This window comes from Dunckerocampus dactyliophorus, chromosome 2 (assembly GCF_027744805.1).
Source record: "Dunckerocampus dactyliophorus isolate RoL2022-P2 chromosome 2, RoL_Ddac_1.1, whole genome shotgun sequence".
Lineage (NCBI taxonomy): Eukaryota > Metazoa > Chordata > Actinopteri > Syngnathiformes > Syngnathidae > Dunckerocampus > Dunckerocampus dactyliophorus.
In genome coordinates, this window is record NC_072820.1 from 49526012 (window position 1) to 49814369 (window position 288358).

Here is a 288358-nt window from a genome sequence, read left to right on the forward strand (position 1 = left end):
GCACCCCTCTGCTCGGCCTGGAAGAAGACGACAGGGACAGGGCGGTTGGCGGCCGGCAGTCCTGCGCACAATGTCATCTCCTCAAGAAACAGCTGGAGAAAGAGATGCAGAACACTGCAAGGCTACAAAAGGAGGTGAGATTGGGCGTGATGTCTGCAGATCAGTGGCCACTTGTCCGTGCATTTGCCTTGTTGACTGGAGACAAGAGCAGATTTGGATGAAGGTGTGTGGGGTCTACGTACTCGCGGGTCGCTGCACGGAGAAAAGACAATGTCACTTTTGTTCTTTTTAGTTTTAGCGTCAACCTTCATTATGTCTCCCAAACTCTTCTGATGCCGGCGCGTCAGAGAAAGTGAAAGCAAAATTAAACATCGTCAAATGCTCAGAAAGTGTGGGGGGGAAAATGGCGACCGAGGTCCAAGCCGTTTTGAATGTCGTGAGCATCCATCGTCAAAGGAAAAAAATACAACAACAAAAAAGGTGGAATCCCTGAACATGTGAAAGGATCCGCTCCTATGAAATGGACATTCCATTCCATTTTCCTCCGCTTATCCGGGTCCGGGTCGCGGGGGCAGCAGTCTTAGTAGGGAAGCCCAGACTTCCCGGTCCCTGACAACCTCCTCCAGCTCCACCGGGAGGACACCAAGGCGTTCCCAGGCCAGCTGTGAGACATAATCCCTCCAGCGTGTCCTAGGTCTTCCCCGGGGCCTTCTCCCGGTTGGGCATGCCTGAAACACCTCACCATGAAATGGACAGTGATAACTAAATAGTAGTGGTCTCATTAATGACACTTGCTTCCAATAAGCAAGACGAACCACAGAAAGGAGTTGTTGTTGTAGGTGGGTTTTTTAAATTATTGTTATTTCTGTTTAATTACATTCTTGCATTTGTTCATTTTATTTTATTTATTTATTATTTATATAATTATATTTTATTTTACTTCATTTTTTATTTATTTTTATTTATTTTATATTTTAATGTACTAACTTTATTTCATTTTAATTTATTTATTTTAATTAGATTTTTTTTGGTTTTTTTTTGTTTTTTTTTACTTGAGCTTCATGTGTGCCATGTAAGACGCTCCATATATTTTGGATATGTTTTGGTGGGTTAGGTCCAAGACCTAAGCATTCGAATCCCATTGCGATCAAAAATAAATTGGTTATCTGCTTCCTGACAACTGTCAAGGTGCCCCTTAGCAAGGCACTGACCCCCCCCCCCAGACTCAGCTCCACTGTATCAGTGAGGAACTTCAGCAACTGAACTAAAGGAAATTCTTCTGCATGTGTCAGGCGGAGGAGATGAGAAAGCGTCTCTACCGACTGGGCCAGATTGAGAAGGGACTCCAAAACTTTCTTTACGAGGATCAGATCCGAGCCTTGTCCCTCATCAAGCGCTCCCGTCGTGCTGTGTGGTCTCCGGAAACCATCCTGAAGGCCAGAAAGATCCGCAGCGCAGTGGGCACCAAAGGCTACGAGTACCTAAGGGAGCTGGGCTACCCGTTGCCCTCGTACCGGACTCTGTGTAACCGCCTCACGACCAAGATCATGGTCACGACCGACATGAGCTGCGAGGAGCTGGCCGAGCTGGGCTTGGGACTTATGGCCACCTGCGACAGCCCAACAGAAGGTGTAGGGGACAATGATGAGGAAGACCTGATTGCCGCCTTGTCCTGATCGGTGCCGCTTGCTTGGCTTATTGGCTCTACTCAAGCCAAGACAGACGGCTGAGATTTCACTTTACAAGAACCAGAAAGAACCCTTGAGGGAGGTGGTTTACACTCACACAGTAACAATTTCAATACTGCTCAGCTAACTTGAGTTTTGTCCAAGGTTAAACTCCACAAACTCACTTTTGGGAGGGGTGAAAGATGTTGGGGTTAACCCCCTGACGTAGAGACGATGACGGATCAATATTGTTGTCAGATGTTTCTACTTACGTTAAAGGGTCCCGGACATGATTCATCAACTTTGCTTAATTAAATACTGTATGTTCTATATTGTTTGTAATTGTGTTCTACATTGTTTGATTGTTGAAAGCGAACAGTGAATTCACAAAAATGACATTTATAGTTCATGCCGCCAGCCATGACGAGATACAGTCTCGCTGTTCAGTCTCATTTCCGGAAAGAGAACTTGCAGAACATGGACTTAAGGCTTAAGACATGGAGGTGAAGATTGGTCACCTTCAAAACACACAATGCTAAGTGTAGATTACTCTGGAGTTGCTTATCCTTCTATTATTGTTTTAAATCAGCTTCTTAATGAACGTAAAGTGGTCATTATAGCGTTTTTTTAGTGTCTATTTTGCCGCCCCTGCCCCCCACAGTATTTCTCAAAAGATGTTTATGTAACATGTACTGTATAATGCGTTATAGCCTTGTTGCTATCATGGAATAGTGTTTAGAAGACATTATATCTGTGGCAACTTTGATGTAGTGGACATTCTTCCTTGTTTTGTGTACTGGCGGAATAGCATCCTTTTTCAAAATGTGTTTATACCGTACTTTAAAGCGAAATGCTTCTTGTAAAGATGTTCCTTCATAGCAGTCATCAGTGAAATGATCACTGCAAAGAACAGAACTGGGGGTGGGCGTCCATCTGTCGGTCTCTGCACTTGCGTCGCCCACTGTTGTCTTAAACCTTCCCCTTAAACTTACAGTATCACGCGGATACTATGAACATCCAGCAGCAACACGACATTTTGGCATAACTACTATTTGGATGAAAAATGTACTGAACCAGTCGACCATCGACCCCGGGAAGCGTTTGTTTACTCTGCTTTAGTTGAAAGGTGTCACCCCGATGATGTGACTTCCGGAATGAGGTTGAACTACAAATGTCATTTTTGCGTATTTACCGTTCACTTTCAAAAATGGAGCAATGTAGAACATAATTAGAAACAATATATAACATATTAAGCAAAGTTGATGAATCATGTCAGGCACCCTTTGAACAAGCTGCAATTTGGCTGCATGTAAATGTAAGAAAAGCATTACCATATACTGTATTAGCATGCTATGCTATGTGTACAAATGTGATCATAAACAACTGGCCTTAATCTGTCCTATATGCAATTAAAGGGAACCTTCCCGTGAGTTAAAAAACTCCAACAAAAAGCATGCATGTATTGACACATTTATCACAAGTACTCAAGCTTGCATCTCTGGCTTCCATGGCGTTTAAAACCTTGTGGAAAAATACAGAATATAATATAATATAATATAATATAATGCTGCTACATAAGCACTACAATCAGCTATGTTGATACATGCAGCATTCTGTTTGCCCTTAATCATTAAACAACTCTTTGCGTTCATCTTCTCGTGCTGATTACTATTGATTTTGGCTTCCAGCATTGTTCCAAAGATCAAATGGTGGGAGTCTACGGTCACATGGAGCCTCAGAAGTGACTCACAAATACACTAATCCTTCTCTACTTGGTGCTTCGAATTTCGCTGCATCACAGTTGTGTAGTTGTGTATCAATAAATCATGCTGTTTTGTGGTTTATTATGGGCGATTACGTTGTAGGAAAAAATATGCACAATTAGGCACATTTGACACTAGGTGTCAGTAATGTTACATTGATAAGACAACAGCCACCTCAGGAAGTATGCTGTCCAGAAACAACATGGCACTCTCCCAAAGCTAACGTATGAGTCTATATTATGGCTTATTTATGTCTAATATGTCTAAAAAGTGCAGTTTAAGGCAAGGGTGTCCAAAGTGCAACCCGGGGGCCATTTGTGGCACATTCTAAAAATAGACTAACAAAAAAAAAAATTACTGTAATTTTACAAGAATACAGTAAAATTATTAAGAGAAAAAATTCTAACTTTTAATTTTACAAGAATAACGTCATAAATTTGGAGGAAAAATAAAGAAGGTTAGAGAAGCAAAACAATAAATTAAGTTGTCATTTTTGGAAAATAAGGTTGGGGAGAGAAAAGTTCTAATATTATGGGAATTAAGTCAAAGCATTACGTGAAGAAAATGTACAAAAAGAAAGATGAAATAGTTGGAAAAGTGAAAAAGAAAAAAACAGCTTCAATTTTAGGAGAATAAAGTCGTATTTTAATGAGAAAAAAAGAGTGTGATATCATTTTAGTAGCATACAGTTGAAATATTAAACACATATGTCGTAATGTGAGAAACAAAAAGTAATTTGTGGAAAATTAGGTTGGGGAAAAAATAATACAATGATACAAAAACTAATATAATATGTGAATAAAGTCATAATATTACGAGCACAAAATTTACGAAGATTATTTACGAGGAAAGCTGAAATATTTGGAAAATATTTTTTTTTTTTTAAAGCAAAGAGTGAAGTTGATATTGTGCTTTTTCACCTACCTGTATCTGACAAAGCTGAGATTAAATAAATATGAGCTGTCTACATTAGCCACTAGGTGTCACTAGTAACACACAAGCTCTGGATTTAACAATCCTAATAATCCTAATAACCACCATCATCATTGTCACAACATGGGCTCCTGTTGTGGCCGTTGTTACGCCATCTAAAACTCAACTCTGAATCTCCGACGTCATTTCCTGTCCACACGTCCAGAAGACATTTATTGGAACGCACACAAGCACGAGTCTTATTTATGTCTTATTTTCTCTGATTATGTCTACAATATTGGGTAATAGGGTCATAAAGGTGACTATAGGGGTGTTATTTCATGCCTAGAGGGCTCTAATCATATTAAAAACCATATTTAGAAGGTGAGAAACAGGTTTTCTATGTCTAATATATCTTATTTTCTCTGATTATATCTACTATATTGAGTAATAGGAGGGTAAAGGTGACTATAGGGGTGTTATTTCATGCCTAGAGGGCTCTAATAATGTTAAAAACGCTCATTAGAAGGTTGTAAACACGTTTTTTATATCTAATATGTTTTATTTGTTCTTATAATGTCTACTATATTGGGTAACAGGAGTGTAAAGGTGACCATAGGGGTGTTATTTCATGCCTAGAGGGCTCTAATAACGTTAAAAACTTTATTTAGAAGGTGAGAAACAGGAGTTCTATGTCTAATGTGACTTACTTTCTCTTATTATATCTACTATATTGAGTAATAAGAGTGTAAAGGTGACTATAGGGGTGTTATTTCATGCCTAGAGGGCTCTAATAATGTTAAAACCCCCATTTAGAAGGTTGTAAACATGTTTTCTATGCTCCAACTACAAAAATATATCATGTATAAATAAGGCATCGTACTTTGCAGAAATGTTGGAAGCAATTAAGCGCCATAACAAGGGTTTACTGTATTTCAATTTCCATGATGTCCAATGGGAAAAATTGTTTTTAAACAATCAAAAGGTCCCCCAGTGTCCCGTAACAGATTTGTTGCAATCCAGAGGTTCCACTGTACACCTCGTAAATATTTGGTTGGTTTTCTGTTGGGTAAGACACACACGGTGCAGGGACACTGAGCACAATGCACGGACGTTGGACTTTGTAAAACTAAAAGGCATGAAGCACACACGTGTCAGCCTGTTTGTGTCCTGGGCCATGCTCCGCCTCCTTTGTTTAATTTGGGGGATGAGAACCACCCCCCCACCCCAAAACACTTTTAAACAGCCGAGACGGAAGCATCTGTTTGGGTCAAAAGGACAGCGAGCGTACAACACAGGTGAGATTTTGCATTTCCACTTATTTTTGTTTGATCTAAATAAGAAAAGTCTTTGTTTTCACTTCCTAATACCTATTATTATTTTGCAATCATCTTTTTTTTTAATTGAAGTTAGTTTACTTTCATCATCCGGGGGGGCAATGTTGTCCCGCTTGTTCTTCTGGACGTGTGTGGCCGTGCCGGGTCTGCTGTGGGCCTCCCATCCTAGTCTACTCGTAGAGAGGGAGACCACCGCCTCCAGGATCTGCAAGCCCGCCCCCCAATGGGACATTGAAGGAGAGGTTCCCATGCAGGGGCTGCTGGGAAGCGTGGTGGTGGTGGCGCTGCTGAAGGCCAGCTGACATTTCTGCCTCACTCAGGCTTCCAAGTAAGGAATCGTCTCGCTGTCCTCTTTATCCGTACCTCGCTGACTTACTTTAGTAGCACAGTTGCTCCTTCAGAAATGTAATTACTTTTTGGAGAAACGTTCATATATGAAACAGAATTGGGATTTAGCTTTGTAGTGCTGTGTGCCATTCTCTACCTAAACGCTGGGGGGCATTGTTGTCCTGAGAGTGCACAACTACCACTCTCGTTGACCAGCTGCAGTAAGGAGCTTCCTGTGTAGCAAATCCAGGTTGTGATGCACACTGCGGCCTGTGGTGATAACGATATCTATCGCAATACGTTCTTTGGCGTAGAAATGATAATAGAACCATTTCAAAACAGGCTACAGCAGGGGTGTCCAAACCGTTTCCGCCACACGCTGAAAAATGACAGGATCCAAGGATTATTTATTGTGATATAAATGGGGAAAAAATATGTTCGTGTTAAAGTGACTCTGCTCTTTTTCGCCCTATTTTTAAAAATTTTCAAAATATTTAAAGTTTTTTTTGTAAATAATCATTGTACATTTTCTTCTCGTAATATTCTGACTTTTTCCGCATAATATTTTGACTTTATTGGCGTACTATTATAACCTTTCCCCAACCTAATTTTCCAAAATTAGGAAATATATAATATATATGATAGAAAATACCCAAAACGGCCCTTGCATCCTTTCATTTTTCAGTATGTGGCCCTCAGTGGCAACGTTTTTGGTGATCCCGGTGTAAAAAGTCCAAGTGGTGTGTCGACAGATCACATGGTGACCTCCAACGTGTTTGAGCTAACTCGTTCACCCGTCTCCGTCGTGCAGGATCGGAGACCTGCGTGACAAGCTGAAACGCAGCAACCTGACGGAGGTGTCCTTCCTGATCGTCAACGAGCGAGAGCCTCTGTCCAGAGCAATGTACTGGGAGCTGAAGAGAAGAGCGCCCCCTGGTGTTCCCGTGTACCAGCAGACTCCCTTTCAAAACGACGTGTGGGAGGCCCTGGAGGGGGACAAAGATGACTTCCTTGTCTATGACAGGTAGGAAAATGTGAAAAATAATGCAATTGGGGCTTCATTTGAACACAAACATCAGATATTTAAAAATATTTGCCCTTCAGCATTCACCGCCCCTCAAACTCATGGATTTTTTCCCCCAAATATTCACAATTTTACACGGAAAACACATCTAATTCACTGTAGTTGGTAATAATTTACCGGTGTGTGTATACAGTGGTGTGAAAAAGTGTTTGCCCCCGCCCTGATTTCTTATTATTTTGCATGTTTGTCACACGTAAATGTTTCAGATCATCAAACAAATGTAAATATTAGTCCATGACAACACAACTCAACACGTTATGCAGTTTTTAAATGAAACTTTTTATTATTAAGGGAGAAAAAAACATCCAAAGCTACATGGCCCTGTGTGAAAAAGTGATGGCCCCCTGAAGCTAATAAGTGGTTGGGCCCCCTAAAGCTAATAAGTGGTTGGGCCTCCTTAGCATCAACAACTGCAATCAAGCGTTTGCCATAACTTGCAATGAGTCTCTTACAGCGCTGGGGAGGAATTTAGCAGAATTGTTGTCATTCAGCCACATTGGAGGCTTTTCCAGCATCAAGCGCCTTTTTAAGGTCATGCCACAGCATCTCAATAGGATTCAGGTCAGGACTTGGACTAGACCACTCCAAAGTCTTCATCCATTCAGAGGTGGACTTGCTGGTGTGTTTTGGATCATTGTCCTGCTGCACAACCCAAGTTGCTTTCAGCTTGAGGTCACCAACAGATGGCCGGACATTCTCCTTCAGCACAATTCATGCTTCCATTCATCACAGCAAGTCTTCCAGGTCCTGAAGACCATCACACTACCACCATCACGTTTTACTCTTGCTATGATGTTCTTTTTGTGTAACGCCAGATGTAATGGGACACACAATCGCTTTTCCACACAGGACCATGTAGGTTTGATTTTTTTTTCTCCCTTAATAATAAAACGTTTCATTTAAAAATTGCATTTTGTGTTCAGTTGTGTTGTCGTCGACTAATATTTGTACCACTGCTTCTACATATTTACGTCTTTATGCTTCACTCATGATAGTTTTTCCTCAAGCGATAAGATTTCTCACTTTGTTTAGCAGTCCTTGAATGCACCATGGATCCCGATTCCATCTGCTCCCTCGTACGTTCTATACTGTACATTTGATGTGTTTAATGAGTGTGTGGGGCATATTTAGGTGCTGTGTCGCGAGGGAACGGCAGGTGACGAAAGAAGGGGAGAGATGTGAAGCTGAATGTACTCTAATGTTGACCACAGTCACTTTTATTGCAAATGTTGATCCAAAAACGGAGGGGGGGTGTTGGTGACGGCTTCTCGCCATTGGACCATACAGCTCATGCACTATTCTTACGAGGAATAACGTTTGACTTCCCAATGTGTGTTTTTTGTTGCCCAGGTGTGGTCTCCTCACATTCCATGTAGTGCTTCCCTACAGCTTCCTGCACTACCCCTACGTAGAGGCCGCCGTCAGAGCCACCTACCTTAAAGATATATGCAACTGCTCCGTGAGTCATCACAAACACGCATGCTAACACGCTAACTACACTTCCTTGAACGATACAGGTGCATCATGTGGTCGTGATATCTTCAACGTCACCCAATCTCATGAGAGTCTATGAAAGACGTGTACTAAAAGGTCTGCCTTTACCTTTACGTAAATTCTTCCACGGCCTACGTAGATCCTCACCAGCATAGTAGGGGGTGGGCGATACTTCAAATGTTGGTATCGATTTTTACGGTGCTCATGTTCACTCCTATGGTGACGGTTTTCTTGGGAGCGTTTTGCCACCAAAGCCCTCATTCCCCGAGTTTGTAAACAATATGTGAGCAACACGATGCTGGCCTTTGCACCAACACTATGAGCACCTCTTGTACACGACGGGTGGCTCCCGCAATCGCCGCGGTACGTGACGTTATATTTTATCTTCCGCAGGCTAACGTTACAACCGTGGGCGGCAGCGCCACGAAGAATGACACACGGTGGCATCATGCCAACTACACCACTGCATTACCTGTACTTCCAGTTCACGCCGAGCACGACTAAACATCATCGCCCTCGCTGTTGTCTGGCGCCATCCTCTTCAATGTCATCATCAACCTCCTCCTCCTCCGCCTCGTCAGCCCTTCAACCACAGCGTTCGCTATGGAAATGCTAATCAAGAGTGAGCAATAATATGTATATACATGATCTACAGTACGTATGGCATCCTTCCCCTGTGTGTGTGTGTGTGGAAACAGTAGCTATAGAGTTCCAAGCTGTGAGCTCCCAGTAATGAAGTCTGCAGGTGGAAACCTGGCTGCAGGAGCCTGCAGATGGATGTGTGAGGATCCACAGAGTGGTCTCGTAGGTGCTGCTTGCCTGACACCGTGCAGCCTCTTTCTGGGTCAAGGATGCTCCTTTCGTTATTGGCTAGCAAGCCAGGGAATTCTCACATTCCATTTCACAGCACGCACGTTTCATGGGGCGCCGCCTCACCTCAGTACAGTTGTTGCACTGCATAGGATGGAACAGGGGTGTCCAAAGTGCGGCCCCGAGGGCCATTAGTGGCCTGCAGCACATTCAAAAGGTATAATTGGACAAGAAAACGGAAAAACCAGCAGTCATTTTCCGGGAATAAAGTCAACATATTGAGCGAAAAAAAGTTGGAATCAAAAGTCCAAATTTTACGAGAATAACATCCAGGCTTTCCGACATGTAATTAACCGTGGTGGTGCGCCACTACAAAATAAAAGCCGCCACACTTTAAAAATGTGTATGAATGGATATACAGTATATACTATCTGGATGCAAATATATATATTATGCATGCACATATTGACCACAATTACTTTGAAAACTATTTAAAAATGTTTCACTGCGCTTTATTTTGATAAGCATGCACCAGAATCGCCCGTTTGCCTTGCTGGCACATGCGCATGTGTGACCAGATACGCGACACGTCTTGTGTTGACTTTCACTTTGTTTCTAATTATCGGGAGAAGGAGCAATAAGTAGCCCATAAAACGTGTAGTCAATTGATGACCGCTTGTCACATGCTAATCAGCCTACCTACGCCACCGTGTGGGATCGCTCACGTTTCAATCTCGTTTTTGTTAAAACGCCCGGCTGGCGGCAACTAGCCCGCTCGATTTTGTCCCACGGGCGAGGTACGAGCTCCAATCATCGTCAGAACTTACTTTTTTAAAGTGTCGCTGAACAATCTTGCTCTCTTGTTATCATTCTAACACTTAAGGTTTGCCTTCAAAACACGAGATGTGTGTCGAAGTTGTGCAACAGGAACACGTTGCGTGCGCAGCTTTAGACAGTGATGCTATCGCAGGGGTCTTCACCAGCCAGTGTTGAGGAGGTCACGTCCGACCGGTAGGAGGCCTCGGTGAAGACCCAGGACACGTTGGAGAGACTACGTCTCTCAACCGGTCTGGGAACGCCTCGAGATCTGCCGGGAGGACCTGGACGAAGTGGCCGCGGAGAAGAAGAGGGAAGTCTGGGCTTCCCTGCTTCCCTGCTGCCCCCGCGACCCCACCTCGGATAAGCGGAAGAAGACGGAGGGATGGAAAAAGTTGTATTCTCACAAGAAAAAAAGTTGCAGTTTTATGAGAATAATGTTGTAATATTATAAGGAAAATAATATTATTTTAGTAGCGTAGAGTTGAAATATTAAAGAAAACAATATATTAAAAAAATCACAACAAAATAAAGTTGTAATGTTTGGAAAATTAAGTTGGAAAAAAGTTATATCATGGGAAAACTTTATGAAGATTATTAAAGAAGAGAGTTGATATAGTTGAAAATTAAAAAATAAAAATGAAAAAATGGCAAAAAAAAAAGAAGAGCGAAGTTGATACAGATTCTGTGCTTTCTCACCGATATCACAAAGCTGAGATGCTGTTTTTTCTTGAAATATAATACTTGTTAGCATATTTGACAAAATATCAAAGTTGGATCCTTTCATTTTTCACTATGTGGCCCTCGCTGGACACCCTTGGGCTAAAACACATGATGGCTTTCAGGCGAACGTGTTGATTGAAATTGTTTTTTGAATGCAGCCTGTCCGTTGAATCATGGAATTAAAAGTAAATGTTCACAAGGCCTGAAAGTGTTGTGCTTTCCGTGGGTGGAAGTTGGGGAATTTAAGGCTCACTTAAAGACATTTCTCTCTGTCGGACGCACAGCGCCTGCTGCTCGTTGAGACGAGCGCCGAGTCACTCTCACTGTACACAAGAACACGTGAATGACGTATAAAAAGACCAAAGGAGAAATACATGAGTGAAATGAGCTGGAAGGGGTGGAGGTACACGACACGCTGCTTATGCTATTATCACTGTCCCTTTCATAGGAGCAGATCCTTTCACATGTTCAAGACTACAATCGTTGTCCTTCATGGTGGTCTCGCCACGCTTCAGCAGCTTTCTCCACTGAGAAATCAATTTCACTTTTACTTTTATGTGCTGCCTCACCGCCTTGGGGGGTCACAATGGAGATTGAACTTGAGTTGTTAACTACAAACAACAAAGGTGACGCTGTGCTTCCTGTCAGTGTGGTGACACGACAACATGTTACTCCGCCAGTCCGCCAATGTATTAATCCACCAACGCACTGCTACGCTGCTGGTAATGGAGCCCTGCGGACACGCCGAGGCTGAGATCGAGTGGAGGGAAAAAAGGTTCTCCTCTTAGTCCGTCCAGAAGTGGTAAGTTTCTGTCTCCTTTGTCCTCCTTCCCCAGCCTCCTTGAAACACGTTGAAGTATAGAATAAGTTAACTGAAGAGGCTAACTATTTACCTTGCTAGCTGACGTCTGCCATGTCCCTGCAGAGATCCTGTAGCCTGAGCAATGTGATGTAAACAAAGAATGACAGGAGTGTACAGGTGACTATAGGGGTGTTATGTCATGTCTTCAGGGCTCTAGTAATGTTAAAACTATATTTAGAAAGTCGTAAACAGGTTTTTTATGCTCTTACTACCAAAATATAACATTGTTGGGGCAGCCCTCCCCTCACTGCAAGACATTTATAAAACTAGAGTCCTACGAAGAACACACAACCTCATCAAGGACAGCACACATCCACAACACTCATTATTCACACTCCTACCGTCAGGCAGACGCTACAGGAGTTTGAAGTCCAGGACCACAAGGCTGGCAAACAGCTTTTACCCACAGGCCATCAGGCTCCTCAACGAAGCACTCACACACGCCGCACGCAGCACACTCACACACTCACACACTCATAGCACTTTATCTATTTATTTATTTATTTATTTATTTATTTGTATTAACGTCTCTTCTGTTGTTTTTGCTTAATTTATTGGTATTTATGTTTCTTCTGTTCTTATTCTTTCTTGTGTTTTCTTTCTTTTCTTGGGAGAATGAACAGAATAAGATTTTCATTGCTTCGTATAACTGCCTGTTTTACTGTGCACATGACAATAAAACCCTTGAATCTTGAAACTGACAGACGGCCGTCCATCAGCGCTGCCAACGTGTTGAAACAGCGGCTGTGCTTTGCTGCAAAAGAACAATGACAGAACTGCCTCTTGAAACGCTTCCAGGCTTCCTGTACGGGCGGTTTGCTCACTTTTGAGTTCTTCCACCTCCTTCGACTGACGCGGGGAAATCACACAAACGCACTTGCGCCTTTTTTTTCTCCCTCCGGTCAAATGTAAAGCTCGTGCAGCCCAGCCACAATATTGGGTACACTCACTTCAACATAACAACGTCTTCAATGCTTCACGGTGCTGCTGCACCAGACACCCCACGACCTTATTTACGTTCACACATGGGCGGGGCACAAAAAAAACAACACATTGCAGTCATGCATGCCTCCCTCTCCTTAGCAAAAATGAGTTATGCAATCAGCAGGTATGTCAGGCAGGCACGCTATGCCAGCTTTGACAGCTTCGGGTGAGTACAAAGTGTCATTGTCATTTATGAATACCAATACTGAACTAGGTTATCATACAGGACCTTTCAAACCAATTACTGAACGACCACGTGGGTTGCAAAACAGGAAATGTGCTGCATGGAACCTGTTGGAAGAACAACTGTGTTGGTTTTAGACTCTCAGATGGGATTTGACAGGCGGCAACTTGAGCTGCTCTGCAAGTAAGAAGCCATATGCCGGGGAAGACACACGCACACGCACGCACACGCACGCACACACACACACAGGAGGTGGATTACCCCAGTACTGCTAAAGACCTGCTTGGGATGGGTCACGCTTTGGACCGGTGCTGGAGCTGACGAGGAAAGCCAAGCCATCGCAACCGGAATGGAGGTACATCCTTTTGTTACGGTTTGTCCTTTTTATATTTCTGTGATATCACCGTCAACCAAACCCGTATGAACTATTACTTATTAAGTGGCGTACGATTTGGTGTCGTACGTCGTGTTAGCGGCAGGGGGGGTCCAGCGATGGCCACGCAGTGACAAATGAAAGGATGCAGCTTTGCCACTTTGGTATTTTGTAAATATGCTAACACGTTACATTCTCCCACCCCCATTTTTGCTGGTTTAAAAAAAAAAAAGCTAATATTTCATTTTTTTTGTAAATAACCTTTGTAAATGTTTGTCTTGTAATATTCTGACTTTATTCCCATAATTTTACAACTTTTTCCCTAATTTTCCAAAAATGACTATTTTCTTTTGTTTTGTTTCTAAAAATATTACAACTTTAAAAAAATTTAAAAAAATGACGTCTTTCTTTAATATTTCAGCTTCATGCTAGGAAAATGACATTTTTTCCTCATAATATTACATCATCCTTGTAAAATTATAACTTTTTTTCTCATTAGAATATGACGTTTTTCTCATAATATTTTGATTTTATTCTCATAAAATCACAGCTGTTTTTTTCTATTTCTGCTGTTCTTTTCTTTTAATTTGCCTACTATTTCAACTTTCTTCTTTTAATTTGTGTCTTGTAACTCTAAGTTTGCTTACATAATTCTCTGACTTGGTGTTATTATAACTTTTTCCCCACCTAAAAGTTCCAACTTTATTGTTATTACTGCTGTTGTTATGGGATAGAAAGCTTGTTTATGACTTCCTAAATACAGGTTTTAACATTATTAGAGTCCTGCAGACATGAACTAACAGCCTATAGTCACCTTGACACGCCTATTATTCTTTTGACTCAAGACCGCTGCTAGCTAGCAAGCCAGTGAGCCAGCAAGCTCGCAGGCTAACCAGTTAGCCTCAAACTTATTTCTTCTAAACTTAAGAAACAAAAAACTTACCACTTGTTGTGGAATGTGAGGAGAGCCCCTTTTTCAGTCCATCATGTAGGACATGCCATGGCTGACTTCATAACTTCATGCAGTGTTAAGGTAATGTCGTGTAAGCTTAAGTATCATCAATGTTTTGTGTCATTACTGCCACCTGGTGACCAGAATACTACATATCACTTGTACTTTGATGTGTTTTGACTAATAATAGACCACACACGGTGTACCACCACACAACCGTCATTTATTCATTAATTTCGGAAAAAAACGAGGTATAGCGAGGGACGACTGTAAAGTCAAAGAACACGGGAATAAAGTCATAACATTACGAGAATAACCTTTACAAAAATTTTTAAAAACAGCAAAAACGGGGGAAAAAGATCAAATTTTGATGTGATGCCAATTTCTACTGCACATCATGTTTACTCCAGATAAAAGGCAGGACTGGTTTCCAGTCGGTCACAGGGAAAATGCTGACAACACATCGAACCAATCAATGAGCAAGAATCAGCAGCGCGTGACTGAAGACACGCGCACATTGATTGGAGCAAACGCTAGATGGCAGCACCGTCACATGTTGGCATTCCTGGCTTCCTGGCTGCTGTGCATTGTTTCCTTTAAGCATAACGCTCCAATTAAAATCCACATACTCATCGCATTTTCATTGGATTATGCTTGGAATTTCATTGAAGACTACAAGGTTTTAACTTGTATTTTTAATATAACACATAAAAACGCTGCCCCTGTATAGCCTTAAAATTTAGCTTTTAACTTAACATCATGGATTTCCCTTGCCTGATGTGTGGCATTGTCCTACAGTATGTATTTTTATTGTTTGTTTTATTGTTCAGGGTCTTCAGGTGCTCACCATTTGGGAAAAAGCCCAATTCTTTTACCAGGGAATTCTGGAGAACGGAGGTATGTTTTCATTTCCAACCGATTCCGAGTTTGCTGTTGATTCCTTTCCTGTTTCCTCCAGACAAGAGGACAGACAGCTGGCTGCTGGTCTACTCCCCTGCACCCATCAGTGGGATATTCTTGTGCTACCTGCTCATTATATGGGCCGGGCCAAAGCTGATGGCAAAGAGGCAGCCTGTCAACCTCAAGCTGGTCTTGATCGTTTACAATTTGGCCATGGTCTGCCTGTCTGCATACATGTTCTACGAGGTACCAATCAGCCTTTGTTGCAGATTTTGAACCCCCGACTCACCAGACAAGTCATGAATGGAGCGTTTGTTCATAATGCTTTGGATCGACAAGTGATTGGGAAGTGATTGTGGGGTCAGGTTCCCTGCCTAGGAACCTTATACGTATACATACTGTATACACACACACATATATACTGTATACACACACATACATACTGTATACACACACATATATACTGTATACACACACATACATACTGTATACACACATATATACTGTATACACACATATATATACTGTATACACACACATACATACTGTATACACACATATATATACTGTATACACACACATATATACTGTATACACACATATATACTGTATACACACACACACACACACATACATACTGTATACACACATATATACTGTATACACACACATACATACTGTATACACACATATATATATACTGTATACACACACATATATACTGTATACACACACACATACTGTATACACACATATATATACTGTATACACACACATACATACTGTATACACACATATATATACTGTATACACACACATATATACTGTATACACACATATATATACTGTATACACACACATATACTGTATACACACACATATACTGTGTACACACATATATATTGTATACACACATATATACTGTATACACACATATATACTGTATACACACACATATACTGTATACACACATATATATTGTATACACACATATATACTGTATACACACATATATACTGTATACACACACATATACTGTATACACACATATACTGTATACACACACATATACTATATACACACATATATATTGTATACACACATATATACTGTATACACACACATATACTGTATACACACATATATACTGTATACACACACATATACTGTATACACACACATATACTGTATACACACATATATACTGTATACACACACATATACTGTATACACACACATATACTGTATACACACATATAGCTATTGAGGAGGAGTGGACCATTAGTCTCCAAGCCAATCAATAACCTAATTAACTCCATTAACAGGAAAAGTCAGGCAAAGGGCGGCTGTGTCAGATGGTGACAGGTTCTTTGCCCCCATGAAATAGACTCATGCAAACATGGGAACATCTAATTGCAACGTTTCATGGTTATGACCCTCCCCCGTGAAATATTAATGCTGTACAAAAGGAAAACAAGTTGGCGGAAGAAAAACGTAGCGGGACGACATCACGTTTGTTCATTTCAGTTAACTTTTCAACATCAACCTCCATTACGTCTCCCAAGGGCGAGGCAGACTCTTCTTAGCGCAGCGCGTCAAAGAAAAGTGATAGTGAAAAGTGAAATTAGACATCGGAAGATGCCCAAAAAGTGGAGAAATGCCAAACGACGTGTTCTAAGCCATTCGACTGCCACGACCGTCATCGAGGTTCCTTGAACATGTGAAAGGGTCTGCTCCCATGACACGGACAGTGATAACTAAGTAGCGTACTGGCTTCACTGGTGAGACATCTTCCTCCCTTGCAACGTCCCTTTCAGTGTGAGAGTTGGGTACATGTGGAGGAAGTCGTCTCTCAAGCGTGAGGAAGAGTCTCCTGATCGCAGAGAGTCAAAGTAAAGGAAAGTAAAAGTGACATTAGACATCGTGAAATGGTCAGAAAGTGGAGAAATGCCGACCGACATGGTCTAAGTCGTTCGACTGCCACGACCGTCATCAAGGATAAAGATGATATCCTTGAACATATGAAAGGATCTGCTCCTATGACACAGACAGTGATAAGTAAGTAGCGTACTGGCTTCATCGGTGAGATGTCTTCCTCCCTAAGCCGTTCGACTGCCATGACCGTCATCAAGGATCCTTGAATATGTGAAAGGGTCTGCTCCTATGGCACAGACAGTGATAACTAAGTAGCGTACTGGCTTCATTGGTGAGACGTCTTCCTCCTTTGCAACGGCCTTTCCAGTGCACGAGGCAAAAGAATACGTATTACCCTGAGGAAGGACAGTATGACCTTCGTTCATTTGAGTTAACTTTTTAACTTCAACCTCCATTCTACTATGTCTCCCAAGCGCCAGGAAGACTCAAAGGAGAGTCAAAGGAAAGGAAAGTGAAAGTGAAAAGCGGAGTGAAATCAGACAACGTCACATGCTCGGAAAGCGCAGCAATGCCGATCAATGTGGTCGAAGTTGTTCAACTGTCACGACCAACATCCAGGATAAATGATGGTGTCCTTGAACATGTTCTGCTCCTATGACGTGGGACAGTGATAACTAAGTAGCGCAATTGTCTCATTCGGGAGACTTCTTCCGCCCCCTCTCTCCTTCCCTTGCAACGTCCCTTGCAGTGCTGACTTAGGTGTTCCTTTAGATATTATTGGCTATGAGTTACACTGAAACTCGACTCACGATGCCGTCGTAGGAACAGAACTGGCGCATAGACCGAGCGGACCACCTTTTTACAAATTTTGTTGAGAAATTTGGGGCTTTCTTCCGCACACAAAGCATTTGAGTGTCCTTTTGGGAGGAAGGAAAGGTAAGCAGATGTTTGTCTTGGCAGTTCACAGCAGTTTCCTGGATGTCCAGATACAGTCTGCTGTGCCAGCCGGTCGACTACAGTGACAGTCCACTGGCTGTGAGGGTAAGAATGCTCCCCCCGTACGCCACCCTATAACCTTGAGACTAATTACATGTGCGATGTCGTTTGCAATGTCGGACAGATGGCCAGAGTGTGCTGGTGGTTTTACTTCTCCAAAGTTGTGGAGCTCAGCGACACAGTAAGTGCGACAAGATTGGGAGACGGAACATTCTCGGGTGTGTACTTATGGAAATGTCTACTTGTGCACATCAGATGTTTTTCATTCTGAGGAAAAAGAACAACCAGCTGACCTTCCTCCATGTCTACCATCACACCACGATGATCTTTAACTGGTGGGCAGGGGTTAAATACGTGGCAGGGGGCCAGTGTGAGTACATGTACAACAGAACACCGAAAGGGTCAGTGATGGGCGTGCGCTCATGTTGTCACATGTGCCCGTAGCGTTCCTGATTGGCCTGATCAACTCCTTGGTTCACGTGGTGATGTACCTCTACTATGGTCTTGCAGCCTTCGGACCACATATGACAAAGTACCTGTGGTGGAAACGCTACCTCACCATCCTACAGCTGGTTAGTACAAATGTGCCAGTGTGTGTACATTTGGCCTTTAAACAAAAACTGCACTGTTTTTGAACTTTTGCCCATCATCCACAATCCTTATGTGAGACATGAACACACGTCTTCCTCTTTTCCGTGCGTTCTAAAGATGTAAAAACAGTGAATAAGAGGCAGCTAATTAATGCACGTAATGGGTTTTAGGGTTCTGGTGTCACAGAGGCACTGAAACACGACATGGGCACCAGTGTTGGAAAATTACTAAAAAAAAAGGAATTAGTTATAGTTATAGTCTACTCCAGGGTGCTGGAGAGAAGGGTACGACTGTTAGTCGAAACTCGGCTATAGGAGGTGCAATGTGGTTTTCATCCTGGTCGCAAATCACTGGACCAGTTCTACACCCTTGCATAGGTACTGGAGGGTACAGAGGAGTTTGCTCAACAGGTCTGCATGTGCTTTGGGGACTTGGAAAAGGCATTCCCCCGTGCCCCTTGTGGTGTCCTGTGGGGGGTCCGCCACGAGTACAGGACTGACAGTTTTCGGTCCTTGTACGACCAATGCAGGAGCCTGGTTGGCATTGCCAGCAGTACATCCAGCCTGTTTCCGGAGAATGAATGAAAATTGATTGCCCAACCCTAGTCTGAATGTGCCTTTTATTGCATTTTCAAAAATCACAAACTGTGTTTTTATGAACCTTTGGGGTCTGTAGATTAATTCAGTCCAGATTTGAAAAGTCTAATCCCAGCAGTTTTCAAAGTCGACCCAGTCTAATATGGACTAGAGGTTGAAAACAGAGAAGTGTGCCTTTCTTGCATTTTCACAAATCAAATAAAGGTTTCACAAAAACAAACAATAGTGGGTGTCCGGCAAAGGTAATGTCTTACATAAAATATTTTCACACGGAGAAGTGTCACAAAAAACAGACAATCGGCGGACAAACAGTTGCACTGCATATTAGGTGAATACCACCTGAAATCGAATCGGAGGCTGGCGAATCGAAAGCTAACTTCAGCGTCGTAAGGTTGCCAGGTGTTCCTAAAGCTCTTAACGTGCACTTCCAGTGGCGCCTCGCACGCTGCCACACCATATTACCGTATTGTCATTCATAGCAGCCACGACGCAGTTCAGTCTGATTGGTTTCAGGCCGCCCCGTTCCCACCATACAGCTTTTCTCCACCGTTCCTCCTTTATTTTCAAAAGCCTGGCGGGGATTCTCTGCCATTGAACCAGAACGTCTTGTCAGTGCCAATCACATTTGGGGCCTTGCTTTGCATTTATATTGTATGTTCAGTCACAAAGTGCAAGAATTCCACTTTTCTGTTCTACAGAAACCGTCTCCTCCAGTTGAAGCTTCATATTGGGTTATTTAGCTGCATTTGAACAAGGGGGTATACGTCTCCGTAATGAGGTCTAAGCGGCTTGGGTGTGCGACCGCCTCCTGATTGGTTGCTCATTGTTCTGTCGGGCGCTTGTTATGTTATGAGTCGCAGCTCAGCTCCTCCGCCAACTACTGGACCATCTGTTTTCTTTTCATCGCGCTGACTGCTGGTGTTTGTCTTGTGTGCGCCTGCATCATGTAGGTCAGTACGGTGGCTGACTGCCATTATGTAACAATAATTCTGGTGACCTCAGTGGTGACCCGCTAAATTCTCAGTTGACACTTGGCTGCACAATTTGCTGAACTGAAGCTGTGTGTGTGTGTGTGTGTGTGTGTAGTGAAGTTGCTACTTTTGTGTTGTCAAATTGGAAGTCTCCATGGGACATATGGATTTTGTTTAGCCCAAATTGCACAGGGTATTTCGTTGGTGTATTCCAAAGGTGCCTCTATTTTTATATGTAAAAAATATATAAAATTTTCACCCTGATTGTTGAGGTCCTTCATACATAAAATGAACAACAGTGGTCCCAGTGTTGACCCCTGGGGTACTCCGCAAACCATATCCAAGCATGATAATGTATGTTTTCTCAACTTCACAAAGTTTCTTGTTTGTTCACTCATTCGACACCAAAGACGTATTTATGCGTTTTTTTATAACCCCGAACGCCTGATCTCGACATCGTATTTGTACGTCTTTGAAGTTTTTCTGCTTGAGAAGCAAAAAGAGGTGATGACGCAACCCTCCACTAATGGATTTCACTTCAAAGCACTTTTAAGCCATAAAAACGGCCACAAGGTGGCAGAAGTTCATTTTAATGAGAGCTCGGCAGGGATCATGTGGATGGAGTAATCACATGTGACAGGAAGGAGGAAGTGAGAGAGCGTGGAGGAGTGTAGCGTGCAGAGGGTTACCCATTTTAGGGAAATTTGAACACGTGCACACACATGCACACACACAGTTCATTTCCGAATGTGAAAATTGTAACTAGTTCATGGTGTTGTATTTGTAAATAAATTGTTATTTTGACGTAAAAGAAACCCTTTTTTGTGTTGTTTACGTTGTGGTATAGTTGTTTAGATATTTGAGCTGTCACAAAAGCAAAAAATATTTGTGTCAAAGTGAAAATTATGTTGGAATTGTACCTTTTTTAGTCAGGAACTGATATTTCCCTGAAACTTACCTATGTTCTACTGTTCATCACTAAAGAACGGAAAAAGGTAGAAACACACCTTTTTTTCTGGTGAAAGACGGGAGTGTCATGTTTCGTTTGGTAGGTTCCGTGTTTATGTAACCACAGAACACAATATTCCGTGTGCCTTGAAAAACCTGTCAAAATCGTGTAAAACGGCCGGCACTGGAGGGGTTGTCTTTTGAAAAATGACCGGGGGTAGAAGGAGTTAAGTAGCTTTTCCACCCCTCGATGCCGTACAGTTGTTTTTGTCCAGCTGCATACCGATGCTCTCAATCATTTTGATTAGTGGCAGAAAGATTTGCTCTACCTCCGTATTGGCTGCCCACCAGTAAGTGTCGCTGGACCACAGCAAATGTATTTACTATAAAATGTCTTATACATGTCTTCATCTGACATTTCCCCCGTTTTTTTCGCCCCCTCTCTGTCTCCCAAGGTTCAGTTTTTCATCGTAATCATCCACACGGCGTACAACCTGTTTGCTGACTGTGACTTCCCCGACTCCATGAACATGATTGTGCTGGCCTACTCTGTCAGCCTCATCCTCCTCTTCAGTCATTTCTACTACCGCAGCTACCTGACGTCCAAGAAGACCATCTAACTATCCCACAATTGAAAATGACGTGTGCGGAAAAATGGGGCAAATCGGTGATGTAAACATTCGCGGGGCTCAGCCTCGGACGCAGTACATCGCGTGTCTCGATGAATAAAACCATGATTCCTAATCATGAAATGTGTCTGGTCAATTCAGTTTGAGACCGCGAAGCATTTCATGATGATGAAGGTAATGGGAATTACCATTAAATGCTAAGCATGCTGCTTAAAAACCTCAATTCAACATAGTCGAAATGACAATGTCATTTTCACAATCAGCCTAACGAATCAGACGGTGTTAAATAATCGGCAAAATAATCAAATAATTCTTTTTTTTTACATGCATTTTTTATCAATTAGGCCAAGTTCCGTCTTTGCGTCCTCAGCACAAAACTATGGTGTGTTTAAGGGCCGCCGACCAGAGTGTGAAATCTCAACGCCTGCCAAAAAAACATTGTCAGTGAAGCATAAAAAAAATAGTAATGTTTTAAAAAATCATTTTTGAACAGTGGTATGTTGTACATTTTACCTGAATATCACATATTGCCATACTTTTTCAATCGTATTATTTCCTTTTATTGTAATCATTACCGACTTATGGTGAATGGGATGTGTTTTCTCTGGGGGGAAAAAAACCTGCCAATTTTCGGTAGAAAAACATTAAAATTAAAAACAATTTCGGACTATTTAATGGGTCATGTATAATGAATGCAGGGATCCACTGTATTGTCGAACCTTTTTTTTGTAAAGGACCAACTCATGTGTTTTCTGTGAAAAAGAAGAAAAATAAAAATAAAAAAAGCATTTTCCTAAATTCAAAAATCTGCAAATTTGTGAGGTTGTGAGTGCTGAACATGCGAGGATCTACCGTGAATTTGATGGTTTGTGAATGCTGACTCGCGAACGCACAACTTCCCCTTTATCGGCAAACAGCGTGAAACAACAACATACTCCGCAAATCAAATGACTATTTTTATCATTATTACTGTTTTAATTACTGACTTACGGTGAAAAAGATGTGTTTTCGGTGAAAAAAAACACATATTTTCAGACATAAAAGTTAAAATTTAAAAAAAATAATTTTTTTCCCAAAAATCTGCTAATTTGTGGGTTTGCAAATGAATTATGAATATGCAAGGATCCACTGTATTGCCAACTCTTTTTTTTATTACCGACTTATGGTAAATGACGTGTTTTCTGTCGGAAAAAAAACGGCCTATTTTTGGAGGAAATGGGTTTTTTTTGGACTAAAAATAAGCAAATTGTATTGTCAACTTTTTTGTTAATTACTGACTTCTGCTGAGTGAGATGTGTCTTATGTGGAAAAAAAACGGCCTATTTTTGGAGAAAAAAAATTCGAAATAATTTTTTTGGACCAAAAATCCGCACATTTGTGAATGCTGGATGTTGAATGTGCGTATTAGCAGGTGAGGATTGCTACTGTCCTTGCTACAAAGCAGTAATTCATCACTTTTTAAAGCTACGTTCACACTCACGTAATAACAGATTGGATTCATTTGCATTGGATTGGATTGTCGAATTTAATATGTGACTGAAATAAGTTAATGTACACCTAATAAAATAAAGATATAATATCAAACATATCGTTACTTTTACAGCATTGGATTTTATGGAAGGCCACATAAAAAAAAATAGTCTGAGAAAAAACGTAAATTTACGAGAAAAAAAGTTTGTCGTCGTAAATTTAGGAGAATAAAGTGGTAGCTCTTCAGGATGGAAGGAAATTTCTTCTCGCTTCAGGCAAGCTTTTATTTATAACGTGGCAGCAAAACAGATCAGTTGAGTGCTGACAGATTAGCATGGCTAGCCCTTCTCACTTCCGCCTTCCTGACCCCGCCCCCTCCACATGCCCAAGGCCAACGCTCACATACAGTAAGTCCCCCCTTTTCGTAGCTGCCTCAAGCAATGCCTGTAACATAGCTACAACTTTCTTCTTTACGACTTTATTCTCAAAATCTCATATTATTTGAATACTGCGTCGTAACAGGCCTTGGCTGAGACGGCTTTGAAAAAAGGGGATTCGTGTGACCTTTGGCCTTGGGCTCAGGTAATATTACGACTTTTTTTCTCATAAATGTACTATTTTTCTCGGAAATTTACTACTTTTTTTCTCCTAAATTTACAACGTTATTCGCATGAATTACAACTTTATTCCAGGAAATTTACAACTTTTTTCTTGTGAATGTATTTTTTTCTCTCGTTAATTTACGGCTTTATTCTCATCAATTTACGACTATTTTTCTCGTACATTTACTAATTTTTTTCTCCTAAATGTACAACTTTATTCTCATAATTTTACAAATTCTTTCTTGTAAATGTATGAAATTTTTTGCTCGCAAATTTACAACTTTATCCTCATAAATTTACGCCTTGTTTTTGTAACTTAACGACTTTTTTCCTCCTAAATTTACAACTTTATTCTCATAACTTTACGACTTTTTTCTTGTAAATGTACGACTTTTTTTCTCGTAAATGTACAACTTTCTTCTAGAAAATTTACAACTTTTTCCTTGTAAATGAATGAACTTTTTCTCCTAAATTTTACAGTTTAATTCTCATCAGTTTTCTACTAATTTTCTCATAAATTTAGAACTTTTTTGTCCTAAATTAAAAAACTTATGTAATAAATTTATGACTTTTTCCTCGTAAATTTCCGACATTTTTCTAGTAAATTTCTGACTTTTTTCTCGTAAATGTACACATTTTTCTTGTAAATCTATGGGGTTATTCTCATCAATTTACTACTGTTTTTCACGTCAATTTACAAAGTTTTTTATCGTAAATTTACAACACTTTTTCCTCGCAAATGTACGACTTTTTTCTTGGAAATTTACAGCTTTATTCTCCTCAATTTACTACTATTTTTCTCATAACTTCACGACTTTTTTCTTGTAAATTTCTTTTCTTTTCTCATGAATTTATGGGGTTATTCTCATCAATTTACTACTGTTTTTCTCATAAATTTACCACTTTATTCTAGGAAATTTACAACTTTTTTTCTTGTAAATGTACGACTTTTTCTCGTATATTTACGGCTTTTTTCTCATCAATTTACTGTTATTTTTCTCGTAAATGTACGACTTTTTTTCTCCTAAATTTACAACTTTATTCTCATCAATTTACAACTTTTTTCTCACCTTTATCCTCAAAATCTCAGATTATTTTTTTTCAATGTGGCCCTAATTCTGTGTCGTCGGATCTTATTCGTCTTAACTGATAAATTTAAGAAATAATGACTAAAATACACAACAAAAATGATACAGTATAATTAAAAAATAAAGAAATAAATGCAATGAATAATAAAAGATGGCATAAAAAGTCGAGGTAATACGTTTGTGTCGGCAACACGCCTCCTGTAGACAAAGATGTACAGTACGTAACACACGTGCCATATTTATCACTACATCCTATTTATTCTGCAACAGGGCACTCATAAGCACGTCTGTGTCATTACTCCCCTCCCCCAGCTTATTAGGGTCCCCCTAATTACCTTTGGAGCAGCTTTATTTTCCTCCTTCACTCATTGGCCGACAGTCACAGCCAATCCGGTCGTGCCGCCATTCAGTCCGTATCTCACGATGAAACCCTCCCCGTTTTTTGTGTGTGTTTTTTTTTCAACCAGGGCCCTCCTTCCCGCGTTCTTGCGAGTAATCCCCCCACTCAGTGCCCCTGCCCCATCTGTCGCTCAACATCACCCTTTGAAATATACTTCTTTACTGTTCATTACGTGGTTTTTTGCCCCATTTTTGTATGATGAGAAGTGAATTTAGAAAAGCATTTTGCCGCGTTGTATCGTGCGGCTGGAAGGTGTATAATCTGCCCTTCATCTCAGGTGTCTTTCCAGCTTCCACACACGTGCTGTGGGGAAGCCACTTAAAGAGAGCCTCGCTGCAGGCGCCGCTCCAGGCTGATCACTGCTGAGCGCCTCAGTGCAACTCAGGCATGACTGACTTCCTGACACGCTCACTTTGATCATTTTACGCCTTTGCATCTGAGCGCCTCGTGTCACGTTTGATACGCCGCCAAGCAGGTCACCTGTGATGATGATGTCCGACACTTTTTCATGTTGTGCTCGTCTCCCGAGCAGCAGTTTTCGGTGGGCCACAACCCGACTGTAATTAATCACCCGGTTGGAGTGAGATGACGTTGAAGTGGTCGGGAAGCCAACGTACGAGCCAATGAGAGGCACAGAGACGCACACTTTTGAACAGGGACTCGCACGCGCGCATGCATGCAGACGTAATTGCTGCTAGTGAGAGAGGTTTGGCGGTAAGAGGCTGCCAAGTGTGCTTGAAGGTGAGCCAGTGTGTTGTTTGGTACAATGAGGGTGAACAAGAGGCTGCAGCAATCTCAGCGTGTCAGGAGAACACTCAGACACGCAGACAAGCGAGTGTTCATCAGCCAGCCGACCAGCTAGTTGCTCTCTTTCAAGGGTGTGTGTGATTAACACGCAAGAAGGTTGAAGTGCTTGTTAATCCACAGCCTTGGAGGTGTTTTTTTCATTATTATTATTATTTACTACCTTGATTTGAAAGCGGAGCAATGCAGAATGTTCCTTGAGGTACGGCGGGTTCATCCACATTCGTGATTCAACATTCACGGCTACGCTAATTTGCACGTTTTTGGTGGACATTTTTACTTATAGCATCATTTATACAACACTTTAAAAAGGCCACAATTTTGGCATTTATGATTTTGCGCTTCACTGCTAGTGTTTTTCGTCAAGCGATCAAAATTCAAGCGGTTTGGGGGTCCTTGAACGCACCATAGTTGTTTACTGTGACTGGCTATTTGTGAACAATTTAACAATACAGAAATACAACAATATAACACAATTCAACAATAGCAACTAAATCTGGTCCAATGGATGCTGCAGACTCGAGTGTCACTGACTCACAGGGTACTCGAGTATCACTGACTCACAGGGTACTCGAGTATCACTGACTCACGGTGGACGAACAATCACATTGCACTGTTTCGCAGGTGCTCGTCGAAGACTCTGGTTCCACTGGCCCGTGAGATCCTTGACAAAGACTCACGTTTCACTGACTCACGGGTGTTTGATGAAGACTCGAGTTCCACTGTCTCGCAGGTCCTGAAAAAAAAAAATCATATTTCACTGACTCACAGGAGCTCAACAAAGATTCAAGTTCCACTGACTTGCAGGAGTTCACTGACTCACGGGTGTTCGATGAAGACTCAAGTTTCACTGACTCATGGGTGCTCAACGAAGACTCGAGTTCCAATGACTCACAAGGGCTCAACAAAGATTCAACTTCCACTGACTTGCAGGAGTTCACTGACTCACGGGTGTTCATTGAAGACTCGAGTTTCAATTACTCATGGAACTCATGGAACTGACTCACATGGGCTCAACAAAGATTGAAGTTCCACTGACTTGCAGGAGTTGACTGACTCACGTGTGTTCGATGAAGACTTGTGTTTCACTGACTCACGGGTGCTCAACGAAGACTCAAGTTCCACTGACTCACGGGTGCTCAACGAAGACTCAAGTTCCACTGACTCACATGGGCTCAACAAAGATTGACGTTGCACTAACTTGCAGGAGTTCACTGACTCACGGGTGTTCGATGACGACTCAAGTTTCACTGACTCACGGGTGCTCAACGAAGACTCAAGTTCCACTGACTCACATGGGCTCAACAAAGATTGACGTTGCACTGACTTGCAGGAGTTCACTGACTCACGTGTGTTCGATGACGAATGAAGTTTCACTGACTCACGGTTGCTCAACGAAGATTTTAGTTCCACTGACTTACAAGGTACTCGACAAAAACTCGAGTATTGACTGACTCACGGGTTGATGAACACTTACAATTCACTGGCTCACGAGGTACCCGACGAAGATCCCGGTTTGACTGACTCACAGGTTGACCAAGACTCGCACCGACTCACCGACTCCCGAGTGCTGGTCAATGACCGAATAATGAAAATAAGAAAGACGTCACGCGTATCGATCAGATACCGATACCAGCCTTGGTATGGATGGTATGATCCATCCGCAGCTGACTCGTCCTTTTCACGTAGAAACGCTTCCAGCGTAGATGAAAGACTGGCGCATCAGGCGGCATCGTGTCGTGTTTTCAATGATTCCAGCATATGCGTTACTTTTCCACTCCCCCCCATTGTTCTCCGCACCCTCCCACCTCACTTGTGTTTCATTCTCATCCCTCTTCTCTCATCTCATCATCCATTTTTACCCCTTAAGTCCCTACTTGTCTCCTCCTGCCTTGTATCCTCCCTCCCCTCCGCCACCCCTCCTCTCTCCGGCTGGCGCTCAACCTGTGATGATTGGCGAGCATATTTCATCTGACGTGAAGACAAAGGGCCGAGTACACACGTGGCTCCTGTGTGAGTCTTGTGTAATATGCAATATTAATGGAGGCATAATTTGGCTCCCCCGGTGGAGGGGTGGAGGCGGGTCTGGAGGGGGGTGGGGGCTTTATGCTCACCAGCGACTGCCGTTTCCTTCCTCAAAGGACAGAAGGGCTGTCAGGATGGATTGAGAAGCAGGAGCGATAACAATAACAGAACGCTCACTGCTGCCAGCTTCCTGGCCTATTTCTGTCTGGGCCTTGAAAGGATGCACAGGCAGGCCTTCAAAGTAAAAGGTGCTGCCGCGTGCACTGTTTCCACTCATCAGTCGTCACGGTCAGATCAGATGTGACGGACTGGTATTATTAGCTGATCTCGCCTATGACTTATTTCGCCCACTTGGTGGTAAATCACATCCTTTGCAAAAGTCTGGAGAAGCTCTTCAGCTCCGAATGTGACGCTTGTGACAAGGCTCACACTTTCATTTGTTTCTTTATGAATGGATGAATGAGTCTGGTGGAAAACGCAACTCTCCTTTCCACTTCCTGCCTGAGCTGCACCAGACTCCATCCACATAAACCACAAAGACTTCAGTTTCACTGACTCACGGGCGCTCGATGAAGACTCGAGTTCCACTGACTCATGGTTGCTCAACACAGACTCGAATTTCATTGACTCACAGGTGCTCGACAAAGACTTGAGTTTTACTGACTCACGGGTTGAGGAAGACTCAAGAGTCACTGACTCACGGGTCCTCGATGAAGACTAGAGTTTTACTGATTCACAGGTGCTCAACAAAGATACTTACTTACTTACTCACTTACTGACTCACAGGCTGAGGAAGACTCGAGTTTCACTAACTCACTGGTGCTCGATGAAAACTCGAGTTCCATGGGTGCTCAACAATACTCAAGTTTCACTAATTTACGTGTTGACGAAGACTCGAGTTTTACTGACTAGGGGGGTGAGAAAGACTCGAGTTTCACTGACTCCAGGGGTGTTCGACAAAGACTCTAGTTCCACTGGCTCACAAGTACTTGCCGAAGACTGGAGTTTTACTGACTCAAGTGTTGACAACGACTCGCAATTCACTGACTCACGGGTATTCAACAAAGACTCTGGTTCCTCTGACTCAATGAGGTCTCGAGTTTCACTGATTCAGAGGTGTTTGACGAAAACTTGACATTCACTGACTCACGGGTGCTTGACTAATACTCAGGTTTCACTAGCTTAAGTTTTGACAAAGACTCTAGTTTCAGTGACTCACAGGTTGACAAAGACTTGACTTTCACTGACTCACCAGTGTTTGACGAAGACTACAGTTCATTGACTTGTGTTCTGACGAAGCCTTGAGTTTTACTGACTCAGGTTGACAAAGACTCCTGATTCACTGACTCAAAGGGTACTCGACGAAGACTCGAGTATTACTGACTCACGGGTGGACAAAAACTCCTGTTTCACTGACTCACGAGTTGATGAAGACTTGCAATTCACTGACTCGCGGGTTCTTAATACTCATGTTTCACTAACTCGTGTTGACGAAGACTCCAGTTTCACTGACTCAGGTTGACAAAGGCTCCTGTTTCACTGACTCACTGACTCAAAGGGCGCTCGACAAAGGCTCGAGTACAACTGACTGACAGGTTGATGAAAACTTGCAATTCACTGACTCACGTGTTCTTGACGAATACTTAAGTTCCACTAGCTCGTGTTGACGAAGATTCAAGTTTTACTGACTCAGGTTGACAAAGACTCCTGTTTCACTGACTCACTGACTCAAAGAGTGACTCGACAAAGACTGGTGTATTACTGACTCACAGGTGCTCAACAAGGACCCTAGTTCCACTGACTCATGGGTCGCCGATGAAGACTAGAGCTTTACTGACTCGCGCTTTGAGCAATACCAGAGTTTCACTGACTCACGGGTGCTAGACGAATACTCAAAGTCATCTGTTGACAAAGACTTCGGTTTTCACTGACTCAGGGAGCCGCGTGAATGGAGCACCTGATTTCTGAGGTAAGTGAGTGTACTTAAGAAGTCGTCGATGTGAGACGAAGTGCGCTTAGTTCCTAAGTGTGCACATTTTTAACAGCGTAGCGCCGTCCCAAATCATTTACTTAGCGGAAATGACAATTGATGTAAATATTTAACAATAAAAATATACTCGCATCTCCTGCAACGGACCACTTCAAGGAAACGTTCATAAAGTGATCTTAAAAAGCGACAAATTGTTCTTTTTGAAAAATATTTCACATAAACAATGAAAGGCAGAAAATGAGCGTGGTGAAGCTTTTTTAATGTGACTTCATTTAGTTACATGTCAGCCTCGAGCACCCCTGCAGGAATTATATTCTACCCAATTAAATCAGATGGCCTGTGTGTGTGTGTGTGTGTGTGCGTGCGTGCGTGTGTGTGTGTGTGTGTGTGTGAGCATTTAAATGAATCTTAGTCCTACACTCACCGTATCAAAATATTGTTGTCAACATCTTTTGTGTTGCAGCGTAGCACGAACGTGAAATACAGTACGCGTGTGTACATGTAGTGTAGATATAAATATTGTAAACATTCTACACGCAGCACAGAGTTTTATCTCCTGCTGGTCAAGAGTTGGGGAGGGCGATACTGCAGATTTTGGAATCGATACCAAGTACATACCAGGCCAGCATTGCTGCTGATACTGATACTTTTTGCTTGACATTTTCACAAGATCATTCAATGATTTTGTGAATCGGCCTTCAATTTGCTGATAAACAGAATAAAAACACAGACTAAGATTTTGGGCAAACGGGAAAAAAAAATATTTTTCTCAACAATTTAACAAAACAGTGGATCCAAGCACATTTACGAACCTGCACATTTGCAGTTTTTTATTTTAAAAAAAGAATAAAATAAAAAAATTTTTAGAGGAAAAAAAGCAATATTTTTTGTTATGGTAAGTGGATTTTTTTGTATTTTTTTTCCCATAAATACGCAACACATCCCATTTACCATGAGTGGGGAACAATTTCAAAATATGTGACAATGCAGGTCAAATGTACAGCAGGGGTGCCTCACATACTGAAAACTGCAAGGGGCATTTTGATATTTTGTGTTATTAGACAAACGCCAGCAAAAACATCACGCTGGCACTTTGCGCTGCGCTTGGCGGCGGTTATGTTTTTGCTGGCATTTATCAAAATAATTTGAAAAGTTCGAAACGGATTTGGATGGAATTTTCAGAAATTGTTGGAAATGGGACATGGAAGAACTGATTCAATGGGGGGGTGATCCTGATCACCGTCTGGATCCAGGAATTTTTTTTAAAGGATCCTTTAACATTGCCAGATAGGACCATTTTGGGCATTTGTGCATAAAACTCCACAAAAAATGGTCAGAGAACTTGGAAAACAAACACAGGACAGGTCTCCAACGGGTTCTACAAAATGTCAGGCTGAGCCAAAAAAGGATGTAGGATTGTTATGTTGGCGTGAATCACAGTGTGGGGGCAACTATGGCGCTTGGCGGAGGTCTGCGCTCTCCGAGTGCTTCTCCTGTACTCTCAGGTTTGTGACAAAGAAGAAAAAGACTATTATTAGTATAAAATTGACTCTTTACGTTTTTCTCCCCTTTTGCTGTTATTTTTTAATTTTCCCAAAATTTAGACTTTTAAAAATAACTTTTGTTATTTTTCCTCATAATATTATGATGTTATTATTTTCTTTTTTTTTGAGATTACAACTTTTTTCTAAACATTTTGATTTTATTCTTCCATTTTTGTTGCTGTTTTATGTTTTTAGAATGTGCCACGGGGCGATAAAATAAAATAAAAAAACAGCTGCGGTCTGCACTTTGGACACCCCTGATGTACAGCATACATTGTTTTTTAAAACAGCCTACAATTTGTACATGTCTATGTTTTTTTTGTTTGTTTTTTGTCAAGTGAAGAGATTTCCCACTCTGTTGGCTGTCATTGAACGCACCATAGTTGCTGTGAGACGCGAAAGTGAAATTTATATTTGATTTGTACACCGTGACTCCGATTCCATCACCTCATGCGTCGTCCCTGGACTGCCATGTAGCTTTGGATTTTTATCTGCCTTAATAATAAAGTTTCATTTAAAAAGTGCATGGTCGTCATTGACTAATGTTTGCATTTGATTGATGATCTGACACATTGAAGTGTGACAAACATGCAGAAGAATAAGAAATCAGGCAACACTTCTTCACACCACTGCAAATATAACAACTCAGCAACATGAACAACACCACAAAAAAAGACATTTTTAACTGAAAACGACCCGTCTCATCACGCGAGTGTCGATCCTATCGACACCTGGATCGATCCGCCCCCTCCTGTTTAACGGCGTTATCTTTGTCTCGTCCCTTTTCTCAAAAGCACACAAGTTCCTCCTCTCTGACAACTCGGAGGCTGCGGTTGCATCACTGGTGAATTACGGCGCCGTTCCACGTTATTAAACACGACACTCGGCCTAGATAATGGAGCCTTTCTTCATCTCAATTTGGAAGGCTAATCTTATTGCTTTGATTAGCCGCGCATTCATTTGCATTTCAAGGCATCTCCTCCTTTAATTCCTCCATCTCAACCCACCCCTTCGGAGCGGCAGATAAAAGGAATCTATCTGTATGTATCTTTCCCCGCAATCTGCTCTTCTTCTCTCCATCGCTTGTTCCTCAGCGACTCGTTTCTCATCACATTCTTTGTCTTCTCCTCCCGTCTGCATGACTTCATCAGCATGTGCAGCCCAGACATGCGAGTTACTGATTGTCTAGTTAGTAAGTCAAAGTTGGAAAGGCTCAGCACTCTTAAAGAGTAACTCAAAGCACGTTTGTTCATGAGTCATAGATTTAGTTTGACCTTGACAGGTTAAAGTATTACCGTACTGTGCGGACCCCTCCCACAGCCTACACCCTTTAACTCTTTCGCTTCTGCATTTTTCATGATGAATGAATTAAACACGCATTTTCATTGTTTGCTGGCTGGCCTCTGGCTTCAAAAAGCACTCAAATGTCGCCCTTATTTGAAATACATGTATGCTTGTGTTTAAGATTTGTTTCCCTCACATTTGGGACACACCCGTAAGAACCGACACTCACCAACACTTTAAATGTCCTAAAATGTTGCTAAGTTACATTTTACACACTCATCCCTTGTTTATGGCAGTTCATTTGTTTGTGGATGTCCGCAAAGTATGATTCCTTATTTGTAAGACAAATTTTTTCCTAGTTAGAGCGTAGAAAACGTGTTTATGACCTTCTAAGTATGCATTTTTGACATGATTAAAGCTCTCTAGACATGAAATAACACTTCTATAGTCACCTCTACACTCTATTACCCAATATAGTAGACACAATAAGAGAAAATAAAACATATAAGACATAGAAAAGCTTTTTACCACATTCTATATATGCTTTTTAACATGATAAGAGCCCTGTAGACGTGACATAACACCCCTATAGTCACCTCTACACTCTATTACCCAATGTGGTAGCCACAATAAGACAAAATAAGACATATAAGACATAGAAAAGCTATTTACCACATTCTAAATATGCTTTTTAACATGATTAAAGCCCTCTAGACATGACATAACACCCCTATAGTCAACTTTACGCTCCTATTACCCAATATAGTAGACATAATAAGAGAAAATAAGACACATAAGACATAGAAAAGCGGTTTACCACCTTCTAAATATGCTTTTTAATATGATCAGAGCCCTCTAGACATGACATAACACCCCTATAGTCAACTTTACGCTCCTATTACCCAATATAGTAGACATAATAAGAGAAAATAAGACACATAAGACATAGAAAAGCGGTTTACCACCTTCTAAATATGCTTTTTAATATGATCAGAGCCCTCTAGACATGACATAACACCCCTATAGTCAACTTTACGCTCCTATTACCCAATATAGTAGACATAATAAGAGAAAATAAGACACATAAGACATAGAAAAGCGGTTTACCACCTTCTAAATATGCTTTTTAATATGATCAGAGCCCTCTAGACATGACATAACACCCCTATAGTCAACTTTACGCTCCTATTACCCAATATAGTAGACATAATAAGAGAAAATAAGACACATAAGACATAGAAAAGCGGTTTACCACCTTCTAAATATGCTTTTTAATATGATCAGAGCCCTCTAGACATGACATAACACCCCTATATAATTCTATTACCCAATATAGTACACGTCATAAGAGAAAATATGACATACAGTAAATAAGACTTGTGCTCATGTGTGTTGCTGTAAATGTGTTTCCCTGCTAAGGAAGCTGAGTAGGTCCAGGCAGGAAGTGAAGTCAGGGGTTCAGGGTTGGGTTTTCGTTTTGCGTCGGTTACGGCCCCAATAGTAACCTGTGCTTGGAATTATTGTGCCCGTTGTGAGATCATTCAATCCTGCAATTTGTGTTGTGCTTGTGTGTCTCACCGAACATGACAGTAAAATGACTGACACCTAGCCATCTTTATGCTTGAAAATGCTTCATTCAGGCAAAACATATCTTAATCATCATGCTTAAATATGCATGTTTTTGGCCTAATAATAGCCTGTATTCAACCACAAACAGCATGATTTATTAATTACCGTAATTTCCGGACTATAGAACGCACCGGTATTTAGAGAAAAACAAATTCGTCCATTTGTGATGGAAATTTCGTCTCTTTTGAGAGAGCCGGTTCTTTTGCCTCGGCTCACTAAGAAGAGCCGGCTCTTTCGGCCCCCGAGTGACTCCTCAGATTTTTTTTGTTGTTTGGTTTTATTACCAAATTATGTGTATTGTGTAAAATGAATTAATGTAAAAAAAATACATGATGGGAGGCGGCAACGGCTGCCACATATAAAATCAAAAAAGGCTATAAAGACCCCTTTACGCTCATTAAGAAGCCCGTTTAAAACAATAACTGAAGGATAAGCAACTCCAGAGTACTTTACTCTTACCATGCTGTCTTTTGAAGGCGACCAATCTTCATCTCCATGTCTTAAGGCTTAAGTCCATGTTCTAAACGTTCTCTATTTCATCTCCAAATGTTTCTCCCTCCTCAAAAACTACTGACACATTGCTGAAATCTTGGCTGTAATCACCGTAAACATCCTCTGTCTCGCACACCGCCATGTTTGTGTCGCTGAGTGATAGCACTTCCACAAATGAGACTGAACAGCGAGAGCGAGCTGGCGCCATCAACTATAAATGGCATTTTTGCCAAACAATATAAAACATATTTAAGCAAAGTTGATGAATCATGAGTCATGTCAGGGACCGTATGAATGCGTTTAATAAATGTGTGAGGTGTATTTCGGGCTGTGTCATGAGTGAACAATTTCAATCAAAGAGAGAAGGGGAGGGTTCTGGGGCTGAATGTAGTCTACTGATTACAAGTCACTTTTCGGATCAGAGGAGAATGCCAACGTCCAGCTAGCGGAAGGGTTTTGAGGAGGGGAGAGTGAGCCATGTGTCAAAAATAGACATTTCCATTCGCTTGGGGTCCCGGATAATAACCCCCATGACAAACGGGCATCTACTCTATTTATATTTCTTTCATTTTCTATGCACAACTCATTTCACAAATAAATCAAATGTCACAAATGTGTTTGAGGTTCCTTTGTTGGCTTGAATGTAGATCAGTCCAGTGGTGGATGGAGGAACTGGGCTGTCTTCAGAGACCTTTCTGTGTGCTTTATTACTTTATTACATGCTCTAGCAAGTCATAACATTAATTTCAACATTTAAAAACAAGTCTGTTCATAACCAAAGCAAGAATTCTGCAGCATACATAAATTTGGCTCTTGCCAGTAGGATGCAAGAAGCATTATGAGCCTCACAGAGCAGTGTCGTGACCCATCGAACACAAGAACATTCATTTGTTGATGGGAAAAAGAGCTTCTTTTGTGTAGTAATCTGCTTGTGTGCACTTTAGAGTGCTGGCTTTCTGTGGAAATGTGTGAGATCAGGAACGCCAGCGAGAGAGATAAAGATAGTGGGCGACTTTTATAGGACGTTGGCCAACGTGATGTTTTATGCATCAATAAAGAGCTTCAAGGCCACGCTGACTTTTCATGCTTTAGAAACACTATCAGCGGTGTGTGAAAGTGGCTGCATTGTGCGAGATAGCTGCAGCAAAGCTTTTTTACCAATTCACAGTTTGTCACCATTGAAAGCCTGAGGGGTTTCAGGAAAAGACTTCTCGACTCTTTTCTTTGTCATAACATAATCATATAATATGATGTAACGTGGGATCACACACCTCAGCAGCCTGGGAGGGTCTGTGCAGGGCTAGTGGAGAAGAGGGTCCGCCCGATCTTTGAACCCAAGGAGGAGCAGTGTGGTTTTCGTCCCGGTCGTGGAACTGTGGACCAGCTCTCTACTCTCGGCAGGGTACTTAGGGGTGCATGGGAGTTTGCCCAACAGGTCTACATGTGTTTTGTGAACTTGGAGATGGCATTCAACCGTGTACCTTGAGCAATCCTGGGGTATCCGAGTGTCTTATTCGAAGAGCTTGATCCGCATTGCCGGCAGTAAGTCAAACTCGTTTCCAGTGAGGGTTGAACCCCGCCAGGGGTGCCCTTTGTCACCGATTCTGTTCATGAATTTTATGGACAAAATTTATAGGTGCAGCCAGGGTGCTGAAGGGATCCAGTTTGGTGGCTGCAGGATTGGGTCTCTGCTTTTAGCAGATGATGAATTCCTGCCGCCTTCATTGAGCCGTGACCTTCAGCTCATGCTGGATCGGTTCCCAACCGAGTGTGAAGCGGCTGGGATGAGAGTCAGCACATCCAAGTCCAAGTCCATGGTTCTCGCTCGTAAAAGGGTGGAGTGCCATCTCCGGGTCGGGGATGAGAGCCTGCCCCAAGTGGAGGAGTTTAAGTACGTTGGGGGGGAGATGGACAGGCGGATTGGTGTGGCATCTGCAGTGATGCGGACTCTGCATCGGTGGTGAAGAGAGAGCTGAGCCGAAAGGCAAAGCTCTCAATTTACCGGTGGATCTACGTTCCTATCCTCACCTATGGTCATGAGCTTTGGGTAGTGACCGAAAGGACAAGTGCCCCAAATGAGTTTTCTCCGTAGGGTGACTGGGCTCTCCCTTAGAGATAGGTGAGAAGCTCCGTCATCCAGGAGAAGCTTGGAGTAGAACCACTGCTCCTCTGCATTGAGAGGAGCCAGATGAGGTGGCTTGGGCATCTCGTCAGGATGTCTCCCAGATGGCTCCCCGGGGAGGTGTTCAGGGCATGTCCTGGGGGAAGACCTGGGGGAAGACCCAGGACACGTTGGAGAGACTATGTCTCTCAACTGGCCTGGGAATGCCGCCAGGAGGAGCTGCATGAAGTAGCCAGGAGCTGTGATCTTCAGCTCTGATCCGTTCGCATCCAAGTGATGAGAATGAGCATCACCACCTCAGAGTCTGCGGGGTGCCATTTCCAGGTTGAGGATAAGATCCTGCCCCAAGTGGAGTTCAAGTACCTTGGGGTCTTGTTCACGAGTGAGGGAATGATAGCTTGCAAGATCGATGGCAGACTGGTGTATCGGTTATCATGGTGAAGAGGGAGCTGAGGCCAAAGGCAAAGCTCTCGATTTACCAGTCGATATACGTTCCTACCCTCACCTATGGTCCTGAGCAGGGATGCCCGATATTGGCATGAAAATGTAATATCGGTCAATATCGGTGTCTGTTTTTTCCCCAACAATGAAATCCGATATAGCCCTTTATAGGTATAAGTATATTATAGGCATAGAGAGGCTCTGTCGCATCCAGACAGGCCCCGCGCCCTCGTCCAGGGCGGGAGGCATGCTGGTGGCACAGCAGGCTCCGTGTGCAGCAGAGGGGCTCCGGCTCCCCAGGATGCCTTGTGGACACCTCCCTGGGGGTAGGTGTTCAGGGCACCTTCAACCGGTAGAAGACAATGTCTCTCAAATGGCCCAGGAGGAACTGGACGGGAGAGGGAAGCCTGGCCTTCAATGCTTAGGCTGCCCCCGCAACCCGACCCCGTATAAGACGATGGAGGGAGTGGAACATTAAATATGTGGTTGCATAAATCTTATAAAACTGTTGTCTCAGTACGTTACAAAAAACAATAAATCCGTCTAAAGCTTGATTGACTAGCGCCCATAACGAGACATAATCCACTTTATTACACGGCAAAGCCTTTCCATTTTAAAGATAACAACTTCAAATAGATGGACCATATTTTAAAACAAAGCCATTTACTGTATTTGATAGCACAATCCCCGGCCATTAAAAAGTAAGCCATTACAAGAGAGTTCACTGACCTAGCGGTGGTCCAACTAAGCTGTCAGCATGTTCCTCCATAAACGTCCCTTCCAAGAGGTTATTGCCTGCCCTTCACTGTCATCACTGCAGTGATGACCGCACAGCCTTGCGTGGTCACATGCAGACGAGGGAGGCGGCGAGAGGTATATAAACAAGAACGTCTTCGTCTCAGCACCTTGCTTTCCTCTCAGCTTGCCTCAGCACCTCCTGACACACCACCAGCACCACCATGGCCTTTGCCGGAAGATGGGAAACTGAAACCCAGGAGGGATACGATGCCTTCTGCAAGCTTCTTGGTAAAAGTTGGACTCCCAAGTACGGACACGTAAAGCGTTTCATGACCGACACCACGTCTCCACCTTTCCTGCTGCAGGTATCCCTGCTGACATCATTGAGAAGGGCCGTGACTACAAGCTGATCACAGAGGTGACCCAGGATGGAAACGACTTCTCCTGGACTCAGGTCTACCCGACCAACGCCAAGGTCACCAACAAATTCACAGTTGGCAACGAGTGCGACATGGAGACCATCGGAGGAAAGAAGTTCAAGGTATGAAGGAGAGAGAAAGGGTTGCTTTATTTCGACGCTAACGATAACGAGTATGCTTTCTTCTTAGGCCACAGTGTTGATGGAGGGAGGCAAGCTGTGCGTCACCTTCCCCAACTATCACCACACCTCCGAGATCAGCGGAGGGAAGCTCATTGAGGTGAACACACGTCACTCATTTGAGCTTTCACCACTTCTTTTCCACTGGATTTGATTGGCTAATGTGCCCTCGTTCGGAAACAAACGAGGGCTCCAACTAATGATTACTGTCTTAGTTGATTCATCTGAAGCCTGCTGTTTCCATTAATGGAGTCATCGGTTAGGCCGTAGAACAGGGGTGCTCAAAGTGTTTTTATAGTCACAATATTATGAGAAACAAACAAAATAATGTTGTCATTTTTGGGAAAATGGTTTGCGGAAAAAGTCATAATTACGAGAAGAAAATTTACAAGAAAAAAATTTGAAAAATTAAAAAAACAACAACAAGGGCAGAAATGCCTCAGAACAAGAGAGTTCAAAGTGCAGCCCAGGGGCCGTTTATGGCCCGCGACTGCTTTTTATCGGCCTGCGGCACATTCTAAAATTATAATCTAACAAGAAAACATAAAAAAACAAAAACCACAACATGAATGGAAAAATCAGCAGTAATTTTACAAGAATAAAGTCAAAATACTGAGCTAAAAAAGTTGTAATCTAACAAGAAAAAGTCATCATTTTACAAGAACAATGAAATATTATGAGGAAAAATAATCAATGAAATATCAATGAAATTGATTTTTATTTTTGTCAAAATATAAAAATATTACAAAATTTTTTGGGAAAATTAGATTGGGGTATTGTTAACAATGTTGAAATGTTACGAGAATAAAAATATTATGAATAACGTCATAATTATGAGAGGAAAATTTACAAGAGGAAATTTGAAACAGTGGAAAAATTGAAAAAACAACAGCAAAAATGGGGAAAAAAACAGCTGTAATTTTACAAGAATAAAATCTATTTACTATTATGAGAAAAAAGGTCATATTATTACAAGAAAAAAATGCTGCAGTTTTACGAGGATATATTCGTAATAATAAGAAAAAATGCTATTTTAGTAGAGGTGATAAGAAAAATATCTTATTTTTTTTAAGTCATAATATTATGAGAAAAAAAACAAAACAAAATAAAGTCGGAATGTTTGAAAAATTCAGATGGCCGGAAAAATACAATATTGTGGGAATAAAGTGAAAATATTAGGAGAAAGAATTTTACAAAGATTATTTAGGAGGAAAATATTTTAGTCGGAAACGCAAAGATCATCAGACATCATGGCTGACTAAGGAAATGTAAAAATATTCACATTTGAGATGCTGAATATTTACATTTTTAAATGTAAAAAAAATCATTCATTGATGGTGAATTGTTGCAGCTCAGCAAGAAGCACTTCAGGTGCATTTCAGGTTCATCCTGAAGTTTCACCCAAGAGCCGAATATCTTTTTCATGTTTTAGCTACCCCACCGAAAATAACAAACATATATCATTAAACATATTTGCATTTTTGAGGTCCATTATCCATAAAGTGGCGTATTCTGGTGTAACAGACTTTTCTCTCTCTCCCACCAGACGTCCACGGCCGGGTCTGTCGTGCTGAAGAGAACCAGCAAGAAGCTCTAAGGGCTTGGAGACCTCGTGCGGGTCCGCTTGCAACAGACACCTCAGGGCGACGCACTGCAGCCAATAAAAAAGTACCACAACACCTTCAGCTTGTGTTGCCATTGCCCTCGTTTGTGCCCGCGCTGACTCTCAACACCACTGGAGGTCCCAACAAGGACAATTAGTGTTAAAAAATCAAGCATGACCGTGTAAAGCTGTTAAGGAAAAAGAAGGAATAGGTGTCAGGGTTAGCGGTTAGCCTTAGAGGGTTAGGATTAGAGGGTTAGAGGGTTAGGGTTCGAGGGTTAGAATTAGGGTTAGGGCTAGGGCTTGAGGGTTAGGGTTAGAGGGTTAGGGTTAGGATTACAGGGTTAGGGTTAGAGGGTTAGAGGGTTAGGGTTCGAGGGTTAGAATTAGGGTTGGGGCTAGGGCTTGAGGGTTAGGGTTAGAGGGTTAGGGTTAGGATTACAGGGTTAGGGTTAGAGGGTTAGGATTAGAGGGTTAGGGTTAGAGGGGTAGAGGGTTAGGATTAGGGTTAGAGGGTTAGGGTTAGAGGGTTAGGATTAAAGGGTTACGGTTAGAGGGTTAGGATTAGGGTTAGAGAGTTAGGGTTACGATTAGAGGGTTAGGGTTAGAGGGTTAGGGTTAGAGGATTAGGATTAGAGGGTTAGGGTTAGAGGGTTAGGATTAGGGTTAGAGAGTTAGGGTTACGGTTACTGTAGAGGGTTAGGGTTAGAGGGTGAGGGTTATCGGGTTAGGGTTCGAGGGTTAGGATTAGGGTTAGAGGGTTAGAGTTGGGGCTGGGGCTAGAGGGTTAGGGTTAGCTAACTAACTAGCTAGTGGCATCATGTGTTGTCAGGTGTTATGAAAGGCAGAGTCGGTGATGTCACATGGGAAACGAGAAATGATCGTACCAGAAGGTTAAAATTGATCACATTTTGAGGAAAATTGTCATCCATAACCAAGTTGACGTTGCACGGGACCATGGTAAATGGTCTTTCACTTGGATCGCGCTTTTGGTTCAGTATTTTGCCCAAGGACACTCGGACACGATCACAAGAGGACGGAGAATTAAACCCGCAACCTTCAGGCTGGGAGACGACAACCCTACCGTAAAACGTTTCCACAGACCGTGTATGGCAGGTGTTCAAATGTGCTAGGGCACTAGGGTGCTAGGGCGCTAGGGTCCTAGGGTGCTAGGGCGCTAGGGTGCTAGGGCGCTAGGGCGCTAGGGCGCGAGGGTGCTAGAGCGCTAGGGCTGCAACTAAGCATCATTTCCTAACCCTAACATTTATTCATCTGAAGTTTGCTCTTTCGATTAATAGAGTAATCCGTTAGGCCCTGGAATTGGTGTCCAAAGTGCAGCCCGGGGGCCATTTGCGGACCGCCAATGTTTTTTATTGGCACATTCTAAAAATATCATATCAAAAATATCAACTTAAAAAACAAACATAAATGGAGAAATCTGCAGTCATTTTACAAGAGTAAAGTCCAAATATTACAAGAAAAAGTTGTAATCTCACAAGACGAAGATGCGGCCCTCGCTGGAAATAGTTAGGACACCCCTGGTGGATGGTTTAGCTCAGGGGTGTCCAAACTTTTTCCACCAAGGGTGGCATACTAAAATGAAAGGATGAACTTTTCCATTTTGATATTTTGTAAAGCAACACATGTACAGTAGGTATGCTAACAAGTCATCTCTCTTGTCGTGTCATACATTTTCTCTCAGTTTTGCTGTTTTTTAAATTTTCCAAAATATTTCAACTTTCTTCTCAAATAATCTTCATAAATGTTCTTTTCGTCATATCACGACGTTATTTACATTATGTGACAACTTTTCCCCCAACCTCATTTTCCAAAAATTTCAAATTTGATTTGTTTTGTTTCTCCTAATATTACGACAAAAAAGTAGCCTTGAAAAAAAACATTTCGACTCTACGCTACTAAAATGACGTTATATTGCCTCATGTGACTACGCTAGTCTCCTCAAATTGTGGCTTTTTTCCTTGTAAGAATACGAGGAAATACGTTTTTTTCTTAAAATTTTTTCCGCAACCAGCATTTTCCAAAAATGACTACTTTCTTTGTGTCTTATAAAAATACGACTTTAAAAAGTTTAAATCCTCTATGCTACTAAAATGGCATTTTTTTTTCAGAGTATTACGACGTTATTCTCGTAAAATTATTCCTGACTTCATTCCCGTAACATTCTAACCCTTTTCCGCAACATCATTTTCCAAAAATTACTTGTTTTGTTTGCTTATCATAACATTCCGACTTTAAAACAAAGCATTTTCTTTCTTTCATATTTCGACTTTATGCTACTAAAATGACGTTATTTTTCCTCATGATGTTACGTCATTCTCATAAAAACGTTTTTCCTCGTAAGAATACAAGTTTTTTCGTGTTTTCACTTCATTCCTGTAAAATTAGCTTTTTTCACGCAACAAATTTTCCAAAAATGACTTACTTTCTCGTTTTGTTTGTTTCTGGTATTACGACTTTTAAAAAATAGCGTCTTTTTTTGTGAACGCTTTGGCTTTCTGCGACTAAAATGATGTTATTTTTCCTCATAGCATTCCGACGTTATTCTCATAAAATGAGGACTTTTTCTAGTTAGGTTGCAGCTTTTTTCTCTCCGTGTTTTAACTTTACTCTTGCTCATTTTTCCAGTTGAAAAAGAAAAATAATAATAAAAAATTAAATGAAAAATAACAATAATTTTTTTTAAAAAACAGCAAGGGGCCCCCAGGCCGTGCTTTGGACACCCTGCTTTAGCTAAGCCGCCGCGTCAACATTACTTGACAATAACAAGCAACTAAATGCCATTTTGTCCCCTTTTGCCCGCCTCACTCGTCTTGTTTCGGCACGTCCACGTTTCTCCCTGGCCGGCAGCCAAGCTAGCAATCAGTTCATGAAGCAGCTCGGTCCAGGATGGTCGTGGAAGCTCTCAGAGGAGCGCCGGAGAGGCTCTCCTGCTCCCAAGCTCCAAGTGTACAGCTTAAACATCTTAAACATCTTACAAAGCATTGGCACACTGGAGTGTGCGTCTGCGTGTGTGTGTAGGCCTCCAGTGCTGGTGACTCAATGGCTCCCTGATGAAAACACAAACCAGCTCTTTTGCCTCTGAGGTGGCGGCGGTTTCGGTGCGGCCGTGAAGCCTTTTCTCTCCCGCCAGCACAAACGCAATCAAGGTCCAACACTCCCGCAAGAGTGAAAACAAGTGAGGTATCATTTGTGTGCAATCAGCCCGCAATATCGCTTCCTTTGTCCTCCAAGACAAACACGCCTAATTGGCGTTTGTCAGCCTCACGTTGATGATTGGCCGTTCTGCTCTCCGTTTAGTGGAGGGAGAAATGGGCTCGTTGGCATCCGTACACGTCCTGTTTCGGTGGGCTGCACCTCCAGGCTGGCTCTTCACCTGCTGGGAAAATCTATTGATATGTTTTATGTTGCAAACATTTCAGCTTTCTTCTCAAATGATCTTTTTCTGCAACCTAATATCCCAAAAATTAGTTGTTTTTTTTTAATATGTTGACATTATTCTTGTAAAAATACAGCTGTTTTTTTTTTTACATTTCAGCTGTTGTTTTTTTAAAAGTTTTTTCTTGTAAATTTTCTTCCCCTAATTCTGACTTTATTCTTGTGATATTGCGACTTTTCCCGCCACCTAATTTTCCAAAAAATGCGACATTATTTTCTTTCTTTGTCATAATATCAGGACATTAAAACGACATTGCGTTTTTTTAAAATTTCGACTCGACGCTACTAAAATGACGTGATGTTTCCTCAAACGTTACGACATCATTCTTGTAAAATTACCACTTTTTCTCGGGATATTAAAAAGTCTTTTCTCTTAATCTTTTGACGTCATTTTTGTAAAATAACTGCAGTTTTGGTTTTTTTTTCTAGATATGAAGACATGAAACTGAACCTGTGGTAAAAACGTAAAATGAAAAATGAATCACTTGTGAACGCCCCCAAAGATCCCTTATTACCTCCACCAAGCACAGCGCGGCGTTAGTGTTTTTTGCTTGTCTGTTTTCTGAATGGATTTGGATGAAATTTTCAGGAATTGTCGGAAATGGAAAAACTGATTACATTTTTTCACCGTCTGGATCCAGAAAAAAAAAAAAGATTCTTTAACATCATGAGATACTGTAGGATCATTTTTAGCATTTGTGCGAATAACACCACAAAAAACGGTCAGAGCACTTGCTCGGGACGTTTAGCCTTCCCGGTACATTGCACTATCATGCTAGGTTTTAGCATGCTAATGTTATGTTAGCATTGCTAGCATGCTTACATTAGCATACAAGCATATTTTGCTATTTTCATGTGTAGACACATATATAAACACCACTATCATGCTAGGCATTAGCATGCTAACATTAGCATGTTAGCATTGCTAGCATGCTAATATCAGTATGATAGCATTTTTAACCATTTTCACAGGTAGACATTTATATAAACACTTAGCACTATTATGCTAGGTGTTAGGATGCTAACATTAGCATGTTAGCACTGCTAGCATGCTAAATTTAGCATAGTAGCATTTTAAACCAGTTTCATAGGTAGACACTGTTGTGCTAGGTGTTAGCATGTTAACATTAGCATGTTAGCATTGCTACGATGTTAACATTAGCATAGTAGCATTTTAGCCATTTTCACATAACTAGAGACTTCTTTAAACCCTTGTGCTATCATGCTAGGTATGCTAACAATGCTAAAATGCTAACATTAGCCTGCAACACCTAGCAAGTGTCTGCATATGTTAACACTTGTATAAAAGGGGCAGAAAATGCTACTATGCTAATGTTAGCGTGTTAGCATTGCTAAATAGCATTTGCTATCAGTACCCGTAATGTTAAATATCCTGATTGAGTTGTACTTCTAGACTCTGGAATGGTTTAAATGGTTGACAAATGTTAACAATTGTTTGGTTTTCAGAAAAAAAGAGGGAATTTTCCGTGAAGTGAAAATGTTAGTGATGTGAAAAACAGCTAGCCTGAATATCCTGAACGTGTTGAACAGTTTGATGTCGGAATGGCTTGAATGAATTGAGAAATCTGGACGTTGAAAGAAATCTTAGAAGACGAGGAAGTCACGTCTCTACAGGCGGGATAGCTGTGTCCCATTACGCGCGTTCTTAGCTGTGCCTTTTTAACTGTTTTTATATCTATTCAGCACACTTATTATCCATCCTTTCTGCAATTCATGTCATGACCTTGATTTGTGTTGTTGTTGAAAACATCTTCGTTTGCTGTTCGTAGGTGTCGTGTGCTCAAAGGTAAATCGTAACCACGATGCTAATGACATTTCATATGGAGTCCATCACCAGACATCGATAGCCGGAAGACATTTGTCCTGGGGGTGGTTTGACTTTCATGCATCCTGTCTCCGTTCCCCTGACTCTGAAACTGATCTCAGCACGCCATCTTGGAAGACGTCTCACTTCCTAAGTTGCTTCCCAGGGTGAGAGATGAGAGGAGAGTACGAGTGAGGATGCGTACGGTGCGAACCGACTGCATTGATCCTGATTCCGTTAAACCAACCGTAAGACCATTGACGTCATGAATCTGTCTGAACTCTAACCAAAGCACATTTTCCCATAGAAAATAATGTAAATCCAATTAATCCGTTCCAGACACACAAAAATGTTAACACAAAACACATGGAAGTGACTGACTGAATCCAGCTAGTGATAACCAATGGATTAGTGCTAGCAGTCATCATCAAAGTGAGCATCAGAGCATCAAGTGTTGCAGCGGATGAGCTATCAAACATTTGCCCTGCCCTTCACTTTATGGAGGACACTTTTTGCAGTTTTATACGTGTTGTTACCGCACAGAGCAGTCTGACTCCCGACACGTCGCATGTGCACGATTGGTCAGGGGTCTTTCACGTCACTGGTCATAGAAACCCCCTCGGCGCCTTCTTGAATTACAAAAGGTTGGCGTCCGGGACGATGGTGATGACTCTGTTGCTGTGAAGACTCCTGGAATCAGTGTCACCTTCATAACGCAACAATAAAAACACCACCCATGAAAGCAAAAAGGACGGGGTTCGTGGATCACCCAGCAGGTCACAAGCTTAGGCCGTACTGAACGCTGGCACGGAAAGTTCCAGACTAATTCCCCGTGCACAGCCTTCCATTCTGTGTACATTCAAGACATTCATCTACCGAGGATCTGCAAGTTTAATGAAGTACTTGAACCTCCGCCCCAGCAAGGATGTGCCTTTCACTCAAACCCATGCTCTGCTTTCTTGTCCACCAGCAAGCTAGCTGGTCATCTATTCATTCGTCCCCAGAGGCTGACTCCATGTGCCCTTTAGCCCAAGACGGGGCCTCTCTCCGGGGGGACAGTAGCCTGCTTTGTTTTCATATCATGCCTCACATTCCCCAGGCTTGCCCCGGTTCCTTTGCATGCCTTCTCTGTGGGCAATCGGGCCAGCATCCATCCATCCATCCGTCCGTCCATCCATTCATTCATTCACAGAGCAGCTGACTTCTTGTGCAACCCCAGCCTGGGACAAGGCCTCTCTCTGGGGGACAGAAGTCCACTTTGTCCCCCCTCTACACGCTTGACATTCTCTAGACCTGCTCTGGGACCCCCTTTTCAAAGCGTAGAAGAGGAACAATGGCCTCCCCATGACTGCTGATAGTATCAGTCGTGGATAACGCAGACAGATTCTCATTCACGTATTGTCATTCACCCAAGTCGTTGTCTTCACGTTGTCTTAGAAGACCGTCTAAGCAGGCGTCATCAATGCCTGCTCCAAGACTAGATAGGACAGCTCTGGTGTGGGACCAAGAGGGAGAGGAGCCGGAAGGCACAGCTCTTGATTTACCGGTAGATCTACAGTATGCCCCCCCCCCCCCCCCCCCCCTTTTTGGGCTTTGGGTCGTGACCAAAAGAATGAGATTGTGGACACGGGCGGCCAAAATGAGTTCCCTCCGTGGGGTTGCCGGACTCACCCTTGGAGCTCGGCCGTTCGGGGGAGTTTAGAGTAGAACCACCGCTCCTTTGCTTGGAGGGGCGCCAGCTGAGGTGGCTCGGACGTCCTGGATGCTCCTGGATGCCTCACAGGTCCAGCTGGGAGGAAGCATCAGGGCAGACCTGGGACACACTGGGGGGAAATGTAAAATGGATGAATGAATGATAGCATGATGGCATTAAGTGTTTAGTTACTGTAAGTCTCTACTTATGAAGACGGATAAAATGCTACTATGCTAATGTTAGCATGCTAATAATGCTAACCTGCAACAAGTGTCTGCGTATGTTAATACTGTCAAAAAATGCCACGATGTTAACATTAGCATGCTGGCACTAACATGCTAACACGTGTTTATATAAGCTTCGACACCCAGCCCTGACGAGCCGACGCCGGACTGAAATGCTATTGTTAGCAGGCTAGCTACTAGCATGTTAAGTCTTTATGCAAGTTTATACATATGCAATAAATGCTAACATCTTCAACTGGCGCCCCGACAAAAATGCAACGGGATCAACGCGTCCGGGCGGATTCATTGTTATCTGGACGTTTAAGCCGGTCCTGGGTCAGCCACCACCGCCTCTCTCGACACAAAGCCGACCCGGCGCCAGAGGCCGTGTGTATCGACGGCCCACCGCTATTTAGCGCCGAGAAGGGCGGAGGCGTGGGCCGTAATTAAAGATGGCGGCCTTGACATCACACAATAGCCGTGCACGGAGGGGGCTTTTATTGCATGTGTTTTTCTCAACAGGAGAGTGGGCGGCGGTCTCCCCTCCGTGTGCATTTAATTGGTTTAACAGCTGGAAAGGAGAAGGGGGGGGACTTGGGGGTGGGAGGTGGGGGGGGGCAACAGAGGAAGGGAAACAAAGACACGGCAGAAAAAACGCGAACCGCGCGGCGTCCAATGCCAGCTTTGGATTCCGTGCATTAAACGTGGAAATGAATCGTTTGCGCCGCCGTCGCCTTCCGTCAAGACGCGGCGTTCATGCCTTCTAACGGCAAACGTATGGCGGCTGCCTGGGCTCAAACGGGACACGCGTGGGCTCCTTGGCAGGTAGCATCTAGCCCGCAGTGGCGTGGATGTTAGCATCATTTTGGTGAATATGAGATTAGGGAGAGACGGGAGCGCCTTCTACCTCCCCGTGATGACGGCTTTCATGGTAACGTGCGTGCGTGTGTGTGTGTGTGTGTGTGTGCGTGTGCGCGTGTGCATGTGTGAATACAAACACTGACAAGTGGCTTTGTCTGGCCTCTGCAAATAAACGAAAACTGGAACAGGGCCTGGGGGCAAGGTTAGGCCGTGATGTTCCTCCAGAGGTTTCAGCTAATGGAGATCCACTGTCGGGCTGGAGGGCCAGCGCTCGGGGGGGCAGGGTTGGGATTAAAAATGTAATCCATTGCACAACGTTTGCAGTTGCCGCCCAGGCTGCAAACGGGCTTGAAATGACACCGACCCCGAAGATGCTAACCTAACGACCGTGATCGTGATCCGGCTAAAACTGATAGCATGGCAACGGACACGCGACGCGACCACTGGGCAGACTGCGGCAGGGACGCCCGAAGGGCAGACATTTTAGAAGAATAAAAGACAAAAATAAATTGTCATCTAAAGAGAAAAGGTCACCATTTTATGGGAATAACGTCGGACCGCCACGAGGAAGAATAACGTCCTTTTAGTCGCATCAAGTTGAAACGTTACAGAAGGAAGACGCTCTTGCTTTAAAGTCGTACGGTTAAGAGGAACAAAGAAAACGACAAATAAAGTTGTCATTTTTGGAACATTCGATGCGAAAAAATGCATGAAGAGAAAAAAAAAATCCCAATTTTTACGAGAGTAACGTAATGCGATGAGGAAAAAATAAGGTCCTTTTGGTCGCGTCAGGTCGAAAAAATTCAAGAGAAAAGGCGACAAGTCATGATACTCGTTATGATTTCGGATTTTGGGGAAAATTTGCTTGCGGGGCAAAAGTTACAATATCCCGAGAATAAAGTCAGAATTAGAAAGAAAATTTAAAGGAATTTTTTTTTTTTATTTAAAAAAAAATAAAATAAAAATCAGCTGTTTTCCAAGAATAATGTCAACTTATAAAAAAATGTTAACATTATTTCCCAAAAATGAGGTCGCAGATTTCAAAAAAGAGACGCCGCAATTTTGCATTTGCGTTCTTCGTGAGTGATTTCTTTGCAAATGAATAAGATCCGGCATCGTCCCCACTTGCGTAGCTTTCGTGGGGACCCTGACGGGCAACGTGGGGGGGCCGTGGACACGGAGTGATCGACGGCAAACGTGTGATGTGTTGACAAGGGATTTGTTTTTGGTTTTTTCTTCACAGCAACCCGCCACAGAGACTCAGGAGCTTATTTCACACCTCATTTCTTTTTAATACCTGGAACACCGTCTGGGGGGGGTAGCACACGTATACAAGCCTGATGAGCAAACACTCACACATCCTACATAAAGTAGAGTCGCGTCATACACGTAACCCAGGCTTGATTAGAGTGTAAAAATAGGCATTTTTACGGAATGCAACCCACACCGCTAGCGGGAGTTTCCTGTACCATTACTGTCATCTGTGGAAATACATGTAAAAACTAGAAAAGCACCATAGTTCCCCCCATATTGTGATTTACACCATAAATATTAGTTCTACATTGATTGTATCTGCGTATTTAGATTCCTGAACCATGAAGACATACATGGAAGGGTTTGAATGACTTAAAGAATGTTAACAATGCTAACATTAGCATGCTAACACCTAGCATAATAGCGTTAATTGTCTGCTTAAGTCCATATTCATGAAAATTGCCAACAATGCTAGTATGCTCATGTTAGCATGATAGCAATGCTAACATGCTAATGCTAACACCTAGCATAATAGTGTCTACCTATGAAAATGGCTAAAAATGCTACTATGCTAATGTTAACATGCCAATGTTACCAGGCTAACCCTTAACATGTTAGTGTTTATATAAATGTCTACCCATGAAAACGGCTAAAAATGCAAATGCAATGCTAATGCTAATGCTAGCTAATGCAAAAAAATAACAAAAAATGCTAGTTTGCTAACAGTAACATGCTAGCAATGCTAGCATGCTATCACAATGTACCGGGAAGGCTAATGTCCCAAACAAGTTCTCAGACCATTTTTTTGGGGGGGCGTTACATGCACAAATGACGAAAATGGTCCTATCTCACAATGTTTTTAAAAAATCCTTTTAAAAAAATCCTGGCTCGAGACGGTGATCCAGATGACTCCCAACATTTCATCAGTTCTTCCATATCCCATTCCTGACAACTCCTGAAAATTTCCTCCAAACCCATTCAGAACAAGTTATTTTAAACACGGACAAACAAACAAATGAACGCTGGCACAAACAAAAGCATGAGCTCTGTGCTTGGCGGAGGTAACCACAGCTATTTTGCTGTAAATTGAGACATCCTAAGATTAAAGTGTTCAACATTCTAGGGTCGTCCTGTTGTCCTCAAAGACATTTGTCCACCGGCTAGGATTGTTATCGAAAAGTCCAAGTGCATAAGTAGGGAACGATGCGGCTCACATTACCTGCACTGCAGCAAGCCGCGGTGACCAAAGCGATAATTAAGGTTTCATATCTGCGAGGCTGTCAAACTGTCACAGGCGGTGTCGTCGGCAGGCGAAAGCATCCATTTGCTGATGTGCGAGTCTCGCGCTCACAGTGCGCTTTTCTGTTCCGAAAACTCCACAAGAATCCACAAAAAGAACCTTAAATAAACATTAGAGAGGAATGCCAATTTCTTTGGGTGAAATACTCGCCTGATCAAAATGTTGAGGCCAGTTGGAGACATTGTAAGAATGTACATTTTTCACTGTTGGATCCCCTAAAATAGGACTCAGTAATGGGAAGGGGTTTGGGCGTGCTTGGTAAGTGTTTCCAGGAGGCTAGTTGCTCCAGGTGGTGAAGATGACTTCACGGAGGGCATCCACTGTCTGGAACTCATGTCCTTTTTTGTAAATCCATCCCCAAATGTTCTCTGTTGGATTTAGATGAGGGGAACACGCCGTATGGTCCAAAAGAGTGAGCTTATTCCTCTGGAAGAAGTTGTCCTGTTGAAAAAGCCAGTCATTAGCACACAGACGAGGGCCTTCAGTCATGAGGGATGTCCCCTGCAACATCTCCACATAGCCAGCTGCTGTTTGACGCCCCTGCACAACCTGAAGCTCCATTGTTCCATTGAAGGATTGTGATGGTGGAAAACATCTCAGGTGGGATCTCCTTGTCACGCCAGTAACGTTGGAAGCCATCAGGACCATCAACGGAGAAGAAAACCTTACTTCCTCCTTTCAATGTCCCATGTTTGCTGCTCTCCTGCAAATTACAAACGGGCAATTTTGTGGCTTTGAAGGAGTCAACGTTTTTTCTTCATAAAAGCCTTCTCAGGCAGACGGCACCTGGTGGTTATCGGACTGCACTCGGGACCAGTAACAACCTTCATTTGGGCCGAGGGCGGTCCCGTGTCTTGACGAACAGATAGATCTACAGATAGATCTACGGATAGATCTACGGATAGATCTACAGATAGATCTACGGATAGATCTACTGATAGATCTACGGATAGATCTACAGATAGATCTACAGATAGATCTACGGATAGATCTACAGATAGATCTACTGATAGATCTACAGATAGATCTACAGATACATCTACAGATAGACCTACAGATACATCTACAGATAGATCTACAGATACATCTACAGATAGATCTACAGATAGATCTACAGTTAGATTTACAGATAGATCTACAGATAGATCTACAGATAGATCTACAGATAGATCCACAGATAGATCTACAGATAGATCTACAGATACATCTACAGATGGATCTGCTGATAGATCTACTGATAGATCTACAGATAGATCTACAGTTAGATCTACAGATAGATCCACAGATAGATAGTTGGTCGGAATTTTGGTTCACTCCTCTTTACAAATGTTGCCCAGATCCTCAGGTTTTTGAGGCTGTCGCTTCCCAACTCCAAGTTGTCCCCCGACCATCATATAAGCGGAGCACCTGAAATGTAAGTCATGGATTACTAACCCCGTCCCAGAGCTGTAAAACTGGGGGGAACGCTGACGTTTTAGCACCCTGCACAGATCTTCAGTGGGATGAAGGTGTAGAGACTGGCGAGACCCCTCCGGGATCTTAACGAGCTTCTTCTTGACGCATATGGATCCAGCTTCGATGCAGGCAGTGATCTGAAAATTATCGCTCACCCCCGTCCTGTCTTCTGAGGGCCACACGTGCACCGTCTCCGGTCAAGGACTGTTTCATGACGAGTCGCATTAACAGGACATCGAGGGGGGGGTGATGGAGTGCAGGGGTGGGATGAAGGTAAAACGATGGCTCAAGGCAATGAAGATAGTAAGGAGAGAGCACAACCGTGTGATGACAGCATTTAAAGGTTTCTATCTGTTGTACTTTTACGACACGCTCACTGACCCCTGACCCCAAACGCAACTCAATGGGACGCTTGTGAGGAAGTGCTGACGTGAAAGCTCCGACACGCCAAACTGAAAGAAGATTGCAGGATTAGCAGTGCAATCTTCTGGGGAGTCAGCCAATAAACACAACAATGATACAGTTTGTGTCGCACAGCAAACCCTCATTTATCCCGCCTAATTGGTTCCAACATGTCTGCAAAGTAGGATTCCTTTTTTAGAAATAGAACATTTTCATACTTACAGCACAGAAAAACTGTTTAACACCTTCTAAATATGGTTTTTAACCTTATTAGAGCCCTCTAGACATGAAATAGCACCCCATAGTCACCTTTATCATCCTATTACCCAATATAGCACACATAATAAGAGAAAATAAAACACATAAGATATAGAAAACCTATTTACCACCTTCGAAATATGCTTTTTAACGTTATTAGAGCCCTCTAGACATGAAATAACACCCCTATAGTCACCTTTACACCCCATTACACAATATAGTAGATATAATAAGAGAAAATAAGACACATAAAACATAGAAAAGCTGTTTACCACCTTCGAAATATGCTTTTTAACGTTATTAGAGCCCGCTAGACATGGAATAACACCCCTACAGTCACCTTTACACTCCAATTACCAAATATAGTAGACATAATAAGAGAAAATAAGACACATAAGAAATAGAAAATCTGTTCACCACCTTTTAAATATGCTTTTTAACATTATTAGAGCCCTCTAGACATGAAATAACACCCCTATAGTCACCTTTACCCTCCTATTACCCAACATAGTAGACATAAGAAGAGAAAATAAGACACATAAGACATAGAAAAGCTGTTTACCACCTTTGAAATATGCTTTTTAACATTATTAGAGCCTTCTAAACATGAAATAACACCCCTATAGTCACCTTTACACACCTATTACCCAATATAGTAGACATAATAAGAGAAAATAAGACATGTAAGACGTTAATAAGTACAATGCTCGTGTGTGTTGCTGTAGATGTGTTTCGGTGCTAGGGGAGCTGAGTGGGAGGGGGCAGACAGGAAGTGACGTTGGGGGTTCGGTGTTGGGTTTCAGCTTGGCGTGGGTAACGGCTGCAACACCAGCCTGTGTTAGGGATTATTGGGCCTGTTGTGGGCTCATTCGAACCTGCAATAAAAGCCTGTTGTGGTGGCAATCAAGTCTGGTGCTTGTGTGTCTCACCCAACATTACAGTAACATTACTGACACCTAGTGACCAGTGAAGAATACTACATATCATTACAAGATCTTTGAATGCGTCTTCTGAATGCCTCCTATTTGTATTTTACTTCAGTTAGCTATTTTTATTTTTGAAAATGCTTCATTTAGGCAAATATGCATATTTGTTCACTAATAATAGGCCATATTCCACCACGAAACAGCAACGATTTATTAGCTAATATATTTTTGAAAAACTGTGATAGGGTGAAGCCACAAAATTCTAAATTGGGCACCGGTGCCGCCGACGTAAACGATAGTAACTGGAACGAAAAAGTACGTAGCTAATGTTGCCTCATTTTAATAGTTATTATTTAGTGGCACTGAAATCAGTGATCCACCAATCACACTAACGGCGAGGTGCATTCACAGACGCCGGGATTCTGAACATCAACATACAACACAAGCTGGTCCCTACATGGACTTTATTTTGTAAACGACTCTCGCGAGCAGGATTAACTAGTAAACATCGCTGGAAGGATAGTCCATTTTTAAAGGGGAAAAAAATCCAAACCTAAAGGGCCCTGTGTGGAAAAAGTGGTTGCCCCCCTTGTTAGAACATAACATTAATTGAGATCTATCAGTTTGGAAAAGGTTATGAAGCCATTTATTTTTCTTTGGGACTCCAGCCAACCACAATGAGAGCCATTATCCACAAATGGCCAAAACACGGAACAGTGGTGAACCCTCCCAACCAAAATGACCCCGAGAGCGCAGCGACGACTCATCCGAGAGGTCACAAAAGACCCCACAACAACATCCAAAGAACTGCAGGCCTCACTTGCCTCAGTTAAGGTCAGTGTTCATGACTCCACCATAAGAAAGACACTGGGCAAAAACAGCCTGCAGAGTTCTAAGACCAAAACCACTGCTGAACAAAAACAACATTAAGGCTCGTCTCCATTTTGCCAGAAAACCTCTTGATGATCCCCAAGACCTTTGGGAAAATACTCTGTGGTATTGTTTTTGGACAAAATGTGTGTGTTTTGGGCTGAAGTAGTTGAAACAACAAGTGGTGACAACTAGCAATAAGGCGCACACTAGCAATAAGGTATCATACGCTGCACACATGCTCTCATATGAGCAGCTAAGTATAAATGTCCGAAGAGTATTCACAAAAGCATCCAATGCATGCAATTTCACTGCCTGTCAGATTCCATTTACCACATGGCCAAACAGTGAAAATGCATTTCATGGCTCTGATTGGTTAATTACTCTGTTTATATGTGTTCATTTGTCTGGCATCAGAAATCCCATTATGATTTGATGGAATGAGAACCAGCAGGCTTGCAGACAATGGCGCTAAAAATCTTTTCTGGTTATTGATGAAGAATTATTTCAGAGAATAGTTGTGTGTGTTTCGTGCACAGCAGCAGTCAGAAAAGCGAATCTGCATTCTACATTTCATAACTTCAAGTACTTTTACAGCCGTTTTTGCACAGTGGAAGGTGAGTGTATGTCGCCGGCTTGACGAAAGAAGGCCTAAAGAAGCCACAAATGTGTGCAAGTTTGGTGCAGACGCAAGACTACTGCTTCACTTTCGTTACACGGGAGAAAAAAGGCATTAATGGGCCGCTCGCTAACGAATCGATGCAAATTTCGCATTGCACACTTGGGTGATGAATACAACGCACATCAGCTGCAGAGCCAACATGGTGGCTCGTGACAGCATTGGGTTGCTGGGTGTGAAATGAACTGCAGCCACTTCAAATCATCTCATGGTAGCTTCCAGTGGAGACATCACATAAACACTAATTAAGGCCGACTGACTAGACAGGAGTGCATTTTGTTGGGGGACCTGAAAAAAAGACTGAAATCAGACCAGTTCAAGCACACTTCCCATCCCCTGGCACGATTGGTATAGGCAGGTGACGGCATGGCATGATTCCGTGAACGCGCACAGAAATAACAAACCATAAGGATGCCAGAAAAGTTTAAACAGCAGTGAGTTTGATAGGTGAGCCATGAAACACACTGGCATCGATTGGCTGTGGTCAATGGAATGCATTGACATAGAATAAAGTTAGAAAAGACTCCGTGGGGACGCCATTGTGCCGTCATAACAGAGAGACGTGGCTTGAATGATGCGCATGCGTTAGTCGGCCTCCAGCATCGGCGCCCGTAGCTGTTATTCCCAACAGCATCAGTGCTGGTGTCTAGGACACTAAGGGCCTCTGCGTTGGTCAACGTCATGTCAACCAGAGGCCCAGGGAGGGAGCGTCCTCGCCCCAAACAATAACTACTGTCAAACCACATCGATTAGTTAAGAGACAGACTGCCTGATCAAAGCAATCTAATCCACATCCCTCACGAGAACAGTTCAAGTCTATCTGATCTTAAACATGCTGGAGTCAATGTCAGATCTAGAAGTCATAAATAATGTTTAATTCATCATTTTATTTCCTTTTACAATCTTGGTTGTATGTTTTGAACTGAGACTTGGCTCGACAAAAACACAGCTAACGCTGTCCTCATTGAGTCTAGTCCTCCTCATTTCAACGTTGTTTCTGAAACGCGACAAAACCACTGGGGTGGGGGTGTTTGTGCCATATTCAGGGACAACATACTCACCCAAAAATTGTCATTTGGGCTTTTTTCTTCTTTGAGTGTGTCATTCAAAGCTCAAGTCAGAGCTCCAGGTTCATTATGAGTTTACAGAGAAAAGCTGGGTTCTACCAACCCGTGCATAGAACAGTTATTTTTCTGAAATCATCACCAACTTTTGTGGTCTGTGTGCTACAAACCCTCCAGTTCCGCTGCCCTTACGACTCCTTTCTACATCTAAGTGCAATGAGTTTGCAACATTCTTTCATGACAAAGTTCAAGGTATGAAGAATGCAATCATTTCCACAACACAAATAACTATTCTGCAGCCAGCTAGACTCCGCCAGCTGACACATTTCACACCTGCCACTGACAAAACAGCCGAAGAGATCATCCGCAGTCTGGGTCCATCAACGTGCTGCCTTGATGAGTTACCCACTAGATTTCTCAAATGTGTGCTGAGCAGTTTGCTACCACAACTCACGCATCTCATTAACATCTCACTTCAGACTGGAACATTTCCAAAGACCTAACAACTGCTGTCATCAAGCCGTCTTGATGCCACAGTACTGAGCAACTATCAAAGCTGCCGTCTTGGAAAAGGTTGTATACCAACAGCTTGCTGACTTTCTCCTCTCTAACGATGTGTTTGATACTTTCCAATCAGGCTTTAGGCCCCACCGCAGCACTGATCAAGGTGACAAATGACATCCATCTGAACACAAATGCAGGCAAAGTCTCACTTTTAGTTCTGTTAGATGTGAGCGCTGCCTTCGACACGGTTGACCATGTGATCTTATTAAACTGGGTGGGAATCTCTGGTACTGCTCTAAACTGCTTCAAGTCCTATCTGGAGGACTGGAAGTACTTTGTTGGAATCGGTAACTGTGTCTCAGACCAAATGGCTATGACCTGTGGAGTTCCCCAGGGGTCAATCCTGGGACCTCTTTTGTTCAATCTGTACATGCGTCCTTTAGGCCAGCTAATACACAGCATTTTATGTTTTTATGGAATGATTTTACAAAGTAATTTTATCATTCTTTTCTGTAAAGCACTTTGAATTACCTTGTGTACAAATTGTGTTCTATAAATAAACTTGTTAGAACGATAAAAGTCTATCTCTCCAAGATTTACGGATTTACTTCTAAAGGGTCCGCACATCAAGCTTTCTGCTTGCGCAAATAAATCAATACTTACAAATACTTACCCTTCTCCCCGCTTTTCACTCTAATGTTGACCTTCTTTAAGGGCTGGACAGAAGCGCGGAAAGAATCTTGGGATACGAAGGGCCACAAATGCTGACATCCAGTCAATGGAGAAGGACACATTTGGAGGAGCCTTTGCGGACGTTCTAAGTTGGACAGCCTTCGCGCAGCGCAATGACATCATGCAGTCCACAAATGCGGACGAGTAGACATTTAAATTAGGCACAGCCATCATCCCTCCTGGCAGGGGTAGAATAGCTATTGGGAGTACCATACCGGGAGCTTTCTCGGTGGACCGATTAATGGCCATTTATTTGTTTATATATTTATTGCTGCTCATTGCTTTGGTAACTACGGTAACTAAATCTCCCGGGCTGACTGGGGAACATGCCGCTGCACAAACAAAACAACAGAGAGGGCGAGAGCTGCCCCTCCAGACGCGCAGAACGAGTGCCCCGCGATCCATAGGGCGAAGGGGCCATTTTGTGCAATGGGGTCAAGGTGGCCCGTGACACACGCATGCAGCGTCAAGTCAGCCCGAAGCTCTGTCACCAATCAACAGACAATAAAATTGGAAAATTGTTGGTGTAATGGTTCATGATGCCCCCTTCCAACACAGAAGGTGCACGTTTGATCCCAAAACTTCACTGTTTTTTTGTCTATCAGCAAGAGCAGGCTCGTAATGGGGGGTGAGGTGGGGCCATGATGAACCAAAAAGTCCAGGGTCGAATTATTTTCCTAGTCCACCCTTGGTCCTAGGTCTGCCCCGGGGCCTCCTCCCAACTGGGCATGCCTGGAACTCCGTACCAGGGAAGGCTTCTAGGAGGCATCTGGACTACATGCCCGAGCCACCGCAACTGGCTCCTCTCAAAGTGAGAGCTGACTGCGACCCCAGGGAGGAAATTCATTTTGGCCGCTTGACCTCCTTCTTTTGGTCACAAGCCAAGCCGATCTGCGGCGGCCAAATCTGGTTCTTGGGACAAGATGAGTCACTTGTCAGCTCAACAAGGGACGCCTACTTTTGTTTCTAAATACGGGACGAGTCCATTTTTCAAGGGACGGTTGTCAAGCCGAGACGCACATGAATGCAGTGTCATGAACAGGGATGCGTACCAAAACTCGGTACAAAACTCAGACTGAAAAAAACCATAACTATCAGGGCCTCATTTGAAATGAATCCAGACTCTGAAGCCTGCAACAATTTCTTGAAGGTGAGGGCTGGCTGCCACCCGAGTGGAGAAACTCATTTTGGCCGCTTGTATAAGTCGTCTCCTTTCGGTCACAACTCAAAGCTCATGATGGACCAGTAAATTGACGACAGTCCGATACAGGGACACCATTAATGATGACGCACCAATCCGTCTGTCGATCTCAAAGGTGGGAGTTGGGTAGAGGTTCAGGACAGGTGCCCGGGCGACCTGGTGTTCGGCAGCCAAATCTGGTTCTTGGAACAAGGTGCGCCCCTTGTCAGTTCAATACGATGCGTATTTTTGTTTCTAAATACGGGACGATTCTGTTTTTCAAAGGATGGTTGTCAAGCCAAGACACACATGAACAAAGAGTTGTAGATAGCGATACGTGTCAAACTCTGTAAAAAAAAGTAGCTATCAGGGCATTATTTTGGTGTGAAAGGAATACTGACAGTTGCTTGCAACGAGTGCTTGAAGGTGATTATGTTCAAGTACAAGTCTTCATCAACCAAGTCCAATTGTCTTCTATGCAATTATTGCGGATGCCTGAGAAGCGTTTTCCACGATGAGAACTGTGCCCCGTTGGCAACGCACAGATCTGACAAGAACTGAAGATTCCCAGACAACTTTGACACCTAAACATTTGGTCTTTCCTGATTTGCATGGGATGCCCCTGCGGGCTTATTTGTGGACACCTTTGAATAAGTGATCTCACACCTCCCTCACAGCACTCAGCATTTGTTTTGCAGCTCTTTCTCTTGTTGGGTTTCCCACTGGGGGCTGAGAGTCTCCACAAAGCCCCGATACCCAGAGAGAAAAAGAAAAAGCAACAAAAAGAGAAAAGGGCGAGGGGAAAATATAGGGTGAGAGGTCAGGGTGGAGTGAAGGAGGGAGGAGTGAGCAGCAAAGGCAGTAGAAGGAACAGTCAGTGAGGAGAAGACTTAAGAAGGATGTCACACAAAGGAAGCAGGGAGAATGGTGGTGGATGATGGAGATAAAGAAGGATAATGCTTAGAAAAACAAAGAAGAGGCATGGACATTGGATAGGGCAAGAGAAAACAATTGGGAAGAGACTTGAGGAAACTAAATGCAACGTTCAAAAAAGTGGGTGGACAGAATCAATTGCCTCGTGGATTGCCACATATTTTCAAATGTATTTCCGTGAGAGCCATATAATATTGTTAACATTGAATGCTAAACGGGAGCATTTTTAAGCAAGACCAACAATTTTAGAATATAAGTCTCTGAAGTTATTTGTCTTAATAACACTGTTATGCTGAAGTTATCCAATAATTAATGAAATACTTCTCACCATGAATGCGACTTCTGGTGCTGCATGGTTTTCTTTCCTTCTTTTCGCCATCTTCTTTGTCAAAAGGGTTGAATTAGATGCCTGAGTATTTGATTAAAGGAGGGGAGTTTACGTCTTGACATGGCAATGAGCCTGCTAGGCTACTGCATTGTCCAATATTAATAAATTTTGTTTTTTGACCCGCAAAAAAATACTGTCAGGACAGCTGGCGTTGGTGCTGGCCACCCGCATGAATGGACGGATGAATTCAAATGCATAAGAAAGTTTTATATTTTGAACGTTTATTTCTAACACTGTGATTTCTGTAATGTTTTACTTTAAAATGTCAGCAAAAATCCTTTTTATTGTGTTAAGAAATGTCTGCAAGCCAGACGCAGCCGTCAAGAGAGCCACATCTTCCCTACCCATGCTCTAGCCTAGCGCTTCTGTAGCTAAACGCTTGCATCTAAGCACACAAAGATGGCGCGTTCAAGGGCCATCGAACAATGTGTGATATCTCAACGATGTCAGTTGCTGTCTGTCCCCTCCCACTCAGCTCCCCTATATTTACAGCAACACTCACGGGCACCGGTCTTATTTATGCCTTAGATGTCTTATTTTCTCTTATTAGTTGCACTATATTAAGTAATAATGAGTGTAACGGTGACTACAGGAGTGTTATTTCGTGTCAAGAGGGCTCTAATAATGTTAAAAACCGTATGTTGTAGTTCGTAAACAGGTTTTCTGTGCTCTAACTACAAAAACATTCCATAAATCTGATCAAATCCCGACATAAATAATCCTACTTTACAAGAATTCACTTATCGCGGTCGAGTCTAGACCCGATTAACTGCGATAAACGAGGGATTACTGTACAGCTTTGTCAGAAAATGAACAAATTCACCAACTACAGGAAGTACTGCAGCGTTGGTGGTGAGTACCTCCACATTTTATAGTCTTAAATGCATTTAATAAGTGTGTGAGGCATAGTTAGGGCTTAGACCTGGGTTGGTTCTGCAATGAAACGATCCCAAACCGGAGGAAAATGTCAATGTCAAGCTAGCGGTAGGGTCTGGAGGGGGGAGAAGATTGGAGGAGCGAGCCGTGTATCAACATCAGGCATTTTTATGTGCGTATCAATTACTTCCGTTCCATTTGCTGGTGGTCCTGGAACGTAAGGCCTGCTTGAAGCAGATTAGGATACAGAATCGTCACACAAAGCAAGGCTCCACTGTATCGATATCCTGGGCTTAAACGAGTGTAAAAGTGACTATGGGGTTGTTATTTCATGTCTGGAAGGCTCTAATAATGTTAAAAAAGGTATTTAGAAGTTCGTAAACAGGTTTTCTGTGCTAGAACTACAAAAACATTCTATAAATCTGATAAAATCCATAAGTAAGGAATCCTACCGATTAACCGCGATAAACGAGGGATTATTGCACAGCGCTGTCAAACACTTAACAAATCCACCACCTAAAGGAACACTTTAGTAAGTGTGTGAGGCATATTTTGGGCTTAAACCTGGGTTGGTTCTGTGATGAAACAATCCAAAATCTGTGTATCAATTACTTTTGTGCCATTTGCTGGCGGTCCTGAAACGTAAGGCCCACGAAAAGCATGATGAGGAAGCGGAACCGTCGTAAAAAGCAGGACTCCACTGTACTGATATCCTGCAAAAAGCAAACATCAAAGCAGACTCGGTAATACTTTGTCGTGCGGATCCTTCTTTGCGCCGTCGTTTGCTCTTCACACAGCGTTTCCCATTTTGAGCCCCTCCCTGCCCAGCGTGATGTGATGACAGGAATTACACACTATCATCCCCCTTTTCTCTCTTTCATGTCGAAAACTGCAATAGTGAGAGAAAAGGAGAAAAAAACGCGGTAGTCTAATGAGGCATGGTGGAAGAAAGAGGGAGTGACTGCAAAAGTAAGACAGAGTGATTGCCTATTGACTCGCTGAGAGGGGCTGCATCATGATATAATTGTAAATCCTGGAAAGATAAGGTGTAATGGGGCTTTCTCCCCCCCCATGGCTGCTTTGGTAATTTGTGCCCCCTCTTCTTCCATCGTTCTATCACTCTCCTTCGCCCAGTTAGCCATCAATCTTTTTCCAATTACCTCCTCTGTCTATCCACAAATCCATCATAATCATTTCCATAGTAACCAATTGCATCCTCCATTGGCTTCGGCCTATTGTTCAATATAATTGCACGGCAAAAAAAACTCTTTTAAGGAGGCACCGTGATACATAAAGGGAAACGGAACTACGTTGTATTTTGGTGCTGAGCGCTCAACGTCGCTCCCATGTTTTCAGTGGCGTCGATGTCACACTTTCTTTCCCATTTATTAGCCAGTGTGATAGGTTGGCTTTATCCTGAGCTGATGAAACATCCAAGCAACGTCCAGTTCTTCAAAAAAACAATGAAATAAACAAAGTCTCTTTACAATTTAAAGCATTTGTTATTATCAAAGGTTTTTCATGACGTTCCGTGGTCACGGAGGAAGGATGGCTGGCCACCTTGTTCACCTGATATCACTCCCCTGGGCTCTTTCTATGGGGCCATGTTCAAGATATTTCTTCTCTTTAGCCTTTCTTCCTGCTTCTTTTATCACACAATTCAAAAGGTTTTCAAACTGTATTAAAAAATAAGAGCAAAGACTCTACATCGACAAGGACGTTGAACAAAGAGCCCCTCTAGATAAAGAAACTTAGGTTTGTGGAGAAGTGAAATTTAAGCTTGTGTGAGTGAGAACAATGCGTCTATCTATTGTGTGTCCCCCAGTATTTTTCCAATTGTTGCGCAACTCTGATTGTGCTATGTGAGTGTGTGTCATGGAGTTGAGTGTGCGCATTGTGAAGGCCTCTAGGAGAAGCACTCAGACTGACTATGCACGGAGCTAATAGAGTGTAATAATAATAATAACATCTAACGGTACAGTGGCTCCAATAAAGCATTCACGGTCCCGCAAATTTAGTCTATTTTTTTTTCTCCGAAAATAAGCTCTTTTGTAAAATGCGCAGCACACATGTACCACTGTTAAAAAAAGACCCCACAATTTTAATGTATTTATGTTTCACTGATGTGTTAGGATTTTGCACTTTGTTCGGCGGTCTTTGAAGGCACCATAGTTGCTGTGAGATTTAAACTGCACTTCTATACGGAGACTCCCATTCCATCTGTTCATGGGTCGTCTTACATCAGCATCAAAATGCTGATCTGAAACCGGAAGAGAACGTCAACGTCAAGCTAGCAATAGGGGCTTGGGAAATGGGGGGGGAGCCATGTGTCAAAAATAGATCATTTTTACGCGTGTATCAATTACTTTTTCTACATTTTCTGGTGGTCCTGGAACAAAGTGGGCCTCTTCTGAATATGCTGGAATGTCCACAATTGAACACTTCCAGGTTCTCCTTTCATGTTCCATAGATAAACGGACATTTAATTAATCAATTCCAGGCTCAAAATGTCAATGATCAGAATTTGTTAACTCTCAAGTTGATCTTCCTTTCAGTACTTCTGGCCTGCAGGCCTGCCAAATTTGTAGCTCCTTTGGGATGCCAGGTTGGTGTCGTGAAGCCGACGTTTTAACAAGAAGAAGGCGAGGGCCGAGATCATCATGCTAGGGCGGTTTTGAGGCTTTCTTTTATGACGTTATAAAAAACGTAAACTTCAAACCAACCGTTTGATCGCCTCTTCTCTCAAAAGTGACGCAAACACGTAAGGGAAATGGTAGATTTTTCTCCCGATTGGTGGCCCTGTGCAGGCTCTAGGGACGCTCATTGCTGTTATAACGTGATTAAAAAGGCACTTTTGTAGAATAGGGAACCTTTACGGCAGCGGTTCGCAATTATTTTGTCATCTGTCATGCCCCCCAGGGCAAACATTTTTTCACGCTCCCCCCGATTTGATACTATTGAAAAGTTGATATTAGAATACATACGATCACCTGACTAGCAAAATATATTCATAAGATGGGCTGAGATAACACCTGCAACGTAAAACACGCTCACGTACTTCTTATGAGTCACTCACTGGAGTGAATCGGCTACTCAACTCACCCGAGTCACTTGTCACAAAGTGCATGCGCAGAAACACGCACCAGTTGCACCCCGGAGCCAGTGACACTCCAGTCCCGGTTGAGTACTCATGAGTCAGTGATACTTGAGTCTTCATTGCGCACCCGTGAGTCAGTGAAACTCGAGTCTTTGTTGAGCACTTGTGAGTCAGTGATACTTGAGTCTTTGTCAACCTGTGAGTTCATGGAACGCGACTTCGTCAAGCACCCGTGAGTCAATGACACTCAAATATTCGTCGAGCACCCGTGAGACAATGATACTCAAATCTGTGTTGAGCACCAGTGAGTCAGTGATACTTTAGTCTTTGTCGAGCCCCAGTGAGTCAAGGATACTCAAATCTTCGTGGAGCACCAGTGAGTCAGTGATACTCAAGTCTTTGTCGAGCACCCGTGAGTTAATGATACTTGAGTCTTCGTCGAATACCCGTGAGTCAGTGATACTTGAGTCATCGGTTCAAAGAAGTATGCAGTGCAAAGACAGGCTAAACTGAATTTCTCCAAAATGGCAGAAACTTCATTTCGGCCCTAGGGGGGTAAAGGGGTGGAAAAGGGGCTGTTGTCATAGTGGCTTGATGGAAAGAAAATCGGTCAGATAACATGAAAAAATAAATCTTTGACATCACATTTTCAATCAAATCAGAAAACCTCTCTTAGTTTAGCACACAAATGTTAAACGTTTGGTATTTGAATGGGAGGCAGGCTGTGCATTTGTCTTTATTGTATAGCATGATACTCTATACACTCATAATCATTAGAATCAGTGCTTTCGGACACAGAAACTATCAGAAGAGATTGGTTATTCATGTCAGTCCTTTGAAATGGTGATTGAGCCTCATAGTCTGAAGTCTCCTAATCTCCTGCCCCCAGGAAACTCGCTAAAAATGAATGTGTATTTGCTGACCTCGGGTAATTGATATGTATGGGACACATAATGGTGTGAATTGAATTAGCAAAACAGTAACTTTGTTATTCATGGGGGGACTTTGGGTCCATTGTCTGATGGTCTGATGATTATTTTCAATCATTATTAAAAAAAAAAAGCACAATAAATGTTTGAAATGAATCAGTCAATCCCTAAACTAACGCAATTATTTTATTTTGAAAGGTGAAATCGTCTGGTATTCTGCGTAATTAGTATTGTGTGTGTGTGTGTGGTCGGCTTCCGGCTTGCAGCTCAGCGTCCACGAGTGATGGGAATTCCGGCTTTTTTATTGGGAGACGGTTCTTTTCACTCGGTCGTCTCATTTGGCTCCTTCCACCTTCTGCTCACATATGGACTAATCACATACTGCATATGTGCAGAAAACTAAGGAGGTAAAAGGGAATTCTCGCTCGTTCACTTCAAAGAGCTGGTCTGAATTGTAAACTAATAGCGAACCACACATTCTGACCAATCACGTACGGATTTAACAGAAAAAATAACAACGACGGCTCGTCGTTCGCTCCGAGAGGTGGTTCTACAAGCCGAATCGGTTGCGAACGACCCCTCAGTAGTGTCCACAAGCCGTCCGCTTAGTCAGTGTAGATCGGCTCGCCATGGCGGAAGGACGCAGAGAACAGCCGCCCCATCCTCTCCTCTCCCTACCATCGGCCAGCAAGCGACCGTGCCTGCGCCCTGCTCCTCGGGGCCCCGGCCCTGGGCCTGGCCACGGAAGCGGGTTATCCAACTCTCGGTATCGTTCCCCGGAGTCCCTCCTGGACTGCGCGGCGAAGGCAGTAGCGGAAAAGTGGGCCTTCGAAAGAGTCGAGGAGCGTTTCGAGCGGATCCCGGAGCCCGTCCAGCGCCGCATCGTCTACTGGTCTTTCCCCCGCAACGAAAAGGAAATATGCATGTACTCTTCGTTTCAGTGCCGAGTAGCCGGCGAGGAGGGTCCGGCTACGGCTACGAGCGGTTCAGGGGCTACCGCGTCCGGAGCTCCAACCGCCGCTGGTGGTGCAGGAAGCTCCGCTGGTACGACGGCGACCGTGGGAACAACCGGAGCGGTGGGAACGGGAGACGCGCTGCCTTTCCGCCGCGGTATCAAGTTACTTGAGAGCGGCTGTGTGGAAAACGTTTTACAAGTCGGTAAGTGGGAATATTTGACCTAAACTAACGCGGAACTTTTTCTGAGCTGGAATACTTTTGCCAAGTGGACACGCTTGATTGAAGTTCATCGTGGAAGTTTGTTTTCGATGCATTGGGGGGGGGGGGGGGGGGATGGGTTTTTACTTTGCTAAGCGTTAAAGTGGACATTTTTCTGATTAGTGTGCTCGTGTTGTGCTAGCTTAGCCGAGCAGCTGCTGTTTAAAAATTAAAGGGCTTTTCTATTGTGGCTTTGCGACGCCTTAAACTTGCCTCTCTCCGTTTGTCCTCCTTTGAATCGCACTGAAATCTTAGAAGCTTGCTTGTAATTTAAACCAGCAGAAACGTTTAAGAATGGGCGATTGTTTACTTTTTTCCGACGACCGGGGCTGACTGGAGCCACCGACCCGGAGACAAGCAGGGGGAGGTGGGGAGGAGGGCTGACAGGCGCCGATACAAAAGGACAGAACGAGATCGAGCTCTCAACTAGCCGGCGGTTGTTGAGGATGGATTAGCCAAGGAACAAAGGCTGTTATTGGGTCTCTTATTATGATTAATCCTACATTAATCCAAAAAAAAATCCCCCACGCAGTTGTGTTTACTCGCTGCTGTTGGTCGAAGCGGACAAAGAGACGCGGACGCCACCGACGTGGAAAAGACCTTCTGCTGGTGTTTTCCGGGACCGGACTCAACCTGTCAGTAGTTTCATCTAACATTCAAATCCCGTCCTTTGCGTACGTTTGTCCAGACGCTTTCCGCACAAAAGGGTCCCGGTTGAAATGATCGATACGCGTCTCGCATTTCCAGCACTGCGGAGGATGTTTTCAAACAAAGGGCCATTCCGCAAATCTCCTTCCATTAGCGTCGTAGCCCCCCTCACACTGCCACAACACGAGCTCGTGCATAAGATCATACACTGTAAGGGGTTGAAACGGATGAATAGTCAAGAAAACACTACTGTAGTGTTTTTGCTGCTATTTTTTCACACTGGAGGTTGCGTGGTGTTTCAGTTAGTAGGTTTGCATGCACAGAAAAACAAATGTAAAACACCCTTTTTGAATATCGGATGAAGACACTATTCAATTAGAAGCCAGATTACTCAGTTCTGGAGGGGGCCTTCCCTGCATGCATCACTCACTGTTTACGTACTTAAAAAAAAATCTGGATTACTACACAAATTCAGTTGGGACCAGGTTTAAAAACGCATGCAAACAACTTAATTACAGTAGTCCGTGTTTGACTTTTTTAAGGATCGGATTAAAACACGTAGACTGGGGCTGGGCGATTAACTGAAAAATAACCGAAGCCGACATTAAGAGCTTCCAATTGACGTAAAATTGCCGTGTCGTTATTTCGGGGGCCGCCAGGGGACGCAAAGCTTCAAGGCTGCCGGAAGAAGTAAACAGACGTGACATTGCATAGAAACACGGAGGAAGAATCAAACCGCGGCACATTGGTAACGTCTGTGAAATCGACAGTTCAAAACGAGCAGCTTGTTCCCAAAAGGAATTCCGTGTCAGTTGTTTGGACACATTTTGGCTTCGAAGGGAATGAATTCATTGAAAGGAATTAACCGAAATCGAGGTTGGAGGTTCAATTAATTGTGATTTTTGACAAAATCGCCCAGCCCTAATGTAGACGACACGACACGCAAAAGATCCCTCTTGCATATAGTCGTAGCTGTTGCGTACTTCCTACGTTTCGTACGAAAACCAAACCAGTTTTTCTCATAGGACATAAAGTAAACCCGAAATTGCAGTTTTAGGTTGACCTAAATGTCGGTTTTGGTTATTTTTCAATTAATTGATTATTCGGTGAATCGAAACAGCACGCGTCAGATGAATCGACTGAGCAAATAGTCATTAGTCGCAGCCCCAGACTAATGTGTCTCTGTAAACATGCTGAATGAGCTTCAAACTTGAGTGCCTTTCGGATTGCTGTTTTTTTATTGCAACATTTTAAAACTGCCACTGATTTTGCGCCATTACAGTCCGAAACGTGAGTGCTGTGGATATGAAAGCCAGATTTACTTTTAGCGTCGTTTAGTGCCGTCTGCCTCGATCGCTTGTGCAAGCTTGCGAGATGTGATCTGTCGACGGCATCTTCATTAAACTGGTAATGTCAGGATCATTCTAGCTGGCTGATGATTGCCTGTAATCGGGCACCATATGCAAAGAATGTTGGCAAGGGCGCTTTAACTAGTGAGGAGGGACACTTCCGGCTACCATAAACACAACTGTGCACATTTAAGCTGCGAGGCATGTTGCTCTGCACAAGTGGTGTGGTAATGCAAAACATATGGCACACAACTGTTATGGAGATACCTTTTTTGTTTTTGTAAAAAACAAACAAACAAAAAAAACAGTGAAATCCCTTTGGGTGTCGACTGCAGTTGACATTTTAACGAACAAAAACAGTACGTACCCAAAAGCAAACACCTCCCGTCTCACCTGCCTCTCCACACACTGTTTGTCATCTCCCCCAAGGTCAGTCGCAACAGGTAGACACATGGTTTTGTCTCTCTGTCAACAAAACATGAGACCAGTTAAATAGTTGTGTGACACCCAGATAAGATTTGGCTTGCTCTTCAGTTTGTGGCCTGTGGGAACCAGTTGCTGTGGCATTTTTGCTGGCTCAACTCAGCAACGGAATGGTCTTGGTGCACTGCTTGGGTTAAGTAACTGAATTTAGCCCGTGCACTAAAGCCTGAAAAGGATCTTAAGTTGCACACCGAACTGAGTGACTCATTAAACGTGGCCGGACGTATTTTGCACGTTAGGTTGACTGGTGACTCTAAATTGTCCCTAATGTGAGCGTGACTGGTTGTTTGTCTATATGTGCCCTGCGATTGGCTGGCGACCAGTCCAGGGTGTACCCCGCCCAGTGAGACGAAATTGAATGAATGAATGAACATATTTTGCACAATTGGCCATGAGGCAAAGTCCAGTGTTATTGTTATAGTAAGTTGTTGACCTACGCTATAGTGTGCCGAGTTGCAGCTGGAGTACCCAGCATACCTTGCGGGCACTTTTGTCTGTAAACGTTAATGTGTTTGCTGTTAGCGCATAGTCGTCACTACCCACATAGAATTGTTGCTTTTACTGCTGTTTAATGACCATCTGTCTGTTTGCGCTGTGTTGGCAAGCTGGTTGTTGGCTATCGCTTGCAGATTGACGAGCATCTTCTGGATGGATATGTACACAGACAGCCCTATTATAATGTGCTTGTAAGAGGGTGAGCAGATAGCGCCAAATGTTTCTGTGGTGGTCCACATTTAACTGTGGCAGGCCATCACAAATAAATGAATATATGGGACGCCCTGGTTCACTTCCTGTATTTAACATGTTGACACTTACGTCGTGTTTTTGCAGTCTGATGAAGAGTTTGTTCACTTTCCGCATTTTAATATTACACACCTTTGTCTTCCTACATGGGTACATAATTTGTCAACAACGTAAATTGTGGAAGCGCTCTGTGGAGTGGGGGTTATCAGGAATGAGACAAAGCTAGACTAGACTAGACTAGGACGTTACCCCAGTGTGGATAGTACTCTGCACACTGTCACTCTGTGTTTTAAGAATTTGCATCGTTTCAACGCACACTGGCCACATGACAACAATCGGAGCCGTGTTTGAATGGATGGATGGTGACGGACTTTCAACTCTGCACGCCCCACACACACACACACACACACACACACACACACACACACACACACACACACACACACACAAGCAAAGTCCGTTGTATGTCAGCTTCTTTCAACGCTAATACTGTCAGATAGGAGGAATGTGAGGTCATCAACAACTCATCCAGCCCATGTGTTCATAATCTACGCTTAGCTCCGAGTCATAATTAGAATAATCAGAGCTAAGCGTGCTTATACATAACCGGCGCCCCCCCCCCAAAAAACACACCACATGTATGACCAGAAGCTCCCTTGCCAGACTTTGTAATAAAGTCCTCTCAGGGAGTGGGAGGAAGGGCTATAAGGGGAGGGAAAGCGGGGGGGTTCCTCAGCTTTGAGTCGCGCTTTAGGATTATTGGGTCATGCTTTGTTACCCAGCTGTAGAAAACCCCCTTGCTCACAGAGAAGTGGGCTCGGAATGATCTGTGTGTGTGTGTGTGTCTCTTCCACAGTTGTGGCGCTAGAATGTTGCATAAAGCTGTAAGCGGTCCCCGATGCCTCAGAAGCAACAGCGGCTCTGACAGAGTCAGGCACCAGAGTTGAACTGGATGCACCCGTCAGTCAGGGGTGCATTCAAGTGCTTCTCGAAGACCCAGAGCCAGGTAGCACACGTCTGTTTGGACCCAAGTCTAGTTCAAATCAACATAAAAAAATCAGGCTTGATCGTTAGACAAAATTGAAATTGTACAGAAATAACAACATTTCTTCACCCGGCCATGTGTGATGGGATCACAGATGCCCCCACCCAAGACCGCAGTGTGTCGTTTAGTAGGAGTAGGCGAGTGACAAATCCAGACCCTTTGGTGGCACACCAACCTGGACCGTACCATTTGGTGTAAACATTGCTTTAGGCTGAAGGACAACATTGGTCTCGTCTCGTACTGAGTCACAATGTCGCAGACATTTCCTGTAATTGGTCAACAGGGATTTTGGTTTCTCTTTCTCTTTGCAGATACTCTTTCTCTTTCAATTAAAATGGTGCTAAGCATGATATTTCTCCAGTATACGATACAGGACCTGTATGCCAATCACATCGGATCACGAAATCACCACCGTTTTTCCAGATATTACCGTTGTACAGGTGCTTGCTTGTTACGCAATGCCACTTGAGGCTGTGAGCACTGTTTGCACAACGTCCTTACACAGCCGCTGCCTCTATCCAGTTAGTAGCCATTATAAAAACTGCCCGTCCGCGTCCTGAGATAAAACAGAAAGCAAACACATTTTACTACTCCTGTCCTGCAGTCTGCACACGTCAACATTGTGTGTGCTTTCCTACGGCATTCGTGCTTTTACATTTGTAGGTGGGTGTGATCAATGGCGGCCTTGTCCTTGCACCTTTTGAAGCTGGCAGTTGCAGTTGTACCCGGTTATTGCACCGTCCCACACCTGTCTTTTATTAGTTCTGCGTGTACGTTTGAGTGCGCATTTGGCCGCTATCCACGTTTCAGGCAGGGGGAGGCCGGACTTAAAAGGAATGGATCATTTTTGATGTTGTGCGGTTGCGATTGTCAAATAAATGGTTGCTAATTGGGAAGAAAAAAGGGGGTAGGTGTAACAACATAGAGAGCAAAGCTTAGTGTCCATGTCCGTTATTTGGATTCTTGTCTGCAGATAAGCAATAATAATCTAGACTTTACCACCGGCCATAGTTTGGAGACATTCCAGCTTCCCTCATTTGACTGATGCCCAACCCTGTTTCTCGGTGCAAGTTAGCGAACGGCCTTTCTCCATTCAGCTGCTTCTATTGATTACTTGATGGTTGGATAGAACTCATTCAAGCACAACTTCAGTCCCGGTCTCTCATTTGTCTCTCCTCACCAGCTCCAGGCATTTTGCAGAGAAATCCTCAAAGCTTAAATGTCCGGGATATTTTTTTGGGGGAAGTGTCCTCTTTGGGGAAAGAATGCTAAATGGGGTTCGGTTTGCAAATAGACCAGTGGACACCAACACGGCTCACTCATTAGCAAACATTCCTTCCGTTTCTGCTGCCATCATTCATTTGATTCATTATCTCTGTGGCTGTTTTCCACTTTTTCTTTTGAATACAGTGAATGTGATCCACTTGGTAATGGGGAGCAGTTTGCCGTGGACAGATCATCATCGCTCTTCTATGCACACATGCAGTTGTATTGAGCGGTTGTCTCCCAATGTGCTTCCACTGGATCCTCAGCACTCACAACAATAGCGCTACTATTAGAGCCAGGGCATTATGTGTGAAGCATCCATTACGGCCGCATTACAAACTATTTCCATACATTTGGCTGACTTTGATCCAAGGAAATGGTCATCAGAAACCATCATGCACTTCCTTTTTGCGAGTGCACGCGTCTTGATGAAAACATTGTGTCGGTACGCTATTCATCAGCCACGTCCTCTTCAAAGCAGTCCATCTTTTCTAGGCAGAGTGGATCTCATCCGGTCGGCTCGGCCTGTTCGCGTCAATCTTTTGCTTTCAAGGAAAAGTAGACCTGTTTTTTGGGGTCATTTTGGCCGTCATCCACAATCCTTATGTGAGAGAAAACACACATGCCTTTCACTTTTCTGTACGTTAAATAATGCGGAGATAAAAAGAGACAGGTAATTAATCAGGGGTGGGAACCTCTGGCCACCTCAGGATTCTATGCGATTACGATTCAGATAGTCGGGCAGTTTTTATATATAATTTCTTTTTACTCACCGTGTACTACTAAAACAAAGCATATTTTAATGACCCGCAATGAAAACAAAACATGAAACAGTTGAATTTACTTCCGTTATCTTTTAATAACTGGAAGGTTACATCTACCGACATATTTCCCATTGCACGCAGCCAGCAGGAAAAGTCAAGCAGCATGTAGAAAATGAACACACTTCAGCATATTCTGAGTAAACAACATAAAGCAAAAAATCTGCCGTTATTCACGAATAAATGACAGACTTCTGAATTCAAACTGAAATTCTGAGCATAGAATCTCTGACAAAATAGTATTTTTGCTGCATAGCAAAGTCAAAAACAGCTTTCATACAAAATATAGATTTCATACAAGAATAATGCTTGCAGACGTCAGTCTTATTAGGAATAACCAAAAAAACGAGGCTGCCCTTATTCACAGTCGCAGTGTCAGTTAAATAACGTTGCGATGGGACCTTGTATCTGGGTTCCAAAGTGCGCAACAACGCACCAAAGCCCTGCTTCTCAACAACCGAATACGGACGCAAATCTTTGGCAATAAAAGCGTTTCAAGCAGAAACGCTCTTCCGAGTTGGGTGGAAAATGAGTTATCACCTGCTGGATGGTTCTGTGGTCAGCAGTATTTTCAGCTGATGTTTTTCCTCCTGGTTCGGGTGGAAACGTGCTATGTGCTTTCTCACATTTGTCGTGTTCCCAAAATATTTGACTCTTGGATGCCAAAGCTTACATATTGTCCATTTCGTTTTTACCTTCAACTGCGTGAAAACCAAAGTGCTTCCAGACGCTTGCTTTAAATCCAGCGGGTGCGAGTCAGTTTACGCTCGGCCATTCTGGTAGCGACTTACACTTCGGTGCAGCACCATGAACAGTCTGGGCAGCACTTCCGCTTTCCGTCTTTTTGTTCTGTTAGCACAAATTATTGACATTTATGAATCGATTAATAATGGTCAATGTCGGCATCGCGATGCATCTCAGAATCGATTATTTCCCCCACCCCTACAATTAATGCACGTAATGGGACACACCTATTCCGCCTACAAAACCCGCTAATAAAACACCTCCAACAAGGCTTTATCGTTTTATAGCAACAGGCACATTCACCATGTCATGAAGACGGACACTATTTTGCCATACTTTGGTCATTTTAGCCATTTCCACACCGTCCTTCCTGGGTGCATTGATTTCACACAGCAACATAGAAAGGAACGCTACACCTAGCATAAAAACAAAAACACAGCAGCAGTGGCCGGAGCTACAATATGCAGCCATATCGCGTCAGTAGTGGCCTGACACGTTGTGAGCGCGGCGGGGCGAGTGTGTGTTGAAGCTAGCTGGTGAAGTGTGGCAAGGTGTTACTACGCCATTAAAGTAGTTCTTCAGCACAACAGTGTTCCATCTATCCATCTTCTATGCCGCTTATCCTCACTAGGATATGCTGGAGCCTATCCCAGCTGACTTCGGGCGAGAGGCGGGGTACACCCCGAACTGGTCGCCAGCCGAGACGTGTATTCATGTCTCGCATAAAGATTGTGGATGATGGGCAAAATTCCCCCCAAAAATGCACTTTTCTTTTAGTTTCGTGGAAAATATTTAGGACCAAAATTCCTTAAACTGTGGTTGGCTGGCAACCAGTCCCAGGTTTACCTTGTGTCTCGTCCAAAATAAACTAGGATAGGCTCCAGCATGCCTTGCGAGGACAAGCGGCATAGAGAATGAATGAATGAATGAATGAAAATGCCTTATAATTCTAACATTTAAAGACCATGTCTCCGATGATGATGGTTCACTCAGTGCCTGAAACATTTTGTAATTTTTATTCATGCCTTTTTATTTCCAGCTCTTGAAGAGACTTAACCACTCCATTTTTCTTAGGATGGGTTTTCAATGTCAGCGGGATCGTATGTCCTTTCTGCCGAGATGTTTGCAGACAGCTGCATGCATGAATGAATGATTAAGACCGAAACATTTACAGCGGCCTCTTAATTCATCACACAATTCCAATTCTTCTATTTAGTTCACCCTTCTGAGTCTGCGGTTGTTTTTAGCGTTTTTATGTGCTTTGGTGTCTGACAAAGTCGTGAACAAATTCAGCAAATAGCAAGCATATTTGTAGTCAAATAGTTATTAGAATAATTTACCTTCAAAGCCAGGCAAGGCCTCGGGCAGTGCACCACAAATAATGGACTCATTCTAGAAATAAATGTTTTTGTCCACCTCAAGAAAGCCGACTACAAACATCATGGATTGTCAGGCCCTGTGTTGGCCTTTCAAAGCCGTGATGTGTGTCTTTGCGTCTGTTGGCCTCTTTATGGCACAGCTCACCTTCTCCCCTCTCCCTCTGCAACCAAACGGCTGTTCATGCTTTGACAAGGCAATGACAAAACCACGCTGAACATTATTGATCTGCCCATTTGCACCCTTTAGGTAGGCAGTTTGAAGTCTGCACTTTTTCGAGGTGGGTCATCTTGCTACGCCACCTATTCCGCTGCCCCTGCATTTCCCGCGCACGCTAGGTCAAAGAGCCATAGGAGTTGAGCCAATATTTCCATTACAGTGTGCCTCAGTTTAGTTGCGTTTCGTTTAGCGGAACTCGGAAAGCACTGCCTACCTCGTCAATATTTTGCAGCCTTCTTTTGGGGTACCAGCTAAAGTGGTTCACTATGGTTCCACAGTGGAAGCGAGTCACTGCCGACTGGTCGACAGGGAGAATTACGCTGTGTGAAGTCACACTATTTCCAAAGCTGACAAAGCTGTTGCGATCCTGCCTACGCACCCGTGGTTTAAGAGGAGGATGTTACATGCTAGCAGATAACCGGTACATACAGGTACAAGTGGCTAACTTGACAAATGACTTATCCTACTTGCCTGTCTACTTTTACTACAAAGTTCCATAGATGGCAATCCCAAGTAAAGGCTTCTTACGGAGAGGATTAGGTAGATTCTTTGACAGAGTACAGCGGAACATCCGTATTTGTCACTAATCCATTCCAAAAGGTCTGGCGAAGACCGTAATGTATGAAAAGCGAAGCAGTTCTTTCTTGAATTCAGTCATGTTTCTCACATTATTTATCAAAGTTCTTGCACTTGCCTCGCCATCGGTTGTTTTGTAGCCATAGTTAAAAAAAGCATGTGCAAGCCGCCTATTTTCAGCCAGCCCCACGCTGGGCTCGAACACAGGACCTTCGGAAATGGGTCGAGTTGAGAGCGCTGACTGTTGGGCCAAAAGCCCGGAGTGTCAACCGATCGTTCAGCGCAGTTCTTAAGGCCGAGGGAGTGAAGTTTAACTAAAGTACACTTGCGCAGCCACACTGGCTGGCATCCGTTACACATGCAAAACACCCGTGTTCGTTCTTTGAACATAAAACTCCCACACACGCGATAAAGACGGTTAAAGGATAACCTGCCCGGAATGGTGCTATCATTCTTCACAGAGGCACCATCACGTGGATGCCTTGTTTGGACAACGTTTGCTCGTATGATAACCAAGACAGTGTACACAAACCGAGACATATTTTTGTGGAAAACCCAATCCTACCACAACCGGGGGCATATGAAAACCGCGGTTCCCAATCTTCTTCTTCTGTTGTGAATGTTATGTTGTTAGGGGCTACACCGTTGGTGCATTTGCAGAAAGTCCACTCTGGTGATCAATCAAAAAGTGGACATGCAAAAGGAATTTGGATTCCAGTCGAACAGAGAACTAGACAAAAGGTGTTAGCATGCATCTGTAGAAAGCTAGTTTCGGTTTACGGCCCTGTCCACATGGAAACGTTCCTGGGATTTTTATTTTTCCAACTGTGCCGGATTAGTAAACAGTTGCATTCAGACGGGAAGGGACCACTGGATGAACAGGATGTAAACACAAGGCACGCCTACGTGTGGCAACGGAACCACGCAACACACCAAACTACAGAAGAAGAAAGAACGCAGGAAAATAAGTTTGTCATCTTCCGCTTGTTTAGACTGACGACGAAGCGGAATTGTCACGTGAGGGCGACGCGGCGGTGACGTCGTCGTTTTCAGGCACGCGCGGATTGGTTGTTGACACGGCAACGACAAGGTGGCGTATTCAGTTTTTCCCCACGCCGGAAGCCGTTTTAAAAATATGCCGTTTCAGGGCACCCAGAACGCCCAAGAGGCTGAAACAATAAAATACTTTTGCTGTTTTGACCTGAAAACATTTCCGTGTGGACACCCCCTCAAAGGGTCCCTGACATGATTCATCCACTTTGCCTGAATATGTTCTACATTGTTTGTAATTATGTTCTCCATGATACAGTATATATGTGCATGCCTAGAAAAATATATACAATATAATTAAATTAGATATTAAATTAGACATTTATTTTGTAGAAAGGTTTACTTTTATTTTGTAGACAGTAAAGTAAAAATTTATAGACATTTTTTTTGACAGGCTTTGTCTTGTTATTCAACGTATCAGCTTTTTCTCATTGTGCCTTTTGTTTGATGTCTACCGTTTTTGCTGTTTTTTTAATGTTATTTTGTTTCTGCAGTGATGCGGGGCCGCGGATGGCCCCCCAGCCGTACTTTGGCCGCCCCTACGTTGTGGGTCGGACTTGTGGCAAACTTCAACTCGGCTTGTTGGCTCAGCGCCGCGGGCGAGCGGCGGTGAGGAGAGAGAGAGACTGGTCAATGACGAGCTGCAGCTGGAAGATTGTTTTTGTCGGATTCGTGCCTTCATTTTGAGGTGGCAAAGGCAGATTTTGAGTACAATTAACATGCAACAACTCCTGTTGTGAGCTCTGTCACTCCCTCTCTCCCTCTCGCTCGACCCTTCTGCACGTTGCCCGCTCAACCTTTGCTAGCTCGGCAAGGGGGGCCGGTGTACTAGTATCTCCGGCCAGGTCTTGGCTGGAGCTGCCTGGGGGGCGGCAAGGCATACGGGGGTGTTCAGTGGTCAGAATGCGTGCATGTTGGTCACTCTGTGGAAGGGGAGGGCACTAATGTAGTAATACTTTTGTTTTTAACATTATTGCGATCGATCTGCAAAGTCCCAAAGATCAACTAGTAGCTCGTAATCAATGGGTTGGTGAACCCCTGCTTTACAGCCTTGTTGCTATCATGGAATAGTGTTTAGGAGACATTATGTAAACGGCATGACTTACTCTGGTCTGTGGCAACTTTGACGTTGTTCTTCTAGTCTTTTTTTTTGTTGTGCAGAATAGCATCCTTTTTCAAAATGCATTTATACTGTACTTTGAAGCCAAATGCTTCTTGTAAAGGTGTTCCTTTACAGGAAGGAACAGAACTCAGGCAGAACTCAGGGCGGGCGTCTATCTGTCTCTCATTCTCTGTACTTACCTCATCCATTTTTGTCCATTTTGTCATCCATTTTCCTTTTTGGAAAAGAAAAACTTAGTATTGCTCGGATCCTGTGAACATCCAGCAGCAACAAAACATTTTGGCATGACTACTATTTTCATGAAAAATATGCTGAACCAAGTCCACCATCTCCCCGGAGAAGCGTGTGTTTACTCTGTGTTGGCGGAGAGGTGTCACCCCGATGACGTCGCTTCCGAGACTGAACTGCGAAAGCTAGCTCATCATGGCTGGCGCCATCAACTACAAATGCAAGTTTTGCAAATTTACTGTTTACCCATTACATATTTAAGCAAAGTTGATAAATCATGTCAGGGACCCTTTAATGCCATAGTTTGGGTTTTTCTTTGGTGCATGTCAGCTAAGCTGCTGGGTCAGGGTGCTCTTCAGCCAACTGGGAAGCAGAAACATGTCGTGAATGTTGAAGCCTCCTCAGCACTTGTGACTTGACACACCTCTTTTAGTTTTGTCTCATTTCAGCGCCTTTCTGCCTTGGTGTGTGTGAGTGTTCAGCCTCTTTCACGCTCTGCCTGCTAATAACAGACACTCATTGAGGCTTTCTTTAGTGGTTGGCCTTACTGCAGCCCATTAGGCCGCAGTCTCACCGAGAAATGAACGGTGGGAAGACTGGAGAGTGAAGCACATGAGGGGGTAATTAAAAAAAAAAAAAGAAGTGAGGGGATTGGTGAGAAATGAGCGTGGAGAGAAATGGAGAGGAAAGAGGTGTGAAGGGAGGAGGCGGAGGAAGAGCTAAAAGGCAAATGTAGAAGTACACAAGCAACCTGTCACCTCTGGCTGCAGCCTTCCGTCTTCACACAGACACGGCCGTCACAAAAAAAAAGCCAAAGGCTAGGGAGGGACCTCATTAGACTCTCAGCAGTCCATCACACAAATGGAGGGGAAAGGGGGAGGGTGATGTTTTACAGTGGGGGGATGGGGATGCCCCCAGAAAAGGAGTCAAGAGACGAATTGATAGGAGCAGTCAAGTGCAGTAACCCCAACCAACACCCACTCCCCCACAACATGATTAATGTGGTCAACAGCCATGAGGATCAGTCTGGTCGAGATCTCCAACCCTCTTACACACACACACACACACACACACACACACACACACACAGTTGCCCTCCTTCATTTCTAGCGCTTGTGTGTCCATTCCAGATCCCTCTATTCAGACGACAGCCACCCCCCACCCCCCCACCACGCTCCTCGCACCCAAACAATGCTGATGGAGACACACAGTTCTCATGCTCACTTTAGGACGTCGACGCCGAGCACCACAATGTCTGCAATGCATGGCCATGCTTTTGCATTGAGAAGAAATGATTTGGGGTCTTCCCTTCCAATTGTGCCCGTAGTTGAAGCGTTCAGTTCCAGCTGCATCTGAACATCTAACCTTTTGTATGATGGCCTCACTACGTTTAAAGCCAACACCCCTCAGCTGCTGTAGCATCCTTTTTAGAAACCCTTCCTGCTCTCCAAAGTAAACCATCATCTAAATGTTCCGTGAGTGTGGATCGAGAGCTTGCACCACACCAGGGTGTCCAAACTTTTGTCCGGCGAGGACCACATAGTGAAAAAGGACAGGATGCAACTTTGCCACGTTTGTTATTTAGTAAATAGAGGCTAAGATGTTGTATATATTTCAAGACAAAAACTGTTTTGTCGTACAGGTGACAAAAATCAGCTTTGTCATGAAGGTGAAAAAGCATATTATTAATATCAGCTTCACTCTTGGCTCTTTTTGGCCTCATTTTTGCTGTTGTTTTAACTTTCCAAATACTTTCTTCTTAAATAATCTTCGGAAATTTACTTCTCGTAGTATTCTGACTTTTTCCCCAACTTCATTTTCCCCAAAAAATAAATGCAACTTTACTTTTACTTTTTCATAATATTGCAACTTTAAAAAATATGGTATTTTTTGCTTTAATATTTAAACTCCAAGCTACTAAAATTGCATTATTTTTCCTCAGAATATTCCGAATTTATTCTTGAATTGTCTTTTTTTTTTTTTTTTTTTTTTTTTTTTTTTTTTACATTTTTTCTGTCATTAGAAAGTGATTTTTTTCCCCTCTCTTATTTTGACTTGATGGCAGCTGTTTTTATTTCAATTTCTGCGTTTTTTTCAACTTCCTTCTTTTAATCAACTTTAATCATAACATATGTTGACTTTATTTTCATAACATTATAACATTTTACAAAAATTACAACTTCATTTAGTTTTATTCCTTATTATATTAAGACTTTAAAAAACATTTTTTCTCTACTGTTGCAACTGCTGCTAAAATGTTATTTGCCCTGGTAATATTACCGTGTTATTCTGTTAAAATACAACTTTTTCTCATTAGCTTACATATTTTTTCTCTTAATGTTTTGCCTTTATTCTTGTAAAATTACTGCTGATTTGTCTGTTTTTGCGGGCCAATTAACCCGCCCCCCCCCAAAAAAACAGCCATGGGCGTCCCTGCTCTAGACGACCAACGTAACAGCGACTGAATATGAACAAAAATACGTAAACAAAAGCTGCTTTTAATAATACTCCACCTGGTTGGCCGTGCAAAATATGTTTGGACATTTGCGTAATTGGATAGTTCAACTGCCAACTAAGCAACATAAGCAAAAAATATAACCGCACCACACGGTCAATGCAGCTATCCAATTGAAGGCTTTCATAATAATATAGATGAGATAATATATGCCTTTATTACAGATGCCAAACAATCTTATTTGATACAATTAGTGTACAATGCATGAATATTGGTGTGAGGCGAGTATGCGGGCGTCTGCTGTATGCATGATTTCGCAAATGTTCATCAGCATGCAAAAGCTCAAAAGGCCCGCCCTTCTTCCGTATGACACTTTCACTTCCTTCTCCAATACACACATTGCCAGCGGTGTTTGCGTTGTCACTTTTAAACTAGCTGTGCAAAATAGGCCAGATTGTTCATGTTGGTATTTACTTGCTGGCTTAAAGTCGCTTGAGAGGAAGTCATTTCGAAAACAAGACAACTGACTTTAAGTTACCTGCCTGTGAGAATCCCTGTTCCTCTCTTGCATGCACCTGCAAACACCAGATTCCTTCTCTGTATTCTTTCTGTTTAGATTTTAAAGTCAAATGAATGCCTACCTACTTCCATGTTTGCCTTGAAAGGGAAGCATCTGGTATGCTAAGCATTTTTTCTGCAACTGTGGCAGAAAGTAAATCTGTGTGTGTGTGTGTGTGTGTGTGTGTGTGTGTGTGTGTGTGTGTGTGTGTGTGTGTGTGTGTGTGTGTGTGTGTGTGTGAGAGAGAGAGAGAGAGAGAGAGAGTTCAAAGATGTCTTTATTATCAGTAGGATGAAACACTGCGGCTGTAACAATGGGATTAAAGCTATGGGTATGAGAGAAGCAATTAAATGCTATCTTATCTGCTCTGCTTCTAACACCAAAAAGCAGTTTGATTTAATTTTCCCCCCCACTTTTCCGGCATTTGCAGCTCCCCAGAAGACATGTCTGATGAATGGGTGGGACAAGAGCATCCTTTCAATATGATATTGTATTTGCACGCTGTCAAGCAAGCCTGCCAACGCAACAGGTGACGCTGTAGTATAACCCCCCCACACTCAGGATATTCTAGACAATCCAGAGCAACGGCAGAAAAGGCGACATAAATATTTTGGCATAAGGACTGATAGATAATAGGCTTAAAAAATGTTGAAGGTTGCTGGTCCGATCCCAAGTCCTCCCGTGACCATGTTGAAGCATCCTCTGGCAAGAGGCTGAACCCCAGGTGCTCCTGATGCTCTGTGATTAGAAAACAATCAAATGGGGCCAATGGGGTGGAGTGGCTCAGGTGGTGAAGTGGTTGACTCCCAACCTGAAGGTTGCTGGTTTGATCCTCACTCCTCCCGTGACCATGTCGGAGTATCCTTGGGCAAAATATTGAACCTTCAGTTGCTCCTGATGCTGTGTGATTATAAAACCATCAAAACGGAGCTAATGGGGTGGAATGGCTCAGGTGGAGGAGTGGTTGTCTCCCAACCCGAAGGTCGCTGGTTCGATCCTCAGCCCTCCCGAACCCCGGGTTGCACCTGATGCTGTGTGATGATGAAACAATCTAATGGGGCGGCATGGCTCAGTTGACCCATTATTATCCGATATCGGTATAACATATGATGGATTAGTGAGAATCCAGTCTTTTTTTTCCCAAAATAACCCTTTCACGTCATGCTTTTTACCTTGGGTGGATTCCAGAGATTCTTAAGGTCCATGGGTAACATCTGCCCAGTGGCCTGTCCGCCATGAGTGCGGGTTGAAGGGATTTCATCACCCAAAAAAACCCCAAATATTACACAGAAACAACGTGGCTGGCTACTACATGACCTAGATAGTTGTTACAATGAATGCACACGCACATGAACACCACGCACTTTGTTGATATGATCTCTATATAGCATGTGCACAATAAAATGGTAACAACCCCAACTAGCTGACCCAGGCCTCCTAGCCTTGGGGGTTTCCAAGCTATTTAAGCGTTGCTTTTGTTGCAAGGGTCTATAGCTTCAGCCTGGCACACCTTTTAACTTACAAAGACTATTTCAGTTGGAAGCCAGTGGTTACTGAGGCCCGGGGGGCGGGGGGGCTCCTGTCTGTGTTTCATTGTGGGAAAACTAGAAGACTATGATCAGACCCCTCCTCAATTGTCCAGCTCCTGTTCTCTTCTTTCCTGCCCCCACCCCCTCTACCTTTTCAGTTCACTCGAAACTAATTTCAATCAAAATGACCTTAATTCTTGCCTTGCTGTGTTGTCCAGTTTGTCTTCCTTGGAGGTTCTTCTTCTATTTGAATCAACCCCTGCAAATAAATAAAAGGAGCCTACTGCGGTGCTGTAATGTATGCTAGTTAGGAGAGCATTGGCCAGGCCGACACGCTGTATTGAATCGCAGAGAGGTAAACTTTTCAGACCGTTGCCAGGTGACGGATGGACGGCAAGGAGCAAGAGTAGAGCTCAAGACCGCTTTTATTATCAAAGACCACAAAGCCTCCAAAGAGTCATTTTTCTCAAAAGTCAAGCAAGGCCATGAAAGGCTTGCTTGGACCAGCTCACTGCCGCTGGTTTCTGTTCCTTTGCTATTTTGGCAAATGTACCACAGGGACGCGATACAAAGCTCACTCACAACCGATGCGCTGACTTGCCTTCGTGCAGGGCAGCCGCAGAGCATTCTGCACCATCTTTCCAAGGTTTATTCATTAATTCATTTCTTATTGGGACAGAGATAACAGGTTTAGTGCTCCAAGCACCCAGGAGTCAGCAGGGAGGGAGCCTTTAACACTCCTCAGTCTCGCAGACAATAGCTGCATTTGTGCCAGTGTTGTATGACTTTGTGCTTGTGTCCTTGCCAGATGGGACCAGTGCTTCTTTCAGCTAAGAAAAGCAGCACCAACACACACACACACACACACACACACACACACACACACACACCGCATTCTTCTGCGCTCATGCTCCTTCTTGTGTCCAATTCTCCGCTTCATTTCATGTGTAAAATATGACATATAGTGACTAAAAATGCAAGAACTCTATCCAGGAACTGAGTAGTACGGAACAAGCAAGGCTGGCAGCCTGCAGCATCATTTGCCACTTTTAATATCTGGATGTCATGGGTTCATTTCATGACCTTGGGCTTAGTGACGGTGCTTCACTCTCTCTCCTCAATGCAGAGGAGCAGCGCTTCTACTCCCGAGTTTCCCCCGGATGACGGTGCTTCTCACCTCATCTCCGGCCACCTTCCAGAGGAAACTCATTTCGGCCACTTGTACCCGCGATTTTGTCCTCTTAGTCACTACCGAAAGCTCATGACCGTGGCTCCATGAAGGTAAAACCCTACGAAAGGCGGGGATCGCTATCTTCCACAATGGAAATATTATTTATAACTCAAGATGACACTGGAAATAACGCATAAAGTCAAGAGAATTGCAGAAAGTGTTTTATCTGCGCTCTTCGTTCTGAATCGTTTTTGTTTTATGGAGTAATTGATGAAACTTGATGTCATGATCTTAGAATGCTTTTATGCAACGATTTTATGAAGTGATTTTACCCTTCTTTTCCGTGAAGCACTTTGAATTTTACCTTGTGTATGAATTGCGCTCTAAAAAGAAACTTGCCTTGCCTAATATCGCAGTACAGAAGTGATGTCCCGAGCGTGAACGTTCAGTGTGAGCGCAGGCCAGTGAAAGTGTCAGGGAGTGATCTTCACCAACGTACATCTTCTTGTCTTTACCATAACGACTTCTTCACTTTCGGACTGTTCCATTGTTTCCTCTCAGCCTCCCTCTATGCTTCCCCTTCTCACTGTGGCTGAGAACAAGCATGCGTCCAAGGAATGCAAACACATACACATTCCTACACATGCACACACACATACCCTGTGCCCTGCCAGCTTTGCGGGTCATTGTGTTTGGCACGTGGCCACTATCTTCCTTAGTTACACACAAACGCGCACACAAATCACACACTCGCCCCCTGCCTGACTCCTGCCTTGGCAGACAGCTCCTGCTGAGTAAGGCGGCCAGCACTCTCCCTCCCTCCCCGCTGTACTCTCACTCTCCTCCTGTCTTTTTTTGCTACTGGTTTTGCACGCAGACCTTCTCGTCATCTCATCTCTTTGTCTACACGGTGCTTTCGTTTCACCTCCCTGCCGCCACCCCCAGTCCAACGTATTCAATTTGAACGGGACCTGCCGAGACGCTCCTTTTCTCAGCCGGTCCCGCAACGCCAGCGACTGTCACATCAAATCCCTCAAAAGGTTTGTCCTCGTCAGCCTATTGCTAAGATACGCTGCGTTCATTTCAGCCTGCTGTGAAGATTTAGCTGATGCTATTAGTCATAGCGCCTTCTTCTCCACTGCAGAAACTCTTCTCATTTACTAGGAGTTTGCGAAACCGTGAAGCCTTCCATGAACAGGCGAATCGCTGCGACGTTTGCGGACTCTGCATCGGTCCGTTGTGGTGAAGAGGGAGCTGAGCTGAAAGGCAAAGCTCTCGATTTACCAGTAGATCTACACTCCTACCTTCACCTATGGTCATGAGCTTTGGGCAGTGACCAAAAGGACAAGGTAGCGGCTACAAGCGACCGAAATGAGTTTTCTCTGTCGGGTGGTTGGGCTCTTCCGTAGAGATAAGGTGAGAAGCGGAGTAGGACACTTTGTGAGAAACTATGTCTCTAAAGTGGCCTGGGAACGCCTCGGGATCTGCTGGGAGGAGCTGGGCGAAGTCGCCAGGGAGAGGGAAGTCTGGGCTTCCTTGCTTACGCTGCTGCCCCCACGACCCGACCTCGGATATGCGGTAGAAGATGGATGGATGGCGACGTGTTTCCAACAAAACAATCCGGGTAAAACGGTTTCCTCTTTGCCCAAACTTTCCTTGAAAAAGTACCGAACAGTGAGGCGGCTCTTTTCAAAAGCAAAAGAAGCTAAGCCACGTGAACTGGATGGACGACTCCTTTCAGTGTCTTTGTCAAGGACGATTTATTGACTGAATCTGTGGCAGACTAGCCTACAAACCCGTGGATCTGAATGTGCACGATTCCGGTTCCGATTCCTCGTTGTGCTCCCAGTTTGTAATGACTCTCGATTCCGATGGTTTGAAGAGAAAGGGTCATAAACGTTTGGGTGGTTTAAATGAGGGTGCCAACCACATTTCTTTTTGGATGAAATGTCTGAACTTCCCCAGGCACGAAACAACACCTGTCGTATTTAGTATTTTGTATGTGGTGGGTTCTGTCACACGTCAAGTGTTTCATTCACAACCTCAAGCAACTCAGAAACTTCTAGTCCACTTGGCAGCACTCGTTGCTCGCTACGCCCTGTTGCCAGCAAAGTTACGCCTTCAAAATCAAAGCACACCTGTAAAATAACCCGCTTACGCCACAAAACCCCCCTAAGTCAATGACCTGATGATCTATTGTGCTCAATGCTATTGTTAAATTATGTTTAAAAACAGACACCAACTACAAAGCTTCATTTCACTTGTCCACACGCACACAAATTGGACGATAACGACGCTGATGCTGAAGTGGAGGCACAAACTACAGATTAACAATGCTGTTTTTTTGGTTTTTTTGAAGTTCCTGGAAAAGAGCACCCGTCTTTATGTTCCAGCTGGCTGCAATGTCTCAACGACTCAGAATTTGAGGTGTGGCATCAGGGATTGTGTAGCTGCATTGAGCCTGGAGCTACAGATGCAGTTCTACCAAGCTGTGTCCTGTTCAGCCGGGTTTACCCAGTCCCCCTCATCCTGACTCATGCATAACTTATTGATGTTGGGCTCCTGTGAGCACAAAGCACTGTGTTTGCTTTACAGGAGGTATAGCACCATCTCTCAATGCTTCTCCTTGTTTACACGTGCCCCAGCTTCTTCCCGTAGTCCAAACATCTGTACGTTAGGTTGATTTAAGACTCTTAATCGCCTGCGGCTGTCTCGAACAGATCAATGACGCCAGCGGAGGTTCCGCTGTACGTTGAGCGTGTTAATTTGTTCCGTGAAAGGCAACATTCCTGTTAGATTAGACCTTGCATGGTTCACAGTGCAGGTGTTGAAGTGTAACGGATATTGCCACCAGCACACATTGCTTCATGCCAAACTTTACGTTTGTCAAATAATGCACAGCACAACAAAGGCTTTCAGGTGCTGGAGTCACAGTTTTATTTATTTATTTATTTATCAGTACTCTAAGCCCATAAGTGTTTTCTGCCCAGCGGTACGCCTACATTTAGATAAACAAATACTCATCCAATTCCCACCACAGCCTCCTAGGTGAGACTCTTTCAAGTCGCTTTGTTTCTTGTCGGCAGGATGAAAGGAGAAGCATGTTGTCGTGCTTTTTTTCTAAGGATCGAACGAACAGAGCCTGTTTTGAGTGTCGAGCTAAAAGCTTACTTTTCTTTACACCTGTGAAGAGCGGGAAGGGATTGCGTGTGCTCATAAATATGTGTTTTATTGTCTTGCCAAGGACAAGCAGGCCCGGGCTGTGCCAAGCGGTGCCAAGCCAGCTGGCTGTCACTCACACTTTTGTTTGGCGTGGCGCTCTGTATTCAGTCCCACAACGCACATTGTTGTGAAGAGGCTTTCTTTCACTTGTGTTTTATGCTGCTGACCTTGATCCAGGGAGATACTCTGTATGTGAGGCTCAATATTGAAATACTTGGAAGGTAATTATCAAGAGTAGGCCTGTCATGATAACACATTTTGCTGGACGCTAATTCCCCTACAAATTGTTGTAGATAAACGATATTATTGGCAACATTAATTTGAGACCTTTTTTTTTTTACCTCAGAGTTATATTTTTGCCGCCGTTTATCTTGTTTGTTTGTGTTCAAAATAACTTCAAGTTATGAATGGATTTGGATGGCGCTTGGGGGAGGTCTGCAGTTTCATGAACGTATGGCATAATAATGTGAGTACACCGTATCAAAAGCAATACATTGGAGTTTCTGAAGTGTATTTAATATTGTAATTGGAATGTCAAGAGCTTTCAAATAAAATTAGTTAAACAACATAATAAAATAAGCAAAAGACAGAAACACCCCAATGAAAATAAGTGTCTCTTTTAGCAAAAATTGCACTTAAATAAAAATCAAGCACAATATTTGTGATTTTGTATCATGGATGGAGAAATCACCTGGCGTCAGCTCATTTGCATATACAATTCTGTGTGGACGTTCTTTACCTTTAATGAGGTGTAATGTTTTGTGGGAGTTTGGTCTAAGTTCATATTTTGGAAGCAGCAAAATGCGTTCGGTGCACAGTGAGGTGAAATCACAGCAGCTGAAACGCAAGTTCCGGCGTTTTGGATGATTTATTTCATTGTTTTTGTCCCAAACGTTTTCATGTCACAAAATGACAACGTGCTAATGGGCTGAAATTGACATCAGGTGGCGTTTTATACACAACAGGCACCAAGAAAGAATTCCACACTGCTTTCTCCGTTTATTCATGTGTTTGAAGTACATTTTCACCGGCTATGGCTTCAAATCACTATCAAGGTCCTCTTAGAATCGCTGGCTGTGAGTCACAAGCAAAGACTGGTGAGAGAGGGTGGTTTTAAAAGAATTTTCTGATGGCGAATGGAGAGAGAACTTTCGAATGTCGCAAATTCCATCCGATAAGCTTTGTGCTTGCACTTCTTTTCTGGCCTTTTTGGTCCTGAAATAAACCTGCTTCACGTGTTTGATGTCCGAATAGAGCCGGCGTTCTCCATTTCTTTCCCAGCCTTTTAAATACTTATCCGTTTCTGGTTTTTCGTCCGTCGAGGCCCTCAGAATGTTGAGTTCTTTCAGTTACTGAAGCTAAAAGACGGTCTCTTCTTCATCCCCGAAATGGAAAGTAGCGTCTGCCTCTGTTGTGGATTCAATGGAGTCCGTTTCCAAGTCATATCCTGCCTTGGAGGCTGGCGCGTGTGTAGAACTCTGGCTCCGATGATCAATCAGTGTATTGTATTGGGACCTGGTTTACATTCATAGTCTGGGTTTGGCAAGCCGATCCTTAAAGGAAAAGTGCACTTTTTAAAAAATTTTCTCCATTATCCACAATCCTTATGTGAGACATAAACACACGTTCTTAACATCATTAGAGCTCTCTAGACATGAAATAACACCCCTATAGTCACAACATACTGTAGTAGACATAATAACAGAAAATAAGACATATTAGACATAAATAAGATAAAACAATGTTAGCATTGGGAAAGTTCCTTGTTTTTTTTCTGGACGGTGTGTTTTGCTGCGGTGGCTATTGTCTCATCAATGTAGTGTCATGGCGGCTGACTGGATGGCTGTAAATTAGTCAGCCTTTTGATTTGAAGTAGACACGGGGCACTCACTATCTGTGTCTTACAGGCAGATGCTCACAACACAGCATGACCACTTCAACACGTCCTAGTCCTCTTCTTCTATGGACATATTTCCTAAAAGCGAGCGCTTTCCCGACATGCAGAACATCACTGCCCTCTATAGAAGTACACGATACGCCTGTCGATACAGTTCAGTCGCTAAGTTCACACTGCAGGGGATGATTTCAAGGACTTTGTGCAACGGGCGTCAACATTTTCTTAACCAAATGATTCAAGTGTGAGATTAAGAAGAAAGCGGGCAAGACATTTGGCTATGGCACTTCATGGAGAACTTGCTGCGACATCTGTTCCGAAGACCGTGTGGGTGAATGTTGTAGCCAGGGGTGGTGGGACGTTGGCATGAGCCGCTTCACTGACAGATTTTTTAAATAATTTTACATTTCTGGAACTTTTGTCTACTTCTGTGAGTATCTTTATTCAAGTCTCGCCCAGCAAAACACCTTTCCACGACATGTAGGTTGGATGTATGCGACCTGACTCTTCAGACCGCCGTAGATCGGATACAGATTGGATTTATATCTAAATACGAACGAGGCCTGAGTCGCATTTGAAACAATGGGAATTGTACTGTTCACACGGATGTGAAACAATCAGAGCCAGGTCATTTATGACCTGCAGTGTGAACGTAGCCCTAGTGACCAGTGTAAAATACTACATATCACGTCTTTAAATGCGTCTTCTGAAGGCCTTATATTTGTATTTTTATTTAGCCATTTTTATGCTTGAAAATACCGGCTAAGATATGCACATTTTAGGAGTAATCGTAAGATTCAACCACAAAACAGCGCTCATTTATTAATTTATTAACTCGTCACAGCGTGCATCGGCAGAAACTCGCACTTGCTCGACATGTTGCAACCGCGAGCCGGCGAAACTCGAGTCTCTGCCGACCTGTGAGTCAGTGCAACTTGAGCCTTCCTCGAGCACCCGTGAGTCAGCAAAGCATGCGGGACGAGCGAGTGAATCGTTCATCATTTCTTGACGGTCTACAGAGAAACCACGAAACAGCGATAATTCATTCATTTATTTTGATAAACTGTGAGACTGAATCTGTGAAATTCTAACCGCAACGTGGCGCAGGACGACTGTATATTGTGACGTTGGTAAATACCTCACCGCTCAGCGGATTTGCATTGGTGAAGTATGAACCCACAGCTGTCGTACTCGTAGCCCACTCCAAACAACAATTTCCCCTTGGTTTGGTGTATCAGCTGATTTGTCTGCGTGCAAACCAAGATTTTCTTGAGCCAGGTCAGCAAGAAAAGGTCAGGTTGGAGGCCGTCCAGAAAGAAGAGGAAAGGAATGCAGCCCCACTAGGCATCAAACACCAACACTGAGTCGTGCAGAGTCAAATGACAACAATGCTCGATCAAACTCAAACGTGTGCGCGTTGCCCTAATGGGCAGCCGCCAATCACACCGACATGAAAAACATCACGCTGACCGCCTTGTGACTTCTGAAATTGGGAGTGTCATATCTCATTCTGGGATTTTCCTGCAGGGGTTAGACTTTTTGGCGTGGTTCATTTGCAAAAGGAGTTGCTTCCCCGGTCTGTGCACACCAATGTGGTCGTGTGATTTACGGGGCAGAGTTTTGTCTACACAGCTGTGACAAAAGGTCCGTTGTTAGCATAACAAATTGTGAAGGCTTGATAAAGCCAGCTACTTACACATGGTGTTAGCTTAGAGCAGCGCTTTTCAGGTTTTTGTCAAGGCCAGAGGGGGAATCCCAGGAAGGAAGGACTTACTGTCAAAAAGTGGAGGTTTATCCGATCAACACTTCTTTACGAGTGCGGCTGGTGATCGTCAGGTCTAGATAGTAAAACCTTGAGTTGCTCTGGTACGACATTAGACACATGCTGCACGTTTTATTCTTGAAAGTCGGCATCGGTAAACTCAAGTTGACTGACTATTCTTTGGGTAACTGGTATTTGTAGTACACAGAGAACGAAAAGTAAAAACAAACCCATCATGGAAATATACAATACATTAGAGATGGAAAGCAATGATGTTGTATGAAACAATACCATATATATCCTTTACTGCATGTTGTCAAGGTCTCAGCCTCTGTTATTCCCGGTGTTAGTCTGAGGGAGAGAGGCTCAGTTGAATGTCTGGCATTTGGAAGTCTTTTGTCAAGTCAAGGCTGCTAAAGAGCATTGTGCAGCATTGTTTACCAGCCTGTCTCCCCCTGCTCCCCCACCGTGTGTGTGTGTGTGTGTGTGTGTGTGTGTGTGTGTGTGTGAGCTGACATTATGCAAAGATGTGTGTGCATACACACATTTGCCCGTGGTTTTGCACATGGCGACTGACATGACTGGTTCTCCACGATTGTGTGTGTGTGTGTGTGTGTGTGTGTGTGTGTGCGTCCCTTGCACAGCTACCTACTTGTGAGTAACCGTTGACGTGGATGATTGCTTGCTTTTGTGTTGCGATCTGACAATGGGATGCTTTGTCGAGTTGATGCAGCAAGGGATTGCTTCCGAAAAGATTCTGCGGTGCTTCTACTGGTCGCTAAGTTCGCTTAACTCGATATACGGCAGGCTTCAAAGGTCTAATCAGGGGGAAAAAAAGCGATGATTTGGCAGTGAGAAGGCATCGGCGCAACAGCATGAAGTGCGAGCGACTCACATTGAAATGGATGAATAGTCCAAAATACTGACGGGGAAACTCGATTCCTTTTTTTCTTCTTCTTCCCACCGAAGTGAATCGGGTACTGGATTCACTCAGGTCGCTCGTCACAAAGCGCATGCACAGAAACTCGCACATGCGCAACATGTTGCAACCGTCCGTCAGTGAATCTCCAGTTTTTGTTGAGTACCGCTGAGTCGGTGAAACTCGCGGGTTGAGCGAATGAATGGTTTGTTTTGTTGAGTGTGTGACGCAGGAAGGGGAGAGGAGATACAGTACATATTGTTACGACAGTTGCATATGCAGCTGTGGTGATTTAGGATGGTTGCACGGCTAAGTTCAACAGATGGCAAACCCGATTGACATATCCCCAACTGATGCAAGCCATAGAAGCAATCACATGAAGACCCATGCATATACAATGTATATGGGTCTGCACGGTATTTACACGGAACTGGAATCAAATCTTCCCAAGTTGTCAAAGCCATTTGCAATGCATATTCTCTGAGTAGCTGGTGTCCCCAGGCTTCCTCCCCAAGTCCTCCTGGCTCCTGCCTGCCTGCCGGTTGCCTTTCCCCCGTTGAGGTCTAACAATGACAGGCAAAGCTCCAGCCTTGAGGCCTGCAGCCCGGTTCTTAATGGGGGTGCTGCGGGAGGCGGCGCTCGGGGAGCGAGATGTACCAGCCTGTGAAAGGCTTGACTGTGGGGGCAGCATGTAGTGTAGGGAAGCCGGAGGGGGTGGGGGGCAAGAAAAGCAGGTCACGCCCAGATTATAAACCTCAATGTATGGCTCTTGCATGACTGTCTGCCTCGTCAGCAAGATGGTCGTACTCCTGCGTGTGAGGGAAGACGACCTTAGCACACCTTTAGGGGTGCATGAGTTGGAAGGGGGTAGCGTCAGAATGCATGCAAGCTGATTTGGTGATGCATATTTCCTTTGTGCCTGCGCTAAAACGGGGTTGTCTCTATAATGCACACACACAATCAAATCCCCCTCTGTTTTGGGCCCCATCCCCATATGGTGGCTAGGCTTGATGAGGGCTTGATGAAGTCAACCAGAATTCCCCCCCACCCGTGTGTTGCGTGTGTGTGTGTGTGTGTGTGTGTGTGAGAGAGAGGGCATGTGTGGATTGTCAGCTTGTATATTGGCTTGCAAGCTGTTTTCATTATATTTCATTAATCATTCATTTCATGCATGATTGTGCAAGCCAAGCCATGATCAGCTCTGTGGGGGTGGAGTCAAATCAGGAGGTGGAAAAGGTCTGTCACCTCAGACATGCAAATGGGCCAGAAACCCCATAAATGTCGTGGCCTTTTGTGTCGGACAAAAATGTGTCACTGGGAAAAAAAGTAGCTGAAACAGCAAGTAGAAAAGTACTCACACTGCGGTGAATAAATGGAAGCTTCTGCAACAAATCACTCGCTCCATCCAACCATTCTCTTCCGCTTATCCGCTTTTGGTTCGTGGGGGCAGCAGCCTAAGCAGTCTCCGCCAGGCTGCTTCGTCCGGCTCCTTCCCAAGGGATCCCGAGGCTTTCGCAGGCCAGTTGAGAGACATGGTCTCTCCAACGTGTCCTAGGTCTTCCCCAGGGCCTCCTACCGGTCAACATGCCCTGAACACCTCCCCAGGGAGGCGTCTAGGAGGCATCCTGTCCAGATGCTGCTCTCTATGCGGAGGAGCAGTGATTCTACTCCGAGTTTCTCCCGAATGACGATGCTTCTCACCTTATCTCTACGGGACAGCCCAGCCACCCTACGGAGGAAACTCATTTTGACCGCTTGTGTCCACATCCTGTCCGTGTTTTCCCCTTTTCTTCGGAGTTCCCTCCCTTCATGACAAAAGCCCACCCGTCAACCAACATTTCTGTTTTCACAATTTCATTGCCTGATGAAAGCGTGGCTGTTTAGCTGCACAAAAGCATAGTGAAAGTGAAAGAAACAGCTGAAGGATGAACCACAACACTTCCGCATGAAACCACGTCGTTTTGCCTAAATCCGCTTCCAACAAATGGCAACAAAACAGTCCTCCTCGGTGGAAACAACAAAGCTTAACGTCTTTATTGTGCGTTCAGCTTTTTGCCGCGTCTGTGGGCAAACTACAAACGTCGGGTGGCGTGCCTTCTTCCTGTGTGTGTGAACAGTGTTTTCTTTTATTTGTTTGTTGCTAGCATGTCATTCCCGCCGTTGTGCCAACTCGAAATGGAACAATTTTGCCTCTTTCCACCCCTCAAAGGAAATACGAGCCTCTAAAATGCATACTTATCTTGCCCTGCAGACTGCACTTGAAGAACAAACACACACACACACACACACACACACACGCACGCACACCCCGGCTAAAGAGGTATTGTGATGCCAGTCGTTGTTGTTCCAAAGACGGCGGCTGTATGCACAGGGCAGATGGCTGCTCTTATACTTTGCATGCCGCTGTATTAAACAAAAAGCATGGCTTAGGTCACGGCTGGTTCGGGAAAAAGGGCAAAGTGCGAGAGCGAGGCAACAAAAGAACAGCAGAGGGAGAGACGGACACACACAATTTGATATAAGGGAACACAAAAAGGAAATCCACGTGTGAAAATGTGCAAATGCGTGTGTGCATAACCGCATTAACTTTGTATGCAACGCTTTCACTGGCGTTTTGGAGGCGCTCATTTCATCCGTAGTTGCAGGAAGTCATGCAGATGAGTGTGTTGAGAAGCAAATGTATGGAAATAAGTACATTTGGTCCAGTCAGGTGTCTTTTATGGCGCTAAAGTCCCTCCCTTCACATTCGCGATGCAGCATTCACAGCACTGCAAATTTGCTGATTTTTCATTTAAAAAAAAATTTCAATATTCAATGTAAATAGGCTGTTTTTTCCTTAAAAAACACATTTCATTCACCTAATGCGATAATACAGACACAATGTACAGCATACGTGTACCACTGGTACAATGCCCACAATTTGACATATTTATGTTTTTATGCGTCACTGAGTGTTTTTTCATCAATGTTTTCATTTCGCACTTTGCTCGGCGGTCCTTGAACGCACCACAGTTGAGTGCTGTGGACATTTGGATGCGGAAGCACGAGCTTTGACAATCAACCCAACCTCTAAATCTGCAGCAAGGTGAACATAAGTTAGCGTATGATCGTAAATGGTTACACCTTCTAACACGCTGCTAGCCTCTAGCGCTAGCCTGACGACCACGCAGCTCCGTCACCATCTGTTGGGAGGTCTCGGGGAATACCCAGGACACGTTGGAGAGAATGTGCCCCTCAACCGGTCTGGGAACGCCTCAGATACAACAATACGCTTTTTATGATCTTCATTTTCACTTCCACGGTGATGGCTTTCCTTTTCTTTGGCGCACTGTTGCTTGGGAGACATCATGTTATGTTGTTCTTCGTCAAGTGCGGCGCGTATTCCTCCGCCGCCGTGCGCTCAAACTACTTCCCGAGAGAGCTTCGTGTCGATGGACCGAAACTGTTTGTCGAGTTACGGGAGCACGTTGGTGACCACAAAACGTGGTAAAGCGAGGGCCCCGTCTACCCGTCCTCGCGTTGTCTCACGAGTTTCCGATTGTTCTCTGAAGAATGTTTTGCAAACCGCCATTTCACAACACGAAGTCTTGACCGTCACCGTTTTGACCGATTTCCACTTACACCCCCCCCCCCCCCCCCCCCCCCCCCCCAGGTCGCAAGCGAATGGAGAAAATCAGGTAATCAATTCAGTGTAAACATGACAAATGAGTCCCTGCGGTTAGTGAGTTGTGTTTTTTTTTTTGTGAGTGTGCTTGGGACGGGGCTTCTGGGAAATCACAAATGAAACAATCCGGTTGTTATCGCATCAGCAAACACTGCAAAAGGAAGGGATGGATGGCTGGGTGATGGATGGATGCATAGATGGATAGGCAGAGGGAGGAGATGATTCACTGTGGCCTGTGTGTATGGCTGCATATGCACGTCTGTTGTGCACAGATAGATGGCTGATTGAATGCAGGGCCATGTGGGTGTGTGTGTGTGTGTGTGTGTGTGCGTGTGTGTGAATGAGCGCAAGCAGAGGGGTGCTGTGTTAACCTTGGAGCTGTCAGAACAGATGGGAGATGGGAAGGGCTGCAGGGGACATGTTGGCTGCTGGGGGGGAAGAATACCGGGCCAGGTTTGCAAAGGGTGGAAAAGGAGGAAGGAAAGACGACGGGGTTTGTGCGCCTGCTTGATGTACGACACAAATCAGTGTAGCGTGACTCAAAGGGTCCCTGACATGATTCATCAACTTTGCTTAAATATGTTGTATATTGTTTGGAATTATGTTTTACGTTGTTTGACTTACTGAACGGTAAATTGACATTTCTAGTTGATGGCGCCAGCTATGACGAGCTCGCTCTCGCTGATCAGTTCCATTTTCCGGAAGCGACGTCATCGGTGTGACACGTCTCGGCTAAAGCAGAGTAAACAAACACTTGTCCAGGTGGACGGTGGACTTGGTTTGGTATATTTTCATCCAAATAGCAGTCATGCCCAAATGTTGTGTTGCTGCTGGATGTTCACAGTATCCCAGTGATACTGCAAGTTTGTTGACTTTTCCAAAAGAGGAAGCTATTCCATGGTAGCGACAAGGCTGCAAAGCATTATACATGTTATATAAACATCTCTTCACAGCAATACTGTGGGGGGCGGCGGCAGCGAAATATACAATAAAAAAGGCCATAAAGTGCCCTTTACACTCGTTAATGAGATGGTTTAAAACAATAATTGAAGGATAAGCAACTTCCGAGTAATTTAAACGTACCATATGTGTTTTGAAGGCAACCGATCTTCATCTCCATGTCTTAAAATCTAAAAATCATCTTCTAAAAGTTCCTTATTTCATCTCCAAGTGTTTCTCCCTTCTTTTTCCTCCTCGGAAACTACTGGCACATGGCTCACATCTTGGTTGTCTCGTACACGGCTATGTTGTGTGTTAGGATAGTAGAGTGTTCAGGATAGTAGGCTGACTTGTGTTTGTGCGCATTCAAATACCTTCAGACTTTTGTTTTGCTTGAGAAAGGAGCGTTATGCGGGATATTTCCTTCATTTTGGGAAAAGGAGAGGGCCGTGCTTGTCTGTCTGCAAGGTCTTTCGCTGAATAAGACTGCTCTCTATTTGTGTGTGTGTGTGTGTGTGTGTGTGTGTGTGTGTGCACACACATACACACTGGCTCACTGCCCAAGCGCCATTCCCCCAGCTGATTAGGGTTAATGGCCTATGAGCAGGAGGAATGATCTGCCTTCTCATTGGCTGCCTGGCTGCAGAGTGGGCGGGGTTCCCAAGGAGTGACAGATGGCGGCGCTGTGTGTGCGATTGTGGGTACACAATGGCAAGATGTACAATGGCGCTGGTCTTTACCCCCCCTTTTTTGTATCATTTCCTGGCTATTTTTATTATTTTTCTCTGTAATGTTGGCCCGCATCCACCAACGCTGCAGCGCATCTTTAAAATCTTGGCCCACGCATAACTTGGATGCAGCTTTGGTCAGCGGCAGACTGTCAACCGGGGGGCCGGCGTGTACACCTGTAAGACACGAGACAATAAAAGCAGCACGCACGCACACCGCAAGGCCGCGTGTCACGTTCCCTGAGGAGGCCGCACCGTCGTACTTGGCAACAGTCCCGCTTTGCACGCATCTACTAAATAAAGCACCTTTGTTCAACATTGATCTCGTTAGCCAAACCAGTCCCCCAGCGTGGTACAAACACCAGTGTGTGTGTGTGTGTGTATGATCAGTGATATCTTCCCTGTGAATATCGCTGCTTTCCACCCCCCCGTTTCATCTGTTGGCTGTGGCGTTAAGAACAAAAGCAGAAAGGCTTTGAAAAGGTTGTTTTGTGTTTTACGTGCGTGTGCGTCGTGCACGCAGACTGTCGGATGCAGCATCTTTTTTTATTTATCAAGTGTCATTGATTGCGTTCCCATCTGCTGAAGACACAGTGTCTCTCTACACCACACACACACACACACACCCACACACCCACACACATGTAAGTACCTGCCTAAAAGACTCAGGAAGTCCAACGGTTTAAGCAGGAAGTAGCCTCATTTGTGGATAAAGCACACTGGAAAACGTGCAGGATGTTCTTCCTCCCAACAATTTTCCCCGAAATGATGATACATTTTACTTCTTCAGTATAAAGGAAAACTCGCACACTAGTTTTAAGTGAAACATGCAGACACTATACCCAGCAAGTACATTTGACTTCAATTCCATACTTGGAGTTTTACTAGTTTAGTTCACGTTACTCGTCTCGATTTACTAGTAAGTAAAGTAGCCCTGCTGTGCTTCATAGGTGAAGGAAATATTAAGACTTTGTCATTTATTTGCATGAAGCAGACCTGCCAACCTTGAAGAAATGCTAAGAGTACTTGGGTTTTTTTCTTGTATTTTGTATGTTTTGAAACATTTTTTGTCATCATATTATGCTTTTTGCTTTTTTATTATAATTATTTATTATCATTATTTTTGGTATACAGTATTTAGCAATCGGGGTTTACTTCATTTCCGTACTGATGGGTCAGATTCAAGTCCAGTAGCACTGCTATGCGTCTTATGATATGCAAATATTAAGGCTTTGTAATTTACTTGCATGAAGCGGACCTGCCGACCTTGATGAAATGTTGAGTAGTTTTTCTTCTATTCAAAGTTTAGTGGTAGTATTATTAGGGATGTCCGATTTTATCGGCCCCATATTGGCATAATCAGGCAACATTGGTATCGGGGTTTTCCCTATAATGAAAACCTGATTTTACAAACTGCTGCATGTAGGCCTCTGGGCGGAGCTGGCGCGTAAATGATGACCTCATCGGCATGACGGATATCAGCCAACAGATTGGCGGCTTCTCGCTTGCATGTGCCACGCCTGCGAGCTACTAGCATTCTTCCCCCTCAGTCAGCGGCGTCCGACACTCAAAGGCGTCCATGCGGAAACTCGGCTACAGGACTTTAGTTCCGTGTGAAGCGCTTAGATGCACTCTAGTATTAAATGTAATCAGAAAAATAACATAAAATCTAACCGAACCGAACATGCAGAACCGAAACACACCCCTAGTTAATATAAAGTTAATATTGAGGCTAATTTACTTGCATGAAGCAGACCTGCCAACCTTGAAGAAATGTTACGAGTAACCCACCCCGCCAAGTTTTATTGCTTATTAATATCAACATGCCATCTTGTTTTCAATTACATTATGCCTTTTGCTCAAGTGTTCCCCATTATTATTATTTATTATCATTTTTGGCGGGGAAAAAAAATGCAAAATCAAAATGATTTTTAATGAATTCATTGAAATATTTCTCAAACATTTGAAAAACATTGAAGTTGCAAATTGAATTGCGAAAACTGGATACTGAGAGCAGGAAGCACGTGAAGACCTCCCTGAATCGTGTTCTGATATCGTATATCAGGAAATCAGGTTTGTCCAGCGTTCATTTGAGGATTTCTTGGCATTCTCACCCTAACCCAACCCCCCAACCCTAACCCCGGAGGGCCGTGGCGGTTCAAGCGCTTGACAGTGAGATGTCCGTGACAAGTGTAATGTTGCTTTCCATCGACGGGTTGCTAGAACACACGAAGCGGTTGTCGCGTGGTTTACACAACTAATCCGGCAATTATAACATCAACCTCACAAGGTTTTCTGTTTTTCATCCTCCTCCCTTCCCTGTAGCTTGTTATCGGTCTTTGTGACGGTGAAAGAGGGTTCAAATTGATTGCATGGGAAGGAAGCGTGTGTCAGCTTCCTTGTGTGCGCTGACAACATTTGGTCGGGAAAAGCCTGCTGTGGGACTTTGCCAAGGAGATGGCTTAACAAGCCCTTATTATGCCACACCACCATGCTGGCTCATACCCCAGAATGTAACTGTGGGGGTGGGCTATGAGTGTGGCTCGGTGGAAACAAGCTTTCGACATGTTTCCCCCCCACTGCCGTGGCCCAGAATAGACCTGTCATTGCTTTCCAGTTTGCTAGTTTTACGTCCTCCCTTCTCGTCTTCTGTGTGTCGCCGACTTTCTGGCTGTGGACGAAATTGCTCTCTTATCCATAAATGGTATCTTGGCTGAGGACACTTTAACACGGTCACGGGATCACCGTCAGGTTGGGAGACAAACACTGTACCACCTCACACGTGCCGCCCCGATGACCACAGAACCAAGCAGATACTTGCTCTTCCCACGTTTTTCAACCTCATGTTTGTCTGAACTGAGACTATTTGATGGGGATTCAAGAGCCCCCGTTGGGATCGTAAGTCCAGTCCTCCGTTTCCTTTCATTTTCAATGATTTATGAAGTTACGTGAAGAGTGTTTCAGGCAACTGGAAGAATTTAACTTCACCGGATGATGATTTGTTGCACATTAGACACACCTTGTGATTTATGAATCTGTCAGGGTTTAGCAGGATGCCGTAGCCTCCACTGAGTCATCGTTTTGAGTTGACTGTCGTCCACGGTCATCAGTTTTAGGATGCCCCGTTTGGTGAAATGGTCAGATGTCCCAGATGTGTAGTCCATATAGCCATCCATCTTCTTCCACTTATCCGAGGTCAGGTTAGGGGGCAGCCTCTCCCCGGCTACTTCGTCCAGCTCCCGTCAGCGGATCCTGAGGCATTCAGACTCTTCAGCAGTGAGTTTCTCCCAAATGACAGTGCTGCTCCCCTTATCTGTAAGGGAGACCCCAGCCACCCTACAGAGTAAACTCATTTCGGCCGCTTGTACCCACCATCTTGTCTTTTCGGTCCCTACCCAAAGCTCATGACCACAGGTGAGGATGAGTTGGTTGACTGGTAAATTCACCACAACGGATGCAGACTCTGGCGTTGTCCATATAGTGGATATTTTTCATCTGTCCGTCTGTGTGCATGTTTGTCAAGTCAGCAACCACTTTCACACCCGGAAGGCGGGATGTCAAATGTCAGGGTATCCTGGTGGAAACATGTCATTTCTACCAAAGCTTCTGTCTGCTTTGGGACACAGGATCAAGTTCCTTGAAAACCCCCTTGCCTTGCTGCTCCTGGGCTTTTATCCTTAGCAAATCATCATGATAATGTAAGATGATCGCTGAACAGATGGAATCGGGGGATTGGAGTCACGGTGTAGCCTTTAGCCTGGTCGCCAGGCTAGCGCTTAGAGGCAAGCATGCTAGAGAAGGCTTCCTCTCGAGTCGCGTCAACACGTCTCCTGGGATTTAACTGGTTCAAGTTAAAGAACGGGGATGAGTTGGGTGGTATAAGCTTTGGTAGTGTCGGAGGAAGTTACATACAATTTTCACTTTTCGACTCACGCCAACTATGGTGTGTTCAAGGACCGCCGAATACAGTGTGAAATGTTATAAGCTTTTTTAAGTGCTACATGTATTCTGTGCATTTACCTGTATTATCACATATTTCTAGCTTATTACCGACTTAAGGTGAATGAGATGTGGAAATGAATGTAAAAAATGTATTAACTCATTCCATACCAAAGACGTAGTTACACAAACGCCCGATCCCAACAACGTTATTTATACGTCTTCTATGGGGTTTTTTTTGCGCGAGAAGCAAAAGGAGGTGCAGACGCAACTCTCCACGAATGCACTTCACTTCAGATCAATTTTAAGCATTAAAAACGGCCACAAGGTGGCGGAAGTGCATTTGGTACAAGATCGGCAGAGATCATGTGGACGGAAAAATCACACATGACAGGAAGGAGGAAGTGAGAGCGTGGAGGAGTGTAGCGTGCACAAGGTTACGCATTGTAGGGACATTTTAACACATGCACACGCACACTTCAGTTCCAAATGTGAAAAATGTTAATAGTTCATGGTGTTATATTTGTAAATACATTTTGATGTAAAACAACCCATTTTTATGTTGTTTATGTTGGTATAGTTGTTTAGATATTAGAGATGTCACAAAAGCAAAAAATACGCTGGAAATGTATCTTTTCACAAAAAGCTGTTTTTCTCCCTTTTTTGGTCAGAAACTGATATTTTCCTGAAATTTACCGGAAAAAGGTAGAAACTAACTTTTTTTCTGGTGAAAGACAGGAGTCTAATGTTTCTTTTGGTAGGTTCCATGTTTATATAACCACAGAAAACAGCATTCTGTGTGCCTTGAAAGATCAGTCAAAATGGTCTAAAAACAGCCGTACTGAAGGGGTTGAATTATTAAAAATGGCTGGGATTGAATTGGTTACAATCTGACAATTTTCAGTGTAGCGAATATGCGGGGATCCACTGCATATTATTTTTGTCACAGTGTTTTTGTCTCCTCTCTGTCATGCGCAGGGTTTCACCTGAGCGGCACAGTAACTGAACCTGCCACCTCATCCGAGCCGGAGGTGACCCACAAGGTGGCCATCAGCTTTGATCGGTGCAAAATAACCTCCGTCACCTGCGGCTGCGGGAACCGGGACATTTTCTACTGTGCCCATGTGGTAGCACTGTCCCTGTACAGGATTCGCAAACCCGAACAGGTACAGTATGTTATGCAGCGAGGCCTGTGGTGATAACAAATTTTGCTGGACGATAATAGTCCGAATCATTATTGACGATAAACAATACCATCGTCAGCATTATTTTGAGACCATTTTTTCATGAACGTACACCGAATCAAAAGCAGTAAACTTTAATTTCTGAAGAGTATTCAACATTGGAATTGGAATGGCAAGAGCTTTTAAATAAAATTAAAAAAACAAAAAACAAAATACACAAACAAAAAAGACAAACGCTTCAATGAAAATAAGTGTCTCTTTTAGCAAAAATTGCGATTAAATAAAAATCGTAACCAATCACAACATTTTTTTGGGAATCAGTGTCACTTTCGTTGTTTTCTGAGTATTGGAAAAAAACAAAACAGAAATAACCTGGAAATAGTCTGAAGTTGACATTGTGTGCCATTGCAGACATCAGCTCATTTGCATCTACAGTACAAAATAGGCTGTTTACCTGTAATGAGGCGTAACGTTGGTGGGAGTTTGATCAAATGCAGCGAAGTGCGTTTGGTGCACAATGAGGTGTTCTACTTCACAGCAGCTCAACTGAACCGATCAAGCAAGTTCCAGCGTTTTATTTGTTTCGTTGTCTTTGTCACAAACTTTGACCACGCGCAAACCGGCTGAAATTGCCATCAGATGGTGTTTTATACGCAACAGGCACCCAGAAAGTATCCCACAGCGTTTTCTCTGTTTGCTGTTATTCAATATGTTTGCCGTACATCTTCCAGTCACTGTGGTCTGTGCGTGGTGACCCTCCAAGTAACTGCACTGTCGCTACTACGCCTCATTCGCTGGCACCCTGTCAGGAGAATCGCCCATTTGCGTGTGCTTGCTTGTTACCCCTCACAACACTCACTTGTGCCTCGCTAGCGCCGACCGCCAAACACACATGCGCATGTAAATTTATCGAGGCGGGCAAAATGACCAAGTTCTTTTTTTTTTTATTTGTCGCGGTTAGTTGATTTATTGATTATCCTGCCAGGCCAATGCAGTATGTAGCAGACGTGCATTATACGGGTCCAAAGAATCACTTCTTGACGTGCACGTTGTCGGTGCTGACCCTTCTGTTTGTGGTGCAGGTGAAGCTTCGGCTGCCCATCTCAGAGACGCTGTTCCAGATGAACAGAGACCAGCTGCAGAAACTGGTCCAGTACCTGATCACAGCCCACCACACAGAAGTGCTGCCGACGGCCCAGAAACTGGCTGATGAGATCCTCTCGTCCAACTCTGAGATCAACCAGGTCCACGGTGAGGCAACTTCCCTTATCACGTTTTTATGTGTTCCAGGAAGTGCCCGCTCACGTGAGTTGTCCCATCCTTCCGTCAATCTGTGTCCAATTTTACCCTTGGCCGTCTGAAACGTCTGACATTTCACAAGTACTTTCCTGGATTGCCGAAAAGCCCCATCCCTGGAGCCGCCGTCCAGCCTGCTCCAGTGATATCTTCACAGCAACACGGCAGTTTGAAAGAGCTTCAGACTTGAAACGTCCGGCATGTAAGCCCAGAGGCTGTCACACATCACAGCCTCGCTGCTCCAGAGGCTACAAAGCCCGGCTTCAAATGGCTCCTTCGATTACTGCCTCCTCGCCATTCACTGCCTCTTCTTGAGGCGCCGTGGGTACGGTCGGGAAGGTGTTGGGAGAAAGTAGATTGACGTAGACCAGAGAGCTCGAAGGGAAGATGAAAAGGATGGAGAAAAGCAGTGGAATGTCAGAAAGGAAGTGGACCTGCATCAGGGAAACAGCAAAGTTTCTTTAGCTATCTCGCCGTTTCATTCCTACTCTTCATGTTGACATTCTGCAACTCCCCAGTCCAGGAAACACCACATTGTGTTTCCTGTCTGTGTTTGACAAGGGGGGGTGTCATTGAGGCTGTTGATCCGCGAGCAAGGCTTTGAGCTTTGATTGAGGAATGTGTCTGTTGGCTGGTTCGTTTCCGCAGTTCATTTCAAACACGTGTGGTTTCCTTTCCTCAGCTTGATCAAAGCCCCCCCTTTTTTTCCTTTTTTTTTTTTAGCATTTCTATGTTTGCTCATCATTATTTAGACACACTCGGAACAAGAATGTCGGCTGAGGTGGTTTACACGCACATGCTGCTGCAGAGGTCAAAATAAATACTGTGGTACCCCGTTTTTGTATGAATGTAATCCAAAAGGTCAGAGGCAATTGGACATTTTCTAAAAATCCAATCAATCCGTTCCAGACACACAAAAATCCACCCATCCGGCCACTCATTTTCTTCTGCTTATCCGTGTCTGGGTTGCGGGGGCTTCCCGGTCCCCGGCCACCTCCTCCAGTTCCACCGGGAGAACACCAAGGCGTTCCCAGGCCAGCTTTGAGATATAATCACTCCGTGTCCTAGGACGACAGTCCGGTACAGCGACCGCATTGCTGCACCAATCCCGCTGTCGAGCTCACACGCCAACCTTCCCTCACTCATGAACGAGACCCAAAGATACTTGAACTCCTCCACCTGGGGCAGAACCTCATTCCCAACGCAGAGGCTGCGATCCACCGTTTTCATGGCCTCGGATTTGGAGGTGCTGAGTCTCATCCCAGAAGCTTCACACTAGCACACACCTGGGCAAACGGACAAGAGTGATACACGCATTATTGTACAAAAACCGAGACAAATTTCCGAATAATGCGAAACCTGAGGCTTTCAAGAACCCAGGATGACTGTCCACCTGTTGGGAAAAGTCTCTGAACCGAGAACATGACATAACATCTCATGAGTTTCCCCGTGCGCGTCGTAAACATGTTCCTCACGTAACGTACGTGCACGTGTTTTTCCAGGTGCCCCCGATCCGACTGCCGGCGCCAGCATCGATGACGACAACTGCTGGCATCTGGATGAAGATCAGGTCAGGGAACAAGTCAAGCAGTTCCTGTCCCAGGGAGGATACTACGGCTCCGGGAAGCAGCTCAACTCCATGTTTGCAAAGGTACTGAGTCTTCCACAGATATGTTACTCATCTTGAAACGCACTGTCGTCAGGCTGAGGATGCAGGACACACAATGCCGAATACAAGATAGCTAGCAGGGGTGCACCATGGACTGGTTGCGAGTCATTCATAAGAGATATAGACAAGCATTAGAACGGGGGGCCGAGGGCCGCATAATAACATCATATTTTTAAACCCACATACTGTAAGTAGTACTTGCAGATATGTTTTATTTATATTTCAAGATCCCAGCTTTGTGTTATGGGAGACAAAGCGTATTATTAGTATGAGTTAACTTTTCCTCCTCGCATTACACTCTTTTTTTTTTTTATTACAAGTATTTGAATTTTATACTTGCACATTTTTCTTGTAATATTGTGGCTTTGCCGTCATAATATTTAGACTCTGTCATTGTAATATTGTAGCTTTTTCCCCAGCCAAATTTTCCAAAAATTGCAACTTGACTTTTTGTTTAGTTTGTTTCTCATATTGCGACTTTGTTCCTTTAATATATCAACTATTTTTTCCTCTTAATAATATGACTTTTACTCTTAATATTTCATTTTTATTCTTGTAAAATCTTACATTTTTGCGGGGTTTTTTTTAAAAATTGTATTATTAGTATTTTCAGAATGTGCCAAATGTCAATAAATTTTTTTTTTTTAGAAAAGGGACACCCCTGTATTAGAAGGGTACGACATAAGAACAGTGATATTGAATTATGTGAAAAGTGACTAAATAAACAGGAACCACGTGTTTAAAGTCTTGCGAGCGTACCTCGTTATGCGTGGATATAGTTTGCGGAGTACCCCAGGGGTCAATACCGCTACCAAAGTTGTTTATGTGACAACTGTAAGGCCTGGAAAGACTTACAGTTGGTACTACTTCTAGATGGTAATACTAGTGTTCACAGGAGAAAGTACACAGTCGTGTCTCTGCTAAATCTCAAGTTGAAAACACCGTTCAGGTTTGATTTCGTCCGTTCAACCTGTTCCTATTTTGCGCTGGCAAAGGACACGATCTGGAATTAAATTCTCGGACTGAACAACCGCTATTAGTAAGTCTCTGGCGCAAAGAAAAAGAGCACCCGCCGGCCAGGAAGATCTGGACATCTGGAGATGTGGAAACTGTGTTTAAACTTGAAGCATGAACAGGTCTTTAGTGTGGCTAAAAATAGCTCTGGAAATCCTCTGTCTGCTCGGAAATGGTATAAACACACAACATTGGTGCCTTTTAAGATGAGGCCGCTTAAAGGTCATGCAAAGTTTTTTAATTTTGACGTTTAAGCTTATTCTTGGAGCTGCCTCTTATTAAAAGTGGAAAACTTGTTTTGTCCAACTGCACGTGTAATGCTGTGTATGATGATTAACAACAAAATAAATCAAATAAAAAGACAGGTGAAATAATAAGTGCCACTTTGTCCTCTTTATTGTTTTCATCTTTATCATTTTTTATTACATTTTATAAAATATATATTTTTTTGGTTTATTGATGGATGCATTTTAGCCGTAACGTCATAACTGTAACACAATCACAAACTCTCTCCTCTCTTCGCAGGTGCGCGAGATGCTCAGAATGCGAGACTCCAACGGAGCCCGGATGCTGACCCTCATAACGGAGCAGTTTATGGCGGATCCGCGACTGTCGCTTTGGAGACAGCAAGGCACGGGCATGACAGACAAATGCAGGCAGCTTTGGGACGAGCTGGGTAAGCGCAAGTTACGCTTTATCAAGATGACAGGGTTGGGTTTTTTTACAGCAGAAATACTCATTTACGGCTTCACAGACAGTCGGACAACAAGCACAACACTTAACACCGCGCACAACGTCGGGGTGCTACATCGTTATTGTTTATTTTATATGAGGCTGTAATAAACTCCTCTCTGAAGGCAAGTATGATGTTGTAGCGAAACCACAACTTTTGTGTTGTGTCACCCTCCCACTGTTTTGTGCGGCCTTGAACGCGTCAGGTGTTCGTGCAGAGATATTCTTCTAGCCACATTCGCTGGTATTCTTTTGGCGTGGTGCCATATCAACGCAAACAAAGCTCTGGTATTGGAATTGCATTGGAATCGGCCGTTATCCGAATTGAGGTATCGGGATCAGAAGTGATGACATGTGGCACCAGTGAGGTTGGCGGCTACAGGGCATGTGTGGAACCAGCAACGTTTGCTGATATTGTTCTGGCTACGTTTGCTGACGACATGAAAGCACAGACGTGGCTCATGGATGGGAAGTCTCCACAGGTGGTATCGGCAATTTTCGAAACATGGATTACACTGCAATCGGCACCCGATACCAATACTTAGATATGCTCTTGTGTCAAGGCACCAGCGTACGCTACACGAGCTCTCGGACTCTTTACTTACCAGCCCACGTCACGCGTTCAACCCTGAGAGGGAGCTGACGTGTGACTGAGAGGTCATTTGTGGCCCGCGGCACATTGGAGAAGTACAATTGGACCAAAAACACTCCAGCAAAAAATGGGAAAAATAGAGCAATGTGCTGAAATGTTGATACAGAACCCGAATATGTGTCAGGTCTGTACAGTTCAGATATTTGAAATAATCCAAAAGTCAGCACCACAGCTTGCTTGCTCACCGCAGACTACACTTGCGTACGCGATACGGATGAGTCATTCAAACAACAAAATCGTGGTTGCTCCCTGTTCTTCTCTGCTTATCCCGTCCTTTCACCTTGCGATTGAACAACGGAGGCCTCGGATCAATAAAACCTACGCACCTTCTGTGCAATCAATCGGAGCATTTAGGAGGTCAATGAGAACTTCCTGTGCGAGCGAGAGGGATGGGGTGAAATCATTAGTCTCCCACCAATACCAGTTTGTTTGCACGATTTCTTATGATACAATTCTTGTCCATGTCTTTGGGTGGTGGTGTCCTCAAATTGTGACATGTATGAAAAGCAGAAGACATACAGTGGATCCTTGCGCATTCGCGATTCAGCGTCCATGACCTTGTGAATGTACGGATTTTTGATTAAAGCATTTTTTATTAGTGGGAAAAACCTGCCACTTATCCGTAGACAATCCGTCTCGATGCAGAGAAAGCAGCTTGACATTCACACCCTTGCTCGCACATCACAAACCAGCAGCAGCGTTCTGTATCAACCCAAATGCCAACCTCACTCACGGTGCAACCAAAAACAACACAAGAAGTGGAACCCGCCATGTAACTGCACCGCACGCACTATGCGGGCATCAAAATAGACGCATACACACGCAGAGCAATAATATAACCCGCAAAGCATGTTGGGAAGCCCACACGCACACTCCCCCAGTTACCAGCATTCCTCGCAACTGTTAGCATAAAATTGCGTCTTCCACTTGTGTTACTGTTTGTTGCATCGTGAGCGAGGGTTGGTTTGTAAAAAATCTGAAAAGCGGGTCTCTACTGTAGCACACGGCATCTATGTCTTGGTTTCACACGTGTTTGCCATTTCCTGCAGTGCTATCACTCGTAACCCAACCTGACCGTTGTCGTTTCCCCAGGTGCACTGTGGGTGTGTGTGGTGCTAAACCCCCACTGCAAGAGTGACGAGAGGAGCAGCTGGCTCAAGCAGCTGAAGAAGTGGAGCGACATGGACGTGTGCCCGCTGGAGGACGGCAACTACGGCAGCGAGCTCCCAAACATTACCAACGCGCTGCCGCAGAGCAACCTCGCACAGGGTGGGCCCTCATCCTGCAGTATTGCGATACGGGAATACTACCCCCGCGGTGCTGAGTGTGTGTGTTGTTTGTCAGACTCTCTGTCCCGGCCGAGGAGGACCGTTTTCAGCCGCGCTGTTGAGGCCTGCAACCTCCACTGGCAGGGCAGCCACCTCCAGAGGATCATCAGCAGCGACTTCTACATGTCTCCATCGTACCAGAGAGACGAGGAGAGCCTGCTGTTTAACCCGCAGGGCCTTCCGCTGTGGCTCGGTACGCATACACATGCACTGCCAAACTAAGAAATTCCTGCGTGGTGGTCGTGTGTGTGTGTGTGTGTGTGTGTGTGTGTGTTTAACATGTCGTGACGCCACCTTATCTCTCGCCAAACACACAGACCACGTACCGACGGCATGCGCTCGCGTAGACGCCCTGCGTTCCCACGGTTATTCCAGGGAAGCCTTGCGATTGGCGGTGGCCATCATCAACACGCTCCGCCTCCTGCAGCAGCGTGAAATGGACATCTACAAACACCAAAAGAAAGGTAATGCACACACACACACTTTTTCTCACTGGCTCTACTACTCTGCTTGCACTGTTTTGGTGCTTCTTGGCATTATGCAACCCCGCCTACTCCGTGTTTGTCTCTCCCCAGAGCTGCTCCAGAGGGGCATGACTACCACCACTAACCTGGAAGGCTGGGTTGGACATCCTCTAGACCCCATCGGCTGCCTGTTCACCACACTCACCGAAACGTGTCGGGTGGATGATGACAGCACCATGGACACTGGAGGTGTGAACTGGCATGATTCAGCAACTTTGCTTAAATGTGTTTTAAACGGTTTGTAATTATGTTCCATTTGAGTAAACATAAGATGTTTATATAACATGTACGATGCCATTAATGTGGAACGGTGTTTAGAAGACATTGTGATGGAAATACAGTAAGACGTGACTTACTAGTGGTTTTCTTCCTTGCGGAATAGCATGCCTTTGCAAAAGGCATTTATACTAGTGATGTCCGATAATATTGGCATAAAAATGGGATATTGGTTGATCTCGGTATCGGTTTTTTTTTCTTATCATGAAAACGGATTTTTCTTTTATGCTGTATAGATAAACATTTTATGCCCAGCATGACACCACCGTTTGTTCAATACAGTACAAGCCCGCCTCCTTTGCACTTTCCACAGGCTTATGTGTCCTCGTCCGCTAGCTCCACGTTAGCATCTGGGACGCTAGCTGTCAGCCATGTTTCAGTGAAGCACATGAGCTGCACTCCCTGAAGGTCTTGACGTTTGTTGTCAGCGCAGCCAGCTCGTCGAGTTTATTCAGTCGTGAATTCACTTTTCCCGTGATAACTGAAGGCTTGAATCTCCAAGTCCTTGCTAGCCGCTCGGCTTTCATCTTATCTGCTGCCTCGATGCAGCTTCTTTACCTCAATGGGTAAACAGGGAATCATGCCGATGCAGAACCTCGCTCTCATGGCACATACAAATGTGCTTGAATAAGCAAGTCTCGACGTAGATGAGTCCATATGCATAGCATAGAATGTATTACCTAAAACTTGATAATAGCAGGAGAACAAACAGAGCTGCTTGAAAGGCAGCCACTGTGGCGGCGCCAGTTTAAAAAAAAAAAAAGCGTACCGTACTTTCAAGCCAAATGCTTCTTGTAAAGGTGATCCTTAGAAAAAGTCCTCAATGAAATGATCACTGCAAAGAACAGAACTCAAGGTGGGCGTCCGTGGGTCATTCTCTGCACTTGCTTCCGCCATTGTTGTCTTAAACCTTCCTCTTTTGGAAAAGAAAAATATCACTCGGTATCTGTATCACTTTGTTTCACTCAGACGCACTGTGAACATCCAGCAGCAACACAACATTTTGGCATGACTACTATTTGGATGAAAAATATACTGAACCAAGTGGACCATCTACCTCGAGAAGCGTTTGTTTACTCTGCCCCGATGATGTCACTTCCGGAAATGAGGCTGAACAGCGAGAGCGAGCTCCTCATGGGTGGCGCCATCAACTATAAATGTCATTTTTGCTAATTTCACATTCGTTTTCAAAAATCTAACAATGTCGGACATAATTACAAACAATATATAACATATTTAAGCAAAGCTGATGTCAGGGACCCTTAAAAACAGGGAATCTCCACTTTTTCGCAGGCTCTATGTTCCAGGACCGTCCATGAAGGGCGAAAAAATGCAAGGCGCCTCTAAAAATGTCCAGTGTGGCACTCCCTCACTCACGGTGCAACCAAAAATAACACAACAAGTAATCCATGGACCACAAAATGTAACTCCACCACGCTGGCCATGCGGGTGTCAAAATAAACGCTTACACACTCATATACACACAAAACAATACTCATGTATAGCCCGCAAGGCATGCTGGTTAACTTCCTGTCGGGGAAGATCTGCACATGGGCTTCCCAACATGAGTATCAAATAGTATTGTTTTGCGTGTTTATTAACGCACAAGCATGTATTTCCACAGTGTTTATTAAGGTAAACCACTTTACTGCTTAAATGTAAGTAGAACTTTAACATAAGCTGTGCTACAATAATACCTTGTGGTCCGAGAGCTTCTTTGCCCATAATGAGACCGTTCCTTGTTGGCTCGGACAGCAGATGGGTGTCAACCAGAGCCGGGGTGATCGGGCTCATCAGTTGGGACTCAACACGTAACAGAATCCAATACTGTCATCACTGGGCCACCAGCTATTATGCTCTATAAGCGACCGCGTCCTGCATGAACAGGCTGGAAAACGGTGCTGTGTGTGTGTGTGTGTGTGTGTGTGGGTGGGTGTGTGTGTGTGTGTGTGTGTGCGTTGACTATCCACTATTATTTCTTATCCTTTCTAATGATTTTTCACAGGGGGGCTGTTTTTTCATTGTTACTGGGCTGTAGGGAGCTATTCGGTTCAAACAATATGCTCTACTCTACTGTACTACCAGCACATCCATTAAAGTGTGTGAGGAAGTGAAATATTGTCTCATTTTGAAATGTTGTTTGGTATTTTTGCCTCAGTGTTGGTGCGTTATATCTGCCTGGAAGACAGCTGCTTGTGTACCCCCCCCACTACATCGCTATACCGGGGCCAAAATCATGACAAAGTTTAGGTTTTCTGCCCCATTGCTGTCACATGCCATCAAACTATTCCAAATAATGAGTGGTCGCCTCCCAGTCTACTTCACATTTGGTTGGTTTAGCTGAAAGGTTTAAATTGGAGTGTTAAAGGGTCCCTCAACACTATTCCATGACAGCGACAATACTTTAATCCTGCACATTCATTATGGGCCTGGCCTTCTTTGCAGGAACTACCTGTAACGAAGCAGAAGATCTTTATTTTTCTTTTCTTTCTACCACCGTCTGACAGAGGGTGAGCCCAGAAATCCCGTCTACCACCACGTGCCCGTGTGGGGGAGTCAGGATGGAGGGGAGTCCTACCTGACTCTGGCCTTAGAGGTGACTCTGATGGGTATGGGCCAGCAGAGGATCATGCCGGAGGGCCTTTACGCTCAGGATAAGGTATGTCTGACGTCTTCAAGCGCTCACGCTGCATGTTCACCATCATCGATGGTGTTCCAAAGTGTGTGCCTTGGCTCTGTAAAGTGTGGGGAACACTGCTTTGTTGTTACTATTGAGCACGTGTTGTTGTGCAGGTGTGTCGCAATGAAGAGCAGATTGTTGCAAAACTGCAGGAGCTGGAATTGGATGACATACTGGTCCAGACCCTCCGGAAACAGGCCATACAGCTACTAGAAGGTACCACGATCATCCTTTCATAGGCTCTTGGTGCATTTTCTGTCTCATATCAGTCATACTCTGCAAATATGTAAAAAAAAAAAAAAAAAAACAGCTAATTTTGTCTTTTGTCACAATGTAGCTGGTCCATTCAGCGGTCTCGGTGAGGTCATCCACAGGGAGAGCGTTCCTATGCACACCTTTGCCAAGTACCTGTTTTCTGCACTGCTGCCACACGATGCAGACCTAGCGTATAAAGTGGCTCTCCGTGCCATGAGGTCAGACCCCTCGCCCACACAATACACATTCTTATGTTGTACTGCTGTCACATAACGCGCACCCTCTGCCAAGTCTCCCAGTGCGGTCAGCGGGCGCTTCATCTGACGAATGTGTGATTTTTGCTGGAACTCCTGTTGTGTAATAGTGGCCTGTTAAGACGTAAAAGTAATGTCCTGTGAAACATCCGTACCAAGATATACCTTATATTTTGTGACTCCTGGAGAAGTTAATGCTGTATTATACATGACATCAACCCTGCAATACGTACGGTGCACAGGCGTCAAATCAGCTACAAGACGGCCAACCAATGTTATTGTTCCCCAGCGGGCGTGTGCCAAAAAAAGGAAAGCCGTCACCGTTATTCTTCCTCAGCCGCACTGAGGAGGAATAACACGGCTTATGAGTTCACTTTGTAACGTATCCCAAGCTGCAGTGTGTCAGAGAAAAGGAAAGCCATGACAAATACTTGTAAAATACTTGTAAAACTCTATTTTATTTCGTAAACACAAGATTCGCTTGAGCACTAGTTATAGCGCGGTGCAGGAAAACAACGTTTTCTCGAGCAGGAGTGCGCCAAAGAAAAGGAAAGCCATCGCATAAATAGTTGATGTAAAACTCTGATTTGGTTTGTAAACCCGGGATTCGCTGGAGAACTAGCGCAATCTGACGCAAGAATACGATGATGTTTTCCAAGCAGGAGTGCACCAAAGAAAAGTTACGTTAAAAAGCTCAGAGTGGGGAGACACGCCCACCAATTTTGGCCACTCTTTTGGTCTCAACCGCTGGACTGAAAGCCATCATTCAGGAAAAGATGACTGAATGCTAATGAATGCGAGAGGGGTCATTATGTATTAGTATTATTATTAACTACAGTGTGTGAATTATTGTTGCATTCTCGTCAGGTTGCCAGTTCTGGAGTCGTCTGTTGGCTCCGGGGATGTCAGCCACCCCCATCACGGCATTTCCATTGTTCCGAGTAGATACCCACGGTGGTTCACACTGGGACACCTGGAGTCGCAGCAGTGTGAGCTAGCGTCGACCATGCTAACTGCTGCGAAAGGTACTCGTCCTAGCTGGAGCGGGGAGCCCCCGTTGTCGTATCAAAGTTCCATCAAAACCCTAACACGGCCGTCACATACCCCACCCCCCTTCTCTAGGTGACATGTTGAGATTGCGGACGGTGCTGGAAGCCATCCAGAAAAACATCCACTCCTCTTCCTTAATCTTCAAGTTGGCCCAGGACGCCTTTAAGATAGCCACACCCGCAGACAGCCCCCCGGATATAACGCTGCTCAATGTGGCTTTGGAGCTTGGCCTTCAGGTAATGCGTGTGTGCTGGGGGGCACGTTTACAACACACATCAACTTGTGCACAGTTGTACAAAGTGGCTTGATGGTCTTGCAGGTGATGAGGATGACTCTGTCCACGCTGAACTGGAGGAGGAGAGAGATGGTCCGCTGGCTGGTAACCTGCGCCACTGAAGTCGGTATGTTGAAACTCGTACAGGAAAAGTCGCTTTCCTGATGACCTCGGTTAAAAGTACGTCTTTTTTGGGATGCAGTTGTTTTTCATTATGAGAATAACCACTGGAAAGCCCCAGCAACAGTTAAATATGTACCGTGTATCGTCCAATAGTAGCTCTGGGTCTTGCCTCAAATAGTTGCCGGCCTGGGACACTGCTGTTTACTGCAGAGACGTTGGTCAAAGACCCTCTATACAAAAAGAACACTCCGCTGGTTTTAATGATCCACTGCAAAAATGCTAGTCAAAGATCCTCTATATGACAGGAACACTGTTTTTAAGGACTTGCTGCTAAAGCCTTAGTTAAAAACTGCTGTTTTTAAGGACTTCTGCGGGCACGTACAACACAGCTGCACGAGCACGCTCTGCTAAACTAAGCTAACCCCGCTAGCTTCCATTCACGCGCCGTAACGGCGGCGTCTCCAAGGTTTTTTGCCACCGTTTGGTCATGATTAGTAGTGTTTGTGATGAGATTCCGCCACCATTGAGCGGCCCGCCGGGGAAATAATCCCCCCCACGCAAGCTTTTCCCTCTTCACACGATGACATTTCATTCACGTGTCGCGTTACGCCGGATTCCACGTTAAACAGTAGATTCCATATTTATTTGCCCATTCCCCGATTGCGTTAACGCGGGAATCATAGGGTCCCATGTTTTTAAGGACTTTTGCAAAAACATTAGTTTAAAAACTGCTGTTTTTAAGAACCGACTGCCAGTCAGAGATCCTCTACTAAATCTGTTGCAAAAACACTCACCATAAAACTACAGTAGACCCCTCAGTGAGTAACTGACACGCCCATACAAATGTCTATTTTTAAACACACGGCTTGCTCCTCCCTCTCCAAATCCTCCCCTGACCTTGACGTTGATGCTCTGTTCCGATTTTGGATCAACGAGTGACCGCCAAAGCCTTTTATCATGTGTCTGTGTCACCCTCAGGTCTCCGTGCTCTGGTGAGCATCCTCCAGGGCTGGTACACGCTCTTCACACCCACCGAGGCCACCAGCATCGTGGCAGCCACCGTCATGTCGCACAACACCATCCTGCGCCTCAGCTTGGACTACCCCCAGCGAGAGGAGCTGGCCAGCTGCGCGCGGACGCTGGCACTGCAGTGCGCCATGAAGGACCCCCAGAACTGCGCCCTGTCGGCTCTGACGCTCTGCGAGAAGGACCACATTGCCTTTGAGACGGCCTACCAGATTGTGATCGACGCCGCGTCCACGGGGATGACGTACTCGCAGCTCTTCACCATTGCCAGGTACATGGAACACCGAGGGTACCCTCTGCGCTCGTTCAAGCTGGCCTCCCTCGCCATGACCCACCTGAACCTGGCGTACAACCAGGACACGCACCCGGCCATTAATGACGTTCTGTGGGCCTGCGCGCTGAGCCACTCCCTGGGCAAGAACGAGCTCGCCGCTATTATCCCCCTGGTGGTGAAAAGCGTGCACTGCGCCACGGTGCTGTCGGACATCCTGCGGCGCTGCACCATGACGGCGCCGGGCCTGGCCGGCATCCCCGGGAGGAGGAACTCTGGGAAGCTGATGTCGACGGACAAGGCGCCTCTGCGGCAGCTCCTGGACGCCACCATCTCGGCGTACATCAACACCACGCACTCTCGGCTGACGCACATCAGCCCGCGCCACTACGGGGAGTTTATCGAGTTCCTGAGCAAAGCGCGGGAGACTTTCCTGCTGGCGCAGGACGGCCACATCCAGTTTGCCCAGTTCATAGACAACCTCAAACAGATTTACAAGGGCAAGAAGAAACTCATGATGCTGGTCAGGGAGCGCTTCGGTTGACCCCTGCCAAACATTTTCTGTTTCTATTTAAGATTTTTTTTCCCCCACTTCTTAAGTTGAGCCATTTGTTGAACGTTTTTGTTTTTTGTTCAGTGTGGTGGTTTTGTTTCTCGAATGTGAACCAGGAAGTGTTGCCTCGACTTCACCCACACCCCTTTCCCACTGCTGCTGCAGACTTCAGAGCTGGCGGTGAAGCATTGTTGGCCGTCATCAGGCTCTACAACACATTCATTTTTATTTTCCATTGTCCCGGGGGGGCGTGTCTTTACGTCACAAGAGTTATGCCTCCGATCAGGAAATAACAAAAGGGACATTTAAATGTTTATTTTGTCAAAAAGTCCAGATGAAAAGCAATGACGTGCCTGGAGCTCTTGTTTTGACGATTACTCATCTTCTGACAAACCAGGCAGTCAATAATTAAAACAATATTTGCAGCTCTTATTTGAAGTAATATTCAAGTAAAGAATAACTTAGTTAAGATTACAGTATTTTGCTCTTGAACATTACCAAACACAGCTCTGAGATTAACCACTTGCTGTTCTCCAAAATAAAATCCAATATTCGCTCGTATGCTAGAAGTGCCATAAAGACATGATCTGTACTTTATAACCTAGATGGTGGCGTACATGTTGATACTTATAGTTTGTATGCGGTGCAAACACACTCCTTCATAACAGTCGTACAAAATATTTTCAGACGTTTGTGTTCCGGCGTTTGCCGAGTAGATGAACTCATTCAATCCCAGCCATTTTCCAAAGACAACCCCTTCAGCAGCATTTTAGACCATTTGGACTGATCTTTCAAGGCACACAGATCATTGTGTTGTATGCTTTTATAAACATGGAACCTACCACAACAAACATTACACTCCCGTCTTTCACCAGAAAGAAAAAGGTTTGTTTCTAGCTTTTTGTGTTCTTTAGTAATCAGCAGTAGAACATAAGGTAAGTTTCAGGAAAATATCAGTTCCCAACTACAAAAGGGAGAAAACGTGCTTTTAGTGAAAAGATTTCAAGCATAACTTTCACTTTGACACAAATATGTTTTGCTTTTGTGACAACTAAAATGTCTAAACTCTACCACAGCATAACACAAAAAAGGGTTGTTTTACCTCCATGTATTTACAATTTTCACATTTGGAACTGAACTATGCGTGTGCATGCGTTAAAATGTCCCTACAATGCGTAACCTTCTGCACGCTCTCTCACTTCCTCCTTCCTGCCATGTCTGATTTTTTTCCGTTCACATGATCCCTGCTGAGCTATCAAATGAACTTCTGCCACCTTGTGGCCGTTTTTATGGCTTAAAATTGCTCTGAAGTGAAATCCATTAGTGGAGAATTGCGTCACCTCTTTTTGCCTCTCGCGCAGAAAAACTTAAAAGACGTATAAATACGGGATTATAAAAATGTAGAAATACATCGTTGGTATTGAATGAGTTCAGGTCTGCTCGGGCTCTCATATTTAAAAAAAATCGGAGGTAACAGGCGAGTACTTACTTGAGGTAACTCCTCCCCCTCCCCCCACGTCATCATGCAAACGGTTCGGCACTCAGCCCAGCAAGCTTTTGGAGTTGAACCAAAAACTAGGGCACCAGCTCTGAAAACCTACTGTGAACCAGCTCTGAAGCAGCCACAGTGGAAAAGGGGTATGAAGACTTGGGGGGGGGGGGGGGTTGCTACAAGATACAACAGAACACAGGCCTCCCCACCCCTAAACGAATGTTAAATCACTTGTTAAAATGTCAGAAGATTGTGAAGACCAGCTTTTGTTATGTGGCACACCACCGTACAAAACCAACCAAACCGTTTGTGTTTTACAAGTGGAAGAACGGAGCCCACTGAGAGCGTTACTGTCATACCTCCACTGTGTTGTTCCTCAGCTTTAGACGTTGCCTCTGAGAGGAGTGAAGGCCCAAAGACGTGATCAGAACCATGCAGACCACATGCATTCACTACACGTGGGACCGAGGTTCTGCTCTTCCGGTCCGTTACGATCCGCACATGCGTGTGCAGTATGGGGATGACGGGGAGGCGGCCGATGGGCAATCTCGTGTGGTTACCGTCGGCCGCAACCGCGCCAAAATGACATGAGCAAAACCCAGCTGGTCTCGTAACGTTATGAACTTAACTGCCAGGTCGCTACAATACCGTTATTGCGAGCGTCAGACACCCGCTTAACCCTTCAGCTTCCAATACGTCGTCACCGATAGACCTGACTTACATTTCTGATCGTAACTTGAGCCGTTGAAAGTAATGACTCGGTGACAAAGTGTTCCAGACAAGTCCGAATCTCCACACTACTACATCATCTGGAGTGCTTCCGAGTTGATGTTTATCTAAAAACATGACAAAAACGTAAAGCTTTTCATAGCATGCATCATACAACAGATGTCAACAGTGGGAGTAACTTGGCTTGTCAAACAGTTTTGCTCTGATCAACCAATCAGAGGACGTTATTGTGGGCCAGGTTTGAGGCGAACCGACTAGTTAAAGAAAGAGCCGCATTACTGATAGTGAGTATGTGACGTGGGCCAGCACTCCTGATTCTGAAGGCCCTGCAAGACAGAAGCTGAAAAACTAAATGTAAAATACATGTCAAGATGACAGACTTTTGGGAACGAAAGAATACAATTTCATGGAACAAATGCTAGAACTGAAGTTGTAAATGCAGGTCTGTGATTCTCGCACACCACTACCGTCCATGTCGAGCCACTCACGGGCTCCACTGTATGAGTTTTTTTTGTTTTTCATGATGACAGCGTCTCACCTGCCTCCCCTGCCTCCCCTGCCCGCACGTCACCGGTACATTCTAAGCGGGTTGGGCAGTGTGACAGATTTTTACCACATGCTACTTCAAGATTCTACCAATAAGCGATAGCGAAGACATTTACAGCAACGCACACAAACAAGACTTCATTTATGTCTTCTTTTCTCTTATTATGTCTGCAATATTTTGTAATTAAAGTGTTAAGGTGACTATAGGGGTGCTATTTCATGTCTCGGGGGCTGTAATAATGTTTAAAAGCAAACAGGTATCTATGCTCCAAATTTGAAAATATTCCATTAATTAATAAGGAATCCTACTTGGCAAAAAATTCACTTATCACAGTCGGGTTTGGAACCAATTAACCGCCATGAACGAGGAATTACTGTATAGCAAAAGTGACCAATTTATTTGAAACATTTTGTCCCAACAAAAATAGTCAAAAGAAATCACGTAAAGTCCAGTGTTATAAGCCGCTACTTTTTTCTTGAACTTTGAACCCTGTGGTTTATACATCGGTGATAAATTCTAATCTCCTGGCGTCTCCTTTACTTCGGAACGGCTACTAATTGTTTAAATACTGTGCCGCTCGTGAGCCAGTGAGGAAACGGTAGCTGTTTCTTTGGCAGGAGCCAATCACGAGCTATCAGTGGACTCACGACGAGCTAAGTGAGGGAGCTAAGGGAACTAAGTTTTACCATAATGCATTGCGTCTGAGCAACGCATTCATTGGGGCGCTGCGATGACGTCAGCCTCCCTCTGGTGGACGGAGGCAGCATTGCAGTGCCACCCATCCATTGCTCTCTGGAGCACGTCATCACTCTCGCACCAAAAAACCCCCCAATACCGATATGACCTTACCGCTCATTTTTATGCCAATGTCAGCCCGGGCATGGCTACTTATCGGGGATCATACAGGTTAAACTGACCCAAAGTGTTCATTTGCGTCAAAAATGCATGAGAAATACAAAAAACGTGCTTGATTTGATTGACTAGACGACTCAAATAAGACAGAATGAGGTGAGGTGGTACGCTCGTCCTGCAGTTCAGCACTTGACTCAAATACCTCTTCAGTACGTTCCTGCCCGCTTTCCGCTTTTCCTTCATTTACTGATGTTTGCCAGCTTGCTGGGGAAGAACGGCAGTCGCATAAAGAAAGGAGGATGATCGGCTGAAGGGTTAAAAAAAAGGGACATTTTCTTTTCCGTAACAGCACGCGAGAGGTGCACTTCTCCCGCTGCTGTTTTTGTTGTCGTTACTGTTGCTTGTTTTCCATGTATGTTTTTGTTTTTTTATATCTATTGAAGAAACACCGAAGAATGAAAAAAGAAAACAAGAGGCTAACCTTAGTTCTCAGGGACATCACTTAAAAGAAACTAAACAAAAGGAAAAAAAAAAGGAGTAGCATTTAAAATATTGTAAATATGAAAGTGTCAATTCAGAAAATTGTAAAATTATAATTATTTATGATAAGTATGTTGTGTTTTGGTCTGTGGTGGGGGTGTACTTGAACTGTTTTGGATGTGTGGGGGATATTTGTTTTGTAAGAGCAAAAGACTTCAAGGCATTTCTCAGGTGCTCCTGTGTACATTTCTTTTTGTCCGTTTTGGTATATTTACTATTACTATTATGATTTCTATGTTTTATTTTTTAAGATTTGCAAAGAAAAAAAAAGTCCAAAAAGAAGCGTTTTACTGTAATTGTGTAATATGGGGGCAGATACTTAATTAAACCAGACTATGCAGAACCACTTGGGTGGGCTTTTTAAAAGAGCAAAGTGGACTGAACCACTATTAACAGGAGGGGGGGAGGCAAGCCAAGCCAAGTCCAGCATGCTTTGCGGGTGAACGATGCACAAATAGCTGGCTTGCTGCAGCATTTAGAGGAGGGAGGGAGAGAGAGAAACAATGCCTTTCTTGACCTGTCAATGTACAAAGTTTATTTTCGCTTTGTCGGTTTGATCCAGTCAGGACTCAAAAGCCTTTTGTGTCTTTCAAGGCGTCGCAAGACACGGAACAACAGACGGACAAATACGAGGACCTTTCGGGATGCCCTCGCATTTTTAACCTTGCGTTCGGTTTCACGTGACCAAGCGTTGGGCCTCCACCTTTTTTTTTTTTTTTTTAATCCGCGTTTTTCGCTCGGTTTGAGACCATGCTGCATCGTTTATAAGGCGGAAGTGTACTTTTTCTTTTTTTTTAAAGCATCTGTATGACGAGGAAAACGTGCTTCAAAAGGAAATGTTTTCTCGACATGACTGAGATTCCCTAAACGTCCGTGAAGACCCCCCTCATCGTTTTCATCTTCCTCACCGCGTTCTTTTGTCGTTTCTTTGGTAGGAGTGTTTGCCCGTAGCGATCGTTCACTAGTTCACCCGCCGTTTTCCACCTTTTCTTTCCAACTTGAGGGAATTTTGAAAGTATTGGTTGCCTCTTTGTGCTACTGATTATTATTTTATTTTTTAAAAAGGTATTTCCAGTATTTGTTGCCACAGAAGTATCATAGCTTAACATCCACGCTTTTTTTTATTTTTTATTTGTCATTTTTTGTGCAAATTCTTGAGCTACTGTCTATAAAGCGAGAATTTATGACTATTTATGTAACGCTACTACCATTTTATATTGATTTGTGTTGGAAACTCAGTGCTTTTCTATGAATAAAGTGTGAAACACGTGAACTGTATGTGTCATCTTTTCATAGCCGAATAGGACACATTAAAAAATGGATAAATCAGCAGGAATTTTACAAGAACTAAGGCAAAATATTAAGAGAAAAATGTTGGAATCTAATGAGAAAAAGTCCTATTTTTTTCAAAAAATAATGCCATATTATGAGGAAAAAAGCATTTTAGTATTTTAGCAGCATAAAGTTGAAATGCTAAAGAAAAAACCTTATGTTTTAAAAATCATAATATTATGAGAAACAAAGTGTTTTTGGAAAACTGGGAAAAGTTATGTTACAAGAAGTCAATATTATGGGAATAAAGTCATAAATCCCAGAAAAAAGTACAAAAAAGAGAAGAAATAGAAAAAAAAAGAATAAAGTCAAAATATCACAAGAAACTTTGTAATTTAATTTGTCATTTTAGCAGCATAGAGTTGAAATATCAAATAAAACAAACAAAATAATTATTTTTTTAAGTTCTAATATGAGAAAAACATTTCTTGGAAAATGATGGCTGGGGAAAAATAAAATGACAAAAGTTGAAATAGTTCAATTTTTTTAATGCTGTAATTTTAAAAGAATAAAGTCAAATGTTTTATTCTAACGAGGTATGAGAATAAACTGGTCTTTTCACTGTCGTTATAGCAGCATAGAGTTGAAATATTCAAGAAAAAAGACATTTTTTAAAAGTGATAATACGAGAAACAAAACATTTTTGGAAAATGAGGTTGAGGAAAAAAAAAGTTATACTGTGGGAATAACATCATAATATTCCAAAAAGAAAAGTTACAAAGATTATTTGGGAGGACAGGTTTTTATAGATTATTATTATTATAATAATATTATATTAAATTAAATATTAAAATTATTATAATATTATTATTAGATAATTATATAGATTTTCTTCTTTTTTTTTTTTTTTAAAGGGAAAAAATATCCTCAAAAAGCAAAGTTGATATTAAGAACAGGCTTTTTCATGTTTTGGACGAAGCTGAGATGCAGTTCTTTCTTGAAACGCATCTAACTTCTTAGCATATCTTTGCAAAATATCCAAGTGGCCCTCGCTGGAAGACGTTTATCGACGCCGCTGCACTACGACCTCGACAGCTGAACGCAACCTAACAGGGTTTTACAGACTAAGCATTCAACACTGAAGGCAACCACTCACCCCGAAACACTCCCTGCCTTACGCCTGGTAACTGTCCACAGTGTTCCGGCGTGAGGACATTCCCAAGGTGATAAATCTCAGAGGTGGTGTGACGTTCTCCTTTCACTTCCAGCCAGCAGCTGCACTCATGAATCCCACATTTTTCACGCGTCCGAGCAGGCAGATTAGAGTTAAATGAAGCACACGGACGACGGTGCGCTCCCATCCATCTCTCACTCATCGCCGTCTAATCAGAATCATTTTTCCTTCTATACCTCCTTCAACGCCCACCCCCCTCCCCCATTCATTACACGTTGTAATGAATGGGGATGTGCCAAGTGTGAGTGCACGGGGTACATTCATCACACTGTGCATGTGTGAAACTATGCTAACAGTTGACATACCGAACAAAGTTGTGCAGTAATTGATACGCCTGTAAAAATGTCCATTTTTGACACACGGCTCGCTCCTGCCCCGAAAAAAAACACCCTGATCGCTTGGCGTTGGCCTCTTTCCTCCATTTCGACCATCCATTTTCGCCTCACACACTTATTAAACGCATTCATAGTATAAAATGCATATCGCTGCTAGCTACTATTGAATTAGAATGGTCCATGAACATGTGGAATCAGAGCCACGGCACACAACTACGGTGTGCTCAAAGACCGCTAAAACAAAGTGCGAAATCGACATGTTTGACAAAAAAAGCTTCTAAATTAATAAAAAAAAACATGTAAAAATGTTGGCTTTCTAACAGTGGTGCACAGAAGGTGGAGTCAGGGTCACGGCACGTGACTATGGCGCATTCAAGGGCCGCCGAACAAAGTGCGGAAAATCACCGCTTGACGAAAAAAACATCATCAGTGAAGCATAAGGACATTAACATAAATATTGTGGGCTTTCTAACAGCAGTACCTGTACGATGATGCATGAACAGATGAAATTGGAGTCACAGCACACCATGATGGTGCGTTTGAAACCGCTGAACAAAGTACGAAATCTCGCCGCTTGACGAAAAAACATAAGTGACGCATAAAAACAAAGTGTGAGCTTTCTAACAGTGGTACACGTAGGATGATGCATGAACAGATGGAATCTGAGTCACGGCACACCACGATGGTGCATTCAATGACCGCCGAACAAAGCATGAAATCTCACCGCTTGGGGACAAAAAACATTATCAGTGAAGCATAAAGATAAACGTAAAAACGATAGTATTTCTAACAGTGGTGCATGTAAGATTATACATGAACAGATGAAATCTGAGTCTCGGCACACCACCAGGGTGCGTTTGAAACCGCTGAACAAAGTACGAAATCTCAACGCTGGATGAAAAAACATTATCAGTGAAGCATAAAGGCATCAGGGTGTAAAAAATGTGGGTTTTCTAACTGGTACACATAAAATGAAGTCGGAGTCAGAGAACAATGGTGCATTCAAGGACGGCTGAACAAAAATCACCTCTTGATGAAAAAACATTAGCAGTGAAGCATAAAGACATGAACGTAAAACATGGCGGCCTTTCTAACAGTGGCACACGTAAGATGATGCATGAACAGATGAAATAAGTGTCACGGCGCACAACTATGGTGCGTTCAAGGCCCGCCAAACAAAGTGTGGAATTTCACCTTCTTGATGAAAAAACATTTTAATTTAAATGATAAATAAATTAAATGATAATACGAATAATACTGAAATAATTTGGCTGTTTTCTTTTTTGTACGCACCATAATTTTTTAATAAACACCGATTTGGCACCGGTATCGTATCATACGATATCTAAACGATAACCAGCCAACAGTAGTGACATGGTCATTGTGCAGTTCTCTACGGTGTGTGTGTGTGTGTGTGTGTGTGTGTGTGTGTGTGTTGGGGGTGGTAACTGATGAAGAACCGATAGTGTCCATCCCTGGCAGATGATGTACAGCCTGCTGTCTCTCCAGGCAGATTGGATTTTCAGGCCTGCTGATTTGCTGAGAGATGGGAGTCTGGACCACCCTCAAACCCACAAACCCACACGCAACATGCACATCAAAGTCCAGACTCATACACACACACGATAAAAACATCAATGAATGAACATATACGCACACTTCCATGTTATTCTCCTGCCAGAGCCGTTAAAAGCCATGTGGAAATTGATCTCCATTTCTGAAGACCAAACACACACACACTTTGTTCCCAGATGGCCCACTGACACACAACCCAAGCCTCTTCTGTCTTACCTGACAACAATCAGTCGCAGTTTTTGTCCATTTGTCTCCGCTATTTACGCACTGGGGGTGCGCTACAAAAGCCTGTGTGTGTTTGTGTGTGTGCGTGTGTGGGAACACAAAAGAAAGACATTTTTTTTAAATGCCCACCTTCATTTAATCCAGAATCACTCTGGTCCATCCATCACCACCGTGATGAATTTGCTGGTGTTGATCAAAGTCAACGGCGACCATTTTAGCTGAGCTCATTTATCCCTGCAAATAAACACCAAAAAGACAAGACCTCTTTCAGCCTCAAAGTACAATCCCCATGAGTACGCCCCCTCTCGTGCTCATTATTTTATTTGTATTATCTTTTTTCTGGATTTTGCACAACAGCAACAACAACAACTGCAACAACAACCAGATTTCATCAAATCTGCTTATCTGCTGTTCTTAGCTCCTGCACTGAGGGGGAAAAAACACCATTTGGGATTAAGTCTTTTTTTCTAATTCCTCTTTCCATCCTGATTACACTCATTTTAAGGGAACATTCTTTATTATAGTTATTATTATTAACCCCCAATTTGAATTCATTATCTGGCAGCTAGCAAGCACTGACGATGGAAACGAGTGTCCTGGAATGACATTCCGTATCTTAAGCAGGACTAAATTTAACATAAATATGCATTAAATACAAAGTAGGACGAGCACTTCATAATTTAAAAATACAGAGTAATCATCTTGCCATGATGAATAGGGTCAAACGTCGGTTTTCGTCGAACTTCTGTGCCGAAATGTCGTCCCAGTTTTCGTAGGGCCAAACCTTCCGCGGAACAAGCTAGTCCCTTTCCTTCGCCCTCTACTGTATCATTCCGCGGAATCGAGCTCCCCTGCAAAGCGTCGTGCTTTACCTGTACTTTTGTATTGAGTGCGATCGGGGATGTGTCGGTCGCGAACGAAACGGCTCTTCGGTCCGGCTCTTTCAAGCGAACGACGGTAGTCGCCGTATTTTCTCATCCTTTTTTTCCGTGAAGACGCACGTGATTGGTCCAAATATGTGGCGCCGTTTCAAGAGCAGCAGGAAACAATAGAAGCTGATGCAGTTTGTTTCTGAATGCCAATCTTCACTAAAGACTTGCAAAGACTGTTAGCTTAGATACTGTATGTTTGGTTGTGTAATGTTTTTCTGGTTTCATTGTTCATTGTTTCATGGTTGGAACTTTACAAATAATACAGGCTGATTGGACCTTTTTGTCAAATTGTTTTTGTATTTCATCATTTGTTTTTGTGGTCTATGTTGAGCATATTATAATAAATAATAAACATTTAATCTAATTATATTTTGACATTAGAAATGTATTTTACACATATTCTGAAAAAAATCAGAGAAGCCATTTGGTCTTTTTAGGAAACCGAGCAAAAAGAACCGTCTCTTTTATCCCATCGTTCCAGCGTGACTGCTAAATAACCCACCGTGGGGCCAAATAAAGCAATTTCATACAGAAGGTGAGAAACACTACTGAAGTCAAGAAAGAACTCGTAGCAAAGTAGGAGAGCGGCGTACGCGCGGGAAGTCCTCGTCAACGATACATACCTAATTCTGGGTGGTCCCTCACCTCTCGCAGAATCATGCTTACGGGGGTGGCACGGCTCAGGTGGTAGAGTGGTCGTCCCAAACTTGCTGGTTCGATCCCCCGTCCTCCTGTGACCATATCGAAGTGTCCTTGTGCAAGACGTTGCACTTGCTGAAAATGCTGTATATTTCTTCACCGTGTCAGCAGTAATGTCTGATCTGTAAAATACGAGCGTGTCTATTCCACGAATAACATGTTTGAAGAACATTTGTTGAAGAAGAAACGGCTAGTTTGAGCAGTGGAGACACGCCGTCTGTGGTGACCAATCATGCGTCTCCCTCTGGCAAATTGATGTACAAGTCTGGGTTTGGTATCAGGATAAGGGTACTAGTGATGGGAAACTCGACTCCTTTTACTGACTTGATTCGCTCACTGAAGAAAATCGTGTAATGGATGCATTTGAGTTACTCGCCAAAAAGAGCATGCGCAGAAACTCAGCAGGTTGCAGCGGTGAAACTCAACTGTTCAGTCAGTGAAACGAGAGTCTTTGTCGAGCAACTGAGTCAGTAAAAATCTAGTTTTTGTTGAGCACTCATGAGTCAGTGAAACTCGTGTCTTTGGCGAGTAGCCGTGAATCAGTGCAACTCAAGTATTCGTCGAGCACTTTGTCAAGCGAGTCTTTGTCAAGCACCGGTGAGTCAGTGAAACAAAGGTCTTGGTTAAGCAGCTATGAGTCAGTGAAAAATGAGGCTTCTTCAACCCGTGAGTCAGTGGAACTCAAGTTTTTGTTGAGCACTCACGTGAAGACTTGAGTTGTCTTCGAGCACGTGCGAGGCAGTGAGAATCGGGTCTTCCCCAAGCTGAGTCAGTGAAAACCGAGGCTTTCTCAACCCGTGAGTCTGGGAAACTTGAGTCTTTGTCAAGCACCTGTGAATCGGCAAAACTTGAGCCTTCATCGAGCACCTGTGAGTCAGTGAAAATTGAGGGTTCCTCAACCCGGGATTCAGTGAAACTAGACTTGTTTAGCACCCATGAGTCAGTGAAACTCAAGTCTTCATGAAGCACTTGTGAGTCAGCAAAACAAGAGTGTTCATCGAGCACCTGTAAGTCCATGAAAATTGAGGCTTCCTCAACCTGCAAGTCATTGAAACCTGAGTCTGTGTCAAGCACCAATTAATCAGTGAAACTTGAGTCTTCGTCAAGCACTTGTGAGTCACTGAAACCTGAGTCTTCCTCAACCCGTGAGTCAGTGAAACCCTGAAACTCGAGTCTTCGTAAAGCACCCGAGTCTGTGAAACACGAGTCAGTTAAAATCGAATCTTTGTCGAGCACATATGAATCAGTGAAACTCGAGTCTGTGTAGAGCACCCGTGAATCAGTGAAACTACAAGTATTCGTCAAGCACTTGTAAGTCAGTGAAACTCAAGTGTTTGTCGAGCACCTGTGAGTCAGTAAAAAAACTAAGGCTTCGTCAACCCTTGAGTCAGTGAAACTGGAGTCTTTGTCAAGCACCCGTGACTCAGTGAAACTAGCTTGCTAGATATAGATACTTTATCTCCAAGAGAAAGTAGTCTTTCTCAACCTGTGAGCCAGCGAAACTTGAGTCTTTGTCGAGTACCAGTGAAACACTCAATTTTGTCGAGTCTGATCTCCATATTGTGCAACTTTGTCTTTAGCCAACCTGGCGTTGTTGGGCAAAGCTGCTTTTAAGATGATTGAACATGTTGAATAGCTTTAGCTCCACTCGTTGGGTACTCGGGTACCATGCTCACAATCTTGTGCCCACGATACAGAAGGCATGCAGCCTTAATGCAGATGTCATGTATTTTAATGTAAACGTAGCAGGAATGAGGTCATCCCATTCAATCCACACACATAATCCACTTCCACCAGATCAAGACATTTCAGATTAATAGAAAATCTTGTTTTAGGAAAACAGCACTCAAAAGCTACACTGCGAGAACCAAAGGTGCATTCATGCGCATGTTCCGTAAAGAAGAATGTTTTTGTGTCACAAAGCAAGAGATTGCTCTTTGGAAAGATAGATTAGACCAGGAAAAAAAGCCAAATACTAACAACGGACCTTGTTTTTATAGTACAGATAGGCACAATCATAAGGCTAACATTGTCTAAAAGGTTTTTTTTCCTGTTTATTGACTTTCAAGTAAAATAAAAATGATCCGGCATTTGACATTTTTCATCATTTTGCAGCTCTATGTTTGTGTGATCATCTGTTTCGAGTGTTGGTGCACAGCCTCCACGAAGGCGCCCACGTGCTCTGGGTCCATGTCGGGGTACAGACCGTGGCCCAGGTTGGCGATGTAGCCTCTGGTGCCAAAACCCTCCAACATGTTTTTCACGATGTCTGAGATACGTTCCTAAAAGGGAGGTAGGGGGTAGAGGGGGGGACAAGTCAGAATGCAGGGAAGCTTCTACTAATAACAATAACAACCGAGAGAGATACTTTCTTTTTCTTAAGAGGCTTTTGCAAACAATTCTAAGCACAAGTTTGAGAATTCCAAACAAACAAACAAATAAACATGAAAATAGTAACAGTAGTCACAAACAACTACGAAGAGACTCAATAAGCATAAAAAAAATCTAATGATCTAAAAAAAAAAAAATGAAGCATTCCTACAACTGAGTGCTACTGGGTTTGCAAATATAGATATATATTTTTTTTAATTTAACATACGCATGCATTGAAATGAGCAAGAATCCAACACAAATAGGAACTAAGGAGGGGGCTGCTTGTTACCTTAGGAGCGTAGAGTGCACATGGATCCATGTTTCCCTGAAGGCTAACCTTCCCTCCTGTCCTCTCACTGAATCATATTGAAAAGACACACACACACAAATATATGGTATATATTGGTTAAAAACATTATTCTTCATAGTTACAGCATAGAAAACCAGTTTGCAACCTTCTAAATATGGGTTTTAACATTATTAGAGCTCTCTATACATGAAATAACACCCCTGTGATCACCCTAACACTCGTATTACCTAATATAGTAGACATAATAAGAGAAAACGAGCCATAACATACGCTCACACGTTATTGTTCTTTTACTTCTTGTTCGGTGCAGTACTTCCTGCGGTGACTGCTGTCTCATCAATGTAACATTACTGACACCTAGTGACCAATTTGGAATGCTACATATCATCAATGTGTCTTCCGAATGCCTTATATTTGATATTTGATTCATTTAGACACTTTTGATGCCAGAAAATGCTTCATTTATGCCAAAAATACGTAAAACATGCTTAATTACGCATATTTTCTTGGACTAATAACAGGACGTAATTCACCACGAAACAGCATGATTAGACAGCAGGGCTATTGCACAGGTGTGCTTAGCCTGGCCATAGTAAAAGGACACCCCAACATGTGATATGTCTAATATATGTGTCAACATGTGTGTGCCCCCCCCCCATGGGAAATAATCAAAATGTGCAATAAAACCTTTATTAACTGTACAGGCGATGATTTAAGTAACATTCTTAACTACAGTGTGCAACACAAGGTCAAGGGCTACATGGATGGCTGAGTGTGTGTGTGTGTGTGTGTGTGTGTGTGTGTGTGTGTGTGTGTGTGGTTACCGTGCTGAGCGGGGATCAATGGTCCAGTCGAGCCCGACCACTTCGTAATGACACTGAGACAAAGCTTCGAGAGCGTAATGAGCATCCTTTGCAAAAACGATCTGCTCTCACACACACACACACACACACACACACACACACACACACACACACACACACACACACACACACACACACACAGGGAAGCACAAAAAAAAACACTGCAATCATACACAAACAATAGCCATTTGTGGAAAACACACGACTTGCTGTTGAGGAAATGCTGCCACCTTTTGGTTAAAAAGCATAACAAGCAGATGCAGGGACTCCTTAATGACGCCTCTTGGGAAAGTAGAGTAGAAGTAAAGGAGTGGTGATGAGAATAGAACAATAAGCATTGCAACCAATAAGGCAGATCATTACAGCGAGACAACACAGAGTCTAATACAATATGCTGGATAAGGGGGTGGAAGTAGAACGCGCAGAAGAGCATCGTTAGAAGAATGAATGTTTGTGTGAAGGCGTCTTTTCTCACCATGGGAACGTCCTGTCGCGCCTCTTTGAGTTTATCTTTAACGCGGCGAGCGATGTCATTAAGGTACGGTAGAGAGAACTCCTGAAACTCCAGCGGCCCCAGGATGCCGGCGTGGGACTCGAACACCTGCAGAGCCTAAACGACACAAGGGGTTGGGGGCTGATACGTGACATGCCAACGCTGTGTGACGACATACGAGACTGCAGTAGACCCCCGCATGTTCACCATTCAGCCTTCACGGCCTCACAAATTAGCAGATATTTGACCCAACCCTTCCCCCCATGCCGCAGAATTCTAAATATTCTACTTTTTTTTTCTCTGAATATAGGCTATTCTTTTCCACAGAATTACATTTGTTTCAATCATTTATTATTTTGTTTTCTCTGAAAATAGGCTTTTTTTCCTGTAGAATTTGTTTAAAAATTACATGTATTTGGTTTTCTCTTCTCCAAAAATAGGCAGTTTTTTCTGCTGTTAAAAAAATACATTTTTCTTTATTTTGTTCTGAAATTTTTTTTTTCTGCATTTTTTTTTAAAACTGATGTTTATTTATTTTGATTTCTCCCACATAATTTCGTAAAAATTATTTTCATTGATTTATTTTTTCTCTGAAAAGTTTTTAAAATTTATTATTTCTCCAAAAACAGGCGTTTTTTTTTTCCCCCACAGAATTTAAAAAAGTTATTTGAATTACTTTTTTTCTCTGAAAATATATATATTTTTTTTAAATATTTATTTTCCCACATTGTTATTGTTTGCATATAACCATTGTTTTTTTTTTCCTTTTCCTTTCCTTTTTTATTCTTTCTTAATTTATCCACGTTTCCCCCACATTCGTCTTTTACTGGGGGGTGTTCCTTTTCTTTGTGGGTCGGGGGAGGTTATGGCTGGCGTCTTGAATGTGTGACACAAAAAGAAAAGAAAACCTGAGCACTGTTCCGAAAATCTCCCCTTGATTGTATGTTTGTATGACATATATATATTTATTTTCTTTCCAAAAGCAGGCCATTTTTTCCACAAAATTTTTTTAAAAAAAAAGGTATTTTTATGTACTTTTTCTCTGAAAATATTTCTAAAAACTTTAATATTTTTTTCTCCAAAAATAGGCAATTTTTTCCACATAATTGGTTTTAAAATTATTTTTATTTCTTTTTCTCCATAAGTATGCCATATGCAATATATATATATTTACACAGAATTTATTTATTGTAATTATTTGTTTAAATGTATTTATTTATAAAATATTATTTTATTTATTTATAAATTGGTCATTTGTTTTGTTTCTTTATTTTTGATTTATTTATTATACCACAGATGTTTTTTAATTAATTTATTCATTCTCTAAAAACAGACCATTTTTTCATTTATATATTTCTCCAAAAATAGGCAAATTTTTCAGCAGAATTAAAAAATATATATTTTTCTCAATTATTTTTCTTCTCCCAAAATAGGCAGTTTTTACCCAGAATTAAAAAGAAAATGTTTTTTCATTTACATTTTTTTCCCCATAAATAAGAAATTTTTCCGCCGACATTTTAAAAAATTATTTTTATTTATTTATTTTTTTTTTCTGAAAATAGGTCATTTTTTCCACAAACTATTTATATATATATACAGTATGGATATTTTTTTCTCCAGAAATAGGCTGTCATTCACCCTAAAAGGGAAATAACGTGTGGATACGTGATAATGCAGGTAACATGTACAGCACACATGCACCACTGTTAAAAAAAAAACAAAAAGACCATTTTTCCATGTTTATGCTTCACTGCTGGCGTTTATTTGTCAAGTTGAGGCTTCGTACTTTGTTCGATGGTCTGTACAGCTTATATTTGAAATGTTTAACAAGTGCGTGAGACATATTTCGGGTTTACCTGGGCTCCGGCCGCCACCTGGCCCAGCAGATACTCCACGATGACGTCAGTCAGCATCCTCAGCAGCATGTGGCTAGCCTCGGGGTGTTTGTACAGCCAGCGCTTGGCCTTGGAGTGGGTGCTGGAGCCTCCACCCTCAATCATGTAGGACATGAGCGTCCACTGTGGAGGGGAATGCATGCAAAAGATGACGAGGGGAGGAAGCATCCGGAACTACGCAAATGTTTCCGATCATCTCACCGGCGCTCCCGTGAATCCGATGAGCGGCACTTTGCCCTCGATCTTGTGCCTGGTGAGCGTGATGGCTTGGAAAACGTAGCCCAGCGTCTTGTCCACGTCCACTTTCGCACACAGACGCTGGAGGTCTTCCGGCTCCTTCAGGGGCTCGGGGAATGTGGGACCCTTGCCTGGCACCATCTGGACGTCCATGCCCATCGCCTGAAGGGTGGGGGGGGAGCCACGGCAGAGAAATTCATCCACTTTACACGCTTGAAAGTCGTAGCAGAAAGGGAGGGACTAATACCTGCGGCACAACAAGGATGTCTGAGAAGATGATGGCAGCGTCAAATGGGAAACGCCTCAGAGGCTGAAAGACAGAAAAAGGCAAATAAAATACTTTGGAGTCATTTTCTGGCAAAAATATAATTTATGAATGCAGTTTTTTTGTCACAGTGTGGGCATGTCAGTCTCCACTCAATTGATGCAAATGCTACTAGCGTTGCTGCACCGTAAGTCGGGAGTCCAATGCAACAAAACAACACCACTGAAGTGTATAAGTGTATACAGTGTATTTATTTCATCAATGATTCAGTCATTTCAGCAAAAGCACGCCGGCGCCCTCCAGTGGAGGTGTAAAGTATTTGTACTCATACAGTCACATTGAGCCACACTGAAACAAGAAAATCTGAGATTTTGAGAATAAAGTTGTAAACTTACGAGAACAAAAGTCGCAAAAAAGGCGAAAATTTAAATTTTTTTCTTCTAAATTTACGACTTTTTTTCTAAAATGTATGACTTTAATTCTCGTAAATTTACGACTTTAATTCTCGTAAATTTACGACTCTATTCTCAAAATCTCAATTTTTTTCCACCCAATGTGGCCCTACTACTCCGTCGTATGAGAATAATGTTCTAAATTTACACGAAAAAAAGTCTGAAATGTAAGAGAATCAAGATGTAAATTTATGAGAATGAAGTTGTAAATTTACAAGAAAAACTCGTAATATTATGAGAAGAAAGTTGTACATTTACAACATTAAAAGAAAGAGAAAAATAAGAGAAAAAAGTCATAAACGTAAATTAACAACTTTATTTTCAAAAAATGTACATGGTGAATTTACGAGTCGTAAATTCACCATGTTATTCTCATGTATTTACGACTTACGGTTACGTAAAACTTACGATTTAGGGAGTCGTAAATTTACAAGGAAAAAAATAATAAATGCACAACAATAAATTCGTAGGTTTTCAATAAAAAGTCAGAAGTTTACAAGAATAAAGTCGTAAATTTACGACAAAAAAGTCTTATTATATCACAAGACTAAAGTTGTAAATTTATTACTTTATTCTTGTAATATTAAGACTTAGTTGTAAATTTTCGAGAAAAAAGTTGCAATATTACGAGAATAAAGTTGTAAATTTACAAGAAAAAAAACGTTAATTTAAGCGAAAAAAATCGTAATATTACGAGAATAAAGGAAGGAAGGAAACTTTCCTCTTGCTTATTTAGGCAAGCTTTTACTTATAACGTGACAGCAAAACACAGAAGTTGAGCATTTAGCACCCTTCTCACTTCCACCTTCCTTACCCGCCCCCTCCACATGCCCAAGGGCAAAGGTCACATAAGTCCGCCCTTTTCATAGCAGTCTCAGACAATGCCTGTAAAATAAAGTTACCAGTTTTTTCTTGTAAATTTATGACTTTATTCGCCCAAATTTAAAACTTAATTTCTCATACATTTGCGACTTTATTCTCATAAATGTACAACTTTATTCTTGTGGATTTGCAACTTTTTTTTCCGTAATTTTATTTAATTTTTTTCTGTATAACTTTATTCACATAAAATTTATGACTTTATTCTCAGAAATATACATTTTTCCCCTTATAAATTTAGGACATTATTCCCGTGGAATTTATGACTATATTCTCGTAAATTTGCAACTTTTTTCCTTGGAAATTTACAACTTTATTCTCATCATTTTTAGACTTTTTTTTCTCATAATTTACGACTTTATCCATGTAAATTTACAACCCTTCTTCTGGTAAATTTATGATCTTATTCTCGTACATTTACGACTTTATTCTCCTAATATTGCGACTTTTTCAGAGATTTCAGAGATTCAGAGATTTCAAGAATACAGTCGTAAATTCACGAGAAAAAAAGTCGTAAATTTAAGACTGTATTCTTGAAATCTCTGATTTTTTTTTTTTTTTCAATTCAATGTGGCTATTATGAAGCTTTCAAAGGACTCTGTGTATAAACTTTGTTGTGCAATTTGCACTGACCCATGCTCTTACCACTGGGCACAAGTGTCACTGGTGCAGAACTTTATTGTCTTTGCAGAAATTGTACAATGGAACGAGGCACTGAAAAAAAAACCCAAAACAAAACCAAAATAGAAAAATGCTTTTTTTCTTGTATGGCATTATTTGATTTTATTTCCATAATTAAATCAATCCACTGTTTTTTGTGTGTTTGATTCTTCAGTGCCTCTGACTATGCAGAGTTACAATGCCATCTACTGGACGGAGTTGTAACAACATTTAAATACTTTTAATTAACACCCTGCAAAATAAATGATATAAAAATAATATGCAAAATCAGCAATGAATTGATAATTTTCCTAATTAACCGATCAAGCAAGTTTAGACGAATGCACACATTAAGGAGTGATTCGTGTCAGAGTAAACACCAATGTCATACCTGCAATGTCAGCTCGCAACAGGCTTCCGGCGAGCGGCACGTTTCAAAAAAGTCCTTCCCCGCCCTGAACTCACGAAACTCTGCAAATACGACAAAAGGTTGCGAATGACGTTGGACGCCGCACAGCAGCCAAAAGAAGAGAGAAGAGATCCCTGTACCGGGTAGGTATCTGCCAGCCTGCCTCATACACCACACAGGGACGTGCCGGGTTTGTTCACCTCGCGCCGCTTTTAGGAATGTGTCATTCTGGAGTTGGGGGAAATCTTTCGGGCTGGGGGAAAACACCGGTGACAAACATTCAGTGTTAATTTGAAAAACAGGACACATGTTTGTGGTTCTGTGGTTTGGCTGAGCTCATATCAACCCCAAACGCTAAACTTGTCTTATCTGAACTCCAGACATCCACCTCCCCAGTGGAGTTGATAAGGCTTGTGAGCATCTTATCACTTCCCGGCAGCAGAAAGACAGTTGAATATGTAATGCCTCCTAAAAGTGGAATACATGTAACACACTAGTCTTCCTGCTGTTCTATTGTCGTCTATTGTGGCCAAATAAAGTCAAACGGTACACCTCTTTCTCAGTTCCATCCCACTGCAAACTGTAATTATTACACATTTTGTTTAATTTCCAACTGTGTAAGAGTGAACATATGCTACACGTATTCATAAAGCGGACTGTTATTTGAAAGAAAGACAAAAAGGGTACCAAACAGGCAAAAATGAATGCATACTGCAGGTATGGTAGGTAGATTACTTTAAAGAGTGACACAAAACAAACATCTCACGGCGCATGTGACATATTATTAATTTTTATCAGGTTTATAAAGCATGGACAAACACACGTCATGCTCTCATAACAGTGACTGAGGAGTGTTGATAACATTATTGGCTAGCGGCTACCGTGCAAGACAGTAAATATTCAGAACTACAACTACTTACATAATTAATTCGCCCTTGCTCATGTTGCCAGAGTTGAGGAGCAGACAGGCTTTCCTTTAGAAGTTGTCAGATCAGACGTGACGCTCCTCAGCCAACATTTAAAGTACCTCAGGTCTTACTAACTGTCACTCACAGGGCGCGGCCATCTTGGACCCACGTGACCATACCGGAACCCATAATGGCTTCAAAATAAAACAGCCCTTACGAACGGCGGTTTCTGTGTTCTAATGTGTTGTCTTTAGAGCGCAACTACGTGAGAGTTAACATTGGAAATAGAGCCAAGAAAAAAACAATGACACAAAACAAACACCTCACGGCGTACATGACATATTATTATTTTTAACAAGTTTATAAAAGATGGACAAACACACGCCATGCTCTCATAACAGTGACTGAGGAATGTTTTCATAACATTATTGGCTAGCGGCTAGGTTGCATGACAGTAAATATTCAGAACTACAACTTACAGAATTAATTCACCCTTGCTCATGTTGGCAGAATTGAGGAGCAGACAGGCTTTCCCTTAGAAGATGTCAAATTAGACATTTAAACTCCACAATCACCAACTGTCACTCACAGGGCGCGGCCATCTTGTACCCACGTGACCAAACAGGAACCCGTTTTGGCTTCAAAATAAAATAAAACAGGGACGCCGGTTTCTGTGTTCTAAAATGTGCAGTAGTGAGAGTAAACATTAAAAATAGAGAGCTCAAGTCTTGTTTTAGACCGGTATCTCTAAACCAACAACGATTTTGTCCCAAATCGATTTTTTTTTCAAATTTTAAAATGTGCACACTTTGTACTCCACGATGAGCAATTAGTTTCTCAGGGCGCTCATGTTGTAGTGATGTGTCGGTCGCGAACGAATCAGCTCTAAGAGACGGCTCTTTGTAAATGAACGTCACGATACGGCTGGCGTCGCTGGGAGCCGATTACTTTTTCCTCGTCTTTTTTTTTTGTTTTTGTTAAAGCCGTCATTGGTCAAGATGTGTGGCGGCGTCTCCGTGTCCAAGCTGAGCAGGGGGAGGGGCAGGGTAAAAAAAACCCCGCTGTGGTGCTCTTTGAGCCGATTCGTTTTGACTTAATCTATTGAAATGGGTCTTTGTTTTTGTATTTCATTTATAATATAACATTATAATATATTTTTGAAGCTGCTCATTGGTGCTTGAATAAATAAATGTAAATAATAACCATTTTAGATCAAGTATTTTCTTACATTAGTAATTAATTTTACACAATACACATTATTTGATAATAAATCAATTTAACACAACAACAAAAAATCTGAGGCTCCATTTTGTTGAAAACCAATTTTAATTATGCAAATATAGGGAGACAGTAGCGCAAACCAAACATATACACACATTGCGATGTGTACCTCAAAGTCTCCAATCAAATCAATCAATAATAGATGTTGGTTGGGGACAATAAATAAAAAACATTAACAGGCAATTGTCAGTGATTTTACAAACAACGATATGATCTTTACATTAAGATTAAAAAAAAGATAAATATAAAACATCATCAGAAACAAGGACATATATTGGTCAACAAAATTGTATCCAAATCATCACATACTTGATATACTGTAACTATAAGTACTTTGCTACTAGAAACAAACGGGACGGTGTTGGTTTACAAAGTTTTAAAAAGGGAAAGTGAAGTACTTCAATATGAAGCATACTCTTGAAGAGCCAATGACAAATGGAGCGTTTGAACAAATCGTTCAAAAGGTGCGAGTTTTCACTTGTCCGGGACTCATGGTACTCATCTCCGTTAACCCCTTCACTTACTCCCACCGCTAGCTGAATTAAAAACAGGAAAGCAGTCAACATGTCGCTAAGGGCGCAACTGTTACTTCGACTGTATTTGTAGAAATGTATTGGCCTCGTGGAAAAAGCAACAGATCAGCTCCTTGCCTCAAATCACCTCTCTTTTCTCCTTCCTACCCGAGCTGCGTCACAGACTCCACAAAATGAACAATTCACTCGCTCAGCCCACGACTTTCACCGACTCACGGGTGCTCGATACAGACTAAAGTATGACTGACTCACGTGTTTTCTTTGAAACCTCCACTTTCACTGACTCATGTGTGCTCTTTGAAGACTCAAGTTTCACTGACTCACGGGTGGATGCTCGACAAAGACTCGAGTGTTACTGTCTCACGAGTGCTCCACGAAGACTGGAGTTTTGCTGACTCACATGTGCTCTTCGAACACTCAAGTTTCACTGACTCACGGGGTGGGTGCTCGACGAAGACTTGAGTTTCATGGACTCATGGGTGCTCATCAAAGACTCAAGTTTCATTAACTCACAGGTACTTTTTGAAGATTCAAATTTCACCAACTCATGGGTGCTTGACGATAACTCGAGTTTCGCTGACTCACATGTGGTCAACAAAGACTCTATTTTCACTCTACTAATGGGTACTCAACAAAGCCACGCGTATCACTGACTCGAGTGCTCGATGAAGACTCGAGTTTCACTGACTCATGGGCACGCTATGAGGACTCAAGTTTCACTGACTCACGGGTACTATTTGAAGACTCAAGTTTCATGAGGACGCTTTGAAGACTTGAGTTTTACTGACTCACGGGTGCTTGACAAAGACTTTAGTTTCACCGACTCATGGGTGCTCTATGAAGACTCAAGTTTCACTGACTCACGAGCACTCTTTGAAGACTCGAGTTTCACTGACTCACGGGTGCTCGACAACGGCTCGATTTACACTCTACTCATGGATACTCAACAAAGACTCGAGTATCACTGACTCATGGGTGCTCGATGAAGACTTGAGTTTCATTGACTCATGGTCTTTCAAGACTCAAGTTCCACTGACTCAGGGGTACTCAACAAAGACAAGTATCACACATGCTTATATTCAAGTTAATGTACTTATACATCCTGTACTTGTACTTGTACTTTTACATATAATACACTACACATGATATTGCTATATTTGCTGTCTTTGTCTACGGTTGGTGCTGGTACTGTCCCTCCGTGGAAGTATAATAGTCGTCCAGGACACTCTGCATGTAGTCGAAGGTGGGCCTGTCATCCGGCTTGCTCTTCCAGCAGGACATCATGATGGTGTACACTTCCGACGGACAGTTTTGGGGGCAGGGCATCCGGTAGCCATGCTGCACCGAGGACATCACCTCCGCTTTTGTCATACCTGAAGAAAGAAGGTGTGAAAATGGTCAAATATAGTTCCACTGTTGTTAAATAAGACAGGATGCAAATGTAAACTAAGGCAAAAAAGGTGGTTTATTTTGGGTTCACCTGGGTACGGCATTTTACCAAAGGTAATAATCTCGTAGAGCAGAACCCCAAAGGACCACATGTCCGATTTGATTGTGAAGGAGCTGTAGCTGATGGCCTCGGGAGCGGTCCACTTGATGGGGAACTTGGTTCCTGCGAAGGACAAACACATCACAACGAATGTGAGCAGGAATGGGAACCATTCATAGTACAGTACATATTCTGCTGGACCAAAAATACCAGATTGAGTCATTACTGATTGGGGTGAGAGCAGAATGAGGCAGATGAGAGTACGCAAAAGACACACATACCCTCCCTGGCAGTGTACTCATCATCACTTATGACTCTTGCCAGGCCAAAGTCTGCAATTTTACACAGCAGACTCTCTGACACGAGAACATTTGCTGCTCTTAGGTCTCTGTGGATGTAGTTCTTCTTCTCTATGTACGCCATGCCTTCTGCAATCTGCAGCGGGGTGAGGACAGAAGGGGGTCAGTACTTATTACTAGGGGTGCGCCGGAATTATTGGGCCAATATTAAATCTGATAGCATTAAAAATAGCTCTCATAACCAAAAAAAGGCTCCAATGAGGCAACATCACCCCTACTATACAGGTGAGTAAATCAAGCGCACCGTTGTTCTCCTGCCTGTGTGTGTCCTAACTTCCCCCGAGGTCACTTGTAAACAAATATTCACTTTAAGAGGAAGGATGTTGTACCAAGATGCTCCGCGATGTGTGGGGGAAAAAAACACCCATCGAGCACACAAATAAGCCTTATCAGCCACTGAAGCATTTGAAAAGTGCAAAAGGTTCACCAGAGACCTCCGTAGAGGCACACCGGCTGCTCGGAGCGAGTGCCCGAATATAGTGCACCGTGCTGGGCCCCAGCAGGCGGCTCCCTCCCCTCTACACCCTGGTCCTCCTGATCGTAGTGATGTGGTAGTAGTCATGGTATTTGATCAGGTACTGTTGGTCAAATCCTAATTTGCTCAAGTCCTTCTAACCTCCAGGTGTGCACACGCTACAGTTAAATCTACATTTTAAGAAAGCAGATATAAAATGGGTTATCGGTACCATATTGGTCTTGAAAAGCTGAAAGTTATCGGTATCGGATTGAAAAAAATATATCGCCCTTCTCTGCTGATTATCACAATACAGTATATCAGGAAAGTAGTACCAAAAAAAATATGCACAAGAAATAAGAAATGTAATCCAGCTGTGGGTAAATGGAAATAGACGTGGTCACTGGGGGTCAATAGCATTCATGAGCATTCATACATTCATCCTTATCCTTTATGATGCGATTTCTTGTCTCTCTGACCTTTTTATGACATTCGTTTTCACTTTCACGGTGATGGCTTTCCTTTTCCTTGGCGCACTCCTGCTCGGGAGACATAATCGCATTCTCATACCGACGTGCGAGTCTCTCTTTTACGGATCAAACTTTTAAGTTTTTCATGCATTGGTGGAAGCGCGTTTGCAACACGGAACGTGGCAAACCGATGAGGTGATGAGGTGCCGTGTGGGAATCACCTGTGCGGAGAAATCAATGAGCTTGGGCAGTTGCAATTTGCACCCCGCATCACTCTTCAGGAAGTCTAGTAGGCTCCCTAACATCCACAGAAAAGGAGGACACATTTGTTGAGCAACGTACGCACCGTCGATCCAAAGTGCCGCCGTGCCCACTTTGTGCTGTCATGCTGTTTACCGTTTGCCATGAATTCAGTGATGATGTATATGGGCTGTGTCTTGGTCACCACGGCGTAGAGACGCACGAGTCTGTCATGCTGCAGAGTCTTCATGACGTTTGCCTCCTCCATGAAGGCTTCCACCGTCATGGTGCCCGGCTTCAGCGTCTTCACCGCCACTTTGGTTGTGCTGTTGTAGTAAGCTGATGATGCGGACAGCAAAAGCAAAAAGAAAATAGAATACCAGTGGAGTTATTTTACGAGAATAAAGTCAAAATATGGACTTTATTTAAGTCGTACTCTAATGTGAAAAAAGCTGCAATTTTATGAGAATTAACTTGTAACATTATTTTTGCACCATAGACTTGAAATATTAATTAAAGAAAAGCTACATTATTATTTTGGAAATTGAAATTTTATGAGACGCAAATAAAACAATGAATAAAGTTGTAATTTTTGGAAAATTAGGCTGGGGAAAAAGGCATAATATTACAAGAATAACGTCAAAATATGATGGAATAAAGTCCTAATTATGAGAAGAAAATGTACAAGAAAGTTGAAATGCTTGGAAAATTTATATGAAGAAAAACCCAGAAAGAATATTTAAAAATACAAAACAACAACAAAAAAACAGCAGTAATTTTAAGAGAATAACCTCAAAATATTAAGAGAAAAAGTCGTATTCTAACAAACCAAAAAAAGTCGCAATTTTACGAGAATAATATTATGAGGAAAAATCATTTAGTCCTTTTAGCAGCAGGGATTAATTTTTTTAAAAAGTCATAATATTATGAGAAACAGACAATTTTTTTGAAATTTTTGAAAAATTAGGTTAGGAAAAAACATCATAATATTACTAGAATAAAGTCAAAATATTATGTTCCATTCCATTCCATTTTCCTCCGCTTATCCGGGTCCGGGTCGCGGGGGCAGCAGTCTCAGTAGGGAAGCCCAGACTTCCCAGTCCCCGACCACCTCCTCCAGCTCCACCGGGAGGACACCAAGGCGTTCCCAGGCCAGCTGTGAGACATAATCCCTCCAGCGTGTCCTAGGTTTTCCCCGGGGCCTTCTCCCGGCTGGGCATGCCTGAAACACCTCACCAGGGAGGCGTCCGGGAGGCATCCGGACTAGATGCCCGAGCCACCTCAGCTGGCTTCTCTCGATGTGAAGGAGCAGCGGCTCCACTCTGAGCTCTTCCCGGATAACCGAGCTCCTCACCCTGTCTCTTAGGGTGAGTCCCGCTACCCTACGAAGAAAACTCATTTCAGCCGCTTGTATCCGCGATCTCGTTCTTTCGGTCATGACCCAAAGCTCATGACCATAGGTGAGGGTGGGAACATAGATCGAACGGTAAATTGAGAGCTTTGCCTTCCGGCTCAGCTCTCTCTTCACCACGACGGTCCGGTACAGCGACCGCATTACTGCAGATGCTGCGCCGATCCGCCTATCGACCTCACGCTCCAACCTTCCCTCACTCGTGAACAAGACCCCGAGATACTTGAACTCCTCCACCTGGGGCAGGACCTCATTCCCAACCCGGAGGGAGCAATCCACCCTTTTCCGATTGAAACCATGGCCTCGGATTTGGAGGTGCTGAGTCTCATCCCAGAAGCTTCACACTCAGATGCAAACCGTCCCAGTAAACGCTGCAGGTCACAGCCCGATGAGGCCATCAGGACCACATCGTCTGCAAATAGCAGAGATGAGATCCTAGTGCCCCCGAACTGGACTCCCTCGACACCTTGGCTGCGCCTAGAAATTCTGTCCATGAAAATTATAAACAGAATCGGTGACAAAGGGCAGCCTTGGCGGAGGCCAACGTTCACCGGAAATAGGCTTGACTTACTAATGGCAATGCGGACCAGGCTCCTGCTCCGGTTGTACAAGGACTGAATGGCACGTAGTAGCGCGCCACCAATCCCATACTCCCGGAGCACCCCCCACAGGACACCGCAAGGTACACGGTCGAATGCCTTTTCCAGGTCCACAAAGCACATGTAGACCGGTTGGGCAAACTCCCAAGTACCCTCCAGGACCCTTGCAAGGGTGTAGAGCTGGTCCAGTGTTCCGCGACCAGGACGAAAACCACATTGCACCTCCTGTAGCCGAGGTTCGATTAACGGTCGTACCCTTCTCTCCAGCACCCTGGAATAGACTTTCCCAGGGAGGCTGAGGAGTGTGATCCCCCTATAGTTGGAACACACCCTCCGGTCACCCTTCTTGAAAAGGGGGACCACCACCCCAGTCTGCCAATCCAGAGGTACTGTTCCCGACTTCCACGCAATGTTGAAGAGACGTGTCAGCCAAGACAGTCCCGCAACATCCACAGCCTTGAGGAATTCAGGGCGAAACTCGTCCACCCCCGGAGCTTTGCCACTGGGGAGCATTTTGACTACCCCAGATACCTCAGCCACGGTGATGGAACTGTCCGCGTTCGTATCCTCAGTCTCTGCTTCCTCTATGGAAGGTATGTTCGTGGGATTGAGAAGGGCCTCAAAATATTCCTTCCACCGCCCAACTATATCCTCAGTCGAGGTCAGCAGGCCCCCGTCCCCACTGTAAACAGTGTGTACCAGGCACTGCTTCCCCTTTCTGAGGTGCCGGACGGTTTGCCAGAACCTCTTCGAGGCCGACCGAAAGATGTGTTCCATGGCCTCACCGAACTCCTCCCACACCCGAGTATTTGCCTCGACCACCGCCGAAGCCGCGTGCCGCTTGGCCTGCCGGTACCCGTCAGATGCTTCAGGAGTCCCACAAGCCATCCATGCTCGATAGGACTCCTTCTTCAGCTTGACGGCAGCCCTGACCTCTGGTGTCCACCATCGGGTTCGGGGCTTGCCGCCACGACTGGCACCGACCACCTTGCGGCCACAGCTCCGATTGGCTGCCTCAGCAATGGAGGCACGGAATAGAGCCCATTCAGACTCAATATCCTCGTCCTCCCCCGGGATGCAGGAGAAGCTCTGCCGGAGGTGAGACCTGAAGACTCGACGAACAGGAGACTCTGCCAAACGTTCCCAGCACACCCTCACTACACGTTTGGGTCTCCCGGGTCTGTCCGGCATCCTCCCCCGCCATCTAATCCAACTCATCACCAGGTGGTGATCAGTTGACAGCTCAGCCCCTCTCTTTACCCGTGCGTCCAAAACATGCGGACGCAGGTCTGATGATACGACTTAAAAGTCGATCATAGACCTGCGGCCTAGGGTGTCCTGGTGCCATGTGCACTTATGGACATCCTTATGTTGGAACATGGTGTTTGTGATGGACAAACTGTGGTTCACACAGAAGTCCAACAACATCACACCGCACAGGTTCAGATCGGGGAGGCCGTTCCTCCCAATCACGCCCCTCCAGGTCACACGGTCATTGCCCACATGGGCGTTGAAGTCTCCCAGTAAAACGACATAATCACCAGTTGGGGTGCTCTCCAGCACCCCTCTGATGGACTCCAGGAAGGCTGGGTACTCTGAACTGCCGTTTGGCGCGTACGCACAAACGACAGTCAGGACCCTTTCCCCAACCCGAAGGCGTAGGGAAATGACCCTCTCGTTCACCGGGGATGACTCCAACACAAAGGCACCGAGCCGGGGGGCTATTAATAAGCCCACACCAGCTCGCTGCCTCTCCCCTGCAGCAACCCCAGAGTAGAACAAGGTCCAGCCCCTCTCGAGGAGTTTGGATCCAGAACCCAAACCATGGGTCGAGGTGAGTCCGACTATATCTAGTCGGAATGTCTCAACCTCTCTCACAAGTTCGGGCTCCTTCCCCGCCAGAGAAGTTCCAGTTCCAGAGACGTTCCATGTCCCAAGAACCAGATTTGGCCGCCAAAGACCAGGTCGCCTAGGTGCCTGCCCTCGACCGCCACCCAAAACGCAATGCACCGGACCCTTATGCTTGCCCCCGCAGGTGGTGGGTCTACGGGGGGGAGATCCCGTGTGGCTTCTTCGGGCTGAGCCCGGCCGGGTCCCATGGGTGAAAGCCCGACCAAAATATTATGTAAATAAAGCCATAATTGCGGGGGGAAAAAGCGCAAAAAAACTTAAAATATTTGGTAATGCAAGAAAAAACAACAGCAAAAATGGGAAAAAAAAGAGTAAAGAGTGAAGTTGACACCAATAAAAGGCTTTTTCACCCACAGCTTTTTCTTGAAATATAACTTATGCTGTAGTTATGCTACAACTTCTTAGCATCACATCTTGTCAAAGGTTCTTCTTCTTTACCTGAGACGACGCCCTCTGCTGGATCCCATTTCGTGGCATACAGTGGTACCTTGGTTTTCCTACGCCCCTATTTTCGTGGGATTCCGTCCTCAATAAAAATGATTTCCAAAACTATTCTGAAACCGTCCTATTTGAGCCTGTGACGCAAAGTTACACCCACAGTGCTTTTCATCTTTAATCGCCAGGCTAGACTATGAGAGCACACCCATCCATCCATCCATCCATCCATACATCCTCTCCAGCTTATCCGAGGTCGTCCCCGCAGTCTCACGACCCAAAGCTCATGACCACGAGAGCACACACACACACGCACACACACACACACACACACAAATATTTCTCAGCAAAGCAATACAAGATAATTAAATAAGGATTGCACTTTTTTAAAACAAATTCATGTTCGTACGTGACACCCCCATGGAATAACAGTGCAGTGAAACAATGAAGGACACATACAAATACGTACTCATGCAGACTGATTTGGTGCAAGAACACAGACAGACATGTTAGAAGCAATAATACTGTACATTCATTATGTCTGAGCTCTGACTGCTGTTTGATTGCCTTGTTCGCAACTATGTTCGCAACTATGTCATGTCTTTACGCAACACACCTTGCACACTCGCACGTACAAACGTAATGGTTTGAACGACATGCACCGTTTTTGGCCTCCATTCCTGTCAATCCGGTATTTGGTACATTCCCTTTTCGGTTTGTGTGATTGTAATTTGTTTCGTATTTTGTATTTGGTTTTCGACAGACCTTTTGGAACGGACTGCTAACAAAAACCGAGGTACCGCTGTATATTCTAACTAGGAATTATTCAGACCCAGGAGGTCTCTACGCACCCATCCAGACTTCTCCAAACTGGCCTGCTCCGAGCTTCTTCACCATCTTAATGGACTCTTTGGAAATCTCCCAGGCATCTTTATCCCACGGCTTCTGAGCTTTGGGCTTCACACATGGACGGTCCAGTTTACGACACAGGCCGTCTGCTTTGTCTGGATAACATACGTGCACATGAACTCACAATCAGGTTTCAATTACTCTTCCACACAGGGGTTGTCAAAGTGTGGACCTTCTTAGCTTTCCCACATTTGTACAACTGCTGTAAGTGCTAGAAGTGCTCAGGTCTTTATGCGTATATTGAGAAATGTAAAGACTGGGAACAGACTGTGCATATTGGAGATGTCCTAGAGATCATAATCAACTATTGAGGTTAAGAGGCACCTTTGTCAAAGATGTACTCACTGTGGTAGTGTTTGATCATACTGTTGACGTCAGGGAAGGAGATCTTTGGCGAGATGTAGAAACCGCCGTTATCCAGCATCCTGATCTTATAGTGTTTGACTGATTCTGTCTCGTCAACGTCCAAATCTCGGATGGACAACGAGTAGCTCCCTTGGGTGAAAAACGTGAAAACGCTTAACTCTGAACAGATCTCGTGATTATGATCCAGCGCAAACGTTGAAAATAGTTTCGGTGAAGCAAGAGGCCTGTCAAAGCTGATTGTGAAGGTGTAAAATATTTATGGATGTGCCTCTGTGTGACATTGTCATCTCCATACCTCTTGAAGTTTCACTTTCCCTGATAAGAAAGGCCCCGGGTTTGTTTGCTGGCGCCAGCAACTGCCTCTCGGCATCCTTTCTTGTGATGTCCTTGAAAAACCACCTGCATAGGAGTGAAATACAGTACAGTACACACACAGATAGACAGAGCTATAGACAGATAGCAGTAGGGAAGTGCTGGTGAGGCACTGACTCCTTTGGGTTGTGTTTATAAAAACAGAAAACAATTTGTCCCTCTGGCTCCCTATCCTTCTCCAGGAAAAGCTCTGTCAGTTTGTTGTAAAAGTCTGATCACCTTCTGTTTTGGCTGAAAGTCCAGTTTGGATACAGTTTTGAGCTCGGATATTGCCTCACCTGCCTCCTCTGACCACACATCACTGGATAGTAGATAGAGAGATAAATTATTAATCTATCCATCATTTATATGGCGTTTAGTCTGTATGAGGGCGGTGTTTCCCAGCCTTTTGTCATCAAGACTGGTGTGAAACAGCATTTTCTTCTCCTCCATCCATCTTTTATAGCTTATCCAAAGTCGGTTTGCAGGGGCAACAGCCTAAGCAGGGAAGCCCACTTCGTCCAGCTCCTTCCGCCGGATCTCGAGGCGTTCCCTGGCTAGTTGAGAGACATAGACTCTCCAATGTGTGCTGGGTCTTCCCCTGGCCCATCACGTTGGTCTTTTTCAGGATGCTGGTGCGTCCGAAGTCTTTGTGAGCTTGGGAGAATCTGCTTGAGACACTGGAGGTCTTGTTCAGTGGGTGGGAAAAGGGTAGGTCTCTGGTAAGGAGCCTGGGTGGGAAGGTGTGGGAGACATGTTGGCACCCATGCAACAAGTCTCCCCTCTGCACGTCAAAGGAATGATCCAGTGGAAAGGCAGACGCCAGTTCACATGGTTCCAGTGACGTCACAGGAGTTGCCACAACAATCCTGCATGCAGCAAGAAACTGCCTTTTGGGACTCCGGCTCCATGCTATTTGCCCATAACTGGGGCCGTAGCAGGTGCTACCACTCCGGGCCAGGCTGAACTAAGAGGTAACTACTCCACATTCCTCAAAACTCCAGAACTGCCAAAATGGAGCCTCCCCAGTGGTTGCAGTTTATTGTGATACCCAGCAACGTGGATGTCAGTCACCACGATTTCCAACATCAAGTTTTTTAAAGATGAATGAACCAAAGTTCCCACAGACACATTCCAACATCTTCCCAGAAAAGTGGAAGCTAATACAGGGGAGACCGACTCCATCTTTTCTTCCATTTGCCACGCTTGTTTACACATCATATACAGAAAGACAGTTCCGCAGACAGACTCACTGCTCAGTTTCCATGGTGTCTGTTTGGGCGACGTAATTGGACGGGATGAAGCCCTGTTTGTCAGATGTCAGCAGCTTTGCTTTCCACCATTCGCCGTGTCTGTAATGAGCAGTCAAATGTTTGTTTTCATCAAAGTCCTCACTCACATACTAAACAACAGGAAGTGTACCGTCGCTGAATCGCACGGCAAGATGTCTACTCACTCCTCCAGGATTGTCATCTTTTCTCCTTTCTTGAATCCAAGGTCGTCGGGGTGAACAGCTTCATACGGGTAAAGGCCCACCACTGTTTTTCCAATCTTGCTTTGCGCTGATCAAGGAGAGACACACTGTCATTCAAGTGGCATTACAAAGGGAATTCATTTGATATTTGGCTCAAGACCTCAGATTACTCTCATACTTTTTTTTTTTTTTTAAGTTGTAGCATTCGTGAGAATTACATAACCACAGTAGCTCTCTATGGGACCAGTCAGAAAACAACATTAGAATTTAATGGGTCCCTGACATGATTCATCAACTTTGCTAAAATATCTTATATATTGTTTGTAATTATGTTCGATTTTTGAAAGCGAACTGTAAATTCGCAAAAATGACATTTATAGTTGATGGCGCCAGCCATGATAAACTACCTCTCACATTTCAGCCTCACTTCCGGAAGTGAGTGATGGTCGACTTGGTTCAGTATATTTTTCATCAAAATAGTAGTCATAATAATATGTACTGTAATAGATGTAGAATAGATGGGGGGTAGGATTAAATAAGCTTTGCTTCTTCCTATTCCTTTTGGACATGTGGAACTGTGAAAAAATGATTCATGAGATGTATTCCATTGGAACCTTCATGTTCAAATAAACTAATACCAAGGTGTTCATCGTTTGTTTTCTTGTCTAAAAGACAAAGGCTTCAGACAACAACGGCGCCCGAAGTGCAGAGAACGAGAGACAGACGGACGACCACCTCGAGTTCTGTTCTTTGCAGTGATCAGTTTACTTTACAGGAAGCATCCGGCTTGAATGTACAGTATAAACGCATTTTGCAAAAGGATGCTACAAAGGAAGGTACAAAGTAAAAAAAAAAAACAAGAAGAACGACGTCGAAGTTGCCACAGAACAGAGTAAGTCATGCAGCGTTTACATAATGTCTTCTAAACACTATTCCATGATAGCGACAAGACATGTTAAATAAACATCTCTTCACAGCCATATGTATGGCTACTGTGGGGAACGGGGGCGGGACGTTGATTAAGAAGCTGATTAAAAACAGTAACTGAAGGATAAGAAACTCCAGAGTCATTTCCACTAACCATTCTGTGTTTTGAAGGCAACCAATCTTCATCTCCATGTCTTAAGCCTTAAGTCCATGTTCTAAACGTTCTCTCTTTCGTCTCCAAATGTTTTTTTCCTCCTCAAAAACGACTGACACATGGCTCAAATCTTGGCTATAATCACTGTAAACATCCTCTGTCTCGTACACCGCCATTCAAATGTCATTTTTGCAAATTTACCGTTCGCTTTCAAAACTGAACAATGTAGAACGTAATTACAAACAATATAAAATATAATTCATTATTAAGTTGATGAATCATGTCAGAGACCCTATAAAAAGAAGCAGGAGATGAGAAGTAGTGGGCTAAAACTTACCCTCAATCTTCTGAAACACCTGACCAGGCAACAGGGAGTTATTCTGCAACAGCAGACAGTTGGGTTATTTTTGTCTGCTCGGTTGCCAAAGCTGATCTTACCATGTCGGTACATTTACAGAGGATCCCCGCATACTCATGATTGGCATATTTTTAGTCTCAAAAAACCCCATCTCATTCACCCTGATTTGTAAATTATAAGACAGGTAACATATACAGCATACATGTAGCACTGTTAAAAAAGCTCAACTTTTTGACGTGTTTATGCTTCACTGACAAGGTTTTTTTGTCAAGCGGTCCTTGAACACACCACAGTTGCGTGCCGAGACACAAAAGTGAACACAGCATACGAACGATAGGGTTCGATTTGATACGACTCAAAGGTGACATTTGCTGATGTACTGTAGACATGAATCTGACATTAGAAAATAAAGAAGCCAATTGTATAAGTGGCATTCTTAAGCTATTTTGAAATGTGCAAAAGAGCACACCATATCCCCAAGCATGCTCCAACCACTGGGCTGTGGGAAACGTTCCAAAAAACACTTTTTAGTTTTGTTTAATGTTTAATGTGAGCGGCAACTTGTCCCACTGTGTTCGACTGTCCTTGAAAGCACCATCGAACTTTGTCCCACGCTGCACAGATAGACTACTATACTGTATTTTTACTCTTTAGCTTTTCACCTTATATTTTCTCCCACATGCTCATAATAAGTAAGAATGCATAAAGGTAAGATTTGATGACGTTAATGAGAGCTCAAGTTACTAATTCATGCTAGCCCGCTAGCCTTTTACGTAATACAAACTCCAGGCTGGTGGATGGTGGGTCTGTATTCATTGGGTGCGTTCCTGTTCCTCTCTAATAAGACGCATGGGTCACAGAAAGGTTGGAGATCGCTGCTCTCGGGTGGCTGACCTGAGAGGGTTCATAAGTGTGTGAGGCGTTTTGAAGAGAGAAGGGGGGGTTCTGAGGCTGGATCTCATCTCACCGCTTCCAAAAGTCACTCGTAACACCTGCGTTACGTACCGTGCGCTGGCCCATCTTCTCCTGGACAGACTCCCCCAGCCTTCGGCTCAGTGTGGACTCGATGCAGCCCATGACGTCTGCATGAGGAAGTGAGAGATCTGAACGGAAAGTGTACCACAAAAACAAACTCTTTCAAACACGCGGTTGCACCTGCGTGTCTGAGACGACATTTGAAATATTTGACTGTCCTCGTCAAATGCGGCATTTTATTGACGCGGTAACAGTAATGCATGTCAGAGATCCAGGAAAAAATAAGGGGTGGGGGTGGGGAGGCCGAATTTGGTTTAATTTTTTATGCAGCACAGAATTCCTGCCGCTTCTGACCCCCCCAGCCAGATGGGCCCACCCTCTGTTATCCGCCCACAACATTGCGGGCTTCACTACATATCTTAAAACAGGGATGTCCAAATTTGCAATTTTTTACGAGATTATATTTATTAGATCATATTTATTAGACTTTAGTCCCGTAAATTACAACTTTTTCCTCAACTTAATTTAAAAAAAAATCACAACTTTATTTGTTTAAGCTTCTAAAATAACACAATTTTTCCTGATAATATTCCGAGTTTATTCTCGTAAAATTGCGACCTGTTTCCTCATGCGATTACAACTTTTTCATCTTAATATTTTGACTTTATTCTCATAAAACTACAGCTGTTCCTTCAATTGTTCTTTTTTTGGACATTTTCCAATAATTGCGACTTTGGTCTTTGTAATTATTGACGTAAAATTAGAACTTTTTTTTGGTTTTTATTGGCTTGTGGCACATTCTAAACATACAGTTAAAGAAGACGACTAATAAAAACAGCAACTATGGAAAAAACATTTCATGATTTCATGAAAATAAAATGAAAAATTAGGACAATGAAGCCATATTAATAAAAGAAAAAAGTGATAACCTCTCAAGGAAAAAAGGTGTCATTTTACGAGAATAAAATCGTAATACTACGTGTAAAAAAAATAATTTTGGAGGCACAAAGTTGAAATATTAAAAGGAGATTATTTATTACATTTAAAATTAAAATATATATTTTTAAATTGTCGCATTATGAGAAACAAATATATATAATACAAGGAGAATAATATACATATTTTTAAATTACAACTCTTTCTCATGATGTTACATTTAAAAACCGTTTTTAGTATTTTAACTTTATGCTACTAAATAAACATTATTTCTCCTCATTCTCATGAAAAACATTTTCTTGTTAAACTGAAACTTTTTCTTAATAATTAAATTTGACTTTATTCTTGTAAAATTTCTGCAGATTTTTACATTTTTCATGTTCTGCTCTTTTCTTTTTTTTTCTTGTTAAATCATATTTTTAGAATGTGCCGCGGGCAAACGGCCCCCGGGCCACATGGGACGCGCCTGTTAAATACTGCTCAAGTTATAATTCTGTAGGAATAAAGTCTAACACATATTATGGGAATAAAGTCATAATAAGAGAAGAAAATTGACATTGACAAGAAAAAAGTAGAAATATTTGTAAGACTTTTTTTTAATAGCTGTAATATTATGAGAAACAAACTAAACAAATAATGAAGTAGCAGTTTTTAGAAAATTAGGTTGGGGAAAAAATTATAATATTGTGAGAATAAAAACAAAATATTATGGGAATAAAGTCACAATATTATGGGAAGAAAATTGACACGCAAAATAAAATATTGTGAGGGAAAAAAAGTAGTATTTTAACAGGAAAAAAAGTCGCAATTTTACGAGATTAAACTTGTAATATTATGAGGGAAAAATTCTTTTTTTTTAAAGCTGTATTATGAGAAACAAAGAATAAAGTTGTGATTTTTGGAAAATGTGTTTGGGGAAAAAGTTATAATACTGTGGGAATAAAGTCTAATAAATATCATGGGAACAGTCATAGCATGAGAAGAAAATGTACAAGATAAAAGTTGAAATAGTTGGAAAATTGACCAAAAAAACCCTACTAGAAATAATGTCATTTTCCGAGAATAAACTTGTAACATTATGGAGAAAATAACGTGATTTTAGTAGCATTTCACCTCATATGACAAAGCTGAAACGCAGTTTATTGGTGAAAAACAGTATCCGTGTAACGTGTCAGCATTCAGCACGCTAGAACAACGTTTGGCAAGTACCGCACATGAAGTGACGCATAGTGGAGTCAGCAAACAGCCGGAAACTGACGACGCGTGCACACTCACACGACACTACACGCTACACAATGACCACCACACTAACTTCCTCATTCAGCGATGCGCCAAGTCAAAGCCAGCACGCACGAAATGAAAGGAATCTTCACCAATTTCACCTCAATAAACAGCTTGAACAAGAAAGACAAACAAACCCACAGGTTCTGTGTCATAAGAAACGAGAGGGGAAAAGTGAATGCCGGGAAAAGGACAGTGATAACATCTCTGAAAGGTGTGACGCCTCGACAATTCATCCACCCGCTGTTCCTCTCCCTCATTGTTCTTACCTCTCGATGTGTGAGCAAGCCGTTAATCCGCCCTGAACGCGCTCGCGGGTCGTCGGGTTTCCCGTGTGAGTTTCCCACCTGGCCGGCCCACTTGCTGCACCGCTGGTGTTGGTCCTGACAGGCGGGTCAGCCCCCAGAATAAGGAACTCCACAAAAACTGGCAGGGTATTTTTCTTCCTCATTGAAACTTCCTGGTCCAATTGTCTAATGATTATTTGCATAATCAGCAACGCACACACATGCTTACATACAGTACCATATATACACACACAGGGAAAGCATGCAGACGCACTGTGGAGGCCACATTACTATCAATATGTGGCCTTTTGACTTCATGTGTATGCTAACACACAGTGATGTCAGAAGGTGATTCTTGTTTGTCACACTTCAATGTTTCAGATCATCAAACAAATGCCATAAGTTGCAGTGAGTCTCTTCCAGCGCTGGGGAGGAATTTAGCAGAATTGTTGTCATTCAGCCACATTGGAGGCTTTTCCAGCATCAAGTGCCTTTTTAAGGTCATGCCACACACACAGTTTCATTTAAAAACTGCATTTTGTGTTCAGGTGTGTTGTCATTGACTAATATTTCCATTTGTTTGATGATCTGAAACATTTAAGCGTGACAAACATGCAAAAAAAAAAAAAAGAAATCAGGAAGGGGGCAAACACTTTTACACACCACTGTATGTTTGGTTCTTTATGCTATTGTGAGTAACTTTGTGTGTTACATCAACATAGTGGACACCTATTCAGCCCGTTGTGTGTCCTATTGTGTAGTTCAGGGGTGTCCAAAGTTTACATTCACGGCCCACGGCACATTCTTCTTTTTGATTTTTTACATTTTATTTTATTTTTTGTTTTATTCGTTTATTTTTTTTTTGGCACATTCTAAATATACGGTTACACAAGAAAACTCATAAAACAGCAACAGCGAAAAAAAAGCAGTGAGTTAATAAAATACATTTTAAAGAACTAGGACCCTTAAGTCATAATAATAGAAGAAAGTCGGAATCTTATGAGGAAGTTCACATTTTTGGAAAAACAGGTTAGGAAATAGCTACAATATCACAAAAACAAAGGCAAAATATTATGGGAATAAAGTCATAATATTATGAGAAAAAGAACATTTCCAAGAAGAAATTTGAAATATTTGGAAAATGTAAAAAAAAAAGAAGAAGAACTAGAAAGAGCAAACAATTGTAATGGTAGGAACCAAAGTTGAATAATACATGTTTTCACCTATACCACAAAGCTGAGATGCAGGCTGTTTTTTCTTTAAATATGTAAAACTCTTTAGTGTATCTACAGGATATCAAAATGGCGCCTGCATCCTTAGATTTCTTTTTTTTTTTTTGAGATAGAGACAAAAACATTTTTGAGTAAGCAATTTATTGCGAACAAGCATTAAAGCGAAACAGGCTGTTCATCAGCTGATCAAAAGTTTAAGACCATAGCTAAAAAAAAAAACAAACCCCCCTAAAATAGACATCAAATGCTCAAAAATGGGTTGGGCATGCTTGATAAGTGTTCCAGGAGCCTCGTGGGAATGTTGCTCCAGGTGGTGAAGATGGCTTCACGGAGGGCATCCACTGTCTGGAACTCATGTCCATTTTTGTAAATCCATCCCCAAATGTTCTCCATTGGGTTTAGATGAGGGGAACACGCAGGATGGTCCAAAAGAGCGAGGAAGAAGTCCTTTGTGAAGTGCAGTGTTGTCCTGTTGAAAAAGCCAGTCGTTAGCACACAGATGAGGGCCTTCAGTCATGAAGGATGCCCCCCGCGACGTATCCACATAGCCGTCTACCGTTTGACGCCCCTGCGCAACCTAAAGCTCCATTGTTCCATTGAAGGGTCATGATGGTGGAAAACATCTCAGATGGGATCTCCTTGTCAGGCCAGTAACATTGGAACCCTCAGGACCATTAATGGAGAATAAAACTTTCTTCCACCTTTCATGTCCCATGTTTGGTGCTCTCCTGCAAATTCCCAACGTTGAAGGAGACAAGGCCTTTGAAGATGTTGTTCCTTCTCTGGCAGATGGCCTCTGATCGTTGTCGGACTGCACTCGGCACCAGTAACAACCTTCTTTTGGGCCAAGGATGGTCCCGTGTCTTGTGTAGACAGCCAATGGGATCTTCCGGCTCATTTCTTTGGGTCTACCTCTTGACTCTTTTGTTCCATGAGTCTCAGGATGTTTGAAGAGGTTTGAAATGACCGTCTTACTGCATTCAAAGAGAGAAAGCTTTTTTGCCTTTGCCATCAAGAGACCATGGCAGTGTGAATACCTGACACATTTTTGACAACATTTAGCCTTTTAACTCACTCGATACAAAGACGCTTTTATAATCCCGAACGCCTGATCCCAAAAACGGATTTATTTATTTTACGTTTTTATTGCGTGAGAGGCAAAAAGAGGTGATGACACAACTCTCCACTCATGCATTTCACTTCAGCGCAATTTTAAGCCATAAAAACGGCCAAAGGTGGCAGAAGTGCATTTGGTAAGAGCTCGGCATGGATCATAGATTGGAAAAATCACACGTGACAGGGAGAAGGAAGTAAGAGAGATGGGAAGAGTGTAGTGTGCAGAAGGTTATGCAGAAATTCTAACGTGTGCACACACATGGTTCACTTCCAAATGTGAAAATGTTATATTTGTAAATAGTTATTTGGACATAAAACAACCATTTTGTGTGTTGTTTATGTTGGTATCGTTGTTTAGATATTAAGTTATGGTTGGAATGTATCTTTTCACAAAAAGCTGTTTTTCTCCCTTTTTTTTTCTTTTTTTTTTTTAGTTTGGAACTGATATTTTCCTGAAACCTACCTCTGTTCTACTGCTGATTACTAAAAAGCTAGAAACAAACTTTTTTCCCTGATGAAAGGCAGGATTCCAATGTTTCTTTTGGTAGGTTCCATGTTTATATACCATTAAACACAATATAATGTGTGCCTTGAATCAGTCAAAATGGTCTAAAAAGGCTGCTATTGAAGGGGTTGTCTTTTGAAAAATGCCTGGGATTGAACGAGCTGAATGAGTCCGTGCTCTTTGGATCTTTTGATCAGCCTGTCTCACATTAACGCCGGTTTGCAATAAATTGCTTACTCAAAAATGTTTGTCTCTCCCTCATTTCTTCTTTTTGCATTTTGAAGCTCTACTTAGAAAACTCCCTAAAATCCAACACTGCAAAAATGTCCGTTCTTGCAATTTCTCAACTGCTCTTAACATCTTGACCAGGAGTGTGTGTGTGTGTTTTTTCGTCTTTGTAATGCGACTTTTAGTGTGGAACGCTAAACTAGCTTTAACTTGCTGATGATAGACAGACAACGGCGTCAGACGTCATCAGCCATTTATTTGACTTGGATTAGCAGGGCGAGTAGAAAATAGGTCACAGAAAGTACGTACAGTTAGACAACTATCTAACTCATGCGCCTCACATTCCTACAAGCTGATTTATAAACAGCCGGCTTTACACAGTGTTGTCACTACGGTCACATGGTAGCAGTGTGCAAATGGGGGGAAAACCCTGATTGCAGAAGGAGTAATACGTGCAGGATGTTCCTTCATGCGTGGGATATGTCCATTATTACTGGTCACATCAGGGATGCCGTATGTCGTTCAGCTCTGTGTAAGAAATAGACACTTTCACACAAACACGGTAGCATACTTACTGGAAGCTCCACACCGTATTGCATCATTATCTACAATATAGGAAGATGTACGTATTTGGGGAAATGCGCTCATTTGGATATGTGGCAAAAGTTAGAAGTCAAACTACACTGTGGTATGAAGTGAGCACCCACTGGCATTAGCATATTTACCTTACAACTGTGAAAACAGGAGCCTGGTCTTCGCTAAATGTCTCTCGTAATTCATACATGTACAGGAGATCCCCGCAAAAACCAGCAAGTGAGCGATTCATCCATTAAAATGTTGAGTTTTGGCACACGGCTGGACACTTTTGCAATAAAATGACTGTTTTCCAGAACCCTCCTCTTAGTATGCTAAATACTCGCCACTCATCAATGATTTGAGGCCGGATGGACTACAGTTAATTGGTTCCAGACCGTGGTAAGTAGGACTCATTATTTCTAAACGCCATATTTTCATGGTTAGAGCATCGAAAACCGGTTTACCACCTTCAAAATACGAGCTTTAACATTATTAGAGCCCTCTAGACATTAAGTAACACCCCTATAGTCACCTTTACACTCCTATTACCCAATATAGTAGACATAATATCGACTCACACGTGTTAGCATTGGGTGAGTTCCTTGTTATTGTTTCTGTTTTTCTTCTTTTTTTTTTTTTTTTTACTTCCGGGACTTCTTGCGGTGGCAAATGTAACATTACTGACACCTATTGACCAGTGTAGAATACTACTAGGCCTGTCACGATAACTGATAAATCGAATGATAAAAAAAAAAACAGGTTGAGCATTTTGACAGCCTCGATAAATTGACATGCATATGTGCCTGTTCCTTTTCCTTATCTCGCTGTACCACGCAGGCTGGATGACAACAGGGTTCACTCTGCATGTGTCTGTGTGCATTGGTTCTATAGTTGAATGAACGGAGAGAGTGAACCCTCCTGTCAGCCGTTCAGCCTCTTTGTCCCAGTATGTGGAGGCGGGGCTACTAGTGAGCGGATACACAGACATGGATACACAGAGTGCTAGCAGTTAGCTAATATGAATGAAGGCACACAGCTCCAGTGTGGATGTGCAGCAGAGCCTTCGTGGTCTCAAAAAATGTTGATAATTTCGATTATTGGTGGTAATTTGTAGCACAATCATCAACCAGCAAAATTTGTTATCGTGACAGGCCTAAATACTACACACCATGTCTTTTGATGTGTTTTCTGAATGCCTTATGTGTTTGTCAGTATTTAGTTGTCAGTCATTTTTATGCTTGAAAATTCTCAATTTATGCCAAAAATGTCAAATTTTCTTAAAAACAAACAACTAAAACCACAAACACAGTCATGATTTATTAAGGAATGTATTTTTGAAAAACCGAAGCCGACTGTCAAACAAACCTGAGTATCACAGCAACCAAAGTGTGGTGCTTTCAAGGACCACCAAACAAAGTCGGAAATCTCGACGCTTGACAAAAAAAACATTGTCAGTGAAGCATAAAGGGGTTGTTAAACACTGGCACATGTGTGCTGTGCATTTTACCCGTACTACCACGTACCGGTATTTATAAATTATCACCGATTTAGGAGGAACGGGAAAGTGTTCTTGGTGGAAAAAAACGGCTTATTTGGCAAATGACAAATGTGCGGGGGATCCACTGTACATGTTTTACGTTTATTTCTAGTCGAATGAGACGTGTTCTGCTCATCTAGCGTACATTGTCACCCAACAATTCAATGTGTTACGCACACTGAAGCGAAACCACAGATCACACGTAAATATGCCACTTCTGTAAATGATATTGAACCTTTTGTTGGTTTGAGAAGTGACTATATTTCAATGAACACGGTGCTGATTTGTGTTATAAAACGGTCTGAGTTTAGTTTTACAATGAGACACAGGCAAATAAGAGTACATGAGAGTATATGCTGAACCTTGATCCAAAACCTAATGTGCTGACAGCCCAGCAGTCCAATTTTCTCGACTGTATTGTCAATTTGGAGGAAGCACACGCCATTAACTGGCAATATAATCCCTATCAGCATCGCTACCTCTATACACATGCTAGCCTCCCTGCCATCCATTACATTAGCACGTCTCAGCGCTCTCACAAATTGCTTGCACGGCTACTAAACCAGCTCCCTTTTCTAGTCACCCCGTCAGTGTTTTCGGCACGGCGCTAAAGTCACAAAATTTGCTTTAATACACCTTTTTTTTTTGTTTCACTTGAACTCTGAAGTCTGCTGCTGTAGTGCACAGAAGACAGGAGAGGAAAGTGCATGTTCCACCTCATGGCCTCCATGTTGGATTTTAGGTTGTGGAGTGACTGGCTGCTCAACTGGTCACCTCAGCGGCAGTGGTGATGCACGGGTATCAAAGCTCCTTTAGCCTCCAGCCACCTGCCAGGTGTGAGGGGCGGGTTCCAGGCCGACACGGGCGAGGATCCATCCACCGGCGAGCGCGTGCGACAGATCAGCTGTTCCTCTGCTGCGCCTCTCTTTGAGCCGAGGAGGACGAACTTTGGTTGTCGTCAGCGTCGTTGGCGTCTGAGCGCAACAGTGACAGATTGTATTTTCTTTTTTTTTTCATTTCATTTCAAATAGAATTAATACTAATCAATGAATATAAAATGCATAATAATAATAATAACTATTAATGTAAACATACAACTAAATATAGATGATATACACGTAATTAATAATCATCAATTAATATACAATACAAAATAACGCCACTCTTGTTTTGGATTATGCTCGATTAGTGTCTTGGACACGTCCGGTGGGTGTCAACGAACCAAGACGTTTGAGAAGAGCTTACCTCCCCCTCCCGCATTGATGTGCAGCTGGGACAGAGACAGGGTGAGGGGGAGCTCTCGGCCCTCAGGGTCCGTGGGACTCTGCAGTATGTCATACAGGGCGTTCCTACGTCCTGTCCGGCCAGAGGCGATGAAGTCTGCGTAGGTGACCTCAACATCAGACATCGCTGGAGCATCCTTCACACAGGCAACACCTACAAGAGGAGTAAGAGGGCTGCTTTTAAAGAGACATACATTTTTTTTACAGTTGGTTACGGGATTCTACTATCCTAAAATAAGATTTTCACCACATTCATGTGTGCAATGTACCTGAAATAGTAAAGCTAATAAGCCGCATTGAGCATGCTACGACGCTAAAACCGAGGTGGTGAAGACAAACAAAGGCACACGTCTTTTTCACCAATATAAACGTCACGAATCAACTCTGACGCATTTACTAGCAAGTCTTTTAGTGCCACAAAGAGAGTTCGTCCCCAATTGTCGGCTCATTATGACCACACTCGCAAACAAATCATGACGTCACCTTATTGTGTCCAGATGTCAGCGTTCACTTACCTTCGGTATGGTCTCAGTTGCACAGTAGTGGGGTGACTTCAGTGGCTGAAGAGCCCCACAGGCCCGGCATCGTATGATTAAAATACTAAATTAACTGACACAACAAAACACTGTCTTTAGGTCACACCGACTCGAAAGAAAGCTATATCAGCACTCGGGAGTAAAATAACAATAATGTGTGAATCACGTTAGCAAGAGAAGAGGGTGCCAGTGAAGTCTCCAGTCCACAGGCCTTTCCATCTTCCTCCTTTCCAGCCAATGAGTTGCCAGTGTGCTGGAGATGAGCGCTGATTGGACGACAGACACAAAGGATGAGAGGAGACCCCGAATGGAGACTGATGCTGCATTCACTGTCACCTCGGAACTTGTCCGACAATGTAGATGCAACGAGAAAAGTAAATAAGAAAGAAAATGAACAAAATATGCACTTTTAATGATATTTTCATCTTATTTTCAATAAATAATTTGCCCATCTGTTATTCATAAGTACTGTATGTGTATAGCGTGGTGAATATGATTAACATTTTATTAAATGAACCAAACACAATCACTCAACTGAAAACCATGGAACGTTTGTTTTTTTATAGTGTAAAGTATGATATACCTGGATACAATTATGCAGAAAAAAAACAAGATATGGTGCAATTACTTACAAAACCACAAGATGGCGATCTTCCAAGCATAACTGTCAACTAAAAACTGGAGGGGAGGTGGGATAATATGTCTTTGGCATCAATTAGTCTCATTGTGTTTGGAAGGAAATACCAAATATGAGCCCAACAACACTGAGGAGTCTATGAATGGGGTCCACGTACTGTCTGGAACACTGATTGTGCGTCGTGGATGGGTTTTACAGCAACACAATGACCGAAAACACGTGTCCAGGCAATAAAGGAGTGGCTCAAGAAGAAGGACATTAAGATACAGGAATGGCCTATGCGTCTCTGCCCCTTAATCTGTGAAGGGACTTGAAACTCAGCCTCCAAGCCTGCTGATTTGGAGTTAGTTAGTTATGAAATAAATACAGTGGTGTGAAAAGGTGTCTGCCCCATTCCTAATTTCTTATTTTTTTGCACGTTTGTCACACTTAAATGTTTCAAGTCATCAAACAAATGTAAATATTAGTCAATGACAACACAACTGAACACAAAATGCAGTTTTTAAATGAAACTTTGAAAAACATCCAAAGCTACTTGGCCCTGTGTGAAAAAGTGATTGTCCCCTAGTTTTCGTCCTGGTCGTGGAACGGCGGACCAGCTCTACACTCTCAGCAGGGTCCTTGAAGGTGCATGGGGGTTTGCCCAACCAGTCTACATGTGTTTTGTGGACTTGGAGAAGGCATTTGACCGTGTTTCTCGAGGAATTCTGTGGGAAGTACTCCGGGAGTATGAGGTATCGGACCAGCTAATTCAGGCTGCTTGTTCCCAGCCTGTTTGTTTGGTTCGCATTGCCGGTAATAAGTCGGACCCGTTTCCAGTGAGGGTTGGACTCCACCAGGGCTGCCCTTTGTCACTGATTCTGTTCATTACGTTTATGGACAGAATTTCTAGACGCAGCCAAGGCGTTGAGGGGTTCCGGTTTGGTAGCTGCAGGATTGACTCTCTGCTTTTTGCAGATGATATGGTCCTGCTGGCTTTATCGAGCCGTGAACTTCAACGTTCGCAGCCGAGTGTGAAGCGGCCGGGATGAGAATCAGCACCTCCAAATCCCAGTCCATGGTTCTCGCCCGGAAAAGCGAGGAGCGCCATGTCCGGGGATGAGGTCCTGCCCCAAGTGGAGGAGTTTAGGTACCTTAGGGTCTTGTTCACGAGTGAGGGAAGGATGGAACGCGAGATCGACAAGCGAATTGGTGCGGCGTCTACATCGGTCTATTGTGGTGAAGAGAGAGCTAAGCCGCAAGGCAAAGCTCTCAGTTTACCGGTGGACCTACGTTCCTACCCTCACCTATGGTCATGAGCTTTGGGTAGTGACCGAAAGGACAAGATTGCGGGTACAAGCGGCCGAAATGAGTTTTCTCCGTGAGGTAGCTGGGCTCTCCCTTAGAGATAAGGTGAGAAGCTCTGCCATCCGGGAGAGACTCGCAGTAGAAGCGCTGCTCCTCTGCATTGAGGGGAGCCAGATGAGGTGGCTGGGGCATCTGGTCAGGATCCCTCCCATACGCCTCCCTGGGGAGGTGTTCAGGGCACGTCCGACCGGTGGAAGGCTTCGGGGAAGACCCAGGACACGTTGGAGAGACTATGTCTCCCAACTGGCCTGGGAACGCCTCGGGATCCGCCGGGAGGAGCTGGACGAAGTGGCCAGGGAGAAGAAAATCTGGGCCTCCCTGCTTAGGCTGCTGCCCCCGCGACCCGATCTCGGATAAGGAGAAGAAGATGGATAGATGAAGACTGACCTTAACTGAGGCAAGTGAGGCCTGCAGTTCTTTGGATGTTGTTGTGGGGTCTTTTGTGACCTCTCAGATGAGTCGTCGCTGCGCTCTTGCGGTCATTTTGGTTGGCCGACCACTCCTGGGAAGGTTCACCACTGTTCCATGTTTTGGCCAATTTGTTTTCCACACATGGCCATGTACGCTGTTTTTCTCCTTTAATGACAAAAAGTTTAATTTAAAAACTGCATTTTGTGTTGGGTTGTGTTGTCATTGACTCAGATTTAAATTTGTTTGCTGATCTGAAACATATAAGTGTGACAAACATGCAAAAAAAGAGAAATCAGGAAGCGGGTAAACACTTCACTTCACACCACTTTATATTTATTTCATATCACTCGCATACGATACTGCAAATTTTGGTATCGATCCGATATACCAAGTAAATACAAGGACACTATTGCCAAAACCTGGATGATTTTGTGATTTTGCCTTTAATTGTTTAAAATCATGATTAGAATCAGAATGAAATACAGGACAAAAGTTTTCGGCAAACAAAAAATTTGCCGTGTTATCATGCACTTATATCGGTATCAAAGATCTGCATATTTGTGTTCACTTCTACTGCACAGGAAATTAAATAGCCAGTCAACAAGAGTTGTGGTTGCTCGTGCTCAGGAAAGTACTACCCCCTGGAATTTTGGTCAGAGCGGCAAGTCACGAGCTCAGCCCTCAGCCTTCATCTCATGAAAGATCTCTCAACGGCGTATAACACTCCGACGCTAAGGGTTAAGCAGTCGATTAACAAAAAAGTATTAACTAAGTAAATAATAAATATTTCAAAATTAATTACAAATAATTTTACACATTTGATATTTTTTTGAAGTTATACTTACAAAAAAGCTACTTTCCCTGAAGCAGAATTCCGTTATTAAGTGAAGGAAAAGGCTTCTTGAGACGTCATCTGTACTTCTGTGAAGAAGGTGTCGGACGTTTCGCTCCTCATCCGAAGAGCTTCGTCAGCGAACTAATAAGTGCTGGTAGCCTAGGCCTTAAATACAGTAAGAGTGGGCGGAATTGGTGTGCCAACACCCTCCTCCTATTGGTTCCTTACACTAAGCCTGGGCGGAGTAGTGGTATAATCCTATCCTGCTGTTAACACCTCCGATAAAAGGGAAGTGTCGCTCCCTGAATTGGGTATGAACGACTCTGATACTGGCTCGTTAGCATCTATTGTTCTGGCTCGGCCCTGGCTTCCATCATTAACCCATCATTGAATCGGAATGGTGGTTTGAGGTTTAATTTGGACCCTGTGTTCAGCAGGTTACTGAGACCAAAACCCACAGCTCTTAGTCTTGCAAATGAGGTGGAGCCAGGGCCGAGCCAGAACAATAGATGCTAACGAGCCAGTATCAGAGTCGTTCATACCAAATTCAGGGAGCGACACTTCCCTTTTATCGGAGGTGTTAACAGCAGGATAGGATTATACCACTACTCCGCCCAGGCTTAGTGTAACGAACCAATAGGAGGAGGGTGTTGGCACACCAATTCCGCCCACTCTTACTGTATTTAAGGCCTAAGCTACCAGCACTTATTAGTTCGCTGACGAAGCTCTTCGGATGAGGAGCGAAACGTCCGACACCTTCTTCACAGAAGTACAGATGACGTCTCAAGAAGCCTTTTCCTCGATGGACAACTCCTGTACGACTGAGAGCCTACACAGACGAAGTTATTAAGTGAAGAACTTTTTTTTTTCAAGCAATTTGCCTACTACTGCTTCTGACATGCAATCGTTTCAGAGGAAAAAAACGAAATTATGTAAAAATAATTAAACAAAAGCAAAAGCTAGCATTGCAATTCTCATTCAAAAAACACATTTTCACATTTTTGGGGGGCTTTTCACCCCCAAAACCTTCCCGTGTCCCGTGAATCAGTCCACAGCATGACACTTTATACATGTGAAAATATCAACAATGTAACAGTAAAAAACACATGTTTTTGTGGAAACAGACAACACTGAAGGCATCAGGACGCCCAAAATAAGCTGCAAGGGAAGCGAGGGTCCTGGCAAATCATCTCTTGGGAGGAAACTCGGAATTTGGTGATTTTTATTTAAAATATTGACAAAATGCTAATATTTACAGTAATGTCAACCGAGTCCCTGGAAATCTACCGTACCGCCTCCCTTCCAGCTGCATGGCGTCACCCGTCATAGTTTATGTTCCTCTCATCACCGGTGGGTGTCGCTGTTAACTTTGCTACCCCGAGCTGTCTGTCAGTCTGTCTGGCAAGGATGAAGGGATGTTGTTTTGTGAACGACACACACACACACACACACACACACAGAAAGAGGGAGAGGGAGAGAGGGAGAGCGAGGACCAAATCACCTCTTGCTTTCCCTCATGTGCGCAGTGCTCCGGCCGGGCCGCTCCTTGCTTCCTCCCTCTCCTCCATCACTTCCACCCCCCACAGCTGGCTCGCTCCTGTCGGATGCTGGGAGCCGTCATCTTCCACATTTGGACCAAAAATACCTCTGAGGGCGGAATGACCGACTGCCTTTTTTGCATGGTCTGAATTTTGGATTCTCACGCCGGAAAGGAGGGGAGTCGAGAGGCGAGAAGAGGCTCTCCATCCCCCGAGGGAATTTATTTTACAGTAAGAAAGCGCTTCCCCGTTCCCTATTTTCCTGTGTTTGTAAACGATAATGTGACAGCCTGCTAGAAAGGTGTGTGCTTTTGACAAAAGAAAAGTCAGCTTTATGCCCACCGGATGTTGTAGTTATTGTAGTCACGTGGATTTAGGTGCGTTTAAGGGCTGTGGCGCTCGCAAAATGGAAACCCCCTTCTGAGCATAGACCCGCCATCCATCCATCCGGTTCGAAGGAAGGGGGGGGGGGGGCTTCATGCGGAATCGGAATTACATTCAGATTGACCTCAATTTGAGCGATGTTGTAAGATTATAACGTGTGACAGTTGGTTTTTACAACGCGATCACATGTTGTGTGTGTGCTTCAGGCATGCAAAGCACCTTGCAGCCCTCTCGTGTGCTCCAGCCTGCATCCGTGTCTGAAAAAAAGAAGGAAAAAAAAGAGCTCCACCTCCGGCTGTTTTCCTTCACCTGCGAGGAGTAATTAATCCCATTCATCCCCCAGATTACTGTGTTTCAAGATAGGGTGTTTGCCACGTTTGTTGCAATGGATTGATGCGCTGTGAGCTGGGAGAAATGTGGGCCTGCAAGTGGCCGCTGGAAATAAAACAGCACACATTTTGACACACACACACGCTACTGTAGTGGATCACTGTATTGTGAAGATTGTGTGTTTAAAGTTCATCCACGTTTGTGTCTTAAGGAGTTCAGATGAACCAAATTAAAGCTATAGTAAAACATAAAACCTTATACAATGGATCCCTGCAAAAATGGGTAAAAAATGTTCGAAAATAGGCACTTTCTCACAGCTCATTCCACACACATTATGTACAGCATCACTGTTGGAAAAAAAGCCTGCAATTTTTACACCATGATGTCTTTATGCTTCGCTGGTGATGTTTTTTAGTCAAGTGATGCGATTTCCCACGTTGTTTGGCAGCCCTTGAACGCACCACAGCGGTGTGTTACGAGGCCACGAAAACTTGCCTCGAGGTGAACACAAGTCCATGTCTTATCGTAAACCGTTAGTGGGACGTTTTTGGTGCTTTTGGTTCGTTATCTTTAATGTTTCCGAATAAGTCTCGGAAACGATAGCTCAGTTTGGACAGTTTAAAGTACCAGGAAGAATGATACACAGATGCAGGGACTCGTCTTCTACACGGGCGCAGGAGCAAGTCCGAGGCACTTCAGGTCAGATGTCCTTTTACCCAACTCAGGGGGAGGCCATCCTGACGTATAGTATGTCAGCATGTGTGACACAGCGGTCTTAGATGGTTGGCCGCCTTTAATCCAAAATGTGCGATAACAGAAGAATGCAAGGCCAGAAGCGAGTGATAGTTGCAGCGATTAGACAGTCTGCTCTGGTCACGCCGTCTAACATGCGCCAAGAGAGGCAGTACAGCAACTACACTACACAGCAACAGTACAGCAACTAACAAATGTGGATTATGTAGACAAGGCTTTTCTAGCCCAGTAGCCTCTAGCGCTAGCCTGACAATCAGGCTAAAAACTACACCGTGACTTTGATTCCACCTGTTCATGGGTCATCTTACATTGCCATTCATCATCAACCAGCGTCACCCAATGCACAGCATCACCCCCCAACAGAAGAGCAGTTTCAGTGGCAGATTACTATCACTGCCCTGCGCCCTGCCATGCGACTTTTCAACACAATGGATAGGGAACGGTAAAAACACACACAGGACTGGATTTATTCACTTAATATGTATGATTATTATGTATTATTATTATTATTAATTATGTATTATTGAAATTGAAGTGATCTGTTACGTATTTATTTATTCTTAACTCTCCTATTTTGCCTTGTTTGTTTTATTTTGAAGTTATCACGTTTATTAGGACACTTTTGCAGAGCCGCTGGAAATTAATTTCTCTCTGAGATAAATAAAATATCTATCCATATGACATGTTAGACCGCGGTAGCTCGGTTAACATCCGCATTAGTGCCTTTTTTGGTTTACAACCAACAGTTTTTGCTAAAATTTTGCCTTGGCTTGCGTTCGGCTGTCTGTTTAATGTTCTAAATACCGTCCGCTTTGTTGGTTCACACGGCCAAGACTTGCGTCATTACCTCTTTTTGCCTCTGGCGCAAAAAAAAGTGAAAGACGTACAAATATGCCTTCGGGAGTGAGTGTCCGGGTTTGAAAACAATTGAATGTTGAATGAGCTAACCGATGGTTTTGTGGGGTTATTTTTCCAACAAATCTCGGTAAAAGTGATGGTAAATGTTCCATTCATTTGTCATTTGTAATTATTTTGGCATCATTTATTGATCATATCTAATACATTTTTAATAAAGTAACATTTTCATATTAGATACATATTACATACGGACATCCCTACTCACATAACATTGTGAGTAGGGATGTCACGAGACTCGGTTAACGAGTCGAGACGATACGTGGGATTGGGTCTACGAAAGGATACGTAAGGATAAAAACAAGAGTTAGCCTACTTATACTTATAGCATCTGATATAGTAATATTGTTCTGTTCTTCATTTCCGATACTATTGGACACCCCTTTTTTCCACATTGTTAAACTTTTTATTATTTTTATTTTTATTTTTATTTTTATTTTTATTTTTACTCGATCAGACAACCCTAGTAAAAATTGATGTTCTTTTAAGACTACATTGCTTAAATCAATATTTTTTTTGAAATGACAATAACTAACTTAAGCTACTGTCACAATAGGTCTAAAACAGGGGTCACCAACGTGGTGCCCGAGAAAATCATTTTTACAAAAATGAGTAGCTCGTGGCCATTGTCATTTTCTAAAAGTAGCTCTCGCAAGAAAAAAGCTTGGTGAGCCCTGGTCTAAAATACGAGTGATGTTAATTAATAGAGCATTAATAGAGTTATATGTCATAAATGTCCTTTGGGAAACTGCTTGGTAACTTTGTTACATAGCATGTAAACCAAAAAAACGGCACAGCATTGAGCGCAGAACCCCGTGAAAACAAGATGGATGTGTCGTGGCGTCTTCCATCCCTTTGCCAAGCGACTACATCCATTATTGTTTTGTTCCGTCATCCCCCCGACGAGGGGCTAATACCCTGCGTGTCCATGCTCATCCGAGGAGACAAGTAATACCCCCATCATCTCCCTCTCACCGAACGGCTCAACCAATCAATCCCCCTGTGCCGTTGCCGAGTGCGGTTGCTCTGGCAACTGGAAGTTGGAGTTTTCTGTGATGTCAGCCAGGTGCGGAGTGGAAGTCTGGGGCTCTAACAAGGCCGGCCCTTGTTAAGGATAACGAGCAAGACGCTGCTGTCATGGCGATGGCTGTTGGTATATACTGGGGGGCATCACTGATTAGGAACGACTCCTAATCAGTCTGCGGCGTAGAGCGGGTGAATGGGTGGATGGTTTGGTGTGGGAGACCACATTTAGGACGTTTTGGGTTTGTTTTGACAAGTCAGCGTAGAGAGAAAAGCTGCACCAACACCAACACCAACACCGGGACTTTGCAGGGGGGAGGAGTTTGTCTTTAGAGGGGGGAGAAGTTTGTCGTCTTGACGAGAATTCATCTTGTGAAAGTGTCCTTACTAGTCCACCCCCTCTGGATTGATTGTTTTCTTGTTGTTGTTGATTCCTACCTTATTTGGTAATGATTTTTGTGGGCTGCACTCTGACCACTCTGGTAATTAGATTGGTAAGAAACAAAAAACAGGGAAAACAATTAATCTTTTTTCGGTTTTTAGCACATAAGCATTTTTAAACTTTAAAGGCCCCCAGCCCTAATGAATTTCTAAACATTCACGTGTGTGTGTGTGTGTGTGTGTGTGTGTGTGTGTGTGTGCATTGTTCAGTATGCACAACGGAGGAAGCGTAGCCCAGCATTTTGTCGGACTTTAAAGCCTCTTCATTCACCATACTACTATCAGCCCCCACTGCCTCTAATCTCGTCATTCTTTGAACGGTTTGCTCAGCACTTTGGTGTCCCATTCAGGCATGCAACATGGCCCTCTTGGCGGCGGTGGGCGCTGTATTATGACCATTTGTCACTTTGCACAGAAAGGTTGCTTTGGATCCAAACAGATCAATTTGCTGAGGGATGGTTTATGCTGTAAATAATATGATGGAAGATGGAACACATACAGTCGTCCCTCGCCACTTCGCGCTTCGAATTTCGCTGCTTCACTCTGTCAAAGTTTTCAAAAGATAGAATAGACTTGCAAGTGAGGTAAAAGAGTAAGCATTTAGGTTATTCCGGTTATGATAAAGATTTTACAGGTCCTTGTGATCGCTAATAGATGAGTAAAGTAGCCCAGGTCCATAAGAAGAGCAACAAACCAATTAGAGGGAAGCTGCCATAAAGTAGAGGATCCAGCATCAGGTGAGATCACTCTATCGTGTCTGATCTGGATGAAACAGGGCCGTCTCTACACAGTAGGCAGTGAAAACCTGGGTGAGTTTCCCTCGGCCCTGGTTTGGAGGTCTCGTCCCTTCGAGGGGGAGACGTAACCCTTTAGAAGCAGTAGCCAGGTAGGGAAACAGAAGGTGTGTGGTCTTGCACCACCTAGGTAACTAAAGTTTAGACAAGATATATATAGTATCATCTATCCAGCAATGCCATTTTTGACTAAAGGCAGTGGTGTCCAAAGGTTTTTTAAATGTGGAACAGATGCATAAAAAGTTAATAACTCCAGTCCTGTGTGTGTTTTTTCGCTCCCCCTCTGTTGTGTTGAAAAGCTGCATGGTGTGGGGAGGAATGATCTGCTTAGTCCAGGGGTCACCAAGGTTTTTCCTTGTGAGAGCTACTTTTACAAAATGAAAATGGCCAAGAGCTACTCATTTTTGTAACATTTATTTTCAGAGCTCATTTTAAACCCAAACAAAGCGAATATGCTTGTTTTACCAGAACATGAACAAAATGCTGGTGTCCACAACTCACATTTTGTATTTCAGAATACTTTTCTTTCTAGTGTTCTCACATTATTAACTGAAAACCTGAATGAAAAGCAGGCCTGCGGGCACCTCGTGGTCGTGGGGGGCTACCTGGTGCCTGCGGGCACCACGTTGGTGACCCCTGGCTTAGTCTTTCAGAGGAGCAGGACAGTGATAGTAATCTGCCAATAGTAATCTGAAACTGCTCTTATAAGTATGAACTTCGGTCTTCTTTTTACCCCAATTATTGTTCGTTTTCATAATATTACGACTTTATTCCCATAATATTTTGACTTTATTCTCGTAACATAATACATTTTTCCGCAACCTAATTTTCCAGAAAAAAAAAGATTATTCTGTTTTGTTTGTTTCTCATGTTTTGACTTTCAAAACATAAAAAACATATTTTTTCTTTAATATTTCAACTCTATGATACTAAAATGACATTGTTTTTCCTCACAATATTACAAGTTTATTCTGGTAAAATTGTGGCCTTTTTTCTCGTTAGAACACACCTTTTTTGTCTTAATATTTTGACTTTATTCTCATTAAATGACAGCTTTTTTTTCCATTTTTGCTGTGATGATGATTATTATTATTATTTTAAATTTCCAAGTATTGAACCTTTTTTCTTGTAAAGTTTCTTGTCATAATTATATATATTCAGAAATTATGCTGTTTTTGAATATGGCCTATTATTATTTTAAAAAAATGCATATTCGAGCAAACTGCCTAAATGAAGCTTTTTCAAAATGGCTAAATGAAGTAAAGTACAAATATAAGGCATCCAGAAGACGCATTCAAATGATATGTAGTATTCTACACTAGTAACTAGGTGTCAGTAATGTTCCTGTAATATTCAGAACAACAGGCTTTTATTGCAGGTTTGAGTGATCTTAGAACACCCGTAACACGGGCTGCTGTTGTGGCCGTAACCCGTGCTGAGGTAAACGTCACTTCCTGTGTCTCATTTATGTCTTATTTTCTCTTATTATGTCTACTATATTTGGTAATAGGAGTGTAAAGGTCACCATAGGGCTGTTATTTCATGTCTAGAGGGCTCTAATGATGTTAAATGTGTATTTAGAAGGTGATGAACAGGTTTTCTATGCTCTAACTACAAAGAGACTATTTATAAATAAGGAATACAATTTAGCAGATATTCACTTATCACGGTTGGGTCGGTAAACAATCAACAATAAAAGTGAAGGCTTCGCTACATAAAGTTCATTTGGAGCTGTTAAAACATACAAATGTATAAAATAAGGTAAACATAGGCATCTTTCATAGAGACGAAGTTGCAAATTGTGATTAATCGTAATTCATTTATTTGAAAACTGTGATTAATCTCATTAAAACATTTTCATTGTTTGACAGCCCCAGTAGTCACATTTTGTTTTTCGGGCAACAGATGTGGGAAATAGACACACTGTGCAATTTAGATCTCTTTTAATGCCAAAAACGTACATTTGAACTGGCGTCAATGGCGTTAATCCGCATGACAGCGTTGGCAAGCTTTCATACTCCATACAGCCTTAAATGACACACAAGGAGTGTCTACTTGTACATACTGTAGCTCAAAGGAAATACTGTACAGTATATATACAGTATTTTCCCTTAGACCTTTCCTCGTTGCCTAATAAGGATTTATCAGCTTGATGCTTGGCTCATGACTAAGCATTGTGTCTGCCTGAGTGATGAAGGAGAGACTTTGCTCTGCCGCTTCCATGCGCCGTGCGACACATGTGCTCCTGCGTGTGAGCGTGAGGCTTGGGAATTCCTTTGCTGCGGCAGTAAAATGAAAATAATAGTACGTCCTTACTTATCCTTGCCTTCAGGATAGATTCATGGCGCGCATTGATTTGTGTCCTGACGCTTCAAGGTTATTGAAAGACCGTAACAGCGAGCCCTGCTGTCATTCCTTCACTCCCTTGATATCGTTTGGCATCAAATAAAAAGTGCTTAAGGGAGCAATTGGACCGGCCCTACCTACCTTTTTAGCTGAATATAACATCGCTTTAAGGGCCTGATGAATAAGCAGGATCATTTTAGATGATCAGAACGTGCAGAATACTGGGAGGAGGAGATGCAAATACACCTGCAATGTGTTTTATCAAATCTGAAACCTGTTTGCGGTCGGTGTTCTTGCGTCTATATTTAGCATGTTAGCATCATATCTGGACTGTCAGAAATAAATATAGCAGAGATACAGTATACAGTATATCGTCTATCCAACGATGCCATTTTTGAGCTGGCTGACGACCTAAGGCAGGGTTGTCCAAACGTTTTCCAGCGAGGGCCACATAGCAAAAAATGAAAGGATGCAACTTTGCCACTTAGATTTTTAATTTTTATTCTTCTTTAATATTTCAACTCTTTGTTACGAAAGCAGTGGTTCGCAATTATTTTCTGTCATTTGAAATACTATTGAGAAACTGATAATATCTATTTATCTGTACTGTACAGACTGAACTTGAAACTGAAACCAGCGAAATGCAACAAAGAGCAGTGAAGCATCCAAGCGTATTTAAGAGTCAAATTGCATGCTGAATATGACAAATTCATACATGTTGGCCGGTTTGCACAAATATTGAACATCCTCCCTGCCTCTCTCCGCACCTCCCCCAGGGGGACCCGCCCCACTATTTGAGAAGCACTGTACTGTAAGTAACAATATTATTCCTCATAATATTACATCTTTATTCGAGAAAAATCCAACCTTTTTCTCTTAATATTTTCACTTCATTTCATAAAATGACAGCCGTTTTTTCCCCATTTCTGATGCTGTTTATATATTATGCTGTTCTATATTATATCATATTATAGCTTTTACCATAACCTAATTATCCAAAAATGACAACTTTATTTGTTGTTTTGTTTGTTTCTCATAACATTACGACTTTTTAATAACATCTTTTTTCTGTAATATTTAAACTTTACGCTACGAAAATGATATTTTCCCTCATAATATATAATAAAATTGGGATTTTTTAAATCCTCTCTTAATATTTTGACTTTATTCTGGTAAAATTACTGCTCATTTAGTCATTTTTGCTGTTGTTGTTTTTTTTAGTTTTCTTATATATATTTACATACATGCTCGGAATTTTGGTACAATGTTCGTCAGATTAATGTTAATAACGGTGCCCCGATTGTGTGAGTATGCACGGTGTGTTGACCTAGTTGAAAGCTTATCTTTCGTAGCATCGTAGCAGATGAAGGACTTCTAACACGTCTATTTGCGTTCTTACACCAAATCAGTCTGCATGACTACATTCTTGTATGTGTCCTTTGTCGTTTCGCTACGCTGTTTATCCACGGGGGTATAGCGTGTGAACTTTAATAATATTTTGTTGGAAACAACACAACCGTGACCCTGTTTTTTGCTTCCCAGTATGAATATCTGTACCAGTACGCTGGTATATTTCTGGAAATATTAGTTTCAAACAAATGAAAGAGTGTGCTCCCATATTCTAAATGTATCTTTTCACAAAAAGTTGTTTTTCTCCCTTTTCTACGGTAGTCGGGAACTGATATTTTCCTGAAACTTACATACGTTCTACTGCTGATTACTACAGAACGGAAAAACCTAGTAACAAACTTTTTTTTTCTGTTGAAAGACGGGAGTCTAATCTTTTTTGGTAGGTTCCATGTTGATATAGCCATAGAACACAATATTCTGTGTGCCTTCAACGATCAGTCAAAATTGTGTAAAATGGCTGCTACTGAAGGGGGTTGAATTTTGAAAAATGGATGGGATTGAATGAGTTAACAGGACCCAAAAAAGGGAGCACATCACCCCAATTCTAGCCTCCCTGCATCGTCTGCCTGTTTGTTCCAGAATTGATTTGAACAGTTTGTTTTTAAGGCGTTGAATGGACTGGCCCCTCAATGCAAATCGGTCCCCAGCTGTGGAAACTGTTGAATGCCTTAAGTCTTGTCTTAAAACCCATTTTTATGATCTGGCTTTTTTTGTACTTTTACTTTGTATTATTTGTCATTTTACTTGTTTGTGCAGCACTTTGGAAGCGGTGTTTATAAAATGCATCATATAAATGAAATGGATTGATTGGAAACTTGAGCGTGTTCATGCTTGGCTTTGGTCGACAAGCGAGACGGGTTCAGCAGCCACCTTTCTCTGCGTTTTTTGGTCGTCTTGACCATTTTTTCTCCTTTCTGATGGACTATCTTAGTAATAACCCCGTTTGAACGATTTCCACATGCGAGAACAATGCACGTATGCCGCAGGAAGCAATACCAGCCTACCTGTACTTGTCTGGTGCTACTCATACCCAGCTTGGGCGGCGAGATACTTGATCATGTGAGGTGATTTGGTTTTAGTCCACCATGACGTGAGTAGGTGGCCTAAGGCGAATAAGGAAGCACACACACACACGCACGCACACACACACACGCACGCACACACACACACGCACGCACACACACACACACGCACACACACACACACAGATCTGGCAGACAGACCTTCAGGGCAAGGTTGACTCAATTTCACCAATTTATTCTGGCCATGTCAACAAACATGTTAACATTTTGGCCTACTGGCCTTCATCAGTGTGGTCAGGAGGGTTGCCCTTGCTCTGGAGAGCAGTGCAACAGGAGCAGAGCAATAACTCCAAATAAAAGACAACATCTTCGAGGAGGGTCCGCATGGTGGTCTAGTGGTTAGCACGATTCTCCCCTGGGCATTTCTGTGTGGAGTTTGCATGTTCTCCCGTGTGCGCGTGGGTTTTCTCCGGGCACTCCGGCTTCCTCCCACATTCCAAAAACATGCAGGTGAGGTTAATTGGTGACTCTAAATTGTCCATAGGTATGAATGTGAGTGTGAATGGTTGTTTGTCTATATGTGCCCTGCCATTGGCTGGCGACCAGTCCAGGGTGTACCCCGCCTGTCGCCCGAAGTTAGCTGGGATAGGCTCCAGCATGCCCCCGCGACCCTAATGAGGATGAAGCGGTATAGAAAATGGATGGATGGATGGATCTTCGAGCAGGGGTGCCCAAAGATTTTTTTTTTCCAGCAAAGGCCACATAGTGAAAAATTAAAGGGTGCAACTTTGCCACTTTGATAAAAGCAACACATGCAGATACCGTATGCTAGCAAGTTATATATTTCAAGAAAAAAAGGCATCTCAGCTTTGTCATTTGAAGAAGTGTTTGCCCCCTTCCTGATTTCCTATTGTTCGCATGTTTGTCACACTTAAATGTTTCAGATCATCAAACATGTAAATGTAAATATTAGTCAATGACAACACAAATGAACACTTTATGCAGTTTTTAAATGAAACTTTTTATTATTAAGGGAGAAAAAACATCCAAAGCTACATGTCCCTGTGTGAAAAAGTGATGGCCCCCTAAAGCTAATAAGTGGTTGGCCCCCTTAGCAGCAACAACTGCAATCAAGCGTTTGTGATAACTTGCAATGAGTCTCTTCCAGCGCTGTGGAGGAATTTTGCAGAATAGTCTTCCAGGTCCTGAAGCAGCAAAACAGCCCCAGACCATCACACTACCACCACCATATTTTACTGTTGCTATGATGTTCTTTTTCTGAAACCCAGATGTAATGGGACACACACCTTCCAAAAAGTTCAACTTTTGAGTATTTTCCCAAAGGTCTTGGGGATCATCAAGATGTTTTCTGGCAAAATTGAGACAAGCCTTAATGTTGTTTTTGTTCAGCAGTGGTTTTGGTCTTGGAACTCTGCCATGCAGGCCGTTTTTGCCCCGTGTCTTTCTTATGGTGGAGTCATGAACTCTGACCTTAACTGAGGCAAGTGAGGCCTGCAGTTCCTTGGATGTTGTTGTGGGGTCTTTTGTGACCTCTCGGATGAGTCGTGGCTGCGCTCTTGGGGTCATTTTGGTTGGCCGGCCACTCCTGGGAAGGTTCACCACCATTCCATGTTTTGGCCATTTGTGGATAATGGCTCTCACTGTGGTTGGCTGGAGTCCCAAAGCCTTCGCCTTTTACACACTGATAGATCTCAATTAATCTCAGTAAATTATGTTTTTTTGGGGGGGTGTGTACAATCACTTTTTCACACAGGGCCATGTGGCTTGGATTGTTTTTCTCCCTTCATAATAAAAAGTTTCATTTAAAAACTGCATAAAGTGTTGAGTTGTGTTGTCATTGACTAATATTTACATTTGTTTGATGATCTGAAACATTCAAGCGAGACAAACATGCAAAGGAATAAGAAATCAGGAAGGGGCAAACACTTTTTCACACCACTGTGGGGGGAAAAGGCTTTTATTATCAAACTCATTCTTTGATCGTCTTTTTGCATGTTTGCTTTTAATTTTTTGTTTGCATTTTCCAAATATTTTGACTTTCTTCTCAAATAATCTCCATGCAATTTTTTTGGTCATATTATGACCCATAATATTTTGACTTTATTCCCATAATATTATAACTTTTCCCCAAAGTCATTTTCCAATTAGGCCAATAAAAAAACACAAAAGGCCCCCAGGCCAGAATTTGGACACCCCTTTCTTGGAGGATAAATGTATTTAACACAGTGGGCGGCCTGGAGAGACAAGGGTAATGTAAATGTTATTCACTCAGCCTACATATCCTCACATTGTGGCCTCATTTCTAATAGACGGTATCTCACTTCATCTCGGTATGCGTGTTCAATCAATCTAAAAAAATAGACACCAGCTTTGTCGCCTCCGGTAGAAAATAACAGGTGGCGACACCAGGTGGCTTTAATAACCTTTTACGCAATGTAAAAAATGAACAAAAAAGCCGGAGAGGGCTGCTGGGAAAGAACAATGAGGCACATGCAGGAAGACGCACAAAAGGGAAGACAAAGTCTTAGCCGTGTCATACGGGAAGTAGCAGCAAAAATGCAGATTTGCAAAAAGCGAACAATAGCATAACCGTAGAGAAAGAGAAACTGGAGGTGGACAAGTCAAGCTGAAGCTCTCTCAGCTCTGTGAGAAGCAGCGCAACCACCCAGCATCTTCCTGCTGCAGCCGCTTGGCAATTGGTGGAGCTTCTTAAGCACGCGGCTGCACTGCAGTGTCAAAGCACTTTGAGTGCCTTGGAGGTGGAAAAGTGCTATACAAGTGAAAGACCATTTACCATTTAGAGGTGCCTATGGGCTGTTATTTCATGTCTAGAGTGTAATCATGTTAAAAGGGGAATTTAGAAGGTCAGTAACAGGCTTACTATGACTTATATGTCTTACTCTTATTATGTCTACTATATTGGGTAATAGGAGTGTAGAGGTGACTAAGGGGTGTTATTTCATGTCTAGAGGGCTCCAATAATGTTAAAAGGGGAATTTAGAAGGTCATTAACAGGCTTTCTATGACTTACATGTCTTATTTTCTTGTATTATGTCTCCTATATTGGGAAATAGGAGTGTAAAGGTGACTATAAGGGTGTTATGTCATTTCTAGAGGGCTCCAATAATGTTAAAAGGGGAATTTAGAGGGTCATTAACAGGCTTTCTATGACTTATATGTCTTATTTTCTCTCGTTATGTCTATTGTATTGGGTAATTGGAGTGTAAAGGTGAGGCATTCAGGAGACGCATTCAAGGATGTAGTGATGATCCAGTATGTAGTATTCTACAGTACACTGGTCACGAGGTGTCAGTAATGTTACAAAGATGACACAATAGCCATAATGTACAGAACAGGATGTAAAAAAAAAAGAACAATATGTCTCATTTATGTCTTATTTTCTTGTATTATGTCGCCTATATTGGGAAATTGGAGTGTAAAGGTGACTATAGGGGTGTTATTTCATCTCGAGAGGGCTCTAATAATGTCAAAAGGGGCATTTAGAAGGTCATTAACTGGCTTTCTATGACTTATATTTCTTATTTTCTCTCATTATGTCTATTGGATTGGGTAATTGGAGTGTAAAGGTGACTATAGGGGTGTTATTTCATCTCTAGAGGGCTCTAATCATGTTAAAAAGCATATTTAGAAGCTCTTAAACAGGTTTCCTATGCTCTAACTATGAGAATATTCCATTTAATAAAAAAGGAATCCCACTTTTCTAAAAAGCCTGGAAGCAATTAAACGCCACAAACGAGGGATCACTGTGTTGCATTTGAGACGTAGCACAGGACATCTGGGGAGGAAGCGCAAGGCAGCGATATGAAACAAAAGCCAAGAACGTGACAGGTACATTCCCCCAGCAGACAATACAGCTCCACCCTGACGCAAACGTGTCTCCTTCAAATGAACTCTCTGCAGTCGCGTTAATAACAGCCCATAGCCACCATATTAGCAAACAGGCTACACGATTACACGATTGTTTTGTCATGCGGCTGCGTAAAGTAATTGTATGTAAATGTATACGTGATGCAGTCTGGTCTCCCCCTTTAACTTGTAGCATGGCCTACAGGAATGGCTTTTTTAGCCTGCCACATCAAAAGGAGAGCTCAAACAACCAGCAGAGTGAGGAAAATAGATGCGGTAAACACTCTTCACCACTGACTCTGGACTCACTGACACATGAAATATGAGAGACAGCAGCACTTTTCACTATTTATAGCACTGCAAGCGAGAGAGAAAGCAGCGGCCGGCAGCCACGCCACATGCGCTTCACGTGGCCACCTCGCCTAAGACAGGGGTGCCCAAACCTTTCCCAGCGAGGGCCACATCGCGAAAAATGAAACAATGTTTTACTCAGTTTTTTTTGTTTGGTTTTTTTCCCCATTTTTGCTGTTGTTTTTTTGTTTTTAATTTTCCAAATATTTCGACGTTCTTCTTAAAGAATGTTGATACATTTTAATTAATAATATTATGACTTTATTCCCATAATATTATAACTTTCTCCCAATCTAGTTTTCTAAAAACTATTTTATTTTGTTTATTTCAACTCTATGCTACTAAAATGTTATTTTTCCTCATAATATTATGACTTTATTTTTATAAGATGCAACTTTTTTTTCTCGTTAGGATATGACTTTATTCTCATAATACTGTTTATAATAGTATCGTGTAACTTTTTTCCCCCCAAAATGACAGCTTTATGTGTTGTTTTCCTTGTTTTTCATAATATTACGACTTTAAAAAGGGTTTTTCTTTAACATTTCCGCTCTATGCTGTTAAAATGACATCATTTTTCCTCATAATATTCCAAGTTTATTCTTGTAAAATTACAGCTGTTTTTTTTCTATTTCTGCTATTCCCCCCCACCCCAACTATTTCAACATAAAAAAAAATCTTATTGTAATTATGACTTGATTCCCATGATATTTTGACTTTATTTTCATTTATTTCCAACATTAGAAATCATTTTTCTCCCAAAATTACAACTTTATTTATTGTTTTGTTTGTTTTTTCAGAATATTACGACTTAAAAAAAGTCTTTCTTTAAAATTTCAGCTCTATGCTGCTAAAGTGACATTACTTTTCCTTATAATATTACAAGTTTATTCACATAAAATGCCATTTTTTTTTCTCGTTAGAATGAGACTTTTTTTCTCTGCATATTTTGACTTTCTTCTTGTGAAATTACAGCCGTTTTTTTTTTTTTTTTTTTTTTACATTTTTGCTATTTTTTCCACCAACTATTTAAAATGTTTTCTTACAACTTGATTCCCGGGCTGCACGGTGGCCTAGTGGTTAGCACGTTGGCCACGCAGTCACAGTCGGGAGATCGGGAAGACCTAACCACTAGCTTGTTGCTTCGGCTGCCGTTTGTGTCTACGTCCTCTACGTCACCCATGTCACCTCTATCTTTTGCGATGACGTCGCTACTAAAGGCAGATCCACCGCCAGACAAGCTCTGTGACAGTGTTAGCCGCCTGTATTTTTGGCCTCCGCTCGATTTCTGCATGTGTTTCGCCATTTTCCTCTCTCAAACCACAATCCACCTTCTTCATAGACAATCTTTTCACTGCCGGTCGGAGGAAAAGAGAACTGTTGCCCCCTACTGGGACAGAAATACATTGCCTACAAGTCAGAAATTCACACACAAGATGAAATGGGAAAAGTACGTCGCTCTCAGTGACTCTGTGATCGATAGTCGCGGTCTGTTTAAGGAAGCCGCGTACGCAAACTGATCCAGGATTGGTTTCACCTGGCTCGATTAATCAGTGTCTGCTCATCCTGGCTTGGGCTTTGTGCAACCAATTAAGCCCAGACGCTCTTGCTTTGGGTTGGTTGAGCTCAGCTTGGTCATTTATCCTGGATTTCTGACTCCTAGCTTTGTGCAGTCGGCCCCGGATGATGACATGACTCACTCCTTTCGACCCCATTTAGTCTGATTTAGTCAACATTTTGCAGATTAGGGTTAAGGTTAAGGTTAGGGTCAGGGTTGGGTTAGGGTTAGAATTAGGTTCTGGCTTTATGTGACCCTGCTCAGGATACTCTGTACAAATGATGGATGGATGAATGAATACATTTCATTTCATGGGTTCCTTCTAAATTCAGTGTCGTGTTATTTAAAACATCCCAGGGTAAAAAATACTGTGGGTGACACCAAAACTCTTGCTGACTAGCTATTTAGCTTCCTGTGTAGCAGTAGTCGTGAACAGTGGCGCCACGTTTCACTGTGGCGTTGTAAAAATAATTTATAATAATAATTATTTTGATAACCCGTTACTGGAAAACAATAACGCCGTTGCTCCCAACTCTACACTCGCTGCCATAGTTGATGAAAATATTTAATCGCGATCGTCCATAGTTAACTCGTAATTAATTGCAATGAATCTCAGGTAGAAATCCGTTTTTTATCTGTAATAAGTCTTTAATAAGTTTTTAACACACCTATCAACATGAGACTGTTTGCGTGATGCAATTTTTTGTTTATTAAACATTCTGGGGGTTTTTGGACAGCTCAACACAAAATTGAAGCCAATGTATAAAACAACAAGCAGAATGCATATAAAACAAGTAGACATCGGTAAGCTAAACAGTCAAATATCATCAAATATCATTCTCTTCAAGCAAATCATCTCACAAAACATAATAAAAAACATCCAACAACTCAGTGGAATGAAAACAGGGTGTTGGGAAAGTATAGATCGAAAAGAAGAGTGAGAGCGACTTCAACGATGTGCAAGTATGACAAGTTAGGGAAATTTCCATTTTTAACTTTGACAGCCCTAATAAATACGTAATAATACTTGTGAAATGCACAGCACACCACTTTTGCTACACTAAACTTTCTCTTAAGGTTTTGACATTATTTTGGGAAAATTCCTACTGATATAGCCATTGTTTTTGTTTTTGTTGTTGTTATTGTTTTACTTTTTTATTTTATAAATATTCATCTTATAATCTTACAAATTTTCAAAAATGTTATGACTTCATTTCCGTAATATTTGGATTTTATTCCCATAACTTTTTTCCCCAATTTTCCCCGAATTTTCTAAAAATTGCAATTTGATTTAGTTTTTATTTGGTTTTTCATACGATTACAACTTTTGCAAAATTTGCATTTTTCTTTAACATTTTAACTCTATGCTACCAAAATGACATTATTTTTCCTCATCATCGTAAAAATTACAGCTGTTTTTTTCCATTTCCGCTGTTTTTGCTTTTGAATTTTCCTTCTTGTCAATTTGTTTCTCGTTATGATGACTTTTACTGTATTTTTACAACAATAAAAATCAACCGCAGGCCGCACTTTGGACTCCCCCGGGTTGCAGTATCGTAACCGAGGCCACTGTATCGAACGGTTCGATACGGATGCCCCTAATACTGTATTTAGCGCTGAAACTTGGATCGTTTCACGAGTGTTGAAGAGAGAAGGGAAGGCTGGTTCCGAAGAGTAACCCCAGAGTAAATGTTGTCCTGGGGTGGTACTTGCCGCACGTTGGTGTGTGTTTCATTTGTGGCAGCGCAGTGGGTGTGACCGCCGCGGCAACCTCTGTAATGATACCATGTTGTGAAGTCGCTTGTCAACATAGCCCGCCCCGTGGATCTAAGGGAAATATGCATAATTCATAATGTTTATCATATTTTTAGACGCCCAAGCTTGTTTGTGCGTTAAACGAGGGCTACTTTGTAATGAAGATGTGCATGTACTCCTTTCTTTGTGTTTGTTTTCTTGCTGCCGTCCGCTGGGAGTTGGCACTAATAAAGGTGGAGGATTGGGCTTTTTACTCTTCATTCTAATTGCACTCGTATGTTTGGATGGCAGTTCTTAGTTCCAGTGAGTACCATTACGCCGCATGAAGAATGCCACGACTTCAGCTTTAAATGTCCCCGTTCACTTGAGTGGCATCACGGGAAACCTAGAAGTATGGACCGAAACGACCGCGAGCCGGGAGACGTGGATCTTTATCAATGTTCGGCGTTTTGCATTCGACAGCAGTGTCTTAGAAATGTTTCCGACTCGCTCTAAATGTCTTTTTCCTGCTCCTGCTCGTGTTCCTCTCTTGATGTACCGATCCATTGCCAGTAGGGGTCTCCCATGGCAACGCTGCATCCACAGCCAATCACAAGGAGTCTCCTCCAGAGGCACGGTTCAGGATTAGCTGGAGTCTCCTCGCCCAAATGTGGGTCAGCAGATAGCCGGGCGTATTTATTCTGCTTTTCCTGCATGATTATCTTCTGCTAAATAATGAAAGTTCAGTGACAGTGGGGGCTATTATGTTATACGTGGTGTGTCGTGGGATCACGTCAACGTTGACACAAGATGTAAGACAACTGGATGCAAGTCGTCAGTGTAAAAAAAAAAAAGAGGAATACAGTAATTCCTCGTGACAAGTGAATTTCCACAAAGTAAGAATATTTTTGCATAAAAAACCTGTTAAACCTTCTAAATACAGTTTTTAACATTATTAGAGCCCTCTAGGCATGAAATAACACCCCCATAGTGAGCTTCGCACTCCTATTTCCCAATATAGTAGACATAGGAACTAACTGTAGACTCACATACTAGCATTTCTTGTTCCTTTTTTTTTAATTTCCTGTTCCATACAGTACTTCCGGCGATGGTTATTGACTCATCAAGGTAACATTACTGACACCTAGTGACCAGTCTAGAAAACTACATATCATCACAGCGTCTTTGAATGTGTCGTCTGAATGCTTTATACGGTAATCCCTCGTTTATTGCTGTTAATTGGTTCCAGACCCGACTGTGATAAGTGAATTTCCGCAAAGTAGGAGTCCTTATTCATAAATTTAATGTTTTTGCATAGAAAACCTGTTTACCAACTCCTAAATATGTGTTTTAAAGAAATGATTAGAGCCCTTAGGACGTGAAATAACACCCCTATAGTCATCTTTACACTCCTATTACCCTATTACGCAATATGCAAAAAACAAATACAATACAATATAGTAGACATAATAAAAGAATATAAGACATAATATAGACTCACACATGTTAGTGTTGGGTGAGTTCTTGTTTCTTTCGTTGGGTTCGTTATTTATAAAAGCAATATTTTCATAGTCAGAGCAACGAAAACTTGTTTGTGACTTTCTAAATATGTTTTTTAACATTTAGAGAGCCGTCTAGACATGAAATAACACGCCTATAGTCACTTTTATACTCCTATTACCCAATTTAGCAGACATAATAAGCGAAAATGCGACATAAATGAGACTTGTGCTGGTGTGTCGCGATAAATGTGTTATGTGTTAATACTACATCGCGTCACGTCTTTGAATGCGTCTTCTGAATGACTTATATTTGTATTTTTACTTCATTCAGGCCAAAAATATGTACTGTTTGCTTAAATGTGCACATTTTTTAGTAATAATAGCCCGTATTCAACCACAAAACAGCATCATTCATTATTGTAAGGTGCATGGACACACGTCTACCGCTGCACGAAATGAAACAAACACCCATAAGTCAACAGCTTCATGTTTGCGTTGTTAAAAAAAAAGGTTTAAAACATGTTTCACGGTCTTGCGATGCGAAGTTCTCAATTCAGCAATGAATCTTAAACCTGCAGAGGAAAGGTCGTGTGTGCGCGTGTGCGCGCGTGTGTGTGTGTGTGTGACAAAGATAGAGGGGGCGATTAAGGCAAATGTGGAGGAAGAGCAAGAGAGGAAATGAAGTTGCAGATTTATTTGTGTTCCATGTCGAAAAAAGTGGAAGCAAAAACAATTGCTTGTGTGGCTTATAGGACAAAAAAAAACATTGTGCAAATACAGTGGATGCTTTCAGTCAATGTCAAAAATTTACAGCACAATTGAGAGGTTTTCCGGGTAGCGTACAACACGGCCCGCATCTTGTCTTGTTATTAATACACTGCGCGAGTCCAACCGTCTTCTTAATATATTTTATCACAAAAACGTCCTTGTTAGCATCCTGTTAGCTTGCTATGACATGGGAACTGATGTCATCCGTGGTTGGAGATGTCATTTTTTGTTGCTAAGTAACACTGTCGCGCCACACGTCTCTGCAAAATAAGGTGAGAAACACGACATCATCGTGGTTTACGTCATTTCTTCCGGGGAAAAATGGATTTGGTTAGAGTGCGTTTCGGTTAGAGTCGGACCTTCTGGAACGCTAACCAAGGTTAAACACATATACATGATGAATGAGAGGGATGGATGAGCATTTAAGGTTACTTTTGCCTTCACCGAAGACGTGATTGTTTAGGTGAGTGTTCCCAAAGACACGATGTGGCAGCGAGACACCATACAGACACCCACTCCCTTTTTTGTCATGAGTTATTTCTGGTGTGTGGAAAAACGGGATGGTGGTCGTGTTGTGTCTCGCTGCCACCTTGTGTCTTTGGGAACGTCTTCACTGAAGGTAAAAGTAACCTTAAATGATCATTTATCATTTATATACATTTATGTAGATTTGTTTTATGAATGTAAAACAATAAAATGTGTCTTTGAGAATCAACCGCTAATGACTTCCGGTGTCCATTTTGTAACTTCGCAAGCGAGATTCTTAGTTATTTTGTACTAAAAATACATGAAGAACACAGTTGGACTTACGCAGTGTATTAATGACTCGACAAGATCGTGTGATCGTGGCATCACACTCCTCAGCCTTCCTGGTAAGGTCTATTCAAGGGTCCTGGAGAGGAGGATCCGCCAGATAGTTGAATATGGGATTCAGGAGGAGCAGTGTGGTTTTCGTCCTGGTCGTGATACTGTGGACCAGCTCCACACTCTCAGCAGGGTCCTTGAGGGTGCATGGGAGTTTACCCAACCAGGCTACACGTGTTTTGTGGACATGGAGAAGGCATTCGACTGTGCTCCTCGAGGAATTCTGTGGAGAGTTCTTCGGGAATAATTCAGGCTGTTCGTTTCCTGAATGATCGGTGTCAGAGTTTGGTTTGCATTGCCGTCAATAAGTCGGACCTGTTTCCAGTGAGGGTTGGACTCCACTAGGGCTGCCCTTGTTCATTACTTTTATGGATGGACAGAATTTCTAATTGCAGCCAGGGCGCTGAGGGGTTCCGGTTTGGTGGCTGCAGGTTTGGGTCTCTGCTAGCAGATGATATGGTCCTGCTGGCTTCATCAAGCCGTGACCTTCAACTCTCACTGGATGGGTTTGCAGCCGAGTGTGAAGCAGCCGGGATGAGAATCAGCATCTCCAAGTCCGACTGCATGGTTCTTACCCTGAAAAGGGTGGAGTGCCATCTCCGGGTCAGGGATGAGATCCTGCCCCAAGTGGAGGAGTTTAAGTACCTCGGGGTCTAGGTGACAAGTGAGGGAAGAATGGAAGGTGAGATCGATGGGCGGATTGGTGCGGCGTCTGCAGTGATGGGGACTCTGTGGAGGGAAAAGACAAGATCGCAGCATCCGAAATGAGTTTTCTCTGTAGGGTGGCTGGGCTCTCCCTTAGAGATAAGGTGAGAAGCACTGTCATCTGGGAGAAACTCAGAGTAGAACCGCTGCTCATCCGCATTGAGAGGACTCAGATGAGGTGGCTCGGGCATCTGGTCAGGATGCCCCCTGTACGCCTCCCTGGGGAGGTGTTCAGGGCACATCCGACAGGTCGGAGGCCTTGGGGAAGACCCAGGACACGTTGGAGAGACTATGTCTCTCACCTGGCCTGGACACGGTTCGGGATCTGCCGGAAGGAACTGGACAAAGTAGCTGGCAAGAGGGAAGTCTGGGCTTTTCCACTTAGGCTGCTGCCCCCGCGACCCGATCTTGGATAAGCGGAAGAAGATGGATGGATGGATGGAAACACAAGACATGCTGGAGAACTCTGGAACTTTGTTATGTCTCCCAAATGGCAGTGCGACAAAGAAAAGGAAGTATGAAGTAAAGATAAACATCATAAAAAGCCCCAAAAGAAACCAAGAGAAATGACACTGACTTGTTTGGTCCTAACCCCTCGACTGTCGCGACCATCAGCTTTTTGAATGCTAATGAGTTGGAATGTCACAAAACCTTGCAAGGATAAAACGTGACGAGATTTGTCTTTCACAAAAAAAAATTGTGGGCACAATGAATGAATGAATCACATAATAAATGAAAATGAACTGGACCATTTTGCCGGGCTCAATATATTGCCATGTGCATGCGTGTCTGATTTCCTCGTCTCTCACAGGGTCGACCGCTTTTAGCACTTTGGCGCATTTGTTCCATAGAACATGAATTTTCTCAAAAGTCATGTTAAAATCTCGTCTTTGACGTCCGTTTGTGAACTGAGTGTCTTGTGACACCCCTACTAATGAGTGCTAGAGGGGTCATGGATTCTAAGCGCTGTTCCAAGGAAATCTGGGAGGAGAGGAGGTTATCCTTCCAGACTAGCCTGGGACAATATTTTAAGGAAGGATGGGAAGTTTGAGTTCACCCTAAGACACTTTGGTATTGCCATTTACTTTCATTATAACCCATCACAGCACACCTTGGAGCAGGGGACGGCTTTCCAGCACCTCCTTTGCCAGACAGGAGAATTAAATCTGGGGCTATTTCGTCACGGGTCTACATTCTTTAAACCACGGCTGCTCGGAACAAGCCCTACTCCGTCATGTTCCCTGCACATCCAAGCGGAAAGAAAGCTGGAAGAGATTTCTATTGTTTGTGTATGTATTGTTCTACTTGCAGCACTAATTAAAACAGAGGATAAAGATCACAGAGAAACACAGTTAATTGAATCCCACCGTTAGATGTTTATTTTAGCCTTTGCAAAGTTTAAATTTAGTGCAATTAAACTAGAACCTTCAAGCACAGAGGCGTGAAATGATGTTATCATGTAGCCATGCACAACTTCCTGGCCACATCATTTGTGGGTGGGTGCACTCAACCCACACGGGCTTGAAATCACATAAGTCACTAAGGATGTGTTTTCTGGTCCTTCATACACAGACACAATAAATGATCCCCTTCAGGGTATCATGTTTCCTTTTAAACCGAAGAAGGACTGCTGATGAATGAGGGTCTTTATTTGCAAGTTACGCACATGATGGTCACCCAGTGCTGTTTTACAGCAGATTCATTTAGACTTGAACACTTTCATGTGACCATGTGAAAACAGAAAAAAAGGCCCGGTTGCACTCAAAATTGTTAAACCGTCATGGGAATGATGTGCGTTTTTTAAGTTTATACACCTGCATTGAAAAGTGAATCGAAAGTTGGACAGTGGACCCCCCCGCACATTCGCAATTCAGCATTCACAGCCTCGCACATTTTGCGGATTTTTGGGCCAAAAGTATCATTTTTCCGCAGAAAACGCGGGTCATTCGACATTGCACTGCACTGTACACTTTCTATTTATTTCTTCATGTCAATTCTACCACTTTCTTGTTGATTGTACGTACTGTATACTATACAGTATATGCCCTCTTATATTTTAAAAATCCCTATATACACACCCTTTTCACATTTCTCCGTGGTAATACATGTGAAATGTACAGCATACAGGTAGCTCTGCTTTTATAAAAGCCCACATTTTTTGCATGTTTATGTCTTCATGTTTCACTGATGATGTTTTTCGGTCAAGCGGTGCAATTTCGCAGCCATTGAATGCACCATAGTTCAGTGACAATGCCTTCAGGCGAGGTCATGATGCCCCCACCCCCGCATCATTATTCTTGGAGGCGCTGCGGTACTCTCCTCATCCTGAAGAGGTGGGTTACACTGCCACCGTCCTTCCATAGAGAGGAAAAGCCAGCGTTTGTGTTTTTTAACAGCACCGGCATTAGCTGGAGAGCAGCAAATCATATGCATTACAGATGTATGTTCATGCTGTGCTGAATGAAGGCATGAATTTGTCATAAGGAGGATTATACTGTATATCCCAGCTCACCAGAAGGTGAAAATACACCATCATTGTGTATTTTTGCTTATTGAATAATGGATATTTATTGGGGCTGTCACCTCTTAATGGTTCGTTATGAGAGGACAAGTGGCGTTCATATGAATGGACTGTGAGATGGATTTATGGGTGTATTAATATCCCTATTGCTTCTGAATGCCCATTAGCATCTGGAGCGGACCACACGTAGATTTGGTTAATGGATGACCGACACTCAGTGAGGCCATCTGCCATTGTTTGCTTTTCACGGATTTAATAAGAAGACGTGGAATATGACTCGGTATGAAAGCGAAGCATACGGTCCTCCCACGCAGTTGAGTTTACTTTCTTTATGGTTACTGTAACACATTCACTAAATTGGCATCCACTCTGTCATAGCGGGCTGCTTTGCAACTCTGGAACTTTAAATCATATTTTTATTCAGCTTATTGTTATTAAGAGTCCATTGATTAAAGTTTGTCGGGGATGGAATATCAGTATGACAAAATGTAATGTATATTACTTGTGACAGTCAAGTGAAAGTGATGAATGAATTATTTATAGTACTAGAATACCACGTATAGAGATAGTATCCAAAGCAGGTTGAATCGAGGCAACCGGACTCTTCTTGTTTGTTGAAGATGTTTCACCAAGTAGGATTCCTAATTTACAAATGGAATATTTTCACAGAGCATAGAAAACCTGTTTACAACCTTCAAAATACAGGTTTTAACATTATTAGAGACCTGAAATAACACCCCTATATTCACCTTTGCACTCCTATTACCCAGTATAGGAGACATCATAAGACATATAAGGCAAAGAAACCTGTTTACAACCTTCTAAATTTGATTTTTTAACATTATTAGAGCCCTCTAGACATGAAATAACACCCCGATATTCACCTTTCCACCCCATTATCTAATATAGTAGACATGATAAGACATAGAAAAACTGTTTGTGACCTTCTCAATTTGTTTTTAAACATTATGAGAGCCCTCTAGACATGAACTAACACCCCGATACTCACCCTTGAACTCCTATTACCTAATATAGTTAACATAATAAGACATAGAAAAACTGTTTGTGACCTTCTAAAATTGTTTTTTTAAACATTATTAGAGCCCTCTAGACATGAAATAACACCCGATATTCACCCTTGCACTCCTATTACCTAATATAGTAGACACAATAAGACAGAAAACCTGCTTATGAGCTTCTAAATTTGCTTTTTAACATTATTAGAGCCCTCTAGACATGAAATAACACCCCGATATTCACCTTTGCACTCCTGTTTCCTAATATAGTAGACATAATAAGACATACAAGACATAGAAAACCTGTTTACAACCTTGTAAATTTGATTTTTTAACATTATTAGAGACCTCTAGACATGAAATAACACCCCTTACTTCACCTTTCCACTCCTATTAGCTAATATAGTCGACAATATAAGAGACATTTAAGACATAAATAAGACTTGTTCTTGTGTTTGTTGGTGTAAATGTCTTGAGATGCAAGGGGAGCTGAAAAATCAAACACAACAACAGAATTTAAAAGAATAAAGTCAAAATATTAAGACACAAAGTTTCAATCTAATGAGAAAAGAATGAGGAAAAGTAAAAGGAAAGTAGCATAAAGTTGAAATATTAAATATCATTCTTAAATGTCGTAATATTATTACAAAACAAAGAATGAAGTTGCAATTTTTGGAAAATTAGGTTGGGGAAATAATATACAGTGGTATGAAAAAGTATCTGAACCTTTTGGAATTTCTCACATTTCTGCATAAAATCACCATCAAATGTGATCTGATCTTTGTCAAAATCACACAGATGAAAAAACTGTGTCTGCTTTAACTAAAACCACCCAAACATTTATAGGTTTTTATATTTTAATGAGGATGGCATGCAAACAATGACAGAAGGGGGAGGAATAAGTAACTGAACCCTCACATTTATATTTTGTGGCCCCCACTTTGGCAGCAATAACTTCAACCAGACACTTCCTGTAGCTGCAGATCAGTCTGGCACATCGATCCGGACTAACCTTGGCCCATTCTTTTCTACAAAACTGCTGTAGTTCAGTCAGATTCCTGGGATGTCTGGCATGAATCGCTGTCTTGAGGTCATGCCACAGCATCTCAATGGGGTTCAAGTGTGGACTTTGACTTGGACACTCCAGAACGTGTATTTTGTTCTTCTGAAACCATTCTGAAGTTGATTTACTTCTGTGTTTTGGATCATTGTCTTGTTGCAGCATCCATCCTCTTTTTAGCTTCCACTGTCTGACAGACGGCCTCAGGTTTTCCTGTAAAACATCCTGATGAACTTTTGAATTCATTTTTCCATGAATGATTGCAAGTTGTCCAGGCCCTGAGGCAGCAAAACAGCCCCAAACCATGATGCAACCCTCCACCATGCTTCACGGTGGGGATGAGGTGTTGATGTTGGTGAGCTGTTCCATTTTTCCTCCATACATGACGTTGTGTGTTCCTCCCAAACAATTCAACTTTGGTTTCATCAGTCCACAAAAGTACCTTTTTGCGAACATTAAACGAGCAACAATGTTTTTTTTAGACAGCAGTGGCTTCATCCGTGGAGTCCTCCCATGAACACCATTCTTGGCCATTGTTTTACATATAGTTGATGTGTGCACAGAGATATTGGACTGTGCCAGTGATTTCTGTAAGTCTTTAGCAGACACTCTAGGGTTCTTTTTTACCTCTCTGAGGATTCTGCGCTGAACTCTTGGCGTCATCTTTGGTGGACGGCCACTCCTTGGTAGAGAAGCAATGTTGCCAAACTCTCTCCATTTGTAGACAACTTCTCTGACTGTCAATTGATGAACATCCAGACTTTTAGAGATGGTTTTGTATCCTTTCCCATTTTTTTACAAATCGACAATTCTTGATCGCAGGTCTCCAGACAGCTCTTTTGAGCGAGCCATGGTGCACATCAGACAATGCTTCTCATCAAGACAATTCTTACCAATTCTGTGTGTTTTATAGTGGGCAGGGCAGCTTTAAACCACTCATCAGTGATTGGGCACACACCTGACTTGAATTGTTTGGTAAAAATTGGTTTCAATTGCTCTAAGTCTCCTTAGGCAGGGGGTTCAGTTACTTATTCCTCCCCTTTCTGTCATTGTTTGCATGCTATCCTCATTAAAATATGAAAAACTATAAATGTTTGGGTGGTTTTAGTTAAAGCAGACACAGTTTTTTCATCTGTGTGATTTTGACAAAGATCAGATCACATTTGATGGTGATTTTATGCAGAAATGTGAGAAATTCCAAAAGGTTCAGATACTTTTTCATACCACTGTAATACTACGGGACTAGTCAAAATATGATGGGAATAAAGTCATAATATTACCAGAAGAAAATTAGCAGGAAAAAAAGTTTAAATATTTGTTATGATTTTTATTTTTTTTAAAAAGCAACGTCGGAAATGGAAAAAAAAACCCCAACAGAAAATAAGAATAAATTCAAACTATTAAAAGAAAAAGTTGAATTCTAATGAGAAAACACTGGACAAAAATAAATGTGAGACATTATGAGGAAAAATACTTAATTCTAGTAGTTGGAGTTGAAATAGGAAAGAAAAAATGATGTTTAAAAAAAAAAATAATTTATGAGAAATGAACAATATTATGGGGAAAAATAATGTCAGCTTAGCAGCATTTCACCTCTATCAAGGTGTGGAAAAGGTTTGGACACCCCTGTTTCTACTTTTTTGGTTGATGTGTAAATACCAGGGGCGTATTTAATCATTTGGGGGCCCAAGGCAAACCAGGTCATTGGGGCCCTCCACATCCCTTTTTTTAATTTAAATTTGTATTAAATGTGAGTATGTAATTTAGGCCACATTTTCCTGCTGTTGAAATCTGTTAGAGTTATCTCTCACTTTAATTGCTAGTTCCATAGCATGTTTATATATTTTAAATATTCATGTTTTTCATCTAAAAAGTGTGAATATGAGAAGATTCTCCTATTCCCTGAGCTGGATAAAGTCTCAATATTCTCCCATCGTTGTGATGAAAAGCCTCCCTCTCAGCAGTCTTCTCTAGAACGACTGCATTCTCCGCGGCTGACGCTCACGGTGGCGGCGCTGCTGCACTCAGGTGTCTACGTTTGTTGTGACTGTGAAAAAGGTCGACATCTTCAGCCGTTTTGATCAAATCTGTGTTCCTCTTGCCTTCGCCTCTTCTCCTCCGCTCCACTGGGGACACTCAAGTTTGTTGTCGAGGGGGAGCGGTCAAAATGGTCATCATAGATTACACATCTGGAGGTAGTTTGGATGAATTAACACTAACACTTTAAATCAAAGAAAAACAAAATCAATAATCAGTTTTTATGAGATGTTTGCCTGTGTTTGCCTATAATGGTAAGTCTGCCACTGGTAAATACCACATATAAAATATGGTCATGGTCACAGACCTTTTCCATATCTGTTATTGATCATTCCTGAACACCATATCTAATGTTGCAAAGCGGTTTCATGGTTTCTGGTTTTGCCATCAGTAGATAATAGGTGATTTGTAATTGCCTCACAAAGACAAATGTTAAATTGCTTTTCGTTTCGAAGGCGCGTCTTGGGTCCAGGCAGTAGGCAAAGGGACAGATGACTGGTGAAGCCAAAACGCTGCAGCAAGTTTTAATGAGGTGACGGGGGACTGGGAGAGAAACGCATCTCAGCGGGGACGCGCACACTCCACACACAACGCAGGGCGAGACAGCGACGCAGTCGTGCATCGTGCGCCGCAGCAAAACAACACACATTTTTAACCGATTTGCTGCTGTCTTCGCCAAAACACAACGCCCACCCCCCCATCTCAGACCACACCGATGAGCTTAAACGGTCAAAAGATTAAACTCGGAATTCCTCATGTCAGCTATGTCAATCATGGCGTGGCGCAACACGACAGTGCGGGAGATTACCCCTCTGAAACGCACTTCTAAATACCCCTGCATTACAGTGCTGAAATATAGACCAAATAAAATAAATAATCAAAATCCAAGCTTATACCTCAGCAAAATAAAGCCCTTAGGACTAATCCATATTCAAAGTCTTGTCTCTAGCTGGCTGCTGGCCTCTGTAACCCAGTTGTGATGGCTGTTATTGGGGAAAGCTGCTTTGTACTGGTCATTTGTATGAAGGCTTTGGATACGGTTGGCTGGGTTGACCTATATTTGGCTGCCTTCCCTGTCTGAGTGGTTAATATCCTTGCTTCTCCCTTGTTTATTTTCTGGGCATCCCATTGAAGCTTGAAGCTTTACTGCGTGATAAAATGAGGAATATTCTCATAAATGATGACATTTGGCTGAAAAAGGTGGTGATGTGATGGGGGTAGCTGGTTGGTAAATGAACTTCTTCCCTCCGGGTCCGAGCTGGTCTGAAAATAAATGGAATCCATCCAGGGGACATGGAATGACTGTGGAAAACACACAACACACAACAATTATATGAGGGAATCCAATAACTGATCATTTAAAAAAAACGCTCCAATGAGGCGAGATTACCCATCCTGTGCGGGTGAGCAAGTCAAGCTCCCCATTTTTTTTCCTGCCTGTGACGTTAACGGCCTGTCGTAACGTCCCCTGAACTCGCTTGCAAACAAACATTCACTGTTTGCGTGGTATTTGCTCCAAATGCTCCGCGATGAGGGGGAAAAAAACCCCATCGAGCACACAAAAAAACGTAACAGCCACCTGAAACGCCACATTGCTACCACGCTTGGGGCATAATCGAAAAGTGCAAAAGGTTTGCCGGAGACCTCCGTGGCGTCACACTGGCTGCTCGAAGCGTGTGCCCGAATACAGTGCACCTTGCCGGGCCACGCCAGGTGGCTCCTCCCGCTCTATACTCCGCTTCTCCTGACCTCCGTAGCGGCACACCGGCTGCCCAGAGCATGTATCCGAATAAAGTGCCCCTTGCTGGGCCGCAGCAGGTGGCTGCCGCCCTCTATACTCTGGTTCTCCTGGTGGTAGTGAGTGATGTGGTAGTACTGTAGTCATGTCATGATATTTGAGCAGGTACAGTTGGTCAAATCCTAATCTGTTCCAGTCCTTCTTACCTCCAGGTGTGCACAAACTACACTTAAATTTAAATTAGTTTGTGGTTAGTTGTATCATACGCAATCAAGTAGAGATGCACAATTCTGTAAAAACGCGATTCACTATTTTCTTGACGAGAATTGTGGTTGCGAGTCTCTGGGATGATTTTTTTTACCACACTCACACTTTTTATACAGCCAGCCCCCGTGTTACAATACTTTAAGACGGACCCCCATATGAATGAATATGAATACGTACGTTCACACAGGGGATGTAGTACGTCACTTTTATTCATTTTTAGTTAAGTTTTTTCCCTTCATTATGTCTTCCAAGCGTGAGGCAGACTCTTCCAATGGCAGTGTGTCAAAGAAAAGGAAAGTGAAAGTCAAATTAGACGCCGTAAAATGCTCGGAAAGTGGAGAAATGAGGATCATGCCTGGTTCAAGATGACATCCTTGAATATGTGAAAGGATCTGCTTCTGTGAAACGAAAGCGGTGTAGTGGTGTCTTTATTGAGACGATGATTGGCAACCATCCCTGCGTGCAGTCTGCCTTTGGCTGGGATTTGCGAAAGTAGCTGGATCGACTACAACTTCCAGCGACTCCTTAAAAGGAAAAGCAGTAGAACATGGATGGATGGATGGATGGATGGTCGACAAGTAAGATTTTTCTTTTTTATTATTTCTATTATTTCTTTCTAGTGTTTCATTATTATTTCTGTTTCTGTTCTTTTATTTTGTTATGTCTGTTTCCAGTTTGGACTGAATGCTTCGCCTTTACACTGGTTAGAGGGAGCTGGGGGGCGCACCTGTGTGTGATTTGTAATCAGGGTTTCAGAGAGTGGTCGGTTCATAGGTTTTCTTGGACTAGCGTTAACTGTGTGTTTCCATCGCATCTCCATGAGATCTATTCCTGTTTCCTGGTGTTGTAGTTTCCACCTCCCAAGGTGAGTTTTATGTTTGCCTTTGCTGTACCGCCAAGCCTGCTTTATTTTGGTAATTTGCCTCCTTGTGAGGTTAGCGATTATTCATATAAGACTTTATTTAACCAACCTGCCACCCCAGGGGTCACACTACTTGAAATAAGAGCAAAATATAACAAATAGAAGAATGCAAAACGTGTTTTGAGCCCCAGTGTGTAGAGTGTTTACATGGCTAATGTGTCTTTAATGTGTTTTAAAATGACCATTTTTCGTTACCATCCACCTTGTTGCCTTGCCCTCCTTTCCACATCGTTCATTCTGCGTCTGTATCAGCCTCCTCTCTGACTCTATACATTCTCTCGTCTGCATATCTCCCTTCCCTGCCTCTCTACACTTGACCTATTTTCACTGTCTCCTCATCTTTGCAGCGTGTTTCAGCTTAATTCAATGGAATCCAGTGGAGGGTGACAGGAGAACGATGGCCTGGAAGGTTGCAGTTTAGATTTGAACCTGCAACGCTAGACTGCAGCTGTGCCATTCCATAACACCCCCTAACTCCACCCCCTGCATCCCACAAATGCTTGGCTGCTCACTTCAGGCGTGATGACTTCACAACATCTTTAGTATTCACTCTCCTTGCTGCTTCCGATGGTTTTTCTGACGCTCTTCATGGGAGGTCCCAGAAGTACAATAGGTATGGGGGGACGTTTGCAGTAGAAACAAATAGAAAGAATAAAATGAATCCATGAAATCAAAAACATGGCACGCTCGCTCATTTAAGTGTTTATCAGTGTGTAGAACCGGGGAAATGGAGCCAACTCGCCCTGGCTGGAGAGGCTCAACGGGGTCATTGTGCTGGTGACATTGAAGCGTCAGATGAAATGCAGAATGAAATGAATGAATACATCTTGAAATAGATACTTAAATGTGTCATTAATTAGATTTTAAAAAATTGTATTAAATAAAAACAATGTTAAGAAATTACTTGAATTAGTTATTTTATTTGATTAATTAATTAATTTAATTGAAAGTAAATACATGAATTAATTCATTCATTAAAATAACATAATAATTAATTTAAATTACATTTATTTAACTTATTTTACATTTATTTAAGTTATATATTATATAATAAATACAACTAAATCAAATCGATAAATATATATATATATATGCTTTAATTAAAACATGGCCTAGTGGTTAGCATGTTGGTCACACACTCAGGAGATCGGGAAGACTTGGGTGTGACTCTCCCCTTGGGCATCTCTGTGTGGAGTTTGCATGTTCTCCCCGTGTGTGTGTGGGTTTTCTCCGGGTACTCCGGTTTCCTCCCACATTCCAAAAACATGCATGTTAGCTTCATTGGTGACTCTAAGTTGTCCATAGGTATGAATGTGAGTGTGAATGGCTGTTTGTCTATATGTGCCCTGCCATTGACTGGCCACCAGCCCAGGGTGTACCCCGAAGTCAGCTGGGATAGGCTGCAGCCTACCCCTAACGAGGATAAGCGGCATAGAAACTTGATGGATGGATACAAACGTAACACAGTTAGCCACGTGTCTGCACAAGTGTGTATGTAAGTGGAGTCCTCATGACAGGTCTTTCGTCTGCGTGTAAAGCCTGGCTGATGCAGCCGTTACGCCAGCTCTGTGCTGCATCAGGATTACATGCTGCATATGACGCCTGTGTCCTCCTACTCATGGGAAAATGCAGAATGGCACATGACATCCTTTTGTGTGTGTCTGGGTGTGTATTTGCACCAGTCCCTGCACTGTAAGAAATGTAGTTTCTTATTACCAACGCAGCAATGGAGCTGTTGTGTTAACACATTCATATCTCATGTCAGAGAGTGCATTCATCAAAATGTTTCTTCCACTCTGCAATTTCCAGCTACTATAAATAACATTTAATGTGCCCGTGCCTGATTTCCAATGCTTTTCCATTGTTTACAACTTCACGTAAAGTATTCTGTATATTCCCCTCTGTCGATAAACAATTTAAGCAGAAATATGCATTCATGTAAACTCGAATAAATGATACCAACTAATATGAATGGCAGACTGATACACTAGAGCAGTGGTTCTCAAATACGCATCTTAAATGTCCACAAATAGACATGGGCAGCACTGCAAATGTTGTTGTCGAGCCCAAACCAAGTAAATACCCCTGGTTGTGGCTCCTCTTCATCCTCCTGACGATAGACCTGGCCCTGGGCTTGTAGGACCAGGCTGGCTGCAGGCAGCCCTCTGGGCGAATGGCTCCTCCTTGCCATGGTCGGGGGCAGTGAAAGCTCAGCCAACCTGCTCCAGCTGGGGTTCCACAGAGGTCAACAGGGCGTGGGCTGTAGGCGCTATGGCATGTCCATTCTGTGGTTCAGCAATCGCATTGAGAATGAGTCGTGGCCACCTGCCTGCAGCTTTCTGTGAAGTGCAGGGTGAGTAAGTGGGATTGAGGGTCAAGATAAGAGGGTTAAAAAAGAGCAAGACCTCTTCATGGGTGGGAGATGACATGATGTCCCCATTTCATGACCACCACAAAGGGGAGTCATACATCTCCTTCCTCCTCTGAGCTGCAGGGCTGCACACACATTTATTCCTCCCCTGATCCCTTCTGGCTCTCATACAAACCATCACAGCTACTTCAGTCTCTTCAGAGGATGCAAGACTGCACCAAGAACCTCCTGCAGTTCAAACTTCTCTTCATGACTGCATGTTTGAGAAATGACTGGTTGCTATACGGTTCCCTACTGTACTGTTTTTATACCGAGTTTCCGTACGCATCCCAAATTACCACACATCCAACAGGAGAAAGGAGCCTCCGTCTTGATTAAGAAAAGAGCAACAGAGCCCAAGGACTCTAACAAAGACATTTCGAGCCAGCTGTTGCCAGATCAAACTCAATAATGACTCGAGTGAGGTGGCCAGTGAGGCAACAGTGGACATGTTTCGGCCACAGAACACAGTGCTGGGCAAAGACGTGGAGGATGTTGAGCTAGTTGGTTCTTAGGTGGAGCTCCTCACTGGAAACGTGGTGGTACCACATGCTCAATGGTTCTGAGGGTGCGGGATTTAAAGCCATGGATCTGGGAAGCCGTGGTATTGACAGTGGCCTGGTCTCCAGAGGTTGGAGCGACAGGAGATGTCATGCATGTCCAAAGATGGGTTTATAATCATAATATAATATATCATAGTATATTGATATATTGATAATAAATTGATACATAAATAAATACATGAATAAATATTAGTCTCTAATGGTGCACTGGTTGACTTGCTTGACTTCAGTTGCATGCATCGTAGGGCCACTCATATGAATGGTTTCTACAGTGTATATGTGCCTTGTGTTTGACTGGTGGTAGCTGGAAGCCAGTAGACAGTAAGTACCAAATACGTGGTTATAATGGGAGTCAATGGTACCAAAATGGTCCCCAGGTTAAAGAGTGTAGGTATTGTTAGAGTTGACTAGAATTAGACAATAGAAGTACTTTAGAATTAAACAATGACTGCACTGTAACTTTAATTTTGGTTGCCTGCCAACCTGATCAAGGTTGATTGACACAAACTGGAACCAGTTAGATGCAGACACATAGTCACATACCTATCCACTCAGGAAGGAGTACCACCCATGTGTGGGCAGGACTCGAGAATAGCATAACAAGGTAGGCACTTCCGGGTTCGAGACTTCCTGATTCCTGCTTGATGAGCAGAGGTCCAGCGGTGTAGTTTGTGACATCATACAGGCAATTTCTTCACAAAAAAATTGAAAATATATAAAAGTGAGTTTGAATGAGCTCTTCTCGCGAAAAACGAACTTGAACGTTTCGGTATTTATGCAGATCTTGTTTTCTGTACGCCTTGCAATAGCTGGGGTTGTGGAATTTGTATTTTTCTTACAATTAGCCTTAAAACTGACTACGTATAATTAGAATCCAATACATAAAATAAGCGACCAGTTTGATTTGACTTTTACTGTTAGCTCACTGTTTCTTAAGAATCGAACGAAAAGAATCTAACATAAGCACATTTCCGAGAGAAATAGCAGTAAAACAGCAAACTCACCAGTCACTCCTTCTCATTCTCACATTCGTTCCAGGTGTACCCGCCAACATGGATGGCCTAAACAAAACCCACAGGTGTCGAATGCTGTCAACTCTTTCCCCATGATAATCTCATTTGCTTGTGTCTCCATTTTGGACTCTTGCTTTGAAATAACGGTAACGGGTTGAATGCTCCCCTGTTTTCCAGGAGTGATGCCAGTGCCTGAGGTGGTGACTGACACAGCCAGCGCTGCCACCATGTTGAGCCCCGTCCTCAATGCCTCCAATGGAGACGGCTCAGAGTCGGAAACCACCTCTGCCATCCTGGCCTCTGTCAAGGAACAGGTCAGATCTGTGCAACATATAAAGGAACTATAAATTAAACGCTATTAATTAAAAGACTGGGCCATTCCATCTTTCCAAATAAACTTAAATGTCTGCTTTTTTAAAAATGATAACACATATATTGAGCTACTCAAAATGTGTGTTGGCCCATTTCTGGCAAGTTTGTCTTGTTTTCAAAGAGAACTCATTTGAGTAACACAATGAGCAAATACATGGCAGTCATTCAAGAAATAATTGTATTTTACAAATGAACAGATAACATAAAAAAATAATTTAGGTAACAGAACTGTGCTGAGATTTTAACCCCCCCCAGACATAATTGAATATACAGAAAAATAAATAATTCAAGTTACTTTTGTCTCTTTGTTTAGTAAAATGACTTATGACAGAGGAACCTTTCTACCTTATTTCATGCAAATATCATAAAGTGCTGGCAGAAGCCTTCCGGTTGCAAAGCTTTAATCTATTGGTTCCAACTTAATAAGTATTCATTCTACCAAAACACTTAATATAATTCTATACTTCCAACGTTGTGGGAACACTTTTATGATCCGGTGCACAAAGCAAGGTCCATAGCTGACCGGCATGTTTGGATAGACGATGCATCAGTGAGTGAAATGTGGCAACTTTTGATTGACTGTTTGTCCTGAATCAAAATTGCGGGGATCAACTAAACTAATGCACCGTTTTTCATTGTAATCCCCCCAACAGATATTTCAGTACATGTGCCCAAATGTTGGACAGATGGCATGAATCTGAACCAACATTGCCACCCAAAGTCATATTAGGCATGTATTTAAAAACCAATTCAAATCAGCTTACTCTCTTATAATACCAGTTGCTAAATAGCAAAATCAGACTAGAACAGATTAAATCTAACGTTAGAGTGACGTTTCAACATGGCCAGATAGTGCCACGAGTGACTGCAGGCCCTGAGATTACAAGGTACCTACTGTTACACAGCGGCGCAAAGCTGAGGGAATGGATGTTGGCAGGGGAAATGGGCAGCATGCCTCACTCCCGTAGCACAACCCCCACATTGTAATGCCTAGAAATATAGTAGTATGCTATTGACTGGCAATTGGATGCAAAACAAGAAATCGGTGACTGCCGATTCTCAAGAACAGTTCCTTTATATTAGGGAGCTGTTTCCAACATCTGTTCAGATGGCTCACATCTCAACTCATCAACTTGCAGGTCAACTGTCGCAGCTGACATTTATTATTGAAGTGAGTTCTATGACCACGGTGAGATCCAAAGAGCTCCCTGAGGCTCTCAGAAAGAAAATTGTCATCGCATATACAGTACATCTACATGTACATCTGAAGATTGCCCTCAAGCATATCAAAAGGAGTGACACAAAGTACAAACATAAAGTATTGTCTTGAATCATCTAGACATACTGTAATTCTCCATCCATCCATTTTTTCACGCTTATCCGGGTCTGGATGTTGAGGGCAGCAGTCTCTGAAGGGAAGCCCAGATTTCCCAGTTTCTGTCCACCTCTCCCAGTTCTACTGGGGGCGGAGGACACCAAGGCAACCTGGGAGATGAAATCCCCTAATGTGTCCTATAGGTCTTCTACCGGCTGGGCAATCCCAGGGAGGCGTTCTGGAGGCATTTCGAATCCTCTAAATGTGCAAGACTAGTACCTTGTGTAGGTGAGGGTAGGAACCTAGATCGACTAGTAAATCAAGAGCTTTTCCTTCCGGCTGTGAGGATCTGCCTGTTGATCTCAGGCTCCAGCCTTCCCACAATTGTGAACAAGATCACGAGATACTTGAAGTCCTCCACCTGGGGCAAGACCTCACTCCCAACCCAAAAATTGCAATGGGGTACTATAGCTCAGGTGGTAGAGTGGTTGTTCCCCAATCTGAAGACAGAGCGTCTTCTCCAGGCCTACACACACACGCATCCAAGGACACTCACGCACATAAACATATACTACACACACACACCCACTCCCTCATCCCACGCCTTCGCTGCTTTATCCCCGACAGACGGGGTCTATGGTATGCACTTGTGGCTGAACGCCTGCGCTGGGAAACCTCCACCCCCCATTTCCCCCTCCCCTGGTGCAAGTCTTCAAATTATTATGTTGTAAAGCATGCTTATACTATGTGCCTATGTTGCTGAGGATTTTTTTGCCAGTCCCACACTGTACTCCGCCACAGGAGCATAGTTTGGAACTGCTTTTTTCCCCTCCCCTCTCCTCATGTTTTCCCCTTTCCTTTTTCCCTTTTATCTCCCAGTCATCCTGTCCTGCCGACCCCCCTGTCATCTTGTATGGTATGTTGTATATGTACAGACGGGTCATTGCACAGTTTCTGTTGTACCTCTGTTAAAGTGACAAGTAAAGCCCATTTTCTCTCTCCCATTCTCTCTACAAGTGAAAGTCCATTTATGATCCAGTACACCCTTTCAGATTTGAGGCATCATTTCCTTTATTGCAAAATACATAAGTACTCCCAACAGTACACTTGAGTGCACCATCTCCTACAAACTGTCAGCACAGACCCAAGATGATCCAGGAGTGACACTGATGACTGGATTATAGTTTTAATTCCCTGAAAGTGAAAGACTTAACCTTCAAGGGCAGTGACAATGAAGTTGCTTCAACTTCCACAAACAACCTGGCAATATCCATCACTCTTCCAGGAGAAAGGCTTTTACTCTCACTTCTTTTCAGGCTGCTGAGCATGTACATCAGTTACAGCTTGTTTGTTTCGCAAGGAACTTACTGGGGTGCCCTCCATTCCGAACTTTACTGCCACATTCTGGCAGCCTGGACATCCCTTTCCTGTGAGATATGGAACACTTAACAGCTCACCTTTAAAACTCCTTTGGGCTATCTGGCCTTCTGAAATTGTTTCAAGGGATATCATAAAGCATACCAGCTGTAATTCAAATGTGTATTTGCCATCACAGACTCACATGTAAACTGACAATCATTTTGTTTTTACAACGCCTTCTCACACTTGGAGATCCTTCGTGCTGTTTTTCTCAATTTCCTTCAACACGCATAAGATTGATTAGCATTCAACGTGGTATTTATTACTTTGAGTTCATGTCACTTTCTGTCCCGCTATCATTCAACATTTTACTATGATGCAATCTGCTGTAAAGGGCAAGCAGTGGGACGTGCACCAGCCTGGAAAGACTCGCTTTACAACGTGAGATGCGTCATTTTGAAATATGGTCTCTTTGATGACGCATTAAGTGAAAGTGACACTAAGGTATTGATTGACCGTGGCTTGCCTGGTGCTTGGAAACCTTTGATAATTGCGAATTTGAATTTGAATTCGAATGAACCTGTGTAAGTACAGTACAGAGTCTATCCAAAATAGTTGAACCCAGTGTTTCTCAAATAGTGGGGGGTGGGTGCTTGGGGGGTTATGGCTGGGGGCATGTTGATGTGTTGGGGCAGCGGGGACTTTCAGTATTGCTCATAAATTTTCTTCAAGGTTGGCAGGTCTTGCAGTGCCTTTATTCATGCTTGGACGGTGCCAGCAACTCATACAGTGATTTGTACAGATAAATAAGTAAATATCATCATGTTCTCAATCGTTCTTTAAATCAGAGGGACACGGAAAATCTAAAAAAGTTCCCTAGTGGGGTGGCATAGCTCAAGGGGTAGAGTGGTCATCTCCCAACCTGAAGGTTGCTGGTTTGATTCTCCGTCCGCCCATGACCATTTCGAAGTATCCTTGGGCAAGATACTGATAATGAGCATCAGGCCGGTCCATCCATCCATCTCATCCGAGGTCGGGTCGCGGGGGCAGCAGCCTAAGATGAGAAGTCCAGGCTACCCTTTCTCCAGCTGTTTTGTCCAGCTCCTGAGGCATTTCTAGGCCAGTTGAGAGACATAGTCTTTTCAACGTGTCTTGCGTCTTCCCTGATGCCTCCTACTGGTCGAACGTGCCCTTAACACCTCCCTAAGGAGGCATCCGAGCCACCTCATCTGGCCCCTTTCAATGTGGAGGAGCAGCAGCTCTACTCAGAGTTTCTCTCTGATCACAGTGCTTCTCACCCTATCTCTAAGGAAGAGCCCAGCCGCCCTATGAAGGAAACTCATTTCGGCCTGCTTGTACTTAGGATCTTGCCCTTTGGCCACTACCCAAAGCTCATGACCATAGGTGAGGATGGGAACGTAGATCTGCCGGAGAGCTTTGCCTTGCAGCACTTTTGCTTTTGCCTCCATCTTTCACGGGCTTAACTTGAAGCTCCAAACCTACGTACACAAAAGGCTTATTTCTCTCAAGTTTTGTTCACAAATCTAAATAGCTGTAATAAAACAGTCATCGAGAGTGATGATGGGTGCCAAAGCCAAACCAGTTGAGAACCACTGGTTTAGGGCATCTATGCTATGGCAAAGGCTGTCTCACTGTCTCTGTCCTCACTGCGTACACCATGACTGTCCCACACATTGGCTTACCTGCTGTGTTACACCTCTACTCTAGCGCTAATACATGAAGTGTGCAAGGTTGCCCCAATGTATCAATACCTCAATGACAAATTTTGCTACTTCCTCCGATTGCGGTTTATTCTTTGCTGCATGATGTCACCCACGCACACTGTCTTGGACATCAAATGTGAATTAGGCATCCTTTGAAAGGATATAGAATATGATTTTCGTTCAGTAGTCTGGTGTTTCTGTGGTGTTGTGTTCACTGGATAATAAGCGGGAGTCACAGTGCAGTGCCGAACCGTTCACTCTAATTGGCAATGAAGCAGAGAAACAACTTCTCTCCGTCTGACCTACAAGTCACGAGAATCCGAAGTGAATGCAATTAAGACAAAAAATAACATATTTTTTTAGCTCCCCTCTATGGTTGTGTAGTGTAGTTAGACGTTTGTAAAGTCGCTCCTCATTGAGGGCACAACATTAATGTTTTATTCATTAGTAATAATATCTACTTCACTTTAAAGGCGAAGGAAACGGAAACACGTATGGACATGCCATGACACATATGAAGGCAATCTGACACGAAAAAGATGGAAATAGCCATCATGAACCTTTATTTACTGCACCACACATATTTTCAGTGACAGGTAACGGCCTTCAACGTCTTACAAGTCTAAAACTGAGTTAACTGTTTTCAAATTGTAATATATATAAATACCGCGGTTTGATTGTCGCTCCCTCGCTATATTGCGTTTTTTTAGAAACAAATTAATTAATCAGTGATGGCTGTTTTGTGGTAGACGATGGTCTATTATTAGTCAAAACATATTGAAATACGAGTGATATGTAGTATTGTGGTAACTAGGAGGCAGTAATGACACAAAACATTGAGACATTAGCTTACATGGCATTACCTTAACACTGCATGAAGTCAGCCATGGCATGTCCTACATGATAGAGTAGAAAAATGTTATCTTCCCGTCCTGCGTGGAAGTGGTAAATTTTTGGCTCCATAAGTTTAGAAGAAATAAATTTGAGGCTAACTGGTTAGCTTGCTAATTTGCTAGCTCGCTAGCGGCCGCCTCGAGTCCCTACAGCGTAAGAGTTGCAATGTGGTGTAAACAATGAATAATAGGAGTGTAAATGTGACTATAGAAGTGTTATTTCATGTCTACAGGGCTCTAATAATGGTAAAAACTATATTTACAAAATCATAAAGAGCTTTTCTTTGCTCTACGAAAATATTCCATGTATTAACATCCATCCATTTTCTATGCCGCTTCTCCTCATTAGGGTCACGGGGGTATGCTGGAGTCTATCCCAACTGACAGGCGGGGTACACCCTGGACAGCCAATGGCAGGGCACATATAGACAAACAGCCATTCACACTCACATTCATACCTATGGACAATTTAGAGTCACCAATTAACCTAACATGCATGTCTTTGGAATGTGGGAGGAAACCGGAGTACCCGGAGAAAACCCACGGGGAGAACATGCAAACTCCACACATTGATGCCCAACGAAGAATCGAACTCATCGACTGTCGAATCGACTGTGTGGCCAATATGCTAACCACTCGACCACCGTGCGGCCCAGATTCATCCTATATTCTTTTTATATCTTCATTTAATGCAGTCGGGTCTTGAACTAATTAACCACTGTAAAGAAGGGATGACTGTATGTATATATATATATATATATATATATATATATATATATATATATATATATATATATATATATATTTATACAATATATACTGTATATACATACAGTATATTAGGGATGTCCGATATTGGCTTTTTGCAGATGACCGATGCCAATATTGTCCAACTCTCAATTTCCGATTCCGATATCAATCGATGCAGATACCGATAATGTTGACTGACAACAGAGACAATGAGACCATGCCGGCGCCGCTACAAGCTAACAAGTTAGCTAACATTGGTGCTATCTGCGGCACACCCACGCCCGATGTTTCAACATATCAAGCCAAGTTGCGACTGCGAGGAATAACGCAGGACGTGACGAAGTATTTCCACGTATTGGAAATCCACCCTTTTCCGAATGAGAATCTTAGCCTCGGATTTGGAGGTGCTGAGTCTCATCCCAGAAGCTTCACACTCTGCTGCAAACCTCCCCAGTAAACACTTCAGGTTAACTGGATGTGGCAGCGAAATCAACCACCACCACCTTCCTGTTTTGCCATGAGTTATTTCTTGAATTGACCTCAATAACCCAAAATGGAGCCAAAGAAAGTTGCAAGTGCCCACATTTTGATAAGGAAGGTGAGAAACATGATTGAATTCAAGAAATAACGAATCATACAAAAAAACGTGGTTTAACTGTACAGTAGAGTCGGTTAAACGGTTCCAGACCACGATAAGTAGGATTCTACATTATTAAACAGAATATTTTCATAGGTAGAGCAGAGAAAACCTGTTTCTGACTTTCTAAATAAGGGTTTTAACATTATTAGAGCCCTGCAGACATGAAATAACACACACTCCTGTTATTCTTTGTTATTGGCACACAATTTGTAAGAATGAATGAATGTAGGATTATTTTCATACTCATGCTTTTCATGATTTTTGTTACGAGGAGGTTTGTTCCGTGCAAGATATAATCATCCTCAACCTCAGACTTGAACTCAGCACTGCAGGCTTGAAAGTGTTCAAATGAGTTGCAGCAGACGGTTGACACCGCGAAGGAAAAAGATATCTTGCTGTATATTTGATGAGTCCTCGCCTAATGGAAGATGATGATTATTTCATCTGGGCGATGAAGAAAGAGAATGATGCAGTAATACAGCCCTGGACCAGCATTTCAGATATATCACATTACTTCCTCAAATTCATGACTATTCATGAAATTATGTCTCAAGATGATGGAAGTTTAAATCATGAATAACTTAAGTTTTTAAATTTTGTAATGCAGCATATTACACTCTGTTGCGCTTGTTTTGAAGTTGCCTTTGACGGGCATTTTGGGGTCAGGTTATCTCAGTCGCTGCTACTTTTATTTAAAGGGTCCCTGACATGATTTATTAACTTTGCTTAAATATGTTATACAGCCAAACCTGTCTTAGCAGCCACCTTTATAGAACTGCCACCTGCCTATAGCAGCCACTGAAAAATCCCCCACAGCAAATGTACATGTTATAGACCCTGTGTATAGCAGTCACCTGTCCAACGCGGCCAGCGGCCACCCATTTTGTCTCCCTTGGTCAATATCTGACCGCATATAGCGGCCAAATTACCGACTCAAGTAGAAGCGTCATGCACGAAAAAGTTTAGTTTTTCAATCAATGAAGCCGTCGTGTGTAGACTTTAATTACTGAGTCCTAGCTTAGTCACAATCATTCACAAGATCCACACAAACTGTCAGTTCTTCCACATAAAAAAGCCGTCTTTTTTTGAGCTTGCTATTTCCTGGTCAAACATGTAACTTTAAGAGCATTTGCACCAAAACATTACCGCAAAGTAGGCTGGGAACAGGACGTGCTCCAGCGACGCTACAATAAAAAAAAAACATACGCTAGCATGCATGCGGCAGCGGGAGCAAAACTGAGTTGGGTTGTACTTAATTGAAGTATTTTAGAATGTACTCACATTATTTTTCATCAATCCTCATCCACAAATCCATCAAAGTCCTCATCTTCTGTATTCGACACAAACAAAGCCGTCTTCTTTTCCGTTCGCTACTAGTCTGTTAACTTGTCAGTGTTATTCAGCTCCGAAGCAAAGAAGGAAACTTCTCCTGTTGCTTCTTCTCCTGTTGAACGCGGCCACCAGACAGCAGCTCAGAACACACACACATCTCTCAGCATCGTCTCTCCTTCCTGCTTGCCCACAAGGCAAAGGTTAAACAAGCCCCACTACATAGCTGTCCAGCCAATGCCTGTAAGAAATGACACCGTTTATTTCCTGGTGTGCACTGGTCAATACTGTAATGCCACTTGTTGTGGGGAAGGAGAGACTCACGTTGCCGATGCACTTTAATGGCTTTATTAACAGCGGAGAACACTGCAGGAGCTTTACATCCACGCCAACATAAACACACTTCCCAACTCTCTCCAAACTCACAGTTAGCACTGAGCCTAGCTCTCCTGCTCGGGACGCCCACCGTCACTTCCCGTCACTTCCTGATGAACTAAAGCTGTAATGACGCTCTGCCGTATAAAAAGTAAAATATTAAAAACAAGCGTAAGACATTACTAGCACAGCTTTGTTCTGTGGGTGGTGGATATATTCTATCAGTTATTATTAAGCCTCTAGCTTCCTTTTAGTAAGTAAAAACCTTGGCTATGATTGCACTACATTGTCATGTGGACCTATAAAGTACACTTGGAAGAACAAGAGGTGAATAAATGTATTGCAACTGATGTGAAACTGATGAGGGGTAGGATTAAATAAGCTTTTCTTCTTCCTACTCCTTTTTGGACATGCAAAATTGTGAATTGTACGATGTGATGTGCTACTGTTTGACTCATATGCATGTTCAGGATGAATTAAAACCATGAACCATGATAATAACAAGCCTAGTAGTGCTGTACAACTTTTATCCGCAGTCCGCAGTGCCCTCTACTGGTCAACATGATTATTATTATTTTTTTCCCTTTTTTTTCTTTTTTTTCCTCTACTGGTCAACATTCAAACTGGACGCCAACCTGTCTATAGAGGCCACCTGTCTATAGCGGCCACTTTTGCAGACTCCCTTTAGTGGCCGCGTTAGACAAGTTTGACTGTATATTGTTTGTGGTTATGTTCTACAATGTTACATTTTTGAAAGCGAACGGTAAATTTGCAAAAAGTACTATCACTCAGGTAAAAAAACACAGCGGTGTACGAGACGGAGGATGTTTACAGTGATTATAGCCAAGATTTGAGCCAGATGTCAATAGTTTTGGAGGAGAAAAGACGGGAGAAACATTTGGAGATGAAATAGAGAACTTGTAGAACATGGACTTGAGCCTGAAGACATGGAGGTGAAGATTGTTCGCCTTCAAAACACAGAACACACTGTGTACTGTTGGAATGAACATCCATTTTCAAAATGCATTTATACCGTATCCATAAGCCAATTGTTTCTTGTATAGGTGTTTCTGTATAGTAGTCATCAGTGAAATGGTCACTGCGAAGAACAGAACTCGAGGTAGGCGTACATCTGTCTCTTGTTCTCTGCACTTGCTTCATCCATTTTTGTCTTAAACCTTCCCCTTTTGGAAAAAGGAGACTATAAACATCCAGCAGCAGCACATTATTTTGGCATGACTACCATTTTGATAAAAAACTAAACATTTTGTTTTTAAAAATGGAACAATGTAGAACATAATTACCTACAATATATAACATATACAAGCAAAGTTGCTGAATCCTGTCAGGGACTCTCTAAATGCGGTTACGGAGCAGCCCTACTTGTGGTCATATGATGAGTGTGTGTAAACGAGGCTCAGGCTATATTGCTATATTTATAATAATCAATACACATCGTCACTGTGCCCATGCTATGCATCCACGTATAGTGGATGGGCAAATGAGTGAATGGACAATGGGTTCACTCTGAAGCGCTTTGGGTCACCTTGTAAAACGGTGCTATATAAAGCTAATCCATTATTATTCCTTGATCATTAAAACTCACTGGATGACTTACTTTGCTCTTTTCAGTTCATAACTTTATTTTTTATGCTAGTCTCATGTTGGCGTTACACTGAAATGATTTGGACTAGAAACAACGTTGCTTTCCCTATGATTGTCCTGTCACAACTTCCTGTGATAACAACAATGAGAGGATAATTCAGGTCGCATTGAGGATTTTCGCTCACTGTTCGGAAAATTCAGTCCGCTTCGATGCACGGTTTTGAGGTTACGGAGACCGCACCCTATTATGGTGCCCACGAGGAATAATCCCTCGTGGTGGTTCGATGGTGGCGAAGAGAAGAGTGAGAAGAGAAAAGAGTCCTCGCTTTTATTTACAGTAATCCCTCTCCACTTTGTGCTTTGCGGCTTCACTCTATCACCATTTTTCAAATCTATATTATTTAATAAATCATGCTGTTTCGTGGTTGAATGCGGCCTATTATTTGAAACAAATTTTATTTATTTTTTGCCTAAATCAAGTATCTTCACGCATAAAAATGTCTCAATTAAGTAAGATACAAAGTATAAGGCATTCAGAAGATGCATTCAAAGACGTGTGGTTACGAGGTGTCAGTAATGTTACTGTATTATTCGGTGAGGGGGCCGTACGGTGGCCTAGTGGTTAGCATGTTGGCCACACAGTCAGGAGATCGGCAAGGTCGGTTCTAATCTGCGTTTGGGCATCTCAGTGTGGATTTTGCATGTTCTCCCTGTGCGTGCGTGGTTTTGTCACATTCCAAAAACATGCATGTTAGGTTGTGGGACTGCACATGTGCCCTGCGATTGCCTGCCGGCCAGTCTAGGGTGTGCCCCGCCTCACGCCCAAAGTCAGCTAGGAAGGGCTCCAGCATACCCTTATGGGGACAAGCGGCATAGCAAATGGATGGATGGATGTTCCGTGAGACACACAAGCACCAAACTTGATCGCCGGAACAACAGACTTTTATTGCAGGTTTGGACGATCTCACAACAGGCGCAATAATCCCTCACACGACTATGAGTCTTATTTTTGTCTTATTATGTCTACTATATTGGGTAATACGAGTGTAAAGGTGACAATCGGGGCGTTATTTTATGTCTAGAGGGCTCTAATGTTAAAAACTGTCTTCAGAAGGTCATAAACGGTTTTCTATGGTCTAACTACAAAAATGTTTGATTCATAAGGAATCCTACTTCACATTCGGGTCCAGAACTTAATGAACTGCAATAAATGATGGATTTTTGTACACAAAACCATACCTCAATGCCGGAATGTCATTCAAAGTACTATGAATACTGCAGGATCAGTAAGCACGTACTTTATCATTTACAAGTTTAGCTTTTTATGCCACTCGTTTTCCCTGCAGAGGACATAAACTATGTTGTGCACACATCAAATTCAATGGAGGTTTGAATATTTGACGCTTGATAACGTATGTCTTTACCTACCCGGTCCCAGCACTGTTTCACGAAGGGGGTGGGAACACTGACGGATGGAATTAAAACATTGCTCTACAAGCACCGTAGCAAAAAAAAACACAAGACAAATCTGTCTGTGGGGATGAACATTTAAGTAGCTCTGGGATGCACAAAACTCTAAATCTCCTTGAATCTGTCCTCCCCCATGCGGTTTGGAGGTTGGCCTACTATATCTCTCCTGTTCTCTGTCTTGGTGCACCTACCTTCTCCTGCTGGCTTGTTTCCCTCTGCCTCAGGGACAGTTTCGTCATTGGCTCGAGCTAGCAAATAATTTTACACACTCAAAACAATGGTAGCGGACGGCAAAGTCTTCAGTGCCGGGTATCCAGTGTGACATTTTGTCATCTAACTGGCACCTCCTCTTTCCAAACCAAGCAAATGCCAGACAGACACCACGGGGTATAATTACACTTCTTTATGCAAGAGAAAGAGAGGGAAACAGTTCCAGCTTAGACGCACACACACAGCATCGTTCCTCCCTGTGCGGTCCACTCTTGTCAGACGGCCATTCTTCTTTACTAATTGCTTTAGTGGACGCCATGTTGTCCCTGCAAGCTCTAACTCTCTATCTCAAGATTCAAGAGATTCAAGAGAGTTTTATTGTCATGTGCATGGTAAAACAGCAGTTATACCATGCAATGAAAATCTTATTCTGTTCATTCTCCCAAGGAAAAGAAAGAAAAACACAAGAAAGAATAAGAACATAAGAAACATAAACACATATACATAAATACCAAGAAATTAAGCAACAACAGAAGAGACATTAATGCAAGTAAATAATACAAATAAATAAATAAATAAATAAAGTGCTATGAGTGTGTGTTGCGTGTGGCGTGTCTGAGTGCTTCATTGAGAAGCCTGATGGCCTGTGGGTAAAAGCTGTTTGCCAGCCTTGTGGTCCTGGACTTCAAACTCCTGTAGCGTCTGCCTGATGGTAGGAGTGTGAATAATGAGTGTTGTGGATGTGTGCTGTCCTTGATGAGGTTGTGTGTTCTGCGTAGGACTCTAGATTTATAAATGTCTTGCAGTGAGGGGAGGGCTGCCCCAACAATGTTCTGTGAGGTCTTGATCACCCGCTGGAGTGCCTTCCTATCACGTGTTGTACAGTTACCGTACCAAACAGTGATGGAGGCGGTAAGGACACTTTCGATGGTGCATCTGTAGAAGCAACTCAGGATTGTGGTGGACATGCCAAATTTCCTCAGTCTTCTCAGGAAGTACAGTCTCCTTTGGGACTTCTTCAGAATTTGTTGGGTGTTGTGAGACCAGGTGAGGTCCTCGCTGATGTGTGTGCCAAGGAACTTGAAGGTTTTCACCCTCTCCACCTCAGTCTCACCAATAAACAGGGGTCTATGTGGCTCCTTTTCCCTTGTTCTTGGGTCGATGATCATCTCTTTAGTCTTATCTGTATTGAGAAGGAGATTGTTATCACGACACCAAGCTATGAGGTCCGCCACCTCTCTTCTGTATGATGTTTCAACACCACCAGTGATCAGTCCGATGACTGTAGTGTCATCCGCAAATTTAATGATGCTGGTGTTGTTCTGGGAGGCCACGCAATCGTAGGTGAAGAGCGTGTAGAGGAGTGGACTCAGCACACACCCCTGTGGGGTCCCAGTGCTCACAATTCTTGAGCTGGATGTGCGGTTGTGGACTCTGACTGACTGGGGTCTGCCTGTGAGAAAGTTAAACACCCAGTTACAGAGGGAGGGAGACAGGCCAAGTGTGAGGAGCTTATTTGTGAGTTTGTGGGGGCTGACTGTATTAAAAGCGGAGCTATAGTCTATAAATAGCATTCTGACGTATGTGTCCTGGCCCTGTAGGTGAGAAAGGGCTGTGTGGATGGCAGTGTTGACTGCATCATCCGTGGACCGGTTCTGGCGATATGCAAACTGTAGAGGGTCCACAGTTGCCGCCGGGATGCTCTTTTTGATGTGGGTCATGACTATTCTTTCAAAGCACTTCATAACAATAGGAGTGAGTGCTATAGGGCGATAGTCATTCAAGCAGGTCACGTTGCTCTTCTTGGGTACGGGCACTATGGTGGTGGACTTAAAGCAGGTCGGTACAGATGCTTGTGCAAGCGACAGGTTAAATATGTCAGCAAGCACATCAGCTAGCTCTGATGAGCAAACCCGAAGTGCACGTCCTGAGATGTTGTCTGGGCCTGCTGCTTTTCGTGGGTTTGTTTTGTTTAGAACCCTGCGCACATCAGCTGATGTCACCATGAGAGGTGCGTCCTGTGTGCTCCCCAGGTTCAGCCACCCTCTCTGCTCATCAGAAGTTTGGGTGTCAAAGCGGGCATAGAACTCGTTCAGCTCATCTGGAAGTGTGGTTTGGCTGGACGTGGCTACGCTACTCTGCTGTCGATAGTCTGTGATGTGCTGGAGCCCCGCCCACATGCGCCGAGGGTCTGAGGTGGAATAGTAGCCCTCCAGCTTCTGTCTGTACTGTCTTTTGGCCTCTCGTATGGACCTCCTCAGGTCATATCTGGCCTTTTTGTAGTCATCAGCGGTGCCCATGACAAATGCAGTCGAACGAGCACGTAGCTTAGCCCTTACATCACAGTTCATCCACTGTTTTTGGTTAGGGTATTTTCTGTAATACTTGGTGGTGCTAACAGTCTCTATGCATGTGCTAATGTAGCCAGTAACAGCAGAAGCATATTCATCCAAATCAACAGTACAATCTTCCCTCCCCGCTGCAGTTTTAAACACATCCCAGTTTGTGCAGCCAAAGCAGTCCTGAAGTACTTGATCAGTTTCTTCATTCCATACTTTAACTGCTGTACTTACAGGGGGAGCTTTTTTGAGAAGTTGTCTGTACGTTGGATAAAGGAATATAGAGATGTGGTCAGCCTTTCCAAAGTGGGGTCTTGGAACAGCCTTCAAAGCACCTTTCATGTTGCAGTAGACTTGGTCCAGGATGTTATTTTCCCTTGTGGGAAAGCTCACATACTGGTAATATTTGGGGAGGACAGTCCTGAGGTTACAGTGGTTGAAATCGCCAGATATAATGAATACAGCGTCTGGGTGTTTGGTCTCGTGTTTATCGATGATGTCATGCAGGAGGCCTAGTGCATTAGCAGTGTTAGCTCGTGGTGGGATGTAAACAGCAGTTAAATACACAGCGCTAAACTCACGAGGTAAATAAAAAGGTCTGCATTTCACCATCAGCAGCTCAATGTCCTGCGAGCAGTGCTTTTCCATCGTCTGTCGCTGTCGCTGTCATTACTCAATAATACGCTGCAGTCTGTTGACAAGCTGACAAGCACTTGATTGTAGAAGTTAGTCATTAACTGTCTTTACGCTTTACTCAATATTTTTTTACCAAGCTACCATCACAAGCACATGCACTTTACACACCTTGAAGGAAAAGTGCACTTTTTGAAACATTTCGCCCATCATCCACAATCCTTATGTGAGACATGAACACATACAGTGGTGTGAAAAAATGTCTAGTGGACACTAGGCTTGAGACGAATGAGATGAGATGAATCATTTAAGCACACGATAAATCAAAATGAACTGGATCATTTTGCCAGCCTCGATATATTGCCATGCGCATGCGCGTCTGTTTTCCTCGTCTCTCGCTTCCAAACGGGCAGGAAGAGAGTCCACTCTGTGCATTGGTTTCAGCAGCTTGGCACGTTTGTTCCATGGAACAACGGCATGAACGGAGTGAGTCCTTTTGTCAGTCATACAGTCTTTGTCTCAGCCAGTAGCGTACAAAGTGCAGAAGAGTGTAACGTAGTAGAAATTAAATTAGTAGATTGCAATATATTGTCATATATTTAAAAATATTTTTTCATCGTACTTTTCTTAAAAATAATGTTGAAATTCCGCTCACACACAAATAAATGATGCCGTTTTTGTATGCGTATGGAAAAAATAGCAGATACCAGGCGGTAGATTGGCAGTGGGGCCATTTAACATCATACTTAATCATGCAAAAACTTCCATTTCATTGCAGCCCTTGTATAGTACAGTTTTGATTAAGTCTAATTTAGATGACATTTTCAGCAATGTAATATATGATAGATCCCTGCTTTTATTGTTGGGGGTTACTTTCCAGGACCACCAGCGAATGGTGAAAAACCGCGAGTACTTGATACGGCCATGAACAATTTTTGCCAGCCCTCTGATTTTGGATCAACATTTTCAATAACAGTGATCGATATGTCTCGCTTTTGCATCTCACAGCAACTACGGTGCATTCAAGGACCACCAAACGAAGTGTGAAATCTCAACGCATGATGAAAAAACATTATCAGTGAAGCATAAAGACATAAATATGTAAAAATTGCGGGCGCTTTTACCAGTGGTACATGCTTCCCTGACCTTCCTAGAGCCCTCAACATTTGAAATGTGGTCTGTTTAGTGGATGCCCAAAATCTTTCTCTAGCTTTGCGTTTCCATTGCCAGTATCTTTTATTTAAGGTGAGTGTCCAGGTTTTGCAGGCTTATAAGAGCCCTGACAGGATTTTGGTGCGCAGACGTCGAGATGTCCTTGAGTTTTGAAAGCACAGCTGTTTTTTGTGCCATCCTTGCCACAATTTCAGGTTTGGAGCCTTCGTCCAAAATGATGGAGCCCATGTAACGGATGCCAGCCAGTGTGGCTGTGCATGTGTACGTTGGTAAACCTCACTCCCTCGGCCTTAAGAGCTGTGTTGAACGCTCGGTTGACAGTCTGGGCTTTAGGCGTGTTTTCTGCGGAAAATGGAGAGAAAAAAAAATGAATCCGCCAATTTGCGGGGTTGTGAATCGCAAGTGTGCAGGGAATCCCTTGTACTGTACATACAGTGGTTCTTGGACTAGACCACTCCAAAGTCTTCATCCATTCAGAGGTGGACTTGCTGGTGTGTTTTGGATCATTGTCCTGCTGCACAACCCAAGTTGCTTTCAGCTTGAGGTCACCAACAGATGGCTGGACATTCTCCTTCAGCACAATTCATGCTTCCATTCATCACAGCAAGTCTTATCGCAGCAAAACAGCGCCAGACCATCACACTACCACCACCATTTTTTACTCTTGCTATGATGTTCTTTTTCTGAAATGCGGCGTTACTTTTACACCAGATGTAATGGGACACACACCTTCCAAAAAGCAAAACTTTCGCCTCGTCAGACAACAGAGTATTTTCGCAAACGTCTTGGGGATCATCAAGATGCCAAAATTGAGACGAGCCTTAATGTTGTTTTTGTTCAGCAGTGGTTTTGGTCTTGGAACTCTGCCATGCAGGCTGTTTTTGACCAGCGTCTTTCTTATAGTGGAGTCATGAACTCTGACCTTAACTGAGGCAAGTGAGGCCTGCAGTTCTTTGGATGTTGTTGTGGGGTCTTTTGTGACCTCTCGGGTGAGTCATCGCTGCAAACTTGGGGTCATTTTGGTTGGCCGGCCACTCCTGGGAAGGTTCACCACTGTTCCATGTTTTGGTCATTTGTGGGTAATGGCTCTCACTGTGGTTCGCTGGAGTCCCAAAGCTTTAGAAATGGCTTTATGGCGGGGCAATCCGTTTTTCACACAGGGCCATGTACTGTATGTTGCCATTTTTTTTTCACTTTGTAATGAAAACTTTCATTTGAAAACTGCATTTTGTGTTCACTTTTGTTGTCATTCAATTTGTTTGATGATCTGAAGCATTTCAGTGTGACAAGTATGCATAAAAATAAGAAATCAGGAAGGGGGCAAACACTTTTTCACACCATTGTATAAAATACACTCCATGTTTATCACACAGGATGTTTTACATACATTTCCCACGTTTGCATTTATTTGCATGCAGGGTCAGCAGTCAGGTGCAATACAATGCACTGCAGCACATCACTTCGGAATAGCAATGATGATCCATATTTGAAATGACTATAGACCGGCCCGCGCTTTGCATGTGCAGCGTAGTATTTGCTAGGAGAGTCATGATTGGTTTAGCTGGAGTGGGTGCAGAGATCAGCAGGACACGTCACATAAACAAATAGAAAAAGAGGCGCAGATTTGAGTCTGACTCAGTAGGAGGTGCAGGAATCTTCTCAGAAGCAACTGACCCCTGTTGGGAAGCAATGGGTTCTAATTACCAGGCTTACTGCATCTTGGTAAGGCTTGTTTTTGCCTCAAAGCTCAATTGTTTTATGATTCACACGCTTCATTGCTGCTTCTTTTCTGGATTTATCATTCTAAAGCTAAACAGTACAGTCCTGTGATCAAACCAGGGCACCCCATGGTGGTCTATACCTACTTTTCACATGACTGTACTTTGCTATATACCTGAAAAGAGAATAGTTATTTATAAAGAAGTGGATTTGAAGTGGTGCATACAGTATTTATGACACTCCTAGTGTTTGGTTTGCTTTGGACCACTGGAAGCTTATTCAGACTTTACAGTTTTTTTTTATTATAACCAGTGTTGGGAAAATTGAGTTACAGTCGTCCCTCGTTTAGCGGTTAATTGGTTCCAGACCTGACTCCATAAAGGATTCATAAATGGAATATTTTTGTAGTTATATCAAAGAGAACCTGTTTATGACTTCCTAAATACGGTTTTTAACATCATTAGAGTCCTGTAGACATGAAATAACACCCCCATAGTTGCCTTTACACTCCTATTATTCATTGTTTACACCGCAGTGCACAACTTTTATGCTGCAGGTACTCGAGACGGCCCCTAGCTAGCAAGCTAACAAGCTAGGGGCTCACCAGTTAGCCTGAAATGTATTTCTTCTAAACTTAAGAAAGTGTTTCTAATGGAGTGGAGAAAAAAGACAAAGTAAGAAGCCAAAAACGTAAACACTTCCAGACGGAATGTCTGCCTGAGCCAGAGCATGTCGGCTTTGCTTGGCATGCAGCGTAACGATGCTGTAAAACAACGTCATGTCTCATCAGTGTAACATTACTGCCACCTAGTGACCAGAATACTACATATCACTTGTATTTCAATACGTTTGGACTAATTATAGAATACCTCCAAACAGTGATCATTGATTAATGAATTAATTTTGGAAAAAACGGGTTATTGCGAGGTACGGCTGTCATTGAATTAGTGTGGGTTTAGGTGCGGAAGGCGTCCGGTGAGGCCATGGAGCACGACTTTCAGTCAGCCTCTAAGAGGTTCTGACAAACCGTCTGACGCCTCAGAAACGGGAAGCAGTGCCCGGTGCAGACTGTTTACAGCGGGGACGGAAGCCTGCTGGCCTCAACTGAGGATATAGTCGGACGGTGGAAGGAAGCGTCTGCAGTAATGCAGTCGCTGTACCGGACCATCATGGTGAAGAGAGAGCTGAGCCGGAAGGCAAACCTCTCAATTTATCACCCCCATCTATGTTCCCATCCTCACCTATGGTCATGAGCTTTGGGTCGTAATCGAAAGAACAAGGTCACGGATACAAGCGGCTGAAATGAGTTTCATCCGTAGAGTGGCTGGACTCACCCTAAGGGATAGGGTGAGGAGCTCGGTCATCTGGGAGGGGCTCAACTTCACATGCTGCACCTTCACATCAAGAGGAACCAGTTGAGGTGGCTCGGGCATCTAGTCCGGATGCCTCCCGGAGGCCAGGGATCTACTGTACAAAAACGTTACCCTACCGAGGAAACTCTAAGCCAGGGGTCACCAAGGTTTTTCCTTGTGAGAGCTACTTTTACAAAATGAAAATGGCCAAGAGCTACTCATTTTTGTAACATTTATTTTCAGAGCTCATTTTAAACCCAAACAAAGCGAATATGCTTGTTTTACCAGAACATGAACAAAATGCTGGTGTCCACAACTCACATTTTGTATTTCAGAATGCATTTCTTTCTACTGTTCTTTCATTATTAACTGAAAACCTGAATGAAAAGTAGGCTTGCGGGCACCTCATGTGGTCATGGGGGGCTACCTGGTGCCCGCGAGCACCACGCTGGTGACCCCTGCTCTAAGCTATCAAAAGGAACAATCCGACGTCTTCCTGCCGCGGCCGCTTTGCTTAAGAAACACTAATTGCCAAGCGGCTACAGGTGTGCCTCGCTGTCCCACCTCATGCTGGAAGTTAGTATCTGGGCAGGAAACACAAAACAGACGTGACACGCAGGCGGAAACAGGAAATGACAGCAATAAAAGCATGACAATTGCGTTTTATAGCTTGAAAATACCAAACAAGAGTGTGAAATCTCAGTGCTTCATAAAAAAACACTATCAGTGAAGTATAAAGACATAAACATGTAAATTGTGGTACATGTACGCTGTACATTTCACCTGTGTTATCATGTATATAAAAATTATTACCAACTTATGCTGAAAATTGTGTTTTTTTTGTGTGGGAAAAACGACCTATTTTCTGAGGAAAAATAATAACAATGATAATTATTTGACAAAAATCTGCAAATTTGAGTTGAAGTCAAGCACAAACCTGCATAGGGCCCATTTTAGGACAGAAGACGTCATGTCACCATGGCTTTTTATGGGTTAAATTTTGGAAAACGACAAGAGATTAGTCCGTGAGAAGAGAGAACGTGCAATGTGGTCATTCTTAATTCATGTGCACACGTGTGTCGGTATGCATAGGCTGGACTAGTCCTGTGCATCTCGCTTGGTTGCCATCTTGTGCTTCTTCTCAAGTCCCTCCTTGCTTTTAGGGGGTGTGTGAGGAGAGGAGGGGGTACAGAAATTGACTGGTGAGCAGTGGGATTTTTTTTTTTGCAGGGCGGACCAGAGGGAGGGCCCATTGTGATGCAACGTTGCATGAATAATGCCACTGGGCTTCTAAATGCTCCGTTACCATGGGGACCTTTGTGCTTCAGTGAACACTGTGTGTGTGTGTGTGTGTGTGTGTGTGTGTGTGTACGGACCCCATGGAGGCAGTGATAAAGAGACATGGAGAAAGCCGAAACAGGCTCAAATGACACTTGTAGTCTCTCTCCCCCTCTCTCTTCATCTCTTTATTGCTCTCTCTCCCCCCACTCTCTCTCTCTCTCTCTCTCTCTCTCTCTCTCACTTTACTGTGTCTCGGCCCAAAGACAGATGAGTGTTAGGAGGTAGCAGAGAGAATGCTTCTTGGCCAGAGGCTTTCAAAGAGAGAAAGGATACTGAGGATACTGGAGTCTGCCCTGTGAAGTATGGTCCTTGCGAAGGTACGTGGGCTCACTCGCTTGCCTCGGTGGTGCGAGTGTTTCTGGGCTTGTGGTAACAGGTGTTTGCCTGTCAGGCCTTCACAGGCTGGACAAGCAGGCGGAGTGCGGCTTTTGTTTGGGGGGGTTTCAAAAAGCCTCCACGCAGTTTGCCGTCTCAGTTGAACCTCTCAGCGGCCGGTAGATACGCCAAGCAAGCAAACAGTCTTTTCTTTCATCGGTGATGTTTTCCGTGAAGTACAGTAGGTGTTTTTTAAATTTTCTTAAAATCAGAAGAGAGCACTTTTTTTTCTTGCATGCATGATGGTGAGATGTAAATACGACTTTTGGAGTACTTTTGGAGTACAGTGGTGTGAAAAAGTGTTTTCGCCCTTCCTGATTTCTTTGCATGTTTGTCACACTTGTTTCTGATCATCAAACAAATGTAAATGTTAGTCAACGACAACAAAACTGAACACAAAATGCAGTTTTTAAATGAAACATTTTATTATTAAGGGAGAAAAAAAGTGTTTGCCCCCTAAAGCTAAGAAGTGGTTGGGCCCCCTTAGCAGCAACAACTGCAATCAAGCGTTTGCCATAACTTGCAATGAGTCTCTTCCAGCGCTGGGGAGGAATTTAGCACAATTGTTGTCATTCAGCCACATTGGAGGCTTTTCCTTTTTAGGGTCATGCCACAGCATCTCAATAGGATTCAGGTCAGGACTTGGACTAGGCCGCTCCAAAGTCTTCATCCATTCAGAGGTGGACTTGCTGGTGTGTTTTGGATCATTGTCCTGCTGCACAACCCAAGTTGCTTTCAGCTTGAGGTCACCAACAGATGGCCGGACATTCTCCTTCAGCACAATTCATGCTTCCATTCATCACAGCAAGTCTTCCAGGTCCTGAAGCAGCAAAACAGTCCCAGACCGTCACACTACCACCACCATATTTTACTGTTGCTATGCTGTTCTTTTCTGAAATGCGGCGTTACATTTAAGCCAGATGTAATGGGACACACACCTTCCAAAAAGTTCAACTTTTGCCTCATCAGACCACAGAGTATTTTCCCAAAGGTCTTGGGGAAGTTAAAGTTGCTCCTACGGCTCAACAGTGTTTGCACTTGAGAGACAACAGCAGCACGTGCATGTGTGTGTGCGTGTGTGTGTGTGGTGCAGCATGCTAGCACGTGAACAAGACTGTAATGTAGCATAGCATTCTCCTCTCCGCAACAAAGAGCTGACGTGATGTGTTTTCTGCAGCTTTACTTGTCACCTTACAGTTGTGGAATGTTCCTCAAGGGCAACTTCATGTAGCATTAGCATTGCCAGCACACCTGCATCTCGCGTTGGAGTAACTGCATTGACTAATAATTAGATGCATGGACACGAAGACTCGTTTTCCCGACTCAAAGGGTCTCGTTAAAGAATCGAGTTTCACTGCCTCACGGGTGCTCGACGAAGGCTTGAGTTTCACTGACTCAAATGAAAAAAACTAGAGTTTCACTGACTTACAGGTGGTTGACGAAGACTCAAGTTCCACTGATTCACAGTTACTCGACAAAAGCTCGAGTTTTATTGACTCACAAGTTCTCGACAATCACTTGAGTTTCACTGAAAGGGTCTCGTTAAAGAATTGAGTTTGACTGACTTGTGGCCGTTCAACAACGACTCTAGTTTCACCGACTCACTTGGTTTTGTTGAAGGATCAAGATTCAGACTCAGGAGTACTGGACGAAGACTCGAGTTTTACCGACTGACGAGTACTCAGCGAAGACTCGAGTTTCACTAACTCATGGGTTGACAAAGACCTGACTTTCACTGACTCATGGGTGCAACTTGTTGCACAGGTGTTTGTGACGGGCGCCTCGAGTGAATCGCTTCAGTTACTCGTAAGAACTCGAGTTAAGCGTTTTTCTGTACGCGCCCCTCGGTGGTAAGAGTTTGGACCCGCCCGGGCGACATGAAAGTCAGCAGCTTTCTTCCATAAATGCTAATTCCCTTTTAAATGAGTAAGAATAGCAACATGCATGCATCATTGCATTTGTGTGTGTCCACTTGCCACTAATCATAATAATAATTAGATGCATGATTACAGAGGAAGTGGGCTGTGGATGTGTTACATTATTGACTCCATAAATAATTCACTTTCATCATATTATGTCGCTGTGGAGGAACGACGAGCGCCGCCTCAGGCGTGCAATCTTCCCATACATTAATCAGGTTTGTCGTCATTCTTCTGGATCGTATGCCGTCGTCAAATTTTTTGTGACAAAGCACTAAAAATGGAATACTTGTCCGCTCTGATGCGGCCGTTTTTGTAAACACCCTACTTACTCGTGCACACATGATCACTCGTGAAATAAATAAATGCAGTATACGCTCACCAGCCACAGTATTCAGTACATCTAATACAAGCATCCATCAATCAAAAACAGGCTTTACAAAGTCAACTATTGTAATCCCAGTGCTCATTTTTTTAATTAAATGATTATTATTGTAGTCTAATTTTAGTCTCCATTGTGAAGGTTTTGAAGGGAGGTTTATTGTTCATTTTTATTATTTATTCCCACCCTATTTTGGATACGTCAATCAACTTGTTGGTTTCATTATTTTTTGCTGAATCTGGTATACGATTCATTTGAGTCACTCGTCACAGAGCACATGCGCAGAAACTCTCGTGAGTACTTGAGTACTCTTGAGTACTCGTGAGTAAGTGAAACTTGGGCAGCCATCGAGTATCCGTGAGTCAGTGAAACCCAAGTAGTTGCCGAGCACCCGTGTGTCAGTGAGACTTGAGTCTTTTTGTCGAGTAAGCGTGAGTCAGTGAAAGTCAAGTAGTTGTCGGGCACCCGTGAGTCATTGACACTCTAGCCTTTTTGTTGAATACCCGTGGGTCAGTGAAACAGGAGTCTTCGTCGAGCACCTGTGAGTCAGTGAAACTTGAAACTTTGTTGAGTACCTGTAGTCCTTGAAACTTGAGTCTTTTTGTTGAGTACCCGTGAGTGAGTAAAATACGAGTAGACACAAAACACCTGTGAGTCAGTGAAACTCGAGTAGTCATGTAGCACACGTGAGACAATGACACTCTTCGTCGAGCGACTGAGTGAGTCAGTAAAACTTGAAACTTTGTTGAGTGCCTGTGAGTCAGTAAAACTCAACTAGTCACAGAGCACACGTGAGTCAGTGAAACTCGAGTAGTCATCGAGCACCCATGGGTCAGCGAAACTCAAGTCTTTTTGGTGAGTACCCATGGGTCAATGATACTCAAGTAGTCGATGAGCACTCCGGGCTTTTTGTAGCATACCCATGAGTCAGTGAAACTCAAGTAGTTGTCTAGTACCCGCGAGTGACTGACACTCTAGTCTTTTTGTTAAATGCCCGTGGGTCAGTGAAACATGAGTCTTCGTCAAGCACCCGTGAGTCAGTGAAACTCTAGGCTTTTTTAGAGTACTCATGAGTCGGTGAAACTCGGGTAGTTGTCGAGTACCCGTGAGTCACTGACACTCTAGTCTTTTTGTTAAATACCCGGGGTCAGTGAAACATTAGTCTTCGTCAAGCACCTGTGAGTCAGTGAAACCTGACACTTTGAGTACCCATAAGTCAGTAAAACTCGAGTAGTCACAGAGCACCCGTGAGTCAGAGAAACTCTAGTCTTTTTTGTGAGTACCCATGCGTCAGTGATACTCAAGTAGTCGACAAGCGCCTGTGAGTCAGTGAAACTTGAGTAGTCATCAAGCACCTGTGGGTCAACGAAACTTGAGTCTTCATTGAGTACCTGTGAGTCATAGAAACTCATGGGCTGAGTGAGGGAATCATTAGTTTTGTTGAATTTGTGACGCAGCTCAGGCAGGAAGGGGAAAGGCTTGCTTTTTCCACGGTGCTGATAAATTCATACAAATGCAGTTAGGGTTACTGCATTTGGGTCCTGTTTTGGTAAAAAAAACAAACATATGAATTTGCAGTATTTAAAGCAGTATTGCAGTATTTAAACACGGCTAAGTTGCCATCATGTGACCTATTGGGATTCTGTCTGGAATGTCACCAGGAGATTGCGATAAACCAATTTAGTGACACAAATCCTAATGTTAAACCACACTGCAGGCGCTGCATGCTCTTGCAGCCAATTTGACAACCGGTCTGTGTTTTGCATAATTTGGGGAAATTGGTTATGTTAAATTAGCCATAATGATCGCTGCAGCTGACATGAACGTCATAATCAGCTGTTGGCTTGCTACGTGTGCCAGCTAATTAGTGCTCAGCGTTGTTCATCATGCTCAACCAGCAGAAATCTGGCACCAGCAGAAGGCAAGCTGAGGTCTTGAGAAAGTTCAGCTGTTCGATGATGCGTTGTCACACAATGCACAATACTAATTTACGTATGTGTAATATTTCAGGCATGTAAATTAGACTGTAGTGCTGTACTTTTTGAAAGGAAGTGAAATGTAGCAGAAAAAGGGACGAGTAACAAACTCTTGCCACCATACGGTGAAACTGGCGGACAAACAAAATGAAAATCTGCTCTGTCGTCCCGCCAGACGGCAGAATGCATTTCGCAACAATTAAAAATGTGTCAGGGACGATGGATCCAAAATAATATTTAGCACGGGTGTAAATAGAACAGCTCTGACTCGCTTCCCCCTTCCTCTCTTCACTCCAGGAGTTGCAGTTTGAACGTCTGACCAGGGAGCTGGAAGCCGAACGACAGATTGTTGCCAGTCAGCTGGAGAGATGCAAGCTTGGCTCTGAGACTGGAAGCATGACGAGCATCAGGTGTGTGTGCGTGTGTGCGTGCGTGTGTGTGTGTGTGTGTGTGTCCATAAAATTAGACTCTGCTGTGATATTCCTGCAGCTTTACCATTCCGCAATACACAGCTCCCAACAAAATACAATATCTCTGGGGTTCTTTTCATCTCCACTACAAAGGTGATCAATCAATACACACAGCCACAAGCCAGCCTTGTTTTTTAGGATGTGATCTCATTCTCTAAGTCATTTTGTGGATTAGAATTGGAGAGAATGTTTTTTTTATTTTGTGGGTACATGTAATGAAAAAAATAAGGTGTTGAGCTAACCAGGTTTTTGTCAAATCTCACGAAACTTTTGATAAACAGCTGATCATGGCCACTGACTGACAAATGATGTTCTTAGTGGAACATGAGCATGACTTCCTGTCTGTGATGTAGGGTGAAAGTCCATGACCCAATGTAGTGTCGTAGTAAGTTGCATTATCTCGCAAAAGTTATTGCGGTAGTTCGCAAACGTTATTGCGTTATCTCTTTAAAGTTATTGCGTTATATCGCAAAAGTTGTTGTGTTATCTAGCAAACGTTATTGAATTATCTTGCAAAAGTTAACGAATTATTTTGCAAAAGTTATAGCGTTATCTCTCAAAAGGTATTTTATTATCTCGCAAAAGGTATTGTGTTATCTCGCAAAAGTGATTGTGTTATCTCGTAAAAGTTATCGCATTATCTTGCAAAAGTTATTGTGTAATATCGCAAAAGTTAATGCTTTATCTCACAAAAGTTATTTTATTATTTCGCAAAAGTTATTGCATTACCTCTGAAAAGTTATTGCATTATCTCACATAAGTTATTGCGTAATCTCTCAAAAGTTATTGCATTATCTCTCTAAAGTTATTGCATTATCTCACATAAGTTATTGCGTTATTTTGCAAAAGTCATTTCGTTATCTCGCAAAAGTTATAGCGAGATCTCGCAAAGATCTTGTTGCTTATTTAACCCATCAAAATGATTTAGCCCCATGCCCCGTAGGGGGCTCCGTACTTAATTAATTAAGAAATGATGGCTGTTTCATGATTGATTAGAACCTATTATTAGTAAAAAAAATCTCCAAAGACAAGTCATATGTAGTATTGTGGTCACTAGGTGTCAGTAATGTTATATTGATGAGACATTACCTAACATTACATTACCTTTACTTGCACTGGCATGGATGCAGAGTCTGACATGACATTGTGAAAAAAGGTTCTCCTCCAATTCCGTGTGGAAGTGGTACATTTTTGGCTTCTTACTTTGTCCTTCTTCCCCACTAAGTTTCAAACCCTTTTTAAGTTTGGAATAAACGTAGCCTGCGCATAAGAGTTGCACAATGTAGTGTAAACACAGCCAGCAGTAGTGAAGCAGTGTCTATTATTTTACACTAGCTGCCCTGCATATCAAGTAAGCGATAAACGTCATTGTAACGTCATTGTAGGCTCTCGTCCATCTTTTTTTTTGTTTAATGCCATGCGATCGACCCACATTGCGTTCGAGGTACTATAACAACAAAGAACTGTCCCTATGCTAACGTGTGAATTATTTTGCCTTATCATTGCTTATTATGTCTACTATATTGGTACCACTGGTACGTCAAGTGTTGCCATTTTGCACTTTGTTCGACAGTGCTTGAATGCAACATAGTTGTGTGCATGCTGCGAGACGCAAAAGTTTGTTTGGCGACGGAAGCACCAACTGCGATGGTCAATCCGGCCTCAAAACTTGCAGCGAGGCGAACACAATTTAATAAATGGTGGTAGATCGTTCCTGTAATCTGGAATTGCAACAGGCAAGCAGAGTGGATTATGTACGTACGGCTTGGAGAAACGCCTTCTCTAGCTTGTTAGCCTCTAGCACTAACCCGACGACCAGGCTAACGGCTACACCGTCACTCCGATCCCATCGGTACAGTCTGTAAAGTTCATTACTGGAGCAGCAGAGAGCAAAACTGCAGTTTTTATGTCACCTCTGCAGCTTTCTTTGGAGTTCTTTGGGTTTGTTCAATTTTTTTGATGAGCGCAAGTCAACTGTACATGGTCTGAACAAGCTGTTATATACTGTCGCATCTGTTTTGAACTTGTACTTCATCTTCCCTCTCAAGATAGAGTAAATGCGCCACACACATCTCATTCTCCAAGTGAAAGCAGCTCTTATGAAAGAATAACAGTAAACCACTTAGCCTTCCTCTCAGGACGACGAAACGCAGTTAAATCCTCAGGCTCAGTCCGAGTCCATTTCAAACACACGCATGCGTGATGAGGGACGGTCATTTCGCTTTGATTCTGCTAAGTGAGAAGGGATTCCCGCCATCACAGACTAATTGCTGTTCAAGCAGCATCCAACTGTCATGTCAGCTTTAGAAGTGGATGCTGGAGATGAGACCGACAAACGATAAATGAATTTGACGGTAAGTGCTGCATATATTTAGCGCAGGGGTGTCCAAAGTGTGGCCCGGGGACCATTTGCGGTCCGCGACACATTCTAAAAATATAAATTAACAAGAAGACCAGCAAAAATGAAAAAAATCAACAGTATTTTTACTTTAATTTAATTTAATTTATTTATTAGGGACAATGCATATTGATGAACATCTGCAAACAAGACAGATGGAAATATGCCAGATTACAGCACAACTGCTAGTTTCCATCTGTAGTCCCCTGGCAGGAAACACCATATAACAGTAAACAATGGAAAAACAACAAACAATGGAAGACAAAATAGACACAAAACATAAAAAGGCTAGAAAAAGGCTGGTTTTGTTTCATCCATGTTTTGAGATTGGTTTTGAAGATTGTATATGTCTGAGAATCTCTTATTGTTGATGGCAGGCTATTCCGATATTTTGTTCCTTTTACTGACAGCACTGTTTGTCCAAAAGTGGTGCGTCTGTGATCCTAGCGCCCATCCATCCGTCCATTACAAGAATAAAGTCAAAATATTAATACAAATTTGTAATCCAATGAGAAAAAGATGAGTCATAATATTAAATATAACGTCATTTTAGTTGAAAGTTGACAGAAAAGTCGTAATAGTATGGGAAATAGGTAAAACAACAAATAAATAATAAAGAAAATTAGGTCGGGGAAAAAGTTAGAAGAAAGTTAGAATAAAGTTATAATTACAAGAATAAAATGTACAAGAGGAAAACTGAAATAGTTGGAAAATTAAAAAATATATAAAAGCAGAAATGGAAAAAGCAGCTGTAATTTTACAAGAATAAAGTCAAAATATCAAGAGAAAAAAGTCGCAATTTTAGGAGAACAGAATAAATAAAGAAAAAAATGTATTTTTAAAAAAGTTGTAACATTATGAGAAACAAAACAAAAAAAACTAGATAAAGTTCTCATTTTGGGGGAAAAATATAATAAAATGGGAATAAAGTCATAATATTACGAGAGGAAAATATATGAAGATTATTTAAGCAGGAAGTTAAAATATTTGGACAATTGAAAAAAACAACAGCCAACTTGGGAAAATCAGCAGTACCTTTACAAGAATAAGGTCAAAATATTAAGAGAAGAAAGTTGTGAAAAAGTTTTAATAGTACGAGAAACAAACAAAACAATTTTTGGAATTGGAAATTTTTGGAAAATTAGGTTGGGAAATGTCTGAGTTATAGTATGGGAATAAAGTCACAATTTTACAAACAAAAAATCACAAAGACGATTTAAGGAGAAAATTTCAATACTTGTAGAATTAAAAAGCAACAAAAACGAGGGAAGAAAGGAGCAAAGAGTGAAGCTGATATCAATGATCGGCTTTTTCACCTACACGACAAAGCTGAGATGAAATGTAGCTAACTTGTTAGCATCGCTTTACAAAATAGCAAAGTGGCAAAGTTGCATCCTTTCATTTTTCACTATGTGGCCCTCGCTGGAAAAATGCACACACCTGGTCTAGTGAAACCGATTTCACTGATTCAGACCAGAGAAAGCAATCTGGAAGCGTCAAAGCACCGTCCGTCTAACTCGTTGAACAAGCAGCTTATCCGGTGGCAAAGACGTACACATTTTCACATCTCCACTAACCATCCAAGTCTTCCCTTTAGTTTGATACCGAGCTTATCCATGTCGACTTTGTACATGCAGAGAAAAGTGTTATTTATTGTTGATAATGTCTTTTTCTACCAAGCCAGGGTTTTAAGAGGTTAGTTAATTTGAACATTTGGCAACTTGATTGAAGTTCCTTATGAAACCAAAGACATGTGTCCGTACCTGCCAGCCAAACCCTCGAAGAAAATTGCCTGTGAATGAGTGTCAAGTGCTGCTGAGCGCGTGTGGGAGGTGCTGAAGTTCTGCTGTGCGTTGCGAGATAAAGCCTTTCTGAGGTGCTAATGAGTCCTTCAGCTCTGCCTTTGTTTCAGTCGCCACAGGTCACGCGGTGTCTAGCGCGGCATCTGCTGCTGCTTTGCCACTTCATAAAGCACAAAGTGTGCCTTGCGCAGGCATGTGTGTTTGTTATTTTGGGCCCTTCATCCCATGAGAGACAACATAACTTACAATACGTTACTAATTTCAGCTCAGGAACTGTGTAGGGAACATGGGCCGAGGCAGAACCCCTTACATTCTATCTCTTTTAACGTACTGGCATAATAGCGTGCGACACAACAACAACAGAATGAGAGTCCAGAGCGCTAGCCGTCGAGTTGAAAGCCTGAACTGTAAACTTGGCATCCAGCATCACTCTTAGTAAGGTTTACCATCGTACATTTGCACCACCACACTGGCTGGCATCAGTTACACACCCATACAGTATACCAGTATGCTGTACTTACATACATAGTACACATATGAACAAGACTCATGTTCAAGATTCAAGATTCAAGATTCAAGAGTTTTATTGTCATGTGCACAGTAAAACAGGCAGTTATACCATGCAATTAAATTCTTATTCTGTTCATTCTCCCAAGAAAAGAAAGAAAACACAAGAAAGAATAAGAACATAAGAAACATAAATACCAATAAATTAAACAACAACAGAAGAGACATCAATACAAATACATAATACAAATAAATACATAAATGAAGTGCTATGAGTGTGTGCGTGTGTTGCGTGCGGCGTGTGCGAGTGCTTCGTTGAGGAGCCTGATGGCCTGTGGGTAAAAGCTGTTTGCCAGCCTTGTGGTCCTGGACTTCAAACTCCTGTAGCGTCTGCCTGACGGTAGGAGTGTGAATAATGAGTGTTGTGGATGTGTGCTGTCCTTGATGAGGTTGTGTGTTCTTCGTAGGACTCTAGTTTTATAAATGTCTTGCAGTGAGGGGAGGGCTGCCCCAACAATGTTCTGTGAGGTCTTGATCACCCGCTGGAGTGCCTTCCTATCACGTGTTGTACAGTTACCGTACCAAACAGTGATGGAGGCGGTAAGGACACTTTCCATAGTGCATCTGTAGAAGCAACTCAGGATTGTGGTGGACATGCCAAATTTCCTCAGTCTTCTCAGGAAGTACAGTCTCCTTTGGGACTTCTTGATGATTTGTTGGGTGTTGTGAGACCAGGTGAGGTCCTCGCTGATGTGTGTGCCAAGGAACTTGAAGGTTTTCACCCTCTCCACCTCAGTCTCACCAATAAACAGGGGTCTATGTGGCTCCTTTTCCCTTGTTCTTGGGTCGATGATCATCTCTTTAGTCTTATCTGTATTGAGAAGGAGATTGTTATCACGACACCAAGCTATGAGGTCCGCCACCTCTCTTCTGTATGATGTTTCAACACCACCAGTGATCAGTCCGATGACTGTAGTGTCATCCGCAAATTTAATGATGCTGGTGTTGTGCTGGGAGGCCACGCAATCGTAGGTGAAGAGCGTGTAGAGGAGTGGACTCAGCACACACCCCTGTGGGGTCCCAGTGCTCACAATTCTTGAGCTGGATGTGCGGTTGTGGACTCTGACTGACTGGGGCCTGCCTGTTAGAAAGTTAAACACCCAGTTACAGAGGGAGGGTGACAGGCCAAGTGTGAGGAGCTTATTTGTGAGTTTGTGGGGGCAGACTGTATTAAAAGCAGAGCTATAGTCTATAAATAGCATTGTGACGTATGTGTCCTGGCCCTGTAGGTGAGAAAGGGCTGTGTGGATGGCAGTGTTGACTGCATCATCCGTGGACCGGTTCTGGTGATATGCAAACTGTAGAGGGTCCACAGTTGCCGGGATGCTATTTTTGATGTGGGTCATGACTATTCTTTCAAAGCACTTCATAACAATAGGAGTGAGTGCTATAGGGCGATAGTCATTCAAGCAGGTCACGTTGCTCTTCTTGGGTACGGGCACTATGGTGGTGGACTTAAAGCATGTCGGCACAGATGCTTGTGCAAGCGACAGGTTAAATATGTCAGCAAGCACATCAGCTAGCTCTGATGAGCAAACCCGAAGTGCACGTCCTGAGATGTTGTCTGGGCCTGCTGCTTTTCGTGGGTTTGTTTTGTTTAGAACCCTGCGCACATCAGCTGATGTCACCATGAGAGGTGAGTCCTGTGTGCTCCCCAGGTTCAGCCACCCTCTCTGCTCATCAGGAGTTTGGGTGTCAAAGCGGGCATAGAACTCGTTCAGCTCATCAGGAAGTGTGGTTTGGCTGGACGTGGCTACGCTACTCTGCTGTCGATAGTCTGTGATGTGCTGGAGCCCCGCCCACATGCGCCGAGGGTCTGAGGTGGAATAGTAGCCCTCCAGCTTCTGTCTGTACTGTCTTTTGGCCTCTCGTATGGACCTCCTCAGGTCATATCTGGCCTTTTTGTAGTCCTCAGCGGTGCCCATGACAAATGCAGTCGAACGAGCACGTAGCTTAGCCCTTACATCACAGGGAGCTTTTTTAAGAAGTTGTCTGTATGTTGGATAAAGGAATATAGAGATGTGGTCAGCCTTTCCAAAGTGGGGTCTTGGAACAGCCTTCAAAGCACCTTTCATGTTGCAGTAGACTTGGTCCAGGATGTTATTTTCCCTTGTGGGAAAGCTCACATGCTGGTAATATTTGGGGAGGACAGTCCTGAGGTTACAGTGGTTGAAATCGCCAGATATAATGAATACAGCGTCTGGGTGTTTGGTCTCGTGTTTATCAATGATGTCATGCAGGAGGCCTAGTGCATTAGCAGTGTTAGCTCGTGGTGGGATGTAAACAGCAGTTAAATACACAGCGCTAAACTCACGAGGCAAATAAAAAGGTCTGCATTTCACCATCAGCAGCTCAATGTCCTGCGAGCAGTGCTTTTCCATCGTCTGTACGTCTGTGCACCACCGTTTGTTGACGTAAACACAGACGCCGCCACCTCTGTGTTTACCAGACGCTAAAGTCCGATCTCCCCAGTAAGCAGCAAATGTTTCCAACTGGATCGCCGAGTCCGGTATATCCTCCGTCAGCCAGGTTTCTGTGAAGGTGAGGACACAGCATTCCCTGATCTCACGATGAGCTGTAATCCTTGCTCTTAGTTCGTCCATCTTGTTTTCGAGGGAGCGGACGTTGGCTAGCAGCAGGCTTTGTAGCGGTGGCCTCGTCGCTCTAGCTTTTAGCCTAGCATGCAGGCCGGCCCGCTTGCCTCGTTTATGCCTTGGATGCTTTGCTCGCCGGGTATTCAGCTCACCAGGTCCGCAGGCTGCTGTGTTCTCCCGGCGCAGAAGAAAGGCAAAGTCTGAGAGGCTAAATGAAGGTTCATGGTGAACCCTGCCGATGTTCAAAAGTGTCTCTCTGTTGTAATGTACTGCGTGAGTGTGTTGAATGTCCAAAATGAACAACAAAATAGCAAAAAATAGAAAAAAAATGGGAGAGTGTCACAGCGACGTCTGCCTCGGAGGGCGCCATCTTGCATGTATTGTATTGCATGTACAGTATGTGACCATCTACTGCATATATTTAGCGAGTAATCAGAGAACTATAGATATTTTTTTCAGAAAAGCAACTGCTGACAACTCTAGACTAGTGTAGACTTCTGCAGACTCTGCTCTGCATGCACGAATCACTTTCTATCACCACATCAAGTAGCGACAGCAGAGCAGCTTGTTTGTTGTTTCTAAACATATTTGCTTTGCTTTTCATGGTGATGATGACATTTTGCAAACGTTTCATGGTCGTCATGGACCATTGCCTCAATAAGCCCTGCCTCCCCACAGGAACCCACCCCAGTCACAAAATCCGGTAGGAAACACTTACTACCTAAAATGTGAAAATTGTCCAATCCCATTCTAAACAGTAAATATGACACATTGGACTATTTTTCAACCAAATAAAACCCTGAAATGCATGTTTCTATTGTCTGATTACAATGGGGTGAAAAATGGCGCTTATAATGGAAGTCAGTGGGGTTTTCCCGATAGGAAACACTGTCACCTACAATGTAAAAAATGTCCAATTTGTTCTAAACAGTAAATATGACACATTTGACTATTTTTCAACAAAATGAAACCCTGAAATTAGAAAATGCATATTTATATTGTCTAACTACACTGCATTGAAAAATTGTGCTCATAATGGAAGTCAGTGGGGTTTTCCCGATAGGAAACACTGTCACCTACAATGTAAAAAATGTCCAATTTGTTCTAAACAGTAAATATGACACATTTGACCATTTTTCAACAAAATGAAACCCTGAAATTTGAAAACGCATGTTAATATTGTCTAATTACAATGTGTTGAAAAATGGTGACTGGGCTTGCCAAACAGTTTTGGTCTGATCAACAAACCAGAGGAAAAAAAAAAAACAGCCCCATTTCTAATAGTGTTTAAGTGGCATGGGCCAGCATTCTTGATTTTGAAGGCTCTTTGCAGATTACATTAACTACATTATTACCCTAAGTACTTTTTGACAGGAGATCTGCGGGGGTGCTACCGTTGTGATGTCAGAATACTGCCTTTCAATGAAGCTGGCAGACCAAATCAAAGCTGGTTTGCCAAATCCTAGTGGCGTTCCACTGCCGTTTTCCCAGTCCGAAGTTAGAAATGTCCGTTTCTTCTCGAATGCAGCATTAGTAACAAATCCCAATGAATTATACATTGAAATTCCTTTCAGTACATTTGTTGCAACTATCCCTGGAGCGGTATTATTTAGGACATGATTCCGCTGCATTACGGGGCAGCATCTTCTGAGTAGAATCATGCATGTGCACACACACACGCGCACGCACACACATTCATGCCACCACACACCACCTCCTGTGGCAGTCTGCCTCATTTGGCTGCGTATACGTGCAACATTTGTCTGGTAATTGCTCGCACGGTTGGACTGCATGCTTGTCTGGCTGCTGAGCTGTGCATGTGTGCATGTGTGCATGTGTGCACGTGTGTGTATGCATGTGCACGCAAGTATTGGCTGTAAATGCAGCACTCGTCTTGTAAGAAAATGTGACACGTCTAGCGAGGCCATTACCCAGAAGCTGTTGCGGACTTCGCCTGCCAGTTTCCACTCAGCAAAGTGTCTTTCCTACTGCTTTTACTTTGAAGGCACGTAGCAAGAGAAGTGTTAATCTCTTGAAGGAGGGTCACTAATAATCATTCGACACAAATATTTTTTTCCGTTTCTGGAGAATGTGTTGTGCTGTAATATTGAACAAATTCTGTCTGGTGGTTATTTTTTACTGTATGGCAGAACTGACAGAATTTTACGACAAAATGCTTTTTCTACACCAAAGCACGGGGGTGTCCAAAGTTTTTCCAGCGAGGGCTACATAGAATGCTGCTTTGTCACTTTGATATTTATTTGATAAAGCAACATGTAGATATGCTAACAAGTGATACATATTTCATCTCTTATAGGTGAAAAAGCCCATCATTAATATCAACTTCACTCTTTGCTTTTTTCCCATATTTGCTGTTGTTTTGTTTTTCAATTTTCCAAGTCTGTCAAATTTCTTAATAATCGTAATATCATGACTTTATTCCCACAATATTTTGACTTTATTCCCATAATGTTAGAACTTTTTCCCCAATTTAATTTTCCAAAAATTGCACCTTAATTTTTCTTTAATATTTCATCTCTACGCTACTCAAACTAATTGTGACTTTTTTGCCTGTTAGAATACGGCTTTGTTCTCTAGTTATTTTATTTATTCTCATAAAAATTACATTTTTACTTGACTTTCCAACTTTTTTAGCTTTCTTCATGTAATTATGACTTTATTCCCATAATATTTGGACTTTATTCTCGCTACATTATAACTTTTTCTTTTTTTTTGAAATTACAACTTTATTTGTGGTTTTCTTGTATTACAACATCATTTTTCTTCACTATTTCAATGTTATCCTGCTAAAATTGGGTTATATTTCCTCATAATATTACATTTCTTTTGCCACGGGCCAGTAAGAAAACAGCCAGAGGCCACAAATGGCCCCTGGGCCGCACTTTGGACACCACTGCCATAGCATAATAAATAACAGACGCTCCCATTTAGCGTTGTTGTTTGCGACATTTTATATTTGCATTCCAAGTTATAAGAAGAGCTCATTACATATTAAACATATTTACACATGAAAAAAAAGAAAACAAAAATCCAATCTGGGATTTTAGGATTTTGAGTGATTTTACAAACTTGAGGCTGTACGGAAAAAACGGAAACCAACTGAGGCAAGATGAACGGTTTTTAAGGGAGATATAGAGGTAAACGCAAAAGTACGTATAAACAGTTGGGGGATGTTGATGACAGACGGTATTGAAGCGTAGACTCACATATTCTTGAATGAATCTCCTTAACTGCCACTCTCTGTCCACTTTGTTGCTTTACAGTCATTTTGCGTAATATTCTCTTCCACTCCCAGCAGGCGAGAGCTGTGCTGACATCTCCCCAGGAACAAATCTCATTTGCAGCGTCGGCTGAATTATTGTTTTTCTTTATCTGGGAGGACAACTTGAACGATAAGCAATAAAAGAACGAATTATGCGCTGACAACAATATGATGTATTGAAAATACGTCTAAAGCAACTCCCTAAGCGATACAATACACTCCAATAGAGATGCAACACCCATCCATCCATCTGTCCGTCCTTTTCAGAACATTTGATATCATAATAAACGTTGTGGTACTTGCTTTCCACATGATTTTGAATCAAGCTATTCAATAGCGTTAGCATTAACGCACACGGTTGATCTATCATGGCCGTTTTTCATACACATACAGAGAAAAGAGTTTTCAAATTAAATTAACCGAGGATAGCAGATCCCCCGAAACCATCCATCCATCTTTTTCCACTTCCACCATCTGAGGTCGGCTCGTGGAGGCAGCAGCCTAAGCAGGGAAGCCCAGTCTTCCCTCTTCCCAGCTACTTTGTCCAGCTCCTCCAAGGGGATTCCAAGGCGTTCCCAGGCCAGTTGAGAGACATAGTCTCTCCAACGTGTCTTCCCCGGGGCATCCTGCCGGTCGGACGTGCCCTGACACCTCCCCAGGGAGGCGTCCGGGAGGAATCCTGACCAGATGCCTGAGCCAACTCATCTCTGGCTCCCCTCAATGCGGAGGAGCAACGGTTCTACTCTTTCTCCCGGACGACAGTACTTCTCACCTTATCTCTAAGGGAGAGCCCAGCCACCCTACGGAGAAAGGTCATTTCGGCCGCTTCTACCCGCAATCTTGTTCTTTCGGTCACTATCCAAAGCTCATGACCATAGGTGAGGGTAGGAACGTAGATCGACCGGTAAATTGAGATGTTTAACTTTTGGCTCAGGTCCCTCTTCACCACAATGGACCGATGCAGTGTCCGCATCACTGCAGACGCCGCACCAATCTGCCTGTTGATCCTGACTCATTAGTGAACCCTAACCCCCAGGTACTTAAACTCCTCCACTTCATCCCCGACCCAGAGATGGCACTCCGCCCTTTTCATCGCAAGAACCTTGGCCTTGGACTCGGGGGTGCTGATTCTCATCCCAGCCGCTTCACAATTGGCTGCAAACCGATCCAGTGAGAGTTTAAGGTCAGGGCTCGATGAAGCCAGGAGGGCCACATCAACTGCAAAAAGCAGAGACCCAATGTTGCAGCCACCAAACCGGCACCCCTCAACGCCCTGGCTGCGCCTAAAAATTCATGTTCATTAAAGTATTGAACAGAATCGGTGACAAAGGACAGCCCTGGCGGAGTCCAACCCTCACTGGAAACAGGTCCAACTTATTGCCGGCAAGGCAAATCAAACTCTGACACCGGTCATACTTGGAACAAACAGAAATACGTGGTCCTCTACCGCATATTTCCAGAGTACTCCCCACAGAATTCCTTGAGGAACACAGTCGAATGCCTTCTCAAAGTCCACAAAACACATGCAGACTGGTTGGACAAACCCCCATGCACCTTCAAGGACCCTGCTGAGAGTGTAGAGCTGATCCACGGTTTCACGACCAGGAAGAAAACCACACTGCTCCTCCTCAATCCCAGATTCAACTATCCTAGCAATGTTTCACTTAACTCTCACAACTCGTTAATCTGCAAATCGCAGGTCTGTATATCATCATTGTGGAGCATTTCCAATGTGGAAGTCATATTTTTTCTCACAAATTGCTGGAGGCTGGTGGCATAAACCAAGGAAACAGCCATTCAGCCATTGGGGCGAGAGAGAGAAAAAAAGTTATATTTTGCTAAAAGAGCAGCCTCTGCAGAGTTGCACTTCCACAAGGTGAGAGGAAAAATGGTGTCTCACAACCTCCAGACTTTCAAAACAACACTTCACTGACAAAAACATGACATTGCCTGGAGCCATCAAAGCTGCTCTTAACAGATAAGTTTGACATGAGAAAAACAAGAAGTACACACACGCACAGCTAACATCTCACGTTAGCTTGATCTAAATGCGAATAGCAACATGACGATACGATAAGTCATGTGCTAGTATAGTCTAGGGGTGTCCAAAGGTGTTTTCCAGGGAGGGCAGCTGAGTGAAAAATGAAAGGATGCAACTTTGCTACTTTGATGTATTGTAAAGCAACACACATACAAGTACTATAGACATGCTAACAGGTTAGATATATGTCATATCAGCTTTCTCATATACTGTAGGTGAAAAAACACTGTTAATATCAACCTCACTCTTTGCTCTTTTTTCCCATTTTTGCTGTTGTTTTTGTATATTTCAAAAATATTGCAATTTTCCTTTTAAATTATCTAAATCTTCACATTATTCCCATAATGTTGTTACTTTATTCCCATAATACTATAACTAATAACTTTTTCCTCAACCACATTTTTCAGAGATTACTTTGATTTTTACCAGATTTTTTTGTTTTTCCTAATATTTCAACAAAAACAACTTATTTTTTTTTATTTAAACTCTGTGCTACTAAAATTACATAACTTTTTTCTCATATGACAAGCTTGCTCTCGTAACTCTACTACTTTTTTCTCGCTAGAATACAACTTATTTTTCGGAACATTTTGACTTTATTCACGTAAAATTACAGCTGCTTTTCCGCCATTTTTTCTGTTGTTTTTTTAATTTTATTTTGTTTTCTTCTTAAATAATCTTCATAATGTTCCTCCTGTAATATCATGACTTTATTGATTTTTTTCTCATAATATTACAACTTAAAACATATATAAATATATAAATTATACAAACTTATTTTCTTTTTAATATTTAAAATAACTAGTTACATGAGTTTTTTCCCATAATATTATGAGTTTATTTTGTTCTTGTAAAATTGCAACTTTTTTCTCTTAATATTTTGACTTTATCCTTGCAAAATTGCAGCTGTTTTTTTTTCTCCCATTTCTCCTATAAACTATTTTACCTTTCTTCTTGTCACTTTACTCCTCGTAGTTCTGACTTTATTCCCATATTTTGACTTTTCCTCAACCTAATTTGCCAAAAATTACAATGTTATTTGTTGTTTTATTACGATGTAAAAAAAACATTTTTTTGTTATTATAATTCAAATAAAATTATAATTATACATTAAAAATAACAAATATATATGTATATATATATATATATATATATATATATATATATATATATATATATAACAAGAAAACAAACAACAACAGCAAAATTGGAAAATTGGAAAGAGTAAAGTCAAAATATTAAGAGTAAAAAGTTGTAATATAACAGAAAGAAGTTGTAATTTTATAAGAATAACATTATATGAGGAAAAATAACATAGCATAAAGTTGAAATGTAAAAAACAAATTGTTAAAAGAAATGTTAAATGTCTTTTTTTAATATTACAACTTTATGGTACTAAAATGACGTTATTTTTCCTCGTACTATGATGTTATTCTCAAAGTTACAACTTTTTTTATATCAAAATGTTAATTTTAATTAATTTAATATTTTGACTTAAAAACTTATTTTGACTTGACTTAAACTTTTGCTGTTAATGTTCTTGTTAAATGACATGTTCATTATGTATAACTATCATTTTAGAATGCGGGCTGCATTTTGGACACCACTGATATAATCCATTTTGAATGTACGTTGCACGGGGATACTTTGACATCACGGACACATCACGGTCACAGGAGGACGGAGAATCGAACCGGCGACCTTCAGGTTGGGAGACAACTTAAACAGTTGCATACAAAATGATTAAACTCCCGTTGTAAGTTACATATTTTTGCAAAAGTCACAAACTTAGAGTAATTTGCGTGCTTGTGTGTGTGTGTGTGTTTTTTTTATGGGTACACCGACTTCCTGCTGCTTTCACAAGTCACGCCGCTACCTTAATTAGACTTCCTAATAGGCATGAATGCCTCGCCTCTCTCATACGTAGCACCTGGAGAATAGATGCATGGATAGTGCTACTTATTTCTGGTCTCGGGTCTTTCTTGTTGGGAACTCTCGGAGTCGTAGACAGGAGACTGGTGTTCCAACAGTTGCTAATTCATGGCCTTAGTGGTTCCTGGACGTTCTAGCCAATTTCCTTTCATCTGAAGGCGACCTTCTGGGTGTTCTTCCAAACCCTGGCAAAGCGGTGACAGTGAAATCAGTTTTAGATCCATTTGCAGTTGTCTAGAAATGGGTCCAAAAGTCTTTCCCAGTTGGAGTTGCTTGGACTTTATTGGTTGTATTACCAAAGAATTCCCATTCCACCCTGGAAAAAGGACCATTCAGATCAATCATTTAGGGCCCAAAAGTCAACGTCTGGCTCACATGACTAGATTGGACAAAGCCACAGTTTTCCACAAGCGTAAGAAAAACAAATGTATTTTTTCAAACAACATTTCAAAAAGGAGAAGAAAAAGAAAGAGAAGCAAACCTGCAGGGATGCACAGAAAACATGGCAGTGTGAACAAGAGCAGTGTGAAGAAAGTGTGGAAGTAACAAAAAAACCAACCAAAAACTGAAGCCTGACCAAGGAGGCGAATAACAAGATGAGTCAGGAGGTAAGAAGGGGGAGCGAAGGCGATGCAGTCAAGTTAAGCCCTTTTAGCTTGTCTCACTGTAAAGACACAAACACACTGAGTCACAGGGAGACCAGACAACCTTAATAAGTCTAATACACGCATGGACACAGGCCGTGTGCTTCACTGTATGAGTGTGTGTGTGTGTGTGTGTGTGTGTGTGTGTGTGTGTGTGTGTGTTGGAAATCTGTTCATCGCTACTTAAAAGTGGCCATCCCTTTTGCTCGTTAAAAAGTTCTCCACAAAGTATTCTTCCTGAAGTAATTTTATTGCTGTAGCAGTACACGCACACAATGCAAATGTCTTTCAAGTTAATTTTGATAGCAGGCACCCAAACATGCATATTAATCACACCTATACATATTTATGTTGACCTGAAAGACGCCTTCTCGGAAGCACACGAGTTATAAATGTGGCCTTCTTATTATTACAGAAGCCATCTCAGGCCACAGCGTGCAGAGATTGGGATAATAAAGCATAAAATGTCAGCATAATACATAAAGGCATAATAATACAGCACACAGTACATGGAGGTGTGAGGTTTGAGCGCTTTCGTTTCTGCCTTGTACTTCCTGCTGGCGGCGCCACAGGGAAGGAGCACCAGATGCTTGAGCTGTCATTCACTTGCAAGTCTTCAAGGTGGATGATTTTGCTGTGAGTTTTCAGGAGGTTTGAAGTTGTATTTACGGTGTCCAAACGTTCTGCGTCTTCTTAAGATGTTGGCGAGAAACCCAAGCGCCAGAAAGCGGTGATGATGCTGCAGAGAAAGTTGGACTTCGAGATATTGTAAAGACAGGAAAAGCTATGCCTGTCGTAATTTCAAAAAAATGACGTCAAAAAGAGTCCCACATTCTCTTCATAACGTTTCATAACTGGAGTCGCAGCCAGGGTGTTGAGGGGAACCGGTTTGGCGGCTGCAGGATTGGGTCCCTGCTTTTTGGGTCGTGATCTTCAGCTCTCACAGGAATCAGTTCTCAGCTGAGTCCATGGTTCTCGGGTGGAGTGCCATCTCCGGGGCAGGTATGAGACCCTGCCCCAAGTAGAGGAGTTGATGCACCTTGGGGTCTTGGGGTTCATGAGTGAAGGAGGGCTGGATCGCTGATTGGTGCGTCGTCCACAGTGATGCGGGCTTTGCATCGCTCCATTGTGGTGAAGAGGGAGCTGAGCCAAAAAACAACATTCTCAATTTACCAGTCGATCTACATTCCTACCCTCTCACCTATGGTCATGATCTTATGTAGCGACCGAAAGGACAAGATCACGGGCTTAAGCAACCGAAATGAGTTTCCTCTACAGCGGGGGTGTCAAACTTTATCACGCAGACGGCCAAAGCTTAAAGCCTACTTAGATTATTACCTCCCACTTCCCAACTTTGTATCTTTCCTATTATTTCTTCTGAAATGTTCAACACTTGTACTGTATAGTTCTGCATATTGAAAGTATTAAAAACCTTCTTTTAAGCAGCATATTTGGTGAATGAAGCACACTCCTATGCATCATCAGCGCACACACACAGATGCTCATTTGAAGTTGCCAACATGACAAGAATTGCCCCAATAATCCAGGCTGGAAAGATAGCAGTTAGTATGGTCAGATTTTGAGAAAATGTCTCATTAGCACTGACGAACAGATACGTAAGCAGCCTACACACCTTTTGTCTCGGTTCCCCGCGCGTGCACTGCCAGGATTGGAACATACCAATGTAATGCAGCCCTGGGGTTGCGTTTTCAGGTTGGGACAACATGTGCATGATAGCTGGTGAACGTGTCATATGGACATACAGTACGTATTTTTGAAACTTCACTCGTGTGGATGGACATTTTTTTTACATCGGCGTGGGGGAATGTACATTTTTTTGTGTCTGTTCGTTCCTGCTTAAAAATTTCTACTTAGTCTATAGTCTGCGGATATAAGACTGTGCTTGTTTTGTCGTGTTTGTTTGTTTCAATAAAGAGATTCTTGATTGACCACCTCTTTGCCATTCTGTCAATGACCGGGCAAAAGCGACAGTATTTTACCCATCCATCCATGCATCTATTTTCTATGCCGCTTCTCCTCATTAGGGTCGCCGGGGTATGCTGGAGCCTATCCCAGCTGACTTCGAGCGACAGGCGGGGTACACCCTGGACTGCTTGCCAGCCATATCAACACAAAAACATCACAATCCGTGAGATGCGTAACCCCAAAGAGGAAGAATGGGCAGATTACACGTTTCCCAACATGCTTTGCTATAGTTAAAATGTCCTGTGTCTCTTTAAGGTGTTATTTTGTACAGACAGGTTGTAACAGTTAAATGACTGCTGTTTTTAGTCGTGTACAGTTAAAATATTTTGACTTTTGGTCTGACTCTGGAGCCTTTATTAAGAATGGCTGTGAATTCTGTGCTTTATACAATATTGTTTCCCCATTTGAAGTTATAGTGCCAGAGAAGTAGCTTATATCGGAGGAATCGCTTAATTACGCTGATCGCCGTGAGCAGTTTGTTTGATAAGGTCCGCGAGTTGGGACGACTCAATTCTATTTTCCAAACAGTTCCATGGCCCGGATGAAATTGCAGCATGGGTCAGATTTGAGTTTGACACACTTTGCTCACACTTTTTCAGCCTACGAGCTACTTTTAAAAAGACCAAGTCCCAAAGATCTACCTCCTACTATAAATATAGAACATAATATAGAATATATTGACTGTCTTGATAAATATGAGTATTTATGCACATTGGACATGTGTATCAGGCTGAATGCACTTTTTGAGCATGCAAGTTATAAGTCAACATGATCTATCTCTTACTATAAAACATACAAAATATATATCAAATCTAACCGCTAAACTTTTAAACTACTATACTAAATACTAATGATTGATATTTGACATTCACTGTTTCCAAGTTGACAGGTAATCAAAGTCATTTGTATCATTCACAAATAATTCACAATTCAATTCAATATGGCAATAAAGATAATACATATAATTCCTCAGTAGCTGTGTGCACAAGTAAGCAATATGTCAGTCAAAATAGCTACGTAGCGTTCATTAGACACACACTTCATGTATTACGTCTAGTTAGATATACAAGAAATAAAAATGATTATGCAAAAGGCAATGCAGCCGAAGGCAAGGCAACATATTAAAAAGGTCTCAGCAAATGGCAATTCAATTGGTGAAATTCATTATGAAATAATAGTTTAAGAAAGGGAAGAGTAGAAAAACACGCATTTCTATAGTGGCGTTCATGACGCAAAGCGAAGCCCTCAAACGATTCACTTTTTTGTACTTAACTATCCGCTACGTGAACGGATACCTTTTGTTATAGATGCAGGCGTCTTACCACTCAGTTTGTTTATCCGTAATCGTAAAATGAAAGTTGCATCTCTTTGTGTAGTTTGAGACATCCGGTCACAATTGCCGCGGGGGAGCAAGAGCGAATCAGGAGGGGAGCTTAATGTCAGCTGACTGATGTCATATGACATCTACAAAGTGACGTTTATGCGATGGACCACACTGCCTTTGCGATCTACGGGTAGCTCGCCTCCCCTGCTCTAGGGTGTCTGAGCTCACCCTTACAGATTAGGGTGAGAAACTCCATACGGGAGGAATTTGGAGTAGAAGCGCTGCTCCTCCGCATTGAGAGGAGCCAGATGAGGTGGCTCAGGCATCTGGTCAGGATGCCTTGAACACCTCCACTGGGAGGCACGTCCGACCGTTAGGAGATCTCGGGGAAGACCCGGGACACGTTGGAGAGACCATGTCTCTAAACAGGCCTGGGAACGCCTCAGGATCCCCTGGGAGGAGTTGGACAAAGTAGCTGGGGAGAACCAAGTCTGTGCTTCTCTGCTTAGGCTGCTGCACCTGCGACCCGACCGTGGATAAGCGGAAGAAGATGAATGGATAAACGAACATTACAAAGCAGCAATGCTATATTCATTCATGTATTCATGTATCAAATGTACAGAATGTGTACATGTAAGGACCGACTGCAGAAAGTATTTTTGTTCAGTCAAAGCCAATTTAGAGAAACTTGGCTTGGGTTTGGGTATTGTCCAGTTTACTGGCGGCCTCATTGATCATTCTGACATTATCTATCAGGAGGGGTTAATACTACACTAAATACTACACTATAGAGTAGTTGGATAATAGTGGGAGTGGACGGGGAAACCTTGAATCACTCAAGCTGATTGCATTGTTCACAGGACAACAATAACCTACTTAAGTCTGTTCATTCCTTTATGATCAATTCAAAGCTGGGCACACCTGGGTGCCAGCTGCAACAAGAATTGATAGTCGGACATTTTGGCTCCAAACTCATCTTTTCTTTAATTTTGCTCTGGAAGTCTGCCATTTGGTTAGGTGGCTGGGCTGGGCCCAAACAATACAGACAATGCCACCTGGCTCTCAGCCCCCTCCGCTACAGAGTAGTGCGTATGCGTGCGGGTGTGTGCAATATTTGCCATGAGCTTCCAGGCCGGCACTGACAGAGTCGACATAGCTGTCACACGTTTGAGCTCTCAATCTATTAAAAAAAAAAAAACTCCACAAACTCCTGCTACAGCCTTAACAACTGTGCTAAAAATAGTCTTAGTGTGTTTCTACAAAGCTTGTGTTGAACACAGCACAAGATGCACACATTCAGTAACACAACAGAACAGTCTTTTAAACAGCTTTTGTTAGTTTGTTTCCAAATGATGCATTTACAGTATTTTCAACCAAATTTGTGACTACTCTATGAACTGAATGTGTTTTTTTTTTTACAAATATCTAAATCTTTATCCACACAAAAACAAGTTTGAAGGATGTGCAACAGATGTTAAAACAGCTGCTGGTGCAATAATCCCATACTATGAAGCCAGTTTAACAATCAAAAGCCTTAAGAAAATCACTTAGGAAAACAGGCATAAGAACAACAGGAAGTCCGATTAAAAAAAACAAACTGCGTGGTTTGTGTTTCCACCTCAAATTCAGGGCAATTCATTCAAATCAGGCTGGTGAGAAAACATTTGATCAGACTTTTTTCGCTAAAGTGCAAGTCAGCAAAGTAAGTAAAACTACGCTTTAAAAGACAAGGCGCCGTAGGATTTACAGAAACACAAAGAGGCGGTGAAGGATGAGCTAATGCTGCCGAGTCCGTATCCGTTTCAACTGGAATTCACAACACATAAAGCAGTCACTGGAAGCACAAATGAAGCAACTGCTAATGGATGGGATCCATCCAGGGTGGTTAACACAAGGCAGGATTGTCCTGATCATGAAGGACCGCCAGAGGGTAACAACTTCATCCAACTACAGACCGATAACTTGCCTCTGCACAACATGGAAGCTCAAAGAGCAACGTTGTGTTCCGGTTCTGCAGCAATCATCAGTCACCTCCTGTACATGGATGGCATCAAGCTGTATGTCACTCACTGATCCACCGCAGCAGAACCTACAGCAATGCTAATGGAGTGCCGTTGGGATTAGAGAAGATGATCACAACGGAAGGGGTTTAACTACCAGAAGGCAATACAGCAGATGTTCAGGGCAACAACAGCACCTTGGGATCCTGAAGGCAAAGGGAAACCACGATGATGCTGCAAGGAAGTCAGCCACAGCCAAATACATAAAGTGGTTCAGTCAGATCCTGGTAAGCAAAAAATGGGAAAAACTAAGATCCCAGTCATCAACACGTACACCCTGCCTGTCATCAGACACCCTGGTGTAGTAGCCAAGGGAGGAGATAGATACCACTGACATTAAGACAAGGAGGCTACACTGTGTTTCTGCATGTCTCATTTTACATCCATAACACTCATTTCTGGTTCCAACAACAAAACATAAGCACTGAAACTGCATCCGCAGTCAAACACAGCACACATCAGCAGACATAAGGCAGATTTACTTTGTCACTGCTTCAAACAGATCAGTGTGACAAAACTGAAATCATTGTCTTTGGCCCACAGAAACAAAGAGGGAGCATTATCAGTCGCCTTGAGACTCTCTCCCTAAAACCTAATTATCAGGTTAGAAATCTAAGGGTAATAATGGACTGAGATGTGAACTTTAACAGCCACATTAAATCAATAACATCATCAGCTTTTTACCACCTAAAAAAACCTTGCCAAAATCATGGGAATAGTGTCCAAGCCAGATTTAGAGAGACTGATCCATGCCTTTGTCTCCCGCAAGATAGACTACTGTAACGGCTCTCTGAACGAGCTGTAAAACAGCTGCAGTACATCCAGGATGCTGCTGCTCGAGTCCTGACTAGAACCAGGACATATGACCATATTAGTCCAGTACTCAGGTCTCTGCACTGGCTTCCTGTCGCTCAGAGAATAGACTTTAAAACAGCTGTGCTTGTGTACAAGTCTTTTCATGGTCTTGTGCCAAAGTACATTTCTGACATGTTAGAGCCACATAAACCATCTTGGGCTCTGAGAAGCTCAGGGAGTGCCCAGAGTCAGGACTAAACACGATGAGGCTTCACTTTTATGCTGCAAAAATCTGGACCAATCTTCCAGAACTTTGGCAATGTTCAAATCCAAGCTGAAAACACTTCTAATCAACTGACAAATGAAACTATTTTATCTGCACTCTTCATTTTTTATATATATTTTTTTGTTTAATGGAATGATTTATGGAACTTTATGTAATGATTTTAGAATGATTTTATGTTTTTATGGAATGATTTTTCTTTGAATTATCTTGTGTATGCTCTATAAATAAACTCGCCATGCCTCGCCTAAAAATGGCACATGCCACAAGGTCAAGTCAATTTGATAAGAGCTCGGCGGAGATAATGTGAACAAAAAAATTAGACATGACAGGAAGGAGGAAGTGAGAGAGCGCGGAGGAGTGTAAGCGTAGGGAAAATTGTAGGGAAATTTTCACACATGCTCATGCACACGCACGTGCACACACAGTTCAGGTCCAAATGTAAAAAATTGTAAATAGATGATGGTGTTATATTTATAAATGAATTGTTATTTGAAGTAAAACGACCCCTTTTTGTGTTGTTTATGTTGGTATAGTTGTTTAGATATTTGAGATGTCACAAAAGCAACAAATATTGTTTGTCAAAGTGAAGGTTATGCTTGAAATGTATCTTTTCACAAAAAGCCGGTTTTCTCCCTTTTCTAGTCGGGAACTGATATTTTCCTGAAACTTACTTATGTTCTACTGTTGATTACTAAAGAACAGATTTTTTTTTCCCTGATGAAAGACGGGAGTCTTAATCTTTCTTTTGTTAGGTTCCATGTTTATATTGCCATGGAACACAACATTTTGTGTGCCTTTAAAGAACAGTCAAAATCGTCTAAATTGGCCGGTACTGAAGGGGTTGTCTTCTGAAAAATGGCTGGGATTGAATGAGCCCAAGAGCAAAGTGCATGTTTATTGGTTCTAGAATGTTGATATTTAGTTTGATATATTTTTTACATTTTCACAAATTGTGGTTGCAGCAGAATAATGTCTTTGTTTTGTGTTATTTTGTTAATTGATGGTGTTGTGGGGTTTTTCCCCCAACAAAGTTAGGAAAAAGTAACGTAAATGTTCAGTTGTCCATGCATTTGTCATTTGTAATTATTTTCGCATAGTTTTCTGCATGTAAAACTATAATTATTGTCTATAAAATGTGTCTTGTGTTAACATTTTTGGGCGTCTGAAACGGATGAATCATATTTACATTATTTTCTATGGGACAACTTGCTTTGGTTAGAGTCCGTTTTGGTTTGAGTCGGACCCTCCGGAACGGATTAATTTGCACTTGACTGGGTTGCTGCTGCATACTTACAAAATTAAGTTTCACCTTGGCAATGACCTTGTTGCAGCATTACCTCAGAGGTTTATCCAATTCTAACAGCAATCTGTATTACAAATCAGTCGCTCGATTCTCAGTCTCTTACTTAATAGAGTGTCACTCACCTCAAACGCTGCTTTACTCCCATAAACGATTCCCTTCAGACATTCTGTCCCTACTGTGAAATTCTCGTGTTGCAAGTGAACAGTTGCTGTTCTTCTAAGAGGGTGATCAGAGATGTACTTCCAACCATTTAGAACAGCTCCATCGAATACATGTGCTGCAGTGCTTACAGAGTCCTATCCTAGGACGGGTGTTCTTTACCACTCAGACTCTCCGCACTAAGTGGAATTTTTGTTCTTTATATCCTGAGGCAGGGTGGCATTCCCCAGCTCGCCGGAGTGAACATGATGTACTTCAGAGGCATGATGTGGAAATGGAATATGACAGATTTCTTTTTTTACAGTTCACCCCATCTTAAAGCATCTAAAGTGGCAGACGGAGAGTTGTCGAATTGTATTACCCCTGTCACCACAGTTTCATATGTGCGTGGCCTGCCTCACCAATGAGGCTGAGTATATATGTCTTTATGGTCATTTTGTAGTTTCTGTAGGATGGAGACAGACTGTGGCAACCCTCAATCTTTAATGCCGCAGTGAAGTTTTTCGCTATTTGCTCTTAGCATAGTAAGTACTGTAAACTGTGTGCAAGCCGCAAGTGTCCACATCATAAAATGGCATATTCCGTGCGGACTAGGCAGCTCTTGGTTTGACAGGAGCCAATCATGAGCTATGAAAAAACTCACAACGAGCTTGTCAACCCATTGGAAATTGCAGGAGGTCATTACTCAATATAACAGTCTGACTCACGCTGTCATCTTACAAAGCACACTAAACGCATCACACAGCAACTTAACACAAACATTTTCAAGTTTTCCCATAATGCCTTTCATTTGAGCAAAGCATTTCATTGGAGGACAAGCAGCATAGAAAATCGATGGATGGTGCTGCAATGCTGCCTCTGTCCACCACAGGGAGCCAGATGAGCCCAGAGGGAGGCTGACATCACTGCAGCACTCTAATGAATGCGTTACTCAGACGCAATGCATTATGGCAAAACCTTAAAAGAGTTGCTTTTTAAAAGAAATTATCTTGTATTGTACATGTTTGTGTATTTATTATATATACCTTTTGAGTGTTAAGTTGCTGTGTGATGAGTTTACTGTTATTTGTAAGATGACACAGTGAGTCAGACTGTTATATTGTTACACTGGTATATATACTGACATCCTGCGATTTACAATGGGTCGACAAGCTCGCTTAAAGTTAGTATGCATACAAACTAGGGGTGCATGATAATTATCGGTCTGATTTGAAAGAATTATGATGTTATACCGATAAATCAAAAAATAGCTCAGACAACTGATAATTTAAAAAAAACGCTACAATGAGGCAAGACTACCCATTCTGCGTAGGTGAGCAAATGAAGTGCGTTAATTTTGTGTGCCAGTTGTACCAAATGCTCCGCGATGAGGGGGAAAAAACATGGCGCACACAAAAAACCTCATCAGCCACCTGAAACGCCAACTTTCATCATTTGAAAAGACCTCCGTAGTGGCACACCGGCTCAGGGAACATGTGTCTGAACATAGAGCACCTTGCTGGGCCACAGCAGGCGGCTCCCTCCCGTCTATGCTCTGGTTCTCCTGATAGTAGTGATGTGGTAGTAGTAATGTCATGATATTTGATTGGAACAAATCAACAGGTACAGTTGGTCAAATCCACATTAGTTCGAGTCCTTCTTACCTCCGGGTGGGCACAAACTACAGTTAAATCAAAATTAAAAAGTAGATATAAAAAAGTTATCGGTTATCGGTACCATATTTGTTGCGAGAAGCAGAAAGTTATCTGTATCGGTTTGGAAAAAATATATATCGGGCATCTCTAATGCAAAAGGTGTGTCCCTCATGTTTGTCCTTTGAGCTGCTAACAGTGTCATTTGCCACCGCGACTGTGTTTTTTAGACCGGAAAAACTGTTTCTGTGTCAAGAACCAACCAAAAGAAAAGATAGAGCGATAGGTAGGTTGGTAGATGAGTATATAGATACAGCAAGTTGTAACACAGATGCATTACTTTTGCCTTGTCGACCGTTTCATTGCAATAACCTTTGGTCTTGTGTTCTTCTGTTTTCTCTTTCAAAATCCATGAAGCAGTAAATGAACCGCAATGAGGCTTTAGCTTTTATATACAAATCCAAGCAATGACAAAATCAACGTCCGCATTATTGCTGGTAGTTCAGACGATCTGAAAAAAACCCTTTCGCTGTGGTCTGTGTGCTGTCTGCTCAAAGGGTGGCTCTATTATCTCTCTGCTCTGTTGACATGAGGGCTAGCTATTGTGGTCAGCACTGATAAGAGATAATATGCAGGCAGAGTAATAGATGGATTATACACTACAGAAATCACAGGATTTTCATTGCTATCTCTGGCATTCGCTCCTTTGAGCCTCCCTATTGGATTTAGCAGAGCTCTCTTTGTTTTGCTGCGTATGTTTATTTTCTAACCGTGTAGTTACTTTGTGCATAAACTCCTTATAATTGGACTGTTTGTGAATTTAGCTTGCCAGTAGATGGCTTAGCAGTACAGTAGATGGCATCGTAGCTCTGCTTCTTAATGCACCGCATACGCACCTCGTCTGCCGGAGAGTAAGAAGACGTAGCAGGAGGGATCCGTGTTGCTAACTTAACACATTTCTCGCTACAGTATTTGTTTTGGGTTTTATGTTTCTGCTGACTTTTTGTTCCTCAAATAAGTAAACACTGGATGTTGTATATAAAGTATTAAGATCCAAGGTACCCAATCTCTCCATCATATAATTTATGTACTGCTGGTTGATAGACGACCGCTTCGACAAACATCCAAATACCTTTAAGTTCTCCCAGAGGCACTGACAGATTATCCAGTATTATCCTGCAACCAAAACATTTGTTGTGATAAACACCATTTAACAGCAGAAGCTCAAAAGCTAAATACAGTTTGATAGCCACTGGTTAACAGGATGTCTTACCAGATAGCGCTAATGCTGATGAATGGCCATGCTGAAGCAGCGTTGATCATCCTGCCGGTTAGTGTGACACACTGAAGCGCTGAAGTGTTTTGTGCGCCAGTAGGTCACTAATGTGTTTCAGAAGGTCTGATTGCCTGTAGGGCAACAAAGGACCGTGGAAGAAGACATGGCTAAACCACCTCAAAGAAATGTACATGGATGGATGGATGGATGGGTGGATGGATGGATGGATGGATGGATGGATGGATGGATGGATGGATGGATGGATGGATGGATGGAGAGATGATGGATGGATAAACAGATGGATGGATAGAGAGGTGGCTTGATGGAGAGATGGATGATATCTCATTGGATGAATGGATGGATGGAGGGGTGAATGAGATGGATGGATGAATGGATGGAGAGATAATGGATGGATGGATGGATGGATGGATGGATGGATGGATGGATGGATGGATGGATGAGATTGTTGGATGAATGAATGGAGAGATGATGGATGGATAAACAGATGGATGGATAGAGAGGTGGCTTGATGGAGAGATGGATGATATCTCGTTGGATGGATGGATGGATGGAGGGGTGAATGGGATGGATGGATGAATGGATGGAGAGATGATGGATGAATGGATGGATGGATGGATGGATGGATGGATGGATGGAGAGATGAATGAATGGACAGACAGATGGATGGATGAATAGTTGGATAGAGAGATGGCTAGATGGACAGATGGATGGATATCTGGTTGGTTTGATGGGTGAATGGATGGCTGAATGGATGGGTGGATGGATGGATGGATGGATGGATGGATGGATGGATGGATGGATGGATGGATGAATGGAGGAATAGATGAATAAATCAATGATAGATGGATAATTGGATAGCAAATATAGGATGGATGGATAGGTGGGTAATTGAGTGATGGATGGATGGAAGGATAGATCGATGATAGATGGATGATAGATAGACAGATGGATGGCTGGATAGATGGATGAATAGATGATAGATGGATAAATGATAGATGGATGAACAAATGATAGATAGACGGATGGATGAGTACATGGATAGATAGCTGGGTGAATAGATAATGGATGGATGAATGGATAGATATCTGGATGGGTCTTTGTTATCTCTTTGAACCCACATCTTCAAGGGTCAGGTTGGTAAATAAGACACATTTATGGCTTTTTTAAGAGCAACTGCGTGGACGTACAGTAGTGTGTTGAGAGCATTGCCTCGGTTTCTCCTATCATTACTGGTTCCCTGTCAGTCAGAGTAGCAAACAATCACCCTCGCGATGCTGCGGCCAAGGTGTTACTCGGCTATGAACGCTATTCATTGTAAATGCTGGGAAAAATGCTGCACGTTGTGTGAAAGGAACACCCTCACACATAGACGGTAATAATCAAGGGCAATGATTTCATAGAATAGGACAGAGTCCAGGATTCGAGGCTGGTGTAGGCTCTATCCCAGATGACTTATATTTAAAGTAAAAAGTCAGGCTACACCCTACCCTGGTGGCCAATCAAACACAGGGCGATTGTGAATGTGCCCGTATAAAGACTAACATTGCATTACCTTTAACACTGCATGGAGACTGGCTGCTGAGCTCGCAGTGTGGAAAAAAAGGTTCTCCTCTCATTTCTTGTGGAAGTGGTGCATTTTTGGCTTCTTTGTCCTTCTTCCCCACTTGGTTTGAAACACTTTTTAAAGTTTAGAATAAGCAAACTGGGGAGGCTAACTAGTTAGTTTGGTAGCTTGCTATGCTAGCGGCGGCCATCTGAAGTCCTGTGATCCCGTAGTCTGCACGATGTGATGTAAACAAAGAATAATAGGAGTGTAAAAGTGACTATTATGGTCTTATTTCATCTAGAAAGTCATAAATAGGTTTTCTATGCTCTAGCTACAAAAATATTCCATTTATGAATATTGAATGCTACTTTGTGGAAATTCATTTATCACGGTCAGGTCTGGAACCAATTAACCACGACAAACGAGGGACGACTGTACAGTAAATCCCAGCTTTTGCAGGGTTTTTGTTCCAGGACCACCACCAAAAAATGCCAAAAATTGATTTGTCCCTAAAAATGTCAACTTTTTGACACAGCTGTGATAGACTCCAGCTCACACGTGACCCCCGGACAGTGTGGATGGTAGAAAATGAATGTTTGGATGCTCTGTATGTGTACCCAAACAGTCATCACAAAAAGCAATAAACAGAAACAGAAAAGACTGAAAGCTGAAAGCAAACTCAACCGCCGTGAATATAACAAATACGGAAACCGCCAGACACAACAAAAACACATTTACTCGGAAAATAACACACGACACACAAATGACCCAAGCGGGAGACACTAGGGCAGGCAGGAAAGTACTCGAAGACTGCTGGACAAGGAGAGAACACTGAAACGACACAAACGCATTTAGTTGCAATACGTGTTTCATTTCCATTCCATTCCAGTACACGTATGTTTATATGATATGTAAACATAGAGCTATTTATGAACGCTAGTGGTGCAGTTTGTTACTATGAATGAAAATACGTGAAAGATACGCTCCACTCCTCCGCTCCACCAATTAGTGTTTGTTTTTTATACAAAAAAGAAATGACCCCTTTGGCTCTCAAATTTGACGTCGACAACAGCGGTCGACCGTGTACGTCAACGTTAACCTCAACGGGACGTTTTTAATCCCTGACATTTTAAAATAAATTTTCAATAATAAGAACACGGTGCACCTGGACTTGATGACTCAACAGTAGTCATGGGAATTTTTGCTGGACGATAATCGTCCTACAAATGATTTCCGATAAACGACATCATTGTCAACATGATTTTGAGACCATAATAATGCCAGAACAAAAGCAATAAACTTTAATTTCCTAAGAGTATTTAACACTGTAATTGGAATGTCAAGAGATTTTAAATACAAGCACAAAAAAAGACCAAAACACCCCAATAAAAATAAAATGGACTCGGCCTCTTTTAGCAAAAATTGCATTTAACCACAAGTCACAATCAAGGTCAAAAACCAGTCAAAAGCATTACAACTAGCAAAGGCAAACAGATAGAGATGCTCACTAGTATGTTGGCTTTCTGCTTGACCAAGAACTCTCTTACCAGGCTCACACTGCTAATTTGGTCCGTAAATTGAGGGTGAAACTTAGGTTTTATTACAGGAATAAACCCTGTTTTTCCCTCACAGCTCGGAAATATCTTGTCTCTGCAACTGTTGCTTGATTACGGTGATGTTTTCTACATGAGTGCCTCGTTAAAATGTCTTTGGGCACTGGACACTGTTGATCATCGTGCATTGCGCTTTGTTTCCGGTTGTGGTCGCCTCACTCGCCACTGTGGGAGCTCTATGCCAAGGCAGACTGGCTCCCCTTGAGCCCCCGGAGATATACACTTTGGATGATGTGGATTTATAAGTCTCTTCCTGGATTAGTTCCGTCCTACCTGTGTTCTCTGCTTCAGAAATCAAGGGGCCCCTGCCTATGCCTTACGGTCTAGCACAATATACCGTCTAAATGTGCCGAGAGTCAGAACTGAATTGGGGAAAAGAGCTTTTTGTTGTGCTGCCCCCACCGCTTGGAACACCATACAGACTGAACTGAAAATGTCAGAGCTCGTCTCAGTCAAAGCTTTTCATTCTGTTTTACACACGAGGCAGCGAGAAACCTACGAGCAATGCCTTTGTTTTTAACAGTTTATTGTTTGTCATTTATTGCCTGCAACTTTTTAAAATGTTGTATTTATTATGACGTGTGCTGCTGTCTGCCTGATCTCAACGGGTCCTATTTGGTTAAATAAAGGTTCAATAAACAATGCAATTTAAAAAATGAGGTGTTACACTTTGGGATTTACAGCACTCGTTCACTTCAAAGAGCCGCCTAAAAGAGTCGTTTCCTTGGCAACCGACGCTCGTCAACATAGACGTGTTGTCGACATAAACAGGACCAACTTAAGCAGGTTCCAGTGTGCTGCTATGATTATTATTGGTTCCGCTTCGGTTCCGCCTGTCACTTGTTAGCTGAATTGTGAGCTAAAACTGTTTGGACTAGTAAAAAGATGCTATTATGTTTTTATAGAATGTGGCATATTGCTTTATTGTGACAGCACATTGTGAAGCGACCAGCAGGGACAATAAAACACACACAAAACGTGTGTGTGTGTGTGTGTGTGTGTGTTTTCCTTTTCTATGCTCTTGGTTCTAACCTTTATATGCTTTCTGTCGTTTATCTTTTACAGTTCAGCAGAGGAGAAATTTCGCTGGAACAACCAAGGTAGTAAATCCTTCCACTAAAATCCCATCATAAATTGAATCTAGTCCGACCATTGTTTGGATTCCACTGCAGCTTCCTGCTGACGACGCATGTTACCGCGTGCTTTTTCATTGTAATGATTCAATGATGGCTGATGAAAAATGTCTACCGAGCTGCGGAGAAAATACTTGAAAGGCTTCTTACTAATCGTCGTGCATTTCCTCCTCCAAAACCAAAAGAGCGCGTCGTTTCCTGCAATTATCTTGTCACGTTCTGTGGCAGAAAGTGCATGATATGTTGATCACTTCATCTGTTTGTCTGGTTGAGCTTTGCCATTCAAATGATTGCAGTGCATTATAGTGATGACTTCAGTTTATCCAACGGAAACTCACATTTTGCAAAAATAGACAGAGAGACACCTCCTGAACCGTTAAGAACTCCTCATCTCTGAATCAAATTGGTTTAAAGGGTGTTTGGCTGACGCGATGGCAAGAGTAAATCCAGCATGCAGCGCTGGAATTGGTTTCACCCGCGGTCATCTTTGTACAAGAGCATCAAGTGAAGTCAATAAAACTGTCCTCGTAATCCACTCGCTAAAACCTCTTCTATTAACATTTGTCTCCCTCTCTCCGAATAAGAAATGAATATTGCTCTCGTCTGTAAGGATTTGTTCCTCTGGTAGCCGATACGTATAAACATGACATAAGTGCCACAAGATTGGTTGGAGGGTTGTTCATTGAATTCCCCCCTTACTTTCTACTGTTTATGTCGGCACCAGTGCCATTACGGTACGCTTATATACTTACACCTACAGTTTCATTGTAACAGATTCTCATAGAAGGCCTTCTGGACACACACTCACATAGCACAATCAGAGTAGCACAACAGGTACATACAGTGGTGTGATAACTTGGCCTTCATTTTTTTGCATGTTTGTCACAATTCAATGTTTCAGATCATCAAACAAATGTAAATATTAGTCCATGACAACACAACTCAACATTTATGCAGTTTTCAAATTATTTTTTTTATTATGAAGGGAGAAAAACATCCAAAGCTACATGGCCCTGTGTGAAAAAGTGATGGCCCCCTAAAGCTAATAAGTGGTTGGGCCCCCTTAGCAGCAACAACTGCAATCAAGCGTTTGCCATAACTTGCAATGAGTCTCTTCCAGCGCTGGGGAGGAATTTAGCAGAATTGTTGTCATTCAGCCACATTGGAGGCTTTTCCAGCATCAAGCGCCTTTTTAAGGTCATGCCACAGCATCTCAATAGGATTCAGGTCAGGACTTGGACTAGACCACTCCAAAGTCTTCATCCATTCAGAGGTGGACTTGCTGGTGTGTTTTGGATCATTGTCCTGCTGCACAACCCAAGTTGCTTTCAGCTTGAGGTCACCAACAGATGGCCGGACATTCTCCTTCAGCACAATTCATACTTCCATTCATCACAGCAAGTCTTCTAGGTCCTGAAGACCATCACACTACCACCACCGTATTTTACTGTTGCTATGATCTTCTTTTTCTGAAACCCAGATATAATGGGACACACACCTTCCAAAAAGTTCAACTTTTGAGTATTTTCCCAAAGGTCTTGGGGGTCATCAAGATGTTTTCTGGCAAAATGGAGACGAGCCTTAATGTTGTTTTTGTTCAGCAGTGGTTTTGGTCTTGGAACTCTGCCATGCAGGCCGTTTTTGTCCAGTGTCTTTCTTATGGTGGAGTCATGAACTCTGACCTTAACTGAGGCAAGTGAGGCCTGCAGTTCTTTGGATGTTGTTGTGGGGTCTTTTGTGACCTCTCGAATGAGTCGTGGATGCACTCTCGGGGTCATTTTTGGTTGGCCGGCCACTCGTGGGAAAGTTCACCACTGTTCCATGTTTTGGCCATTTGTAGATAATGGCTTTCACTGTGGTTGGCTGGAGTCCCAAAGCTTTAGAAATGGCGTTATAACCTTTTCCACACTGATAGATCTCAATTCATCTCAGTTAAGATATGTTTTAAGAGAGGGGACAATCACACAGGGCCATGAAGCTTTGTTTTTTTCTTCTCCCTTGATAATAAAGGCAGGTAATTAGTGCACATAATGGGACACACCTATTACGCCTAGAAAGGCCGCTATTAAAACGCCTCCAAAAAGCTCCAACAAGGTTTGATGGTTTTCCATCCATGCTGTGAGCATGTAGCAACAGGTACATTCATGATAACATAATACTTTTAGTATTTTGGGAACTTCCTTCCTGGGTGCATTGATTTCAGATAGCAGCATAGACGCTACACCTAGCGTCAAAAACAAAAACACACTCCAATATGTAGTGTTACCTTTCACTAGTGGCCTGAGGCATTGTGAATGAGTGTGTGGTGAAGCTAGTCGCTAGCCAGCTAGTAGCTAGTCGGTGTGGTGTGGCGAGGTGTCACTATGCCAGTAACGTAGTTCTTGGGCGTAACAATGTTAATAAGAATAATAATAATAATAACAATGCTGCTGTAGCTTGGTTAATATGCAGCTCACATGATGTAAATGGAGCGTTGTTGGTCGTTTTTGGACATTTTTTAAAACGGTATAGAGGTATATAGACGATATATAGGTGTGTCCCATCACGTGCATTTTTAGCTGCCTCTTTTTTTCTGTTTTTATATCTTTAGAATGCACACAAAAGTGAAAGACATGTTCATGTCTCACATAAGGATTGTGGATGATGAGCACATTTAAAAAAAAAAGTGCACTTTTCTTTTAAGTTTGACCTTCTAGAGTAGTGCGGCAACTGCCATATCGATTCTGTGTACTTTCATTCTAGGATCTTTCCTCCATTTCCCTACATGGTGATAAAGTCCAGCACTGTAACCTTATTTATTTAATACAGGGGTGTCCAGAGTGCGGCCCGGGCGCCATTTACGGGTCACGGTTGTTTTTTTATCGACGGCAAATTCTGAAATTATACTTTAACAAGAAACCTATAATACCTATAATAATAATAACACAACAACAACAAATAAACAGCAGTAATTTTACAAGGATGAAGTAAAAATATTAAGATGAAAAAATTGTCATCTAACAAGAAAAAGTCTTAATTTTACGAGAATAATGTTGTAATAATGTAAAAAATAACGTAATTTTAGTAGCATATATACAGTATATACTGTAGTATGTCTACTGAATGCCTTACATTTGTATTTCAATGAACGTAGCAATTTTATGCTTGAAAATGCTTAATTGAGCCCAAAACTTGGCACAATTTACTTAAACATGCATATTTTGGAATAATAATAAGCGGTAGACAACTGCAAAACAGCGGGCACCAGTGAAATGACCTTTCAAATGAATATATTTGGGATGCCGTGAAAGTCGAAGCGCATAAATCATTCAGGGCACAAAATGAGTATGCCACTGACAAATGGGCTGCAGTGGACATACCTTAATATACGAGGAGCAGATCACAGATTGTCCTGTTCCTCACATCCTTAGCATTCCTTGAAGTTCCCCGCTAGTTGAAAGCACATGTCACATGGAGCCGTAACGTTTTCTGTATTTTTTAAAATGTTTTTCGTACATGCAGATGGACAGAAGGACATCGAGGATGAGCTGACAACCGGCCTGGAGTTGGTGGACTCCTGTATCAGATCACTCCAGGAATCGGGCATCTTGGACTCACAGGACACGTCTACAGGAGATCGTAAGGATAATAATTGATGGTTCAGTATTTATGCTTGGGTGTTGTCACAGAAAGCAACATCGGCCAAATAGCTGGCAAAGATGCTGTTGAATAAACATTGGTAGTCTCGTGCTTCACAAAGCTACCCTAGATGCAGCTGGCCCGGCCTCAATTCCTGTGACTGGTGACGATGCAATGTGTGCCCTGCCTCTCAATCAGCAGGGATGAGACACGGCTTCCTGTCTGACTCTGAAGTGGCAGAAAATGGTTGTGTGGGGCGTTTATGGTGTTGGCTCATGGTTGTTTCTGGCACATGATTTCTGGGATGATGTTTGCTTTGTTGGATACAGTATACCAGTTTGCCCTCTGTTTGCATTTACCAATTCATGAAACAAAAAAAGGTAGAATGGGTATGCACAGCAAACAAACACACTTCTTAAAGGGTCCCTGACATGAGTCATCACCTTTGCTTCAATATGTTACAAATATATTGTTTGGAAGTATGTTCGATTTTTTTAACGCAAACATAATTAGAACATAATTACAAGCAATATGGAACATATTGAAGTGAAGTTGATAAACGATGTCAGGGACCCTTTCAATATTATATGAGATCTTTCCAGCACCACCGAGAGGACTTTGAGAGTCATATCAATGATGATTTCGGTGGTGTGATCCCTCATACCACTTCTCCTCAGCTACAGACTTCTTCACTCAAATCAGCTCGTTCTGCGTTGCCATAGAAATAGCAATGGTGGTATGGAAATTGCTCCTGGATTGTGGGAAATTATGCGTACTGCAGATCGCTGGAACACTTCCACACAAAAGTATTTGTGCGTCATATGCCTCGGCAGCTTGCTCATCTTATTCTGGAGAACCGAAATGTGTCTTATTGCAATTTCTTGGAGCAAGAACATGATGAAATACCACTGGAAAGCTACGATGAGCTGATTAGATGGACCTCGCCTCATTCAGTGTTTTTAGAAGAATCGATGCAGGATGACAAGCCAGCCTCAAATCTCTGTTGGAAGCTGAAGTTTTGCATGTTTTCTCTGGGCCCTCCGGCGACTCAAAGGTGCAAAAATCAGCTGGTGGAGGCCCCAGCTAACCCATTACTCAAATGAGGACGAGCGGAACAAATACCGGATGGATCGATGGCTATATTTGACCATTTTGTGTGTTTTGTGGCATAGTGAAAAATACAAAACGTTGCGTTGCGTGACCGTGCCGGACTGAAACCGTGTTTGATGGCTGATTAGCAGATTTAGTGCACATCCGCTGGGTTTACAAACGCCCACTGTGTATTTGTCTGAGCTGAAGCCGTGGGATGAGCTCAACACGGATATCTGCATTGAGGTTATGTCCTTTGGGGAGATGCACGAGGTAGAAGTGGGAAAATCCTCCCCTAATAAAGACCTGTGGTACCGTAGGGGTGTCTCCAAAGGACTCGCGTTGTGTTCACTGTCAGACTAGAGATTGAAAGCAATGAAGTCTCACTAAAGATTGTTTCAGAATGTTGCTTTGTGACGCAAAAGCCCAAATATGCCATTAAATTACAAATATTGTAGAAAGACGTACAAGTTGAATATGCAGTGTTCCCTCACTATAACGCGGTTCACTTTATGCGGCCTCGCTATTACACAGATTTTTTTTTTTTTAGTGTAGCTAGCATGTTTTTTGTTTTTTTTTACAGCGTATGAACGCATTGTCTCCTGCGTCCTGATTCGCTAAAGGGACTGTAGCCCGTCCATCGATCTCCGCCATGCCATGTGTCCTGTGCAGTACAGAATGCGTTCAGCTTGCCTAATTTACATCTTTGTTTGATCGCGAGCAGCGTGGCTCTTTAGTGCCGTATGTTTGCAAGTTTTCTCCCCGACAAAACTCACAATGTCGACTGAACGCTCTGCACCGACAAAGGCACCTGCAGTTGTACCCCAAAGGCAGAGGAAGATGCACAGAAAGTTGGAATTCTGGACATGCTGAAGGAAGGTAGAATTACGCAGCTGCAGGGCGCCATTACGGAATAAATGAATCTTCGGTTCGCCATGAAGAAGGAGGGAAATAACATCAGGATGACAGCAGCAATGCATTTTAACAAGGATGCAAAAAGGGCTTTAACTGTCCGCAACAAGTCCACGGAGAGGCCGCCGCTGCGGATGCCGGTACAAAGGCAGACGTGACCAAATTAAAGCCATCATGGAGGAAGGGGGATATAAGCCTGAACAAGTTTTTGATATGGATGAGACAGGCTTATTTTGGAAACACTACATCGCTGATCCAGCCCATGGATCCGCATTTTCAAGGCCCTCTATTTGAGCAACATATATATTTTCTTTTCTTTCGGACCGACTTTGGAATTTGTGTGCGTGCTGCGTGTCAGCAGATGGAATCAGAGTCACGGTTTAGAAGTTGTTTCGTGGTTGAATACATCTTCTTATTAGTCAAAAAATGCGCACACTGAAGCAAATTACGTTAGCATAAAAATGGCTAAACGAAGTAAAATACGAACATAAGGCATTCAGAAGACGCCCTCAAAGACAAAAGTGATATGTACTATTGTACTGGTCACTAGGTGTCAGTAATGTTACTGGAATGTTTGGTGAGACACACAAGCACCAGACTTGATCACCGCAACAACATCACAGGTTTGAATGATCTCATAACAGGCAGGATAATCCCTCATAAAAATCCCTAACGAAAACATGGGTTAGTGTTGCAGCCGTAACCCACGCCAAGCTAAAACTCAACTCTGACACCCCCCCCCCCCCCCCCCCCGCCGTCACTTCCTGTCCACCCCAGGGAATACATTTATAGCATCGCACGAGCCTGAGTCTTGTTTATGTCTTATTTTCTCTTATTATGTCTAATATATTGGGCAATAGGAGTGGAAAGGTGACTATAGGGGTGTTATTTCATGTCTAGAGTGCTTTAATAATGTTAAAGAAGCGTATTTAGAAGGTCGTAACAGGTTTTCTATGCTTTCTGTGAAAGTAGTTAATAGATAAGGATTCCTCCTTGTCGGAATTTCACTTATCACGGTCTGGAGTCTGGAGCCAATTAATCATGATAAACGAGGGATTACCGTAAGTTTCACTTTTGTGTCTCACAGCAACAAAAGACGTCAACATGAACATTTGGAGCTTTCTAACAGTGGTACATGTATGCTGTACGTCAGCGGTTGTTTCTAAGAGCTCTCATTGAGATGCAGAGGAGCTCCCTGCAGCCCCTGTGCTGCACTCGCATCTTTTTTCCCGCCCCCTTCCGCCACGGATGCCCGTGTCTGTGCTGCAGTCCACGCCATGGGAGAGTGGTGGCTGTCGGGTGACATGCAGAGTCGTTCCAGGAGTTTGATATGCTAATCCCTCCTCGCTGAGGTGTCAGCTGGCCTGCTGTTTACAGTGTACAGGGGACACGCACACATAAACACGCACTTATTAACAGCAGATGAATACAAACGCTTTCTTTACATACACATGCTATGCAGTGCTGCACGGGGGCACATATGCTCGCAAAGCGAGACACTATATCTTACGTTTGATCTTTAAATAAAGCTCCACAACGAAACCCGCTGAATAAATCAATTTTAAACATGCAAGGGAGCGACAGATGGAAGTGGAGACAGCCGTACTTTAAACAGACGGGATGAGAAAAAGAAAGTGAGAGTCTGAGGGAAGCGGCCATTGTACGGAATGTCGTTAAACCCAGCAAGTCTGTAGAATGTGGTGTCTTTCCAATGTGAAGGTGCATCTCTAGCTTATGTTACATTGATGAGACAATAGCCACCACAGGAAGCACTGGACAAACACCGTGAGTAAAAAAGGAACAGCAACATATATGTCTTATATGACTTATTTTCTCTTATTATGTCTACTATATTGGATAACAGAAGTGTAAAGGGGACTATAGGAGTGTTATTTCATATCTGGAGGCTCCAATAATGTAAAAAAAAACGCATTTAGAATGTCGTAAACAGGTTTTCTGTGCTCTAACTAGAAAATATTCGATTTATGAATATGAAATCCTATTTCATGGAAATTCACTTATCGTCGGGTCTGGAAACAATGACCCGCCATAAACAAGGGATTCCTGTATTGCAAATTGTATTATTGATCCGATACCGCTCCGATACTCCTCCTCACTTCACACTTCAAATTTCACGGCTTCGCTCTATCACTGTTTTTAGAAAATACAGTCGTGCCTTGCAATATCGTGGTTCGATTATCACTCCCTCGCTATATTGCAGTTTTTCAGAAATGAATGAATGAATAAATGATGACTGTTTCATGGTAGACTATGGTCTATTATTCGTCAAAACATATTGAAAGACAAGTGACATGTAGTATTGTGGTCACTAGGTGGCAGTAATGTCACAAAACATTGAGCCATTAGCTTACATGACATTACCTTAACACTGCATGAAGTCATGAAGGCAGTCATGGCATGTCCCGCATGATAGCGTGAATAAAGGTTATCCTCCCATTCTGTGCGGAAGTGGTACGTTTTTGGCTTCTTAAGATTAGAAGAAATACATTTGAGGCTAACTGGTTAGCTCGCTAGCTGTCTAGCTGGCTTTTTCCATATCTTTTTCCCTAAATTAAGCATTTTCAAGCATAAAAATAGCAAAATGAAATGTAAAATACAAAAGTAAGGCATTCAGAAGATGATATGTAGTATTCTACACTGGTCACTGGGTGTCACTAATGTTGGTTGTGAGACACAACCACCTGACTTAATCGCCAGAACAACAGGCTGTTATAGCAGGTTTGAATGATCTCACTACCAAAGCAATAATCTCTAACACGCTACTGTTGCAGCCGAAACCCACGCTGAGCTAAAACTCAACTCTGAACCCTCCATCGTCACTTCCTCTCCACACCAGGAAATGCATTTATAGCAGCGCACGAGCACGAGTCTTGTTTACAGTATCTCTTATTTTGTCTTATTATGTCTACTATATTGGGTAATAGGAGTGTAAAGGTGACTATAGGGGTGTTATTTTATGTCTAGAGGGCTCTAATGTAGGTGGTAAACGGTACCAAAATATTGCATTTGTAAATAAGGAACCCTACTTTGAAGAGATTCACTTATCACGGTCGGGTCTGGAACCAAAAAAACGCCATGAAAGAGGCTATATTTGCCAAATTTACAGCAGAGCAGCTTAAGACGATAAAATATTACCATCACTGCCTGTAAAGCAACAATTGTTTGGAGTTACTCAATTATTTGCAGCCCCTGAATCGACAGGGAAAAAGCAGTTATTTCCTGATCAAAATTTCAGGCTTCCTTGCTATGGACATTGAGCGTTGCTGTCGTTGTGACCTCAGTTACATGCGCGCACACGCCAATGAGGCCTTAGATCACGCAAACGTCCAGTTCAGTACATATTGCAAACACACTCATAGCGAAAAGCGAACCCACTGGAGCTCCTGAGCAGATGAGTGCAGCACCACAGCAGGAAAAACTTTGTCGTCATGCTTTATGCTTGCGATGCAGCGTGCATGTTAATCTGTGAGTTTGCTGCTTGGGACTATGCATGCAGCGGTGTGTGTCTGTGTGTGTTTGTGTGTGCCCTCCAAAGGGTAACTGAAAATAGACAAGGTATGAAATATTCAAATGTGTCAATAGAGAATGCTGGGTGTGGAAGGAAGGAAGGCCACTCAGCTTTGGTGCGCGTGTTCCATTAAAGGAGAGAAGAAGGAATCGTTGCTGTCCACAACCACGCGTGCAGACGTGTTACGCGCATGTGTGATCCCATGGCAAGCGCTGCCATCCAAATCTGAAAAGATATGAAAACGAGCACAATAGGAGACAATTTTACCCACACCATTAACCTCACTCTCTTTTTCTCCAAATCACGCCGTCACATCCTTACACTTTTTTCCACTCGCTCGTGTCAGTGGAGCCCTCAGTGTTGGCCATCTGAGTGATAACGTATTTATGAGGCTCCCTGCAGGATCCGCTACCATATGAAATGCACCTAAAGTGGCAACACAGTTTTAGTGCTGTGTGTGTGTTTCAACGGAGGCACTTCCACTGCATGCATTGCATTAGTGCGTGTTGGCCCAATATGAGCCTATATTGGACACGGAGGCCTTGACCCACTAAACTCCCCCAGCCCCCTTAGCTGAAAATCCCTTAAATGATGCAGCTTCACTCCCTTGCACAGCGGCCTTTCACTGTACTTCATAGTGACTTCTCACTTTACGCCAGCTGCACTTTGCCAAATGCATTTCTAGCGTGGCTCCCATTAGCTTCCATTTTTATCTGTCCCATGCACTTGGGTGCACAATGGAATGTCTGAGGTCCAACACTATTTATTTCTGATCCTCCGATAGAAGAAAAATTCATGGTCAATTTGTCGCCTTCATAAACCTTTTAATGTCTCTAAAAGCTCATTTTAAGTTAAAGCCTCCCTGACCTGATTCATCAAGTTCACTTAAATATGTTATATATTGTTTGTAATTCTGTTCTGCATTGTTCCATTTTTGAAAGCGAACAGTAAATTCACAAAAATGACATTTACTGTATAGTTCATGATGAGCTAGCTCTCGCTGTTCAATCTCATGTCTGGAAATGACCCCATCGGAGTGATATCACTCAGGTAAACATAGACATCTGGTAACATGGCGCTGTACAAGACAGAGGATGTTTACAGTGATTATAGCCAAGATTTGAGGCATGTGTCAATAGTTTTGGAGGAGGAAGAAACATTTGGAGATGAATTAAGGAACTTTTAGAACATGGACTTAAGCCTTAAGACATGGAGGTGAAGATTGGTCACATTCAAAACACAGAAAGGTAAGTGTAAATGACTTTGGAGTTGCTTATCCTTCAATTATTGTTTGAAATCAGCTTCTTAATGAGAGTTCAAGGGTGTTTATACCCTGATTGATTTTATATTTTGTCCCACCCCCCACAGTAAGCATACATATGGCCCTGAAAAGATGTTTATATAACATTTATTAATGCTTTACAGCAGGGGTGCCCATTACGTCGATCGCGAGCTACTGGTCGATCACGAAGGTAGTTTTGCATAAACGTCACTTTGCAGATGTCAGCTGACTGATGTCATATGACATCTGCAACTCGACAACTCGAAAATGTGCCCGTTGCCGAAACCTTTTTAATATGTTGTCTTGACTTCAGCTGCATTTGCTTTTGCATAATCATTTTCATTTCTTATATATCAGCAATGTTTGATAGCAAATGCTAACTGGACATAATTATACATGATGTGTGTGTCTCATAACCAATGCTATAAAGCTATTTTGACAGACATATTACCGCTACTCTGGTTATGTACACAACTATTGAGGAATTATGTGTAATTATCTTTATTGCCATATTGAATTGAATTGTGAATTAGTTGTGAATGATATCCATGTAAACTTCGAAACAGTGAATGTGAAATACTAATCATTAATATTTAGTGTAGTAGTTTAAATGTTTACATTGTTTTAACAAGGATTCAAAAAAACGCTACATTACAGCGGTACGGCGCCAGGACGAAAAAGCACGGTCACATGAGTGAAATACGTGTGCGCGACTTAACAATTTCATGTTGGTCACTAAAATTCAAACTGAGGTTTTAACTTTTTTGAGCGTGTTTAGACAAGAGAGAAATAGGAGAAAATGTTATTGCCTGTCTGAGAAAAGTGTATAAAGTGTATGGTTAAAACATATAATCATTATAAACAATTGAAGTTGGCTTCTTCGCGGATTTCAATTATTGCAGGCTATTTTGGGAACCTATTATACTTTCATTACGCTTTCGTCTTGTACATTTTTGTCTCGTAATTTACGACTTTATTTTCATAATATTTTGACTTTGTTATTGTAATATTAAAACTTTTTCCAACTTAGTTTTCCAATTGCAACCTATTCTTTGTTTTGTTTGTTTTTCATATTACAACTTTTTCCTTTAATTTTTCAACTTTATGCTGTTTTTTTCTTAATATTATGACTTTACTTTCTTAATGTTGTGTCCTTATTCTCAAAAGTATTGCTTTTTTCCCATTATCGCTGTTTTGTATTTTAGTTTTCTTGTTTAATTATTAGGGATGTCCGATTATATCGGCCCACTTAAAAATTAGAAAATAGAATAAGAATAAATAAATAAATACGGAACAGATCACGTCATATTTGAGTGCAATAACACATAATGAATAATGATAATACGTAGTAATAATAATACATAATAAGGTAAGTCCTGTCCAGTCCAGTCCTTCCACGACAGGAGATATGTGATATTATACATACCGGTATTGGTAGATATCGGAATCGGAACTTGAGAGCTGGACAATATCGTCATATCAGTCATCATCCCTATTAATTATATTTTTAGAAGGTGCAGAGGGCCAGTGAAAAAGCAGCTGCGGGCCGCCGTCTTGCACTGGCATCGCATCGTCACTTCAGTTATTATTTTACTTTATTATAACGTATATATCAAATATTATTGACTTGGGGTGAACGAGACGTACAGTATTTTCATTTTTCCGATAGTAAAATTGTACAATTTTTTTACATTCTTTGGAATTGTCACTGCTGTTCAACGAATACATTTTTTTTTTTACCAGTTATCAAAATTGTCAGAGCCAGGCAAACAGAACTCATCGTTACAACATACTGGGTTGGTTATACGTACTGTACCAATGTGCTTCTTCCTAATATTTCATGCTGAAAAAGGTGCCATGCATGCCTATAATTAAATGCCCTTGATGGGACACGTCATTACTACAGTATCATGCCCAAATTCATCAAGTGCGCATGAAAAATTTAACGGCTGGTAAGAGTAATGGAAGAGCTTTGCCCACCCCACCCCCCACGAGCAGCTCCTTTTAGAATTTTGAACTATCATTCCACAAAAGGCCAGACAATTCTCATGCAAGAATGACACTTGAAAAGTGAATTGGGGCAGAAAAGCGGTACAAGAAGGTAGGACATCGTCCAGAAAGGTAGATGCGGACAGAGAAGGTGAAAAATGAAAGCTAGAAAAAGAATGTTTTAAAAGGAGGTCAGAAACTTTTGGAGATGTTGGGGTCACGGAGCATTACAAGCTGGAATGGCAGAGTAGAGCAAACGCAAATGGGTATCTGAGAGAAAAAGGACACTGAGTTGCTTTATTTTGTGCTTGCTTTCGATCTTTTTGCTTTTTTGTTGTCAAAATGTGTTAAAAACTGATGTAGTGCATTTGCCGTGCAGTGGATCCCCACAAAATGGTGGAATTTTTGTCTAAAAATAGATTTTTTTATTGGGCTATGGGCTGTTTCTTCCCCAAAAGACACATTGCATTCACTAAGTTGGTAAACGCACCATAGCTGCTGTGAGATGCAAAAGTGAAACTTATATATAACTTCTATACCGGGAACACATGGAATGAGATGATAACAAATGGATTTTATACTAAACCACACTATAATATGTTCATAAGCATCAATTACTCGCGGAAGTAGCAATTACTCGCGGAAGTAGCAATTACTCGCAGAAGTAGCAATTATTCGTGGAAGTATCAATTACTCACTGAAGTATCAATTATTTGCAGAAGTAGCAATTATTCATGCACTTTCAGCATTCACTGGTGGTCCGGGAAGGTAACCCCATCAAAAAGCAAGGATCAACTGTGTCTTATTAATAATTAATACATTTTATTTTTAGAATATGCCGAGCGACAATTAAAAACTTGTATTTAGACGTAAAGTGATACTTATTTGTAACTTCTACACCGTGACGCCGAGTCCATCTTACGTTATCATTCATTAGTGGTGAGTACCTATACTTTTTATACTTCAAAATGTGTTTAATAAGTGTGTGAGGCATATTGAAGAGAAAAGGGGAGGGCTCTGGAGCTGAATCTAATCTAATAATTTAAAAAAAAAATCACTTTCATTGGAAATGTTGATACAAAATTGCTCGAATACCACTTTTTTACCAGAAAACAACAAATACATTGCAGAACACATGGGACATGAGCTGAGTTACGAAATGCTTACGAGGCCACAAACAGAATAAATCTTTACACCGTTTGAGCATAAAAAAATAACCTTCTGAGAAGACTTGCGTCAAAGCGACGTGGCAGGAGATAAACCGGGTCTTAAAGTGGATTCTGACAATGATCAAGAGTTTCTTTTAACTCATGACACTTGAGCTGCATCTCCACGTAATGTCTGTCTCTTCTCTCTTGAAAGGAGAGAAATGAATAAATGCAGACACTAGCTTGATGTTTATTGATGATGTAGTTATTCAAAGGTCGAAAGATCCTCGTGTCTTGATGTTGTGCACTTTTCTCTCTGCCCTTCAGGACAAGGACTTCTTTCTCACAGTGCTTTGCAGCTCAACAACCAGGATGCCTATGCAGCTGCTGGTTACCACAGCAACCAAGCTCTGGCGCTGGGTGAAGTGGTGACGGGTCGTAGCGGACATGTTGGCGGAGCTGTTCACAGCTACAACCAGGTACATGATGAGTACAGTTGCCCCGTTCCAACCTCCCGTCTTCATTTACTTGCCACAGCGACACTAACGCTCTTGTTTCTGCACCAACCGTCCACTCCAGGTGACATCCAGTCGGGCAGCTGCCCAGTTGGTGGGGACAGAGAGAGACTCTCAGAGAGACTCGTACGCCCAGCAGGCCCATGGAAGCGCCTTCCACATGCCCAGTGAGGGTGGATCTGCACCTGTTGGACCATCTATGTATTACTCCTGTGCAACCTTGCCTGCACAGGTACATACATCTCTCCTTCTCAGGGCATTGAAGCCATCACAACTTGACTGTTCAGGTTGTCTTAGAAGATGTCTCTTTTGCCTCTCATCCAAGCAGGCTTCATCATTTCATGCTCAATGATTAGGTAGGACAGCCTTAGTCTGAGGAGTTGGTGCAGGATTCAGTCGTTATGATACAATAGAGTGGGGTATCTGCCGGCCAACGACGGTCGTTTGGTGTAACAATGTAACTTTGGCCATGGACATGCCTGAAACCAGGATGAGGAAGAGACAAAATTTTAACATTTCTTTTATGAAAAGTACAATGAAATAACATAAAAAATATATGAATATATATTGCAATCTACTAATTTAATTTCTACTACGTTACACTTGCCTGCACTCTGTGTGTACTATGCTAGCAGCCCTGCCTCCACCCACTGAGACAAAGAAACTGTATGACTGACAAAGGGCTCACTCCGTTCATGCCGTTGTTCTATGGAACAAACGTGGCAAGGTGCTGAAACCAGTGACTCCTCTTCATGCCTGTTTGGGGCCGAGTGATGAGGAAAACAGACACACAGCAATATATTAAGGCCACCAAAATTATCAGGTTTATTTGAAATTTTTGTGTTATGAATGTATTTATTATCGTCCCAGTCTTGCTGCCCATGAGTCTTTTTTTTCTGAACGAGAAATTTTGTCATGTTTTAATGTCACAAGCTCTTGTGACACCCCTAGCATTCAACAATCCTTATCCTTAATGGTGGTGGCAGTTGAGCAGTTCGGACCAGCCTGAACATTTGCTGTGGTCGGGTAGCAGGGACAGCAGGCTAAGATGAGCCCAGATCTCGTCCAGCTCCTCACGGTGCATTCTGAGGCCATCCGAGGCCAGTTGAGAGACTTAGTCTCTCCAACGAGTCCTGGGTCTTCCTGAGGCCTCCTACGGGTCGGATGTCCGCAGGGAAGCTTCCAGAAGGCATCCTGACCAGATGCCTAAGCCACCTCATCCAGGCTCTACTCGAAGTTCCTCCTGGTTGACAATGCTTCTCACCCTTATCACTAAGGAAGAGAGCCCAGCCACCTTACGGAGGAAACTCATTTCGGCCGACGGTACCCACGATCTTGTCCTTTTGTTCACTACCCCAAAGTTCATGAGCATAGGTGAGGGTAAGAACGTACTGTATATATCGACCGGTAGATTGAGAGCTTTACCTTTTGGCTCAGCTCCCTCTTCACCACAACGGACCGATGCAGATCCTCACACACAGCCTCAACCCCCTTTTTATGATTAATCTTTTCCAAGCAAAAAAAAAATATTTTAAACGTTTAATTTATGATGGTTCTGTTGGTAACTTGGTTTCATATCCTCTCCATTAGCAAAGCACCCTGGGGTCCGTCCCCACACTCAGCTTTAAGCTCCGCTGCAGGAGGACCTTTAAAATATTCAATAAACTAATTTCTCCTTTTTGAAAAATAAAGCACATCTGATCAAGCTTAGAAGGGTGGCTCATCGCAGTCATATTTCATGTGAATTTGCTGAGCTTCTACTCTTTGTGGTACCCAACTCAGTTCATCCCTCTGAATATAATGACTACACCAGGTAGATTAATATTTAAGCTTAGTGACATTCCCTTTTAATGAAGTACAACCTCTCTATTACAGCGCGTCAGCTCCCCTCTGCAGGCAGTGGGATCTCCAACCAAGCTGCAGCGCCTGGGTTCAGCCTCCTCCGACATGCCCAGCTATGCCACACTACAGCGGGTGTCATCGCCCAAGCAGTCCCCTAGTCGTCTGGCCAAGTCCTACAGGTTGGTTCCCTTGCACGCTGCCACGCTCATTTCCTAAGGCTCCATTGTTTCGTGCAGATAATGACGTATTACACCAGTCCCACTGCGCAGAACACTCACCACTCAAGAGCATACACACACTTGTACAATCTAATGGCAACCACTAATTGCAGTTGTAGTTTGTAGCAGTCTGGAATTGGACTCCATTACACTGAGTTGTTTCTATATAATTCTAATTATAGTGTAGCTAAATAAAGTAACCAATATCAGAAACACCTCTTAGTAGGGTGGGTGGGTGATACTACAAATGTTGGAATTGTGTTGGGGGGGGGTCACATTCCGACAGCAAGACCTTGGTATTGGGCAATCTCACCTACCCATCCGGCGTTGCTGTGAGGTGACCTGAAGGCCACCTCAAAAGGGGTCTGTTAGAAGTGGATTATATTCCATGACTGAAAGGACCGACTGCCCTCATAAGAGGACATTTGAATCACTTGTACACAGAGTCCAATTTCGGACCTAAAAACAAGCTTCCATCGAGTACTCTCAGTGCTCTCAATTCTTTATTTACAGTCGAGAGAATAAAATCTGCGTGGACTGACAAGGCAAAAAAGTCAGACCCCAACAATCCGATCCCAAGTGACTACAGGGCGAGTGTTGCCAATACTGATACAGATAAAGATAGCTTTTACTGAAGCTCATTGAATGAGTTTATTTTGCCTTTAATTTGTTGATGTCCGTGGTTATAATCAGAATAAAACACAGGACAGAGATTTTAGGCAAACCAAAAATATATTTATCAACAAACTTAATTTGTGAACAATCGAACATAATGTCGGTCTGCAAACGAGTTCAGTGAAGTATAGACTAGACCAGTGGTCGCCAACGTTTTTTCTCATGAGAGCTACTTTCACAAAATTAAAATGGCCAAGAGCGACATACTGTATTTATGTTAGCTTATTTCAACCCAAACAAAGCGAATATGCTTGTTTTACCAGAACATGAACCAAATGCTGGTATCCACAAGTCATATGTTGTACTTCAGAATGTATTTCTTTGTAGCATTCTCACATTATGAACTGAAAACCTGAATGAAAAGCAGGCTTCCAGGCACCTCATGTGGTCGTGGGGGGCAACCTGGTGCCCAGGGGAACCGCGTTGGTGACCCCTGGACTAGACTGTGAAGTATTTCTGTATAGTGTCAGTCAGAATTTACAGTATACAGTAGACGCCCCTACAACATAAATAATCCGTTCCAAGAACCTTTATGTTATAGGGAATTTATGTTATATGAAGTGTAAAATACATGTAAATAGCCTAATCCGTTCCAAGATCTTCCCAAACTCACTCACAAACTCTAGAAAACATTAGCATAAACATAGTAGAGTAACATTCCAATATAAAATAAGGTAAATAGTGTATAATGGTCGATGGGGACGGCCGTATGGTCTAGCAACATCACTTCATTTCATACCAACGTCATGCTTCTGGATCATTTCCTGATTTGTTTCGATCGACAACTTTTCCCTTTTTTTCTTATCACTTCCACTTGGTTTAGGGCCCATGACTACGGTCATTTTAACACAAAGAAAAGCAAACAAATTAAGAAGAGATTTCAATGCGTGCAAACTAGTTTAAGGGCGACTAAGGTGAGGAACAGAGCAGCATGATTCTCATAAACACACCGACGCCCGGGATTAATCAGCCAATGAGATAAGAGCGTAGGCGGTGCCCCGATAATCAGCCAATGAGATGAGAGCGATAATCAGCTAATGCGAGCGTGAAGCCAGAAGGCGTCACCAAGTGTACTCTTTTAGTCTCTCTGTCGCTTGCACGGACTTGACGCTTTACGTTATATGGAATTCCTTACGTAATGCGATGAGAATAATTTACATGAATTCTTTACGTTCAGTGGAATTTACGTAAAAGGAGGTTTACGTTATGCGAGGTACTACTGTACTTAAATTTAGGGATGCTCCGATCCGGGCCTTATGCTGCCCATTTTGATACCGATCATCCAGGACTGAAATCGTCCGATGGATTAATTATACGTTTAAAAATGTATTTATGATGAGTGCTGTTGGCCAGGGGTGCCATATAAAGGGGAAAAGTCAGAACAATTCCATCGAATTAAAACTTTTTCCACCGCCAGGTATTTTTGGTGGCATGTGTTAGCAGTTATGTTCCATACGGCAGGCATGATTGTTTGTGTGTTAGTTAGGTCAAGACATGACACTGCTCAAAAGGGTCGCTGCGGCCTGCAATAGTGCTAGCCACAGGTGATCGGCTTTTGTGACATGCCGATCACCCGATTGTTTTACGTCAATCGGCCGATACTGATCGGTGGCCGACCGGTCGGAGCATCCCTACTTAAATTACATGAAAAAGTAATAAAAGAGAGAACAACTCCTTACTTCCGTCCCTGTGGTTATCTTGCACACTGGAAGGGAGGGAGAGACATTCTTATTGGGAGGAGGGAGTGTCAATAATGATAGCTCAATGCTGCTTAGTTATCACTCTCCGTTTCATAGGAGCAGATCCTTTCACGCGGTCAAAGATGCCATCTTACGTAATGTAAGCTGCATATTAACCAAGCTAGAGCAACACTGTTATTTTTATTAACATAGTTACACAATAGAACTACGTTACTGGCGTGGTGACACCTCACCACACCACACTGAAGTTTTTGTATGTAGGTATTTATATAAAATAAACAGAAAACAACTGAAAAATATCAACATCATCATGGTGGTATTGATCCACCTACGGCATACAACATAATTGAATGAGGACCTCTCCTGCAGTGTCATTCATCCATCCATCCATCCATTTTCTAGACCGCTTCTCCTCAGTGTCATTCAAAATTGAGGATTTGATGAATTATTTGAATTTGAAGAGTTATAGCCAATGTTGACTCAAGGCTTAGTGACAATAAAATGGACAAGAAATGGATCTAAACGTACTTTCCTTGCAGCACCTCATCACCCATCAACATGGTAGCGTCAGGCGCCGGCGGCCCATCCTCCCCGCTGTCCATGGCAGCCTCCACTGGAGGTAACCTCACCTCATCGCCCATCCACCAGCTGAGCTCGGCAGTGGGCAGCTACGCCACCTTGTCGCCCACCAAGCGCATGCTGCATCACATCGGAGGAGACACCTACAAGATTTCCCATGAGCTGTACGCTAACGCCACCCTGAAAAGGCCCGGTAGCCTGGCAGGTAGAGGTCAAGATGATTTTATGATTACTTTTTTCACCCGTGCATGTGTGGCATCCTGTCATGACACATGTCTGCTCTCTGTGCGTGGGAAGCATTGCCACCGCAGCTACTTCATACTGAATGTGCCAAGACTTAATCACATAGCACAAAGTGTCTTATCGTATGAGCCAAAAGGAGTTTTTGGGCCACATTTACACAGAAAACATAATACTACAACAAAAACGTAAAATTACAAGCTATAAAACATCATTTTACAAGAATAAAGTTGTACTTGTACAAGTATAAGTGTATAATTGTGTTAAGATGTGAGGAGCTTGTCACGGTTTTAGCGATGGGCTACATGGGCATTCTCTAGGGGGCACTGCAAGGATAAGGGGTGGGGAAAAAGTCCTATTTATATTGCTCAGCTCTCATTTGGTCATCATGTACACTACCAGCCAAAGGTTTGGAGACGCTTTCTCATACAATAACATGGGAATGTGTCTCCAGATTTTTCAGTGGTAGTCTATGTGTGTCAGAAGCACCGTCTGCAGGTGGGATACCGGCACCCCTATACCGTTCATGTAAATGGAATACAACTTAACGGGGAACTATTATACAAATTTTCGGGCCTTTGTATTGAATTTTGGACTCCTATACTGTAGAGCAGCTACACACAATAACCCGTACAGAAAGCTTTCTAGATCTTCCAGACTCTGCACCTCTTCCTGCAGTGTTTCCTGTCTCCCTCCCAAACGGTCTGTGCAATTTACTCCACCCCCGGCCATCCTCCAGGTAGGCCTCCCGCCGAGCTCACACCGCTGTGATTGGTCACACTCCCAAGCTTCCGGACAGCTGCCGAACCCCTTTTGTCTAATCACTTACACAAAATAAACACAGTCTTAACTGTGATAAAGTGTTACTTACAACTTGGTCTTCTGACTCTTCAACACGGCCAAGTAATGTTGGAAAGGCGTTGGACTTCAGCAACAGTTTGTCGGATAGTCCAGCTTCGTAATGGCAAACGTTCACAAGTGCCGTTAACATATGAGCATATTTTTCTCTTGTTGGCCGGGAATCAGCAACTGCAACCACTTCTGCCTGATGCTTGCCTCTTTAGGCACACCTGAACAAACATTTCTTGGGAGCCATTGCTCGACGTGCTAACACCATGAACAGAGCGAAGCAGAGTGTGGGTGCTTGGTATGCCCATATAAGGACGTCCGGGTTGCATTGACATCAATGGAACTCGGTGTTAAAAAAAACTCTGTAAAACACAGCGTGCAGAGCCATTCAAAACTGCTTTCAGGTCTTACTTCGAAATGCGCAAACCTCATCATCTGATGCGTTGGCATCGTTTAACACAAGAATACAACATTGTAACAACATTTACAAGTCAGAAAAGAGGAAAAGCATAATTGGTCTCCTTTAACCAAGCATCATTTTGGCGAGCTTAAGTCGCACGGGAAAAGGTCAGACCTAGGGATGCTTGATCGGTTGGTCACATATCAATATCAACCAATTTCCTTAAAAAAACATGTGATCGGCATATGCTGATTAAATGCCTTTCAAAGCCGATCACAAATCGGTCGATCGGTGTGCGGCTCCAAACCCTACATGGGTGACAGATTTCTATTTAATAAAGATATTTTTTGTATTATTTTATTCTGTAATTTTGTTATCTTAAGTTAAAAAAATAATTATTGAACAATTGATTTCTCATGTATTTGTATTACTCCAAAACATGCATCAAATTAAATTCAGGTTTGTGTCAAATAGTACAAAATTTATTTCAGACAAATAAAAGGCTTGTCTAACGGTGCCCCTAGCCAATAGCACTCATCAAAAATAAATGGAAAAATATATAGTCGAGCCATGTGATCGGTATCGGCCGATTCATGGATGATCGGTGTCAGAATCGGCAGCATAAAACCCTGATCGGAGCATCCCTGGACAGAGCCAAACTTAATTTTGCTTTCAGGAGGTGCTTTTTTTATTTGGTAACAGCTTAGCAAACACTCACCCCACCTGGCATAAAAGAACAGAGGGGTCATCAAATCGAACCACTAGCTCACTCGCGGTGCAAACAACACAAACACAAGGCATGCTGGCAGATCGCACCGTGAGTGAGAAAGTGGTTCAAGTTGATGACCGCACTGTTCTGTTTTTGCTAAGCTAATAGCTTCAAATGAAGAGGGAATTCAACAAAAATACGGAAGCCATGTGGTTTAGACCAGTTGGTCGAGCCTCTTCCTTATTGTTGTAACAACATTATTCTTATTCTCGTAATCTAATGACTTTTTTCCTCAGAATTTTACTCTTTATCAGTACTGCTACTAAATTCCCATGAGAACGGTCATTTTTAAAAACTTGTCTTAAATGTGAGTTCAACATCATGTGAGAGCTGTCTAACCATCCATTCATCCGTGCATGCATGTACGCTGACGTTTAATTGTGTTGGTTTTGTCCATGTACATCAGGTTCATCAACGTCTTCTCGTGTCAGTTGTGTCCTGAAAAATACTGGATGAAGGCTTTATGTTCAAATAAACTAATTAAAATGTACAAAAAGCCAAAGTGAAATACTCAGAAACGAACACTGGCTTAGCTGGGGTATGCATGGAGCTGCGAGGCACTCCACAAAGATTCGTAAAAGCAGAGTCGTGACACGAAACAAGGCAAACATTCATTAACAAATCAAAAAACAAGAACTAGGACACATAGAGGGCTTACTAGCGATAATGAGGAAGGCCGATCAGGAACAGGAAACGGCACAGCACGCCATGAAACACGAGGGAATGATCAGACGTCTTCCTGGAAAATGTGCTTGTTATGCCGTCTTAACACAAAGCACAGGGAGTAGACAGGAAACACAACAACACCAAAAACAAGCTCAAGTGCAGGATATGACAAAAATTATGTTAAGGAAATTTCAAAGCTTTTTATGTAAGTCAAAATATATATATACTGTCAGTGTGACCTTTTTGTCAAAGAATACTGACCATGAACACACTTAAAAAGTAATCCAAAGGACACCACTGACATGTTGCGCATATATTATTACAGTATCCCCACGCCTGCTTGTCCTTTGTGTTTATCTTACCTTCAAATCCTCACATAGCCAAGTTACTGCAAATCCTTTCGCCCTTGACTCCAACTTCCCTGTCCGCTGTGTATCTCAGGCTCCAGAGGTTCCTACAGCAGCCAGCATAGTCATCTTGGCTCGGAGTTGCGACCTCTGCAGTCTCCGGAGCATCACATCGACCCCATCTACGAAGACAGAGTCTACACCAAGCCCAATTTACGAGGACAAGGTGAGCTCAAATGCGGGATTGGCGGGTGAGGAAACGGCACAAAAAGTTCAAAAGGCTCGAGATGCCTTGTTATTTACTCAAGGCGTCGAATCGACAAATACAATACAAAGTCATGTGAACCTGAGGAGAATAAAACACTAGAGAGACAGATGGATTCCACTTCTTTATAGAATACTAAATGCAAGATCCCAGAGGCCATTTAGTAATTTGTTGGTCCTCGGCATATTCAAAAAATAAAATTAATTAATTATTAATGAGGTACAGTCAATGCCTGTTTTTTCCAGGGGTTATAGCAGCGACCACTGCCGAATGCCAAAAATCCGCGAATAATTGATTTTATTACCATACTACTGTGATACTAATTGATAAGATAATAAATACTTCCGTGAGTAATTGATACTTCCGCGAATAATTGGTATTTCCGCGAGTAATCGATCATTACGTAAGTGATCGACACTTCCGCAAATAATTGATACTTCCATGAGTAATTAATACTTCCGCGAACAACTGATGCTTATAAACACATTTTAGTATGGTAGTGTAAAATGTATAGCTACCCACGCGTAATTAACACTTGATTCCATGTGTTCACGGTGTAGAAGTTATATAATAAGTTTCACTTTTGCATCTTCCAGTAACTATGGTGCGTTCAAGGACTGCCGAACTCTCACCGCTTGATGAAAAAACATCAGTCAGTGAAGCATAAAGACGTAAAGATTTAAAAATTATGGCCTTTTTGTAACAGTGGTACATGTATACGGTACATTTTACCTGTATTATCACATACACTACCGGTCAAAAGTTTTCTCTGGAGGAAAAAGCTACATTTTGAAGTGTTCAGATGGTCTGTCTCTGTCTTTTTTCTTGCCATTTTTGTCGCAACAAACGACTTTATCCAGTACAATGCTGTTCAACTGATGTTCATGAGGGCGTGGTACCACAGTATGTCCCCAACACTGTTTTTATGCAGACAGAGGGGGTAGTAAGTACTCCAGAACTTGGAACACCTGTAGGAATGAGTTGCACCATCTGCCAAGGCTTGATCAACCTCCATGTCTGCAGAACAGCTTTAAATTGTTGAACCAACTTGTGGTCCCTGAAACAGGCCTTTTTACATAATTCTGAAATACACATTACTTTTCCGTTTTGGGTAACCTTACCTTTTTTTTTAACCTCAGGCACTTCACCACTTTTGTACCATTCCAAGCTATTCGTTGGACTTGAATGACTTGAATTTCAATAAATAACTGGAAAATTTGGGGTGGTGTAAAACGTTTGACTGGTAGTGTACGTATCAACTATTACCAACTTATGTGAACGGGACGGGTTTTCAAAAATCGGATCTATTGCAAGGGTCGTGAATGTTGAATCACAAATATGAGGGGACCCACTGTATGTTATTAGATCTTACACTAATTTGCTTTGTCGCCGATAACACAAAGCTAAGATGTGGATGTGTTGTATGGTTGTTTGGTTTTAGCATCTTTAATGTGCAATATGTATGAAAGATCTTCAATTTTTCTGAATGTGTCCCTGTCTTAGAGAGTGATAGAATCTGCATAAATGCTAACACAAACAATGATCCCTTAAACATTTGAGACTGATATGAAACCTTATTGTAACTTTACAACCCTTTATAAAAGCACAATTATTGGACCACTGAATCAAAGGCACCAAAATCTCAAGTCACATGTGAAAAAAGTTCAAATAGCCCAAATCTACCTATAAATAGCTGCATCATGCTGTGAAGCGTCTAAATGTTGCGAGTAAAGAACATCATGTGATATTCTGAAGGAGGATGAAAGAAATCCAACAGAGAGTGTTGCAGGCATACTCCCACTCGGGAGGTTTTAAAGGTATGTTATTGCCGTGGAGAAGAAATATTCATGTTCCATCACATCATCAGGAAACTCTAACTGGGGTGTCAGTGCAGGCGATTTGTCCCTCAATCACTGTCTGGTAGATAATGACTTTGAAGGTTAACAATTCATCTCAATGAATCCCCTACTCTTAGGCTTTGAAATAAAAGCAAAACAACCATATCTTAAAAACGTTTAAATGTTTAAAAAGTGAGCTACTGCGAAGGAGGATATTCATTCTGGTGCACAACAGAGCAGGGTTAACCAATTTGATGGATGAATGCTGATTTTTACTCTGATATTCACTTTGATGAATTCAGATAAACACACAATACTGTGTTTTTAAATATATTGTGTTTAACATACATGTTTGTCACATTTCAGGCATTTCCATCTGCCACTAGCACAATTTAATGCAGTGTGGACAAAAACGTCACAAAACGTCACTGGATCCCTGCACATTCACAATTGAGCATTCAAAGCCTTGTAAATTAGCGGATTTTTGGTTTAAAAAAAAAAATATATATATATATATATATATATATATATATATATATATATATATATATATATATATATATATACATATATATAAAGGAAGTTTTTTTTCTGGAGAAAACGCATCTTATTCACCATAAATCGGTAACAATTTACAAATGCTTGATAATGTAAGGGTAAAATGTAACCACTATTAGAAAACCTTCCATTTTTTTTTTACGTTTTTGTCTTTATGCTTCACTGGTAATGTATTTTTTGTCAAGCGTTGAGATTGCCCAATTTTTTTCAGTGTTCTTTGAACCCAACATAGTTGCTAAGAGAAAGTGAAGCTTATAATATAACTTCTACACCGTGAACACATGATTACATGTTTTTTCATTAGGGGTGCGTACCTATACATTTACTCACAGAAGTATCAATTATTCGCAGAAGTACAGATTATTCGCGGAAGTATTGTAAAATTTGAATTAGCCTGTGTGGATTATATAGACACGGCTTGGAGAAACGTCTTCTCTAGTCTGATAGCCTCTAGTGCTAGCCTGACGAACAGGCTAAAGGCTACATCGTCACTCGGATTCCCTCATTCACTGACAGTGAGTAGCTACCCATTTTATTCTATAAATGTGTTTAATAAGTGTGTGAGGCATATTCAGAGCTTAAACCAGGATTGTGGATGTTGATCCGAAATCAGAAGACAACATTTTAGATGCTTGCTGGTGTTCGTGATCTACTCTACATGTACTGTAGTAGTAAAACTTAAAAACAGTGTATTGTATGGCAAACCTTAGATTTTGTGAGTGCAGCTTTTGGCGATAAGGCGATAAGGTTCTTTTTTTGATCTATCATCATCTTTGCTCTCTGACCACATGAAAAATACACGGTATTTGAGCATTCTCCCTTCTGTTTTCTGTTTTTGTCAACATTTACTGCAAGTCCACCGTGTTGGCCTCTTGGCAAACATGAGGAGCATGTCAGTGTCTTTTGGAAGCTTTACTTTTGCATGTTTTCTGATATTCTTTTGTGATTTTAGTTTTTGCACAAATGAAAACTAAATCCTTTGGTGAGTTAGCTTTGAGTCTGAGGTCACACCATCTGTTCACTGCCATATTTATTTATGTTTGTGTTTTTACAAGTGCTTTTGTGTTTTTGCTTCTTCCCTTTCCACTTTGTCTGTGCTGTTTCTTCCATTTGTGATGTTGCTGTGTGTACAACCGGATTCTTCGGTGTAATGCCCTCGTCTTCCACTCTGCTCCTTTTTGACGACACCAGTGGTCAACCAGTTGTACCAAGAGGTCCTCAACTATCTGCTCTGTCCCTACACTTTAGCCCCGCCTTCCCCCGGTGTCGATCCAATCCCCTTGCAGCGAACGGGAAGCCAGAGCGCCGCTTCCACCTTCCAGAGAGGCAGCTTCGCCACAGGAAGCGGGCCTGATTACAGCAACCCCTACCGCACCTTGCAGTTCTGCCCATCCACCGACTCGCCTTACAGCAAGTCGGGCCCCGCCCTTCCCCCGGAGGCAGCCCTGGGAAGGTCTCCATCTGTGGACAGCATCCAGAAGGACCCAAGGTGTAGTATTTTCACTTGGCTCTGGCTTGTGGATCAGGCACTTTGTTCTACTCCCTTTCCACTCTCACTCACTGAACTTACTGAGGTCCAGATTCATTAAATTAAACATACTGTATGAAAGCCTTGGAGGATATTAGGCTGGATTTACACTGCAGGTCTAAGGGGGTACGTCACACTCGGCAAACACCTCGTCCGGCATGCTTGGCCCAATGTGAGCGCGCTAAATAAGACTCAAAATAATCCGCAAAGACAGGAAAATTGCAGTAATTTAATGTCTAACTTTTATGACTACAGTAATCCCTCGTTTATCAAAGTTAATTGGTTCCACACCAGACTGCGATAAGTGAATTTCCACAAAGTAGTATTTTAACAATTAGAGCAAGGAAAACTTTACAACTTTTTAAATACATTCTTTGACATAATTATAGCCCTTTAGACATTAAATAACACTCCATAGTCCCCTTTACAGTTCTATTACCCAATATAATGGAAATAATAAGAGAAAATAAGACATAAACAAGACTCGTGCTCGTGTGTGTTGCTGTAAATTTGTTCCGGTGCAAGGGCAGCTGAGTGGGGGGTGGGCAGGAAGTGACGCCCAGGGTTAAGTGTTGAGGTTTGGCCTGGCGTGGTCTGTCCTGGCCGGAAAAGTAGGAATTGTTGTGCTTATTGTGAGATCATTCAAACCTGCAACAAAAGCCTGTTGTTCTGGTGCTTGCGTGTTTCACATTAGCATTACTGACACCTAGTGGCCAGTGTAGGATACTACATACCATTGCAACGTCTTTGAATGCGTCTTCTGAATGCTTTATATTTGTGCTTTACGTCATTTAGCCATTTTTATGGCGGCAAGTGCTTCATTTAGGCAAGAAATACATAAAATTTGATCAAATATGCATATTTTTTTTACTAATAATAGGTGGTATTCAACAACAAAACAGCATGTTTTATGAATTTCTGAGGCCAACAAATTTGTGATGAGGGATTGCTGAACTTACATGTATTTTCAAGTCGCCCATATCTGATATTGTTGCGCTTACATTTACTAAAAAACAACTTCCATGAATACACACCCAAAATGCAGGTACACAAACAAGTACACAGCGGACATCATTGGGCAGCAGCAACCCTAAAGTGCACAATGATGAATAAATAATAGAAATATGGAATGCTACATCCAGGTAACCTTGGCAGGACTTCACTAGGAAGTTTTCCCTATTTAAAGGTCAATGTGCCCCAAATGTACCATATTCAGATCATATTTAAAGGTTTATACTTTTATTATTTATACCGCGGCTGTGTTGTGTAGGGAACACATACGTGTGTCATCATCTTCAGTCGTTACTTTCAAACTGTAGTGTAAATCCAGCTAGCTTGTCAGAAGGGTGAGATGGTGCCTTGACAGTTAACACATGAATTCATTTGAGAAGCACCTCAAAATACCGTACACATGATCCCCGCTATACCGCGAGTAACGATGTGTATTTTGACACTTTTACACGGGGGTGTCCTGCCTTTTTCCAGCGAGGGCCACATCGTGAAAAATGAAAGGATGCAACTTTGCCACTTTGATATTTTGTAACATTTTCAAGAAAAAACGTGCGTCTCAGCTTTGTCGTACGGCACATGTGAAAAAACCTATTATTAGTATCAACTTCACTCTTTTTTTTCCATTTCTGCTGTTTTTTATTTCTTTTTTTCTGTTTTTAACTTTCTTCTCAAATCTTTTTTGTTCTTGTAATATTATGAAATATTGTTCCTCTAATAATTTCATATTATAACTTTTTCGCCAACCTACTTTTCCAAAAATGATCTCATAATATTATATGATATAGAAAAATAAAAATGTTTCTTCTTTTATGCTACTAAAATGACATAATTTTTCCTGATAATATAAGTTATAAGTTTATTCTCGTAAAACTGTGTATTTTTTTGCTTATTAGAATACAACCTTCTCTTCTCTAAGTATGACTTGACAGTATTTGCATCATATTTTGACTTTATTCTTCCAACATAACTTTTTCCGCAACCTAATTGTCCCCAAATTCCAACTTTATTTGTTATTTTTGTTTGTTTTTCATATTATGACTTAAAAAAAAATCACATCTTTGTTCTTTAACATTTCCACGTTTTGCGTCTAAAATGACGTTATTTTTTTTTTCATAATATTACAACATTATTGTCATAAAATTAAAAAATGTTTCTTGTTAGATTACAACTTTATTCTCTTGATATTTTGACTTTATTCTCATAAAATGACTTTTTAGAATGTGCCAGGGCCCAATAACAAAACTGGCGCGTGCCGCACTTTGGACACCCCTGCTCTAACACATCAGTCGCGCTGCAACCAAAAATCACACATGTGAAACTCACAATGTAACCGAATGCACACACTCACTTGCATTCAAAGCAATACTATTTTATAGTAACTTGTTACCCTCAAGGCATGCTGGGTAACTTCCTGTTCAAGAAGTGTGCGCGGGAGTTTCCCAGAACGCCTCACAGGTTATATATCAGTATAAAAATAGTACTGTTTTGCATGTATAGAGTGTGTAAGAGTTTATTTTGATACCCGCATTGTTCGTGTGGTATTTTTATTTTTGGTTGCACCGTGAGTGGGTACTTTCTGTGCAACTCGATCTTTACCAATATAGCGCAAATGGGATGGGTTTCCTACCAATAAACATAAATTATGGTGGGTTTTCGCGAAACCAAATAACGTTTTGATCAAAAATCTGCAAATTTGCAGGGTCGCGAATATGCGGGGATCCACTGTAATTGTTAGTGCACAAAGCAATAGTTTAAATCTGGGCTTTAGTATGATGCACAGTCACACGCATCTTTCACTGTCCTTTCTAGTTTGCTTTGACATTAGAAATCACCTGCACACATCAGGCGGCCCATTTGAAAAGTTGATTTTGCAACAGCAAAGACTGTCTTAGTCGGTCCCAATCATATTGGGTGTAGTTGGTAGGCAGTAAACGAGGAAAGCGCATTGGGTCTGGTATTAGTCTATGAGAGTGTACAAATACAAACACATGATAGTCACGTAGTCCAACCTCCTGTCTTCTTCTTTAGACTAAAACATGCCAAGATGCCAAGTTGTCGCTCCTTGTAAAATGCCAGCCCAGATCCCACAACTATGTATTTTCAGCGCAAACATAACCTTTCTACAGTAGAGGTCTCTCTGAGGTGTTGCTCTTTCCTCCAGCTATCATCCAAGTATGTTGTTTCTCTGGGCTCCCCTGCACATTGCACCCACATTGTTTGTTCACTCCTCAGCTTCAGCATCATTGTTGTGTGTAGCTTCCAGCGAGCACATGTATCCACTGACACGGAACATCTCCAGGCTAGAACCGTGGTGCATGCCTTATTTTCACAAGATATAGTCTCCATCAGTCCACATATGCACGGCAGCCCACACAGTGGTGGAAGACAGTCAGCGCAGATTGAAGTAACACTGGTGCATACTCGTAAACTCAAAGTTTAACAACAATAGATGTATAAAATATGTTGGGTTTTTTTAATCACAGTCTAAGCTAAACTAATTTTGCAATAAAAGCAACCATAACATGCCATCACACCCTCTGTTTACCCGCCATCCCCACCACCTGCTCTGTGTGCATATACACCACCTCCTCCACCCTGTGCCTGATAACCAAATGCTGAGAGAAAGACGAGTCTAGTCACTCCACATTTCTACGTACTAATCAGCATTATTACAACGGTTACTGATAACACTTTGCTTGCCAGACAGCCAACATATTCCTCTCTCTTGTTTCTCTCTACCTCGATAGGTACGACCCCGAATTCCTTGTGTGGAATCAAAATCACGCCGAGCAAAGAATGACAAAGTAATCCTTATTTATTTCTACATATCTATATATATATTTATATATATATACATTCTGTCCATCTATCTTACCTTTGTCTCATTCACTGAATTCTTCCATCTTTGCTGTATTACACTGACACACATGTTATTGATGCATTTTGCATTTCTATTATCACTCATGTACAGGTGGTCCCCGGGTTAGGAATGACTTCCGTAAATCGAGTTTAAGCGAAAGTCGGAATTTCCATCCATCCATCTTCTTCCGCTTATCCGAGGTCGGGTCGCGGGGACAGAGAAGCCCAGACTTCCCTCTTCCCGGCTACTTCATCCAGCTCCTCCCGGCGGATCCTGAGGTGTTCCCAGGCCAGTTGAGGGACATAGTCATAGACATAGTCTCTCCAACGTGTCCTGGGTCTCCCGAGGCCTCCTACCGGTCGGATGTGCCCATAACACCTCCCCAGGGAGGCGTCCGGGAGGCATCCTGACCAGGTGCTCTAATGGAGAGCCACCCTACAGAGAAAACTTATTTTGGCCGCTTGTACCCGCGGTCAGGTCCCAAAGTTCATGACCACAGGTGAGGGTAGGAACGTAGCTCGAACAGTACATTGAGAGCTTTGCCTTTGGGCTCAGCTCCCTCTTCACCACAACAGACCGATGCAGAGCCCGCATCACTCGCGTAAATCGGAACTTACTAACTAAATTAACTCCCAAGTCGCACTGTACACAGAACACATGAAGGATATATAAAATACAGTAAGATGGGCGACATGGCTCAGGTGTTAGAGTGGTCGTCTCCCAAATCCATATCCTTGGGAAAGGTACTGAACCCCCAGTCGCTCCTATTGCTACGGTAGGTAAATGTGCTAACAGTGTTAAATGCTTTGAGTACCTTACAGGTAAAAAGTTCATTTCCTTGGTATCCTTTTCCATTTAATAATAAGGAGAATTAAAGGAAAGAGAACAACATTGTCTTGCAGTCCTTTCGACCTTCTTAAAATATAGGTAGTCTGGAATGATAACCTCCTCTTCCCCTTCCATGCAGATCTTCTTGTAACAGCGCACGTAATCCATGACACCTCTAGCATTCATTAGCATCCAGTCATCTTTATCATCGATGATGGTCGCGATAGTCTCTGAGCTTTTTATGATGTTCATACTTACTTCCATGGTGATGACTTTCCTTTTCTTTGGCACACTGACATAAAAGTTAACAAATAAGTTATTCTTCCTCAGTGTGGCTGCACAGGCGCACACCAGCATGTTTACGGACCCAAATGACGTGATGAATTCATTTATGGGAGCACGTTTGTAACCAAGACACATCATAATACGGAACGCCATAAACCGAGGACCACCTGTGCTTGCGTAGAACAGTATCAAACAGGAGGCCAGTTGAGAACTGAAAATATGATGCTGGCCTTTCAAAGTTCTCGGCACTAAATTATGGCAGCACATCACATTGGCATAGCTTCTCCTGAAAAGCTGATCATCAATACTGAATCTTTAAATGAAGTTAGAAAAACAATTCATCCACTTAACATTAACAATTGGTTGAGATAAAGAAAGAAAGAAACTGAAATTTGGTTGACCAGAACCTCTTTTTAGGTGCTAAATATTCATCATTCTCTCCTTTGGCTGTCCCGCTAGCCCCAATCCATTCAACCCATTTGTCCATCTTTTAATTTACCCAGTCCTGTTTTGATTGTCTTCTGTCATTTTTGTACTGTAATCCATCCAGTGGTAAGTGCATATATGTTTGTGTTTATTTGCTTTAACATGATAATATTATCTACAGTAAAACAGGATCCAAACTCAGATAGTCTCTTCCTGTTTGTTGAAGATTCGACCACAAGGCTTTTTCAGTTCTATAATTGTAGGTGTAGAGTTTCCCTATGTGTGTCCCTGGTGAGTGTGTCCCCTGGTGGGTGTGTCCCAATATACAATAAACCCAAACCTACCAACACAGTCAGACAACAGCTGGTTCACCACAAAGACAAAACCCTGAGAAGCTAACTTAGAAAGGTTGTTTATGCAGTGCC

At 42.6% G+C, this 288358-nt stretch overlaps 9 protein-coding genes across 24 annotated transcripts in view; 6 read left to right on the forward strand and 3 right to left on the reverse strand.

The window, feature by feature from the left end:
- si:ch73-382f3.1 (uncharacterized protein LOC100151273 homolog) overlaps nucleotides 1–3318 on the forward strand; it is a 4127-nt gene extending 809 nt beyond the window's left edge. For both annotated transcript variants that reach the window (XM_054766861.1, XM_054766863.1), the window contains exons 3-4: nucleotides 1–134; nucleotides 1293–3318. The exon at nucleotides 1–134 is cut by the window's left edge and continues 42 nt beyond it. In XM_054766861.1, coding sequence (XP_054622836.1) covers nucleotides 1–134; nucleotides 1293–1676 — 518 coding nt within the window. In that variant the 3' untranslated portion in view covers nucleotides 1677–3318. The remainder of the gene's footprint in view (nucleotides 135–1292) is intronic.
- Nucleotides 3319–5482: 2164 nt separating this feature from the next.
- selenop2 (selenoprotein P2) lies at nucleotides 5483–11141 on the forward strand. Of its 2 annotated transcripts, none has more exons than XM_054766859.1 (5): nucleotides 5483–5640; nucleotides 5752–6007; nucleotides 6818–7030; nucleotides 8441–8549; nucleotides 8978–11141. In XM_054766859.1, the coding sequence occupies exons 1-5, from the start codon at nucleotides 5520–5522 to the stop codon at nucleotides 9086–9088; spliced, it is 810 nt and encodes a 269-aa protein (XP_054622834.1). In that variant the 5' UTR covers nucleotides 5483–5519; the 3' UTR covers nucleotides 9089–11141. The 2 variants fall into 2 exon arrangements, with proteins under 2 accessions (XP_054622834.1, XP_054622835.1); XM_054766860.1 differs by having other exon boundaries at nucleotides 5582–5640; nucleotides 5756–6007.
- A 1842-nt stretch (nucleotides 11142–12983) lies between these two features.
- Nucleotides 12984–21917, forward strand: elovl8a (ELOVL fatty acid elongase 8a). 2 transcript variants are annotated; one of them, XM_054766864.1, is made up of 8 exons: nucleotides 12984–13336; nucleotides 15119–15185; nucleotides 15247–15434; nucleotides 18024–18104; nucleotides 18184–18240; nucleotides 18315–18429; nucleotides 18504–18631; nucleotides 21621–21917. In XM_054766864.1, the coding sequence occupies exons 1-8, from the start codon at nucleotides 13313–13315 to the stop codon at nucleotides 21783–21785; spliced, it is 825 nt and encodes a 274-aa protein (XP_054622839.1). In that variant the 5' UTR covers nucleotides 12984–13312; the 3' UTR covers nucleotides 21786–21917. The 2 variants fall into 2 exon arrangements, with proteins under 2 accessions (XP_054622839.1, XP_054622840.1); XM_054766865.1 differs by having other exon boundaries at nucleotides 12985–13318.
- A 16616-nt stretch (nucleotides 21918–38533) lies between these two features.
- Nucleotides 38534–40690, forward strand: LOC129177197 (gastrotropin-like). Its single transcript, XM_054768046.1, has 4 exons — nucleotides 38534–38711; nucleotides 38789–38964; nucleotides 39032–39121; nucleotides 40568–40690. The coding sequence occupies exons 1-4, from the start codon at nucleotides 38645–38647 to the stop codon at nucleotides 40616–40618; spliced, it is 384 nt and encodes a 127-aa protein (XP_054624021.1). The 5' UTR covers nucleotides 38534–38644; the 3' UTR covers nucleotides 40619–40690.
- A 25454-nt stretch (nucleotides 40691–66144) lies between these two features.
- Nucleotides 66145–121793, forward strand: zswim5 (zinc finger, SWIM-type containing 5). The gene is made up of 16 exons (XM_054759364.1): nucleotides 66145–66688; nucleotides 102178–102365; nucleotides 103466–103634; nucleotides 105182–105330; nucleotides 106888–107038; nucleotides 108839–109015; nucleotides 109091–109267; nucleotides 109392–109538; nucleotides 109650–109787; nucleotides 112382–112533; nucleotides 112668–112770; nucleotides 112892–113027; nucleotides 113931–114088; nucleotides 114186–114349; nucleotides 114433–114514; nucleotides 115489–121793. Exons 1-16 carry the CDS (start codon nucleotides 66160–66162, stop codon nucleotides 116349–116351), a joined length of 3483 nt encoding a protein of 1160 aa, XP_054615339.1. The 5' UTR covers nucleotides 66145–66159; the 3' UTR covers nucleotides 116352–121793.
- A 6705-nt stretch (nucleotides 121794–128498) lies between these two features.
- On the reverse strand, nucleotides 128499–137154 carry urod (uroporphyrinogen decarboxylase). Of its 2 annotated transcripts, none has more exons than XM_054767162.1 (10): nucleotides 137016–137154; nucleotides 135769–135881; nucleotides 135611–135690; nucleotides 133211–133273; nucleotides 132928–133125; nucleotides 132688–132849; nucleotides 130814–130948; nucleotides 130300–130400; nucleotides 129455–129521; nucleotides 128499–129074 (listed from the first exon to the last, which is right to left on the reverse strand). In XM_054767162.1, exons 1-10 carry the CDS (start codon nucleotides 137036–137038, stop codon nucleotides 128910–128912), a joined length of 1107 nt encoding a protein of 368 aa, XP_054623137.1. In that variant the 5' UTR covers nucleotides 137039–137154; the 3' UTR covers nucleotides 128499–128909. The 2 variants fall into 2 exon arrangements, with proteins under 2 accessions (XP_054623137.1, XP_054623136.1); XM_054767161.1 differs by lacking the exon at nucleotides 137016–137154 and adding an exon at nucleotides 136549–136790.
- A 778-nt stretch (nucleotides 137155–137932) lies between these two features.
- Nucleotides 137933–157804, reverse strand: lyn (LYN proto-oncogene, Src family tyrosine kinase). 3 transcript variants are annotated; one of them, XM_054762647.1, is made up of 13 exons: nucleotides 153719–157804; nucleotides 151263–151339; nucleotides 150237–150279; nucleotides 148801–148906; nucleotides 148598–148696; nucleotides 147289–147392; nucleotides 146973–147122; nucleotides 146570–146722; nucleotides 141519–141701; nucleotides 141344–141420; nucleotides 140121–140274; nucleotides 139831–139962; nucleotides 137933–139723 (listed from the first exon to the last, which is right to left on the reverse strand). In XM_054762647.1, exons 2-13 carry the CDS (start codon nucleotides 151332–151334, stop codon nucleotides 139521–139523), a joined length of 1476 nt encoding a protein of 491 aa, XP_054618622.1. In that variant the 5' UTR covers nucleotides 151335–151339; nucleotides 153719–157804; the 3' UTR covers nucleotides 137933–139520. The 3 variants fall into 3 exon arrangements, with proteins under 3 accessions (XP_054618622.1, XP_054618630.1, XP_054618638.1); XM_054762655.1 differs by having other exon boundaries at nucleotides 151263–151360; XM_054762663.1 differs by lacking the exon at nucleotides 146570–146722.
- Nucleotides 157805–158010: 206 nt separating this feature from the next.
- pkia (cAMP-dependent protein kinase inhibitor alpha) lies at nucleotides 158011–161008 on the reverse strand. Its single transcript, XM_054762784.1, has 3 exons — nucleotides 160729–161008; nucleotides 160176–160367; nucleotides 158011–159904 (listed from the first exon to the last, which is right to left on the reverse strand). The coding sequence occupies exons 2-3, from the start codon at nucleotides 160336–160338 to the stop codon at nucleotides 159831–159833; spliced, it is 237 nt and encodes a 78-aa protein (XP_054618759.1). The 5' UTR covers nucleotides 160339–160367; nucleotides 160729–161008; the 3' UTR covers nucleotides 158011–159830.
- A 4379-nt stretch (nucleotides 161009–165387) lies between these two features.
- Nucleotides 165388–288358, forward strand: part of ctnnd2b (catenin (cadherin-associated protein), delta 2b) — a 181691-nt gene continuing 58720 nt past the window's right edge. For 2 of the 10 annotated variants that reach the window (XM_054762548.1, XM_054762565.1), the window contains exons 1-12: nucleotides 165388–165748; nucleotides 200030–200166; nucleotides 225401–225513; nucleotides 255900–255934; nucleotides 259469–259585; nucleotides 269862–270013; nucleotides 270114–270281; nucleotides 271925–272070; nucleotides 275024–275274; nucleotides 278429–278560; nucleotides 282187–282484; nucleotides 286282–286338. In XM_054762548.1, the coding sequence (XP_054618523.1) occupies nucleotides 200035–200166; nucleotides 225401–225513; nucleotides 255900–255934; nucleotides 259469–259585; nucleotides 269862–270013; nucleotides 270114–270281; nucleotides 271925–272070; nucleotides 275024–275274; nucleotides 278429–278560; nucleotides 282187–282484; nucleotides 286282–286338 (1601 nt within the window). In that variant the 5' untranslated portion in view covers nucleotides 165388–165748; nucleotides 200030–200034. Of the gene's footprint in view, nucleotides 165749–200029; nucleotides 200167–220541; nucleotides 220769–225400; nucleotides 225514–255899; nucleotides 255935–259468; nucleotides 259586–269861; nucleotides 270014–270113; nucleotides 270282–271924; nucleotides 272071–275023; nucleotides 275275–278428; nucleotides 278561–282186; nucleotides 282485–286281; nucleotides 286339–288358 lie in introns of those variants that run through there. The other 8 variants (XM_054762589.1, XM_054762604.1, XM_054762582.1 and 5 more) reach the window with 6 other exon arrangements.

Coding starts and splice junctions, on each gene's coding strand:
- LOC129177197 (XM_054768046.1), top strand. CDS start 38,645: ATGGCCTTTGCCGGAAGATGGGAAACTGAAACCCAGGAGGGATACGAT. Junction 38,712..38,788: donor TGCCTTCTGCAAGCTTCTTG/GTAAAAGTTGGA, acceptor TTCCTGCTGCAG/GTATCCCTGCTGACATCATT. Junction 39,122..40,567: donor GCGGAGGGAAGCTCATTGAG/GTGAACACACGT, acceptor CTCTCCCACCAG/ACGTCCACGGCCGGGTCTGT.
- lyn (XM_054762647.1), bottom strand. CDS start 151,334: ATGGGCTGCATCGAGTCCACACTGAGCCGAAGGCTGGGGGAGTCTGTC. Junction 148,907..150,236: donor GGTGTTTCAGAAGATTGAGG/GTAAGTTTTAGC, acceptor CTCCTTGATCAG/CGCAAAGCAAGATTGGAAAA. Junction 139,724..139,830: donor TGGTAAAATGCCGTACCCAG/GTGAACCCAAAA, acceptor TTCTTTCTTCAG/GTATGACAAAAGCGGAGGTG.
- pkia (XM_054762784.1), bottom strand. CDS start 160,338: ATGTCTGATGTTGAGGTCACCTACGCAGACTTCATCGCCTCTGGCCGG. Junction 159,905..160,175: donor CATCAATGCGGGAGGGGGAG/GTAAGCTCTTCT, acceptor TGTTGCGCTCAG/ACGCCAACGACGCTGACGAC.
- urod (XM_054767162.1), bottom strand. CDS start 137,038: ATGAGCAAGGGTGAATTAATTCT. Junction 135,691..135,768: donor GGCTGGCAGATACCTACCCG/GTACAGGGATCT, acceptor TCGTATTTGCAG/AGTTTCGTGAGTTCAGGGCG. Junction 129,522..130,299: donor ATTGATCCCCGCTCAGCACG/GTAACCACACAC, acceptor AATATGATTCAG/TGAGAGGACAGGAGGGAAGG.
- zswim5 (XM_054759364.1), top strand. CDS start 66,160: ATGGCGGAAGGACGCAGAGAACAGCCGCCCCATCCTCTCCTCTCCCTA. Junction 107,039..108,838: donor GCAGCTTTGGGACGAGCTGG/GTAAGCGCAAGT, acceptor TCGTTTCCCCAG/GTGCACTGTGGGTGTGTGTG. Junction 109,016..109,090: donor GCAGAGCAACCTCGCACAGG/GTGGGCCCTCAT, acceptor GTTGTTTGTCAG/ACTCTCTGTCCCGGCCGAGG.
- elovl8a (XM_054766864.1), top strand. CDS start 13,313: ATGGAGGTACATCCTTTTGTTACG. Junction 18,241..18,314: donor TTGTGGAGCTCAGCGACACA/GTAAGTGCGACA, acceptor TGTGCACATCAG/ATGTTTTTCATTCTGAGGAA. Junction 18,430..18,503: donor ATACGTGGCAGGGGGCCAGT/GTGAGTACATGT, acceptor ATGTGCCCGTAG/CGTTCCTGATTGGCCTGATC.